Source organism: Cyanistes caeruleus, chromosome Z (genome assembly GCF_971803275.1).
Source record: "Cyanistes caeruleus chromosome Z, bCyaCae1.hap1.1, whole genome shotgun sequence".
Lineage (NCBI taxonomy): Eukaryota > Metazoa > Chordata > Aves > Passeriformes > Paridae > Cyanistes > Cyanistes caeruleus.
In genome coordinates this window covers 78,973,026-79,210,005 of record NC_141732.1, presented here as the reverse complement: position 1 = coordinate 79,210,005, position 236,980 = coordinate 78,973,026, and the positions used below count along the sequence as shown (strand labels likewise).

Genomic DNA, 236,980 nt, shown 5'->3' with positions numbered 1-236,980 from the left:
ACTCAGTGATTCTCCGAAAAAAGTGGCATGTATTTGCATTTTTATAAGCTCTTATCATTAAATGTTTTGAGTGAGTTTTCAACCAGCTCACCAGATGCTGACTGTCCTCAGCAGGGTCTTTAATGCACCAGCTGTGTGTCTTTATGGTACAGATCATTTCCATCTCCTCTGCTGAGTATTTTTGGCCACCCCTAGTGCAAAGTTTCGCTAAGTATTGCTAAGCTGTTGCTTGAAAAATGTATTTTTATGATTAGAAAACTTTGTAGCTGCAAGAGCAAAAGATTTGATTTCTGGGGATTAATTAACCTTTATGTTAACAACTTTTTCATCTATTAGCCTTTTGATTTTTAATTCTGTATGCACAACCAGCAGGAAAAAGCAAACAAGATGCACTCAGTGAGCTATCAAATATGACATTAAAATAATAGTTTGGTCCTACCTCCTTATCCCAAGCAAGATTATTTATATTAAAAACTATTGTTTTCTGTTATATAATTTTATAGCATGATAATGGCTATTTAAAGGATCTTGCTATGAAGGACAGCTCATTGTAATCCATCCATAAATCACAAGACTTGGATGGGTCTGGTTGAGTTGTTAGCCTTGACTGTCTCTTTTTAGGTCTAATCATACTCTTTGCACAAGAAAACCAAATCTGGCTCATCTCACAGTGCCACGTTTCATCACTTTTCAGTGAAAAATGAACTTTCTGCCAAGTAGAGAGCTCAGCCTGACTTTTTCTAAAGCTGCTGTCAATCTCTTGCTTGCTGAACATCTGAGGCACAACCCCAATGTGAGAAGACCCCAGCAAATGCAGGGGTGAGAACTTGTCCCTTTGTCCATTGATTTCCAGCAGCCTGAGGAGCACTAATGAACACATCTGTGTGTTGTTCACATTCTCCATTTACGTGTGGGAAAGCAGAGACAGAGAAAAGTTGAGTCTGTGCCTCCTGCAAATTCAAAGCAGCAATTCTTAGTGTGAAATGAGTCTCTCCTAACTCTCAGGCATGTCCAGTGTGGAGCCAACACGTGAGCCCCTTGCCAAGGCTCTGTTTAGTAGAAATACCCCCCAGATTTACAAGTTTAGGCCAGGCATTGGTTTTGTTCGCTACAAAAGGCGTCAGGCTGACAGCAGTTTTCCTGATCACCATCCTGCCTTTGTTCTCCCCGCTCTTCACCAGCCTGGAGGCACCAGAGCTAAACAGAGATGTCATCCCACACCTTTCCAGGGCCAAAGTTGGGCATTGTTCTCTCTGAAAGATGAACTCATGTTCTTGAAGAGATCTGCTTAAAAGAAAAGATTAAAATTGACCCTAAGCTTGGAGCTGATTTGCATAACTCCAGAGAAGGTGAACATCCAGCTGATCAGTAGGGCTGTAATTTAGGAAGGGCCTTCATCCCCACAGAGCCAGCTTGTGTTGCAGAGCAGTTTGTGCTCGTGATATGGGCTCTGATATTAGGATGTAATTGTTTTTCTAATATCCATGTATTATTTACACCATGCTACTGTTGCAAACTCCTTCTGACTCCAGTTCTGTTGTTGCTGTAATGTATTTATTGGAGCAATGCAAGGTCAGGCTAACCTCCACTACCTGTCTGTAAATGACCCAGCAGAAACCAATAGTTTTAGTGCTGGAACACCAATGTAAGTGAGACACAAATCAGGACCCTGAAGTATTAATTTACTCTATTGCCATATCTCTATAGACGGTTATTAAGCGCTTAACTATTAACTATTAATGTTGCTGCTTTATTTATTACACAGGGATATGTCTTAAGTGTTTCCTGGGTATTTTTTCAGAAGGGCTTGAAGGGAAAACAGATCAAGACAGGCACATCAAAGATGATTGGATCAACAATGAGTGAGACAACATTAGTCCTCAAATTCTAACTAGAGTTGGTTAACATCTTCACAAAGCAGTGCCCAGAAATCAAAGTATATAGAAACACAAACCTGCAGAAAATATTTCAGATTATTCTGATTTTCTTCAGTGTGAAATCACAGACTAGAATGGGCTGAGGGGAGTGTGAGGGCTTAAAATCTAACTCAAAATATCAGTGTAGTCAGCTCTGTCTTGCAAAGAACAGCACGGGAAAATGTCATGCAGAGACATTCCCAAACCCAGTTTATAATTTGCCCTGCTCATGTTTGAGGGGATAATGCTCCTGCTCACCACCTACTCATTTTTCTCCCTACTCTGAGCATATTGTCCCTGCCTTTATCTTCAAGGACACATCCTTAAGCCTTCCACATCTCCACCTGTGCTAATCATGGAGCCCTAAGGTACCCAGGGGCAATTGCTTCCATCACCATCTGAGTGTCTGATTATGTCTTCCTGATGCTCCTGTGGGATGGAAGCTGCTCAAAACCCGCCAGTTCTGGCTGTGTGATCACTTTGGGGTGCCAGAGCCCTCTCACAGCACTTGTGTGCCCATCAGTGTGGTGCTGGGCCGCTGGGCCCCTATCCTGGCTGTGCAGGGTGGCCCCTCATGGTCATCCCCTCACAACCATGCAGGAATCCTGTCTTTAATAGCAAAATACCTCAGAAATTGTCCCCAGGCTGCTCAGCTGAGCTGGGTTTTGTGTAAATGGGGCACGGTTGCTCTGCTCATTGCTGAATTCCACAGCTCAGCTTGACAATGTCCTCACTCCTCCTGTGATGGAGCATCCTCTTCACCCCACTGCGACCTCTGCCTGCTTTGACCAAGGGTAACACATGTATTTTTACACTTTTCTGTCCTTTTGAGGAGTTTTTTCCTGTGTTAAATATGTATCCTGGACATGTAACTGCTGCCAGATCAAAGGGACACCAAATGAACCACATGAAAAACATAAAAATTTCACAAACGTGTATTTTATTATTTAATGAGGATATTAATGCAATGCCTGAGTAGCAGTTTTTCCTCTCGCTATCACAGTCAATGAGGCTGATATAAAAAACACCTAAAAAAGCAAAACAACCCATCCCAACCCAATGGACAGCTGCCAGATAGGAAATCCAGGATGAGAAGAATAAGGTGGGCAGGCTGGCACTGGTCTCATGTACTTGGAGCTGCTCCATATGCTTGGAGCATATTTGCATCTAAAGGAATGAAAAGACCTTTTTCTTCATATTGATTATTCTGTGTTTTGTTTTTTTTAAATTCAGTCCACATCTTTCACACATGCTGGGTTTCCATTTGACAAGCTCTGGCTCATTTATTCGCCTTTCAGCAAACCCCCTTGTCTCTTCTCCCCTGCCCAACACTTGAATCAGCCCACACCCTCTTTAGCTGATTAAGTTATTTTCCACTTCACAGTTTATTCCATAGCAGACTAACTTGCAAATATATGAGAGCTGGCACATTTTCGTTTCTTAAAAAAATAGTCAGTAATCAGAGAAAGAATTTATGTTAGTTCTTTCTATTTACAAAATCCATGTTGCAATATATCTTATTATTTATTAACTCCAAAGTCTGACTCAGAGTGACTCTTTCAATATGTCGCCCATCACCCCCTTAAAATGCTGTTCATATTTGAAATATTAAGATTTGAACTTTTGACACAAAAAGTCTCCAGTACTTTGTTCCCTTAGCTCTCTGAAGCAGTTGAGTTCAATAACCATCTCCATTATTTGCTCCAAGGTCTGCCCTTTTGAATTTACAAAAGACAACAAAGCAAAGCAAAGCTACTACGTGCTCACCTGAACACAGACACAGAGAACTGGGGCAGGTAAACTGAAATGGTGTCAAAATTCAGTGTTTTCTCTGAGGGATGGTGTGCTCCAGGGTGAAAACATTGTGGGCTAGCAGTGCCACCCCAGCTAGGGCTTGAGCACCTTGAGACCCCCCTAACACCCCCCTGTGACAGGGCTGGTAGGTTTAATGCCTTCAAAGTGCAATATTAAACCTTAAATGTTGCTCTTTGAGAGAGACTTAGTGATATATCCCTTTGTTGGTGGCCAGATCGTCACAAGAGCAGCTCTGTAATTATGCAGTGTTTTAATTACAGTGAAAACTATTTGTTTTACAATGGAAAGTGCAGCTGGTGAGTTGTGACCTGAGGAAGAGCAGCAGATGGTGTCCTGGATGCAGGGTTTCTGCATCACATTTTCCTAAGAATTCCTGCACTGACCTGATTTTCTTCCTATTGCAAAGCAGCAGTGACCTGCCCTTTGGTCAAGTGCAGGCCAAGCTGGCCATCGTGTACAGCTCTCCCCAGTCTTCCTTTGTTCCTTCTCCCAAACAGAAAATGCTTGGGAAAGAGGGAGGGAATCTGTGCTGGGGTCTGCATGCTGAAAAGCACAAAAATAATGTAAGGCCCATTTATCTTCATGACTGAATATTCTCAGTTACACAGGATTGGCTCCATCAAACAAAAGCAGTTTGTGCCTTGAGAAGGGGATTTGACTCCTCTTTGATGTCGAAAGTCAGAAACTGCAGGTTTTCTCCACCTTTGTACAAAAGGATAAAATGGATTTACTCTGTACTGAATGGAGAAAGTCAAAGTGAATTAAATGGGAGAAAGGAATTTTTGGGTGAACCTGCAATGGCTGAATTAGTGGACAATTCTTCTCATTATTTTCATCGTCATCATCAACAACAACAACAATAATAATAATAATGATGATGAATAACAACAATAATAATAGCAATAATACTAATACTAATAATACTAATACTAATACTAATAATACTAATACTACTACTAATACTAATAATCTCCTTACTATCTCTCAGAGGTCAATAGGTCCTTGCTGGCTTCATATTTTTTTAAAGCCCTCATTAACTCAGTCAGGGCTCCCACCTGACTTTGGCACGTAAATACCCCGACTCCTTTCCTAGCTGAACTCCTCTGCTGAGGGCACCTGAGACCTTGGGAAGAACTTTTTCCTCTCTCAGGTAGCTTCATTTAGGATTCTGCACCCAGGAGCTGAAGGAGGGAGCTGGCTCAGCACTTCCAGAACAAGAGTGGGCACCATGTGGCTGGGGAAGAGGCTACAGTCTGCTGGTAGGGCAGTGGTTTTCACTTTTCTGTCTTTTTTACCCCCAAATCCACATGTACACAGATCCTCCTTTCCCTTCAGAAAATGAGCTGAAGCAATATAAAGTTACAATCAGAAGTTAGAATGTGATTATTTTTTTTTTTTTCCTGCTGTAATCAGAGAGAAAAAAATTCCTTCAGAATCTCTTATCTCTGTAAGGAGAAAGAAGTTAAAATATGCAGAGAAAATGCCTTCAGGCTGAAGGGATGCAGCAAACTGCCATAATAGCTGCTGTTTACTTTGAGCCTGATATTTTGTACACAGGTGAAAAAGCTACACCGCCACCCTTTGTTGTTTGTTTTGGTTTGGGTTTTTCAGTTTGTTTGTTTTTGGTGCTTTGTTTTCTCTTTTTCCCAAAATTTCACCATATTATCCCCTGCAGGAGAAGACAGGTGACATCAAAAATGAGTGCTCTTGTTCTTTAGCACAGGTGGAAGGTGCCTGTGAGAACATGCATAAATTGGGGTTAAGAGCAGTGGAGTGCCCTGTTCACCCCCTGCCACAGCTCCACTCTCAAAGGAGCCAAATTTACATAAGTTAATAACGAGGAACTAAAAACTTAAATGATGATTTGGTAGCTTATGATTATAATAAGCTTCTCCAAATCCATATGATTGGGGGGTGCATAGGTTAGACTGTTGCAGCACGAGACCAGATGTTTATTAATATTTTAAATGAAATAATGCAGACTTTAAAATTTGGGGGTGGGAGGGGTTGTTGACCAGATGATCTTTAAAAGTCTTTTTCAACCCAAACCATTCTGTGCTCTGACCCTGGCAATGAGAGTTAAGCTGTGTTAAAATCTTGATTGCAAAATGGCAAAGGTCGGGAGATTTTCCTGCTTTATTTCTCTTTATTTGGGTATGAAGTGGTGTGCAAGTAAATCGTATCAGAAGACCAAGAGTAGTGACACTTTCACAGGCTCTTTATTAATGATATATTTTAATTATTCCGCTTTGTGGCATCACTTTAAAGAAATTAGTGTCTTTCAAATATATACATGATTTCTCCTTTATGTGCTGGAGATCGTGTACAGTTGAATTTTGGAGCAGTTCCCTGTTCTTTGAGCAGCTTTAACATCACCACAAAAAACCCTGGTTTGGACCCTGGGGTCTGAGGCTTAATTTTAAGCCTGTGCTGGGTTTGCTGCTGGACCAAACCCAAGCAGGGGATGGAGGATGCCCAGTGAGGCATGGTCCTAATTACTGATCTCTGAGGCAGGGATTTATTTGGTGGGTTTTAAACATCTTGGAGGCTGTGCCCTGTTGTGGCAAGGAATAAGAAGGGGGAGATTTGTCCTTGCTCTTCTAGTGACACTGGCAGGCACTGGTGGCCTTTGTCTGAGGAAAACATCAGCTGAGGGATGTCTGGGGAAGTTTTCTAGAAAACTTATTTAGGTGGACTTAAAGCCCTGGTGAAAACAGCACAAAATGTGTCTCAAAGTAGGACAATAAGACTTGTACAATTTGGCCTTGTGCAATTTCTTTGTGAAGGGAATAAAAAGAAATTCTGTGAGTGCTTTCTCTACAAAGATCTGAATGGGACTTGTCTCCCAAGTACACATCTCCTAGATTATAGACATACAGTAATAACATTTCTCTTTGAATGTCCTCTTGTAAAAGTGCCTTTTATGTGTGGGCTTTGTTTGTTTTGTTTGGGGCTTTCTGTTTGGTTTTGGTTTTTTGTTTGGTCGGTTTTTGGTATTCTCTGTGTCAGGTAATTTCATCTGCTTTGTACTTTGTGTCTGCTTTGATATTTCATGTCTGTCCTTCATGTGCTGTGGCTCATTGCAAAGACAGTGTTAGCTGGGCTGGATTACTTTTCTCCTTTCTATTTGTCCTAGTGCTTCAGATACCTTTTTACTGTCTGTGTGTGCATATATATTTGCACATTATACCAGCTCTCTCTGCTGCTGCCACGGTGTCCTTTTCCCTTAGCAAATGGAAGTGACTGTCATCCTCCTCTTTGTTTTGGAGTTCAGCTGTGTAGAATCACAATCATCATTTAGATGGATATTGAGGGTTGGTCTTGAAACAGTAACTTCAGAAATCTAATTTGAAAACTAAAAGCATGGGAAAAAAAATCATCACCTGTTTGCTCGGTGGTGGGTACGTGCCTGGCGCAGCCACACAGAGCAGTGGGGAAGCGTTTGCTCTGGAGGAAAGGAGGTTGAGGGGAAATTTGTCACTCTCCACAGCTCCCTGACAGGAGGGGCAGCCAGGGGGTCTTGCTCTGCTCCAAGGGGACAGGGACAGGAGGAGAGAGAATGGGCTCAAATCGCACCAAAACCATTGGGGAGGTTTATATGGGGTATTAGGAAAAAATTCTTCATGGAAAGGGTTGTTAAGTATTGGAACAGACAGCCCAGGGCAGTGGTGGAGTCCCCATCCCTGGAGGGGTTTAAAAGCTGTGTGGATGTGGCACTTGGGGACATGGTGGTGGCCTGGGCAGTGCTGGGGAATGGTTGGACTTGACTGTGGGAGCCTTTTCCAGCCTGGATGGTTCTGTGATTTCTGCACATGTGCTTCAGTGGGCGAGGTATTCCAGGGTTGGTACAAATTCTTCTCAGGAGTGAAAACCTTCTGAGGGTGTTGAGGTTTGGGTTAGGTGCTTTTGGCTCTTGGTCTACATTTTACAAAATGAAAAAAATCCCTCTGCTGATCTGTCAGTACATGCAGTGACATAAAGCACACCTACAAGAGTGAAAGCAAGTTAACCACAAACTCCTGCTGCAGTGGGAAGTGTACCTGGGGAAATGGGGTTCAAACAATAATGGTGAAAAGCTTGGAAATATGCCTGAAAACAGAAAAGTCAAACACCTGGCTTTACCTCAGCATGGCCTCTGTGCCAGTGCCTGCCTGGGCACCCAAAGCCAGTCTGGCTTCAATTTGACATGTGCCAATGCAAAAGATGTTGCTGGAAGCTGAAACCAGACCCTGGAGATAATTGCTGGGGAGGTGGTGAAGAACATTTATTGTAACTATGCTGAATTCTCCAATATTGGAAGCCTTGTTTCTAAAACCCCCAACATTTACCCACAGGTACCCATGTTGCCATCCAGTCTCGCCAATCTCAGGATGATCAGCAGGACCTGGAACCACCAGACTAAAATACAATGTTTTCTGTGGGAAGTGTTAGTGCAAGTTCCTGTTAAACTTGGTTTGCCCTTCATCAGGGCCACAACAGAATTTATTGGTGGTCTTGCAAGAGGCCAGGCAGGTTTTGTCTTGAAGTGCTGAAACACTGGCACAGACCAAAGAAGCTGCCTCTTGTTCTGAGCAAAGAAGCTGCCTCATCCCTGGCAGTGCCCAAGGCCAGGCTGGATGGGGCTTGGAGCAGCCTGGGATGGTGGAAGGTGTCCCTGCCCATGGCTTGTGTTCCCACCCAAACCATCCTGGGATTTTGTGACCTGAGGGTTTGCTTCTTGCCCAGGAGGGAGAGCATTAGTGCAGCTGTGCTGGAGACACCTGTGGACAAATAACACAGAGGGAGCTTGGGAAAGGAGCTGAGGGTACCTGGGGAGGGAACTGGTGTTGTGAATTTAGGGGAGCTTTATTTGCATGTGTGCAGCTACTTACAGCCATATTCAGATAAGGTGTAGGAAGCTGTGAGTCCTGCTGGAAATAACTAGATCAAGTCTGACAGCCTGAGAGTAAATCCATGGCACAGACAGATAAGGGGTATTGCTATTTCTTGGGTTAGGTCTGTATCCCTGTAACTCTGACAGCTTTTCTGTTTTTTATGTCAGCTTAATAGAAAGTTTTGTATTTATTTGCTGTTATCTGAGCAAGTTCAGCTGCAATTATTTTACTTTTATCCTTCCCCAAACACACGTAGGTACACTTGCACTCTTGTTTCTTGGCAGCTTGTAACAACGTCTCTAATCCTCTTTGGCAGAAATCTTTTAAACTAATTCTCTTAGGGAAAAAAAAAAAAAAAAAAGACAAAACCAAAACACAGTGGTGATAATTGTATGGCTGATACAAGAAAAGAGGTGAACAAATATCTGAAAGAAAAAAAGTTTGGCCAGAAGTTGACTTTCAGTACCTCTTTAGAGTAGTTTTTGTGCTGCAAAGCCCTAATACCTCCTCAAGATAAGGAGCATTGTGTGGATGAGGATGGTATGATGAAAGATAGACAGTGCTACCAGGGTGACTCAGAGAGTTGGTGTGAATAAAAAGAGAAATAAACCCATTCAGCCTCTCTGTGTTTAAGCAGACTCACAGGTACCACTTCAAATCCCATATCAGAGTTTGGATAGGGCTTGTGGGATCCAAAGCATTTGCAATCTGTAAAAGAACTGCAGAACTGTTTTTTTTGCTTCCTTCCTAACATCAGGCCCTGGAAATTCTGCCTTGTTACAAGTTTTCTGGGAATGGTTAGTGTTAGAAAGGGTGAAAAGATTAAGAGAACACAATGTTTGTACAGGAATTCAAAAACAAAACTTTGTTGGGCTTTTTTTATTTGATTGTTTAGATTTTGTGTGTATGTTTGCATGATTCTTGTTCATGTTGTTGGGGTCTTTGGGGTTGGTTTTTTAAGTTTTATTTTCATTTTAGTTTGAAAGGAAATAAAGCCCCAGCAGTTCTGCCCTTGGTCTCAGCTCCCCATCCTCTCTGAAGCCTGATGTGTAAGATTTTCAGCTGTGGTTCATCAATGGCTGGTGCATTTTGCTCAGCACCCAAAATTTTGGGGTTAACAGTGCATACTGTCCCTGGTGACTCAGGGATTGCTGAAGCAGGACATGTGATGGAGTCAGGAGGTGTCCCCAGCTTGGCTGTGGTGACCTGGTCCTGCTCCTGCCCTTTTCCTGATAGCTGTGCGTCTCTCTTGACTGCACAGATCCTTTGGGATGGGGACTTCCCCTCTCAGTGTGATTTCTTCAGTGTTCAGCACAGCAGGGACCCAGTCCCAGCTGGGAACACTAATGTCACTGCAGACTAACCATGAAATTACAAATAAAGGCAATTTTCTCCCTATTATCCTGGAAGAGTGGCTCCTCTGGTCAGGGATACTGTGCTAACAAACATCTTAAAATCTAAGACAACATTTGCAGCATGGAAAGCGTTGAAGGTGTAGGCCACAGATGGGTCTGGACACTGCTGCCAGGAAATTTCTGTCCATGATGGGCAGGGGTACAGCTGGACCACACAGCTGCTCCATCCCACGGGAGAGGAGGGTCAGGGGCAGCCAGGGAGGCTGAGCAATGTTTTGGCAAGTTTTGAGGCGGCTGTGGGCACATGGGAGAGGAAATCAATATAACAGCTTCAGCGGTAATTTGGCAGCATCTGAAGAGCTGAGTGTTTGAGCCCTTCTGGTGTTATTGAATTAGATCCTTCTCTCCACACAAGCAGGGCAAGGATGACTTACAGGATTGGGATATTTTCTGCAAATTTCTGTGGATTCAACAGCACACTGGGGAACACAGGCCTTAATTATTGCTGGCCTCCAACACTCCAACACATGGATCTGATAGAGGAATTGGACAGGTCGTGTCCACAAAAGCTGTGGCTGCCTGATCCCTGGCAATGTCCAAGGCCAGGTTGGACAGGGCTTGGAGCAGCCTGGAATGGTGGAAGGTGTCCTTCCTCACACAAGCTGGATGAGCGTTAAGGTGCCTCCCAACCCAAACCATTTCAGGTTTCTGTGAAACCTCTTCAAAGTTAAACTCCACTGAAGTTGGAGGACTCTCATCAGGGTCTGCACATTTACTGCCATTACATCAATTATGGATCTGAACTCTGAAAACACTTATTCCTGCTGTGAAATGCCAACAGTGGCAGTGGCTTTGCTTGGCAGCACTAAATTCTTGTTGGGATCGCACTGTTTAATGTCTGTTCTCAGTGATCTTGGAGGCCTTTCCAAACTTAATGACTCTATGATTCCATGTCTGCATTAAATATTCAATGCACTTGGATTCAGAAGACTGTGCATAGGTTTAAATTAAAAATAAAAAAAAAAATGGTGTTCTTTAATTGTGTAACTTTTAAGTAAACAGAGCTGTAGAAACATCTGCAAGCTTCAATTTTAATTTAATGTATAATAGCTTACATCATAATAAATGATCTTCTGTGATTTGGATGTAATTTTGAATTTGTCAGGAAGCTTGCAGCCAAATTGTTGAAGTTAATAGTAGTTCTGCAATCAACTTCAGTGTGTGTCAAATCGGAGGAGCCATTATTGAATTTTAAAAAGCTAAATTACTGTGTTGTTTGTATTAAATCTTAATGCCATTTCGGATAACAGGAACACTTTCCCTTGGAGATATGTGCAGGATAGGTTTTCTGGATAGAGAAATAAAACATGGTTTCAGTGAAATTGCTTGAATTCCAATTTCAAAAGGTTTAGTAGGTATATCCAAAAACAATTTCAAACCTGTCCTAAAGGAAAGAATGTATTCCCCAGGTCAGATTGAGTGTTGGAGTACAGTCCTTTTTATGAATTAGGAGAACTTAGTGGTGCACTGTAATGATGGTAATTAGAAAAATTAGTGTACTGAGGTGGCTTATCATTCAGAGGAGGGAACAAAATACATTTGCATTTCTTTAGGGATGGAAAAGGAAGAGGAGCTGCCCTGTGCTTCCTTGCTTTGAGACCGTCTTGCTTCCACTGACTGCTGCTGGGTCCCTGGAAAGGAAAGGCTGTGACAGCCCGAGGTGCAAATGACCAACACTTGTGCCAGGGAAAGGGGGAGATGGGACCCATTTCTTCATGTTGCTATCCCTGCTTTGCTAAATCAGCTTGGGCAAGTGGCTGTCATAAATCCATTATCTCCACCCACCTCCATCCCAAAGTTATCTTCTCAAAGGGTGGAAAAGCTTCTGGGCTTGGCTACTTTCTGCTGGATTGGTTTGTCTTTAAGTTCCCTGAGATGTCTGTAGAAAAACAGACCTCTTCTGGAGCTTTTTTTTCTCCAAGATGAGCACCCCCAACTTTCTGTCTCCAGAACTGAGGTGCTCCAGCCCTTGGGGGATTTCTGTGGCTTTCTCTGGAAATGCTCCAATGAGTTCATGTCGTTCCTGTGCTGAGGGTCCCCTAGAGCTGGATGCAGTATTTGTGTGAGGGTGTGATCATGATTTCCTGTAGCAAATTGCTGCCTGGTAGGTTTTTCTTTTTCCCCTCTATAATTTTTGTCTATCTGTGTGGTCCCCAGCCCAGCAAAACTTCTCACGTGCAGGAGAGCACTGGCCCGTGGCATCCCTGCTCTGCTGGGAGAGCCTTCCCATCTCCCTCGGGCAGTGCATGACAGCAATAGATATAATGGACTCATTTGGATAATTTAGTACTTGCTTAGTGTATCTGGTTTCTCTAGTGACACTCTGACATTCATGCTTGACTTCCCCACCTCTCAGATAATAAATGAAAGAGGTTTCACCTTGTTGGCAGCGCTGGCATTGGGCCCATTATCTTTCCCGACGTTGTGTACTTGAGAAATTAAATTACCTGGTTTCCTGGCTACCTCCCTAATGAATGCCATTAATTAATATGCTTTTCAAAGGAGAAGGTGTATTTATTCTTAATCCAAGGGAGACTCTCTTTCCTCTCTTTCCTGAGCAGAGTGCTCAGGTGGGAGCAGGTCGGTCAGTCTGCAGACTGGCCCATGGGTGCTCCCTAAACACGCCCTTTGGCTCATAACTTGTTTTATAGTGGTTTATTTTGCTGGAAGACCTAGTCCCAAGAGCATGCAGGTTAATGAGGAGGATGATTGCCTCTGCAGGTGGTGGAACAGTGCAGCAAAGGTGCTCTGCTCATGATGCAGTGAGATGGATGGAAATGCAGCCTGGTCCATTGGTAGGAATTGCCAGGGAAACGTGGACCTGACGCCCTCTCTCCCTTTTTTTCCCTTCAAATCTCCTCTCCCCAGTGGAACTGGCAGCCCTGCATATGGATGGATATGGGTCTGTCAGCCCAAGCTGGGCAGAGATGTGAGAAGCACACAGCTTGGAGATCAGGTGTGGTTTTGTTCACTCTGGATGGAGCAAAATGAGCTGAACTAAGGAGGAAGAAGATCAGGGCTGGGGAAGTGGGTGCTGGGATGGTTGTAGTGCCCATGAGTATTTGCCTAAGATGGCACTGGAGTGGGAAGGGGGAAGCTGGGGGATGTTGCATTGGGATGGTGTCTGTCCTCCACCACAGACAGTAGTTTTGACAGGGTGGTAGGGAATGAATTTTTGAGGGGGCAAACCCCCACTTCAGAGCTGCCCCCTGTCTTGGCAGGGGAGACGTTGAGTGGGACCTGGTGCTGCACCTGGGGCTGTGGTGGGGAGGAGCTGTGCAGGAGCAGGTAGAGGGGTGCCAGGGCTCTGCAGGGAGGAGCACCCCCCAAATGCAGGCAGCAGGGACATGCTGTGTGTCCCTGGAACAGAAGCAAAGCCCTCGGGATTGCTTAACCTGATCTGATTCACCCGGTGCTTCAACATCGATTAATCCCAAGGATGTCAGTGGTTCAATCCATGCTTTAAATCTCAGCGTGGCCAATACCTAACACAACAGAGCTCTTAGGGTTCTTTACCCCTGCTGCAGTGCCTGGAGATAGCTTCTTTTCTCCTGGCATCCCTGCCACTTCTGCTGCTGCCCCTCGTTGTGATCTGTGCTGCTCTTCTTTGCGGGGAAAGAACAGTGTCCTTTGAAACACTTAAAGCTGGTGTGAGTCATGGGCTTCTCAGGAAACACTGGATTTTGTAGTCTTCTGGCAGAACAGCCACATCAGAAAGTTTTAGCAGGCAGGGAAGTTCATCCCTCCTGGGGGAAACTTAAAATAACCCTGCACAAGATGATGGAGGCTCATGGGTGGGATGCTCAAATCCTTGGTACAGAAGGTGTTCAGAATAACCCTTCCCATGTTTGGTGGCTGGGATAATCTATATTATGGTCAGAAGGAAAAGATTAATTGCAGTCTTGGGGTTCAGTCTCCTATTTGGAGTCAGTATGACTTGAACTGTTAGTCTTTTAAAGGAAAAAGTCTCTTCAGTAGGATGCCAGGTGCAATACCAGTAATTGTAGCTAATGCTTTAGCTGGAGCTGCCTGCACAGCTGGTTTAAATACAAATAATGCCCTTTAAGCTGTTTAGCTGATACTTTTGTCCCTCATGCACTGGAGTTTTACCTGTGTACACTTGAAATTCCTGATCTTCTTATCACTTACTTTCTTATCACCTTGCTAAGAGGCAGCTGGAGAAGCATTTAAAAATGTAATAAGTCCCTTTACCATTTTCTCATGTTGTTAAACTCCCTTGAAGAGGGTTTGGATCACATTCTCCCCAATCCCCTGTTGCACAACTCCTTTGGTGACAGAGTTTGGCTTCTCAGCTTCAATACCCCTCTGTTTAAGCAGAAAGCTGTAAATAGAGATATTTTTTGAGCTTGTTTTTGCTGTATACTCAGCTGAGTACATGTATACTCAGCTTGACTTCTTAAGGACACATAATCATAGCCATAATCACAGTTCAATCTGGTTTTAATTGTTGTTAGTTAATTCTTAGCAGTGTTTAAATCTTGTGAATTAAATGGATTTAGAAAAAAAAAAGCATCTCTTTCACCAGACTCACACACTTGCTCTTTTAAGGGTTCAGTTTCATACTAGCAGCATTAAAATGCTTTTTTTTTTCTCAGACTTGTGGCTTCTAAAATAACGTAAGGTTGTGAATAAAAATTAATGGGTTGCTGCATGTACAGCTTGCCAGCTGTGGGCATCAGGAACAGATCCTACATTTCTGGAGGAAGCCTTCAAACTGGAGGCACAGCAGCTCCTGGGAAAATCAGATGAGGGCATCATACTCCTTGTTTCTATTGGAATTCTCATCAGAGGAAAGACCTCTGGGAAATCACAGAATCATAGAATAGTTTGGGTTGGGAGGTACCTTAAAACTGATCCCATTTTTCCTGCTGCCCTGACACCTCCCACTATCCCAGGTTGCTCCAAGCCCCCTCCAGTTTGTCCTGGGACACTTCCAGGGATGGGGCAGCCACAGTGAGGAATTTATTTCTAATGCTCAATGTAAATCCAGTCTAAACCTACCCTTTTTCATTTTGTTGGGGCTGCATTGAGCTCGGTGCTCCTGGAGCTGGACAGGGAACATTTCCTGTGGCTGTGCCTGGGGAGGTGCAGGTGAGCTCCAGGGGCTGCCCGAGGTGCCAGTGGGGTCAGTGTTCTGTGTTCAGGTGTGGGAGAGAGCCCTGTGCCGTGGAGAAGTCACACAAACACCTATGGTGAGATGCATTTAAGATCCTAACTTCAATCACCTGCCCTTGAAAGATACTGCACACATATATATGTGCAGTATTTTATATATTTATATATTTATATATATATGTATATATTTATATATTTATATTTATATATTTATATATTTATATTTTATATTACATATATAAATATATATATAATATTTATATTTTATTATATATTATTATATATATATAACACATATATATGTGTGCAGTATCTTTCAAGGGCAGGTGATTGAAGTTAGGATCTTAAATGCATATATATATATAATATATACATATTTATATATTTTATATATTTATATTTTATATTACATATATAAATATATATTATATTCATGTTTTATATTTTATATTATATATTATATATTATAGTATATATATAATTATTATTATTATTATTTTTTACTTTTTTTCCGTGCAAAATCTGGTAAGAGCCTTCATGTTCTATTGCTGTTTTCAAGGCTTTTTCTTACCATCTTGAGCGACTCAGTTTCCCCAATCCTGTGGTAGCCGGGGGCTTGCGGCTTTTGGGGGCTCTGCATTTCAGCATTTGCCTGCCGATGGATGCCCGCGGTTCCGGGGGACCAGGGGCTGCTGCTGCTCTCTGCGGGACGCTTCACACCTGGCTGAGTTCTGGAAATATTTCTCTCGGCTAAACCCCGTTCTGCCAGCAGAGGCCGATATGTCCATGTGCTTGGAAGCAGCGAGCTCCCACCAAAACCCACGGACATCATAAAACCTTTCCAGCCATGCCTCTGTACCCCAGCATCCCCAAACTGCCTCTCCCTGTGCCCCTGCATCCCACAGACGGGGTTCCCACGCGGTTTGCTGTTTGAGTAAAAAAACAAAAATATTTTTTTTTAAAAAAAAATTAAGAAAAGATAGCGAGTGAGCCAGGTGGGGTGGAAGAAAAATCCAAGCTGACAGAAGGCACTGGGAGGTTTGATTAAACCTGCCATGACTGTGCTGCAACACCGGCCAGCAGCTCCCACAGCATCTCCTCTGCCCAGCCTGGGGTAATCTCCTGCATCACTCATGTGTGTGGCAGAGAAATGAGATGCCTCGACTAAAGGAATCCTTTGGTATTTATTTTTATGGCGGTAAATAAATTCATTTTCTGAAGGAGGTGGACTCTGTGAGTACATATATAATAAGTATGTGATGTGCTGGGCTGCAGGGAGCACTTCCAAGAAACTATCCAGAGGTGGGAGTAGAGCCTGCTTTAAAATACCAAGAATATGCACAGGGGAAGAAGAAAAACAAATCTGAGGCTGTGTGCCTGGTGTTTCAGATGCCCTGGGCAGAGCAGTGAGTGCTTCAAACTCACCCAAAACTCGTGTAACTGGAAGTCAAAGTTGCCCTTTTTTTTCACATTATATTTCAACCTGAACCCCCAGCCAGACTCACAGGGAAGCAAATTAAAACAGCTGGTTCTTAAAAGGTCTGGGAAAGTGTTTTGTCTTTAGCTGACCTAAGTCTTACTTTCTGCCTCTTGCAGCCACTTTCTTTGCCATCATCAGACAACACGGCTGTGTTGGTCACCAAGAAAGCATTAAAAACACAGACCATGCAGGCAGACATTGACTTTTCTTTTTTCTTTTTTCTTTTCTTTTCTTTTCTTTTCTTTTCTTTTCTTTTCTTTTCTTTTCTTTTCTTTTCTTTTCTTTTCTTTTCTTTTCTTTTCTTTTCTTTTCTTTTCTTTTCTTTTCTTTTCTTTTCTTTTCTTTTCTTTTCTTTTCTCTTTTCTTTTCTCTTTTCTTTTCTTTTCTTTTCTTTTCTTTTCTTTTCTTTTCTTTTCTTTTCTTTTCTTTTCTTTTCTTTTCTTTTCTTTTCTTTTCTTTTCTTTTCTTTTCTTTTCTTTTCTTTTCTTTTCTTTTCTTTTCTTTTCTTTTCTTTTCTTTTCTTTTCTTTTCTTTTCTTTTCTTTTCTTTTTTCTTTTTTTCTTTTCTTTTTTTCTTTTCTTTTTTATTTTTTATTTTTAAATTTAATCTTAAAAATTTATTTCATTTTTTAATTATTTTACTTTCTATGCTGTATTTAATTTTAATTATAATTTTATTATTTTATTATTTTGCTTTATTTTAAAATTTGTTTTATTATTTTATTTTTAATTTTATTAATTTCATTTTATTAATTTCATTATTTTATTTTATATTTAATTTGCCCCTAGACTATGCAAGAAAAATGAGGAAACAATCTTCCCTAACCGTAAGTGCAGAGTAGCAAGTATTGAAAAATAACTTCTGAAGCAGGAGGCTTCCCTGCATCTGCCTTGGGAAGGAGACTGGAACAAATGTTTCTAAGGTTTCTCTGGGATGTGTCAGCTGTGTTGTATAGCACATGGGTACGAGCATCTGGATTTTATGGTAATCAGCACAAAATAGGAACAACAGAGAAAAGAACAAACTAAAGAAAAGGTGTGTCGATGCATTGACTAGTATTTAGGTAATAATTTTTGTTATTAACCATGTAATTCCCTAATAATGGGTAATTCTAGGTTTAGTGCTAGACAGGTTTCTACACCTTTGGGAAAAAAGTTTACAGGTGACTCAGGATCTCAAAAAGACAAATTTTGACCTCTTGTATTCTACCAAATCTGTTACAAGTCAAGAAGTTTCCCTGGAATGTGATGCTCTGCTGGGTTCTGGCCTGAGTCTTTTTGGGAGGGAAGATTTGGGAGAAGCTCTTGCTGAATGGGGAGTTAAAGTATAAACCCATATATAAATACTGTTGACAGTTGTAACTAATGGCTCTCACCGATAGCTTGGTTGCTTTTCTGGTAGTTCTTTATGCACCAATAAATCCTATTGTTCTTCTCCCAGCTGTTATTCACAAAAAGAACAAAAGCGAGATGGAGTGTTCTCAGCACATTTCTTTTTAATTAAAATTAAATGGCAGATGAAGGAAGGGTGTGGAGCAAAGTTGGATCAAGACATGGCAAATGTTTCTTCTCCCCCATCACTTCAGCCTGTTTGATAGAGAGAATTTATCTCTGAGCTTTCACCTAAAGTCCTGCTCTGCTGCACCAGGACAAAATGAAGTGCAAGGCTGGAGTTATCTCAGAAGGATGGTTCTCCCTGGGAAGCTGTCCTGATGCTCCAGGGTGCCTTCAGAGCCTCAGATCATTCTAATCATCCTTCATGACACATGAGGCATTAATTGCAGTATTTCTGCCAAGTAGTTGTGTTTTGTCCCTCACTGGGGCTGCACCAGCCTGAGGCTGCTCCCAGAGGTGCCTTGAGCATCCTTAATCTGAATCTCCCAGGGCAGGAGGAGAAAAAGGCATTTCTCCTATTCCAACAGCTTTGCTGTCAAGGGCAGGTAGTTTTTTTCTTTCCCAGTAAGGCTGGTTTAACACTGGCACAGGTTTGCAGCTGGGGCTGCCCCTGGATCCCTGCAGTGTCCAAGGCCAGGCTGGACAGGACTTGGAGCAGCCTGGGACAGTGGAAGGTGTCCCTGCCATGACAGGAGGTGGGACTGGATGAGCTTTAAATGTCCCTTCCAAGCCATTCTGTGACACTCTGCTGTCAGTATTTTGCTGCATAGAGCTGGAGCTGTTCAGAGCAGCAGCTCTCAGGGATCGATGTGATGAAGTGTTTGCCTACTGAAAACATAACAAAGATACGAGCCTCGCTTTTCTCAGGGATTCCATGGGTTTTTATTTTCATGAGGGCATGTTTTTATTCTGTGCTGTGGATTTTTTTTTTTTCCTTTTTTTTCCCTCCTTTCTGGAGAGGGCTGGCTTTTCCACATCCAAAACCTAAATCCAGGCCCCAGATTTAAGCTAAAACATTTACGCCTGCAATTTCTGCTGCGTGCTGCTGGCTGTCCCAGAGAGGGGAAAGGTAACAGGAATACACTGAGCTGCAAAGCATCTGTCTGGGAAAATGTGCTGCATCAAAAAATATCCCTGCAGAATCCCTGGGATCCTTGGGCCTGGCACCATCCCCGTGCCTTTGGAGCAGTGTGCCCTTGGTGCCCGCTGAGACAATTGCTCTGTGCCCACTCTCAGAAGTGGCGTGCAGAGATGAACTATCTGCCTTTCTGCTGCTTTCCAGAAAACAAGGACCTGGAAGTAATCAGGGTATTTCAGGCACGATGCAGCTCCTGTGGTGCTGACATCCTGGGAGTTTGGCAAGTTGGAGCTCTGTCATAAGGGACAACAGTGATTATTTTATTTTCTTTATGATTTTAAGAGCCTGGAAAAGCCATTCTCATGTTTAATCCCAAACCTGTGCTTTAACCTACTTGGAAGCTCTCCCTGAATAATCCACTTTATGATCCTGAATAGAAAGAATTTCATTCAGCAAACAGAGACCATTAAAAATACAGTGATTTCTAAAATATTATCCACATTAAATTGTTGGACACCAGTGCCAAATGACTGCTAAGGAGTGGGGGACAGACCCCACCAACCCTGCAACCCCTCTGGGCCTGGTGCTCTCCACCCACTCCTTCCCAGGGCAGTGCCACTGCCATCCTGTGTGGGCTGCACATCCTGCCATCACAACATCTGTTCCTTGTCCTCCTGATAACCCAACCCTCCTGCCATCCTCTCCTCCAAGCTGGGTCATGGAAGCCCCCACTTTTATCACGTGCATGAAAGTTTTAAAGTTTTAAATCATGTACATGAAAGACCCATCATGGATGAAACCTCTGGCTTACTGGTAGTTTATCATTAACCTGGGCAGCACACCATCAAGCAAATCACATTTAATTTATCACTTGAGGAAGCTGTGGGCTGAGTTATCCCACAGGCAGGGTGGGTGGTGCAGGAGGTTCTGCATCATCATCCTACAGCCCTGCCATAAATCCAGCTCTTCCATTACTGGGATTTAAAGCCAGGCTGGCTGCCCTGCTTGCTTTGTGTACACTTCATCTCCACTGGAGAAATTCAGTATGGTTTTTCTGAACCATAGTTTCTTATTAAACTTAATTTTCTCTGATAAAGCCCATAACAGCACCTTTGAAGAAAAAAGAAGATATTATTTTTCTTCTTTTCTGTTCTCATTCTGTTGGACTTTAAATCATCAGCTCCTGACTGCAGCTGAGATTGATCCAATCTCATGGTATTTGTCCTTCCCTTATCTTCCATGAGAGCCTGCTGGAACACAGGGCACAAGTGGGGTGCTGGGCACAGTTTATGCTGCAGTGTCCTTCCAATTGTGCTGTTACTTCATTTATTTTTCCTGTCGCTCTCCTATCTCTCCTCAATATTTGCCCCTGGAAGCAGTCAGATGAGCTCACTTGTGCTTTTGCTCAGTTATTAATCTAAGTTTTGTTTCTGTTTGTTTGGCCAACACAGGCTGTTATCAGGGCTCTTTGTATCCAGCACACTCAGTGGCTACTTCTGGCTGCTGTATTTATTTATTATCAGTATGTGGAGGTTCTGGTGGTAGGTGCAGCACAGTAATGGGCTGGAGGAACTGGTTACAGGAGTGAATTGTTACTGCCATGACATCTCCAGGCAGAGGTCCTGGGGGTGTTTGTCTTTTCTGGTCACTGGCCTGGCTGGTCAAAAGAGAAGAAAAAAAAAAAAAAATCCACATAAAGTTGAGACCACTGTTATCAGTAAAGTGATCCTGACACCATGAATAATGGAGAGGAAATACAGACCAGTGAGATATGGTTGCTTGGTGGGTCTCCTTTTTCACCTGCCCATCTGTCTTATAACCACATGACTGGGCTGCACTAAGTAATTTTTCATGAGGTTTCTGAAGCTGCTACATGCCATGAGGAGGAGAAATGTCTTTGTTTTCCCCTGCCCTGGGCTGGCATATGAAGGACAAGAAGCCACTTGACCACGTGCCCTCATCTGACCAATTTTCCAGGGAGCTACAGCCTTGATTGACACATCCTGATACCCTAGACCCAGATTGTCAACTGACCCTGAGGAGAGGCTGAGGCAGCTCTGAAAAAAGAGGAGAAAGTTCTCAGCACACACCAATGAATAAATAATAGTAAGGAAAAGGAGAGAAACCCCAAAGACAAGGAGAGGCAGAAGAGACAGGAAGGTGCTTCAGTCAAGGAGCTGAAGGAAGGGAGGAAGAGGCAGAAAGAGAGTGGGGTTAGGAAGGGACTCTGAGACACTGATAGAGGGGAGGAAGGACATTGTGAAACAAGGGTAGCCCAGCCCCAGGCAGGGAAAGGAGGACTAAAGGACTTTGCCAGCTGGAAAGGTGGCAGAAAATTAAGGCAATGCCAGAGTGCTGTTAAAAGGGCAGGGGCTCAAAACAATGACATGAAAGAAAAGACTGAAAAGAACAAAACAGAAGAGGAGGAAGGGGAGGAAGAAGAGGAGGAGGAGGAGGTAGTGGAAGAGGTAGCTGAGGAAGATGGGGAAGATGAAGGCCAGGAGAAGAAAACCAAGAAGAAATCAAAGTCTGAGGACTCAGAGATTGATGGGGAAGTGAAGAAAAAGAAAAAGAAAAAAACCAAGAAAAAAGAGTATAGCAGTGAGGATGAAGATGACTATGAGCGCAAAAAGAAAAAGAAGAAAAAAGGGAAAAAAAGCAAAGACAAGAAGAAGAAGAAGGGTGACAAGTCCAAGAAAGGAAAGATAGATGATAATTTTTTGGAGATGTATGAACAGGAGCTTCGGGACTATCATTCAGACTCCTCCAATGCTACGGAAGATGAATACAACAAAAAAAAAGGTCAGCTCCATCTTTCCCTATCTCCCCTCCTGAGCAGGCACTATTGGCCCTGCAAATGCCCTTGCTGGGGTCCTTCCTGGGGTGCAGGCACCAGTTCTTCCTATGTGGGTCATATTTTTGTTAAATAAGTATTCTAACAGTTTGAGGTGTCACTGACAGGTTGTGTCTGTATGAGCCCTTCTGTTTGCGAAGCCACTTCTCCATGTGTGTGGTACTGCTGTAATTGCAGTCTCCTAACTAATATTTGCATTGTGGGGCTGTGCAGAAGCAGCAGGCTCCCCCTGTGTAAGCAGGATCCATGGCAGAGGTGCAGGATCCATGGCAGAGGTGCAGGATCCATGGCAGAGGTGTCTGATCCTGATCAAGCAGAAGCAGCAAGAGCGTGCTGGGGATTTCAGCATCCAGATGGGTGGAACACTTAAGATTGATGTAGAAGCACAAGATCCAGCACACCAGATCTTTGGCTGCTTTAAAGTAGCCAAATAGGCTGGGGAAATATCAGTATTAGCCTCTAAGCCTTAATATTATGTTGTTACAATAAATAGTCCACTTGTTTCACAAGCAGACTGTACTTTGGTACAATGCACGGTGAGCTGAGCCCCAGGTTGCACCAGAGGAGGTTTGGATTGGACATTAGTAAAAAATTCCTTAATAGAAAGGCTTATGAAGCCCTGGCAGAGCTGCCCAGGGCAGTGGTGCAGCCTCCAATCCCTGGAGGGATTTAAAAGCTGTGTGAATGTGTCACCTGGGGACATGGGTCAGCGGTGGCCCGGGAAGTATGGTTGGACTCCATGGTCTTGGAGGGCTTTTCCAACCTAAAAAATTCTGTGATTCCGTGACTTAAAGTTTCAGATGATTCACCAATTTTCATGAGGAGACCATGGTGTAGCTCCATGATTAAAAGAAAAAGCCTTGACAGGTAGGAGGATGCTCCCAAGCATTAACTCCTAGTCAGGGAAGTGGGCAGCAGAGGTGATGGATGCTGAGGGGTGGTACCAGCAACCAGCAACTGGATCCGGGCATGCCTGGGACAAGGCACTTCACCTCTCATCACTGTTGTTTCCCCATCAGTTAATGAGAGTTGTAACATGTGTTGTGTGTGACAACTGGGAGAGCTGAGCCTGCCTGAGGCGTGGCAGAGCCCTCCACACTCGTGGTGTGGCTCTAGGTTACCACAGCTGATGGTTTCTCTAGTGGTGATAAACAGCTGGGAAAAGAAAAATTGTTCCATTCCTCTGGTGCAGAGAAGTGAGTCCCTCACAGATATGCTGTATTTAAGCCTTGCACAAAACCTGCTTCATTTGTGATGGCCCCTGGAGGGTAGGGAGGTTGTCCCTCCTCATACTACATTTTTTTATATAGTTGAGCAATCATAATTTTCAAAGACAGAAGCTACAGCAAATGTTTGCAATAATTTCTCCGTGGTCTTCTGATATTAGATATTGGGATGAAATTCTTGGCTCTGAGGGTGGTGAGGCCCTGGCACAGGTTTTTCAAAGAAGTGGTGGCTCCCTCATCCCTGGAAGTGTTCAAGGCCAGGCTGGACAGAATTTCAGCTATTCCCTTTATTGTGCATCATGCTGCTATTATTACTATTTTGAATCAAAAACAGGGGTTTTTTTTGAGGTTGCTGCTGCTTTTCTCCCAAAGGACCATTGAGTGAAATCACTGTTGCTGGTGAGGCTCTGGAGAATTGTGTGGCCTCTGTAAGAGCCTTCCAGAAGGTTTGGGGATGTCAGCTGCCTTTGGTGCTGGTGAATATTCAGCAGAGATATATTTCAGTCCACAAGCTGTGATTCCTATTGCTGTAAAAAATAAAAGGGAGATGTTATAAATGTTTTATAAGCAGGGAGTCTATGCTGCCTGTGTCATCTGATGTCCTCTTTATCTTTCTGTATTAGCAAACAAGAGAAGGGATCCCCCCATTCAAGTTCAATCGATGACTGAAGAACAAGGCAAATCCAGCTCCTGGGGACAGGAAAACAAAAGATATCAAGTGACTGGGTGATAGTGTATCTGAGAAAATTAAAGCAGAGGTAGCAGGCATTTTTAACTAAATTGTAGCTGTTGTCCATTCCTGTGATCATGGTGTTAATGAGATTGCTTATTTATTAATAAGTGTTTGCAAAGTTATTTCTATAGTAGAGTAAAAAAGCTACAGGGAGACTTTATTGTGATTTTTCAGTGTTTACAGGGGCCTTAAAAAAAAGATGTAGAGAGGCTTTTGACTAAAGACTGTAGTCACATGATGAGGGGGGATGACTTTAAACTTAGAGGGTAGGTTTGATTGAACCTAAGAGAGAAATTACTCCCTGTTGGGGTGGGCAGGTTTGCCAGAGCAGCTGTGGCTGCCCCTGGATCCCTGGAGTGTCCAAGGCCAGGCTGGACAGGGCTTGGAGCAGCCTGGGACACTGGAAGGTGTCCCTGCCATGGCAGAGGGTTAGAACAGGATGATCTTTAAGGTCCCTTCCACCCCAAACCATTCTAGGGTCTTGAGCTGCCAGTAACAGTGCAAATGGCTCGTTGTGTAACAAACATTTAATCAGTGGAATTGATGGTTTTAAGGGCAGTAGGTTGACACAGCTCCCAAGCTGCCCAAACCATCATCAAAGCTTCTACAGCTGACAGATGTCTGAGGTCCAGGTGTCTTTCAGAGACAAACTCTTTAGAGGAATTTACCTCTTTTTTTTCCCCATACATTACTCCTGATATCTCAGGTCTTCTCTGTGATAGGGAAGAGTCAGACTGGCATGGTTATTTATTCCCCCACTCAAGTTTGTGGTCATGGTATTTTGAAGGAAGGGACCAAATATCTGTCTGTTTTCTGGGTGACTCCCGCCAAGGTCATGGATCGTGTTGGTAGGAAGAAAGAATATGTTTCTCTTTCCAAACTTGCTTTCATGCCATTAAATGTGTGTTCCCTCTGGCTGAATCAGTAGCTGCCACCTTGGTGAGTCCAGGTCCAGACATGCACAGGGTGTGATGCACAGGGTTCCTTGTCACAGCAAAATGCTGGTGACTCAGGAGAACTTCAAACTTCCCTCTTTGGTGTGGCTCGCCAAGAGCCATAACTCACTTCAGAGGATAACAATCCATTTTTTGGAGGTCCTCATGATGGTGAAATCCTTTGCTTTTCTTTTCGCTCCTCCTTTTTTTTCCCTACAAAGTTTCAGATATGGATATTATGGATATCATTGTGCATATTATCTGTAAATGGTGGAATCATCATCCCTTGAAGTGTTCAAAAAACCATGAGGGTATGGCACTTGGGGACATTGGTTGCTGGTGGGCTTGGAAGTGTTACAGAATGATTGGACTTGATCTTAGAGGCTTTTCTAACCTCAAGAATTCTGTGATTCTCTGCTGCTTTGTCCTTCTTGTACAATGTGTCAAGCTGGACTTCAGTGATCTTAGCACTATAACAATCATAACATGAAGAAGCTACTCAAAAGATGCATTTTTTTGTAAACACGTTGCCTCAAATGTTGATGGAAGGGGAAAACAGCCACTGCTGATTTGTAAATAGAAATGCAAGCTGCTCATCACTTCCTCTGATGCGTGCCATTGGATTTATTGTGTTACATTTATCACACATGGTCATGTTCCTTCAGCGACTGCTGCAAAGGGCTACACAGGAAAAGCATTCAGGACATGCTGAGCTTATTGCTAAGTCCTGTTTAATGCAATTTAGCAGGAGTGGAGGAAAGCAAGTGCTGTGTAGTGGCCAGCTCTGTCCCTGTGCTCTGTACAGAACCGCAGTGGTGCTTTTATAGACAATCATCAGCTGCAGAATCACCTTGTGTGCACCCTGCTCCCACTGATCTTCCCCAGCTGAGGCTTTGATTAATATTCTGAGTCAGGATGAACAAGGACTCCTCTTTGGAAGACAGATAATATTTTTACTCCCTGGAACTAAAATCAGCTTGGGTTTTAGGCATAAAACATTCTGAGGAGAGCTTTGTGCCAGTGGCAATTTGATGTTTTGTGATCTGGTGGCAGATGCAAACTGTGCTACAGAGAGGAGGTGGTTCTGCATTCTCTGAACTCTCCTTGGAGTTATGGATCTTGTCTGCTTGCCTCCCAGCATCTCTCTGGGAGCTGAAAATGGCCACAGAAAATACATATTTCGAAAAGATTAGATAATTTTAAACATTTATTGGATGTGAGTACATGCCTGGAATAGAGAAGGCTTCAGAACTACTTAATTGAATCTTCCAGTACCTGAAGAGAGCCTGCAAGAGAGCTGGAAAGGGGCTATTTACAAGAGCCTGGAGTGACAGGACAATGGGGAATGACTTCATACTGAGAGAGGGTAGGTATAGAGTTAAATGTCAGGAAGAAATTCTTCTCCATGGAGGGGGTGAAACACACGGTCTCCAGTCCCTGAAAGTGTTCAAGGGCAGCTTGGGTGTGGCTTGCAGCAACCTGGTCTAGTGGAAGGTGTCCCTTCCTTGGCTTGGGATTAAGTTGTCCTTAAGGTCCTTTCCAACTCAGGCCATTCTATGATTCTGTGAACTATCACAGAAGTTCACTATTGTGTGACAGAACAAACCAACACTAAATTAGTTGTGATACTAAAGTGTTGATTAGTTTCAGGAGCACTTGATAATAACGTTCATGTAGGTGCTAAAAAATTCTTTGTGCCTGTCTTTTAGACACCCCTGCTACACACTTGTGTGCTCCCACTGGAGAACTGAAGTTTTCTGGAGGTTTCATGCTGAAACAGGGCCTCACAAGCTGGAGATGAGTGATTAAAATGCTGAGAGAAGGGCTTTGCAAGGAATAGTAGCTGATCATAGTCCATGATGAGCCATCGGCTTGGAGCAGGGATGTCACTAGTCACTGGTGTGGAAAATCAGTGTCATAAAGCAGATGAATGCAAATAAACCTTTTTGGAGCAAGTTCTTGCTAGTGTCTGGAGGTCTGCAGATGTCACCTTTCCTTTGCAGGTACGAGTTTGGCCAAGTGCAGGCACAGGGCTGGGGGGAGCGAGCACTTGTGCTCCCCCACCTCTCCCTCTGCCAGGGCAGGACCCCAAACATACGCAGAATTCATTCTTGTTAGGCACACGCGATCCATTTGGGATGGCTCAGTCCAGCTGGCAGCCCCAAAAACAGCATCGAGGAACAGCTGTGGGTGCCAGGCTGCCAAAGGCACGGCGCAGCTGATGTGAAACCCACACCCGCGAGCAGGAGCCGCAGCTTCCCAGCACTGCTGCTCTCCTCACACCCAAAACAATCAGATCTGAATGGAGTGGTGAGGTTGGTTTTATAGAGCTCAGTTTTAAACCCTTAATTGCCTTGTGGGTACCTTTTAGATTGAGTGTTTGGGTTTGGACTCAAACAGAAGACACCTGAATGCTCCTGGAGAGGAGCTGAACGAAGTTTGCACTGAGAATAGATGTTAAATGCAGATCAGTATGTTCAATCCTAGATGTGCTCTCCCCAGCCCAGATATCACATCAGTCTGGATTCAATTATCTGCAGCATCCAAGGAGCCCTCTCTGAGGAAGCAGACCTTTAGAGCATGCAGGATTTGTTCACACTGGAATAATACAGGAATATTTGGGGGGTTTTCCCTTTTCCCTTGTATCCCTCTTCCCTTCTCTTTTTCCTTCCTTAAGAATCGAGATTTCTATGTCTTTAAAACATCCAAGCTCTGCCTGAGTAGTTTTTCATTCTCTGGTTGCAGAAATAGAACTGAGGAGTTGCTTTTGCTCACAGGTACAGCAGTTCCTCTACTGGTACATCAAATTCCCAGTTTCAGGACTGCATTGGTATTTTAAGGATCATTAGTTTTGTTTCCATTTATACTTTGTTAAATATACATCTTCTAGGCCCTCTGTCAAGCTGTTTATCATCCTGTACCTGGGAATTTGGACTAATATCTGAATGGTGTTCCATTAAAACAGCAGAATTGCAACCATCAGGATGGAAAGTCTGGGCAAAAAATAATGCTGAGCTGCAAGTGGATAAGCACAGAGAGGGGGCCAGGGCAAACTACTATTTTATTCCAGCAGAGAACAATGCTACAGCCTCAGGTGAGGTGGTTTATTCATCTGAGGCCCAGGAAAACAGAGACTCATGGTGGGTTTGGTGTCAAGAGCCTCTGATCACTGCTGGGATCTGCTGGTTTACTGAGGGTTTGTTTCAGCTGTCAAATTTGCAATCAGGATGTAGCTTCCAGATTCACAACATGTTTTTGTCTGGTTAAGGTCTCCTCTTGGCTGACTATTGCTGCTCTAAGAAATATTTATTTATTGTCAGTGCCTTGTGGGTGCAGCTATTTCTCCAGGCATTTTCAGAGAGGTTTTTCTTCCTTGCAACACAGTGACACAAATACCTGAATGACAACACTGAAAGGAAGACTGGAAATAATAATTGTGATTTCGTTGATGGATTTATGTGTACTGCAAGACAGGCTGGACACATATCACTGAGGAGTTGTGTACCGTTGCTGTAATTGAATGTGGTTGTTGGAAACTAGGTCTTTTTGGCACTTTGTCACCTGATGTTCAGATCTGTTGTATTTTTCAACATCAGTTTGGAGTTCTGCATTTTATAGACTACTGTATTGTAGCAGTACCTCAAAATTCACTTTCTCTGTGAACTGCAAGTGTTAATTAGGATTTATTTGTAAAGAAGGCAGAGGTAGGAGGTGGGAAGGCTATAGCATTTTTTTAAATTATTTTTAAGATTTTTTTTTAAAATTTAAATTGAAATAATTAATTTTATAATTTAAAATTTTAAAATTAAAACTTTAAGGCGCCATTTGAATAATAGAAACTCAGTGCCAAGACTAGTTAAATCGGGGAGTTGTTACTTATTCCTAGAATCACAGAATCCTAGAATGGTTTGGGTTGGAAGAGACCTTGGATTAGATTAGGTTAGATCATTCCAATGCCCTGCCTGGGGGCAGGGACACCTTTCACTAGACCGGTTTTCTCCAAACCTCACCCAACCTAACTCACAACCCAACAATGCTCATGTCAATGTGGGTAACACACATAAATTGTATTTATTACAGGCTTCTGTCAGGCATTGTTCCCTGCTTAGGCCTGCTGTGGGGCGGCTGTCCGTGCTGGCGGTGGCCTCCAGGCCTCACCTGCTGCTGGCTTTGCCAGCTGTTGACTCTGTGGCTTCCCCAGCTGTTGACTCAGTGGCTTTGCCAGCTGTTCCCTCCTGAACACATTCCTGTTGGATTCAGCGCCTCAGGCCAAGCAGTTTTGAAACACATTGATGTGGGTGTGTTTTTCTCTGTGAAAACAGCTCAGCAGCTCCCCAGGAAAAAAAAAAAAAAAGGCTGTGAGAAGTGTCTTGCCTTGCTCATGTCAGGGAACATCCACCTGCAGTGCCTCCAGGCCAGAGACTCTGGGCAGGAGTGGGCAATAAAAGGGTCTTTGGTGAAACTGCTCTTCCTCCTACCTGGGTGTTTGGGTCAGGGTTGGCAGCAAAGAGAGAATCTCTCCTTGATCTTTGTTTTTCTCTGTGTAGGTGACTAAAAGAAGGCAGGGATGTTGTTAGAGTCTGGTGACATAGAACATAAAGCCACAGAATGGTTTGGGTTGGAAGGGATCTTGAAGCTCATCCAGTGCCACCCCCTGACATGGCAGGGACACCTTCCACTGTCCCAGGCTGTTCCAAGCTCCATCCAACCTGGCCTTGGACACTGCCAGGGCTGGGACAGCCACAGCTACTCTGGACACCCTGTGCCAGGGCCTCACCACCCTCAAAGGGAAGAATTTCTCCCCAGTATCCCACCTAACCCTGCCTTCTGGAAGTGGGAAGGCATTCCCTGTGTCCTGTCAATCCATGTTCTTGCCCAACATCTCTCCCCAGCTTTCTAACAAGCTCCCTTCAGGTACTTGAAGCCTACTAGAAGGTCACCCAGACCCTTCTCTTCTCCAGGCTGCACTATCCCAATGCCTTCAGCCTTTCCTCGTGGGAGAGGTGCTCCATCCCTGTAATCACAGACATGACAGGCAGCAGGGAATTACTTCCAGCTGCACTCTGCAGACACATTGCTCTACCGCAGACTTTGTCCAGTGCTGCAGATAAAATCAATTTTGTATTTTACCCAGGCTGCGCTATGCACCTCCCATTGGACAGAAATTTCTAATGTTCTTGTCAACAAGTGGTGACTCAGAGACACCCCATGTCCTGGCAGGTCTTTCTTGCCTCCAAGAGATGATGAAAGAAATGGAACAGGTTTCTGTCTCTCTCCCCTGAGGCACAGTCTTTTCCTCCAACACAATTTAAGCTTGAATAGAAAAGATGTTGATTGTTAAACTAATTCTACTTTACTGTTCCAGCAAAGAACTAAGGTGGTCTTTCCAGGTAGTGCTCAGGCAAAAATACTCTTTAAGTGGTAGCTGGAACACCAGATGAATTGAGTTTGGCTTCCTACAGTGCATGAGAATGAAATGTTGATTTTTGCAATAACTGATGAAGTAAAACACACTCCAAACCATGACTACTCTGCCTGTGAGAACAGGCAGGACAGTGTTCAGCTTTAGATTTATATTTTAGGAGATAAATGATAATTCAGGGCTCAAGATAATGATACTTGTGTGTACTAGCACTAAATTTGCTTAGAAAACCTCCCTAATTCATGTCTGTGACAAGTCTCAAAATACAAGATGCGATTAATTCTGCAATTCCTTGTATAAACTATGAATAACAAAATGTGCAACAGTGTGCAACCAGTCCAAATAATTGTGAAAAAAAATCCCTCTCTTTTTGCTTTGAATAATTAATTTGGCATCCATGCCAGACTCAAAAGCTTCTTTCCATGCAGCACATAAAGACCAGGCAATCTCTCATGGAGTGTGAGGCCCAAATCTGCTCACAGTTCTGAGGTACAAATCCAAAGCCATTGTGCTCAGGTCAATGGAGTTAGTCAGTATTTGCTTCAGAGTGAATGAGAGGAGAATTTGACTCATTTTGTGTATGACAAGAGATTATTGCACAAATTGTGGCTCGCTAAAAACAAACAGGCTGCGATTTAAAAGGCCCATCTTTGTGCTGGGTAAAGGATGGTCCCGATTAAACTGTAACCATCACAAGCATTTAACTGATGTTTTCACATGCACAGAGTATTGTTTTGTCAAACATAACCTGTAACAGTCAGCACAGACCCTTAAAAACTTCCAAGTATTTTGCAAAAATGTCAAGGTACTCTTCAGGTGCTCCAAGACAAACACACTCCGAAGTGCTTCAGGAGAAGCCAGAGTGATTGGTGCTTTGCATGAATCAACATGAAGTGAATATTGAGAATAATCAGTGAATTCCCAGCTGGAAGTTCAGCAAACAGCCATTAGTGCTGCTGAGGTAAATGCATCCTGCTAAACAGATGCATCTGAAGGTAGCTCTGAAAGCCACAGCTCCAAAACAGTTGGTGTTGATTTGGGCTTAAATTCAAGATGAATCACAGAATCCCAGAGTGGCTGAGGCTGGAAGGGACCACAGTGGGTCCTCTGGTTCCATCTCCTTGCTCCAGCAGGGTCATCCCAGAACACAGGGCACAGGATTTTTTCCAGATGTTTCCGGAATATCTCCAGTGAGGGAGACTCCACACCCTCTCTGGTCTCTGTTTCAGCCCTTGGTCACTGCACAGTGAAAAAATTCCTCCTCATGTTCAGATGGAACTTTCTGAGCACCAGTTTTCTCCCTGTTCTTCTTGCTCAACTGTTCTGTGTCACTGAGAAGAGTCTGATCCTCTGACACATCCCTTCAGAAACCTGTGGTTTGTGCTTTCCCTCTTCCTTCCCCAAACTTCTCACCATCTTTTCTGTCTTATTTCACCTGCTTAATCATTCTTGTGGCACAACCTTAAATTTTTTTTTCTACCAAGGGCCAGTCTTGCTAGACAGAAATTAGGCACCAGCTCAGTTCTCCATATTCACCTCATGAGAACGTGACCTGACAGGACCTGTAGTCACTGCCATAATTGATGCTGAGCAGTCCCATGCTGTTGGAGTCAGAAAAACCTGAATTTGTCAGCCAAACCACTCCTCTCTCCTGGATATATTCCTTTCATGGGCAGCTAAGGGATGTTTCCTTGTTTTTGACTAAAGTGTCCCAGTCTGCACTTGTTAGTGTTCATAGTTTTACAGCAATTTTAGGAGTAATTTTGTAGCCATGGATTTATATTAGCCCACTTCATATTTATCATCTCCCTCTGCAAGGCAAGGAAATGGTTGTGTTTCCAGCAGCAATGCAGTGTAACTTGATACTGATTTTATGCTGTCTGTGTCCTGCGCTTGAAATGACCATTTCTGAATGCTTATTCTCAACAAAGAAAGTATTGTCTGTAATTTCCTTTATTGAGCTTGTATTTGCCTGAGAACAGTAATGGGTTTGCAGCTCATAGCACATCAGCCCTGTTTAGTTTGCTGGAACTTTCAGCAGCTTCTGAAGCCTTCGTGCTGGATAGCTGAACAGTGGAGTCAGCTGGGGATTCAATATCTACCAGAGGAGATAAGTGAACTAAATTCCACTTGATTGAGATAATATTTGGAACAAAAGAGCCTGTATCAGTAAGTGTATTAAAGCTTTGTATTGACTCTGCCTGGCCCATTGGGAGAAAGGCAAGATTTGGAGACTGGGCTGAAAGTCAAGCATTCTCATACTAACACTTTGGATTTCTGTAACTTGGCCGTGATCTGAGCACTCAGAATAGACTCACTTTGACCTTGGGGCAGGGTTGTTTGCTGGGAATAAAAAAAAACAAACCCCAAAATAACACCTTGGTGATGGTGTCTTCCTGTGAGCAGAGGTCCAAGCAGATGATCAGACTGGGGTCCAGTCCTTTCTGTCTTGCCTTGGGGCTCCTCTACCCAGGGGCTGCCATGAACTCAGCCAGCACTGCTAGAAAAAGCATTAAGGAGTACCACAGATGACAGAGTGATTTGAGTTGGAAGGGGCCTTTAAGAATATTTAATTCCAAGCCTCTGCCTCCACTACAGCAGGTTGCCCCGAGCCCCATGTCAGGAGCATCTGAACGCTGGCTTCATGACCTGACCACCTGGGTGAAGACCTTGGGGGATTCTGTCCATGTCTGAAGGGAGGTGAATGACCAGTGAAAATATCTGGAGACATGGGAATGTCATCTTGTGTTTGACCAAGAAGGAAGTAGTGGCATCATGGGTGCAAAGTCATACACAGAGGGGCTAAGAAGCCTCTTCCAAAGTACTTCTCAGTGTGCCAAAACATCAGGAACATGTCAAAGGAGTTGGTTTTTCACACTGTAGAAGCCAAAAGTAATTGCAAAGCTCTGAAGAAGCACCATGGAGGAAAGTCTTCGGTGAACATTAATGATCCAGAAAATAATCATGGGGGTGGACCTTCCATGAGAACTCGGATCTTTTGAGTGATGGAGACTGTGAAAAATAGGGACTCAAAATGGGAAGATTAGAAATACAATGAGGCCATCCAAAAACAAAGTAAGGAACTTGGTGGGAAGATGTATGAAATTTATGTGATACCTGAGAATTTAATTTCTGTATTTTTCTAATGTTCCTTGCCACAACTGGGACATTGAAGTAGTAAATTTGATCCTTCTAACCTAGATGGCAGCTTTGGTTAGATAACTTCCATAGATATCAAATTGCAAGCATTTTAGTTAATTCATTTTATCATCCTAAATCACAAAATGCAAGATGTTTATGCTTGGGATTTGCTAGCACTGGACATGTTCTCTTAAAGCCAGAACATCCAATTATTCAGGAACAAACTCAAGGGTGGTTATGAAATGTCACTAACCTACAGGTCTTGTTGAACTATATCATGGATGCTGTTCCCAGCAAAGGGGCTGGGGTACAAAATGTTCCCCACCCCACCTCAGTATCCTTTTCTGCCTGCTGGGCCCTCAAACTGCAGAGCAAAAATGACACCCAATAGCTGCCAGGGGCTGATAAAAAATTGAAGAAAAAAAGTGCAAAGAAGAGAAACAATCCTGAATCTATACTGCTGAACTCCCATGCCTTTGAAGGAAGTGACTAAATAATCTGCAATTGTCTCCTGCCTTTTGCAGGAGGAGCTGGCATCAATATTAGTATTAAACTTTAATTTTCTTCCTGCAAAGGAAATTATGGGCTCTGCATCCATGATATCACTGGAAATCTGGGACATTATTTATTTGCACAGGTGGCCATCCAGATGTAATTCTGGAAAAGGGATGGCACCCCTTCCAGCACTGCACTGTGACATGTGTCAAATGCAGTGATGTGCTGATGTCACCAACCCAGACCCTCCTTTTGTCCCTCAGTGCAAAGTTAATTAAAATGGTGTTTAGCCACAGCATACCTGGTAATGACATGATAAATCCAGGCTTGGCATACCTACCCTGGTAAAAATCACTCATCCACGTGCTGCCTGCCCAGTGCAGTGTATGGAGGCTGGTTTTGGGGTTGTGAACTTAAAGTGCAGCCCATCTACTCGGGTTGTCATTGTTTTGCAACTGTGAGACTCTCACTGCAGAAATCAGATGAGGAATTTGATTTTTATGAGGGGAAAATTGTGGCTTGGTGGCGGGTTCTGTCTTACATGATGTCCCTGTATGCATGACCTTACCTCCTAGGGATTGAAAAATGAGAGTAGATCATCTTCTGCAACTTCTGCAAGGAAACTAAGACTAGTTGTATGGATGAAGTGATGTCAATACCTACACAGGTGCAGTAGACCAGCTGAAGAATTGGTTTCACTTGATGAGCAGGTTTAACATGGCAGACTGTCACATATAACCAATAAGTCCTAGCACTTCTGTGCCAGTAAAAAAACCTAGCAAAACTGTCTGAGCTTTTGAAAGGTCTCCAAGAACTTACAGATTGTTGTGATGGCTTTTTTTTTTCCCTCTTCTCACATGAAAAATGCCAGCACACCAGCACAAATTTGAACACGACTTGACCTCACCCCTGAAAACCAGAACAGGGGCAAATTTTGCTTAGGCTCTGTGGAGAAAGAGGAGACAATGCCTAAAGGTCCTTTTCCCTTAAAAAGCTTAGAATCATCGAATGATTAAGGTTGGAAAAGATCTCCAAGATCATCGAGTCCAACCTTTGACCAAACGCCGACGTTGCCAACTAGACCAGGCACGAAGCGCCACGTCCGGTGATTGAAGCTTGCAGAGGGATGCTGAGCTGTAGCTGCCACTTTGGCAGGGCCTGTAGGAAGCTCTGACAGTGATAAATACTTCCACGGCACAGAAAAGTCATAATGCTCTTTGAGATGATCAGGCATAAAAGGCTGCTCTGGATGAGCACAGCAATATTTTAACGTAAGCCGGCTGCTTCCGAAGCGGAGCCGATGCAGCCGAGAGCCCTGGAGCGACCGGCGGTGACTCACCGGGGCAGGGTGGATTACAAATCTCCCTCCTGCTAATGGCTAATGCAAACACGTCGTCTGTCTTTCCCTGCTATGCCAAACATCTCCCATTGGCATGTGGGAATGCTAACAGGAGGAAGGTGAAATGAAAACACTGCTCATACGTATTACTCATGTGCAAGCTGTGGATCCCATATTCTTCTTCCTGGGTTTTTTTTTTGCAAACAAATATTCTCTTCCTTTTAGCCTATAAATGAAATACACCAAGCCAAGGGGTTCTTAAAATGTTGCCAAGCACAGATCACAATTTACTGTACTTATTACAATAATGTCCCCCCTTTCTGTCCTATCTACATTCATGGGAAGGTGAGATTAGGAAAATATTGCACTGGGTTTTTTTTTCTCAGTGCAACAGAGCTGATGGAAATAAAGAATAGCTTTTGATCAGTTTTAAATGAGTGCCCTGCATTTGCTCTTTTAGTTGAAATGGTGATTAAATTTCTTTTTGGTGATGTTTTGAGGGAAGAGCATTATTGTGGAAAAATATTTGATGCTCAGAGAAGAGTTGCAATATATTTTTTGTCTCTTTTGAATATATATAGAATAGAATAGATATGTGAATAGATTTTGTGCTGTAGTGAGTGCAGTGAAGGAGAGATGGACATTAATGCAATATGTAACAGTTCTGGTTCACCCATGAATAGGGCAAACTTTATAGCACTAGTTGTGAGAAATCCCATAGTTAGCAGCCAGTTTGCACAGGATGAAATTATGAAAGTATAGCCTTTCCTCTAGCTTATAGGTCTGAGGTTGAAATGCCATCATTAGATCATGAACATCACATTGTCTGAAGCCAAAAAGGGCCATCAGGGTGTGTAGTTTGGCCACAGGCAACGTTTTGCAATTTCTTCCAGTTGCTTCTGTGTTGAACCAACCACGATGTCCTTCAGTAAAGTAACCTGTTTTCAAGCCTGAAGTCTTGTTCTAGCATCACTCATCATCCTAAGAAATGTGTGTCTGACTCTTATTTGAATCTGTCTAACTCTGCCTTTTGGCCATTGGATCTTGTCATGCCACTTGAGTAAAAGGCATTTTTTAACTTGTATGTCTCCCAAGAAGATATATATGCGTGTAAATAAAGTTGTCACTCAGTCTACTATTTGGAAAGTTAAATAGATAGGGCTTTGAGACTGTAATTTAAGTGTTTTCCTACCTATTGGCAGGGGGTTAGTTTGGATTTCAGGAAAAGTTCTTCTCCCAAGGGGGCCTGGCACTGCCCAGGCTCCCCAGGGAATGAGCACAGCCAGAGCTCCAGGAAAGTTTGGACACCATTCCATGGATGCCCAGGGTGGGAGTGTTGGGGTGTTTGTGCAGTGCCAGGAACTGGACTGGGTGATTCTGGTGGGTCCTGTGGGAGACTGGAAAGATTGATGTCTTGTTGAGCGAGACATTTTGGGGCCTTCCAGGTCTCTTCCAATTCAGGACATTCTGTGATTCCCCCCATGATTTACCATTTAGTCTTTGACAAAATCTCCAGAACAACCAAGATGCAAAATTCCTGGCTGTAGCAATGTCTCAGCTTCCATACAAATATCTTATCAGAGCAAACAGGAAAGCATGCATTGCACTGACATGTGCATAAATGAAAAGTGGCTCAACAGCTTTAACACTTCACATAAATTCATCTGCTCTGTGTAACACGTGCACATGCATTACGGTAGGGGAGGCAGCAAGTTCACAGAGAAGTGTTTTATTTGCAGTAAAATCCATCCTAACTCAGTCCCTCTCTGCTGATGCCAAGCGTCTCCAGCAGTTTTGTTTGATGTGATGATTTCTGACAGCTGGGTTCACTATGCCCCGTCCAAGAGATGGATTTGTTTGGGCAGTGGGTGCATTGATCCATCTCTAGGGTGTGTCTATCAGCTCAGGTTTGGTGATGACTTGGACCTATGAAGTGTAGGGTGAGGACCTTCTCCTGTTGTCCTGATGTCTCTTTTCTCCTTCCACAGTTTACGAGGTGGTGACAGTGACAGGAGATGTCCGGGGAGCAGGGACTGACGCCAATGTCTTTGTCACTCTCTTTGGAGAGCACGGGATCACTCCCAAGACTCATCTCACCAGCAAGTAAGTGTCTGGAGGAAAATCTATATCTTTGAGGCCTGTCCTTCAGGGGTTGTTAAAGCATTTTGATGAAACATAATATCATGCTGATGGATGTGGAGGGAATAAATCCATACGGTATTTTAAGATCACCAGGGAAATCTGAAGTTTTGCCATTGCGTATTTTGTACCCAATCCGTTGCAAACCTGCATTCCCTTCTGTAGGTGGAAATCCATGTTACATAAGGCTCATACTTGCAAGGTGTGGGGATATTTGCTTTTCTTAGAGCTTAATTTTGGAGCTCCCAGTTTAGGAGCTGAGAATATTCATTGCTTGTTGGAGTGGGCATGATGGGCTATATTCCCATGCCTAGATCCCACGGAGGTCTCCATGCTAGTCAGGTACAGACAGAAATGTCCTTGAGTGATTCTGGAGAGTAACTCGGTGGGTTTGAAGTAATGATGATAGATAACCACCTACAGCCAGCCACAGGAAATCTGAGGCAAGCAGAAATGGAAGAATTTAACTGACTCCTAATTTAGACTGCTTCCATCCTATCTGCTGCATGCCTTGCTGCACACCACTGCAGTTGCACATCACTGGTGGCCCTGTTCTATTTTCCTCCAGCTGATGTCAACATCATCCTATGGATGCATCTTCTCATTCCTTATTAGCATGTTGAACTTAGTGGAAGCCATGTTTTATAATTTAAGAACCAATTAAAATAATTTCGACTCTCTAAATTTATTTGCTTTTTTTTTTTTTTTTTTTTTTTTTTGGTTAAAAAGTGAGCATCAGGGCCAGGAGGTGCTCATTTCCCATGGAAGCAAGATGACTTTTAACAAAGTACCAACTCTGCATATACTAATTTCCCCTTAGTCAGGCAATTGCACTAAGATAAAGGAGAAATCGTTTCTCCAAAGTGTCTAGGAGAGGCTGTATGTCTCTGTTTTTCAGTGTTCTTATTGTTTTGGTTTTCTTGAAAATGTGTTTCAGAATTATTAATTCTGTGCTAATGTCACACGGTAACTTCACATTTTCTCCATTTCTACAGCACCGACAAGAGGTACCTGCAGCTATTTTAAATTTTACCCTCAAAAGAGCTTCTCTTCCCAGTGAAACAACTCAAACATGAGAGTCTGTAAAGAAAATGATATGGGAATGGTAAAGAAAATACATGAAATTTCAGCCCTGTTTGCCATATTTGAAATTCAGAAACCAGAGCTAGGCAAAGGAGTTCTATTTTCTCAGAATCTCCAGAAACACCAGGGAGAGCTTCCTGATGATATATTATATATCTGTATAAAATGCTTTGGTTTTGTTGTGTGATTGTCATCCAACAGACTGACAAAGCGGAATGCCATTTTTCTTTGATTTAACAGAGAGGGAAAATGAGGCAAGGACCTATAAGAGGACGTGGTTCCACAGCAAGTCAGTGACAGAGCTGGGAACAGCAGCAGCAGCAGCTCTGCTGGGGAAAGCTTCTAGCCCTCAGTCCTGCCTCGTAGTATTTGGCAAAGCCATCAAAGCAACATCTGCTTTCCAGGGAGTTGTCTTGTAGTCAGCATTTACATAAATAGCCATTTCATTGGGAAAGCACTCATCTGCTTTAGGCTATGGAAAGAACCCAAATATTACCCTAAAAAATTAATAAATATACTCTATGCCCTGTAGAGAAGCCAAAAGATGTCCCTAACACATTTCTCAATCATCTGTGGCATTAAACATGCTGCTGGTTGTGCAGGTGGTCTCTGCTGGCACTTGGGTTAATGCCTCCTCTTTCCTCGTGCTCTCACCACTTTTATTTTGTGAAAGAAAAAAAGAAAGGACACGCAGAGATAATTTTAGCAGCAGCAGCAGCACTCTGAGCTGGTTCAGACCTGAGTTAGCCGTTTGGGCTTGGTCTCTGCTGCTGCAGTGAGCAGATGGCTGAGGTGTGGAAAGCAAGGATGGAAGGCTTGGGAAGCCAATCTTCTGCAGCTCAGGGCTCTTGAAACTGGTCCCGTAGGAGGTGACCGCTAGAACTGCAACTACAGCTTTCCACTGGGGGCTTCCCAAACATCAGCAAAATTTCTGTGTCTCTAAGCAAGTCGGGCACTTTACAGTGCTCCATCAAGGAACACCGAGGAAAAAATCTATTCTGGATGCAGGAGTGCCTTCATACCTCTTTAATTGATAGTATTGTCTCCTAATCAGGAAGAAAACCATGAAATAGTCAGTTTCCTGTGTCCCCCCCCCCCCCCCCCCCCAAATTTGTTCTGCAGCTTTGTGAATATGGCAAAAGGATGGAATCTCATGCATCTTTCAACTACATGTTTACATGAGTTCACTTATGACTGCAAATGCATGACATTTTATAGGTGTTTACATTCCTCCATGTATGGCAGACAGCTAAAATATCATGCATTGCCTAAAGATGGTACTACCATTTCGGCTTCTGGTTATTAGAACGGGGTTTTTTTTCCTGTTTCTTTCCTGACTGTGTGCTGGTAGTGAAAGACATGACCCTTCAGGTGTTTTTGTCGTGCGCGGTAAGGGCAAGCCCATGGAGTAACCTGTGTTTTTAATATTGCCCAATAATACGGTAACTGTGAAAGACACAAATCTTTGCCATGGTTGGTCATGGTTCTGGAAGCGGCAGCACTCAAAATCTGAGCCAAGAGTTGAGTTCCAAAGCGGGGGGCTACAAGAAAGGACATGGAGTAACAGGACAAGGGGAAAACTGCTTAAAAATATCAGAGGGCAGGGTTAGGTGAATACCAGAAGGAAATTCTTGGCTATGAGAATGGTGAGGCCCTGGTGCAGGTTGTCCAGAGAAGCTGCCCCATCCCAGGGGGATTTATATTTTATATATTCCATATTCCAGGACAGGTTGGATGGGGCTTGGAGCAACCTGATGTAGTGAAAGGTGTCCCTGCCCATGGCAGGGAATGGAATGAGACTTTAAGGTCCCTAAGGGCTCTTCCAACACAAAAAATCTGTGATTTGTTTTGGAAAGGAGTTCAGACAAGTAGTGTTGAGTGCCTGGGAGAGGCTGGAATGGCTCCTCCTTTGCAGTCACTGTGTCAGTTTGGGGGGACTCTATCACTGGTACTGGAAAAGTGCTGCTTGGGCCCAGAAGCTCTTGGCAAAATCCCACCTTAAAACCCAGCTCATGCAGCTCTTCAGTTCCCCATCTACCACCCTGCACCGGGTACAGCTCAGCCAGAAGCTAAAAGCTCCACCACAAATTACTTTCTTTCCACCAGCTCCACCCTGGACACGTGGCTGAACACCAAGACTTTGCTTGGTGGCATTTTGACAGTTGTCAAGACTTTTACCACAGGTATGAAGTGATCCTCTGTGGTCCCACATAGAGCAAAGGGTGCTGATCCTCCGCAGTATTTTATTTCCCCATGTGTTTTCCACCAGGCTGAGGTTGGGGAAATATTACAGCACTCAGCTGACTGCCAGCTCATTCACAGTTTTTAGTCCAAATCTATGTTTTTCTTGCTAGTGTAACTTTTCAGTGTTAGGCTTACTTGGTCCAGCTGGGGGCAATTGTAAATAATATCACAGAGCTGTTTTTACCTTGAGAAGAAAGAAAGAAGAAAGAGTTAAAAGAAGATTTAACAGCTATGGCAATGTGGAAGAAAGATGAAATAATTGGTGACAGCTGGCCTTCTACTGAATTTGAGGACAATACAGGGGATTTTTTTTCTTTTTTTTTTTTTAAATTTCTGATGCTGAAGGCAATTAATTGGCAATCACTTCTGCCTGGTCTTGGGTGACTGTATAGTTTTTCCTGTTCCTTATGCCAGAAAATACATATGAATTGCTGAGTATGTACAGGATAGTCTTTAGAGGATGGTAATATTTGTAGCTCTAATACAGTTAAGCCAAACCCAATGGCAGAAGATCTGATCTTGATATTTAACCTCTCTGGAATAAATAAATAACTAGAAGAAAGAGAGTCTATTTACTCTGAGCATTTCATATAATAAGTTAGGAAGAGTTAGGTAGTTGGTACAGAAAGGGCTGTTCAGATTAGGAAGGGAGCAAACCCCAAGTGCAGAGGGGGAAGGATTCTCACATCGCTGCTGAAGTGCTGCTTCAGAGAGGAGCTGTGATCCTTTTCCTTTAATGCCACGGGATATTTCCCATTTTACAAATGTTTATGTATCTAACTGTGCCCTGATTGATGTCTGTACAAATCTGCAGCACTTTCAGTGCTCTCTGAAGACTTAATGGGCTGGGACAGTGTTAAGTAACAGCACATTTTGGAGTCCATATTCACTTCTGGAAAAGAAACTAAGTGGGAAATTTTTCCCTCTCTGTTGCTAAGCCCTATTAGCCAGCCTATGTCCAGTGTTTTGGGAATAAAATACCTGTGGGAGAGCTTAGACTGAGGTGTTGAACAACCTAAATATAAGAGTGGGTATAATTGGTGTATGTATAAATTATAATCCACCAGCAGTTATGCACACAGCAGCTGGCAGTAAAACTACAACTCAGTGAGAAAAATAGGATTTTGCTTAAAATAGCCAGACATTTAAGGTGATTCAGCTGTAAGACCCAGGTCCCTGCTGATCAAGTGTCAGCTGCATTTTTCAGACTGTAAAACCTGGCCAGTCTTCCCCTTGGGATGAGAGTAAAGGTGTATTCCTGGAATGAACTCAACCATTCTGTCTTGCTCAAAATCCTGCTCCTATCCTAACTCATTAATGTCAGTCTTAAAAATGCCTGAGTTCATTCTCATCAAAAATCAAAAAATATTTCTCCATGGGAAGGGGACGAAAATTTCCAACAGAGAAAAAATTTACCTCAATCTGGCAAAGTGAATGTAATTAAAAATGTAATTTAGTACTGGGAAATACTGAGCAACCTTTGCACTGTTCTTGGTGGCACAGTTTGCTTTGCATCCAGTTTCTCTAGAAAATAATGGCCAAACCTGCAGACAACAAAGACATCCCCACCCACAGCAGTGGGGTTGGAAAGAAATTATCTTTCAGGTCCCTAACAAACCAGGACATTCTATGATTCTATGATTTTATAATAAAGCATAGCTTAGATTATCTAAATTAAACACCACTACTTTATTTTCTTTATGCAAATCACACCAGCAAAGATGAAAAACTGATATCGCGATGATGCTGCTCCATGCAGTGCAAAGTGAAGGAGCACTTACTCAATGTCTGTAATTAATGCTGTCTGAATCTGTACCTGGAATGCTTATGGATAAGGCAGAGTCTGAGTATCCTATGGCACTTTGTGAAGTTTTGGGGTAAATTCAGGATCCCACAGTCTCAGGCTGGTGTTTGGCTCTGGGGTGTCATCATGATGCTGCAGCCCTGAGCAATTAATCTCATCCAATTATACCCTTCCAAGTGGGGCTGTTTTTTCACCAATTTTTCAGTGCCTGTTTAAGCAGGATTCATTCTGCTGGTCGATAATGTCCTTGATACAGACATTGACAGTGGCTGTGCTTTTCTGCTGGTTTCTTTTCCATCTGGAGTGGTTTTGGACGTATGCTGCCTCACGTGGTATTTCCAGCCACCCGCTGACTGATGCTGTCAGCTTCATGACAGCAGTCTTGGCTAAATATTTGCAGAACAAACTCCCTGGAGTATTTGTTGCTCCAAGGAGGGAGGTTAATGATGCTGCTATTGGAGCTCTGTGCTGAGAGTAAACATGGTTTGAACATATGGGGGATTTTTTGTAGTTAGTTTGTACAGGACAGTGTCCTCTCTCCAGGAGCGATCGATAGTGGATGTGTAGGGAGGGACAGAGGGATGAGGCCAGCACACTGTCAGCAATTTTCCAATACCTTTTGCATCTTCTGGCAAGATGCCATCTTAGCCAGAGGCCTGATAACACAGATTCACACAGCCTGTAATGTGTATTGGGCAACCTGAGGATGAAGGAAGCTGTCTGTACTTTCAAGCCCAGAGAACAACAGGGATACACCAGTGCTCATCCCTGACACCCTTTCAAGCCACCCTTACAGATGATACTGGCTGAAGGGTGGAAGGGAAATCCTACATGGAAACGGGATGCAGAGAGAGAACACTGTAGCAGTTCAAAATACATGGGGAAGGGAGCAGGTATCATATGGTTTTGGGGAAGAAATTTCCTTCCTGTCCCTCTCAGTTCAGCTCTGACACACATTAAATTCTCTGGGACAGCTCTGGGCCCCTCAGCACAGGAGAGACACCGAGGGGCTGGAGCGTGTCCAGGGCAGGGAACGGAGCTGGGGAAGGGGCTGGAGCCCCAGGAGCGGCTGAGGGAGCTGGGAAAGGGGCTCAGCCTGGAGAAAAGGAGGCTCAGGGGGCCCTTGTGGCTCTGCACAAGTCCCTGCCAGGAGGGGACAGCCGGGGGGGTCGGGCTGTGCTGCCAGGGAACAGGGACAGGAGGAGAGGGAACGGCCTCAGGCTGGGCCAGGGCAGGGTCAGGTTAAATATTACAGAAATTTTCTTCACCAAGAGATCTGTCCAACCCCAGAACAGGCTGCCCAAGGTAGTGGTGGAGTCCCCATGCTTGGAGGGATTTAAAAGCCATGTGGATGTGGCACTTGGGGACATGGGTCAGTGGTGGCTTTGGCTGTTTGGGAATGGTTGGACCCAAAGTTCTTGGAGGGCTCAAATGATTATGTGATTCTGTGTACACTGCCCACTGATAGTGCATGAGAAACTCCTCTGACCTAGCAGGTGAACCAAGTAGTATTTATTTTTACCCAGAGAGTAGCATGCTTTAGGATGGTTTGGGCTCTACGACCTTCTGAAATCCTCCCCAATGCCCAGCTCCTCCAACTGCTGCTAAACATCCATGGCAGGAGCAGGCAGACCTGTGGGCAGCATTTCAGGCAGATGCAACCAAGAACTGACTCTTTCTAATGGTTTAATGGAGCATTTTTAAAATTTTGTTTGAACTGACATCCAGAATAACACTTTGTGCTTCTGTGCAGCCCTTAATCCATGGTGCTTTTGCTGGCAGTTCTGTGTGTACAAGGCATTTTCAGATAAAATACCAAATGGAAAGGCAGTTTAAATGACTGTTAAGCAGGGATTCAAAGCTAAATTGGTTTGGGTTACTCCATCACTGCTGAAGGTCATTATTTATATGCCTCTGCTGTGATCAGTATCCAGGTTTTCTGTCTGTTCCTAAGAACTCAGCTGTGAAAAGGGTTATCAGCTGTTAGCTGATCTAAAGGGAAGACTATTATCTACAAACATTCAAAGTTTCCTTTTCAAATGTGACTTTTCTTTAGTTGGTGGGATCAACTCTTTTTCATTAATCTTCATTTTTTTAAAAAAAAATTACTTGTACAAAAGTTTATTTTATGTTCTTCTGCAAACAAAATTGCATTATTGAGGCTTTCTGGTTGTCAACCCACCAAAAAGTGGCAAAACTCTGGTGGCACTGGCTCTGTTGTCAGTGACCATGGCCTGCAGATGAGATGAATGCAGAGATTTAAAAATGCTACACTCAAATATGTACCAGTTCTTGCGGCGACTTTTAGCAACACCACTAACCCAACCAGGGGACAACGTGTTCTGAATGATTGTACATTTGCAGCACCACAAGCAGTGCAGCCTGCAGGCAATTACTCAACTGAAAGGATCTGAAAACAGCCTCAGATAAAAAATTGAAAAAAAAAAATTAAAAAATATATATGTTAGAATTTCATATACCAGTCTTTGATGAAGCTCCTTGGATGTTTCTTACAAAGCAATTGGGAAAAATGCTGCAAAATATAGAGCTGCTAGAGCAAATCAAATATGTCAAATAACAAACCAAACTGAAACATATTTCTGGAGTTGCCCTGGCCTGTTATTTCAGATTAATGACAGGGCTCTTAGTGAAATTCAGGAGATCTTTAGACTGTTTATGGTCTAAAATCCCTGGGCTTGAACCCAGTCAAGCCTGAACATTGCAAATTTAGTGCTGCAATTTCCAAGTCATATTTTCCTGCTTTATTTGTCACCAGGGCTGTACAAGCCAGCGTGCCTCATTGTTTTGTGTAACAAGTTCCTTATGGTAATCTGGCTGTGAATGTCTCATTCTAGTCCTAGCCTGGACCAGACTCTGACATGGCCCAGCTGTAATTTTTCCTTTTCTTTCACTCTTTTTTTTAGCCTTAATTTCAGTGTAGCCATTCACTGTGGGATATTCCCTCACTCTCTCCCCACGCAATTGGCAGTGCTAGAAGGAAGGACTGGATTTTTCTTTCCTGGTGCTGTTGATGCTGCAGATCCATCTCAAGGGAAGAGACTTGTCAAAACTCTTCCTACCTTTCGACAGCAAGACTTCCCAGGGGTTTGGCTCCTGGACCATGTCGCGCTTTCCGGCGCTTCCCCAGGCTGTTTTGGGATGCGCTAGGCATCTGCTCAGGGGGCACTTTTGGACTCCCTGCAGAAGGAGGTTTTCTCCCCATCATCCACCCCAGCAACAACAGCGGAGGGACTGCCACAATCCAGCAGCCGTGGGACCGGTGCACTTTGAGAGCTTTGGGCTGATTATTCTCACTTAATACTTTCATGCCATCTCCGTAGCAGTCTGCAGCACTGCATCGATCTCTGAGCCAATGCGGGGAGAAGCTGCTGTCATTACGATGCTCATTCAAGCCTGACAGACTAATTGCCTTGCACTCTCTGGCTGTTTTCACTCCGGCAGCCAGGTTGGGGGAGGCTGAGCCGGCTTTAATTGCCTCTTGTCTTCACGGCAAGGTTAACCATTTTAGCCCTTTCGTACATCGGTGTCGCTCCGGGCACGGGGTTTGAAACAGCAGAATGGACAAGGAGGGGGGGCAGGAGGAGGAGGAGGAGGAGGAGGAGGAGGAGGAAGGCTGGGCATGGGTTTAGCAGAACACAAAATGACCATAACAAGGCACATGCAGGTCCTCCAGCAACGTGAGCAGCGGTGAGCGAAGCCAAACCCCCTTGCTGGGATTATTAATATTCATTGAGTTTCTGAGTGCAAACCGCTTGTCACTGTGGCTTTGCGCTGCTCGAGTGCTGTGGTTTCTTGTTCATTTTAATATGACTCCTGGATTTTGCTGTGTTTAATCATCCGTAGCCATGCTTAGCAGCCCAGGGGAAATGGGGGCCCATCAGGGAGGGCAGGTGGGAGAGGCTGTGTCTTCAGAGATTTGCCTTGATGTTATTCATAGTGTTTTCATGGAAAATATGAGCTTGAAAAAGGACAGAGGTGCTTGCCAAGGATAACACTGCAGGATAGAGGCAGAACTGGGAATTAAATTCTACATCCCCCGACCTGGGCCAGTAGACTTTATATTGCTTCTGCACTTGCACCTGTGAAATACAAACGTCACACTTAACACTTCACCAGAAAAGCCAAACCACTTCCTGCCTACAATTCCTTTACTTGGAATGAGGTACAAATTATAGGAGGAAGCACCAAAGTTTCAGTAGCTGTTTAAAAAAAAAAAAAAAACTATGGGAGATGGGCCTGGAAAGTTGGATGTGGTTGGATGCTTTTATCTCTGGCTGAGCTCTGCACAGATCAGTGGCCACACAGGGAACTTGCTGGAGCCCTTTGCTGCATCACCAGGAGCAGGTCTGCTTGGTGCCTGGAGGCTAGGATGACAGGAGAGGACATGTCTGGGAGTGGGACTCTGAGACGAAAAGCATATTGCATTTCCCTCAAAGCTCCTGCCTCAGCTTTTGGAGTCTGAGAAGGAAAAAAGTCTGCTGAATGTCAGTACTTAGAGCATCCAAAACCTGTCACTGGGGAGAGGGCATTGAAAACTAGGGCTTTCCAGCATTAGGAATGACGCTTCTTTATCCTTAAACGTTAGCACTTGTGTGCTTGCTGTCAAGGCTGCTGGTTTTTCACCATTCCTTCCGATGCATGTGCCTTGCAGGAGCAGCACGGCCTTTGAGAGGAGCAAAACAGATGTGTTCCGAGTGAAAACCAATAACGTGGGACAAATAAAGAAAATAAGGTACCTGCACAATGCTGCTACCACAGCACCTGTTCTGTGAGATGCTAACAGGATGACAGGCTGTAGAGGTTTAAGCATTGCCATGTTTTATTCATTATTTCTTAACGTGCTCCCATCAAGGTGAAGTTAAGGGGTGGTAAAAGCTTGTTTACTGCCGAAGATTTGAATTGAAGTGTGAAATCACCTACGGTATTGCTTATAAGTATCCATGCTCCCCACCAAGAATTGTATTTCTGTCATATGCACTCATGGGGAAAGACATTTAGGACTGTTTTTATGTCCCAATGGAGGTAAATGGGGTTTGCCATCCACTTTTGCTAACTTAGTGTAATGTAAATGATAATTATTATGTTTAACCACTGTCTGACTGACTGATATAAAATTTAAAATTAGTAAGTAGCACAAAGAAAGCTGGGAAGAGGTGGTTAAAACAAGGCAAGAGGAGAATAGAGCAGGAGGGGTACTGGGTGGGGGAGTCCCTTGTGTTTTAGATATACAGTGCAAGGTGAATGAATGCGTACATTGAATAAATGTAGGGATGTAGGTGTAAATGTTTGTGGTCACCTCCTTGCAGATAAAAGATTCACAGATTCACCTGTGATCTCTGCCCACATGGAAAGTTGTTATTTTTAATACACCCTGCAAAAGCCCGTAAGTTCCTTGAAACTCTTTGGATAGACAGCCATAAATGGGAATAGTGTGTACAGTTGCTCTAGCCTTGCTCAGTATATAATGTTCCAAAAAATTCCGGTGCTCGTGGCCAGTCTTAACCAGAACAGTAAAACAGGGTTGTTCTTCCTCTAGGATTGAGCACGACAACACCGGCCTGAACGCGGGGTGGTTCCTGGACCGGGTGATCGTGACCGACATGAACAGACCTCACCTCCGGTTTTACTTCCCCTGCAACAACTGGCTGAGCAAGGAGGATGGGGATGGACTGTATGTCAGAGACCTCATTGGCAGCCTGAATCCCATGGATGTGCCCAAAAGTAAGGGTTTTCAAACAAAAAAACCGACTTGGCTTTCTGGTGCCTTGTAGGAAAGGACGGGGTTGCTTTGAGATGATCTCATCATATAAAAAGTAATTTTGTAGTCTAAGCTAATTTAAGCTTTCTTTATAGTCAGTGGAGAGAGATATAGGAAAGCACAAGATGCCTCCAGAGGGTAATTTCTTCTTCCAGTGTTAGATCTGATGTCTTAGGGTGGGATAAATCACTGGTTGGAGAAGTTCCACTCATTTGTTGAGTACTGAGGGATCTGTGACAACAACATTAAATTAGATTGAATACCTACATGTAGATGAGAGGCATCCTACCCTGGAAGATGTAGCTGGTACCCCTGTGTGCCAAAGAGGCAGTCTGGTTGCAGTCCTGTCCATAAAGTGTTTCCAGTCTGGCGATGTCCTGCAGGAAATTTCCACGAAGGAGCCAACCCTTTTTCTGGAACTCCGTTTTGCTGATTGTGTGTATGATACCCACACTGGGCTGGTGCCTGTCTTTAAAGCGTGGTTTTAAGCTAATGACGTTGAAACTAAGCCAGGACAGCTTGCACACCAGACATGTGCTCTCAAATTGGTAGCAGCATGCTGGCCACACGGTGATGTATGGCGCATGTAACGTGAGTGGGAAGGCGATGGAGATGTGAAAGAGGAGCCAGCAAACCAGCCTCAGGTGGGGTGTCAGCACTCCATCTGCAAGTGCTAATGAGGAAACAGAGTTGTGTTTTCCTGACCCACTCACCAGGGCACTACTCCTTTCTGGGAGCTTAATTTTGGTTGTGGAACTGAAGGCCATCAGCCACAGGTCTGCAGGGAAAGAAAGCTGTGTGGTTTGATACTAAAAACAGGAAACTTGTGCTTTTGCTAGGATCGAATCTTATTAAGTATAATGAGTAGACCTCTTGCAATGATGTTGCTGACATTATCACTTAGGAGCAATTATTTGGTCAAACCAATTTATTGCCAGACTTAAGCTGTGCTGTGAGCATTGTTACATGCTTCAGAAGGGCAAAGTATTGTTGTTTTTATTGTGGTCATGTTAACAGTGAAAGAATACATGAAACTGACCCAGAATCGAGTTATTTTGCACTATTGTGATACAACCTTCTAAAAGAGTGCTGGTATGTTGAATATGTAAGCATTAGAGTGCATGTGAGTTAGCATGCAAAAATGTCTATTGACAAGACATGCATATTGGAGCATTTTAAAAATGCAGACATCCCCAGGGTGGCTTCCACAAGGGAATGAGATAACATCTGGAGATGATATCTGCTAAAACCCCACCCAGTTACTACTGAGGTTGTGTGTGCTGAAGTATCTTGCTGCTTTTTTAATCCAAATTGATTTGTGAAATGAAGACTCTGAGGTCACTCGAGGGGCAGGAGGGCTCTGGAGAAGGTAGAGTGTGAGTCAAAGCAATGTACGATTAAGGAGAGGTTCCTGTGAGGAGGAAGTCAACCATTCAATCTTAATAGATCTTTAAATGACACAGCACCTTATCTGAATTTATTATTGCCCCTGCCTGGGAGAGATGATTCAAGGGAATGTGTGTGATTTCCTACATCCTGTTCAACACCTGTCTCACAGCAGGAAAGGACTCATGGGCTAAACCCTCAGCTGGTACAAGAGAGTGCAGCTCCAATAAAATTGCTGGAGCTACTTTGCATTTCACAAGCAGAACAGCCAGTCCCAAGCACTCACTCTTCTGGAGAAGTGGCTCTGGGATATGCATGAACTGCTCTCCATGTGCTTGGCCCGGGAGAAATATGAGTAAGATCATCTCCTGAGCGTGAAAGAAGAGATTTAGGCAGGCGTTTGTCAGAAATGCATCAGCTCTCAGCACCTTTATCAGAGATAAACCCCGCTCCTGAGCGGCACAGGCACGAAGGCGGGAGCTGGGCTGAGGCCAGAGGCATGGGTGAAGCCTTGGAAGCCTTCCAGGTGGCAGGTCTGAATCTGTAAGAGGAGAGGGTTAGCTCAGCTATCTCAGGTTGCAGTTCCCCTTGAACCATAATTAATGAAAGATAAACATCCCCAGACTGCTGTGGTGAACTGTCAGCTGCAAATGTAAATGTATCTGAATTAATTTGCTTCCCTCTGGATCCATAAAGGTCTGAAATGAGATTGTGATGTGATTTTTGTTGTACATACAAATCTTTTGCCCTGAATTTGGTTGGTTTTTAGGGTATATTGTTCCTTCTTTCCAATGGATTAAATAGTGATGTTTACTCTTTGAGTATTAATATTTTCTAGGCCCCTAGATAACAAAAAATTATGTAAGTTTATGTAAGGAAATATTAGTAATTCCCTTCTAAGTCTATGTTCCCATTAGCAGTTCAGTGCCATATTCTTCTTTCTGGTTATGTCTCTTCAATCACATCTTCAATCCATTTATTTCTTCAGTTTTTCTTTATAAACCACTCAGACAGTGTTGTTCCCAAACTTAGCTTCATGCTTTGCTTTCATGCTCCATTTGCTGTCACAGTCAGGAATGTTTTTGGAGGTAATCAAACAAGTTTCCTCCGGGTTCCCTCTCCTGCAACACCTTCAGCTTTTGATCTTCTCCTGCAGAACTTGCCCATCTTTGTCATGAGAATTTACCTTCCTCTTTTGAACTGGAGGTCACTGCTGGGACCCTCTCTGTGCTTTGTGTGGGAAGGATGTGGGCTTGAAAAAAATAAACTCCTTTTCTTTGTCATATCTTTGCTTCACTGAAAGGGCATCTGAAGCCTATTTGAAGGGGAGCTGTTGGTGCTTAAACCAAAACTGACAAAACTACAGGCAGCCTCTTTCTTGGTGAGGAGCAGAGGCCAGATAGAGAATTCCTGTAGACTGTGAGTTCTGGAGGGGTTAATTTTAAGGAGGAAAAAAAAAAGAAAAGAGGAATAATTAAAAAATACAGAAGAGAATGTGTGGTAAAAAACAGTCAACATACAGTGGAAAAAATGGACATACACACACTCAAAACCCAAAAGTAGAGTACTTTTCATGATCCAAATAGAACTACCATGGATGTCTTACTTAGCAATTGCAGACACCTGAGTGATTGCATTTTCTTATCCAAATAACGTGCCTCCTGTCAGGTTCCCTGTGGAATGCCAGGCGTTTCTCAAGGAGAACAGGTTACATCTTAAGTGTTCCCGCTTGAATGGCCCTCTATTCCCTGTATTCACATCCACGGCATCGTATGCCCACGGGCCTTTGACAGGGATAGTGTCACAGATTCTTATTTACCCAGCGGCTTCTATTGGCAGCCTGGATTAATTTACACTACAGGTATTAATTACAAGGGAGGGCTATTGTTCGGCTTTATGCTGCTTTACTTGAGTTTATGAAGCCTTAGGATTGTATGGCTGTGGCAGAGCCTTTGTGCAAGAGACAGGCTCAAAACTGGAGCCAGGTGCTGGTTTTCCTTTGAGTGTTGCCAGTTTTGGATCACTCTGAGGGTGTCTGATGTCCCGCCAAAGTGTGTGTGGTGGGGGTGCATTCATAACAGCTTGCAGCTGCACTGGGAGATCTACTGAACTCAATGGAGGTGTAAAAGGACGTGAAATTCAGGAGCCAGTTCAGAATCACAGAACCCTTTAGGCTGGAAAAGCTCTCCAGGATCACAGATCACTGTTTCCCCAGCACTGCTCAGCCCACACTGACCCATGTCCCCAAGTGCCACATTCACATGGCTTTTGAATCCCTTCAGGGATGGGACTCTGCCCAACAACACTGCCCTGGACAGCTTGTTGCAGTAACTGGAATTCCCATCCCATTGTTTGATACTTGCAGAGGGGTCAGGAATCATTTGTGCCACCCAGTGAACAGATCCTCCTGTCCCCCACCCCACAGTGACTCTCATTTGCCTGGACCTCACTGGCCTTTGCCTCTTGGTCTTCATCCCTGCAGGTGGGACACCAAGGCTGTGTCTTTCTTCATCCCTGTGTGTGATGAATGTAGATTTTTACCACCTGGCTGGAAAGCAGGGAGCCCTGAGAGTTGATCCTCATGTGGGTAGCAGGGTTTCTCAAGACATAATACCAAAACATATCTGCAAGGCTAAGTTTCATCCAGATTCATAAAAGATGCTGAGGTATGGTCAGGCTAGATGATATGTTGTTTATCCAGCAATAAAGATATTTTCTCTGGGGGTGACCACAGGCAGTTAAGGCTACTCAGCTGCTTGAGGTTAGCCTGGTCTCTGTGCAGTGTAACCTCCAGTTATGCTCAGAACAAGGGAAATACATATTGGCTGTTCCTGATTTCCCTTGAAACCTCTCACTAATCAATCAATTCTCTGTACATGCTTTTCTCTGAGAAAGCAGAATCATTCATTTGCAATGGGGATGTTCACTCACTAGGTCCTTAAAGTCATGCTCAGGAGCTCAGTGAGCTGAAAATTAATTCAGTCTCCTGTGCAGGTTTATCTTATGCTAACCTGTCAAATTTTGGTCAAGTCTTTGCAACCTGCCTGTTGCAAATGAGGTTGAGAGCCAAGGACTGATTTTCATCTGGCTTTTTGGCCATCAGAACCCTAAAATTATTTAGGATTGGACATGATGTGTTATAAATGTGCATGGGACAGCAAGTTATGTCGAACTCCTTCAATGTTGCTTATTCCCAGTAGGACAGAATTGCATGTGTGACACTAAACTACTTCAATCTCTACTATTTCTGAGTAAAGTTTAATCTTTTTTGGACTAATAATGAAAGTAAGGAGCACATTAGTGTGGCATGCCTCAACCTTAAGGATGGAAGAGTTCTGACACAGTTGCATTGTGTTTAATTTTTCCATACTTAAATGTGTTGAAAATTGATCACCTATTGCTATGCCTTATTATTATTGCTATTATATAAAAAAAAAGGATCACAAGTGGAGATCAAATACAGCTTTTCTTTATCTAGGGGTGGGTCTTTTAAAATCAGACATGACATTTCTGTTTTGCTGAAGCAAGAAGCAGTTTTGAAAGGGAAAGTTGTTGGCTGTGTCAATTCTGGGCTGATTTGGGGCCAATACACGGTGCACCTGAGAGTTTGCATGGATGTGTCCTAAGGGTAATGGCTGTGAAGTCACAATGAGCAGCTGGGATTTGGATTCTAATAAAGTCAGAAAAGTGGTGAAATTTCCCGGGGCGCTCACACAGGCAGAGGGAGGTCTTGCCTTTAAAAACGTTAGAAAAATGTTTATTATCAAAGCATTAACCTGCTCTTGGTATTCTAGGAGGTTTTTAGATCCACTGTGACCTAAAACTCATGTATTTGAGCTGTGAATGTGAGGTTACACCTTTGCTCTTTGAAGGGTTCTTGGGTTAAGGCTTCACAGTTCATTGTTCAGAGTTTTAATGTTGGCTGTTGGCTGACTTGAAGGCTTGTAAGCACTGACCTGGCTGTGACTTGAGGAAACATCTGGAGCAGCAGGTATAGGTGCACATGACTCACTTTGAGTCAGAAGGTAAATCCTTCTTTCCATCCTGGGATATGCACGCCCTTAAGGGCGGGGCTGGATCGGAACTAAAGCTGTGGCCAATATTCCCCAATAACCAACTGATGTTAGAAGCTCAGGTAAGGAGCAGAATTCGGAATGAGAATCACCAGTTGGTGATGCCCTGTCAGATTCCCAACCTCTTTTTATAAAAGGTTGGGCTTGAAGACCAGCACTGGTCCCTCATGGAGGAGTTCTCATCCCTGGAGGGATTTAAAAGCCGTGTGGATGTGGCACTTGGGGACATGGGCTAGTGGTGGCCTTGGCAGTGCTGGGGGAATGGTTGGACTTGATGGTCTTGGAAGGCTTTTCAAACCTAAGTGACCCTTGGATTCCTCTGGGATTTGTTTCAAAATGAGGTCACACAATTTCATGGTTTTGGAAACTTTCATGATGGAAAAAATGAAAAAAGATTATTTCTAAGGACACACAAGTTGAGGAAGAGGGAATGAAATATTAATACAAGTTACCTTCTCATCAAAATTCATCTTTATTTACTCTGAAAACTGGAAGTGTATAATCAGCACAGGAAAATGCAGATAAATATATTTATGAAATACATAAGAGTTGTTTGCTTCTGAGTAATGGCAAGTACCATCTGTGTTCAGGATGAGGCCTTGCTGCATGGTGAAGCATTCAATAAACAGGGTTTGTAGAAGGAGTAATATCTTTTACAACCCCTTTTATAACACTGGGAAAAAATTGTTATGCTATCTGGCATAGTAAGTATCCAGAAATGTCTTTTCTTTTTAATCAAAAATACTTCCTTTGTTCTAACAAGGACTTTATTTTCCCTGCAAACTTTGTTCAGCTTATTGTCACTGTGTCCAAAGTGAGGCAGCTATAGACATTTTACTTGTCACACTTTTTTTTTTCCTATTGTTTTTTCTCTAAAGATGGGTAAAAGGAATGAGAAAAGGAAATGTAGAAATAAAAAGAAACACTGCAAAACACAAAAAATGCACAGAGCCCTGAAACAGGGCAGAAAAAGAGATTTGTAATTCACATAGAGAGAAAATATTTTGGAGAGGCAAGAGTGTGTGGCTGGTACATAGATCTCTGTGTACCCAATACAAAACAGAGAGTACAGCATGTTTTTGAAGACATGTAATAATTTTGACTAATTATGTCTATATATGGAAATTAATTCAGCTTTCAGTTTTGAAATGAAGTAACTTTAAAAAAATATCTGATCTATTCAAAGCAAGACTGAAGTACAGAGTTAACAATATGATTTTCAACAATACCATAAAATTATTTCACTCTTATTTCTTAGAAAAAGTGCTTAAACCAAGAAGATATTTTCAACGATTTCTTCAATTTTGATAATAGTAGATCTGGTGAAAGCAGAAAGCAGTTATTTCTTTTCTGAAATATTTGCCTTTTTTTTTTTTTTTTAATGGGCTCCCACCCTGGGGCAGAGCTAATGAAAAATAATGATAAATCTTGGAGAATTAGATGAGCAAGGATTCCTGCACTGCTGTCACAAGGTGGGTTGCCATGTGCTAAGCTCCATGCTTCTGCAACTAAACCACTATTGTCTCCTGAGCAAGGTCGTTTAAAGCTCACTTCAAAAAGTCATCATCACTTTGAAGTCACAGTAGGAACATGAGTTTAGCATATCCTACAAGCAAAGCCTCCTGCATGTGGTAGATTGCCTCTCACAGGCCCTGCAGAGGGATGATCCAGGCTGAATCCTAATATATTAAGTGTTTTGATGCACGCTTTGGTTTCATGTAAGAGCTGCAGGAAATGGAGGTGAATCTCATGGTTTCTGGCCTGGGTGGGGAGGCCAAGGAACTGGGGTTCATTATAGGAGGGGCATGAGACAGTGATGGAGGGTGATGCAACCTTCAACAGAGCCACAGAATATCACAAAGCCACAAGGACCCCCAAGGAACATCAAGTCCAAACCTTGACCTTGCACAGGACAAGCCCAGGAATCCCACTCTTTGCCTGAGAGCATTGTCCAGACGCTCCTTGAATCCTTTCCTTTTCCCAAGCATTAGGCATCCTTGAGTGACAGCAATAATATCTCCTAACAAAACACTTTTGGAGAGCTCCTGTGAGATTAAAGTGCTGAACCAGGGTCAAGCCAGCCTTGCATCTTTAGTGCTCTCTCTAGTGATGGGAACCCCAAGGCCTCGCAAAGTCTCTTTAGCATTTCTCCCCTCCTTTTGTGTTTTGGCAGAGGCAAAAGCCACGGAATCAGAGAATGCTTTGGGCTAGAAGGGGCTTTTAAAGGTCAGCTAGTCCAAGCCCTTGCAACCAGCAGTCACATTTGCATCTAGATCAAGTCACTCAGTGCTCTGTCCAATGCAAAACTCAATCTCCAGCATGCCCATGCTCCAGGTATGCTGGTAGTCTGCATTTCTAGTTTGAACCCTTGGCTAAAGATGCTGTTCCCCACCTCTGAAGGAATGGCTCATTAATAAATGTAGCTCACAACTACCCTTGAAAGAGATTAACTATTTTTGAGCTCTGAAACTATCCTTTGAATTCAATGCTTTTCTGAATGGGAGTTAAAATAAGTATTCTTTGTCTGGGTGGCATTGCTTTGTGCAAGAGCAGGACCCAATTTTGAGACAGAACTGGCTGCTGGTGAGCTCAGCAGAGCCCCTCAGCTTTTACAGGGGTTCCTTTAGGCTCTAATTTTATTTTCCTGTGCCTAGCTGTCTCTGGGGTCCCTGCTACAGTGTCACAAAGAGGTTTAATGGGTGGGCTGGCTGAGTGTTCCTCTCCTCAGCATTTGCAGAGGCTCAGTTGCTGGATACACAAGACCAGCAGGACATCTCCAACCAGAAGGTCACCAGCAGATAATCTAGGAAGAGGTTGCTTTATCCTGGTGGGATAAGCTCTCTGCCAGGACAAACAAGAACTAAATGCAAATGTTTGCTGTGAATCAAGTGTGTTGGGAGGCCAGCTTTGTGCCTCAGCCATAGTCTGTCTGACATTTTAAGGATGCTCTGACCCAGAACTCTGTCATTGAAGAACATGCTGTCAGCAGTGGTATAAAGGAGCTTCCACTTTGACAAGTCAGTCCCTTCCATCAAGTAGAGGTTTTGTCAGACAGTTCCTGATGGGCTGGAATGACTGACTCGATCTGACAGGCAGGAACCAAGGCATATGGGTATTAAACCACCGTCCTGAGCTCATGCAAGGCTGTTTCAGGTTGAAATTGTACCTTGTCAGCCAGTCCAGGCACCTGCCTCTCCCTCTAGCAGCAATTCTTTCCACACTAGCCACAAAAGTATTTATTTCCCAGCAGCAATTCAGAGATGGTATCAGTGCCTCTCCCCTATCCACCCACCCCCTTCCCCACAGCCCCCTCCCAGATCTGCCTGCCCAGTGCTGAGCAGCACAGGATGGATCTCGAACACTGCCGCTCTCGGGAGCTCTGTGAAAACAGACAGATAATTGCTAAGAGTTGCCTTGTGAGAAGTATCCAACGCTGCCTAAGGCTCGATTCCTTGCTTTTAGCCCCATGTGCTTTGCCTGTGAGGGCTGTGACATTTCCCAGATATTGGATGCTGCTGCCCTGCTCCGAGGTAGGTCAGGCACATGGGAGGCAGGCACGGCTGGGAATTCACTGCACCCCGCAGGAGGTGATAACCCCAGGTAATGAAGCACAGTCAACTTGGTTTTCCTGCCCAAATCTCACACTCCTGCTGCAGGAAACTCAGCAGATTGTGCGTAAACACACTATCTAATGCTCTAAAAAATAGCAGATAAAAAATTTCTTGAGGCAGTTCTATCCTATGGTGCTTCAAGTGACCATGATATCATATTGCTAAATAAATGACATTAACAGATGAATATCACAGGGATGGACAGTCAGCTGCAGCTTGCAGGTGGCAGGATTTGGCTGGGATATGTCTGTGTATTTTCCATGGTTGGAGGCAGGACAGAGGCTGCACAGGAGCACCCAGGGATGTTGGATCTGGATGAAAAGATTCTGGGCAGTGTATGGGGCTAACTCTGCACCCAGGATGGAGATGACAATGGGGACAAGCTGGATGGGGAATACTGGGTGGCAGAATAGCAGCAGACCCGTGCCCTTCATCCCCCAGGATGTGTCGGGAGTGCATCACATTCACAGACAAAAACCTCTTGGCTCTCAGTGGAGAGAACCTGACTCCAGCCCACAATGCAAAATTAACCTTTCCTCTTGGCTGTTGAAAGCTGAGGCTGAGTTAATCAGCAGCAGACAGGCTGACTGACTGCCACTCCTCTTCTAAATTAATCCAGTAGGGTCACATCACTGCCACCCCACTGTTTCCCAGAGATGGCATCCTGGCAATGTCTTCAAATGCAGACACACAACTGTAAAGAAAAGGAAGGTGCTGTAACCACACAGGGCATTTACACTCGTGCATTGCAATGTGAAAGTGGAAAGACAAGAGAAAATAGTTACTGCTCTTCCTACTGATTTTTTGTTGGCTGTTCTGCTCTTGGCATCTAGCAGTACGTGCCTCCAAAGCTGCTAATTTTGCTCCTAGGAAAGCTCCCCTCCCCGTGCCTGTGCTGCAGTGAGCACTGCTTGATGGAGGCACAGCTTTTACATTAGCATTTTGCATGTTCTCAGTGCTAGGAGAAGCATTCAGGGGAAAAAAAAATATCCAGGCAACATCTAGATCTGTGTTTTACAGATGAAGTCAGAGCCATGTACTGGGATTTTAAAAAAAAAGCCAAGTGGGTATTTTTTAAAAGATTAAAGAATAGGGAACAACATCCACCCATGATCAAAATGAAGAGTACTTGACTTACAGCAGATCTCTTCCTGGCTGCAGTGAGAGCTTTTTCTTGCATCCTTTTAGCAGCTCACTGTCTTTTTAAGAGGCAGCATCCCTTTCCATTTAAATTGCTCATCCACCATGTCACTCTGTAAGATGTGCTGATGTACAAAGCACAGAAGGACCCCTGAGCAGCATGAAGAGCTGCTCTCCTTGCTGCAGCTGAATGTCAAATTGCTTAGAGAGGGAGAAAGTGCTGGCAAAAATTCAGCGTGGCTCAGGGTTTGCTTCCTGAAGATGGAGGAGCTGGAATTTTTCTGAAAGCAGACCTAAGGGTCAGGTGTGGGGGCAGGTTTGAGCATCCAGTTTCAGATTCGTTAAGATGGGAAAAAATTAAAGAAAAGACCTGATGAGCACAGGCTAGGCATAGTTTGTGAAGCAGGAATGTGCTCTAACCTAAGCCAAGGATCTCTAATGCTCTTGAAGTAGCTCTCCCTACAGAAACATATCAGCATGGAAAAGAGCCATGGCAGAACAAGCCAAGCACCACAGACTTGCTTATAGTATAGGGGACAACAAAAAACCCTCACAGCACAGTGCCCTGTGACTGTCACCAGTCCAAAGTGATGGCCCATCCTCAGGCTCAGGAGCCAGCTCTGCCACAGGGCTCTTTGTGCTGACACTGACAGCAGCGCTGTGTGTGTACAGAGCCCTTAGGACCAGTTGGTGTTCCGAGAAGGAGGTCAAAAGATGTCATTCTGGACCTTGGACTTGAAATACAGCCATGCTGAAAAAGCTTTAAGGGTTTTTGATCTGGCAAATAATTTCACCATCATTTTCCTTGCTGGCCAGATATGTTTCTGCAGTAACCATGCAAGGTGCCCTTCCTGTCCTGTGTTTTATCTCTTGCACTTCATGGACTTGTTCTCTTCACGTCTTCCCTGATGCTCTGCATGCCTTGAGACATCCTTCTGGTCTATATCTCAGAGGCAAAAAGCCTTATCCTGCAAGGGGAATGTAAGTTAAGCCACTGCAGCTTGTCCTTTTGAGGATCCTGTTATCCTGTCAGGTTCTTCTGCCTCTCAAAAAAGTGGAGTGGAAAATTAATCACTGGCATCAGATTAAATATTCTAGAGGAGATGCAAGGAGTAAAGCTTCTTGAAAAATGTGGTCTGTAATTAAAGACTGCAAGGTACAATGGGTCAGTTTTAGTTAGAGCAGCTTAGTGGCCAAGTAGGAGATGTAAATTGCACCATCCCCACACTTTGCTAATGCAAACGAACACTTTTAGTGCTGATGTATCTGTAGCGGGTGATTAGAGCTCCGTGAACAGAAGCTAAAGTGTTAAAGAGAATTATTAAGCCATTTTCTCCCGTCTCAGCCTAGCTCTGTTCTTCTCTTTCTTGTTATTTAGTATTTATTGCAGTTTTATCATTATTCTTTTATTTGCCGTGGCATGTTTTGCGATGAGGCGCCAGGGATGTCAGCTCGATTTTTAGCCTTTTCCCAGCACATTCATTAAACTGTGACAGGTGATTTTCCCTTCTGTTTGGGCTCTGCCCTTGTACTCCTCACCCAGTGAGCTGAGAGCATCGTTGTAATTCAGGGGATGGTCCAACAGCCGCTCCTCATCTGCTCTCACGTCCTCTGCCTCTGTGGAAGCACGTGCGCCAGGCCCTCTGCTGCCTTTTGGAATAACTTTTAACATGTACTGATTATGGTGGAGGAGGTGAGGGATTTCTTCTGGGAGTGGTGACACAGTGCTGGTGATGTTCCATGGATCCTGAGAGAATCCATTTCTGTAGCTGGCTGGGAAGGCCAGGAAAGATTACTCCCTAGCCTGGAACTCGCCAAAGGGAAAAAAAGTTGCAAACCAAGAATCATAATGGTTTGGACTAGATGGTCTTAGAAGTTTGTTCCAGCCTTAATGATTTAATGATTCTGTGGTGCAAGCATTTGTATTTTTGACAAGGATCTGTGTGTAAGGAGACTTGTGCATTTGTCCCTTTCACAGAAGCAGCGCACCCAGGACTCAGAAATACAGAATTGACATTGCACAGAGCTCCCACTATCAGCTACCCAGGGTTCAGTAACTCTGTTCAGGAACTCTGTTCAGAGCTTGTATGACATCATGTACCCTTCAGGAACAGATTCTGCATTCATCTTCATCTGTTTTGTGTCTTGCTGCCTGCCTCCAGCACTCATCTTTCACAGGAGACACGGCACAAGGTGTCTGTCGTGGCTGTTTGCTTGGAGAAACAAGCAGTCAGGTGACTTTAGTGGTAGGTTTTGAAAGTTACTCAAATTTGGCTCAAACAAAGTCACGCTGAAGGTCACGGGAGCTTTTTCATTGGTTCCAGAAGAAACTGAGCTCACTTTTGCTGTCATTGGTTACCAAGTGAGTCCCACCCTGATCCGTCTGAAGAACTTGCTTCTCTAACTCACCATGTGTCACCAAATGTCCATGATATGCCTCATGCAGGATTTTGGTGCCATAGATGGTGTATCTCCAGTGTCACAGCTCCTGGATTCACTCCTGTTTCCTCATTAAATAAAAAAACCGTGGATGACTGGATTTCTCTTCCTCTTTCCTCTTTCCTCTTTCCTCTTTCCTCTTTCCTCTTTCCTCTTTCCTCTTTCCTCTTTCCTCTTTCCTCTTTCCTCTTTCCTCTTTCCTCTTTCCTCTTTCCTCTTTCCTCTTTCCTCTTTCCTCTTTCCTCTTTCCTCTTTCCTCTTTCCTCTTTCCTCTTTCCTCTTTCCTCTTTCCTCTTTCCTCTTTCCTCTTTCCTCTTTCCTCTTTCCTCTTTCCTCTTTCCTCTTTCCTCTTTCCTCTTTCCTCTTTCCTCTTTCCTCTTTCCTCTTTCCTCTTTCCTCTTTCCTCTTTCCTCTTTCCTCTTTCCTCTTTCCTCTTTCCTCTTTCCTCTTTCCTCTTTCCTCTTTCCTCTTTCCTCTTTCCTCTTTCCTCTTTCCTCTTTCCTCTTTCCTCTTTCCTCTTTCCTCTTTCCTCTTTCCTCTTTCCTCTTTCCTCTTTCCTCTTTCCTCTTTCCTCTTTCCTCTTTCCTCTTTCCTCTTTCCTCTTTCCTCTTTCCTCTTTCCTCTTTCCTCTTTCCTCTTTCCTCTTTCCTCTTTCCTCTTTCCTCTTTCCTCTTTCCTCTCCTCTCCTCTCCTCTCCTCTCCTCTCCTCTCCTCTCCTCTCCTCTCCTCTCCTCTCCTCTCCTCTCCTCTCCTCTCCTCTCCTCTCCTCTCCTCTCCTCTCCTCTCCTCTCCTCTCCTCTCCTCTCCTCTCCTCTCCTCTCCTTTCCTTTCCTTTCCTTTCCTTTCCTTTCCTTTCCTTTCCTTTCCTTTCCTTTCCTTTCCTTTCCTTTCCTTTCCTTTCCTTTCCTTTCCTTTCCTTTCCTTTCCTTTCCTTTCCTTTCCTTTCCTTTCCTTTCCTTTCCTTTCCTTTCCTTTCCTTTCCTTTCCTTTTTTTTTTTTCTTCAGAAAAGGGTGGCCACCTTCACATTTTTATTTCATGCAGTGTGACTGATGTTTCAGAGAATGTTTTGTGTCCATCCAGTTCCACTCCCTGCCATAGGCAGGGACACTTTCCACTGGACCAGGCTGCTCAAAGCTCCATCCAACACGGCCTTGGACATGCCCAGGGGAGCACTGACAACTCTGAGCAACCTGTGTCCCTCACCACCCCCCAGTAAAGAATATGTTCTATACATATGGAGTCCAAATTTCTCCTTTTTCAGTTTAAACCCATTATTCCTTGTTCTGTCTCCATGATATTATTTCCTCAAAATACTTGCTTAGTATAAACTAAACTTTCAAAAGAGCTCTAGGACAGAACTGGGGTCAGGCCTGAGCTTGGGCAGGCTCCGTAACTCATCGACATTTTGAAAAAGCAAAGCTGGTCCATAGGTCCAAGTTCATTTAATGCCTTTGTATCCACATCAAAATTTTCACTTTCTCTTCTATTTCACTCTTCAGTGTCAAGGCCAGGAACCAAGTGATCTGTTCTCCTGCCCTGGGCAGTGAATACGCAGTGTCAGAATCCTGCCTATGGATTTTATTCCTCTTGTGGAGAAGGGGGTCATTGTACCAAGAGCCACAGCTCAGATCATGCTTTCAAGATAGCATCAGCACAGCCTGAATTGGTCTGTATTGTTGTGTTTTGCATCAAACATAAAACAAAACATCACCGAGTTATTAATGTGCTGGGATTTCTGCCTCCCCTATTGCAGTCAACAAATACGTGGTCCGGGTTTTTACTGGTGAAGTCAGCGGCAGTGGAACAGATGCGGATGTCTTCATTAATATCTTCGGTGAGAAAGGAGACACAGGTATTCAAATGCAAATCATTTCCTAAAATATTTCCTCCTGCTCTGCAGGCCTGTGATCTGAACAACACACACACACACACAGACAATCTGGCAAATACAGAATAATTTGGCTGAGTGAAAGGCACAATAAATGGTGGCGTTAACTCTGGGGGCCCTCACATCCACAGTCCCTGAAAGGTGCATCTGCAATGCAGCAGTTGTGGCTGGGTGTGAGCATGACTCAAGTTACCTGCCATTAAAAAAAGGCAGACTCTGGGAAAATGCAGCATAAACCACCAGCAGAAAGCAGTGGAGCAAGTGTCAACCCACTGAAGGGCCCAACACCAATGTATATTTACAGGGAATGCAGTGAGAGCTGTGTGTCACATTTTCTGGGTACCTGGATGGATAATGACATCCCTTCTCCATGGCAAAGGTGGTGGCAAAGCCTGCTTGGGCACTTATAAAAATAATTTCAGTGAGGTTTAGATTAGTTGGGTTTGAATACCTTTTTTTTTTTTTTTAGAAATATTGTAATTATTTTTAAATGTAGGTTTTGCTGCAACAGTGGTCTGGGAACTCAAATTAAAAAAGAAAAATAAATTGAATAATATTAAAAGATGTGCCCAAACCAAGCTCTCTGGGCCATGGAGAGAAGTGGGTGGAGATTCCTGTAACCAGGGAGCAAATATTATCTTACTTTTACACTGCACCTATCCTGACAAATTCAAGAAATAATGATACGATGTCTGCCTAACATCCTTGAACAGATTATAAAACCTGGAGGATAGGGCTCATCCTTGATTAATCCTCCAGAGTTTTACATGGGGATCCATCTGATCTCACTGAAGATATCCCAAAGTGGGAGTCTAAGTCTTAGCTGGGTGTCCAGGCACTCTGTCATATCCACACAGACAAATAACACCCCTAGAGAATGATTCATCCCCTCTGAGGTAAGAGGGGTGAGTTGCCCACTGACCTCTTTCTCTGCACTGGTGCCTTGGGTGGGTTTCATCCCTCTCACAGCATCACTCACACAGGCTGCAACCCAGGGCACACCTTTTATACCCTTCATAAAGGAAAACCCCTGTGAGATCAGGAAAAAGCCAACAGCCCTGGCTGGGTCCTAATTTGAAAATTAATCCTTCCTCTCGGACACAGCAAAGAATTCTGTTTCCTGAAATGTCAGAATCTGCAGCTTGTGACCAAAGCCTTTCTTGAACAGTTTGGAGATTTTCAAAGACAGTAAAAATAAAAGGGAAATGTGGTGATATGAAAAAAAAAAAATTAAGAGCCATCTGGATATATATTTCTGAAAGCTCTGAGAGCTGTAAGTAACTGTGACATTAGAATGGAAATCCTGGTCTTTTGTGTGCTTGAGAAAAGGCACCTTTTTTATGAGAATATAAAGTCCTCTGCCTTTGCATAGAATCCTGGGTGCAGAGAACTGATATCTAGGGAATATTTGATTCAGTCAGTGGTGACATTCCTAAATATTCCTTCATTTACAAACATGCATGTGCCAGTAACCCTTTACTTCTTGGAGTTAACATTTATTACTTATTTGTTTGGGTTTTTTGTTTTGTTTTGGTTTTGTTTGGTTGGTTTTTTGTTGTTATGGGGTTTTTGGGGTTTTGTTGTTGTTGTTGTTGTTTGGTTTTTTTTGAGGTTTGTTTTTTTTGTTGTTTATTTGTTTTACTTTTTCTTTTTCCCATTCAGGTGTGAGGAAACTGGACAATGACAAAGACAACTTTGAAAAAGGAGCAGAAGACAAGTTCACTCTCGATGCTCCAAACCTGGGAAAGTTAAGAAAAATTAATATCGGACATAATAACAAGGGCGGCTCCGCTGGCTGGTTCCTTGCAAAGGTTAGTTGCTCCAGAGACATTCAACATAAGCATCTCAAGGGCTCAAAATATCTCACCCTCCCAGTGGCCTGGTACCAAGAGATGTAAGGATAATTGCTGGTGACACAGGTTACTGAGAAAGACACAAATCATTTCATTCTCTTGACTTAACTCATTACCATGACCATAAAAACACCAGAATCCAAGAGTTATCTGTTGGATCTGTTCACAATGAAAATTTGCAGACTTGTAGCTTGCCCAAATTTAAGTGATTTATCATTGGCTCAGCAAAAGATATATGCTTGCCACAAAGACCCTTTTCTTCCACTTTCCTGCTCATTTTAATCTCCTGCTATAGAGTAGGAAGGTGTTACAGCTTTTAGTGTAATGGTTGAAGGAATATTTTAGAAGGGGAAGTCTATGACTCTTCCCTCTGGTCTCATTTTCTTTCCTCTCCTGATGTAGTTTAACACAGCTGACTTGAATCCACAGAAGACCTGACCCCATATTTGTAAATCCTTAATAATAGGATAGTTCAATGTAATACAAATGCAAATATTAGCACATGTTTCTCCACCACCACACAATGCAGGAAAAGTTACAATGTTTGCTGTCCTTGAAAAATGTGGAAATGAAAAACAGTGTAGTTGTGCTCAATGTAATAAATAGGGGGAGGTAAAAACCACAGAACCTCATTCTCACATCACAGGTGTAATGACATAATTTTTGGTGAGATTGGTGATGTTGCTCAAGTCCCAAAATCTGGTGTAGTGACTACTTGCAGCCAACACACCAACCCTATATGCTGCCATAAGCCTCCAGGACGTTTACAATTAAGTAAAATACAACTTTGGCCTTGCAAATTCAGATGGAAGGTTGGACAGCTGAGCTGAAAAAGCTCAGTTGGTGTCCACTGGTTTTAGATGTTTTTCTGTAATTTGGTTAAATACTTAGCCACTCTAGTGTTGTCACTCCAGGAAGAACCTCTTCTCATGTTTCTTGTGTTTTCAGAGCAGCTTACACTCAGAGATGATTTTCCACCTCTAAATGTAAGGATAAACCCACTAAAAGGCGCCCAAAGAGGATCAGCTGGTAGAGAGGCATTGGAGTGTTGATATTTCTCCTGAGCTTGTCTATTTCAGTCTCTAGCACTCCAGCTCTCTCATGCTGACAATCCCAGCCCTGGCAGACACTGCTGTCTGTGTCTGTGGAGGTACAGCAGGACTCAGGAGTGCTACAGGCAACAGCACGGTGTGGGATGAATGACAGGAGGGGAAGCTCTGTTTCCCAAAGAATAGTTTCACAAATTTATCAGAAAGGACAGGTTTAAGATTCTCCCTCATTGTTGAGAAAAGTGTCAAGGGCTTTCTATCCACAATAGTGACTTTTTTTTTCTCTCCCCTCTGAGACATAACCCACACAGTGGAGTAGAGATTTTGATTTCTTCTCTTCTGACCAAAATCCTGCAGTATTCTTCTCTGCTGGTTTAAAATACTATAGTAACTCTATGGCAGCATTCAGGAATCCAGCAGAAGACACTGGTAAGAAACACCTCAGCAGAAGATGCAAAAAACTAGTCTAATATTAAAGGGGACTATTGTTCCCCAGCTTGTTACAGCAAAATATCACAGAATTCTAAAACAGTCTGGTTTGACAGAGACCCTTAAGACACTCCCACCCCCTGCCATGGGCAGGGATATCCACAATCCCAGGTTGTTCCAAGCCCTGTCCAGCCTGGCCTTGGCCACTGCAGGGATGCAGGGGCAGCCCCAGCTGCTCTGGGCACCCTGTGCCAGGGCCTGCCCACCCTCCCAGCCAGCAATTCCTTGCCAATATCCCAGCTGGGCCTGCCCTCTGGCACTGGCAAGCCATTGCCTGGGTGCTGGCCCTGCAGACCTTGTCCCCAGTCCCTGGGCAGCTCTCCTGGAGCCCCTTTAGGCCCTGCCAGGGGCTCTCAGCTCTCCCTGGAGCCTGAATACTTGTGCAGGGGAGCAGCCCCAGCTCTCCCAGGCTGCCTCCAGAGCACAGGGGCTCCAGCCCTGGCAGCAGCTGCCTGGCCTCCTCTGGGCTGGCTCCAGCAGCTCCACGTCCTTGTGCTGGTGTTGCCCAGGGCTGGGGTAGCTCTGCAGGTGGGGTCTCACCTGAGCACAGGGGCACAGGGGCACAATCCCCCCTCCCCTGCTGCCCACGCTGGGGGATCAGCCCTGGGCAGGGGGCTCAGGGCTGGGGCAGGTCCCGCTCTCCCCCCCAGCCCCCTCAGATCCTTCTCCCAGGGCTGCTCTGTCGATTCTCTGTCCAGCCTGTCTTTCGATTGCCCCAGCCCAGGTGCAGGACCTTGCACTTGGCTTTGTTAAACCTCATGACATTTGCACAGCTCCACCTCACTGTGGTCCAAGAGCCAAATCCTTCAAAATTAGAAACTGTTTCCTGACACAGGGCTGCCTTTGCAGTGGTTCCACCCTGGAGTAACTAACTGTGATCTAGTGATATTGTGGCACACAAGTTCATCTGATGGTCTGGATTTGCCCTGAAATTCCTAGGCATTATTTTAAAACAAGGCTCTGAAGCAGAGAGAGAGAGTGCAACCTGCTCCCAAAGCAGAACAAAGAGCTGTAGTTCAGCTGATGGAGAAGAGTAGCCATCAAACAGGCTCTGGAGAGAAGGAAGACAGGCCAGCCAGCTGGTCTTGATAGCAGAGACATCTGGTCTCGTACACCACGAGAGATGCAGAGTGGGTTCTGGATAAAAAAGAATGAAAAGAAAAACTTGGGTTTTTGCTCACTGATTGTCTGAAATTCTATCAGTACTAATTAGGGAGTGGAGCGGGATCTGCTTCAGTATTGAACATGTTAAATACCGAGTGAGAGTGTGTCCATTAAGCTTCTGCTCTTCTGCCACCCCGCTGTGTAAAACCTTTGCTTTTCCTGTGCTGTTTTTCAACGTGGTGTCTCTTTTCTCTTAGGTGATCATTGAGGACATTGGCAATAAATGTGTGTACCAGTTCCCAGTTGGACGCTGGTTCGCTTTAGACGAAGATGACGGGAAGATACAGAGGGACATTCTTGTTGGGGGCACTGAAGCCACAGGTGAAATCATGAGCCGGATCCGTGGTGGGAAATGGGAAATTAAGTCTATTAGCCATGTTTTCTTTAGAAAATTGAATGCTTTATGCTCAGGGAAACCTGCAGTGAGGCGTCTGCTGGTGATAGTGTTTTGTGTGCGGGTTCCTGGGCTGCCAACACATTTCCCACCTTTGTGTCTCACCTGTGAAGCTGTGCAGGACCTACATGCTGGTTTATCACCTGGTGGCCCTGGATAAGGGGCTGATGGGCAGGGAATGAAAGATACAGCTTGTACCTTCAGCAAATTTCTCACCAGCACTCAAAGTGTTTGTTATTTCCAAAAGCACAAAGCAGTGAATATTGTACTTCAGTTTCTTGTCTGGGGAACTAAACAACCTTTTACAAAACAAGAAACACAGTGCTGAGCCCTAAACCAGTCTTTTTTATTATCCAACATGGCTAAAGCAAAGACAACCGAAGTTTATGTCTCTGTTAAAAGAAACCTGGATGTAAAGTCCATAAAAGAACTTGTCACGAGGCAAGAGACTATTTGGATAATATGGACAATTATTTGGATGTTCTGCCTGTATTTAATAACATGAAGGCAAACACTGTGATGATGCATGTAACAGCAGTTCTTTACTTCCTTGTATGGTCTTCAACATCTGCAGTCCTCGTATTCCCCCCTGCATGTGCATGAGGGAAAGTGGTCTGGGTGCCGATCCCTCACTGCAGGATGCTTGTTAGGAAAAATCAAGGGAAGAAAATGGAAAGAAATTTAATTTAATCCCAAAAACCTTCCTTTGTCTTTTACCATTCATGACTGTGTATTTTATTTTTCTGCTCTCTGGAGTTTTGTTGAAGATATATCAACAGTAAAGCATGCTTGAGTACAATTTTTAATGCAAATTTCAAAGGGAGGATTATTTGTAAGAGAGCGAGTTCTGAAGTTTTTGCTTCATCCCAAGTCCCTATAGAAATTTTTGTCTGATTTAATCAAAAAATGTAGCTTAGGTCTCAGGTATTTTCTACATGCTGCTATAGTGTTTAGGTGTGTATTTGATGACATGAGACAGATTTAAGATTTGCTTTTCTGTGATGTAAGACTTGTGGGAAGAAGTGTTTTCATTCTTAGACCAAGAGCTAGAGGTAGGAAAAACCCCCCAGTGACACTTTTATGTAAATAGGTTTCTTCTAAGAAATACTTTTCTTTCTTCCAGCTGGGCTGATGCCTCTCCCAAACCTTATTTTGCTGAGATCTGTGGGTTCTCACAGTGACTGTGGAGGTCCTGATTGCTTTAGCATTATAGGCTAAAGAACAAGTAAACCCAAAGTTTTCAGAGTTTTGTGGTATTGCAGATTTTGCCATCACTGTTTAATGCAACACTTCTCCATCCTTTCAGCATTTTCAGACATATTTGCTGTTTGATATTTCTCAAAATCAAATTACTTAGTTGCCAATTCAATTTTCTTGCCTTTCTTCACTTAATCAGCACCACAGAGTGAATAAAAAAGAAAACTCTTTTTTTTCCATTGGGCCATGGGAGGCCCAAACAGGGAGTTTGTCACCCCATGCCTGTTTCTCCTGGGCAGTCTGAAGGTAGATGTATATTTCTCAGAATTATGTGTGAGACAAAAACAAATGAAACAGTGCATTGTGTGTAAGTCAGAAGCTAAAATAGACCAGTGGGAAATCAATAGCGTCTCCGACATAAATCCAATCAAAGCCATAACTCTCAGACTCTTTTCCTCCCTTCTTTTTTCCCTAATCAAACTTCTGATTCCTCCAGGCATTGTGTACAATGTGGCTGTAGTGACAGGAGATATCAGAGGAGCCGGCACCAACTCCAAGATCCACGTAATTCTCCACGGTTCCAAAGGCTTAAAGAACAGTGGGAAGATTTTCTTGGAAGGGGGTGAATTTGAACGTGCCAGGACAGATCTCTTCAATGTGGAGATAGCTGCCCTTCTCAGCCCTCTCAGTAGAGTCACCATTGGGCATGATAATTGTGGTGTCAGCTCTGGCTGGTTTTGTGAGAAGGTGAGACTTAATTATCATAAACTCATGGAATTGTTCAGGTTGGGAGAGACCTCTGAGGTCATGGAGTCCGAACACTGGACCAACACTGCCAGGAGATTTGTCTGAAGGCACCTGTCAGACCTTTTCCCCACTCACAACCTGACCCCGACAACCCAGAATGGTTTAAAAATAAATAAAACAAATCTGCTTTTGTTTGGAAGGCAATATCCCCGGTTTAACAAGGCAATATTATACATCACACACGGGAGCAGCTGATTGCCTCAAAGGCGTGTTAGATGCATAAGTCAGTCACTCGCTAATTGGGTTGATTGCCCCTCTGCAGTCACAAAGATAGAGATTATTGTTTGCTCAGCTCCAAAAGCACCTTCAGATGTTAGCCCAAGGGGCTGGACAGAAATGCAGCCTTGGATTGTGCTGAGCGTTTCAAAGTTATCATCTATGCTCAGACTTCCCTAAAGTTTCTAGATGCTGCTCTGAGGGCTCAGAAATAATGATTTTAAAAAACCCAAAGCCCAATAGAAAGTGGCTGACCTCAGCTGCTATGGGGAGGCAGTGGAGGAATATGCAATTTTGTTACCCGACAACTTAGATTTCTTTGAGAAGAATTCTATGCAGCAGTGGAGGAAGATGTTGGAAAATTCTTGTAAGTTCAGCACATGGTCTGTTATCCCTATATCAGTGGGTAATGTTTGGTTTTGTACCACCCAGTACTTAGTACACATGCCAGAGATTAATGTGGCCTTGTGTTAACTCCCTGCATCTGTGACTAATGAGTTTTGTGCCAGCTAGCGCTTCCTTGTTTGCTTCCGCCAGTGATTAATATGTACTGGTAGATATCTTCGTTTTGAGAACAGAGATGGAGTGCCAGAGCAAAGAATGATAAAGAGAAGTGCATCACAACCTGGACACATGTTTGTGATACTCTCCAGGAAGGAAGATTCACCAGAAGATCCATCCAGGACCATAAGAGGGAATTTGGAGGAATGGGATGTTCCCAAATGACCACCAAAAATCCCCAAAAGACCCTTACTCTTATCCAAATAACTTCAAGGAAATAATAAGCATATATTCATGTATTCAGGAAGTGTAATGAATATGTAATAGAAATGCGACAAATATGTATTAGTTTCATGTGTGGTCTTTTCGGTTGCTGCTCATGCTTTTAGGTTAAATTCCCATGCATCCAGCATTGTTAATAAAGTAATTTTTTTCTTTCCAACCCAGCAAATTGGTTGGAGAGTTTATTTTGGTGACAACACTAGATCATGTACAAGGTCATTAGGAGGAAATGGGAGGGTGGAGAGGAAGGCAGTTGCCTACCCTTAAGCTATGAGGAGATTCAGTTTACCTGGCAAGCAAAATCAGCTTAGGATGGACCCTAGGATGGATGTTTGAGGGCTTTTTGAACCCTTTGTTTTCTGCAGAGCCCTGCTGTGCACTGGCATGGTGCAGGGCCTGTGCTGCGTGCTGACACGATGCTGGCTGCTGCAGCCACCCTGCCTGCTCCCCTTCGCCTCCTGGTGTTTCACCTCTTGGCTGACCCATTGTGATGTACTGCCGCAAAAATGGGAATAACAGCACAGATGAGTCGTAGCTGTACTCCAGACTGGGATTTCTGAAACCAGTCTGGTTCATATTGGTCCAGAAAAGCTGATTTTGAGAGCAGGACCAAGATCTCCAGCTCTGTCTTTGCTCTGTTTAGGTTTTCAGTGCCAAGGTCCTGTGGGCTGCCAGTAGCAGAATATTCAATCTCACTTTCCCAATCTCTTTTCCCAGGTGGTGGTTTACTGCCCGTTCACTGGGATTGAGCAAACCTTCCCATGTGGGAAGTGGCTGGATGAAGATGAAGGGGACGGTCTCATAGAGCGGGAACTCTACGAAATGGTGTCCCTACGCCAGAAAAGGCTGAAAAGTAAGTGCAAGTGCCCAGGAGCCTCCTGTGACCATCACCCCTTCTCCCACCAACAAGGTCCCCTGAGCATCACCTGAGTGACATGGGTATATCCAGGGTCAGGGAGAGGTTCAAGTGGATTCAGTCACTGGATCATAGAATGGTTTGGAAATGACATTCAAAGGCCATCTAATTTCAACCCCCCTGCCATGGACAAGGACATCCATTCTCTCAGGCTGCTCCAAGCCCTGTCCAGCCTGGCCTTGGCCACTGCAGGGATGCAGGGGCAGCCCCAGCTGCTCTGGGCACCCTGTGCCAGGGCCTGCCCACCCTCCCAGCCAGCAATTCCTTGCCAATATCCCAGCTGGGCCTGCCCTCTGGCACTGGCAAGCCATTGCCTGGGTGCTGGCCCTGCAGGCCTTGTCCCCAGTCCCTGGGCAGCTCTCCTGGAGCCCCTTTAGGCCCTGCCAGGGGCTCTCAGCTCTCCCTGGAGCCTGAATACTTGTGCAGGGGAGCAGCCCCAGCTCTCCCAGGCTGCCTCCAGAGCACAGGGGCTCCAGCCCTGGCAGCAGCTGCGGGGCCTCCTCTGGGCTGGCTCCAGCTGCTCCACGTCCTTCAGATGTTGGGGCATGAGCTGCAGATTTGAAAATACTGCTTTAGGGGTGTAATTAAACTCCTACAATATTTTGAAGAATTATACTCATTTCCTTAAGGTCCACTGGGCTTAGGGCTGCCTCAGACATCATCTTTGCAGACAAGCCAGGCTACGTTGCTCCTCACTACAGAAGCAAAGCTTTCTTACTCTAGATGAAAACAAAAACATAATAAGGAGAGAAGCCTTGAGAGGGGGAATGGAAAATAAAACAAAACTCTTCCTGCTGACTTCAGCTATTTTTATTCCCGACCTTAGAGGAATGACAGGCCTGAGCCCTGTCCAGCTGCAAGAAGCGCTTTCCCGAGGCAGGAGCGCGCTGGATGCGGAGCCTTTTCTCTAGAGGGAGGCAATGGCACAGGTTTGCTGGGAGGAGCTGCTCATCCATCCCCGCACGCTCCATCTCCAGCCTGCTTCTGCACCAAGCCAAACACATATCGCTGCTGCCCGGCCCGCGCCGGCACCCGCCTGTAAACAGAATATTTTAATTAGGATAATAGGCTCGGTTTAATCCGGGAGTGCTTCGGATGGGCTCCCGCTTAAACAGCAGTTCATTTGAATAAGCTTTATCTAAATGTTAGTCAGTGTTGTAACCACGCTGCACCTCCAGCTCGGTCCATTTAGCTAAAGCATCTGCAACCTTTAACCCCCTATTATCATCTCTGATTGTTATTGACAGGCTAATTCCCTCACCACTGCAGTGCAGGAGATAGACAGAGAGCATTAGCCTTGAGAAATCTGTGACCTTTAGCTGCCAGATTATAGAAGTGTAAGACTCGGAGTTAGAAAAGACCTATTATGTCATCTCGCCTATCTCCCTGTGCATACAGGACTGTCCCTTTCTGTAGAGATCTTCAGATCAAAGCTGGTTTGAGCCTCACTTGGGGTATCCATGGTGAAACGTTTCCCAGCACAGCATCCAGAAGCTGCTCCCGCAGCAGATTGCAGCTCCATATGTAGCTTGTATTTATTCTGTGGGGTTTTTTTATTCCCTCCTCTCCTTATCTTGAATGTTATCCTGGAAACTGTTGTGCCAGGTCTTGTCCTCCCTGGTGTTTGTGCCCTGGGGAATATTTGCCCTGGCTCTGAGAATTTCCTAAGTGCTTGGATACCTCGATGTGAAAGGATGAGAGCCCACGGCTGTGCCCAGCAATCCCTGGGAGGATGATGATGGTTATTTGGGGAAATGCCTGGCCTTCTCCAGCAGCTGCAGCCCTAGCTCAGCCACATCTCCCCCGGTGTGGTTTCTCCCTAACAGCCCTCTATCAGCATTTAATCCTGGTACAAGGTCCCATTTCCTCCTCTGTGCATGCTTCACTCCTCCTTTCCCTCAGCAAGAGGTCAGGGAGGCCAAACCAGACAGATGAGAGCAGACTTTGGTGTCTGAATTGCACTTGCAGCTTTCCCCAGGGAAAACAGGCTTCTCCATCACATGCCTTCCACAGAATTTGTTTCATTTCTGCTCATCTAAAACTTGCTGGTGCTTTTCAGAGAGGAGTGGTCATGAACATTTTGTGTATTATTAAAACAGGGGCAAAACTTTTTCTGAGAGATCCCTCTTCCCCTCATTTTTTTTTTTTTCCAGTAGCTCATGTCTCTTTTTTATACAGTCAAACACTGAGTAGACCAGTAAAAATCTAATTTATATGCATGTCATCATATTTTTATATTCCATTCTGGGCTCTGAAGGTCAAGCTGTGCTAGTGTGGGCTCAGGCATACCAAAAGGGTTAGCAATTCTCTCATTAAGATTTGTTAATAATTCAGCTGATGTCTGAGTGAGGGAAGAAGGCTGTTCTCTATCCCGTAGGTGCTGCAAGGCCGGCAGAAACACACATTATTGTCAATAAAGTATGCAGATGATGGGCTCTTTAGAGGAAATAATATCACCCTTATATACACAAAAATATTCTGGTATGAAAACCAATGTAAGATTGCTGCAGGTGGACTGGACTTATGGTTAAAATGTTGGAGGAAGACTTGAGATAAAAAATCTTGCATATTGGCCACAATCTTAGGGTATGTCATGTAGTAAAAAAAAAAAAAAAAAAAAAAGAAAAAAGTGTTAACTGAATTTGTGTCAATTTTAGGCACTTAAATAATTTAAAATCTTTTGGAAAATATCTTTACACTGCTCTGAGCATGTTTGTCCCACATGATGCAGCCTCACTAGGGATGGATACCTGAGTGGGCTTTGAGACAACCATTCTGCAAGAAGCAATTTTGGGATAATTAGTCCAGTCTTGGGAGGCTGCTTATCTCAGGATGAGGGGATAACACATCTGTGGCCTTTCTCCTTGTTCCATACACAGATCAGACAAGTTTTTAGGAGCTACCTGGAGCTGCATTGCACCGTGCACAAGTAACTGGAGACTCCTTCTCACTGGCAGAAGGGAAGATTAATATTTCCCTGACTTTATGGTCTTTAAAGCTTGAGTTGTAGGTATTTTGGCAAGAACTGAAACTATAGGGTTGGGTCACACCCCTGCATTACCCTGTCAGTAGAGTATAACAAGAGATTATGGTTCACCTGAGAAGAGGTTGTTTATGTTTTTCTAATTTTCTTTTTTAATGAAATCTCAGAATTATATTTCCAGTCTTATTCCTGCATGTCATGCAGCAGCTGATTTTTTTTGTGCAGAAAAGGATGAAAGGTCTTTGTATTCATCCTACCTTCTCTACCTACCAGGGGAAACAATGATAGTTATGTTTTTCACCAGGTCACCCTATAAAAATTACATTTTAAAGCAAGTATCTTTAACCTTTCTTTCTAGAAAACCCCTGGTCTCTGTGGATCTGGACAAGTGACATTAAAAATGCAGGAACAGATGCCACCATCTTCTTCCAGATTTATGGAGACAAAGGGAAGTCAGATGAGATGAAGCTAGACAACAATTCAGACAACTTTGAAACTGGACAGACTGACAAATTCATGGTATGAATCTTGTGCAAGTGGCAGATATGGCTTGGTCTTGTTGTTCAGGGCTTTAGCTTCAATCCCAGGCAGAAAGTCATCAGTATGAGATTTTTACTCTATTAGATCCTTCTAAAGTTGAGGTGAAGTCGCTCCATTTGACAGTGATGCAAATGATTTACTTCCCTATGGATATGGCTTGTCTTCCCAAAACAGGGAAAAGGCTGGTATTTTTGAGTTCTCTCTGATTTACCTCTTGAAACATGTCCAGAGGTGCCCTTTGTCTGTGTGCTTTGCTGACTTACAAAAATGGACATTGCACCTTTTCTACCCGCTTACAGATAGAGCTTCCTGATCTCGGCACCTTTTATAAGCTTCGGATATGGCACGAGAAAAGAAATCCCTTTGCTGGCTGGCATCTGAATAAGGTGAGGGGACAGCAAGGGAAGGTACACCTGGAAAGCCAGGCTGGTGGCAGAGGTCTGCAGTGCCAGTCCTGGGTCACTGTGTTCCCCTGCTGGCAGCTGAGCTTGATGTGCAGTGCTCTGAGATGCCTGCCTTGTCAGAGGACAAGGGAAAATGGTCTGAGCATTGCACCAGGGAAGGATTAGATTGAATATTAGGGAAAATCCCTTAGTGGAAAGGCTTGTGCAGCCCCAGCACAGCTGCCCAGGGCAGTGGTGCAGTCTCCATCCCTGGAGGGATTTAAAAGCTGTGTGAATGTGGCACCTGGGGACATGGGTCAGTGGTGGCCTGGGCTGGACTTGATGATCCTTGAGGGCTTTTCCAGCCCAAATGATTGTGTGATTTTGTGTGTGGAAAATGAGACCAACGGGGAGAGGCAGCTCCCAACAGCCCAGACTGATGGTGAAAATCCCACTTTCCCACCTTTCCTATCAGACAAGTGATGCACTCGTCTCACTGCTACCAGGGGTTTCTTCCTTGCTCTCCAGAAAACTTTCTATTCTTAGACACCACTATTGTACAGAAAGGCAAACCAAGTCCTTTGATGGCTTGTAACAAAAGACCTGATTCCAGCAGAGATTGCACAGTGAAGCATCCCCTGCCCTGAAGTGCTGACAGCCCTGTGATGGGGGGTGAACTCCTGCAGGCTGGAGGAGGCCACGGAGATGTGCAGAGGAGAGCAGCCCTGTGCTGTGTGGGAGATGACAAAGATGATCTGCTCAATCTTCACTCACACATCCTTTGCTCTATCAGCATTGATTACTGTGCTGTCACCCCTCACCTGGATTGTCTGGACAGCAAGTCCTGATCTGATCTTCACCCCTGCTCCTCCTGAATATCTTGGATGACATTCTCCGTGCTTAACAAAACACATGCTTTGCTCTGCATCTCTAAATAAGTGTGTTGATAAGCCACAGTTTACCACTTGGAGCTTTTTCTTTCTCTCCTTCAAGGTGCTTTGACACATCTTGCTCTCCTGCATTGTCATGGAGCTGTGGAACCATCCACTGCCAACACCCATCTCCAGGGGCAGGAGGGCATCAAGTGCTGCTATTGCCACCACATGGTGACAGACACAAAAAAGTGTCTGGCTGGGGCAGACAGCCCTTTTCTTTCTTTGTTTCAAAGAAATTGCAGGTCAGACTTTGGGCCACTGCAATCATCCCTATAGTTTCTTCACAGATGATCACCAAGAATGTTTGTACCTTCCACAGCTGTATATTTCCCTATCTAATTTTCCTGCAGAAAACTTATGTTCAGGAAGGACAAGAGGTACCTTAGAGTGTGTCTAGGATTCCCTTTTTGGCCAAACTGTCTAATAAACCTGATTAAGATGCATGAAATTAATTGATGTTCTTGTGGTTGGATGCATTTTAGGCCTTTTTCAACCTAATTGATTCTATGATTCCATGACTTGACGAAAATCAGTCTGTCTATATACGCCCAGTCTGATGTTTTCTGGATGCATCAGGCTCATGGCACATGAATCCCAGCACCTGTAGCACCTAAGAAATTAGATGAAACCTCAGTGATGCTTTGTTCTAGTCCTTCCACATTCTGGTTTGCTTCATGTTGGGTCAGGCTTCCATTTTCTGTCGCAAGAACCTAGAACAGCCACACTGGTCAGGCCAGAAGTCCCTCGAGCCCAGCATCCTCTCTCTTGTGTCGCATAAGGCCGTGGTTTTAGAAATGTAAAAATAAAAAGACAAGCATTTATGGTGCTTCCTTCTCACATTCTTTCAGTTTTTTACTATTTCCAGTTGGACACTTATTTCCTAAACTGATCTACCAAACAGAAAGCATTTAGCAGGTTTATTTTTCCAGTTATTAGTTCAAAGTTTCCAGCCTCCCCCCGAACATTTAAATTTTCAGCAACCTTAATAGCTTTTGGCAAGGACTTCACAGGTTGATTGTGTCTTTTTTTGTTTGTTTGTTTGTTTTGTTTTGTTTTGTTTTGTTTTGTTTTGTTTAGAACTTTCTTACACAGGCATCATTTGGTGCTCTGTATTTCTTGAGGCAGAAGAGGGAACAGCTGATCCCTCTCTGCTTTCTCTATTGTCACCTGTGGTTTTGACAGTCCACCGTCATACCTTCGATTTACACACTTCAACAGACAACTGCAGAGCACCACCTTATTTGCTCATTACTCCTTTGGGAGCTACTGCAGATCTTTTTTCATGGTTCCTGCCATTTTATTTATTTTTCTTTCTCAGTGCATTGATTCTCATCAGCAAGAACTGGCCCCATCCCCGATACGCTCTTTGGGTCTGTAGGGTGCACATGGTGAGCCATTTGCAGAGCCACAGAATCCCTCAGAAGTTCCTCAATGCCATGGAGTGACTGGAGAAAGGAGGAAAGAACAGCCATCAGCTGTGGCAGGCTGCTCCATGCATCACTACAGTGCACGAGCTGGACGGTCTTATTATTAATGTGTTTTATTTCTCTGCTGCTACCTACTCTTGCCTCCTTGGCAAAAAACCTGTCAGGATCTTGTTGCTTTTTTGCCTTTAAGCCTCTGAACTCATGTGGTGTTTTGGTTTAATGAAGGTAACTCTGCTGAAAACGCTGACAAAAGAAAAATACACATTCAACTGCGGCCGCTGGCTAGATATAAATGAAGAGGACAATGAGATCGTGCGGGAACTCCCCGCCGAGGGATCTCTGGTGACTGAAGTCATGCCAGGTGAGAGCCACAGGCTCTGTGCAGGGGCTTGCTTAGGACCTGAATAGAAAGAAACCCTCTTTGTGTGAGAGATGCACAGGCAGACTGATGCAATTCAATTAACTTCTCTTTCTGGCACTTTCTCTCTGCAGTATTTTCTGTGTGCATCATTAGCTGCATGAAGCCTGAGAAATCCCAGCCTTTTATTAATTTTTTATTTTTTTTTTTCTGGAGCAGATTTCTCTATGGTGGGAAGTGGGAGAGATCTGGCCACAGCACAATAGTTTCCAGGGCTTGGGTTTTGTTGTTTATTTAATGTTTTTTTTTAAAATTTGTGATTTTTTTCCTCTCTCCCTTAAAATGTGAACTGCAAGGTTTGAGGAATATTCATGGAAAGCAAGCTTAGTTGAAATGCAATCTAAATTTTGACAATCATATTTTGGGCTTTAAAGTTTTATTTAGTTATATTCAAATTTATGCAGCTGTATGTATAAATATATAGTAAGTTGCACAGCACAGTGGTGTGTGCATATGCATCTTTCAGTATGTATGAGCAATCCCAACTATTTATTCTTTTAATTGAACTTGAGATTTAATTAAGAAAAGCTGAAGAACTTTGCCCTGGCTTCCTGGAGCAGCCACTTCTGCCTTGACCTTGTGTAACAAGAATTAATTCTACTTAGAGGGAAATTTTAGGAGAGCAGAACATCTCGAGGTAACCAGTGGGATTTTTCATCTTTCCACCAAAGCACCCACACTCTGTAGACCTTGAGTCCCCCGTTTCCTGAAATTTCTGGTTCTGACGTTGGTGATCTGCATGCAGTGGAGCAGTTTCTCAGAAGAGGAAGAGTAATTGTAATTGCAGATGTTATTAAAATGTAAATAAACCTGGTTTTGAAATGTATTTTTAATCAGCTGTGGAGAGGACAGCTTGAATCCTCGCTCAGGCACTTTCCTGTGTGGAGAATTTGTGCTGAGCAGAGGTGAGATGCAGCACCTCTGTGTCTGGCTTGAAGGTGGATTTTGGAGGGAGGGTGGGAGCACTGCTTCTTGTTCCCCCCCCACGCTGGAGAAAAGGGGATCTCTCTCAAAAGCTGGTCTGTGGGCTGGCTCTTTGTGATAATTCTTCCTATAAATCCTTCATCCATTGGGAAGGGAGGGCAGAGAGGAGGCCATGGTCAGGGGAGGAATGTGGCAGATCAAAATCCATCCAGAAAAAATGCATGACAACCTTAAAGGTGAAAAGCAGGCAAGATAATCCAACCTGCTGCATAAAGTTTGGACTCTTGGAGGGAGGATCTTGGGGGGCTGTTTCCAACCTTTCTGATGTAATGATTTTATGATTCTATGATTATAACTGTCCCAAGGGGATAGGGCCAACTGAGCCTGTCTTGTCCCGTAAATCCAACATGAAGAGCCCATTCCTCAGGTCTCTCTTGTGCCTTTCTATCTCTTCTTATCTACCTGCCATGGCCCTGGATGCTGAAGATGTTGTTTTCTCCACGCACATTGCAGGGTTCCCCACCCCCAGGGCCATCTTGGGAAGGCAGAGGGGGAAGTAGCAGGACACAGGGCGCTCCACTTCATGAGGTTTTCCTTGAAAGGCCCATGATTTTTATGTCCTTCGTTGGAGGACTTTTATGGGTTCTCTCAATGCTTCAGGTCTTTCTATTTCAGCCTTTTTTTTCCCCTCCCCTTTTCCTAGTGGTAACGCGGGAGCGTACAAGTCAATACATCAGCAGAAGTGCCAGCTGGAAGTACCAGCGCCTAAAGTTAATTACAAGCCTGTCAAAAAAGGCGCAGTAAATTGAAACAGCGATTAATGGCGCTGCTGCTGGGGTTGTTTTGCTAATTTGTGTCTCCCCAGTGATCAAGTACCGCGTGACGGTGTGCACGGGCACGGTGAGCGGGAGTGGCACCGACGCCAACGTCTTCGTCTGCCTCATCGGCGACCAGGGGGACACGGGCGAGCGTGTCCTCTACAACTGCATCAACACCGTCAATAAATTTGAGAAAGGCAACGTAAGTTCACGCAGCAGCACCTCTACACAAGGTTTATAAAGAGTGTGATGGTTTTATAATTTTTATTAATTTTTTTAATTTTTTTCTTTTTTTTAATGTGTGTTTGTAAACTCAGCTGATTTCCTTGCCAGCTTGGGCTGGGGAAGTGGGGAGAAATAAATCTTGTCGACAGAGCATCGTAACAGGTTGCAGCTGGAGGGAGGCCTGGGTCGGGGACAGTGTGCCCTTGCTTGATGTTTGCTCATGAAAGAGTCTCTTGGTTTGCTCCCCATCTAAGTTCTGACTGCTGAAATTGCATCTTCAGATTGGGGAAGGCTTCCAGGAAATCTTCCAGGAATAAAATAAAGCCTTTTTCCTTCCATCTAATATAGCAAAAAATTTGGCTCCCTGGGGCAGAGGAAGAAAAAAGCATCTTATTTAATGTGAAAGTCAGAACCCAAAGCCTAACATGTTTCCTTTACAGATACTCCAGTCTCCCTCAACCATGCTGCACTCAATTTTATGTCTTATTTTCAAGCTGATTTTCAATATATTTTTGTCTGTCCAAGTCCAGAATGCAGGGGGGTGAAAATGGACTGAAATGAAGACAGAGCTTATTCCCTGTAAAGCTGGAGATAATGAAGCTGAAGAGTAGTTAAAGCCCTTGCAGCATTGGCAGTATCAGCAAGCGAATAGTTTGCTGATCTGATCTATGGGGTCGTGCTACTTAATATGTATCCAATTTTGCATCTCTAGGGTCCAACTTAGACTGGTAAATTGTAATCAATATCTCCAGAAGGAGATTTTGAGAATCTGATCACAGAACTCTGCAGAGTTCTCTCATCTCTCATGTCATTATTTGATTGAAGGTTCAGAGTGGAAAAAAAATGAAGATAAAAAGAGGTCACGTTTTCAAAATAGACCATTGAATTTAGGCTTCTGAAATATGCATTAGCACTTTGAATTTGCCTTTGAGTGTCCAGAATTTCCAATTCTTCAACTGAAATCACTGAGCTCTTCTAGACTTTAAAAGAACTTCTGTAAAAGCACAATTTCTTGTGCTTCCAAGATCTGTCTGTGGAAACATGGCAATTATACACTGTGAGAGTCCATTCTGCTTCTAAATTATATATAGGTTTGCATAAATGGACTTTGCAAACATCTTTCTTTGCCTATGCATTGACATTATAGATGTTTGAGTTAAAAGGTAGATCCAAGATGTAAAGGATGGCATTTTGTCATTTGATGAAGCCTGTGCCAAAATGGCAGCAAAATGAGTCATGTTTTGGTGCTGAAGACTGTCCCAGTGCAGTTCCAAAGAAAGATGCTTGGTTTGCAGAGAATACAAATATTTTAAACACAGATAATGGCTATTTTATGGGATGCTCCATCCTTGTCCAAGTCCAGGTTGGCTGAGACTTGGATCCACTCGGTCTAGGGGAAAGTGTCCCTGCCCATGTCGGGTCCCTTTAAGGTCCCTTCCCACCCAGACAATTCTAGGGTTCTGTGATGATTCTATGATATTTATTCACAAAAATAAGTTGTAGGCTAACTTGCATGAAGGAGGATAAAAAGGGAAAAATAATTCCGCCAATCAAATGATGTGATTAGTAGTATGCAGATGACATAAACCAAACTGGAGTCTATTAGTGGAAAACTGCTCTCCTGGCACGAGGAGCTGAAAGCTGGTGAATGAATGGGAAGCTGTTTGAGAATTGATCCTGACAGACTTAAAGCTCATATATTCAAGAGGCTGAATGAGTATATCTACACTGATTAACTCAGATACCCTGTTAAAAAGAAATGTTGCTAAGTCAGTACGGTCTCTAATCTACAGCCACTTAAACCAATAGTACCTTGATTACCAATTTAACTTTAAAAGTTTGCCTGCAGATGCAAACTAACAGCCTGTGTAGAAAGTAAGATTTAAAGATGCCTCTAAATTAGGTGTTTGCCCTGTTGTGGTTCCAGTTAGTTACTTACTCATTAATTTATATCAGCCATTAATAAGTAAGGTGAGCATCAGGACTAATGAATTAAATTACATTGACTTGGACTGAGTCAGTGAGGTTTTGATGCCTTAAATCCCCAATTCAGCAGTTTTGAGTGTGTAGGTAGCATTGACATATGTAAGCCCATCATTAACACTTTAATCAGTGGCAAAATGCTTAGCTGTCTTCATTCTGAAGGTCGGTTTGGAGACCTGAATGATGACCTAATTGTTATAATTTTAATAAATTTCAGTATTTGCTTAAATAATGCCTTGCCACCATGTTTCCTGGGAGCTAGCTGGATGTGTGCTACCACCATGAGTGCTTTTGGGAGATGAAGAACAGCCCAAAGATAGTGGTTATTAGTGGTTATCTTTCTTCTGACCTAAGCAAGGCATCCACAGCAGTCATGTCTCCTTGTTGGGCTGTACACTGCAGATGTGTGTTTACACCCAGTATTTACCATGCCTGTGCCATGTCTGTGCATCTGTACATGGGACACAGATACTTTTGCCTGGCCTGGTTCCCAGAGGAGTAGCTCACTCTTTTAATGCATTTCTCTTCCCTCATTCATCAGGAGCTGCTGGTGACAGTCAGCTTTTGGGTAACAGAGCTCTGATCTTGAGGGACCATCTCTTGGGCTGATTTGTAGCTTGGTTATTTGAGCCTATTTCCAGGGAAATAAAAAAACCCCAAAAACAAACAAATAAAAAATCCATCCAAAAAAGCCCCAAAAACCAAAAACAACAAAAACACAAAAAGAACCAATGAAAGGCAAAAAACCCCCAAGCATCAACAAACAAAACTAAATAAACCCAACTAACAACAAACAAAACAAAACAGAACAAAAGACATTATGTCTCTTGTGAGGTATTGAGAGTGGTTATCTGCTGGGTTTGGTTCACACTACCCTCCAAACACAACTCATGGAGCAGCTGGACATACCCCTGTGCAGCCCTGCCCATACTGGCATGGCAGGAAATTAAATGGGGTTAAATTGTGCTGTCTGACTTTAGCACAGTGTAACGACTTTGAACTGTACCTCCAGACACCTCCATAGATTTGGTCTGAAGTGACCTGCTTCTGACTCCTCAGAAAGCTTATATCTGAGCAGGGGTTTGAATGTGGATTTCCTGTATGAATTTCTTAATAATCAAATTATTTCTCTTTTCTACAGTTGTGGAGGGCGTGCAATGACATGGCAGATTTAAAATGCTGGTGGATCATATGCTTACAAATCTAACCTTGCACATCTATCACAAATATTCAGGCTTTTTATTCTTTGGTAAATTCGTACTTTCTCCTTCATCTTGTGAAGAATTATCTTGCAGCACGCTGATGATGTTGGTTTGATTGCAATAATAAATTTGAGTTGCTTGTTTGCTTTTAAGGAGAAATATTGCCTTACCTTTTTTATTCTCCTCCTCAAAGGCTGATGAATTCTTCATTGAAGCAGTAACGCTGAAGCAGGTGAGGAGGGTGAGGATAGGGCATGATGGCAAAGGAGGAAGCAGTGGCTGGTACCTTGCCAAAGTGATAGTGAGGGAAGAAGGACAGCCAGAAAGTGAGGCTGTGGAATTCCCCTGCTACAGGTACAGGAAACAATGCTTGCAAATTAAGTCTCTGTCTCTGCATTTGCCAGACTTTGAAGAGCCTAGCTGTTGGTCCATGACTCGAATTTTCTGAGCACAGCTTAATCCTTTTCATTTATTCATTTGTTCTTTTTTTTTCTTTTTTTTTTTTTTTTCTTCTAAGCCTGAAAGCAAAGAGTGTGTTTTGGGAGGTTTAAGATATAGTTAACTCCCCTTACCAAATGACCAGCAATCTGTATTGTGAACTTCTCAGCAATTAGCTCAGTAATGCAGAGAATTTCCAAAAGACAAAATGCAACCTTCCAGTACCACACCGAGTGCAACTGCCTGCTGCAGAAACACACTCTGCAACCTGCTGGTGTTACTGCATGTAACGAGGTTCCAGTCCCTCACATGCTCATCCCATCTTTCTGGCAGAAATGGGATGCTATTTTTGTGTTGGGAGCATGCAAAATTATTGTGCTGCCATCTCGAGAGCTCCTTGCATGAGGGGAAATGCATATCATGCAGATAGAGACAGTGGCAGGGCAGAGGGCTGTGGCTTACCCCTGTGGGTGGGTTATTAGCCTAGTCTTCTCTTCTCTAGACAATCAAGTGGCCAAAAAAAAAATGTGCTGTATTGAGGCTGCCTGTGGGGAGCAAGATGCATGATCTGTCCTGGCACTAACTGGGGGTCTGCCTCAGCACTGCAGCACAAACTGGGGAGAGCTAGGTGAAAACATTAAAGATTAACTCCAGTGTATTCCCGCTTATCTGCTCAGGATGTCCACCATGTAGGATGGACATACGGTGAGCTCCATTTAACAACACCATGATGTTCTGAAAAATCATCTCCCAGGGACAAGTGGGATTGTAAAACTCAAACACAATTATTTTAAGATTGAAGACATAGGTAAAGCCTCTGAGCTGGTTACTTGTCCCTTGAAAGAACTCAGCTATAATGAGGGGAGCCAAATACAAAACAGGAGCCAGCCCCAGCCTCTTGGCATTGCTAAAGCCCCATCACATCAGAGAGCAAATTCACCAGGGAGACAGCACGGAGCAGCAGATACAATGTCATGTTGGTTGTGAAAAGCAAGCCTTCTCTCCCTTCTCAGAGAACAAACAACCACATAGTCATTGCTGCCTTTTGATTCATATTTAACAACCATATGTTTTACTGAGTTAAGCAAGCAAGCTAGACAGGTTTTTCTTTGGACATGAAGTGTCCATGTGAAGGGCTGTTTTGCTCAGTCTCCTCAGAGATATTTCTGTGTGTCACTGCACACAGCAGCTGGCTCATTTTAGAGATTTCCTTTTGGAATTGTCTCCATATGTGACTGCTAAACTGGGTGTCTTCCAGCAGCTCGCAGTGACGCCTTCAGTTTGCACTTGTGGATCAGGAACACCAGTGGGGCATTCCCCTTAGGCCAGGGACAGGAAGAGGACAGAGAGAAAAACCCAAGACCTTATCCCCTAAATGTTCATGGTGTACCTTCAGGCTTCAGGTCACCAGCGATGGAATTCCACTCTTCTTATCTTTCTAAATGTCTCTTTTTCCCAAGCGATATCAGTGTTGCTCTTGTGGCTTTATTCGCTGTCCTTGTGCCAGCATTATCCCTTTCCTCTCAGATTGAGAAGGTGACATGACTGATCGCCATCAAGCACAGGGACAGCTGCTCCCTCTCATTCCCTTTGGTGCCCGTGTCTCCCGAGAGACTGAGGCATCATCGCAGTGTACGGGTGTCGTCATGGACTCTGGAGAGATCTGAGGGCGAAGGTGCTCACCCACTGCATCCTCCACGTGAGGCATAGACACTTCCATGGCCTGCAGCGTTTGGATGTTCCCCTCCACTCCTGTAGGCCAAGGACAGCTTATGTCCTCACTGCTTTGGTAGAAGCTCAGGGAGTCCTGCTTCACCCACCTCTTCAGGGGCAAGACGTTGAAAGAAGTTTTGTCCAAGAAGAGGCAGTGCCAGTGAGGTTAGTTAGAGACTCCACCCAAGGGCTACACCAGGGAAGAGTCTCTTTCTGCTTGGCCAGTAGACATGTTGTTCTCACTGCCTTCATCTCTGAGACTTGATTAACTTCCACTCTTCTACACAGCACAATTTTATGGTCTGCAGAAAACACCTTTCGCTACTGGGTTCATACTGAAAGCTACTCTATTGACCTTGTGACACTCAGCTGCTCCTGTGAGTCAGCTAGGGGAAAAAATGCCTTCCAGCAGAAACACATCTCACCTGTGCAGAAAGCTCCACAAGCTCCTTACCTCTGTGCAAAACTGGGCTTCCAGACACGTGGGGAGCAGATTATCAAAAAGCTGCCTAACCAGCTTCCTCTCTAACTGATATCTTTAACATACCCTTATAGATCTTCATTGCATAGAACTTGTTGAAGTCTCCCTGTTCCTGTTATTTACATATTTCTATACATGACTATGTTTTGCCTTTTAATTTGAAATCTTTTCTGCAACTCCATAGGATCATCTATCACTCAGTAATCATAAGAGCTCTGTAAGAAGAGCTGTCTTTGTTGTACAAGGGAGCCAGCAGAGATAAAGAGAAGCTAAGTGGATTAATTGTGAGTTTGTGTCAGATTCAGGAAGAGCATCGAGAAATAACGACTCCCAGGCCTGTGCTTTCAACTCTTTAAACAGTTGGCTTAGAGTCAGTGATTTTTAAAGCAGTCATTTGATGCGTGCTTGCAAGAAGTAAATGCAAGTTACTTCCCCAAGCATTATTTGCAGAATTACCAGTACATCACTTGGATGCAGTACTGTTCCTCCCTTGAATGACCACATAACATCCATGCTTTTAGGAACTGAATGCTGAATCATTCGGTGGCATCACTGAGCTTGTAATACCTGATGTGGTTTAGGTATGGCAATGATGAATACTGCTGCAAAACTCAAAATTAAAGGAGTTCCACTTTTGCCACGGAAATGGAGCCAAACTTTTTTGAAGATCAGAACTGAGTTCTTCTGGTGTCACTTTCTCCTTAAAGCTCTCTGGAAGTCCAGGAATGGACTAGCTGACATGCTCTAAAACAGACTATTTTTTATTATATTTATATCCCAGACAAAAATGAATTTTCAATCAGACTAAGTCGTGAGTTCGTGATAGGATAGAATTTTACATGCTATAAATCATTACAACTCCACTGAAATCTTCAGTGATATGTCATTAATTTTTTTTTTTTCTAAGCATATGGCCCCCACCATCCTAATTTTTCTCCAGCACAAGCATAAGGGAACATTGCTAATTCTCTGAAGAACAACAGACCATGAATGGGATGATGCACTAGGAGACTCCTGTGAAAGAACATTTATTCTATCAAATGCCAAAAAATATTCATCCTACAAAAGAGCCAGAGAAACATCCTTTTCTTGCCTAAAAATAAACTGAAATGTCTATCTCTTTTTACACATTTTTGTATATAGGTTATATTTAAAGGCACACACAAATACATATGTGCCTCTGAGTCTAATGGATGTGCCAATCATTATAATTGCATTCAGCCTGGGTTTCAAATGCTATATATGATGTCATATTGTATTTTTTCCAGTGGTCACCTGACTCTCTGATCCTCTAGAAATTCTGAAGTGGCTTTCATGTCATATTTCTGTCCTCTTTGAGTTATATTGGTCATAAAGCATCTCTTTAAAACCAGAGATGTGACACAGGACACAGCTACACCCTTGCAAAATCCACAGTGGCATGTGAATTACATTCACTGAAATCACACAGAAGCTCTAATAAAATAAAAGATTTTGACATGTCTTTTGTACTAGGGATATGATGGCACTGCACTGAAATATTCTGTTTTCTGCAGCCAGATGTGTCTATCCATTTGTGTTTGGGGTAAGACTATAAACCCCTGTTTTCAATCTGCTGCTCAGTGATATGCTGTTGGAATTACACTGAAGTGAAATTAGGATATTGATGCATATGTAATGAAAGGAAGGGATGCAGTGGCATTGCTCATCCAGATATTTCCTCTGTCACTAATCTTCTCGAGAAAACAGTGCCTCTGCCACTCCTGGCTGTTCTCCTGGCTGAAACAGCACAAGGAGCTTTAAAGCCACTTCTGATAAACCTCCCTCTTCCTCCTCCAGTCGAAGATATCCTCTGTCTCTTGCCATCACTATCTACCAACACTGGAGGGAATTTCTTTATCTCAGGGCATGTCCTGCTTTTCTGATTCTCTTTTCTCCTCTGTCCTCACTGCTGGAGCAGTTAGCATTTGCTGTGCTGCACACAGAGATCTGTTTCTTGTGGGATGTATTTTTATCCTGCCACCTCAGTGCAGGCAAGATTCACGCAGATTTATCCCAGATACCCCCAAAAATGTCAGCAATGGCAAAGGTGACAGAAAACAGCAGCATGTCCACTGGCAACAGAAACAGCAGCTAGCAGGGCACAGAAAACAGAAGCAGAGTAGAAGTGTGTCTACCTTGTGAGCTTCTGCCTTTCTGAAGGTCATGCTGAGTTCAATAGTCCTGGGGTGGTGGAATTCAGGCTTGAATTTTGTGGGTCCTCCCAGTTAACATCCATGTACACAGAAGCATCTTGACTTTTGGGATGATATGATCCCCTAGCCATTGGATACCTGTCCAAGGATGTGAAACCTGAGCCAGCATCAAGAACTACATAAGACAAAGGTATTAAGGACCAGTTTTAACAGGTAAAATAACCCCCATCCCACCCCTGCCCCAAAACACCAATAAACAAGACAACGTGATGCCATAGCATGCTCTTATTGCAATCTACCTTTGCTCAATTTTTGTCACCAGTTTCATGGTCTTCCCCACAGACTTTTCTGCTCCTCTATCCCACTACACCACTCAGCCTCCTCTGAGGCACACCACATCAGAGATGCCCTCACGTGGTGCTCATGTGATCATCACATGTTCATGTGTTCTTCATCTTCATGCTGACCACCTGAGCTTTTGGTCCTGTCCAAGCCCACCTGCACAAGACCACCTGCTTTACTGAGAGAAAGGGAAGAATTTGGGTAGAGTGCTTACCCAACAACCTCCTGAAGCTTAGAGGGAAGCTGGGGCTTGTGTGTCGTTGTGATGATGGGACTCCTGTGCACTCCTTTTGCATGAGAACACTGCTGCTCGTGCTTCCAGGACTGGCTGGCTCTACCTCATGTTTGGATTTCTTTCCTGGTGCTGTTTTTTTTTTTGCATGGCTTCTTTGTGCTTATTATTTTCCTCTGGGTGGGAAGAGAGGGGAGAAGATTGAAAATGTAATATTCCTTCAGATGGATGAAGTGGAGAGGCACCATCCTGGGACTTCCAAAATATCTGGTCCAACGGGTGATGACTTTGAGCTGTGCTGGCTTTTTACCAGCGAGGTGGCTTAGGTTTGATCCAGCTGCCAGCAGCTCTTTGTTCATGTCCCCAAACCCTGGTTCTAAGGGTCATTTTCTGGTTTCCATGCAAGCTGACTCACTGTCACAGTCAAAGACGGAAACTTCCATGGGAAGTGAGCTCCCCTCCTTTTAGGCACACTGGTCAGCCAAGGACAATGTGTGTGCCACAGTGACACTGTGGGAAGCTCACAGGGCACAGATGTGCAGAACCAGGTCTGCTGTGGTCCAGTGTGGCCACCTTTAAAAAGAAACAGTTTCTGGGGATTTGTTTTCACTCCTCCTGGCTCTGGAGCCATTTAAATACTCTGCATGACCCGCCAGAGAGTGCTCATTTGTCCTTTTCTCGCCCCTGCTGCTTTGGAACAGTATTTTTAGCTGCAAAAGGCGCTGCTGCAGATAGATATGTTCCTGGGAACAATGGGCATTCTGGAAACTGCTCCCGCTCTCACAGCACCACTGTGGGAAACCTGACCCTAAACAGATGCTTGCAGCAATATACTGAGCACTGCAGCAGTCTGGGTTTGAAGAGAAGGGTGAGAAACCTCTTCCAGGGCCTTGGCTGTTATCATGCAATGGTTGCTGTAGGGCGCATGATGGGGTTGAGGCTGCAAACCCTTCACCCCTGAGGCAGGAGGAGCAGCTGTGAAGGTTTCCAGGTTAGCAGTTAGTTCCCCTCTGTTTCGGGAGGGGACTTTTGGAGGGGGACTGAAGAGAGAACTTTCGGTAAGGGCATGCAGTAGTAGGATAAGGAGGAAATGATCTTAAGCCGAAGGAGGGCAGAGAGATTAGATATTAAGAAGAAGTTATTTACTATCAGGGTGGTGAGGCCCTGGCACAGGTTGCCAGAGCAGCTGTGGCTGCCCCACCCCTGGAAGTGTTCAAGGTCAAATTGGACAGGTCTTGGAGTAACCTGGGGTAGTTGAAGGTGTCCCTCCCCATGGCAGGCAGTTGTAACTGAGTGGACTTTAGGGGCCCTTCCAACACAAACCATTCGATGATTTTAATTTCAGATATTCTTCCCTTGAGATCATGCTACAGCTTGCTTTGTGCCCAGCTCCTCTTCTTAATTAGCCTAGTTGGATCTTTAGTGGTGAGAAACATTGCAAATCCTTCCTTTTTGCTGATGCCAGCTGCCTGCAGATACCCAGCCCTGAAAATGGGAATAACATAATTCATCCCCTACCTTTAGTAGTAGAGGCTGCAAGCCTTTGTGGTCAACGAAGGTCAGTGCTTTCAAGACACTAAGACTGCCTGTTCACAGGAATAACTTGTGGTTGTGGAGTTTGTGCTTTTCAGACAGATGGACATCACAGCAGATGCTTATCTACTGCGAGCAGAGCTCTCACAGTCCCTCTTCTTGGAAAAATGGAGATTTAAAATGTGGCTGCCGTATGGTCTGGTCAAGTCCCTGCTAAGATAGCACAGATACAGAGCCCTTAAAAAAGTATCTTTTTGACTGTAGTGTGGATATGGGCTATGTGTGAAGCCAGGGTATATTTTGAAAGGTCTAACAGGCGCTAATTATTCAAAGATAACTTACTTCTGTTTGTAAACCAGATGGCTTGACAAAAATGAGGACGATGGTCAGATTGTCCGAGAATTAGTGCCTGCTGGGGAGTCACCATTGCTAAAAAGTGAGTTTAGCTTGGAAAAAAGAAGGTCTGGGTTTGAGTTGTATATGGATGTGTTTATTTTTAAATATTTTTAAATATTTTAATATAAACACATTATTCTTTATTATATTTATTTCTTCTTCTTAATAATTCCTGTCATTTCCCAGTATATCTACTGGGCCTTTTTTGCCATTCTTATACAAGAAGCTGCAGTAGGTCATTCTGAGAGAAATGCCTCTAACTCTTAAATTCTGGTTTATGAATAGGATTAATTTGCATAAAAGAACATAATTACAGCATTATATATGTCGAAAGAAATGTCACTTTTTAAAGTTGTGATTTGAGAGCTGCTTTCTTGTTTATCTTTCTCTGAAGAATCTTGAATTGCCTCTGTTTCAGTAGAGTAAATTTCATCAAATAACAGCATTCTCTGAAGAAAATGACCAAAAATATTATACTGCCCTTTTCTGGAGAACCAGAGCTCCAATGCTATGATTTTCTTTAGAAAATGGTGCTTGCATAGTGCAGACTGTTTCATTTAAAAAAAAAAAATAAGAAGGTGGTCAAAATTATTGCATTTAACTGTAAGTATAAAAATGGTGAAATAATCACATTTACCTTAGTGCATTTTTATGGCTTGGGTAAGCATCTAACAGTGAGAGGGAGGCATACAGAATATTTTATGCTGACTAATGTAGCTATTGGATCTCTTATTTTCTGGTGAAAGGCTCCAAGGTGTGACAGCTTCTCCAGCATTGCCCTAAAATGCTGGAAGCACGAATGGAGGCCAGAGTCCTTTCTGTGTCCGTATCTGGAGCCTTCCTCCCCCTATAAGTTGTTTGAAGCCAATTTCCTGTCTGGGCACTGGAAATGCCACTCACATGTCTGTGTTTTGTACATCAATCTTACTCCAGATGTCAGTTATCACATCAGTGTGAAGACAGGAGATATCCCTGGTGCCAGCTCAGATTCCAAAGTTTTCATCAAACTCTACGGCGAAAAAGCAGACTCCAGCAAAGAGCCTCTCTTAGTCTCTGATAATGATCTAGGCAATTATTTTGAACGTGGTCGAGTGGATGAGTTTACTCTAGATATGATGGATATTGGAAAGGTAAGAATTAATTGCAGGTGGCTCTATAATTCGTGCAAGTGTGTGAATCCCGGATCAAAATAACACTCCATATTGATGATGATGATGAAAGAGCCTTTGACATTTGCACTGGATATTAAGATACACATTTTACACAGATTTCACACCAGTGATCTATTGTGCATGCTGACATGTGAGAAGTGTTTTAAGTAGATAGTTAAATACATATATAAATTATTTACAAAACACGGTGGAACACCACCATGCGCGGGTGAGGACACTGTTTAACATTAAGCAAATTCTGTTGTGCTGGGTTTTTCCCTGCCCTCTGGGTTTTTGTTTGCTTTTTTTTTGAAGATCAACAGAATCCTGATTGGGCACGATAACGTGGGTCTGCGGTCCGGCTGGTTCCTGGCCAGTGTCCAGATCACAGTTCCAGTCCAGGGAAAGCAGTACATGTTCCCCTGCAACCGATGGCTTGACAAGGATGAGGCTGATGGCAGGGTGGAGGTGGAGGTCTACCCAAGTGAGATTTTGCCTACTGAGAAATGTAAGAGAACATGTGCTGCTTTAGAGCTAGGGCGAAATATGTACTGCTCCCATTCTTCAGGGGGAGGGTCTCCACTGTCTTAGACACTGAAACCAAAAAGTCACCACTCCTACAAGCTTATATTGGTGGGGAAAGTAAAATATTCTCCTCATGTTTTCTGAAAGAGTTGGAAAAACATTACAGAGATTTTCATCTCCATTTCCTGAGACCATATGAAAAATTTACATCCTGGGAAGCAGAACACAGCACAAGACAATGTGCTTCTTCACTGCAATATCAGTGGGTTCTTCTTTTTTCTACATTTATCTACCCCAGTCCTTTCTTCTCTTTATGCACCAGCACATGTCCCATCCTGTCTTTATTACCCTGTTTCCTGGAAAGGAGAAGCTGTTTGATAAATAAGTGCCAAATCCCTACTGGCCACTTGACTTTTATCAGTAAATCCATTTTCTTTTAAGGCTACAGTTTAAACCTGTTGTTGGATCCTGAGAAAGAATGCTGTGTTTTTCCCTTGCTCTCTTCTATATCCCTCCCTTGTGCTGTACTAAGGAGATCATTCAACCACTCTATAGTTAGTACTGAAACAAAATTCCCTTTTAAGGCTCTGTTTTGCACCCCTCTGACACTGGCTAACGCTTGTAAAAGGAAAACTATTAGGTTAGTCCTCAGTGAAGGGTTCTGTTATCTTACATTTAGCTTGGATAAGAGCAAATGGTCGTCTACATGGTCATTTGTTAAGACAAGGTAATTTAATTTCGAACCTGAGCCCCCGGGAATGTTGTTATCTGAGTTTCTCTGCTGATATAATTGCTTTATTTTTGGACTAGTGATAAACTATGAGGTGTCTGTAGTTACTGGAAACGTGCGAGCCGCAGGCACCAACGCCAAAGTCTTCATGCAGATTTATGGTGAGACTGGCAAAACAGAATTGATCATCTTAGAAAACAGATCCAACAACTTTGAAAGGGGAGCCACAGATATCTTCAAGGTATGATGAAGGCAGTCACTGCCACTTCTAAGAGGGGAAAGAAATGATCAGCCAAAGTTGAGACATCAATAGAGTAACCAGCCCAAACATACCAAAAAAAAAAAAAAAAAAAAAAGTCTGGCAGTATCTACTGCCCTCTATCCATAGTTTTGGAAGTTTTTTTCTTTCTTTATGGGGTTTTGTGTTTTGTGGAGGGACTTACATCTTCTGAGAGGCTAGTAGCAAAGGTGTAATTGAAATTTATGATCTAATAGCAGTCTATGTTTATATTTACATTCTAAAGAATCTCAAAAGGCTTTCAACTTTGGACCTGACCACAATTCTCATTGTGTAGCTGGGGGAAAAAGAAAGCACATTTGTTTGAGAATATAAGGAATCCCAGGTTTGCCTGTGGTCACACACACCATTAACTGTGGGTGCAGACATTGGTCCTGCAGAGGTTTGCAGCTGTAATTCCTGTGAATGTGTGAATCATCCATGGATTTTATAGTGCCTGAAACACCTTTCCAGCAGGCACAGCACAGCCCTGGTGCTCCATGTGCACAGTCAGCCCTCCAGGTATCAGGATGGTCAGAATTCGGGTTTATACTGCAGAGCCCACACCTCTTTCTGAGCAGCCCAGCAGCAAAGGGAGTGCTTGGAGAGTAGAAACCTCCAACTTCACTCAAAGGAGTGAGCCAGGACTTGGATAATCCAGCAAGATGTCCTGGTCTGATGAGGCTGCACAGCAAGTGTGGATCACAATGTGGTCAGGTGTCCTCTCCCTTTGGGACCAAAGCTTTTTTCTGCCTTGTTAGCTTGGGGCTTCTGCCCAGAGAATCCATGGTCTGGGGGACAGGATGGTCTTAGCACCTGCCCTGATGTGAGAGCAGGGCAAAGACAGGATGCTGTGCCAGGACACATCAGAACCACATCCTTCTGTACTGAAGGAGACCAACACCTGGACATCTGGACCTGGAGAGTCCAGGTGGAAGCAGGATTTAAGGCACATCTGTCATATGTGCTCACAGCACAAGACTTGGCACAGCAGTGCCTAAGTCTTCTTATGAATCTGCAGTCCCACAGAGGCTGGATCCATCTCAGCACAGTTAAGCTTGGAGCTAATTGCTGAAGTTCCCCTGAGTCATCAAGAGCTGGGATATCCTTCCTGCTGTCAGTGGCCAAATGGAGGTGCCTTTATCCACAGCTTTACCAGTTTTGTACCGTGTTTTTTTGAGATCAGTTCACCTCCTCCTGCCTCATTTTCTTGCTTTATTGAATGGAGTTACTGATGTTTATCTATTTTTAATGAGTTTTTTTGGGATTTGAAATGACTAGTACCTTATAAATGTTTGCTTTTTAAAAACTCTATAATTTTAAGATTACATTTCTCTGATTTTAAAGGAAATAAGCATTCTAAAATTTATGAGTAAGAGCTATTAGCCAATATCAGATTTATAATAAAGCCATATGTACAGTGTTCTGTTTACATAGCTTTGCTTATATCATCTCTCTGATATTTATTGCCAGATTTGAAAGTTATGCCCATTTCTGTGAGTTTTTTATAAGCACACAAGCCAGAAGCTCCAGAGCATTAATACACAGATCGTCTATCTCTTTCACTATATGAATGTTTACAAAAAGACATGGGCAAAAGTAAGATTCTCTGAGCTACATGATAATAGGAAATGCCATCAGTCATGGACAAGGCATGCAGGATGATTACAGTAAATCTAAGGGTAAAGCCGTGTAAGGAAAGATACATTCTTTATGTCAGGACAGCAGGATCAATTTTAGTTTTCTGATAAGCATCTTGTGTGCAATTGATTTTGTTTTAATCTACAAAACGCTTCTAGACTAAAACCTTACATGCCATGTGCCAGATTTCAGCCTGGAGCAAATGTTTGTAAGTTTTATAACATAAACACTGCATAACAGCATAAGCAATCATCAGAAACAAGTCATGGGTTGTTGAAGGATTATGTGGAGTAAAATCTTCTATCCAACTTCATTATGTAGTAATCCGGACAGATAATCTAAACCAAGAGGGTTTTGTGTCTGCTGTGCTGACTAGAGGGATGTAAATCTTCTTACTGATTTGCCTTCTGCCACTGAAGCACTGTAACCACTAATGATTGTATCCTCTCTGCTCACCAGCAAAGTGAGAAAATACTTCTCTAATTTTCCAGATGAGAAGGAAGGAGAAGGGCACTCCGAGCCCACAGTTGGTGTCAGAGATTGGGTTATATGAGTTAACTGCCTTTTCACTACACCATTATTGCTTCTTGCTGGGTTCATATCCTGTGCTGAGTATGAAAGGCATCTTATTATTAATTTTCAAAATGCCTCATGCACTGAGAAGCTGTAAAAACCTGGTGTGGTATTATCATATATTCATCTTCAGTGACAACACAAAGACAATACAGGTAAGGAGAGCAAGGAGGAAGTCAGGAGCCCAATAAATATGGATTTAGCTCCTCTCCTCACCATGGCTGCTCTGAATGTCTTCAGCTAAATCCATTCAGATGAGATTTAGTAATGGAAAGTATGAAATAGTTAAGCAGGAAGGCAAAAATAAATGTAAAGTTGCATTAAGAAATTGTTCTTATCCTTTCTTAGATAGTTTGTGTAATAGAGGCCACGCTTCTCATTTTTAAGAAAGTGCTTTATGAAATTAAGATTGTCTTCTGTCCCCCTGGGTGCTGATTTTCCCTTGGTGGCAGAGAGAAGCTGCAGATGTTGGCAAGATTTATAAGATCCGGATAGGCCACGATGGGACGGGCATTGGGGATGGCTGGTTCCTGGAAAGCGTCACTCTGAAGCGCCTGGCCGCAAAAACAAAGGAGTCTGATGAAAACGAGAAAAAGAAATCTGATAAGGAGGAGGAGGAGACCAAGGAGGAAGAAGGAATGGATGTCTATACATTTGTGGCACATCGCTGGCTGGCTAAGGATGAAGGGGACAAGGAGCTCGTGGTGGAGCTGGTGCCTGATGGAGAATCTGACCTGGAGGGTAAATACCAGAGGGAATGTGAGTGTGTGTGTTTGTATCCAGTCTCCATGAAGGATGGCAACCACACTGTGCTGCTTGGCAGGACCACTTATCCCCCAAAACCACCCCATTACCCCAGGCATGCACTGTATCTGTGGTGGATCAACCTAGGGAGGAAGAGGATGGTGGCTAAACTAAGGCAGAGCATGGGGGAGACAGCCTGAAATTGGAATATCCTCCAGGATTTCTACAGGATTCATCAAAGGTCAGCTGGGGCACTTGGATGACAAGTCCCAGAGGATGCCACTGTGGCTGAGAGTTTAGCAAGATGTTGTTATGGCCAAGGAGAGGGGCTGGAGGAGCGCAGAGATGCTCATGTTTTGAGATACATGCCAGGAAAACCCTCTCTGTGCTGGCATTTTGGGGATAAATGAGTAAATCTGGCGGGAAATATGGAAATTTATGTAAATTTGGGGGGAAATATGGCCCAGAAATGGCCATATTTCATCAAATCTGTGGCTCACTCCGGTGAGCCATGGATTCAATGAAATATTGCCATTTCTGGGGTCCTTCTGACCTGCCTTTGCAATTTTACTTGCAGAAAATACGTATGAAGTCCGCGTTCTCACTGGGATTGTGTGGGGGGCTGGGACAGATGCTAATGTCTTCTTGAGCATCTATGGCATGGAAAGAGGAGACACGGGTGAGCGCCAGCTGAAAAGGTCAAATAACCTCAACAAGTTTGAGAAAGGACAGGTAATGCATGAACTCCACTCACTCAAGCGAGAAGGAGGCTGGCAGGCTTCTCTTGGTTGACGTGCTGGCCATTCAATACAGTTTCTTCTCACTTCCTTCAAATGTGTTTTATTTCTGAAATGTATAAATGCCTCAAAACATTTTTCCAGGGGAGATTAATTTGAATAATAAGCTGAACACCAATTCCATGTTGGAGCCACTTTCTTCGTCTGCTTCCTGTGAGCGTTCTGGTAATAATGCTTCCTTTCAGGGATACTTAAAACTTACAAACTTTAAATTAGTATTGGAGAGTATTTTTGGGGCTGTTCAAGCATGTAGATATTTAGATGCAAATGCTATTCTAAGTGTTCTACACAGCCAGCCAGGGAATAAAAGCAATATTACACAGTGTGCTGTAATTACATTATAATCCAATCCAATTAAAGACCATCTCTTGTATTTTGAGTATTTGCTATTAAAATTTTATGAACAATTAACAAGCTACTGTTATAGCCAGGAGTTTTTAAAGGAATAATTCTGAAGAACAAAAAATTACAGAAACAAAAAGCAGCTGTGGAAAACTTGCAACCACAAAAAAAAAAAAAAAAAAAAAAAAAAAGGAGCCCTAAGGTTGTTAAATAAGCTGTTAGCTGTGATTTATGAGCTTGGCACTGGTGAAACTGCAACCTGCACATGGTTCTTCATTCAGTGGGAAGTGCTCCAAGCTGCAAATGTAATGCTCCTTCCTCTTGGGAGTACAAGCCCTAAGTCTACCAACATATTAATCATATTAAAATGTTTAAACTGTTATGATAACAAGGACCATCCTGTCACACTAACACAGTTAATAAATGATCCTCTTGGTTGTGGTAAATGACAAAAGGAAGAAATTCCGAAATATTTGAAATAAAGCATATGGGCTGTATTTTGGGACTGTCCCATGCAGAGCCAGGAGTTGTACTCCTTGATCTTTGTGGATCCCTTCCAACTCTGGATATTCTAAGATTCTGCACAGAGGTGTGCAGGAGAATTTCCACGGAGTCAACAAGTTTTTTGACCAGCTCCAGATTCAATCTGTGGGAAAATACTAAGCCTGAAAGGAATGATATTTAGCAGAGAGGAGTTAAACTCATAGAAAGCTGAAACTGGGATAAGCTAAAGAGAGGAGTGAAGGGGTGAGCAGCTCCAAGGCTATTACTGTCTTGTAGGAGCCAAACATGAGTGTTAATGGGAGACCTCAGAGCTCTGTAGTTATTTTTGTACACCCACACAAAGAGTACAGAGAGAACTTACAAATAGCTACTTTTTAATGGCAAAAAAAAAGCATACCCTTGGCCATTTACTGCCTTTTTTTTCCTTCTTTCTTGGAAACACAGCCATTTGCCTCTTGCCTCCTGTGCAGGTAGACGTGTTCACCATCAAAGCCATTGACCTGGGCGAACTGAAGAAGCTGCGGATCCGCCACGATAACTCTGGTGCTCGGCCCAGCTGGTTCCTGGAGAGGGTTGAGATTACTGACCTCAAAGAGAGCACCACGTGAGGAGCCCGTTGCGCCCTTTTCATGTGTTCAGGAAAGGGACCGTGTTCTCAGGGGCCTGCAGAGCCGTGGGGAGGCAGAGGAGGTGCAGAAAGGCATCGTTGCAGCTCCCCTGCAACTCATAGGGAAGGATCCAAAGGCATCCTTTGGGCGCCTTGTGGCCACTGTGCCATGACACAGAGCGTGGGGCCATTCTGGGGTACATGTGGGAGGGTTTTGCTGCCCCAGCAGCTCTGTAATTTGGGAACCAGCAGTGTTTGGAAGGGAACCTCAGCTTTTTTCTGTTTCTTCTGGGATGGGCTCATCTCTCCCTCCTGAACCAGAGGCTGCACTCAAGCATTTCCCTTCTAGGCCCCGCTTCGGAAGTCTCTGAGCTCATGCTTTGTTTCCCTTTTATACTTGATGCAGAGGTCTGGGCCAAAAGCAAATTCTGATCTAAGCAAACTCTTATGATTTCTACAGACAGCTGGAAGAGCAAAGAACGGGCTGTTCAAAACCTGAAATATAGGTTTGCCTTTGAAGTGGAACTTGCTGGAAATCACAAGTTTAAAAATTGCACAGTGCTCTGATGGGTGAGACCATTCTTAAGGACAAGAAGGGTCCAGTCTTCATAAACATAAAATGCCTGGGAGACTGGAGGTTCCTTCCAGTTACTGAACTCTTTCTGGGAGTGAAATTAAAATGAATCAACCATGTGGGGCTGGCAGCCCAGAAACAGCACTTAGTAGTATGTGCTCCCTAACCTATTTATGGATTTAGTTCCCAGAACACCAGATCTCAGGGATGAAAACAGATGTACTGCTCAGCTTTGAGTAATCTTGTTGTGTTACTTTTTTTTTTTCTTCAAGTAGCCTCTGATCTGTGTTTGTTTATGTTATTAAAGCCTGTGAAGTCCTGTGTCAGTGCCAGGTGCTGCTGTCATTTTGTAGGTATTACTTTCCATGCCAGAGGTGGTTGGCAGTCGAGGAGGACGACGGTCAGATTGCCAGGGAGCTGGTCCCAGTGGATGAAGCATTTGTAAAGAAAGATCCAGAAAATGGTGGCCAGTCTCCTGCAACTTTGGGCCTGGAACAGAAAGGTGGAATATATATGTTGGCCTTGTATTTCTTCCAGTGTGGGGTTGGAAAGGAACCAGGTTATTAGTGCTGTTGAGGCCATTAGCAGTCAGAAGCAGAAGTTACTCACTGGGCTGCGAGTAATTTTGCCCCAGAATGAAATTTTCAGGTGTGAATGAAGTGTCAAGTGTGTGTCAGACTCTGAGGAGTGGACCCTCCTAATTTTTAGTTGATTTAATCATCTTGCAAGATTGGACCCAAAGTGACAAAGCTATGAAGATGGGTAATAAGTTCAGTCATCATTTTTGAACTGAAATGCATATTGGTTGCTAATATCTAAGGAATAAATCTCATTAATTTCACATCATGGACTGTAACGATTAAATCTTCCAACATGAAACTGAGCAGAGAGAAAACACACCCAGAGAAAGTGGTGAGACCTAAATTTATCTCACTTTCATTCTTGCTGCTTGTGTCTGTTGTCCTCCAAAATAACTTTGCCTCACTTTTAAATTTGTATGGTAACCACAGAGCAGTGACACACTCCTGGGTCTGATCCTGTAAGGTGCTGAGTGCCCAGCACTTTTACTGGTTTGGTTTCATAACCAGTGAAAGGTTTTAAACTCTCTCCTATTTCCCCCTCAGATGCTTTTGAATACATGAATAATTTCTGAGAGCTGTGTAGTCAAAAAAACTCCACAAAGTGTTTATCCCTTTGGTTCAGAAGGATGTGCTGGTTGACCAACATCTTGGTAATACATGAGCAACTAGGGAGGAAATATTCCATTTTGGAAATCTTGAGGTTATAGCAGCTGAGTGAAGACCATAGTAGACTTTTCCATTAGATTTTCTATGAGTTTACTTCACTCTCTAGGTGATGGTGCAATAGAAACATCGCTACTGACGCTGTTCTGAAAGGTGTGTTTGTGAATATGAACTTTATATGTCAGTGTACACATTTTCTGGTATGTGCAATATGCACATGAATTATTTGATGCCAATGAAATAAAGGGGGGTGGGGTATGTGGATTTTTAAAATTAAATATTACAGTCAGAGGCAGTGTTGAGGAGGGTTATAGGTTCCTAGGAAGCAAATGGGAAGGCTTGAGCACATTTCTTATCTGTAGATATGCAGGCAATGTGCTGAGTGACTGGAGCAGTAGAAGATTCTGGGACCAGATAACCCAGCTCACCTCAAGGGCTATCAGAGCATAGGACAGGAATTAGAGATTACAGCATGGCTGTGAGCAGTCAAAACAATACTCAGACAAAGCATACATTTATGCAAGGAAAAGTAGAGTTAACTCCTGGTCAGACTTCGCACTCTTAAATGAGGATATTTTATCTGGCAGCTAAATCAACGACATACACAGTGAAAGTGAAAACAGGGGACAAGAAGAATGCTGGGACAGATGCCAATGTTTTCATCATACTCTATGGAAGTAAAGATGATACGGGTATGGCTTCAAATGATGGGAAAGGGTAGCAACTCCCTGTTTGATACCTGAAAAGACAGGTCATGGTTTCTTTTCATTTCCTCAGTATCCATTTCTCACTCCTTTTAGCACAACTTGGTGTTCTCGCAGTCGGTGCACACATCGTGGTAACTTGGAGCACAGCACCAGCTGCTGTAAATCACTGCCAAACTTTGCGATGCTGATTTGCACCAGCTGCTGATCTAAAGGTTTTAATTTCAATTATAGAAACAGCACAGTTGACTGGGACTACATTATTGAGTAGTGAATGCACTGGATGATTTGCTTTCCTCAGCAATGAATCAGCATGCTCCTGAAACCCAACCCTCCTCTGCCTCTTTGAGTGGCCCAGAAGTATTTAATCAGCTGATGAGCAAATCCTCTTGGAAGCAGCTGAGCTGTGTGTGCAGTGGCTGGGATGCCTGTGAGAGTGACAGGGAACTGATGGGTAGCAGCGATTTCTTTAGCTGCGAGCACAGCACGACAACATCGTCCCTGTTGCACTGCCAGAGGATCATTCAAGGGAGGAATTGTATATATTTGGGGTGTTGATACAGACTTGGGCTCAGAGGGAGGGACAAAGCTCAGATCTTGGGATGAAAAGCCAATTTTTGCATTTTAGCCACTTCCCTCGTTCCACTGTTGACATTCCCAGAGGATTTGTTTCACATGCTGAACAATGTCCTTTTGCATCGCCACAACAGGGATAGTCAGCCTAAAGGCCTCAAAGATTAACAAGAACAAATTTGAGCGTGGGAAGGTAGATGAGTTTACAGTGGAGTCCGTGGACATTGGAGACCTGAAAAAAATCAAGATAGGCCATGACAATAAAGGTAAGATAATCTGCTTTGTAATGCAGTGTTTCTAGTGCACTGAGCACATTGCTGTATAAAATAACCTGCCTCCAAGACTCCAAACGTAATTTACCTTTTGGTGACAGATCCTTGTTGTCACTTTGGCTGTTGTTGCTATTGTCTTTGCTGCTGATTCCATTCCCATGTGACTTTAGGAGCTCAGTGGTGCCAACTTGCAGGTAGCTTTGAATCCTCTCCCCCTGCAACTTTTTATGGTTCTGAAGCCACATCTTTGGAGAGAGTCTTTTGCAGATATCACCAAAGCCCATATTTATTTTTATTGCATGGGACCCATAGAATTGTCTTACTTTTTTATTGTTTGGTGGCATTTTGATCATCAAGTCTTGGCTGCTTTTTAGACAGAATTTTGTGTATCTGCTACAAACAAGGGAGGCAGTGGAGCTATGGATGGATCTCTTCCCCTGTGGGTCATTGAGGGACAGGTTTATTGATAACTGCTCTGTATTATTACAGAGGCCAATTGATAAAAGTGATGCAGTAATTAGCATTTACACATGCACATCTTTAGCCTGACACTTACAGAAATGTGAAGGATTTATCCTCAGTCCTGGGCAATTGCATCCAATGATCTTTATGCCATATATATTCTACATTCCCTTTGGCAAATGACAGAAAGATTTATATCTCGGAGGTCTGGCATGCAGTGATTCATTTGCTGTTGTCTGCAAAGGCTTTGTGGGTTACTCATTGTTATCTCTCCACCACAGGTAATTCAACTGGCTGGTTTCTGGAATGGGTGGAGATTGATGCCCCATCCCTGGGACAGTGCCTCAAGTTCCCTTGTGGCCGCTGGCTGGATAAATCGGAGGATGATGGAGCTGTTGAGAGAATTATCTTCCCTGCAGAACTGCAGACAGTAGAGTACATCCCATGTGAGCAGAATGCCATTTCCCCAGGATACACCCATCATTACAGAAGATAAAATCTCACCATCTCATGCAGTTTTATAGGTTTCGCCTCTCCCTTGAACTGGTTTTGGAAAATTTATAAGTAGATCACATGCCAACTATTCATATTACTACAAGAAGGTTCCTCTGGGTGCTCTAGATTAACATTTATTTTGTTTGCCAAATCAGACAATCATTAGAAGTCATGTGGATGTGGATGATTGTATTTTTCCTCCTATTTCCCCATCCTCTCCAAGTCCTCTGCTCATTCCAAGCTGCCTTCCTTGTCTCCAGTTTCCCTTTGATCTTGCTCAATTCTAATACTGCCATTTCTGTTGCCAAAGCAGACACTCTGGTCTTGCTTCCAAGTCTTAGCTCTTCCAGTGCCTTTGGCATCACACACCCATCTCATGATTGAAAGACCCTCTTCTAGAGTTTCTTTAGTGTAGTGCTTTTCTGGAAGTGTTGTACCAGTCTGCCTCTTTTCATGTTCTCCAATTTTTCCTTACTCTTCACTCCCCTCCAAAGTAATATTTGGGGTAAGCATTACCCCAACTCAACTCCTTCTGAGTACAAGCTCAAGTCTGCTATGGCAACTCTTTAGTTCTGGAAAATTATTTTCCTGTTTGCAGAATACCAGACAACATGGTTTTCTTGAAGTAAACAAAATATTTTTGCTTACTTTGTAGCTCTCTCCCTTCTCATGCTCTTAAGCATCTTTGACAGGGTGCAGGGTACAGCGCTGGGATGATATTTGACTTGTCCCTCTCTGATCTGCTTCATTTCAAGTGGTTGATTAATTTTTCCCACCATTAGGGTACTGTCAGAACTGCCTTTTCCTCGCATGGGGTTGGATGTCACAATGATGAGAGATGAGGTCTGACACCTGGGAGTTGATTTCCTGACAGGTCCTTCCTTGGTCATTCATAAGAAGAGCTGAAAAATTTCACACTGAGGCTGTCTCCCCTCTCATCCCCACTGTATGCACTGAAGGTATCAAAAGCCTTACTGCCTGCAGTTCTATTTAGATATCAAAATTTAGATCTGCCCAAACGCTCTTTCTCTGCCTCAGTTTCCTTTTTCACAAGTAGTTGTGATAATAACCACAGGGAAGGCCATCAGTTGCTTTGACTCCTTTTATTTGAAATTATTATTTATTTGAATTATGAAGACAGTGTTTTATGTTGGAGGTCCCTCCGATGTCCACATCCCCATACCCTCCAGTCCATCAGCTAAAATAATTTCTTCTCTGAGGATCTGCCACTGCCATGTCTTTGTGCTTCACCCATTCTTTGACCAAGGTATTTTTATTTCTCACATCTCACCTTCTTTATGTGATCTCTCTGGAGAAGAATGGATTCTCATTGCGCCCTTCCACACTTTTTTTGGTCAAATGGAAGAAATTGTAGATTCACTGAACTGAAAGGGACCTTAAATCCCTGACATGGACAGGGACAAATTCCACTGTCCCAGGCTGCTCAGAGTCCTGTCCAGCCTGGCCTTGGACACTGCAGGGATGCAGGGGCAGCCCCAGCTGCTCTGGGCACCCTGTGCCAGGGCCTGCCCACCCTCCCAGCCAGCAATTCCTTGCCAATATCCCAGCTGGGCCTGCCCTCTGGCACTGGCAAGCCATTGCCTGGGTGCTGGCCCTGCAGGCCTTGTCCCCAGTCCCTGGGCAGCTCTCCTGGAGCCCCTTTAGGCCCTGCCAGGGGCTCTCAGCTCTCCCTGGAGCCTGAATACTTGTGCAGGGGAGCAGCCCCAGCTCTCCCAGGCTGCCTCCAGAGCTCAAGCCCTTGGAGCATCTCCATGGTTTCTCCCCTGGGCTGGCTCCAGCATCTCCACATCCTCTTTAAGTTTGGGATCCCAGAGCTGGATGTGGTATTCCATGGCATTTTGTGTGAAAAAATAAAATTACTAATAGATGCAGTGATACCTTTTATAAGAGTGAATGTAACCCAGAGAGTCAGTACGTGCTTCTCATCTGTTTTTCCCATGTTATCCCAATCAATCTATATTTTGATGCAGATGTTTGCCATATAATTTTTAATACCTCTGAATATTTTAATGAATTTTATGCAGGAATTTCTGGCGTGCTGTGCCTTTGAGTACATAGTTCATGTTAACTTGATTTTTGTCAGCAGCCCACATCCAGCCTTTGGAAGCAGTCAGGCCTCTCTGGCAAACAGTTTGCACCAGGCCTACTGTCAGCTTATGCTTTTTCACCATCTGAACCTTCCCCACTGTGCTGTTTACTACATTCTGGCTTCCTAACAATTAACCTGTGGGTTTCAGTTTGCCAGAGGTAACAAAACCGGCTTGATTTGTTTTATGATGACTCGTGCCAGAATTGTTTCACGATGAAAACATGTCATCCACAGTCCAATTAAAATCATCCCTGTGGGGATACAGCTTTAAAAGTGCCATGTAAATGAAATGGGCATCTGACAGCTGAAAGTTGTGCTGCTGGTGACCTTGTTAGGGCGCTGCTTTGCTGATTCAGTTCTAAGCTGATGTTAATATTCAAGCAACAAGAGCAAGTGCTACGACCATCAGCAGAGAGGATAATTTTTAATTCATAATGCATAGCGTGTGATTTTTGGTATCCAGGATTTTTTCCCCCCCCTCTCTTCTTACATTCTGGAGAAATTATTCCAGTTTACTTGGAGCACGGCAGAGCGTATTTCACTGGGTTGGGCAGGAGGAATATTGAGTACCTCCAGGCTGACTCTCTGTAGAAAGAAAACTTCTTCATCTATGGCCTCCTGAGATCTGTATTTAGAGAGCCTGAGCTTATAATGAGTGATTAGTTTCTCATATGCATAATCAGAGTTACTCCAAGAGTAGCAGAGTGGTGCTGGGGGCCTTTTCCCTACCCTGACGGGGATGCTGAGTCTAAAACTCAGTGCAGGCTGCTGTAATGTAAAGACCAAAAACTACTGAAGTCATGGCAGAGTAGGAGGGTGAGAATGACAAGCAGCTGAGAAGATTGAAGTGCAGGATGGGAAAGGATGGAAGTTTTTTAGGGGTCTGTGGGAGAGGGCTGGCCAGAAGCAGATGGTGGCAATGGCAGAATCCTGGTGTTGAAGGCTGGTGGGACTGAGAAATAGTGTCTTCCTGAGACAGGAGAGGTCCCTGCAGCTGCTCTGTGACACCCAAGCCTTACCTGGTGTTTTGGTTTCAGAAAGGATTTAAAGAAGTTTGGGACAGGATACAGTTTGCTCGATGGCATACCATGACAGTGGAGTGTCTGAATTGCCATCGTGGTTATTTGGTCATTCAGAGGTTGGATCTGGGGAGTGATTCAGTTAATCCCTAGGAAAATGTCTCCATTCCTTGATTAAGTGTTTCTTCAGACTGCACTGACTTTATTGACTGCATCTGGAGTTGTATATACCTCTCTGATGAGCAGACATCTGAACCTATGTTTCTTAACTCTGTGAGCTAAACACCATCTCACCTTGAAAACTTAGGATATATTCAAATATATCCATAGCAAATCCGTAGCAGAGCCAGGAACAGAGCCCCTGTTCCCATATTCCTGGGTCAGCCTTATTCCTGAGCAAGTCTGAGTCATACTCCAGCAGGATTCAGGATTGAGAAGCTGTGAAGATAGAATAGAACAAAAGGTGGCATCAGATTTTGGGGTCATGGGACATTCTGGAGAAGCCACAGGAACAGAATAGGGGAGTATTTATGGGCTCGAGCATTGCTGTTCTGCATTCACCGTGGGTCTGGGCTGTAATTTGTTTGCCTCAGTGCTTTAGGGGAGGTGGAACCAAATGAAAAATGGAACACAGGAATTATTAACTCCCTTGTGATGGATTTTTGTCATGTGTTTAGTAATGGAAATATTAGCACTGTTTTTGTCAATAAGACTATTTTGAATATTTTTCGCTGCTTCCAGCTGTCTTAACTTCATCCGTCTTCCTAAATGCTCAAAAATTTGTGAATTCATGCTTTGCTTTGACTCTTGAGCTGTTGAAGTAAAACCTATTTTAGTAACTATGAATGGCAGGTATACTGAATGTCATATAATTAACCTAAAAACTCATTACATGAACACATATCAAGGTCAACTTGTCTTATAAAGGAAAAGTATTTCCTTATGAAAGGAAATTCCTTTGGATTCTCATGGGAATTACCAACTCAATAATTTAACTGACCGCAAGTGTGTGATTCCTACCCTCTCCTCTTTCACTGTTGAGATTTATAATTCAAGTTTTGTTTCATTAATTTTTTTCTTAGGAGCATTGCTATGCTGGTTCCCAACTCCTTTTGTCTTGTTTCTGTTTTCTGCCATTTCCTAAACCAGTTGTTCCTTACGAGATCACGGTGTACACCAGTGATATTTTTGGAGCTGGCACGGATGCAGATGTCTTCATTGTTCTTTATGGAAGTGATGGGACTTGCACTCAGCAAAAATCCCTGTGCCTCAACAAGAGAGAGCAAAGGATGTACTTTGAAAGGAATTCAGTGAATCAGTTCATCGTGGAGGTAAGATCAAAGGATGGGGAGCATTGGGGAGCATGCCATGGTCAGGAATAGACTCCCTCAGTCCTCTATGCTGTTGTACTGTGGAACCACTGAATTTATTAATCAGCAGTAAGTGCTTTAGTGCCTGAGATGAGTCTTGGGAAGATGTGGGAGGTTACAAAATGTAGCTGGCCCTTTACAGAAAGAGGAAAGTCATGTCAGCCCCTGCCCCTCCCTCCTCCTCACCTCCATTGGCATCAAAGATGTGTTTCCAGGCTCGGGAAGAACCAGAGGTCATTCCCAAAATGACAGTGAGAGTGGAAATCTTGACCAGGATGTGTCACCACTGCTGGGCTCCTCACTGCTCTCACCCACCTCAGCCACTGCTGCCCTGCTCTGGGCTGGGGCAGCCTCACCTCGAGTGGTTCTGGGTGCCACAATATAAAAAAGACATTAAGATGTTAGAGGGCATCCAAAGAAAGCCACAAGGATGGTGTGGGGTTGGGAGGGGAAGCCGTGTGGGGAGCAGCTGAGGGCACTTGGTCTGTTCAGCTGGAGGAGACTGAGGGGAGAGCTCATTGTGGTCTTCAGCATCCTGGGGAGGGGAAGAGGAGGGCCAGACACTGATCTCTGCACTCCCAGGAGCAGACAGGAGTAGAGAAAGCAGCATGAATGGGTAGTTTAGGTTGGATATCAGGGAAAGGTTCTTCCCCCAGAGGGTGTTGGGGCACTGCCCAGGCTCCCCAGGGAATGGGCACAGCCCCAAAGCTGCCAGAGCTCCAGGAGGGTTTGGTCAATGCTCACAGACACAGGATGGGATTGTTGGGGTGTCTGTGCAGGGCCAGGGGCTGGACTCTGCTCCTTGTGGGTCCCTTCCAGCTCAGGGTGTTCTGTGATTTGGAATTCTCTTGCAATTTGCAATACTTAGAAACACATAATGCTTTCTCTTCTGTATCCTCAGGCAAAGAAACAATTTCTTTCCTGTAGACAATGTGATTTTTCAATACCCAGGCTAACTTTTTGAAGGATATTACCAAGTATTTCCTGAAGTGTTTGCACAAGTGTATGCAAATAGTAAACCAGAGCACACCAAAGAGTGAGCTCATTTACATCCACAATATTAAGCAATTCCTTTTCACAGTATATTCCTATTGGGCGGAGAATTTGTAGGAGACAAAAAATACAGGCAAACCTGCTCTGGCTTATCCTGCTGATGCTGCTTCATGTCCTTACCTTCCCTTCCTGGCTGCAATACCAACACTGACTTCATAGAGGCTCTTACAGCTTCTCTCTCTTTTGAGTCTGGTTTGTTTTTGTAATTGAAGGGAAATATTAAACCAATTCTTCTTACAAGTTAAAATACTTGCAGCCCACAATGTTGTTATATGTCATGAATCATAAAATAAATCCCCAGTGTGATTCCTTTAAAACAAAGAATAAGACTTATTTCAGTGGAGTTTCCACGCAATTTTTCATAGTAGAGGTTGCATTAATCCACAGGTATAAATCTTAAACTGACTGTTCTGGTTAAGTCATTATTACATAAGATTTATTTCAATTTTGGTGGAATCTGAAACATCAGTACTTTTCTTAGATTAAGTGGAAGAAAATGCAGTGTGTACTACTGATTTATACCATCACATTAACCTGTCCCCAAATTTCATTCTCACTTCACCTCTTTCTGTAGGAGATAGAAACAAAGCAAAATATATTTTTCTTTCACCTGCTCATGTAGAGCCATAATTTGGAGTTCAACAGACCTTAAAAACTATTTGGGGGGTTTCAGAAAATACAGACTGGGAATTGTCTGTTTGCTTTGTGGTTTTACCTGCCTCTATCATTTTGTATTTTGCAAAAGAGGCACAAAAGATTAGAGACTGCTCTTAGCTGTGCTTGCAAGTGATGATTTGCTGGAGATGTCTACAGCAGGGTAAAGCCCACTTCTTCTTTAACATGGATCTTGACTGCTCAAGCATCATTTTATTGCTATGTATTGATTAAAAGTCTCATTGAAAGATGAGTATTTGGACAGGACAAAAGAGGAAAAATAACTTTTCCCTAATATATACTTTTGTGCATGTGTGTGAGTTTTAGAAATGGGTTTGGATAGTTTAATTGTTTCACGGTGAATCTTCTGCTGTCTGAAGTCGGAGCGGGGCTGATGGAATCAAACCCAATTTGTTCAGTGTGGAATCCTTGGGAGGAGCAGTCTTACTGACTTATGGAGCCTTCTAAAACTTCTGCTGTCTTTGCATCTGTATGGGGCACTTCTGTCAGCTGGGGAGGGAAGGGAGTAGTCTCCAGTGATGCAAACTGACATGCTCCATTTCCTCACATTTTCCAAGAAAATAAGAATCTAAGGCCCCAAGGACAGAAGGACAGCTCAGCGTTCTACACACAAAGGTTTGAAGCCAGCCTTGGGTGTTTGAAGGCCAGCTATACAAAAGTTTGCACTGGGATAACCAAAAGCTAATATTTAGGAGTGAATTTCAATTTTTTCTGTTCAAGCACTTGAAAGGGAAGTGAATTAAAAGTAATTCACTAGTAACAAATTACTCAGTTAATAAGATGAGGCATAAAAACCCAGTAGCAACTTCATAAGACAGTCATCCTGTTGGCTTTTCTCAGAATGGCATTAAGATTCTCTGGCAGAAGAGGAGAGGCAATATAAAATGCCAGGCTTTGTATACTAGTTTGACCTCAAAGTTATTCCAGTATTAAGAGAGTGCACACAAGTGTTTTAAAAAAAAGTGATTTAAAAAGAGTAATTTGAGATGCAGCTGCATTGCAGTTTCAAAGAATCACAGAATCAATTAGGTTGGAAAAGAACTCTGAGGTCACTGAGTTCAGCCTGTGTCCCATCCCCACCTTGTCACCAGACCAGAGCACTGAGGGCCACATCCAGTCACTGAACACCTTCAGGGACAGTGGCTATACTGCCTCCCTGGGCAGCCCATTTCAATATCTAATCATACTTTCTCTGAAGAATTTCTTCCTAATGTCCAAACTAGATCTCCCCACGGCTTAGGACTGCGTCCTCCTCCTGTCCCTGTTCCCTGGCAGCACAGCCCGACCCCCCGGCTGTCCCCTCCTGGCAGGGACTTGTGCAGAGCCACAAGGGCCCCCTGAGCCTCCTTTTCTCCAGGCTGAGCCCCTCTCCCAGCTCCCTCAGCCGCTCCTGGGGCTCCAGCCCCTTCCCCAGCTCCGTTCCCTGCCCTGGACACGCTCCAGCCCCTCCATGTCCTTCTTGAACTGATGCAGAACTGGACACATCACTGGAGGTGCTGCCTCACCAGGGCCAAGTACAGGGAAAATTTCTAAACAACTGCTCTCACTCCCACTAATTCAGAGAAGCCTGAGATGCAGGATTGCTGCTTTGCATCCAGACCTTCCTCATATGGTGGGTAATTTGTGCAGAGCAAGGTTCTCATCATTTTGGAGCAGAAGTCCGGAGAAAACTTTTAGCCAAAATGCAAATTAGGACGTAACTGCAGGGAAGGCCACGGAGCTGCTGCCAGGGCTGGAGCCCCTGTGCTCTGGAGGCAGCCTGGGAGAGCTGGGGCTGCTCCCCTGCACAAGTATTCAGGCTCCAGGGAGAGCTGAGAGCCCCTGGCAGGGCCTAAAGTAGGCTTATAAAAAAGAGGGTGGGGGGCTTTTTATACAGGCAGATAGTGACAGAACAAGGGGCAGTGGTATTAAACTGCCAGAGGGCAGGGTTAAATGGGATATTGGGAAGGAAATCTTTCCTGTGTGGGTGATGAGGTACTGGCACAGGTTTTTCAGAGAAGCTGTGGTTGCTCCATCCCTGGAAATGTTCAAGGACAAAGCTTGGAGCCCCCTGGTCTAGTGGAAAGTGTCCCTGCCCATGGCAGGAGGGTGGGACTGGATGATCTTTATGGTCCCTTTGAACCAAAACCATTCTAAGATTTATTTTATGATTCTACAATTAACATCTGCACTAATACTTTCTCCCCTGGGACTTCAAACAGCCCAAAAATATGAAATATGAAATAAGGTAAAGAAGTGGTGTCTCAAAAGTCAGCAGTTGTTCATGCCATTAATATTTCACTTTTTAAAAATTTTTTGACTTTCAGTTTGTTTGATTTTGGTGCAGTTTGGTTTTTTGTTTGTTTGTTTTTCTGCTGTTTGTTTTTGGTGTTGTTTGGCAGTGTTTCTGTCTTTGTTCTTCTGTAGCTGGAGGATGTTGGTGACATTATTGAAAAGATTCGCATAGGACACAATGGCGGAGGGGTGAACTCGGGGTGGCACTTGGACCGTGTGACGATTCGGAGACTGCTGCCAAACGGGAAGGTAGGCTGTGCATCCCAGCACATCCCCAGGAGCCGCCACTTCCATCTCCCAGATTGCATCTTCTGTGTACAAAGTGTGATTAACAGTGAAAAACGACTCCCCGAAGAGCAATGCGCACTAAATGAACTTGCTGGAGCCTGGGGATCTGGGGACAACAAACATGTGTTATCATGTTTTGTTCTTCAAATGTTGACGATAAGGCTCTGCAATAATTGCTTTTTCAAAGCTTCGTGTTTTCCTGTGTAGTTCTGTTTTGAGGGATCTCAGGGAAGGAAGTGGAAAGTGGGCGTACTATTTTAAAATAAAAAGTATTGTTGCCAAACACGGACAAGAAACAATTTCATCAGTCCCTTAATCCTGGAAGAGTAAATGCAAGGAGCCAGTACAATTAAGGCAAGCAAAATGCCTGTCAGTGCAACTCCCTGAATCGTGTTTAAAAAGTCAGGTTAGATGATAGGATTTTTTGCTGTTCATGTGAACAACATTGACACGATGCAGTCAGATTGGTCACCTTGATCCTGCCCGTGTAAGAAAGTGTTCCTCAGCCCTGCTTTCAGATGCTGGCTATAGCAACAGGGATGAATCTGGCTGTGGGGAAGCTCAAAAGAAAATCACCTCTTTAGGACCAGTCCAGAATTGGAGCAGTAGCTGCACTGGGGAAGACCTGGGCTCTTTCCCCTTATTCCAAAGGGGTTTCATCTCAGGACTGCCCACTCCTCAGGTGGCCTGTAATACCAAAATCTAAAACAGTTTGTTCAGTCATGGTGAACCCACATCTCATCTTGCTTCCTCCTTCAAAATTTACAGGATATGTTTGATTGTCTTTGCTACACAACCAACTCACAGGTCTTCCTTGGACCCTCCTCACCACAGAATCATGGAATTGGCCACCATTGACCCATGTCCCCAAGTTCCACATCCACACAGATTTTAAATCCCTCTTTTAAATCCCTCCAGGGATGGGCACTTCTCTGCTGCCCTGGGCATCCTGTGCCAGGGTGGGACAACCCGTTCTGTGAAGAAATTTTTCCCAATATCCAGTCTAAATCTTCCCTGGTGCACCTTGAGGCCATTTCCTCTCCTCCTGTCCCTTGTTCCCTGGGAGCAGAGCTTGACACCCACCTGTCTCCAACCTCCTGTCAGGGAGCTGTGGAGAGTGAGAAGGTCCCCCCTCATCTCTCTTTTCCATCCTCCTGAGCAAGCTTCTTCACAATCCAGTACTCTTGGATTGTTCCTCGTTATCACCTCTTTGCTGTTCTGACATTATCTCAGTGTATTGCCTAACTCGTGCCTAGGTTAATGGACAGGTACACGTTGTTTTCAGGGATGCTGCTATTGGTCACAAGAAGAAGATGAAGAGGGGGATGCCCAAATGTGTGGAAACCAAGGGGAAAAGAGATTCCTGGGCTGTCTCTTTCTACACTGGCCTTAAACCTTGGGAAGTGCCTGAGCGCTCCATCTTGGGTGATCCTCAGTTTGCCAAGAGAGGGTCTCGGGGCTGCACCCCCTCCTCATTGCAGCTTTGAAGGGCAGGTGGTGAGAAACCTGAAGGTGGAAGAAGGGAGGAAAGCCCTGAACGACTTGGGAATGGAGAGATTTACAATTCTGCTGATCTTTTGATTATGGCATGGGAAAAAAAGAAGAAAGCAGAGCACTGCATGATGCCGCTGATCAGCCGCAGGATATTATGACCTGCCACAGGATAGCAATATGCTGCCAGCGCTTCTAAAAGCCGTGCTACCTGATTAGACTGCTAAAATGTGTCTAGATGTATCTGTAGAGCTGCAAAAGAAAAATGAGGTCAGTAACTTTTTAGATTAAATTGAAAGCGCTTGGGTAGGAAACTAGGATTGTTGCGTGCTGAAAAAAACATCTTGCCATGCCAATTATATTTGATAATTATATTTCATTTGTTACAACTTGGAGAAGGGAAAAGCACTGACTTTTAGCACACTATTGTACTCTGCTTCTAGCTTAGGTCCAGACTCAGACTCCAACAAAACAAATTATGTTCAGGGCTGCAAGAGGATTTTATTGTTGTTAATACAAACTAGTGCACTTTACATCACTTAAATATTAATACAGTCCCTAACAGGGAAACCCCAATAAAAAGGATGGCAATGGCATGCTGATTATTAATGATGGCACGATTAACTCTTGCAGTAAGTGCACATTATGCCCCGCTGTGCTGTCACTCCAGTGCCTAGGTATCTTGTTACCAAATAAACAGTGTTTGCATCAATGGCACATACAGCCAGCAGTATGAATGTTCAGGAGCTGTTGAAAGCTCCAGTGAGAAATGTGACTGAAGTGGGATCTCTATCAGGAGGAGAGAGTTTCAGCGCTGAAGCATCGTTCTGGAAAGCTCTCTCTCCCCAGCCTGCAGGTGTGGAGATAAGCACTGTTCATCAGCTGGGCGTACAGTGAGATAATACAGGTTAAGTGGTCAGCCAGTGCAGCAATGAGGAGGCATGAATTATTAGGTGCTGTATTCTGCTTCCATAGCACAAAATAACACTTGAAAGCAAAAGATGTGAAATCACCTGAAGTGCTGCCGGTTTTCTTTGACACCATTTTGTACGCCATGCTCCAAACCTCCTCGTGGAGTTAAACATCTCTGTCTGGGGTTAAACAGCAGGACTGCAGGGAGCAGCAGAGGGGAGGAGAAATGGTGTTTCATTAACAGCAGAAGATTTGGGCTGTGTGCACTCAAAGTGTGATTCTGTTGCAGACTCAAAACACTCAGCCCCTCGGAGGGGTTCTGCTCCCACAGACCAACTTCCCTGGGATATTTGTGTGCTGACACCGTGACCTGTTCATTCCAGATTACCTATGATCACAGTGCACATCTACTCTTGGGTGCACAAGCTTTTCCTCCCCAGTGGCAGGGAGGGCAGGATCTGCAGTTCCAGGAAGTTCAGCGCTGTAATACACAGTGACAACAATGTTCAAGACTGCTACAGTGAGATCTATTCTCTTCCTAACCGTGTATTAATATTTTAGTATTTAAATAGTAAAAGTAGTGATGAAAGGGCCCTGTGTTGGCTTGATAAGAAATCACAGCAGAGTAATTAAGGTGGAAATTATTCATAAAGGGTGCCTACGAGAGAGCTGGAGAGGGACTTTGTACAAGGGATGGAGGGACAGGACAAGGGGGAATGGCTTCACATTGACAGAGGGCAAGGTATTAGATATTAGAAAGAAATTCTTGGCTGGGAGGGTGGGCAGGCCCTGGCACAGGGTGCCCAGAGCAGCTGGGGCTGCCCCTGCATCCCTGCAGTGTCCCAGGACAGGTTGGACAGGGCTTGGAGCAACTTGGGATAGTGGAAGGTGTCCCTGCCCATGGCAAGGGGTCTTGGAACCAGATGAGCTTTAAGGTCCCCTCCAACCCAAATCCCTCTGGGATTCTGTAAACATCCATTGCTATGTTATATATGAAAGGGATGGTACACAGCATGCTGCAAAGAGCAGGAAGCCCCTGTGCAGGGTAAGAGACAAATGATGAACTTGCCAGTAAAGAAAGGGCCTTTTTTTTCCCCCCTGTATTTATTTACTGTGAGATTAAAACTAACTTCCTTTTTTTATTCTTCTGGTCAGACTTGTGGCCTCTGTATCTTGCATGGTGGCTCATGCTCCTCTCTTCATGGAGTCATATCCTGGGGTGCCCAGCACTCTGAAAGCTGCCTGCTTCTTACCATCTTGGAGGCCTTATGGGAGTCTGTTCTTAATGAATAGTCTGGGATTAATTTTGTTTACCAAGTGGAAAACACATGTTCTATTGTTTTTGTCTGTTTGATGATATAAATCATATTTGTTTCCACCAAAGTGAAGTCAAAACAAAAGATCAAAAATTAAATCAGTATTTTTCTCCTCTTATTGCATGTATGGGAATTGCCTGGAACCCAGCTTGAGTCACAGAATTATAGGCGAAATCATGAAGTATTGAGCTCAGAAAAAAAATAAAAAGCCCTACTGGCTTCAAAGAAAATGCTGCCTGAATAAGGGTTGAAGAGAAATTTCAGAGTCTCAGTAAAGCACAGCTTCAGCAGGAATGGTCCAGTCCTGATTAGGAATTTACAAGCTTTAATACTGGGAAGAGCAGAGATCTACTGGATCATACAGCCACTCCACACACCCACTGGGAATCCTATTTTCTGCTGCATGTTCAGTGCTTCTTCTGAGAGCCCTCAGATGTCCTTTTTCTGGAGGAAATACTCTGTTTCTGTACTATTTTAGGTCTGCCTCTACACACGCACACATATGAGTTGAAAATCCTTGCCTGCATGTTGGAGCGTATTCAAAGGGGAAGCGCTAGCATGTGTTCATGTTGTTTTGAAGAGATTTCCCCTGTCATGTTTACTCCAGGGCTCAGAAACTATCACGTTTCCATGTGAAAGATGGCTTGCAAAGTCTGAAGATGATGGTGAGACTGTCAGAGAGCTGGTGCCATCTGATATTTTTACTGAAAAGCTCATGAAGGATGGGACACTCAAGCAGATAGAGGAAGAAGTTGAAGAGCCCTTAGAAGGTAATATAATCCTAGCAGTAGGTAGGGATGATTTGTCTGATTTTTGGAACAAACCATTTGCATGTGTGGTTCAGTGCCATGCTGGTTTAACTGTTCACTTCTCTTTCCCTTCCTCTTCTCTTGCCTCTCTCACACCTGGAGCATTTCTGTGCAATAACATCATTATTTTCCTGTGAGACTTTTAAGAACTTGTCACAGACACCCTTCCACACCCATAGTTTCCATGTCTCCTCTGATGCCTAGCAACATTCTTACATCTTATCTTTAAGACTGTGCTAACCTCTTCACTCATTTTCTCAACTTCTTCTATGCTGTGCACTCTGCCTCTTCCTTTCCTATCCTATGAATCTAATTAATGCTCCTTTTTCCTCCCAGAGTTGTTTTGCCTGCTGCTCTTCAGGTACACATGCATAACCTTCAGAAACCTGGGTCATTGCAGCCACCTTCACCTCATTAAAGTGCCTCTCAGGAGGGGAAAACATTCTTATTCAGTTCTGAGTTCATGTTATAAAATGGTGACATTCAGTGTTTGGCCTTACTGGTAGCTGAAGCAAGTGAAAAGGAACTGTAATTTTACCCCTAAGTCATTGCTTCTCAGTATGTGCAGCTGTTTGTACCTCTTTTTCCTCGAGAAAAGGATCTCCATTTCTCACCCAGAGCTCATTATGTCCTTGGGAGAGGTCATGAACTTCCTCATCCTGAGCCGAGCAAAAGGAATTCAGCTGCCATTTCCATTCCTGACTCTTGCATCTGACAACAAGATGATTCACCTGGGAAAATAAGTTATCTCACTCTTTCTTTTCCTTCAGAGTCTGACTTCCATTCACTGTAGAACGTTGTTAGGGTGGAATTAACATGCATTTTTTTTGCATTGCCAAGGGAAGAGGTGCCTTGCTGGGAGGAAGACTGGTGCCATCCTTCCTTCTGTTTGGAACAGTAGCTCATGGGAGCTTTCTTTTACTGGAGAGGCAAAGACAATTTTAAAATCAATTACTAAGAGGTAAAACACAGGCAAGGGTGGCCCAGAGAAGTGGTGAATTCCTGGAAACTATTTGAGCTCAGTTTGGATGAGGCTCTGATAAAACCTGGTACAGTGGAAGGTGTCACTGCCCATGGCAGGTGGGTTGGATAAGGTGGCCTTTAAAGGTCTCTTCCAACCCAAACAAATTGATGATTCAACAATTCTATGACATCTGGGTGCCTGTATGACATTTTCCTTAACTTGTTAATTTCTGTTGCTTTACCTTGGATCAGTTACCATTTGTTAATTAACCTGGGTGACTCACTTTTCCTTCTGAAGGCAAAGCCTAAAAACAAGTTCTACAATCTATGCAATGGAATTTCTGGATCACTGAAAGTTTCTTCTGGTGTGGAGCTAGGGCTAAGTTTGGGAAATTCTGCTTTAGATATGAAATACATGGGACAAGAATTAAATATTCTGCATGCCTGTGAGTCCTCATACATCTTGGGCAGTGACATGGTGTAAATGACATTGATGGCAATCAGCTCGTGGTATTCTGAGGATCATCTTTTTTTTATAATACACTGTATTTTAGTCCTGAAAGTATCTAGAACTAGCAAGGAAAGGCCAAAGAGGGATACATTGACTAATTAGACAATATACATTCCTTCCTTCGTTACTAAAGTAGCGGTTGCCTCTCAATTATGGAGCTGTAACTCTGTAGGACATATGTGAAGAGGCAAACCAGAAAATCCAGCACCACACATAGTCCTGGTGGATGTTCTCAGGTGATGACTCTGATCCATATCTCAGAGAAATCAATGGAAATCTTTCATGAGTGACAAAGCAGAACAGGGTCTGTCTTGCTGTGAAAGAAGAAATACAATATAGCAATTTTCTTTGACGCAGTTAACGTACACAGAATCCTAACTAAGACTTTGTGCCTCTTGCTCATTTGCATTGCCCTGGGATTTGCAGGGAGGCATTCTCCATGGCTCATATGCCACCAGGGTAATCAGAGACTTGTACAGACCCTCACTGTTTTCCTGGAGAGGATGCTTTCAGTAACTGTTTGTTTTCCCCATACAATTGAGAGAAGAGGAGCAAAATAAAAATAGGAGTATTTAACAGGTTTAGAAAAGCACATTACTAAAGGCTTGATGAGGTTTTATTGTCTCATCATTGAGCAAACTAAAGAGAAAGGGTACTTAAACAGCACATCTCCAGCCCTTCTTTAATTAAATACTCTCTCAGCAAAAGGACCCAGAAACCTGTTCTCTGTCTGTTTGGGGAATTTATAGAGATACATGCCATTAACTCCTGTAGTAATTGCACATCTGAATTCCCAGTCTTTGTTTATGGAAGATGGAGTATTAGGGATTCACAGCACTGAATTACTTGTTCTCAGCTCTGTGTCCCTCGAGCCTCTGCATGAAAAGGTGCTGAGTCCCCTCACCTCTATTGACTTCCCATCCAGTAATGACCATAATGATTCTTTGCATTTTGAACCGTGAGCTGTGTGATCAAAGGCATTGATTGGACAGAGAAAAGGAAAGTCAGCAAATGTCAGCCCAGGGATTGGCCAGCCTTTGTATTGGAAACCTGAAAGAAAAACCATATGGGATTTAATACCTCTACAAGTGACTGGCAGAAAATCTGGGGCGCATTTTCTTAGGTAAATTCAGTCCCTACCAAGGATCTTAATATTTGTCTGACCAGAAATCATCTCTGTTTCTTTCTGCAGTTCACACATACAAGATCAGCGTGTTCACTGGGGATATCTACGGTGCAGGGACAGATGCTAATGTCTTCCTAAATATCTATGGAGACCTGGGGGACATGGGAGAGAGAAAACTCAGTAAATCCGAAACAAACTTCAACAAGTTTGAAAGAGGACAGGTACAAATGCAATGGGTTAATGACACTTTCTGTTTCTCAGTCTTTAACCTATCAAATCAATGACTGCCTTTATAGGCTGAGTTTTCCTATGAGGAATGAATTGATTGATTCCATTTACCACATTCATTACCTCTTAAAATGCTTTGTATGGATTGTCAGCTGGGTATTACAGCTGACAGGCACTGCAGCAAACAGGCAGATGTTCCTATGAAGTCACTGATGGACAAATTATGAGCTTGGTCATGGAAACTGGCTTGAGCTGTGAGCTGCAGATTCCCACAGTCCCTGTGCAATGGATTTGCGTGTACACAGTACATGTTGGAATTCACCACAAAACTTGTTAAATTGGTGGGACTTAAACTTCTGCTGTATCTGGGAAAATAACTCCATAAGTGATGCTCTGTGGTCATCCCATGGGTCACTTGGATATAATGGTAGCAAGGATTGCCTTATCTGGATTGTTCATACAAATCTAACTGGATTAGAAAGGGAAGCATAATTTAAAATCTCCCAGGATTTCAATATTCTGACTGGTTGTAAAAGTGGTGTTTCTTGCCTAGCAGAAGCAGGCTTTAAAACATTTCCCTGAAGAACAGTTTTAGCTTATAGATATGCCTCTATAGACTTCTGCAAAGCTTTCAGCCAAACGCCATCCAGCAATATGGAATTTAAACATATGTGTTCTGTAGTCTCCCTTTTTTGCCTTTTTCCAGTAGATGATCTGTTGAGAGTTTGTTAACAGAATCAACTGTTCTCGAACATCCTGCAGGAGGACACGTTCACAATACAGGCTGTGGACCTCGGCATTCTGTACAAGATCAAGATTCGTCATGACAACAGTATGTTCAGTCCTGACTGGTTTCTGGAAAAAGTGGAGATCCTGGATGAAACCACAGAGGAGTCGTTCGTTTTCCTGTGCGAGCGCTGGCTCTCTAAAAAGAAAGAGGACAGAAAGATAGAGCGCACGCTTTATGAACAGGTACAGTTATGGCTCAAAGCAGATTCCACTGCTACTCATAAAAATAAAATTATTGAATATCTGGTTGAAGTCTAAGGCAGCTCATTAGGGACTCAGAGGGCTTTTGGCTTATCCAAAATGGATTTCTGGTTTTCAGACAAGAGCTGAAAGTAAGGCCACTCTCACCTCATTATCATCAGCTCTGTAATTTGCAGTTTCAACAGAAAAATCAAGCAGTGTAAGTGAAACCCTTCAGATGAGAGCTCACTACCTTGCTGGTACACAGCATTTCCCTGCTGCTGTCCTTGCTATGCCCAAAAAGCAGATTAGTAATGGGTCCCACTATTCAAAGTCCTCCAGTCAGAATATTGGGTCCTTTGACTGTCCTCACTTGGACTGGGGAATAGATCCCTATTCCACCACTGCTGGATATAAAAAGCCAGGTCTCTTTGCTACCACTCAGATCACCAAACGTTTTTTAGTGAAATGTCCTTTCTACTTGCACACTCTCTATTGCTTATCAGCCTAGTACAGCTAATTGGAATTCAAGGTACATGCTCTAATTAAAATTAGCAAACAAGATTAATAGACTTCTCTTACTTTTATACAGTGAGACATAATAAAGCAGCTGATCATAAGTTCATTTTATTTAAGGAGTCCACTTTGCAAAAAATACAGAGAGGCTTTAATTGACAGTTACTACTAAAATGATCATCAATGGAATTGGCTAGGACTCATCCTGAATGCAGCAGAGCGGATGTAAGAGGAGTTACACCATGGATGAGTGTTGCCATATGCTGTCTCATAAAACTGCAGCACACAAGGCTGTGAATGCTTGTGGACAGGCTTACCCAGTTGCTTATATCAATTCATAACGAGAATAAACTAATCACTCCTTTTTTTTTTTTAAATTATTTGACAGTGTGGCAAAAGCCTCACATTTATTGGACGGTGACGCCAAATGCATTGTCAGTAACTCCTCAAACACAACCAGTGTTTCACATCACTCAGATTTGCAGTACTCTGCCTCTTATGATATTTGATCAGTACCTAACAGCAGGTGGAAGAAGGACCTGGGGGTGCTGGGGGGGGAGAGCTGGACCTGCCCCAGCCCTGACCCCCCTGCCCTGGGCTGATCCCCCAGCGTGGGCAGCAGGGGAGGGGGGATTGTGCCCCTGTGCCCCTGTGCTGAGGTGAGACCCCACCTGCAGAGCTGCCCCAGCCCTGGGCAACACCAGCACAAGGCTGTGGAGCTGCTGGAGTGAATCCAGAGAAGCAAGGTGTTCAGAGGGATGGAGCCCCTCTGCTGAGAGAATTGGGATTGTTCAGCCTCAGAAGAGGTGGCTTCAGTGTGATCTAATTGTGACTTTCCAGTACCTGAAGAGAGCTGACAAGATAAATGAAGGGAGACAATTTTAAAGGGCCTGGAGTGATGGGACAAGAGGGTTACGGGTTCAGATTGAATGAGAGCAGGTTTAGATTTCATATTAGCAACAAATTCTTCCCTGTGAGGGTGGTGAGGCCCTGGCACAGGCTGTCCAGAGGAGCTGTGACTGTCCCATCCCTGGAACTGTCCAAGGCCAGGTTGGATGAGGCTTGGAGCAACCTGGGATAGTGGAAGGTGTCCCTGCCCATGGCAGGGGGTGGAATGGGATGACCTTTAAGGTCCCTTCAATGATTCTATGAGCTCTGGCACTGCTCCATTGATCTGAATTTCAGACAATTTCAGACAGGTAGCACAGGAAAAAGTCACAACTCACAAGACTCTTAGGTCTATTATACTATTTTTAATGTGACACACATCCAAAATGGCCTGTCAGGGTCACCAATGAAGCAAATGAAAGACCAGTGCAATACAAGCCAGATTTATTCGAGCTATACTGACCAAAAAGGTAGGTGGGGAACTACAAGGATTTGTTCTCATGTTGATCTTGGAGGCACATGGGAGCAGGTGACAACACAAGCACCCAGCCTCATTACCCTCCCAAACCTGCCTCCCAACCAGAGCTACAATGGCGAGCGGAACAGCCTGGATGGCTCCTCTCTCAGCATGTCCAGCCAGGACAGCAATGCCAACCTGAAGGAGCCCAAAAAGTCCAGCTTGGTCAAGGCAGCAGAGGAAGGCTCACGTGAGTGGTCGTGCTTGAGTGTTTGGTTGAATGCATGCCCGTGCTCTTGGCTTTCTGTGCTTAAGAGGCTGCATTTGTCCTGCTGAACAGCAAGGAGAGGCAGAACAGATTATTTCTCCTTTCCTTGTGTTGTGACTGCTTTGGGAAAGGCTGGATCAGGATTTGTGTTCCCATGTTTGCTGCTTTTCCTGCAGCCCTCTGATCTCAGCAGTGGAATAAGCCATGAAGTTCACAGCAAATTCAGTGTTTCCAAACTATTTATTTGACTTAATTGAGATGGTAATTGACTTAATTTCAAGATGAAATATTTTTTAATTTTAATTTTTAATTTTCATTTTCATTTTAATCTTAATGTGATTTATTGTTGGAACTTCTCAGGTATATTTTTCCTTACCACACATAGTGTGCATCACATCAGCTGTCAGGTGGGTCTCATGGAGGGTGTTCCTGCCCAATGCAGGGTTGGAATGAGATGTACTTTAAGGTCCCTTCCAACCTTGCTTTTCTATGATTCTATGAATTCATGATTTTGTTTTTGCTACCTCTGTGTTCCAGGACAATGACTTACCAGTTAAATTGAACCTACATTTTTTTTATATTCTACATGGGGCCTTTTAGCTTTAGATTAAGATTTTAGATATGTGATTACAATGCTGTGTTGTATTGACTAACTGAGCAGCAGCTGCATCACAGTTACTGTCTGTCTATGTGCTCTTACTCCACAGCAAGTGCAAAATAATTAAATTTATCCTAAACATCCATGGTAAATGAAGTGAAAATTATGTCATTTTCCTTAGGAATTTAAGACAACTCTCCAGAGGGACTCACACAGGGTCCAAGGGCGGTCACACGGATGGTTTGCAGCTCCTCTGATGCCCAGTAGTTTGCTGTGGGTGTGATACCTGGGTTGCACATCCCACACCTTTCATTTGGGAAGCAGATGTAATGCTGCACATTGCTAAACCTGGCCTGCAACCCATGTGTCTTGGGGCAGCCCTTCTTTTGTAATCCCACATTGTGGGGTTACAAATGAAAAATAAGTGATTTCCATGTTCCTTCTGATATTACTTCCGTGCTGAGGCAATGGATAACATCTGCCATGTTGGCATTCTGAGTTGTTTCACAAATAATGGGTAAAATAGCATAATTTCCCAAGAGAACCCCTCTCCAGCAGAGCTAGGACAGCTCCCATCGTCCCCATTGTGCCAGGGTGGTCTTTTTCCCCTGAGTCCTGGAACTTGTCATCACCACTATCTCTGCTCAGTGACGTGGCCTCATTAAGGAAACTGCTTCCTGAAGGAATGTCAGATAAGATGGACTGGGTAAGCCAGGCAGACACCTTCTGGGCTGGATAAAAAGCCAGCTCAGCCTGTTCACTCAGGAGGTGGCACTGGGAGTTGGCTGGGAAAGGGAGTGACTTTGTCACTCAGCCTGGTCCTGGCTGTGCTGAGATAAAGCTGCCAAATGTCTCTGAGGGGCAGGAGGTGGAGGATGTGAGGATGGAGCTCAGGGAAAGGTCCTCTTGGCTAGGGTGATGCTTAGGTCTGAACTGGGAACCCTCTCCCATGCTGGAAGGCAGCCCTGGAGATGGCATGGATGGCTTCCTAAGGAAACCCACCCTCCTGAGAGGGGAACATGTGGCTTCAAGCAGCCTGAACCCTGTGCTGGCACAAGAGCAAAGGGAGAAGGGCTGGAGGAACTGTGATGTCCTGTTGTGGCCATTTCCCACAGGTTTCACGTTCTCCTGTGTTTGGAAAAAAGGTAAATATGAGTCCCAGACAAAGAAGGAGACAACAGGGAGGGAAGATAAACTAATTGAAGGATCCATTTTCTATTTTTCAGAGAAAAGAACAGCAAAGGGTGTTTCCTGCTCTCAGATAGTAAACTACTCTCTGTATCCATTATTTAAATTAGGAAAGTATAGTTACTCAAAGTTCTCATTTAATTTTATAGATGTTTCAAGTACCTTGGCTTAGGGATCAGCTAGAAGTGCTAGTAGTTCTCTAAACTTAGTCTGTCACAGCAGAACAGGACAAAACCTGTATGAAAGAAAATGTCCCTATTCAAAATACACTTTTATTTAAAAGTCTGGAGATGTCCTAAACATGACCTCTCAATATATTCTCATAAAATCTGCCTTGACTACAACTAAACCTTTTTCCTGCTAAATGCATCGTTGTGCTGATGCACCCACTGGAATGTAAGTTATACCATAAATGGGAGAATAAATCTTGCCTAATCATCAGCTCATTTTGTGTTGGTATACAAAATCTTCAAAATGGGACTGAATGAATCTTTTTGGGCTCTGCCCTGTCCAGAGGTAAGGACAGATTTGATCATCATGAATTTATGCCTTCCCTGATGTTGCACAAGTATTCTGAGTCTGATGTGAATTTCTAGTACAACCCCCACCTCAAAAATTTTGTTAGTCGTCATAAAGCAAAATTAGATGTCAATCTTAGGTAATTTGAAAACCAGCCAAATTGTCTTTTTATTTGTCAACTTATCAACTCTTTTTTTTTTTTTTTTTTTAAATCAGAGAAGTGATGAGGAGGCCAGGCTGTTTCGAGGCTGTGACGAAGCAAGTTTCAGAGCTCTGAGTCTTGTCGGAACTGTTTGAACAGCCCTGCACAAATGTTCTGAGAAATCAAACGAGTATTCAGCGACCAATTCTGCACCGCCTGCTCGGCTTACCCAAATGAGCTTTTGGAAAGCCCTTGAAAAGCAGTCTGGCACTTCCTCCCTTTTAACAGCTGAACTGAAATTTCTGAAAACCACAGAAAAAAACACCTCCTCTTTTACCAAGCCTTGCCCTGAAGCTTTTTCCCCCAACCAAAATTATTATGCAACACATAGCATTATTGAGTGACTTACCTTTAATACAACGATTGTTCTCCTCTGTCTGGATTTGCACAGGGATGATGAAACCCTGAGCCGCCCCATAGATCACAGCAATCCTTGAATGAGGCACAAAGGAGAGCATTTGTGGTTGTTCTGGGACATTCATTCGGTGATGGCTTACCTTGGAGTCAGCACAGATTTATTTGTCTTTATTGAACGGGGAGTGTAAGATCACTTTGGCCTTAATAGCCTGTTTAAGATTTAGGTGCTCAGACTCATCTTCAGGAAGGTCTCTTGGTGTCAATAAGGATTCAAGCCTTTTGCTGTTCTGTCATGCATTAGGGAGAAATCTGGACTTATAACCTCCTTGCAGCCAGTAGGGTTGTCTGGGGAAATTAACCCTTGCAGAATTCAGTCCCGAGCGTGCCATGGGAAAGTAATCTCCAAAGCACACTTGTAGCCCAACAAAGCATGATGTTATCACTTCTCCAAATGAATTCAATGGGATGTGAACCCATTTGGCATGCACAGCTGCTCCCTCTGATGGGATAAGCCCCTGGTTTTCTCAAGTTTCGTACAAGTGCATATGTGTGTGGGTTTTCTGATGCACAAACCTCTCTTTGTCACAGTGATCCCGTACCACATCACCGTCGCCACAGGCACGGAGTACGACTCCAGCACCGACAGCCGCGTGTTCATCATCATCATGGGCCCGCAGAAAGTGCAGACCGAGAGGCTGTGGCTGGATCTCCCAGAAGGAAAGGATGAATTTGCAGATGGCTCTGTGGAGAAATTTTCAGTCTGGGGCCTAGATGTTGGGGAGATCAAAAAAGTGGAGGTATGTTGTGAACGCAGCGCGAGTGCTGGAGGCGTATGAAATACGTGGCCAAAGAAAGCATGTGGTTCTGTTATTCTTAGCAGTGAAGTAAAGGCTTTTGGGTCTAAAAGGAATGTAAACAGGACTGTGCTGGTGAGATTTTGCATGTGTCTGAACCTGTAAATAAGTATGCTTTCCTTTGCATTAAACCAGAATCCTTGTGACGTGGAAGATAATTGTGAATTGTAAAGAAGTTATAACTTGTCCCAGTTTTGTCCCATCTCTGGCACTGCTTTTTCTAACTCAATCCCTTCTATTGCCAGATGTAGTGAAGCTTCCCAGGATGCAGTTCTTCATCGGTCTTTTTCCTAGTTGATTTTTTTTTTTCACTACTTCCAATTGGGTTTCATAAATTTTGAGAAACACATCTTGTATAATTTCCTAGCTAGACATGAAAATTGTTTTCACAGCTTGGAGGACACAGGCTTAGAGAAGAAAATTAATCATAATTTGTGAGTAATGTGCACAAATAGATTTCGGTACAGGAACCATTTTTTCTGTTATGGCTCAGGGAGACACAATTTGCATAGACTTTCCATCACTGGCCTTAAACTTCACATGAATATTCCAGAGTGTTTGTGTACATCATTCTTGTTTTATATGGCATTTCCATCTCCTTAAAGCTTGTTCCAGCCCCTCAAGAACTCAAACAAACAGCACCTGAGGACTCCAGGAGCCTATTTAATTTTGGTTTTACCCCTGTCCCTCTGTGGAAGTAAAGCTACCTGTCAATGTGTGCACCTGTATAATTGGAAAGAGACAAGAAAGAAAGAGAAATCCTAACTAATAAGAAAATCTTTGCATGTGTATGTCCTGCTGTTGCATTAGAGGCTGTCGCTCGCACTACCTTTCTCTCAAGCAATGAATTCTGACATCTTGAGAAATCTCTGTGTCAGATTTGAGTTTATTATCAAGCCATTTTCTTAATGCACTCCCAGTGCCTGGTTATTATGTGTATTAGTGGCACTTTCTGTCTAGCCCATCTCGAGGTCAAACTTTTATAGTGAAGCAAGTGTATCAATCTTTCTCTTCTGAATTGTGCACATGGAAACAACCGTGGAGTGGGACAGGGAGGGAGGAAAATGACAGTATCACCCCTCAGGGTCAGAGAGACAGGAAGAGCAGCCTGAAGAAAGAAGTAGAAAGGGATGCTGGAAAAGATACAGTGAATAGGGTAGGGAATGGGTAGAAAACAGAAGAAAGCAGGAGAAGACACTTTGAAATAGGCAGAGGCAAGGCAAAAATTAATTTGGAAAGGAATACAAATGGGAAAGAAGATAAAAGACTGCAAATAAAAAGCAGAGAGTCAGAAAAAGAAATAACATATCTTTCTGGCTGGTGATGTTCTTCTGCACTCTTTCATCCCTGTACTCAGTGATCTCACCAGCCTGATGCCTCACCCCTGGCTCACTTCTCCCTTCTGGTTTGTAATTCCCCAGCTCACAGCTGAAGGAGCCACCTGCTCCTGGCCTTCTCTCTTTCTTCATGCAGTGCCCTCAGCTTGGAAGGTCCCTTCTTTTGGACCAGCAATGACATCGATGTGCTAGTCTGCTGTGGTTGCCATGGCATCAGTCCGCATTCTCCTTCTAGAAAATTGCAGTGTTCAGGGACATTGCAGAAAATTGCTAGTTATCCACTTGGGGAAAAGTGAGGAACAGTTCGTTCTTGGATTTGGTATTTGTCTGTTTGTGCAGAAGGTGAAAAGTTCTGAATGTGAGTTACCATGTGAAAATAGCATAGTATGAGGATTAAGTTTCCAGGAGCCCTCTGTATAACCCAGGCAGCAGACTCTACCATTTAGCAGGACTGTGAGGTTTGCAGCATGATGCTACTTCTGGTTCAGTATTATGCTTCTGCTACAAATATATTCCACTGAAAGCAGAAACAGTGGAACACGAACTGATTTGAAAGGGGCCCATTTATTCCTGTCTTGTAAGCCTACAGATATAATATTTACTACTGGTGGACTTTAATAGACACTCTGGCATGAAAATAAATGACAGAAATTATTCAGTGTAGACAATTTATACTGTGTTTTCAAAATAATTTTTAATATTTCTTCTCCTAATGAATGAAAGTATCTCTATTCCTACACTGTTGTTGCTGCAGAGAGACACAGGTATGTCTAGGAGAGTCCTGCATTGGTTTGTTTTCATAGACCTCTTCTGCTTCAGAGCCTTTCTCCATCACGAACACAGAGGAAAATCAAGGACACACAAATTTTCCAAATGCAAGACCAGTCCCTAAGTGACTAGGGATTTGACCCTCAGGTTTCTCTAGTATTCTCTGAACCTTCTCTCCACAAATATTCTCTTGGATTTTCCCTCTGCCACTGTGTTCAGTTTCTATGTGATCCCGAGCTGCTTCGTATAAATTGTGAATCTCAGTCTCAGTGATGTGCAGTTCCTCAAGGACAGTAGGAACAAGTTACAAAGGTTTTCAAACAGCCCAAGTAAGGATCTATCTGCCTTTGAATTGCTGTCATTTTAATTCAGTTCAAACATCTCAGCCCAAACCATTTTTTGTGATCTTAGTATGCACATCCAGGCTATGCTGCTGGTGTGCCCATGGCTTGGCATTATTCACTGTATTGGCATGGTCTGTCTAAAGATTTGCCTGGAATTGAAAGTCAAATCCTGGTGCTCTGCTCCTGAAGTCCATCCAGAGGGAAGACTTGGCTGACACTGACTGAATTTTCCCAGAATTTACATTGTTCTGGATGCCCTTGGAAATCTGTTCTCCAAGGCATCTGGATGCACAGGTTGTTTCCTTCTGGCTGTCACTGGTATCAAAGAAGTTAAAGTTTGCTGTGAAAATGTGGCACCTAGCAATGCGTTGGAATAAGACTTTTCCTAGGGAAGCTGTGGATATCCCATCCCTGCAGTGTCCAAGGCCAGGTTGGACAGGGCTTGGAGCAACCTGGGAGACTGGAAGATGTCCCTGCCCATGGCAGGGGGGTTAGAATAAGATGGGCTTTAAAGTCCTTTCAAACTAAACTATTCTATGATTCTGTGATGTGAGCAGGTGGGGATGTGCAATGAACCCAAAAGACCAGCAGATTTTATTAGGTTCATTAGGATTTTCCCTCCAGCTGCTTTGTCACTGCAGAACCTTGGCCCTGAGCTTTCCCCACTGCCTCATCCATGCCATCCTGCAAGAGAGCTGCACAAGGACTGACTTTGGGCTTGGAGATGCTCAGCCAAGCTGGCAGAGAGGGAATGGGAAGGCAAGTGTTATATTCCCATTCACCTCACACCCCAAGAATCAGAGGATTAATGCATCCATTGTAGACTTGAATTTCCCTAGTGGTTAGCTCTAATTTTCTGCAGCTGCACAGACATTAGTACAGCAATAATACTCCTAATAGCAGTGATGGCTGAGACCATCAGACAGAAAAGATCACTTGTTTTTTGGGGAAAAAATAGATACCACAGATATATCATCCTAGATGAATCTGTTATTAAAAATTGCTTTCTGAGCCTCCCCAAATTTCCTAATAATTTAAAAACAAAAACCAGTGAGGTCTTTGAACTACGGACCTCATTTTCCTAGAAATGACAGAAACAGTACTTTCTCTGAAAATAATGAAGTGCAGGTAGGTCTTTTATGGACAGGTGGCTCATTGGAATGACTGACCAAGGCTCATGCATCAACCTGGATATGTAATTTTGCTTCCAAGCCTGCTCCAGGTTGAATTTCCAACCCTCTTTAAGAGGGACACATGTAGGTTCTTGGAGAAATTGTTTTGCTGGTATACCTGCAGGAACCCTGGTTCTTGGCAGATTCAGTTCCAGGTGGGCTCTGGCTTTCATAAACTCATCCCTGCATACTTGTGCACCATCTCTGTATTTCTGCTGGACCTCTGCCCCTGCTGACCCCTCTAGTACTCTTCCTTTTTCCACTTAAATTTTTTCAGGAGCTCCTTGTTCATCCATGCAGCCTTATGGCCACCCTTGTGTGACTTCCTGGTCTCCAGGACTGATCATTCTTGAGGCTGAAGGAGGTGGTCCTTGAAAATCAACCAGCTACAGATGTAAGCTCCATCTGTTGTCTCCTGTACAAAGACAGAGCTTTTGCAGTCTAAGGGGATGGGAAGCAGAGAGGCAGCCTCATACATTTAGTTCACTTATACGTGGATTTCTGAGGGAAGTGCTTGTAATAATACATGTGGGTGTTTGCTGAGCATCCTTCCTCTTGGCTATAAAGCTTTGAATAATCACTTCCAAGTGTAGTGACAGAAGTGGAAAGGCTTGTAAAGGTGGAGAAGTGTGTCTGCTGCCAACTGCAAATGAGCATATAGGTCAGTGGCGCAGGAGCAGAGTGACAAGAGACTGGACGTGTTCTCATGTAAGTCAATCTGGTCTACCTTGGGGTTTTTTGTGTCTGGTCTTCCCTCATGCACAGCAGTTGATGACCTGAGCTCCCTTGCCCATGGCAATAGCGTTATTTCAGAGTTCCCCCCATTCCCTTGAGGAATGGTTTGTTGTGTTGGTGTACCCAGACTCGGAGTCCTTCATTGCCAGGTGAATCACCCTCATCCAGAGAAATCCCCATTCCCCAGGAGGTGTTTTCTCTCTGGCCCTCACAGGTGGGCCACGATGGCGCTACCCCTGAGAGCTGCTGGCTGATGGAAGAGCTCACCATCGTCGTGCCCACCAAAGGCGTCATGTACAACTTTGTCTGCAAGTGCTGGCTGGCCAGAGACAAAGGTGATGGGCTCACCTCACGGATCCTCAACATCCTGGATGCAGAATGTGTTAACATTGGCATCAAGGTAGGCACCAGGCTCACTTTGTGCCTTTAGCTGCTGCAGGGACCTCTGCTGACACAGGTCATGCGTCAGCAGCTCTCATACTTTGATTTTTTGCAAGCGGCTTGAGCCTTCTCTTTGCTTTCCTTTCTTATGTTATTTTTTTAGCAAAATCTTTTGTCATGCTTTAGGATCATGACTGTCTAGAGCACTGTTAAGCGAGGCTGGCTGGATGCAGCCAGGGAATAGATGGGAGGGAAGAGCAGGTAGGGCACAGCTCAGCAGCCTGTCCTCATCTTGTCACCCACTGAAACACCTGGTACCTGTAGAGTGGGGGCAGCTTCAAGGTGAAGGATTACTTCTAACTCACCAGATTAGAGCAGTGAAAATATCTTGATGTTTTAATCTTTCCATGATGTGGCTACATAGCAAATTTTCTGATAAGGGATAGGGAAATTAATAATCACTGGAAGTTGTTGAAACATGAAAACATTTGTAAGCCTGATCTTTGGTGAGAATAACTGATTAAAGTTGAATCTGAATAAAATCTCCTGAACCTCTATAGTATTTTCATTCAAATACATGAATTTTGAAGTAATATCTGCTATGCCATATTTCAAACAAGTACAAATTGGAAAGCCGAGCTATGCTGATTTTAGATGTAAGGTTTGTAGCAGAAATAACAGTCTGGATGAATGTGACAATAATACTGTGTTTAAATACCTGTGTGGCAATTTAAAATCTCTATAGATGTGCTTCTATTTACAGTCAGGTAACACTTTCATAGTACATTATTTTTTCTTTATGCTGCTCTTGATTCCCAAGCTAAAGAAATTCTCTTGAAATCTTTCTTTTTCCCCAGACACACAAAAAATTGATAACATTTTTAGCATTTGTGAAGGATTCACCAAATCAATGCAGATTTCAGTGGTGGAATTGACCTAAGATGGTATAAAAACCTTCCTCAGACTTAATACCAAGGTTAAAACCAATCTCATAAAAATGTCCCATCTGTCATTTAACCTCCTGGATGAGGTTTCCAGGCTCCTATTGGTGAGCTGATGGCTTGCCCATAGATTGAAGTGGATGTAAATGAAGACTTACTTTTGTTCAGTGTTCCTTTAAAAGCACAATCCCAAGTATTTATTTGCATAAGCACGCCAAAAATAGACACATCTAACGACATTTTTTTCCTGTGATGTCAGGCCAGAAACTTGATGGGAGATATGAAGGAAATCTGGGGAGATGCTTGGGACATGAAACCAGAAGTGAGCATTTGAGTTTCTGATCAGTCTCCTAGTTGAGGGAATTTGGGACTGTTCCCTTGTAAATAGCTGTAGTTAGAAACTGAGTCTTACAGGCATTTTAGAGTTCAAAGACAACTGATACGCTTAGCATCATTGAGAAGATTAATACTTTTATATTTTTTTTTTTTCTGCTTGGCTTTTGTACAGCTGTACATACCCATTTCAACTTAATTTTCTTCTTGGCTTGATATTCCCTCTTTTTACTTTAAATTGAGTATTTGCTTTCCCATAGTTGAAGAAATTACTCAATGTCCACCACGGTCATTAGAAGCCTTCAATGCATTGCTAAAAGAGTTTTTCTCCTTTCTATAAAAAAAATAGGATGCGTTGCTAAGATTTAAAAGACATGTGGATGAATATGTGGTCAACAGGCTACTCAGATTCAAACAATTATTGAAAAATAATTTTTTAAATTATGTCATTCCTTTTCGCTGTTTATTTATGTGGCAGCCAGAATTCAGGCCAATAAAACTAGCCTATCAGTGCACTATTTGAAATACATTTCTGGGAGCTATTTCTTGAGGTTCTTCCACATCTTAAAGAAGCCTTGGTACCATAGCTATGATCTTAAAAGCATCTAAGTTGTCTAGAAGTCTTAAAACCCCTGATGGCTACTGGGACTTGCATATTTTTGACATATTTATGCCGAGTCTTTTTGTTCCTCTGTCAGGAGAAAATAACAAAATTAGGCTAGTAAGGTGAAAATTATTTTAAAAAAATATCTTTTATGAACCAGCATGCACACAAGATCTGGGAGGACTCTGAAGCTGATGCAGCAGTGAGCATCCCCTTGGAGAGCAGGATAGCTGAATTTTTGTACCACAAGGGAGTGTTCTGATGTTTAAAAAAACATCATAAACCTCCAAACTATTCATGATATTGGAATAAACATTGCCCAGATAAACATGGAATTTTGGGGGGAAACAATTTGCATGCAAGAAAAAGAAACAACTGTTCTTCTGGGTGACTCTTTTTTTAAATTAGCGAGATTTTGGTGCAGTACAGAGCTGAAGTGCTGGAGGTCGCCAGGCAGAGACAGTGGAAGCAGAGAGTCAGAGACCCAGCTATTGACGTGATGGTTGTGACTCCTGTGAAGAAGCAGCTTAAGAGCTCTTCATCACTGGTGTTGCAATAGGACAAGGGATATAGTGTTTAAACTGAGGGAAGGTTGACTTGGATTGGATGAAAGGAAGAAATTTTTTACTCTGAGGGTGATGAGGCCCTGGCACAGTTTTCTCAGAGCAGCTGTGGCTGCCCCTGGATCCCTGGCAGTGTCCAAGGCCAGGTTGGACAGGGTTTGGATCAACCTGGGGATAGTGGAAGGTGTCCCTGCCCATGGCAGGGGTGGAACAGGACGAGCTTTAAGTGTCCCTTTCTACCCAATCCATTCACTGACTCTGTAATTCAGATATTGTCACAATTAATGTGTTGCTTTCAAGGCTGAGCAAATCTCAGAAAAGGTCACAGATGTAAAGTCCTATAGTAAGTTTGGATGCCTAACTTTGCCCCTGGAAATAATGGTGTGGAGAGGAACCAATAACTGTGTTGGAAGCTCTCCTGTCAAGGAAGTAGATGTCCAGGGAAGTCTGATGTCCTGTTTGGCGTGGGTTAAGGACAGCTGTTTAACTGAGGCCTTCTAATTCCTTTCAATCTTCACCAGATCCTGTACGAAGTCACGGTTGTGACTGGAGACATCGAAGGTGGCGGTACAGATGCCAGTATTTTCATGACTGTCTTCGGATCCAATGGGAACACTGAGGAGATGCTGCTGGAAAAAAATGGAGACAGGTACAGCAACTGTCATTTTTGCTGGTTAGAAGTGAAGTGATGACAGATTTTAAGTGTCAGGTCACGAAGCACTCAGGGCTTTGATCATGCTCCCACTGAAACACAAACATTTACTCCCATTGACATTATAGATTCAGACCTGGGCTCCCTGTAAGTGCTTCTGTCAGATTTTTAACAAAGCAAAGGAAAGGAGAGCACTGTATATCCAGGGAAACCACCCTTTGTCATTTCTGCAAGTTTTGTTTAACCTGTTCCTCAGTGGCTTTATAGATAAACATCTTCAACAAAATATGAAGTCCTGCATTGTCTCCAAGAAGAACTGTGAACATTGCCCAGGAGAGCAGTGGGAAATGGATGGGTGTTGGCACAGAATGCTGCATTGAATGCTCTGATTTTACTAAAAATGTGGAATCTCGTGTTTTCTTCAGCAGAAACAGCTAACAAACACTATAACCCTAGCCTGATGCCAGCACTTCCATAAGCCAAAAAACCCACACATGCCACCACTCATCCATTTCCCAATGCTTTTTTGTTCCTTCCTAGCACATTTCCAGTACAGAAAGCTTTGGCATGCTCAAGAATGAACCATCTTTTAGTGACATCATGCTTAAATTTAATTAATTGACCAGCTCTGAGCTCATTCAGCAAGGCATCTACAGAGCATCAGAAGGGAGCTTTTGGCCACACAGTTTGAGCTCAGCTTGCTGAGGGAACGCTGGATAACTCAGGATAAGGTGCACCTTGCATAGAGGTGTTTGCTCAGGGAATGTTTTACATGAAGCTTTTGTGGCAGAGTGGGTGTCTGGACAAACATAGCTAAGATTGATTCATGTGTCTAGTTAGTAACAAGCATGAGCCTTGTTTGTTGTGAGAAAAATGCAGCAGAGGTGCTGCTGACTAAAATATCTGTGAGAAACACAGCTGAGTCATGCAGAAAACCACAGCTCTGGGGGCTTGCTGCTCCCCCATCACAGAGGAACATCCAACACATGGGGCAATGCCCCTGGGTTGCCAGTGAGTGTGGCCACCAGTGGCACCTGGGCAAGCCCAAACTGGCCTGTCTTCTGTTCATTTCATCCTAACACTCAGTCCTGGTAGGTGAGAAAATGGACCACTGATGTTTGGATTTGGAAATGAAACAGATTTCACATCTGGGTGTGCCAACCAAAAATCTTTAAAGGGCGGTGTCCTGGTTTAGGGAAAATTTGGGAAAGAACCTCCCAATGGGGTCCCTCCAGAAAGCAAATTCAAGCAGCCCCTCCCACAGCTGGTTCGGGAAAAAGAGATTTCCTGGAGAAAAGTAGAAAAAACTGTTTATTTTACAGAAATTGAATAGTATTAAACAATAAAACCTCTTGCTGTTTGATGAAATGGCAAATCCAGAAAAGTCCTTTTCATGGGGCTCACTCAGTCTCTTATCAGTCCCTCCAGCTCTGGAAAGGGCCGAGGCCAAGGGACCAGTGGGCCACAGGTGTGAGCTCCTGGGGTTTCTCTGGGTTTTCAGTCCAGAAGAGGTTTTAACAGACCTGAGAAAGAGGATAAAAAACAGTCCTGGGAACTCCTCTGCCTCAGCTAGCTAAAAACTAACTAAAAGCAAAGGAGAGCTCTGTCCTGCTGTCTGTCCTTGCTGCAGACACCACAGTCCAGGAGCAGGATGGGGACAATGAGTGCTCTTTCTCAACACAAACTTCAGCTTCTTCTTCTCCCCACTTCACTCTCAGAGCCAGTCTTAAAGGACTTAATATGTAACATAAACCAGGCAGCTGGGGATACAAACATCATAAAGTCACCTCAGGACAGGGACCAAGACACCTCCAGCCCCTCAGCAGCCAGGTGGGAGTTTTGCTACATCTGGGGCAAGCCATACCCCTAAACTCTGTGGCGTCTAAAAACACATCCCATTTATCTACATGGGTGGGATGGACAATCTCTGTTGTAAGAGTATGAAAATGCAACACAGGAGAACAGAGAATTCTCTGTGTTATTAGCTTCAACACCTGCGAAAGGTGTTGAAGAATCACGGGGGCTGTGTAAAGAAAAGGAATTGTAAGGCACAACTCTTATTATGTTAATATCCCCAGGATGCTGTGCTATTCTGCTGGCACATTTCTGCTAGCTGGAGGTGCTCTGTATCACACCTCCAGCTGTACAGAGCTCTTGTCATCTCATTAGCACCCTCTGCAGAGGACATTCATGTCCCCAAATTCACATCCTGTCTGTTTCCACACCACTACCACCAGTCTTCATCCAGCTGTTAACAGCACAGGCTTTCCTGGCTCTTCTCCACAGGGAAATCTCTCCAGCCCTTGCACCAGCAGAGCAGGAATGGGTGAGAGCTGTTGCAACCAAATGGTAAAAGGCACTTCATCTTTATTGGGGCCATCCAGTGCCAATTCACTCCCAGCAGCTTAGTGCATTACAGAGAACTGTCTGTCTAACCTGCCACAGATTTAAGGCAATTTTCGCTACATTACACTTATTGCCAAGACCCCTGGGCAATGGAAATATTTATAAGGGCAGGCATGGGTAGGAAAGCTTAATGAAATCCTTTAGATAAATGGTTCAGTGTCCTGAAAAGGGAATAGCAAGCAGTCAGCTTGTCTGGCTTCTTCTTCCCGTCTCAATTTCTTTCAGGTTTATGTTCATCTTCATATAAATTAGGCATAGCAAAGAGCTTCTGGGTCACCCAGTTTGTCACTATGGCAATCACTTCCCTCTAGTACTTCCCTCTTGGAAGTAGATGAGTATCAGTGTTACAAACTTCAAACAAGGCATTTGCTGAAGATAAAGAATGTTTTATTTTGCTAGCAGACATTTTAACTTAGAGCTGCTCAGCCCGGAAAGCCTCAGAGTGAGAGATTTCTATGAAGCTTTGTAGGTAATAGTGATTGTAATAAAAACTGATCATAGGATCACAGGATAATTCAGACTGGAAGGGTCACACCTTTTTGTTGAATGGATGTGGAAATCAATCCAGTTCAGGGACAAAAGTACATTCTATTTCTTACAGTGAGACAGGCTGCCTCAGTATTTGGTGCCTCAAAAAGACAAATAAGAAGAAAAAGGGAGTTTTTCAGAGAGCAAATATAACCCTTAATAACTAGAAATGGACTGGAACCAAAATGCCCTGTCCAAATGCCTCTGGGGGTGCAGAGGAAGCAATGCCTGGATGAAAACTGAGAGGCTTGAGCCAACCCCTATTACTAACATCTGCAGCTATGCATGCTCAGATAATGGTGTGAGTACAATCACATTCATCCTGCGGGGGGTAATCTGAACAGAGGTTGGTAAAGAAAATTATTTTTTTTTCTCCACATTCTGGCACTGCACAGCAATGGGAGGCTGTGTGCATTGCCAGGAATGAGATATCATCATTATGGATTGTTTCTGTTATGGTAGTGCCCACATCTTGCAGGGCTCTTCCCAAACCTCTCAGCATGCTCAGGTAATTCCCCCACAAGGAGAAGTTTGCATGAAGGAGAAACCTCAACAGCAGAGTGGTCACCATGTGCTTGGTAGACCCCCTGGATTTGTCTGCCTTTCTCCTTAGCAAGGATAAGATTCCCAGCTCTGAGACCACAGCAGGTCTCCATGCATTTGAGGGAGCAAACTGGAAGATACACTTGTTTTAGAACAGAACAACATTGAGCCTGAGGCAGCACTTCCACTGAAGCAAGGCTTTCCTCCCAACACCACTGATGCCAGGAGGGAGGGAAGGTGCAATCCAAGCCAATGTAATCTTCTTTGGGAAGCACATGTTAGCTGTTTTTTCCCCTTCTCCTGCTTCCTGCTGATTGCTATGGATGAGCAGCTCCTGCACGTCCCCGTGCCTGTATACAGCAGCCACGCACCGGGGAAGGTCTTTCACGCAAGCTTACACAAAACCACCCTGGTTCTTACCAGAGGCAGAGACAGTTTGCATATCCAAGTCCCCCAGTTTCATCAGGTTGGTTTTGTCTTCATTCTAACACAATTTGCCTGTGCTTACTAAACTTGGGCACTGGGCTTCGATCCCGGTGCCGCATTTAGCTGAGCTGCAGCAACTGCCTCTCTCCATGGCAAACACAAAGTTTTGTGCTGCACCTCAGGGGAAGGAGATGAGGCAAAATTATTTTGCCTTCTAGCTGTAATGGGCCAAGGACAGCCAAGTGGGCAGCTGCCAGGAGGGAGGCGACGTGCAGAAGCCTGATGTGAGTCGCTATTGTTCCGGTTACAAACAGAACGGCAGTGTATGCTACAGGCTGCCTGGAGCAGCTCCAGGTGGGCTGTGTTTTCCAGGGAAGGAGGAATCCCTGTCAAATCTGCACTGAGGTGTCTTGCCAACAGCACAGTGGCGGGTGATTGCAGCGCAGAAAAGCTCAAGTCCAGTAAAGAACACACATAAACTTTTGATTTGAGGGTGTTGGCATGGCCAGGGCTGTGGCACGGGACGGAGATGCAGAGAGGCTGTAAAGCAGCAGGAAAACCTCCTTGGTCTTCCCATCCCTGCAGGTTTGAGCGGGGCCAGGAGGACAGTTTCATCATGGAGATTGCCGACATCGCACCCCTCAGGAAGATGAGGATCCGGACGGACGGGAAGGGGATGCGCCCGCACTGGTTCATGGAAAGGGTAAAGCTCTTGGCATCATGGGTCTCTCACAGCCTGCATGTTCTGGAGCCTCTCAGCCCCTGGCAAAGAGGAGAAAGGCACCAAAGGACTTGTTTTTTACTAATTTTCTGTATTTTTTTTGTTTGGTTTCTCATGGTTTTTCCCTGCAGGAATTGAGTCAAGAAAGAAGAGAGCAGAGGGAAAAGCTGTGTTTTAGAGCTTTTTTTTTTGAGGTGAAATCAGCATGTCTGGAAGTGTTCAAAAGGCTGGGTGTGGCAGATTTGTGGGCCATGGTTTAACAATGATCACTGTGGTGCTGGCTTAATGGGTGGACGTGATCTTATTGGACATCTTGTCCAACCTAAATGATTCTATGGTTTCACCACAGATTCTGCTGTTAGATCTCACTCTCCTCTGCACAAGAGCCTTGGTAGGGCTCACCAGGGCAATATTTTTGGGTCTCTGGGTTGCACCCTTAGCCCCTGCAGGTCTCTGCCATGTGGAAATCCGAATCCCTGGGAGGGTGGATGTTTGTCTGCCAGACAGAGACACCCTAGGCCAGGTGGGACATTTCCAAGTAATCCATCCATTTAGCTGGATCATCCCATCTCTCCTCTTTCCTTCTCCTCTAGCATACACATTTATTTATTTTCTTGTCCATACAAGTAATGTGTCATTTTTATTTTGCATTTTGGATAATGGAGCATGCAAATTGATGGTACTTTTCCCTGATGTCCTACCTTGCACAAAAGTACAGTGCTTGTCTCTATCTGTGCTGTCAAACCACCAGCTCCTTGTAAGGATCACCTCTATCTGAGCAGCCAAAAGTAGTTTGCTTGTTTTGGGTCCCTACAGTGATTTTACTAAGATAGAGGGGGATAGATGTGCTGATTACAGACCATGAAATGTCATTAATGGAGAAACCCATCTCTGCCATTTTCCTTTGCCATGCTTTTCCTGGAGTCAACATCCTGCTGGATTTCTTTATCTTGACCTTTTTGTGAGAACATTTTAAGACCTAGTAGCTTAACCATGGTCAAATGGAACTCTGCATGATTTTTTCACTGGGTCCTTTATCCTATTTGACTAATTTACAGCAGACCTTTTTCACAAAGACAATGTGTTTCTAAACACTGACTCTGTATAGCCACCAATTTTCAGTGAAGCAATTCACTTCACTTTCAGAAGAATTTCTGTGCTGCAGTGCCATTTTTACTTCAACATTTCCACTTCTAAATTTTTTCCCAGCAGCTGGGGAAGTAGGGGAACCAAAAGAGGGGAAATTCAGGCTGGGTATTAGGAATAAACTATTTACTGTGAGGGCAGCAAAATACTGGCACAGGGTGCCCAGGGAGATTCTAGGGAGTGGTTGCCCTATCCCTAGAATTGTTCAAGGCCAGGCTGGACAGGGCTTGGAACAACCTGGGACAGTGGAAGGTGTCCCTGTGACAGTAGGGGGTGGGATTGGATGAGTTTAAAACCTATTACATTCCAAACCAATTACAACCCTTAACATTCTATGATTTTATGATGATGCTTCTGCAGCTCCTCAGAAGATCAGACCATCAGCACATATCTTTAGAACTGATGCCACAGATGCAGAGTTTTTCTCTCTGTGCCTAAGGAATAACTCAATCTGTTGTCTAATTTGATTCAGATGTCTTGGTCAAACTCCCTTTGTAATTTCTCACATGCTTTCCCCTGAGTTTTAGAAATCATGCTCGTATAAAATGAAATCAAATAAAGCTTATTCATCCAGAGACATTCCAGGTCTTGCAGTCATGAATCAGCAGCAGCACAAAGGCAAGGGATGGCTACATCTTTAATTGTGCCCCCCTTTCCTGTTGCCTTGTCTGTCCAGGAATTCCAAACTCTCAGCCTGATGGACTGTCCTACCAAAAGCAAAGATTTCCCAGGGAAGCTGGCACAAAGGACTCTCATTTGGACCTCTCCAGTAGGCTTAGCCACCTTCCAGCAATACGGAATACACTAAGAAGGTGGACCAGGCAACAAGAACAGGTCTTGAGAACAGACTTAATAGAGGGCTTATAATAGTGAGGAAGAACAACTTTTTACATGGACAGATAGTGACAGAAGGAGGGGCAATGGTTATACACAAAAAGAGGAGAGATTTATATTAGACATTAGAAAGAAGCTCTTGACTGGAAGGATGGTGAGGCCCTGGCACAGGGTGCCCAGAGCAGCTGGGGCTTCCCCTGGATCCCTGCAGTGTCCAAGGCCAGGCTGGACAGGGCTTGGAGCAGCCTGGGACAGTGGAAGGTGTCCCTGCCATGGCAGGGAGTGGAACTAGAAGGAGCTTAAGGTTGCTTCCAACCCAAACCTTCTTTTTTAATTCTATGGTTTTAGGAACTTATGGAAATGATGCCCATCGTTTCTGTTTTTCTTAGATCACAGAGAGTTTTTTAACTCCAGTATTACGTAGAGAACTGTATTTATTGGTTTTCTTTCCCACCTTCCCTGCAAAGGTAAACACAGCATTTTCATTCCCAGGCAGAGGGCGGCTTACAGAGGTGTTCTAGAAGAGGGGAGGAAGGATTTTTGTTCTCTGATTTGTATTCCAGCCTTAAAAACTTACGTAGCCTGGTGTGACATGAAAACTGATCGGAGCCCATTTCCATTTCTGTCAAAAGTGCATATTAAGACTGCATAATGAAATACTTGTGGGGGTAGTGCTAAACTCTCAGACAGATGGTTCACAGTTAGTGCTAACTAGCACAGTGAAATGAGAAGCTAGATTAAGCCATCAACCCCGTAATTAACCATTTGTTGCTCCATTTATCTACATGATATTCTCAGTTTTCTTGTTCTATTAAACTAACAATAAATGACCTTTTTAATTCTCTTTGGTCTTTTGGTAAACTGTTGCTAGCCATAATTTATACTGCTTTTAGTTCACCAGATATAGAAATGCATAAATACCAATTAAAATGCATGAATTATCAATGATTCTGTACACAGCCAAAAGATTCAATTTACAAGCAGGCAAGTAGTCATATTTTTTTTTCTGTCTACATAAAATACACAAAATTTTCATTCAGAATCTCAGTGAAGTAATGAACTTGCTGCTGAAAATTCAAACTGCACCACAGAGTAGCAATAAGTTTTAAATGGTTGTACCTAAACCTCTAGAGGGAACAAAATTTGATTAGTGATTTTTTGCAACAAAATGAACATTATTGATCATTACTATGCCCAAAAATGCATCGTGAATGTTCTCCAAAGCTGAGCAATGCTTTCTAATCACACCACTGCTGGGAGGGACATAAGAGTGAGGTTATTTTGCACTGATCTAATGCTGAATCTCATGTTCTTCCACCTCAGGCTACCATGACTGCCCTGTGTTTCTGAAAAACCAGGGAACAAAATCATAGAATCACAGGATGGTTTGGGTTGGAGGGAACCTTAAAACTCATCCCACTCCACCCCCTGCCATGGGCAGGGACACCTTCCAGTATCCCAGGATGCTCCAAGCCCCATCCAACCTGGCCTTGGACACTTCCAGGGATTCAGGGGTAGCCACAGCTGTTCTGGGCACCCTGTGCCAAGGCCTCACTCCTCTCAGCATTAAAAAAAAAATCACTCTTATTAGGAAACTTGTCTAAATGCATACTTTGGCAATCTCTTTTTGGGATAGTCGCTTTCTCAGTCCTTGTGATGATTTCACCTGCTGCCCAGTGTCTTAGCTATGAAGTTGAAAAGCTAGAAACAAGAAGGGATGAAAGCTCAGTGAAATAGCAGGAATTATGAGACTGTTGAATTCTGCAGAGTTGCTTCCCTCAGAATTTTAATGTTACTTTGTGCTGTCAAAGCCAGACAGATAAGAAGCTGCCTTAATGAAGCACTAATTGCATTGCATTCAAACGTCACAAATAATCCTGCATGTGGGACTCGGTCTTTATTCAGTCTTTTCTCCTTTGTATAAAGAAGATTAAGAGAATTTGAGAATTATTATTGAGAATTGAGAATTGTATAGCTGAAGCTGACTTTTATTCTTTGCAAAAGGGAGAAGTCTTTTTGTTTTACAGTCAGAAGTTCCCGGGTTGAAGAATAATGACATGCAACAGAAGCATAAAATCCTGTGTTTGAGCCTTTAAAGGTGAATTCCAGAGGCTGTGTATTTTGGTGTCAGCAGAGTAGGAGACTCTGTGGAGCATGTTTTACATGACATCTAGAAAAAGACTGGGTAGGGGTAAATCAAATAATCGGACATGTCAAACCTTTCCATTGCAGAAGACAGTGCACAATTAATTTCAAATTGTTGGTTTAATGTTCCTGTCAACTACTATATTTGCTCAGCTACAAAGCAAATTATCAATGTGTTATTCATACACACTTCTGCCACTTTCTTTTCATGGCTTATTGATGTTCTACAGCCCAGTTAAGCTCCTTGCATAATTAGCAAGAAAGTTTGAGCTGGAAAGCACACTGGATGCCCACAGCAAGTTCTAGGTATCCTAAAAAATAGCTTAGGTGCCATTCAAAGTAGTGGTCTCATTGCCAAGCTGTAGCTAGTTTTATTGAGAGGAGCAGGCAGAAATTAAATATAGTCTCAGCTCGGCTCACTGAGATGGCTTTCTTGACCCTCCTGATTGAAACCAAAATCCTGCATCATCCTCTGTGTGTGCAACACCCACAAACATCTCCTTGCAGGATGGGATTAATTTTCTGCTATTTTAGTCACAGAAAAGGCTACATTCAGCTTTCACCCCTCCCAACAAACTATTCAGGCCCCCTCTGTAGGCATGAGATGGGCAGACCTGAGAGAGGGGGTGAGGCCTCAAGAAACCCCTCACCTTTCTCCAGTTTAGGTGGAGCTTCCCTAGGGGCTTCCCTAGGGACACCCAGGTCCCACCACTGACTGCATGATGTGCTTGGGCTGGATGACCAGCATTTAGGGGGTATTAGCATACTGGGAAAGTGAGAAGCAATTGTGACCCAGAGGTCAGCCTGCCACTGCTGCTGCTTCTGTGTCCCTTGCTGTGACCACAGAATCATAGTTTGGGCTGGAAATTATGTTTAAAGATTGTCTGATTCCACCCTCCTTCCATGGCAGGGACACCTTCCAGTGTCCCAGGCTGCTCCAAGCCCTGTCCAGCCTGGCCTTGGACACTGCAGGGATGCAGGGGCAGCCCCAGCTGCTCTGGGCACCCTGTGCCAGGGCCTGCCCACCCTCCCAGCCAGCAATTCCTTGCCAATATCCCAGCTGGGCCTGCCCTCTGGCACTGGCAAGCCATTGCCTGGGTGCTGGCCCTGCAGGCCTTGTCCCCAGTCCCTGGGCAGCTCTCCTGGAGCCCCTTTAGGCCCTGCCAGGGGCTCTCAGCTCTCCCTGGAGCCTGAATACTTGTGCAGGGGAGCAGCCCCAGCTCTCCCAGGCTGCCTCCAGAGCACAGGGGCTCCAGCCCTGGCAGCAGCTGCGGGGCCTCCTCTGGGCCGGCTCCAGCAGCTCCACGTCCTTGTGCTGGTGTTGCCCAGGGCTGGGGCAGCTCTGCAGGTGGGGTCTCACCTGAGCACAGGGGCACAGGGGCACAATCCCCCCTCCCCTGCTGCCCACGCTGGGGGATCAGCCCAGGATACAGTTGTATTTCTGGGCTGATATCCCTTGGGCAAAAAACTCTCATATAATGGATCTTTCCCCAATCTGCTCCTCCTGTAGCACCACCCCAGAACGGGATACCAGGGACAGATCTCTGTTTCTGTCCTTACTGCTTACGGTAAGATGCACACAGATGCAATCACACATCCTAGGTGAATGGCTAGGGATGGAAAAAGATGGCATTTTGCTCCAGCAGCTTTATTAGCCAGACACTTTTTCTCAGACAGCATCTGTAGCACTGACCAGGGCTGGGTATTTGTGAGGGGCCTGACCTCTGTGTCTGTGAGTCCTCTCCAGCTGACAACTCTAATCTGCTTCTATCCCCACTGCTTCCCTGACAACTGCCTGCAAGCTTTGCTCAGGACATTTTGCTACTGACAGTGTCACTGTCATTCCCAAGCAGGGCAGAGGTACTGCTGGCTGAACTTTATCCAGCATGGATTTTATGCACTGGGGTGAGGGGAAAATAGACATTTTCAGTCAACCTGACATTGCTCACAGTTCAGTTCTGCAAAGAAAACTTTCTGGCTTGGACTCCTAAGAGGAGTCCACACATCCTTGAGAGAGGACACTTCTGTGCCCCAGCAGAAAGGCCACCGACTGGGGCAGGAGAGACCTGATTTCTGCTTGGTTCAAAGCAAGGGTCTGATTCAATATCTCTTGACTCACAGTTTTTCTGACCACAAAGTAATAGTGTCAGTAGCTATGAATAAGCAGCTTTTCAGAAAAGTGGGACATCTTCTACAGCCAAAAATGTCCTGTCCCCCTGGGACAGGGGGGTGAAAGTGCTATGTCACAGATCCCTCTTTAGCATCAGGCAGGATGAAAACCCCAGATGAGTGTCCTGCTCACAGAACCACTCAATGCACAAACAGCATGGCTTACTGTTCATCTTGGGTGTAGCTGCTGCCCTCTTTAAAACAATATTTTTATAACCTAGAGCAGTATTCTTCTTTTGAACTGCTGAAGACTCCAGCAAGGCTTGGCTGGGGCCAACAGAAGGCTGTGGGCTGGGACACCTGAAGTTTGAAGACAGAATTTGAACACATTTTATCTCAGTATAAGTTTTACTGAGTTTTTTCCCTTAAGCTGATATATGAGCATGCAGTGGAAGGGCACTGAGGTGGTCAAGGGGCTATAGGAAGCATGTGGCATGCTAGGAAAGGTTGAGGAAAATAGAGTTTATAAGCCATGGCAATAAAAGGCTGAGGGCAAATACAATTACAGTCTTCTGCTGCTTGAAAGGATGTTACAGAAACCATTGATCCAGACTCTTCTCAGAGGTGGACAGCAAAAAGTCATGAGGCAATGGACATGAGTTGCACTGAGAAAAACCCTTATCAGAGATAAAGAATAAAATGTTCTCAATGAGAGTTGTGAAGCCCTGGGATGAGGACTCAGAGTGTCTGGGTAATCTACACCCTTGGAAGTTTTCACAGCCCAGTTGGACACAGCTTTGCATGGCATGCAGCCATGTGTGGAGTGATGGGTGCGGCTACAGACCTCCATTATCCTTTTAATGCAACATTTCCCACTGCTCCTCATTCATTCCTCCCTAATACTATTCCACACTTCTCTGACACGTCTGGGCTCATGTTTCCCTGGCCTTTGTGGAGGCAGTTTTCTGATGCACTGCTACACACAGGTACAGTCTCTGTTCCTGTTAGATGGTAACACAAATGGCAATTTACAGCACTGTCTCCTCCCTTCCCTTCAGCTCCCCCAATTTAGTGAGAACTTACTGCTAGGTTTTTGCTCTAGGCAGGTGTAATGCTTTTCTCCCACTTGACTGATGCTCCGCTGAGCCCACACACAACAAGGGACATAAAGGTGGGTATTTTATTAGGCATTTGTTGGAGTAACTTGTTGAGTTGCTCTGAATTCATTCCCATTCTGTTCTTATCACCACAGCATCTGAGCTGCTTCCATGACACTTTAGATAGTGTGACTAATATCTGTTGCATACTGTTTGTTCTGTCACCTTTTCCCAGAGGGAGAAGTGTGTGAAATATTAAGTTTTTGCTGGCCTAATTTTATCTTGTGCCTTGTTTTAACTTGTTTGGGCTTGTGTTTCTCTACAATGATTTCTGCTGGTTCACACAAAGGAGACAGGCAAAAGAAGGATGCTGAGTGTTTTGAGGAGAGATAGTGAAGTTTTTAATAACTCTGTTACTTCTTTGGAGTGAATTCCATGCTGGCTCACAGGAGAGGTCTGACTCTCTTAGAGATCAGCTTTGTCCATAACTTAGGTCTGAGGAGCAAATTTATCCCTTTGCTTTGCCTAATGGTTGAAAAAGCATCATAATACTGTGAAGACCATTTCTCAGAACAAACCAACAAATTCAGCAAATAAAAGAGAGCTCCATTTATCCCAGAAGAGTTCAGTGTGGGCTTTGGAGCTATGGCCAAGCTTTCCCCATGTCCTACCAGATCATGCACTTGGTAAGCTTAAAATTTGCCCTCATTCAAAGAGTAAGCAAGTTTTTTCTCCCCATTTTGGCTCTTCACAGATCACCCTGAAGAATCTTACTAATCAAGAAGTGGCCACATTTACCTATGGGGATTGGCTGTCCAAGCTAAAAAATGCCAATGGAAGCCTGGTGTGCGAGATGCCAGCTGTCATAAATGACGAGCAGATGATGGAGGACACCACATACACTCTTCAGGTTAAAACCAGTGACATTGGAGGTTGGTCCTTGCTAGATATTTTATGGGTTTTCTAGTATGAAGTTTGTTTTTTAGCAATGGGAAAAAACCTCATCTGCTTCATTTGAAATTACATTTGAAAAAATATTGTTTAGCTGGAATACAACCATTTTGGCTGGCTGTTCACCATGGCAGTGTCTAAGAGACTCATTCTCATCTGAGCTCTGGGAATAACATATTTAGACATAAGGCCCAGGTCTGGCTGCTCTTTGATTCTTCTGGAGACACCCTAGCAGAAATTATTATCAGACCAAGCTGCAAAGGTCAGCAGCCACATTTTTCTTTTTTGGTCAGGTCCATGCACGTAGGGTGGTCAGAGCTGGTGTGCTTCAGGTTTTCAGTCAGCACTGTGTGCCTTGCCTAAAGCAGACAGCAATAATTCACCCACCTTTCAAAGTGTTTGGAGACAATTTATCTCAGGCTGTGAGATGAACCATTCCAAAATGCACACCAGAGAGAAGAGGTGGAGTGCAGTATACAGAAAGAGCTTCAAGAGCCAAAAATGGGGTTTCAATGTTACTTCCTGGGATCACTGCCTCTTTTCATGGGGAGTTTTGTCAGGCTGTTGGATGAAATCTGCTGCTACATACAAAGTGAATTGTGCCAAGATGGGGCAAGCCAGACCTTGTCTTGAAAACACCTTGTTTCAAAAGTTTGTCCTCAAGTGAGATTCTGTCATACCAGTGCACATAACCAACTCCTGACCTCTAAATATCTTTCTAAATATCTTTTCTTTATTTCCTTTGTTGCTGCTTTTATTTTTTTTTTTCCCCTGGTTTTATCAGTGGAAATGTATGCAGCTTCTAAGGTTTGATCTAAGAATATCAAAATTTCTCTGGCAAAGCATCTTTGTGGCACCTCACCACTTATCTATCTTCTTTTCTGGCTGCTTGTCTGAAAAACATGTAGAGAAATGCAAAAAACAAAAGAGGGAAAGAGAGAGGGAGATTTGTTTATGTATCTGGCCATCCATCTAATAAAATAGTAGATCTTTCTGTGACCTTTTTTGTGAAAACCAGCCCTAACTCACAAAGGTGATGGAAATAGAAATGAGAGGAGAATAGAAGATGACAGCAGCAGCAGACAGATCTGCCCTTCCCACTGAATGAAGGATGACGGGTATTAATGAAGAAACATTTTATTTCATTATGAACAGCGACAACCAGTAGCAAAGAGCAGATTACAGAGAGGTTTCAGAGAGTCTGTTTGTGATTAGATCACACATCTCACTGACATAATTCTGAACTTTGTCCAGCTTATCTAAAGCAGGTGCAAGTCATGAACCATCTCCCTTTTTTGATCATTATGTATTCTACAATTACTCCTGGTTGGGCCAATTCAAGAAGAAAGACATTTTATCCTTGGTGATGTTTAAACACGTTATATCATCTCCTGCCACACTGACATTGTCGAGGAACAGCAATTCTGCAAAAGGACTGGAATCAAGTGTGTTTATTTCTAGGTATAAAGTTTTTCATTGCATCAGCTCTGAAAAATTTTATTTCTGGTTTTAGTTCCTCCTAGTCTAGACTGTCTCTGGTTAATTCATCTGGAAGAGAAGTCTTCATCAGTGGTCTGGACAACTCTCCTGAGGGTCTCTCCCTCTGGAGTTTTTCTTCATCAGGTGCAGACAGAGATTTAATGATTAAGTTAGGTTACATGGCTTAAGTCAGGGAAAATTAATCCCACAAAGAAGATTCTGCAGCAAACTAGAAAGCTATTTCCACCCCGGCATACACACATGTTTAACATCATCATTGTTTTACATTTTCCTCAAAAAAACCTTTAATTTACAGTTTGTCTTTCACAAAATCACTCTACTCCAGTGAAAATGTAACCATCAGAGTTTGCAAGAGGGAACAACTGTGTTCCTGCAAAGCTCAAATCACCTCTTTTCCACCACCAGCAGTACCTCAGACGGCTCTCAGACTACACATAGATAAGAAGAGGTTGTTAGGGCGTACACCTCCCAAGTCAGATGGGTAATTTCTGGTTAAAACCAATGTCTTGATCTCAGATGTAAAGCACAATCTGATTTTCTTCAAGGCAGGACCCATAGCCACAGGTGAAATAGAGCCAGACCACCTGATGGCTCTTTCTGAGGCACAAAAATGTTCTTTGGCTGGTTAATTTTTACTTTCTCTATGCAGGCATCATGTACATGTTATTGCAGTAAAGATGGAGAGTGAATAAATACTGCTTTCTCATTTTCCAAGCATTAATGAAGCAGAAGGTTCTTATCTCTGCTGTTATAAGATTAATTAGGATGTTGTCAACTCAGTTCCAACCTACAAATTGCATTATTTAGGACAGTTGGTGTCAGTTCCTAGTGCCTTTTATAGGTCTTTTTTATGTCAGAAGAAGAACATTCTTTGGGCTTGGAAGGCTGGTACTCAAACCCAGAATTTTTTTAAAAATGAAGCATCTGCTCAGTAAGAATCATATAATCATAGATATTTCTATTGAAAGGGTCCTCTGGAGGTTATTTCACCCATTTTCCTTCTCTATGGATTGTTGCCAGCACCAGATCAACCCAGCTCAGAGTGCCCAGCCAAACACTGGACAACTCCAGAAACAGTGGTACCACCACCTCCCCTGGCATCTGCACCCAGTCCTGCACCATGTTCCTAAGAAATTTGTTATTTTCCTCATTCCCAACCCAAATCCCCACAGCAACTTGTGGCTGTGGCTTTTTGGGGTATGACATGACACAGTACATGGCCCTGTCACCATTACCACTGTCCCTGCCCACGGGGCCCTTGTGCACCTGCCCCAACTCCTCTCAGGGCTCCTCCTCACACTGGTGTGCCCCAGCTCCCGTCCATCTTAGCAGCCATCCTCTGAGCTCTTCTCAGTGTCCTGACACAACCCAGGAATTCAAAGTGGTGTTTTGCACTGAACACTGGAAACTTCCTGCTAGCTAGGGTCCAATCAGAATATGAATGGTACGGCTGTAAAATGGGTCATCTTCAACTTCCCAGCATGTGCAAGGTTTATTCCAGACCAGACAGAGGGTTTGCATTTCCCCTTGCTAAATTCCAAGGGATTTCTGCTTGCCCGGTTCTCAGGTTTCTCAAGGTCCATCTGGGCTGGAATTCTGTCATTCAGCATATCAGTCACTCACACAAATCTTCCCTTAGCAGGAAAGCTGATGAGGAAACACTCTGCCATTGTTTAGGGTGTTGGTGATGAAGTTCAGCTCAGTTCTGCAGATCCCAGAATCAATCCATGAGCTATTGCACTCATCACCAGTTAAGGCTAGTGCAAACACAGTACCTTCATCTCTTCATTTGTCAAGTTTTTACAGTTCCTAAATGTGCCTGACAGTTTCCTGGAACTGGCAACAACAAAACAACAACAAAAAATATCAGAGACACAAGCAAGTGAAATGCACATTGATTTAACATTTCTGGTTTTTACTTTCCCATCTCCTGCTAATTGCTTGTGAGGGAAATGTCACAGCATGAGACCTTCATAAGCTTCTTCCTGCAGGGACGGTTTTGCTAAGAAACAGTTGGTTCTGTGCTTTTTGAGACCTGGCATTAATTAGGAGCCTGCTCCTTGCAAGGAAATGGACTTCAGTTTGCTTTGTTCCTCACCTCAGCAAGCTTTGGGGTCATAAAAAGTACTGCCAGATGAACTGCCTGGATCCCTGATGCTTTCTCTTCCTACTTAAACCCTTCCCAGGGAACTGTTGAAAATTAGCCCCAATTTAACATGGGCAGCTTCTCGCATGGGCACCACATGTTGCTTTGCCTTTCCTCTATATGACTCTTTTTCTCCTCTTTTTCTTCTAGCAATTTTCTTTTCCTGGTCCTTCCATAAGAACATGATTTCATGATAAGAATGTGATTTCTTCCTAACTTCTGTATTCAAGTAATAATCCTATGGAAGTGGAGCTTTTCTCCAGAGACCTACAGTCCCCCTAACTTTGTCTCTGCACTGTGTTTGAATGGAGCTGTGGGAAATACTGTCTGTGTGGCTCAAAGTGGATTTATGATACTCTTGTGTAAGAAAGGGCCTGGCAGGAGGTTAGACTTTCAAAGCTGGGCTATCCAAACGAGGGCAGCAGATGCTGAGTTTCTTTGTACGGCAGATTTGAGCTTGACGGTCTCATTTTCCTTTTCCAAAATTTAAGGGCCTTGGTTCTGACACAGCAATGACAGTCTGCCCATGTGTAATCTTATTTCTCTCCATGAATCTGCTTTTATATTACGGCGTCAAAATTAAAATGCAATCATTTTGGTTGAACTATAAATAGTGCCAGGTGAAAATGTAAGAATTGCAGCTGAAATGTAAGGTCGCTGCAGGTGGTGGTTTGGCCTTGAACTCCCCAAAAGTCACGAAAACAGCACGGCTGTTCTCTTTGGCAAAATATGGAAAGCAGAGGAAAAATGACACTCAATATTGAGTAATAAAGATAATTTTGGAAATTAAATTTAAAAAAATAAATAAAACAATAAATAAGCAATAATAAGGGGGAAGTTGGTAGGGCAAAGTGTTGCATGAGAAACTGAGACTTTTTCCAGTAACTGCTGCAGGGACAATATTTTGAGAACGAGCAATAAAGAAGGAAGATCTGTTGGGTGTTGAGAGAAGTGGGCCATGAGATGCCACAGTGGCTTGGTCGATGATTTGTACGTAGCTCTGAAATCCCTGTACCATCAAACACTGGGAGAGCAGGAGGAGACAGACCCCAGCTGAAGGATTCTGAGTGCCATAATTGCTTGGAGAAGGTTGTGGGCTGCAGGAGGGAATGACTGAGTGTTGAAAAGGGCTGTGCTTCAGTGGGAAGCCAAAGACAACGTTTTGTGGCTAGAGAAGTTATAAAATATGTTCTTTAACACTCTTTAGTAGAGTGCTGGATTCTGCTGGATAAGTCACTTCCCAAGCTACCTTGGTGTGATAGGAGTTGCTACCCTGACATTCCCTGCAAAGCATTGTGATGGACAGTCCTCCATCAGGAAGAGAAATTTCTACTTCCTATGAGCACTGCCTTCACCACGGTCACCACACATCAAGTGCCAGGGCAGAACATCCAGCTGTATTTGTGGGATGGACTGGAAAAGCTGGTGTCCTCCCTGCAGGATCCTGCATGAATCCACTGAAATGCCTTGGTGGTGCCCAGAGAAACATGAACAACCCTGCTGCCTCTTCCAGCCTGCCTTTGCTGCCTCCCCATGCAGCTGGGGGCTGGGAGTCAGCCCAATGTGGCAGGGTAACCCATGGCATTTCTCTCTGTTCTCTCCTTGCAGGAGCAGGCACCGATGCCAATGTGTCCTTGATCCTGTTCGGGGAGTATGGGGACAGCGGTACCCTGCCTCTGAAGGAGTCCAACAAGTCTAACAAGTTTGAGAGGAACCAGATGGATGAATTCAGCTTCTCTGAAATGCTGAGCCTGGGAGACCTCTGTAAAGTGCGGATCTGGCATGACAACAAAGGTCAGGGCAGTGACAGGGGTGAGTTCGGGATGTTTCCACTTGAGGAAACATACAGACTCAAGGCAGGCTGAAGGCAGTGTCCCCAGCTCTGCTTCAGGCTGGGAAAATTACCTGGATTTTACCCAGATCCTGTGTCCCAGCTTCCCTGTGCATTCCTTCCCTTCATGCAGGTGAGCCTCCCCTGGCTGCTGGTGCAGCATCTGCTGCAGCAGGGCTCCAGCTGCAGTCTGAGCTCACAACCACCTCTGCAGCACTGGGTGCCTCCCCCAGAGCAAGGCTGTTGTCCCAGCACCCTGACTCCATCCATGCAGTACCTGTCACACAGGCCAGCATGGCGCTCCCAGAGCAATCCCATGTTCTCAGCCTGACACTGACACGCGGGGAAATGCAGCCTGGCATAACACAGCGAGCCTTAGAAGACAGAAATAAAGATCTGTGTCTGGCTTTATTAAGATCATTGCATCAGCCAGTTAGCAGGCAGCATGCTGCTGAGAGAGGTTCTGACATTTCCCTGCTGCTGGTCACCCTGGGTGGTGTCACAAACAGCAGAGCAGAGCTCTGTCTGACTGTCATAGTCATTTGTGTTGTCTTTCAGGCACCAAGAGGTATCTTGTAACAAATGCATCACTAACACTGCTGTGATGACATCCCATCCCATCTTCATGTAAAAGAGACTATACTGCATTAGCAATGGCTTGCTCACTAGTGGCCAGCCCTTGCTGCAGCCCAAAGGTGAAGCTCCATAGTTCCCACTCAGGCTCACCTGAGTCACTATTATAAAAGCTGTTTGGCAATAATATTTGTCACAATATGGGGAGGAATGGCAGCAGGACTCCCCAGTCATTACCTGGTTGCACTGAGGCAGCTGGTTTATGGCTGGAACGGGTTTCATGCCAGTGTTGATGTGACCTGGCCTCCATCCTCTCAACTACTCCAAGCTGTGGCAGATGGAGAAGACTGCATGTCACGCTCTACTAATAAAAGATGCTATCTCTGGATTAGACTTTCCCATTGGAAAGTCTTTGAAAGAGAGAAAAAACACATCTAATGGTAGCCGCTGTCTGCTGTGAAATATGGGAGATACATCCACCTAGCATGATTGTTTATTCCCAGACACTGCAAGCTCTGAGCTCATATTTATCACTCCCATAACACAGCACAATTTAGTTGATTAAACTCTATAATATCATGTTATATAACTGGTGCTGAATGCAGTAAGGGAGCTGCTTTCACCTGATTACTTTGCCAAAACACTAATTCCTTAGATCTGCAGTTTAGATGTAGATATGGAAAGGGCTATTGAATGAGAGTTTTAGCTCAGTAAACAGGCTTATAAACAGTTCCAAGAGTGGTTCAGACATCTTTCTGATAGCACCAAGAAATCAACATGGACTTGCAGATTCGCTTTCAAACTTATTACCAGCTAAAATGTGTGCTAAAAGAACTTTTTCCTCAAGTGGCATCATGGCTCTCCAGTGGACTGGCTGTGCTAACAGGATGAAATTCACCCACCAGGGCAAAGCTGGTCCTTAGGGCTTAGGTGAAATGCAGGAAGGTGAGAACTGGATCAGATTGAGGGTGTGTAGAGCCCAGCAGCTCTTTCCACACAGCAGCATCACTGGATGCCTGAGGAAGAGGACAGGCTGAGCAAGCGTGTGTAATCCTTTCACAGTCCTCAGCATTTTGCATCATGAGTAGCTCTGGGCATTTCTTGAATTGGATATCATTTTTGTCCATTAAACAATTTCCAGTGAATTTTCTCATTCAAGTTCTTGCCCAGGCCCTCCAGGAGACATTTGCATCCACACATCCTGTGGCAGTGAGTCCCACAAGTCTGTTGCCTGCTGTGTGATGAGCAAATCCTGTTAATCCAGGAGGGGTTTGTTGCCTTTTCCTTCTTGCACAAGTGATCACAGTTCACCTTCTCAGTGCCACTGATGATGCTGCTGACACAAGTTGGTAATTGCTGGCTGTGTGCAGCTGGTTGGTGGCAAAGGGAGTTTAGCCTTAGGCTAAGAAGTAAACAGGCTCAATTAGTTTTAATTTGCTCTGGGCTAAGAGCATGTACCCAGATAGCCACCACAAGTCAGCTAAAATACTAAGCTGGATATCTAGAGCCTGAAATATGTATATAAATACACATGGCAACCTCATATTCTCTTTCCTTATTTTCTCATAACACTGGTTTCCACTTAAAAATACTGGTTCTTAACAGACCTGGCTGACAGCAAGGTTAATTTAAGCCTTGATAAACACCATGCTCAGGTTTTGTTCAGCAAAAATGTACTTGCTTTTCCCCACAGAAAGAAGGAAAACTGTTGTTTAAATCATAACATATGTTGTCTACATTGTTCTTGCATTAGTCATGTGAAAGGCATCTCCTATCTAAAACTTCACACAATTCAGTATGACAGTTTGTTGGGTGGGTAGAGTATTTATTACTGTTGAGATCCCAGGATATAGCTATCCTTTGAATATATGCCTGCTCCCTATATATAATTTATATAAATTGGCTGTGGGACTGCCTAGAAATTCCTGGCTCTATTTCTTTTAAATGAGTAGAAGGGTCAGGGATCAAGTATGTTTTTTGTCAGATGCATGAGGGACTTTGGGTATTAAATAAAAATGTGTTTGTATTTACCTCTACTCTGAGGTTTCAGATGTTGATCATTCTTTCTTTACCTCTTTTCTGGCTTTTTTTGACTAAATGGTTCTCTGCCAATGGCCTGTGGAAGGTTTGGCCTCTGTTGACCTATCCTATTGCTCCTTGAGTCCTGAACACATGGATCATGTTTGATGTTCTTTTCTTTATCTTCCAAATTATTAGTCTCAGTCACAGAATCACAGAATCACAGAATCACAGAATCACAGAATCACAGAATCACAGAATGGTTTGGGATGGAAGAGACCTTGAAGATCATTTCATTCCATCCCCTGCCATGGGCAGGGACAACTTTCAGTGTCCCAGGCTGCTCCAAGCCCTGTCCAGCCTGGCCTTGGACACTGCAGGGATGCAGGGGCAGCCCCAGCTGCTCTGGGCACCCTGTGCCAGGGCCTGCCCACCCTCCCAGCCAGCAATTCCTTGCCAATATCCCAGCTGGGCCTGCCCTCTGGCACTGGCAAGCCATTGCCTGGGTGCTGGCCCTGCAGGCCTTGTCCCCAGTCCCTGGGCAGCTCCCCTGGAGCCCCTTTAGGCCCTGCCAGGGGCTCTCAGCTCTCCCTGGAGCCTGAATACTTGTGCAGGGGAGCAGCCCCAGCTCTCCCAGGCTGCCTCCAGAGCACAGGGGCTCCAGCCCTGGCAGCAGCTGCCTGGCCTCCTCTGGGCTGGCTCCAGCAGCTCCACGTCCTTGTGCTGTTTGGTGCCTCATCAAGGTTAGTTAGGGGAAATACTAACCATCAAAAGGCTTCTTTTTCCTTGTTATGTCAAGATGCCAACCACCTGCCTGAATTTCAGGATAAAATACATTTAAATGCCTTGACCATTGTGTTCATTCTCCCTTGCACCACAGCTCAGCATCCTCCTCCCTTGGTGAGGCCTTGCTGCAGTGGCTTTGCTCCCAGTTCTCATCCCACTTTTGTTTATCCTTCCAGTGAAATTTGACTGCAGTGGAGTGTTCAGTGTTGAAGAGACAGTAATCGCCATGGCAAAACTATCAGAAGGTCTTTAAATTGCAAACACCATGTTTTCATACTCTGGAAAAGAACACCAGTTTAATGATCCCACTTCAATGCTTTTAAATGCCATTTTCCCCACAAAAACTGCTGAGTGACATCTCTGTATGAGACATAAAGGAGGAATGAAGCCCCCATCTAATTTCTCTAACTTCAGTAAAAATGATTAGAGAGGAAGTTGTTGCTCATTTGAAAACAGGCAGTTTAAACACTTCACAACTGCAATTTCAAGGAACTTGTTCCTGATTTTTTTAGATGTTTAGAGCTCACCAGCGAGATTCTGGTAACAGGAAAGTGACGTGAATGAAACTTAGTTTTAATTTTGCTCCATGTCTTTTTATCTTGCCCCTGTTTACTTTGAGATACTGATGTTCGATCTAATATATTTAGACTCCCTGAGCAAATTTAATCACTTCCAGACTCCCCATCTCCTGATCTCAGATAGGCACTATGTATTTTCTCATATCTCAGTTCATTTACTTCTACATTTATGCAAGATCAGTATCTGTAGGTCTGTAGAAATACTGACTTTCTAAATATAGGCCTCAATATTTTATTTTATTTTTTTTGGTCTGCTATAAGGACTAAATCACCATTCTGGAAGAATGACTGAAAGTTTTTCAATATCTCAGTAACAGAACTATTTACCTAGAAAAATCCTTTTTTTTCTCCTTTTTTGTCTGTGGGTTTCTGATTGGTTTTGTTTTGGGTTTTTTTATTATTTTTGCATTTTTCTCCATGAAACAAGGAGGTATAGGAAATCTGGATTTAACTCCCTCATCTGCCTGAATAGATTCAAGCCCAGGTGATAAGCAGTCTGTCTGAAGTAATTAATTTCAGATCCTTGATTATTTCAGTTGCCATCAGCCAAAGGGAGCCAGGAAGAGTCTAATTATGGATAAACCAGACTTTTCTGTGTTGTAGGAGCAAAGACAAAAGTAAATACCAAGGTTATGGAGCCAAACTTCCTCTTTGCCTTAACAAAGCCTTTCTCTCAATTCACCAGCTTCTCTGACACTGTCTAGCAGAGTTTTAAATAGCCTAAATGTCCCAGTGACTCCTTTTGGGTGTCTCTTCCAGAAGAGAAAGTATCTTATTCCCTTTTTGATTTGGACTCAAGCCAAAACAATTTATATCCCCTCAGCTTTCCTTTCCTCTCTCTGAAGGAACTACCTTTTCCAGGAGCAGTATCTTGACTCAGATGTTAAATTGGCCAGGCCTTGAACTCACAGCAGACAGCTATTCCAGAGGTCTGTTTCTGCAATTCATGGACATGATTCCAAGCTTTTGGGGCACTTGTAGACCGTAAATTACTTTTTTTTAAAAAAACTAAAGAACTGTCTTTTTTAGCCCTTTGTAAGGATTTACTCAGCTATCAGGCCCGAGAAGGGCTTTTTTAAGCCCTCCCTCTCAGCCCTTGACTGTTGCCTCATAAACTCTGCTGATCCTCAGGGCAGATTTGTTGAAGAGTTTCTGCTTTAAATAAAAAGTGAAAGGAAAAGAAATAGATGTGTAAAACTGCCCAGGGAGAGGAGAGACCATCACAGTCCCTGTTTTGTTGGTGGCTCAGTACAAAGGAAGACGATGCCAACTCCTGCACATCTTTCTGGATGCATGGAAGTCTACAGCTCAGACTGGGCTCAAGTGAGGGTGCAATCTGCACACTTGCAACGTGCCAGCAACTGTGCCATGGCTGATTACTCCTTCAAATTGTCCAAATCTGGCCTCAGCATCTTGGGAGATCCCAGCACTGACCCACAGAGCGCCCCCTCATATGCCTTGTACCTTCCTCTCTCTTCAACACCAGATTTTTTCACCCAACGTTGTTATCACAAAGAGAAGGATTTCACCCCAGTGAGGATTATGAGGCTCTGGCACAGAGAAGCTGTGGCTGCCTCAGCCATGGAAGTGCCCAAGGTCAGGTTGGACAGGGCTTGGAGCAGCCTCAGATAGTAGAAGGTGTCTCTGCCCATGGCAGGGGTGGAATGGGATCCATTCAAAATCCATTCAATCCATCCCATCCATCCCAAACCATTCCATGATTCTGTGAACGATGTGGCACAGGTGTTTCAGCTTAACCAAGAGATACTGCCAAGCTATCACAGTCCAGAAGTTACATGAAGCAGAAAAAAGATGTAAGGATTTAAAACAGAGAACACCAAGACTTCGGTGTTGACCTTGTGCATTCATTCTTTTCCAATCTCATAAATTGCAGAACCTTTCAGAAGGAGCACAAAAGGACAGATGTAGCCTTAGAATTATCATTTCTGTAAAAGTTTCTCTTTTCCACAGGTCTCCTTTGCTCCTCTTGGGGACAAATTATCCTGCATCCTTGTTAAAAGCTTTTGCTTCAAGTATTCCTCAATAAAATACAAAATTTCCTTCAATCACAAGAATATAATCTGAGAAATTGCTCTGTCTCCAGTCTGAGCTGTTAAGTGCTTTTGCACAGGAGTAGTTTATCTGTAAGATGTGAAGGCTGGAGGAGTGGGGTGTGTCTGAGGGTAATTTATGGGTGGTTTCGACCTGAGTCAAATCCCGGACTGAACAAGTTGCAGAGACAAGGGAGGAGAGCGGGGGCAGGGCACCTATTTTCTAAAACTATCCCAAGTGTTAATCTTCTGCTTTCTCAAAGACTGTGAGATGTTTTCTGCATTGCCTGTCTGCCCTGATGAGGAATGTTTTAGTGTGAACTAACATGATCCTAAAGGAGAGATATACAAAATGCATCTATTTTTATTCTGCCACTGGCTTGCTGAATGACCTTGCGTAAATCGCATCCCTGTACCTCATTTTCAATTATGTAAATTAGGGATAAAAATTATTCACCTTCTTGGAGTGTTTTGAGATGTACTGATGCACGGCTAGATGCTATGATTTTAACACCTCACAATTAATGCTCCATTTCTAGCGATTTGATGCCACTATCAAAACTCCCACCACTTTCTGGGTGATGCCTCATGAGGTGGGGTTTAGGAATGGATGCTCACCTAACCAGGCAGGGGACAAAAAAAATATCAGGGGGTGCAAGGCTGATGAGGTGTCTGTGCTGTGGTAGTTACTTCATGTTTCAGAAAATGTGAAAATTAAAAAAAATATATAAAATAAAAATGAAGTTAAGGGTCTGAGCAATGCTGGTTGGTGGTTGTGAATGGCTTGGCAGCAGCAATCCTTCACTGGCCCTTGTGCAGTCAATGTCCCAGCAGGAGGGATTTTTTTAGTCCCGTGGAAACATAAGCACCAGTAATGACTACTATTATCCTTGATCAGCTGCTTCCAAAACCAAACCAGAAGAGATATGCTACAGAAAGATAAGGGATAAGAGGATAGTCAATGAATATGGCTGCAAAAAGTGGAGACTTCCATGGAGGTGTGTGTGTCCAAGCATGGATGTGGTTCTGCCAGCAGGTTTGATCCCACCAGCTGTTCCTTTGCAAAGGAATAGTTAATATTCACTAAAACGAGGTCAGGGGCTGCTCACCAGGGACTGCCTGGTGAGCAGTGAACCCACCACACTTCTTTCACCCCATTTTTTTCTCCCATCCTCCCATGTTTCTGCAGGTGTCAGAATGGCTTAATATTTTGGGGGTGAGTACAGGCAAGCCATGGCTGCTCCTGAGACAGGCAAAGCAAGCTTCTGGAGCTGCAGGCTGGTGTTTTAGTTAAATGAAGAAATAATGTCATTATCTGTGTTTCATCTACCGCTTCTACAGTCAGGCTTAATTGTGCTAATCACTGAAGAAGCGGGTGACAAGGAGCTTACAATCCAACCTGTCTGATGTCAGGAAAGCACAGACTTCCAGCATCACCTGGGGAAAAGGAAAGAAGGTCCTGTGAGGGCCATTCAGGTCTACACAGGGGGGTCCTTGCCCAGAATCACCCAGTGGCCAGCTTGGATCCTTTTAGGAAAGAGGATAAATGGGATAAATAACTGCTCTTTTGGACAAGGACGTTTGGGGAACAGAATATGTTTCTCTTCATCACACTAAATTATACAGAATCAAGCAAGCAAAGTGATTCTTTTTTCCCCCAAAGCTCTTCTCTTCCTCTAATTACATTTGAAATGTTTTGCATGCTATTGAAAATGTCACTTCCAGCTGCAGACCATTAAGGAGCCTATGTGGCACTACCATGGGTTTTATTAAGGCAGGTTGCTGGGGATTTCAATGGCTGCAAAATGAGGCCTGGGGTGAAATACCTTTTGTTACAAATGTTGAACACTTGTTTTGGTGGTAGGGGACCTTTCACAAAGGCACAGTGCTAGCCAAATTATTTTTAAGACCAGGAAGGCAGGAACTACTCAGATATGTGCTATTTCTTCCCTTCTGCCCCAAAGCATTAGTGGAGGCAAGTGTGGTCCTGGTTTGTACCAGGGTCACAGCAGAAACTTGTGCAGCTGATGTTTTCCTGAGCCCTTGTTTTCCTGGTACTGATTGAGGTGCCAACAGGATACAAGCAGGTTTGCTTTGGTTTTTCTGCAAGCACCCAAAGCAGAGTGATGGAGCAGCTCTGGCTCTCACAGCGGATCAGGTTCAGTGTCCAGGGCTGTCCTGACGAGCACTGCTGCAGAGATCCTTCAGTTTCTCCTTGCAGACAGGCTGTGTGAGCAGTGGTCAGGATATGGGAAAATCCTTTCACCCTCCTATATTCACACAGAAAAGAGCCTTTCTGTCTCCTCTTCCTCTTTCGCTTATGCTGCTCTATAAACCAGCTTGGGATGGGGATTTTGTGACTCTGGGGTAGGAGTTTCCTTTGCTATCATTGCTTAGGTGCTCTAGAGTCTCTGAGCCCACTGCAGAACTCACAGAGGAACACAAGGGGTAAACGGGATAATGGCCTGAACCAGGATTTCATGACCTGGAAAGTAGTTCTGCAAACATGATTTGTTCTCCTTCTGGTGACGTGATGCCCAGCACACAGAGCCAGCCCAACAGAGGGAAAGTCTCACATTTAGACTCTGTGCATCACTGGCTTTTCCGTTTTCTTTTCCATACCAATACAAAAAGGAATTTTATATATACTTTCCCAATCTGAAACAAAAGAAAAACAATACCTTTTCTGGTAGAGCAAGATGCATTTTTCAGACATGGACCAAGCCTTCTGTTTCCACAGCAGCTTTTACCATTTTTCTAAGACTGTCCATCCAGTTCCTTGATTTATGTACCCTGTGCTGTAAGGGACACCCTGTTGGCATTTGCTTTTCAGTGTTGGTCATGACAAAGCTCTTTAAATAGCCCAGAGCTGATAAAAGCATCTTTATGGAGAGGAGCCGGCTTTGTCCTCAACTCCAACATCTGCAGGAAAATGCCATCTCTGCCTCTGGTAAAAGAGCAGGATTGTGTTGCAGCTTCATGGTGAGTATGGCTGCTGGCACCAGGCTGGAGAAGAGGGAGGAGGGCATGAGCATCTCACCCAGTCTCCATTCTGGTACTGCTGCTTACCACTGATCCTGACCCCATCATCCTCTTCACTGCTGGTAGCCAGGCTGAGATCAACAATTTATTCCATCCTGGTCTGCAGGCATTGGCATCTCTCACTGCAAAAGGAAGGCATGTTTTCTTTCTTTCATGCTGTACTGTTGTCACCAAAGTTTTGATGGAAGCAGAGCAGCCTCCTGAATATCCTGCAGAGATGTTCATTGAACTTAAATGGAAAAGATCCTACCAAAAGATTACCAGCTGACACTGCCAACATGTGTAGAATAAATTTCCAAAACAGCCCCAAAGAGCAAGTTGCTCCAGTCAAATCACAGTGGGAGCCCTGGAAAACTTCACAGAATTATAAAATCACAGAGTGGTTCAGGTTGAAAGAGACCTTAAAAACAATTGTGTCCCAACCCCTGCCATGGGCAGGGACACCTTCCACTATCCTGGGTTGCTTCAAGCCCTGTCCAACCTGGCCTTGGGCACTTCCAGGTATGAGGCAGCCACAGCTTCCCTGGACACCCTGTAAAATTAAAGCAGATGGAACAAAAGTCTTCTCACCAGTGTCCAGTGACAGGACAAGAATGGATAGGTTCAAACAGAAATGCAGGAAATTCCATTTAAAATAAGAAAAAAAAAACTTTTTTTTTTTTTTTTTCTCTGCATGGGTAATCAAGCTCTGGCACGGGCCACCCAGAGAAGTTGTGTAATCTCCATCCTTGGAGGTACTAAAAACCTGGCCACACACCGCCCTGAGGAGCCTGCTTTAGCTGAGTTTGTTCTAAGCAAGTTGTTCTACAGTTGTTCTACCTCCCAGGCACAATGACACTGGAGTTCTGTTCCCCTGAAATTTAAGGGGTGAATGGGGGTGTTGGTTGGGGTCTGTGCTGTGTAGCGCCCAGTTTAATTTCCTAGCTTGGAGAAGGTTCAGGAAACCAAAGTACAAAACAGCAATGGCTGTGAGGCTGGTAAGGAACTGCCAGCATATGGTGTGGAGGCTCACAGTCCGCAGGAGAAGGGCAACTTGTTGACATAACTCAAAAATGTGCCATCATTTTCTATTCAAGGATAATGAGGATTAATTTTTGCGAACAAAGGAAATAGGCAGACAGCAGTGAATTCCTGGAAGAGCAAGAGCCATTTAATCTCTCCAGGATGTACATAATAAGCAAGTAGAGATGTCTCATCATGAACATAACCTTTTTTTTGTCTGGCTAATAGCAGGACTTGAAAGTAAGACTGTTGGAACCGCCTGTCTCCACCGAGGTCAACAAGAGCTCCTGTGATTTTAACAAAGAAATCAGGAGAACATTCTCAAGTGCTGTTTTCTTATTTTTAAAGTTGCTTTTTCAGTGGCGAAAAAAACAAACTGAACAAAGTAGCAAGCTAAAAAGGTGCTTCTCAGAAGGCCCCAAGGGAGATGTAAAATGATTTGGTCATCTGTGCTGGAACATCCATCGCTACACTGTCCTGTTTTCACATCCAGTCCCAGCACTCATGGATTTACCCTTGTTGCTTGGCCAGGATGGGTAGTTTCCTTACATGTGCTGGCTGGCAGGGCCAAAAGAGGAAGTTGTATTTTCCTTCAAATCCAGAGAGGAGATCCTTAGAGTCCCTGCCCTAATGCAGAAAGATGGGGACAAATATACTAGCAGGGCCTGCTGCAACAGGAGTGGCTTAAAACTAGAAGAGTCTCAATTTAGATTAGACATGTAAAGGAAGAAATTTTTTACAATGAGGGTGGTGAGGCTCTGGCCTCACCTGTTGCCCTGAGAAGCTGAGGCTGTCCCATGCCTGGAAGTGTCCAAGGCCAGGTTGGACAGGGCTTGGATAGTGGAAGGTTCCAGGACAAATGTCTTATCCATGGCAGGAGAGTTGACCTTTAAAGGTCCCTTCCAAACTGAACCATTCCTTGATTTTATGAATTATAGCAGTTACATGGCGCTACGAAGGAAAGATACCTCACCTCCTATGTGCAAACCTAGAATCCAAACCTCTTCTTCACTAGGAATTGCTCCAGGCTGGCACTTGGAATATATTGATGTGACGGACTCTGCCATGGACAAGACATTTCGCTTCCAGTGTGATCGCTGGCTGGCTAAAGGTGAAGACGACGGGCAGCTCATCAGGGAACTGGCCTGTGCCAATAATGACATCCTGGAGCTGAAGGAGAGGACTGGTAAGTTTGGAGTGCTCTTGTGCCATTTCCTAAGGGACCTCAGAGGTCACAGGTCCTGCAAGTTGCAGGTTCCCGTGCAGGCCTAGGCTTTAGGGGTTATTTCATGTACGCTTTTGTTCAATAGTGCAGCTCTGCGATAAGAAAGGAACAAAATAGGATTGTTGGGGAAGAAAAAAATCTCATTCTGGGTTGAAACCTAAGAGGGGCCCATCTGCAGTGGATCAGTCCATCAGTAAGCCATGAGAACACATGGATGTGATCTCATTAGAAGTAATGTGCTTGAGTCTTTGAGGTGGAAAATAAGTTCAGTCCTTAAAGCCTGGTAAGTAACATTGCTCCAGCTTCCCCCTTAACTGGTTCTGGGCTATGAGCTTAAGTGTCCCAGCTGAACATAACTGCTGAGCTTAACAGCCCATGGCCCTGGATCTACTCTGGGTAATCCCACTGGGCCCAAGGCAATTAAACTGGTGTCTGATGTGGTGGGTGATTCAGCCAAGAGTTACTTAACCACGCTGATGATGTGCAGAGTCCATCTCAAGAACTACTGCACCAGTGCTCTTCTTCAGGAGAATCCTGCAGAGACAATGGTCACATTATTTCACTGTGATTGTGCCCTGCCCCTGAAAAAATATCAGTCTTGTGAGGGCCATTTTGGCCCTCACATTTTGGGTACTTACAAGCCACGACTGCATCTGAGCTCATCCTGTTGGGTACATGGACACCCTCATTCTGCCAGAAAACATGGCACAAAAAAAAGAAAAAAAAAGAAAGAAAATAAAAGAAAATATGGAGGATTTGGGGTGTGTTTCAGATTAATTGCTTAGCACAGCATGGAGCTGGAGACAGCTTGTTCAAAATGGACCTCAGTCATCCTTGTGGGTCCCTCTAACACAGAATATTCTGTAATTCTAAGAATAACTCCATCTCTTCTTGCTACCCAGTTGAACAGGACTCATATTTTTCAAGTATTCTATCCCAAACCACTTAGAAGTCAAAAGTCCCACAGATTTCAGTGTGTTTCCACCCTTATTTTGCAAATGCTTGCTGTCTTGTGGGCTGTGATAAATATTAGGAAAGAGGTTTTTAAGCAAAGTGACAGCCAAATGAAGAGATCTTGCAGGCCATCTGCTCTTCCTTTTCTGTTTAACGTGTGTGTTAATTATGCTTTAAAGCCTATGAGATTGTCACAGTAACCAGCGACAGAGAGGATGCAGATACAAAGGAAAACATCTGGATCATCCTAGAAGGGAAGATGGGACGCTCAAAGGAATTCCTCATGGAAAACTCTTCCAAGAAAAGGAGGTTTGAAAGGTAACAAACAGAATGGGGGGGGGGGAGGGGGTGGGGCAGAGGAACTCCCCACCTCTTGTGTGTCCTCCACAAATGCCACTTCTTCTTGCCATGGGGAGCTGTGTTTGTGCCATGCCACTTCTCATCCCCCTTCCCACTTGGATTACAGGGAAGATACCAAACGAGTTTCTGGTGGGCAGTCACAGAGTAGGTTTTAGACTAAGAAAAAGACATTTGGTAAAAGGAAATGTTGATGTTGCATGTATGTGTGTGTGTCCTTTTGTATCAGTACATACAAAGAGCCTCCTGGCAAGCCCCCAGGGAGGCTGTGTGGTTTTTGAGCTGGGAGGAGCAGAAGGAAGCTGGGGGTGGTTTTAGTTCCTTTTACAGCATCTCACTGGCAATGGGAATCAGAGAGAAAGTAATAATAGTTGGAGGCTAAATGTTGTCAGAGCTGCTCAGATTTGACTTTGCAGGCGGATCTGGGGGGGGTAAGGCTGCGAGATCAGAGTCGCGTGAGGAAGGGCAGGAATCAGCCTCCTGCTGGAGGCACATCCGTGGAACCTGGGGCATATTCCTTGTCCCACATGGCACCAAAGTGCTCCAGGTGTGAGCAGGGTTTTATGCTTGTTTAAGGACACGGCACACCCTTAGGAGATGGGGACCTTGCCAAAGTCACGGGCACTGCTGATGTTAGGTTGCTCTGCAAAAAAGGCCTTTTCTGGTAAAGGAAGGTGAAATGATGGCTTATGTGGAATGTAACATGACTGAGACATCACATGAAATATGAAAGGTCAGGAGGAGCTTCTAGAGCTGATGGTGCCTATGGAGGAATTAGACACCACTCTTCATTAGGCACAGTCTGTCCTTGGAGGGACCAAGGGCCAGTCCAAGGAAATAAACCCAACAGATACTCAGAGAACACAACAGGGATCCAGTCAGCACTTGGACAGAAACCTATCATGCCTGCCCATCGGAGAGGTTTGGAATTAGACAATCTTTAGGGTCCTTTCCAACACAAACCAATCTTAGATTCTGTGTTTTAATTGTTTCTCTGAACTATTTCCAATTTGAGCTTCAGGAAGGGTGGCTCAACTAGCAGATTTAAAACAGCTATGGTGGGTAGATGTGTAACAGATACAGTATCTGTCAAGAATGAATGAATAAGTGCTGGAGGGGAAATTAGTCATTCTTTAGCTTTATCTATAATGAGGCAAATTGATTTTGTATGTGGAACAGCTCAAGTTTATCCTAGAAAGTCCTAGTGGCAACAATTTAAAGTGTCACCCCTAATCAGGGAAAATACTAAATTTAAATATGGAAATTATACTTTGTGTTGAATGATTGTAGGTTAAATCAAATGACTGTAAATGAAGGCTTATCTTCTATCTTCCATAGCCATGTGCAAATTACTTAATGTCCATATGAGGCAAGTCACTGGCAGCCTCCAGGATGCTGAAACTGCTCTCTGCTTCCTGTAGGGGAGCAACAGACACATTCCAATTTTCTTCAAAGAATGTTGGGGATATTGCAGCCATCTGTGTTGGTCACTGCCCAAAAGATGGGAAGAAGTCATCTGCAAAAGCTGATGTCTTCTGGCATGTCCAGGAGATTATCGTGACAGAGATGGAGCTTTGCAACAAGTAAGTGCCTTCTCATCTGCAAGGAGCTGCCCTGGGAGGGCATGGGGCAGCTGAGCAGCTCTGCACACATCCTCCTGAATCATTTCAGGCTTAAGAAATAACAGAAAGTCTTATTTTCTTTTATGTTGTTTGGTGTGTCAGGTCTGGAATGTCCTTGTTTGACTTACCTGCACAATTTCTGAGTTGTTAGAGAGGGTACTTGCATGTGCAGGTAACTATAAACAATTTGGCTGGGGTGACTCTCACAGCCAGGATGAATTGATTTCTCACCCTATGGAAAATAACCAGAGTGGCTGAAATTCAAGGAGTTTGTAGGATACTCTGCACAGACTGGTCTTTGGGTAAGTCTTGTGAAAGATTTCCTAGAAACGAGAGTAAGACAAAGCCTGAGCCTCTGATTCAGACCAGTTTGGATAAGAGATCCTTCTGGTATGGTCCAATAGGCAACACATGACTGGAAAGGTTGCAATCATGCAGCTCAACCATACCTGAAGAGCCCTGAGTATGGTCACACAAATACACACTTTGATCTGAGATCCATCTTTGGAAGGGGACCAGATTCCACAGGGACTGTGAACCAACAGAGATCACCCATTTGCAGAACAAACTGCACTTCAGTTAAACAATCCATGACATTAATTGTGGATTTCTTCTTTCATGATATTTCTATTGCTGCTAAAGAATTTAACTACAAGGAGTTTGTTCCAGCTGAGACAATTGAGTGTTTAAGAAGAAATCCTTGAAGTGGTGGGATTTTTTTTTGGCTTTTTTTTTTAGAAGCTAAGAGTCTCTCCTAGCAAATTAATCAGCCAGCTGAAGAGCCTTAGTAATATTTGCTGAATGAAAACTCAGTCAATTGCATACTAAAACATGTTCTTTTCTCCTGGTGGGGAAAAGCCTGGAACCCTCCAAGTCCAGCTGCGCAATCAGATCCGTGCACTGAGCTCATTGGGAGCATACTGCAACTGCTGGGAGAGTGTCCTGTGAAGGGGCCAAAGGTTTTCTCATAAAATCCCACTTTTCAAAGATTGTTTTAAATCAAAGAGGGCAGCCAGAAGGTATGGGTACAGTCTGCAGTCTATCCTTGCACTGGAGCAGAGCTCCAGCTCTGCAGATACAGCACTTTACATTGTTTTTTGCTGTACACACGAGCAACTGGGGAGCTTGCACCATGAGAACATGTTCTCACTTCAGGTATTACCCATCCCAAATATCAAACAACCTACCCAGACAAGCCAAAGACCAAATTAAAAGAGTTAGCAGTAGTTGAATAGTAGCAAAAGTTGAAGCAATAGTTTTGAATTCTACTGGGATTTTTCCTTTTGGTAGTATTTAGTATGTAAAAAGGTTGTATTTAATGACTTTCCTTGCACATTCCAGGGCTACAAAGGTCATCTTTTCTCTTTTTGCCCCTTGTGAAGATTGGCATGCACCATTTTACTTCCAGACCATGAGATATTACACAGCTGAGGAAATTGATCTGCAGCATTGGGCATCCTCTCCATCACACTCTCATGCAGTTTTCCTGTCCCTGAGCCTCAAATTTTGTTCCCCATGGAATTTCTCATCTACAAAGCTTCTTTCCAGGGAATGAGTGCTTCTCTTTGGCTGCAGAAAATGCCAAGAGTATAGGAAGTGCTTAAGAAACACCATACAGCTGGAGTCACAGTAACCCTTCCTCCAGGTGTTTATTTTACACACACACACTCTGCAACCCAGCCACACTCCATTCAGGAGAACCTGCTGCAGTTCAGTGAAGGTGGGGGAAGGGAAAAAGCTCATTTGGAACTGATCTGCATCATTGGAAATGAAATACATCATTAAAAGCGGAGTGCTCCAGCCCCTGGCTGAGTGCCAGCTACGAGGTAATTTATGGATGTGCTCGGTGTTCCCCGCACATCACCAGAGACAGCACTGCAGAGACAAGGGCTGTCAGCATCTGGTACCCATCATTTCTGTGTTCAGACTTCCTTTTTTTCCCTGCAAAGGATGAGACGGGTGATCTAGAAAGGAAAGGGGAGATTTAAACCTCCTCCATCTTTCCCATTCCTTTTTTAATGCCTTTTTCCTACATTAGCTCTGGGTGTGACTGCTTGTCCTGCCTTGGTGGGTCTGTGTTTGTACCAACAACATGACACAGCCCCAGGGCAGTGCCCATCCCTTGTGCTGGCACTGCTGGGGCACCTCCAGTGCTGGGACAGCTCTGGGCCCCTCAGCACAGGAGAGACACCGAGGGGCTGGAGCGTGTCCAGGGCAGGGAACGGAGCTGGGGAAGGGGCTGGAGCCCCAGGAGCGGCTGAGGGAGCTGGGAAAGGGGCTCAGCCTGGAGAAAAGGAGGCTCAGGGGGCCCTTGTGGCTCTGCACAAGTCCCTGCCAGGAGGGGACAGCCGGGGGGGTCAGGCTGTGCTGCCAGGGAACAGGGACAGGAGGAGAGGGAACGGCCTCAGGCTGGGCCAGGGGAAGGTTAGATTGAATATTAGGGAAAATTTCTTCACTCAAGGAGCTGTCCAACCCTGGCACAGCTGCCCAGGGCAATGTTGGAGTCCCCATGCCTGGAGGAGTCTACAAGCCATGTGGCACTTTGGGAAGACGAGGCAGTGGTGGCCTGGGCAGTGCTGAGGTAGCAGTTTGACTCAATGATCTTAGAAGGCTTTTTCAACACAAACAGCTCTACAACTCTCTGACATCTGCCCCACAAAGTGGCTGTCCTTGCCATTAACCTGCCGCCAATTTCCCCTGGCAGGTACTTCTTCAGGTGCAACGTGAAAATCCCTCTGCGATACAAGAGGCGAGACTACAAAGTCTTCGAGTGTGCCAAGGTCACCGAGAGCTTCGCCAGCAAAGCCCGGAGCTTGGTGCCAGTCAAATATGAGACCATCGTGGTGACAGGCTTCGAGAAGGGCGCGGGCACCGACGCCAACGTGTTCATCACCATCTACGGCCTGAACGGGGACTCGGGGAGGCGGGCGCTGAAGCAGAAGTTCAGGAACCTCTTTGAGCGAGGCAAAACCAGCAGGTTTTACCTGGAAACGCTGGACATGGGGGAGCTGAAAAAGGTCCGGATCGAGCACGACAACAGCGGGCTGGGTCCGGGCTGGCTGGTGGAGAGGGTGGAGATCACCAACTCGGCCACTGGTGTCACCACCATATTTCCCTGTGGGAAGTGGCTGGATGAAAACCGGGGGGATGGGTTAATCTGTAGGGATCTTTTTCCTAGGTACTAAGGAGGGCACAGCTGTGCAAGGGTTTTGGTCCCTTCAGTATGCTTTTTTTTTTTTTTTCTCATTATATTGTTTTATATGATGCATTTTACTTTTTAATACACTACCTTTTGTATTGAGAGATTTGTAGTAGCAAGATGTTCTTCCTGGGTTAACATTTTGTAAAAGTAATGCTGCTTTTTTTTTTTTTTTAAAGTGCACATAAAACTGTGAATTAGACAAATACATTTATTGCTTTCTTATGATTAAAAGCTACAACCAGCAGTGATATAAACTGTCCTTTACCAGCTCACATGTTTCTGCTTTCAGTGCTATGCCATGACAAAGCTGAGAAAACCCACTGACCACTCCCAGGCTCCACTTTTAGATGAGCATAGAGGTTAAGAGAATTGAGACATTTTTATTTAAGAAAATTGAGCTTGGAGATCACAGTTTTTTTCCCCACTTCTGGCAGCTGCAAGCTCTGTATGTCCATACACACACATGCACCTCTCCAGAGGGCACCACATCCAAAAACAGCAGGCACAGTAGGGCTTTCCATAGGGAGTTTGGGGAGCATCTGCATGCATCCAGCCAAGTCTCAAGCAGTGGGATCTGGGTGGTGTTTTCCACCCCAGGGGCGTTTTTTCCCCCCAGGGCAGACTCTGCTCCCTGGCTGAATTCCACAACTCTGCCAAGAGCTGAGACCTATGGTTACAGCTGTAAAAGACCTTCCAGATAATCAATTCCACAGCAAGGAAGCTGTGCTAACTATATTCAAAGCTGACTCAGGATAATCTTACCCTACATGGCCTGAATATCAGCTCCTTTTCAGAGAAACTGCCATTCATTTTAGTTTTTTTTTTCTCCTTTAATAAGGATTGCTGTTTTGTAGTTTTCTGTGGTGGAGAAGGGATTTCCCAGAGGCAGTAAGGGCCAATGCTCCTGTCAGTGAGCTTTTCCCAGGCACTCACATCTCTACAGGTACCAACATGAAGATCTGTTTGTAAATCATTGCTTCTGGAGCCCTGTCTCTCTCTTTCTCTCTCTCTCTCGGGAGTAGAGCAGCAGGACACATCCTTAGGAGGAGAAAGGGGGATGTTTGAGCCATGAGGACCTTCCTCCTGGAGGAGACCATCTCTCCACCCTGGAGAGGACATTCCCTCTCCCAGAAGCTGGTTTTAAACAAAAACTTCATATGAATAGGGATCAAGTGGGTCAAGAGTGGGCTCAACCCACTCACACACCCCACCAATTCCTGGATTTAGAATGATACTTCTGCTGGGACCTTGTCTACACGTGCCAGGCCACGAGGCAGGACTGTCCCACTGCTCAGTCTCTCACTGCTCATGGGTAAAGGAGGCCCAGCAAAGGCTGGTGATGCTGAGACAGGAATTAGAAACATCTTAGAAATGCTGTCGACTGCTCAGAGGTGCTTGAAAGCTGCCAACCCACCAAAGCCCTTCCAGGGAAGTTCTGGATTTCTGTTTCCCACAGCAGGCACCACCAAGGAGACTTGACCTTATATCATGACTGTCTGTGCCAGCTCACAAATAATAGCCCAGACTAATTCATTTTAGAAACCTTTATGGTAACTGATGGTTTTGGAGCCGAGCAAGTTGCTTAAATGAGACCAGTAATCAACCTCATCAGTGATCAGCTACTCACTGAGAGGAATAATAATAGCAGCCTTTGCTGCTGAGTTCTCTCTCCTCATGGCAGACTGGTGCTGCCCAGCCCTGAGCAAGGAGCTGGGAGCTCACAGGAGGAGCAAGAACAGCCCTTAGGAGGGCTGGAGGTGATTGCTAGGGTCTGATTGCATCCCTGGGACCCTGCTGGGATAGGGTTCAGACTCCCTAGATACCCAGGGTGTGCCATGAGTGGAGTCTGGTGCACCTGGGTTTGCTGTTCTTGTGCAGTGTCATTGCAGTTCCCCAGCAGGTGTTTGAAGCAAAATATGGGTCAGGGTTTTGATCTCCCTGTATTCCCTCTCACCAAAGTTTAACCAGGACTGTGGAAAAAAACCTCTCCTGTCAAGATGTTTGGCCCCTTTTTAGACAAATGTGTGCTGCAGTGAAACAGGAATTTCTTCCAGTACAGTGCTGTAGTCCCAGCATTCCCACCTCGCTCCAGTCACCCCCTACTTGGTACAGGGTGGTGGGGAAGCTGGTTTTAGAGCATCAAGTCAAGCTCTGTCATCCCCTGGGCAAGCCCACTGCACCAGTACGTTTCCATGGCCAGGTTGGATGGGGTTGGGAGCAACCTGTTCTACTGGAAGGTCTTCCTGCCCATGACAGGGGGTGGGAACTGAAACTTGGAGGTCCCTTCCAGCCCAAACCATTCTGTGATCCCATGATGATTCTATGATTCCAGCCCTGGGGAGCAGTGAGGCAGCTCCTGACCCACACACCATCCCTTCCCGGGGCAAGGAGGGAAGATAAATCCTTACCTTACTTGTGAGACTTGCTCACATCTGGGAGGAATCACAGGTACCAAGTGGCTAGAACCATGGGTTGAGGCACAGCTGAAGCAGGAATTAATTAATCTTCAGGGTGACCAAGTCACTGTGTAGGTGGGAGATGGGTTTGTAGGTATCTGTGTTGTCATCAAGGCCACCTGCCATCCCTGGACAGGCTTATTCAACACAAAAGCTCCAAGCAAAGCTGCCCTGAAAAGGGCCAAGGCAGAGTTTGCTGATAGAGGGTCAGCACCCTCACTGTTTCCCAGGAAGGCAACCTTGGCAAAGCATGAAAGAGCTCCTCTTTTTTCCACTAAAGACTTCAAACAAGCCCCTCGTTAGTGCAAGGCTCAGCTCCACCCTGGCTCTGGGGAATCCCTCTGTTGCTACAACAACTAATGCTACAGAAGTAATAAGGCAAGAGTGGAGTTTTTCCAACGGCTGGATTTGCATTAAGCTGCTAAATTCAACACATTCTTGGCCAAGTGGAGATCTAGGGAGGAGAAAAGCCAAAATTTTCCTAGTCTTGTGCCTTTTGCAGGGCTTAGTCAATCTTTTCCTGTGGAGGCCAAGCATCTCAAAGTTGATATGTTGGGGAGATACAAAGGTCCTGCTCCCACCACCACCATCTACCTTCTTTTTTTACACTTTATTTCCTAATTGGTGGCATTTTAATGCACATTCCTTCTTCCTAAAACAACAATGTAAATAAGAAGCAAGAGCAAAGGACGAGATTGGTACCACTCTGTGAGTCTTCAGAACCTGGTTGTCCCATTGTATTTGTGCTCTCCACCATTTTGGGACTCAGATGAAGTTCAGTGTTTACTAAATTTAAAAGTAAATTTTTAAAGTGCTTTAGTAAACCACTTGTGTGCTGCCAGCAAAAACAAGCATAAACAAGGAGTACTTAGCAGTGTTTCATGCTGAAGGGCCGGTTGCCTCTTGGTGCAGGACACAGAGAATTATTTGCAAATCCCTATGAAATTGTTGCTAGGCATTTTTGGTAGCATCATATGTCTACATGAACCTTAGGCTCATGAAGGGGGAATGACTGAGAGATGTGAAGTATCTTAAATTCTGTATACAGGAAATATCTTACAATCTTTGTTATGTCTAGAGGTTCATTCTAACTAGAAAAGAACTAAAAAGAAAAAAAAGGGGGGAAAAAAAACTAAAAACAAGAAAAAATAAATTTATTAATGGGATTGTACAGCTCTGAGCTGCAACCTGTGGGCCAGCTGCAGATTGAGACACCACCAAACACCGATAAGGGCTAAGCATCCTGACCCTGGGCAGCTGCTGCGAGAGCAGATGCTGACGGTGAATAAAGATGTTGCATCTTGGTCCCTGCTGCTGTGCTGTGATGAGCACAGCCCCTGTCCCTCCCCAGGCAGGCACTGTGCTCAGCAGGGCTGTTATCAGATTGTGGCAGCCTGTTTGCTGCTCCAGTTCCAAAACAAATGTGATTGCCATCTGCAGCACCTCTCTCAGCGTCGTCACCCTTTAGAAGGACATCAGCAGGATCTCAGCAAGAAACTGAGATTTTCCCCAGCTGGACCAGCAGGCCACTTTTAACCTGTTTTCTGTTTTCTTAGTTTCTAAAAGCTTCCTGTAACAAGAGCTTCGTGTTGTGTGAGTATGGCTCGTCCCTTATGCAGCTTTTGATGGATGCTGGAGGAGCTGGCAATTCCCTTCAGCCACAGGAGCCAAACCTCTATGATCAGCAGCCTCTTGTCTCCAAGGCTTTTTTAGACTAATCACACAGTCAAAGCTGGGCACTGGTCTCAGCTTTTCAGGAGGAGCAGCTGAATCAAGAGTGGGCAGGAGCAGAGACTGGCACCATTTGGTGTGGGAGGAAAAAAAAGCACAGGAGGACCTACAGAATGGATTTTGCAGGACGTAAAGCTGGGTGTGACCCATTGGATTCTCCAATGGGTATCAAAAATTGCCAATTTCCCAAGGACTGAAAATACCCTCAAATGTACCTGAATTAGTTTGAAGGCTTTGGGGTTTTTTTCTTCCAATCAATCAATCTTCAATCTTTTCTTCCTTTCCTTAGTTACTAAACTAGAGACCCACACAGAAGGAAATGCTTCTCCACCAGGATGGTGGGAGAGCCTGTAGATACCTCTGCAGGACCTGCTAGAGATACCTTACAGGCACCATGTGACGTGTTTAGAGGGGAAATCTCTCTTTAACAGGCAATTTTCTGAAATTCTAGGAAGCAGTTTTGGCACCTGATCACCAAACTGGTGCCACAGGTCACCACACCCAGCAATGTGCCCGCTGTGGAGAGCATCACCTCACCTCTGCCATGGGGCTCAGCCACCAGCAGCCTCTGCAAACCAGATGGGCAGAGTATTTTATACCCCAGCAGTGGTTCTCCTGCACATCAAAGACACAAGCAGTGGCAGGAGAGTTGACTCCAACCCAAAGAAACCAGAAATGAGCAGTAAATAAAGACCAAGTGACCGCCCTGCCAGGTGGCTTCTGCGTGGCACAGGTTTATAGTTAGCAATGCGGTTTGTTTTATTAGTTATAAATAAAGTACAAAAAATCCACCAAAAGTGAATCTAAGCATTTACACAATTTCTAATGTCTTTCCATTTCTTCAATGCACTATTGCTTTAATATTAATAATAAATATTTTTCTAGCTTTCTTCTATAAAATAGTCTATGTAGCAAAATGTTGCACAGCACAACAGAACAGCAGTAGGAATACAAAAATGTGGGTGATCCTTTCACCTGCCCGGGTCATTAAAGGAGAGGGGGTTTTGTTTACTCGCTCCTTGTTTTGCTTATCCCTCTTACAGTGACTTTGGGGGGTAGGGGGGAGGACAGCCAACCCCCCCTGTCCCCACACAGCTCAAAATCACAGCTCCAGGCTACAGGGGAGGAGTGTTACAGAGCAGCAAGGTAAAATACACAGACAGGTTTAAAACCTGGGGTAAGGCAAAGTCAACAAAGCAGCGCAGCACCCTGAAGGGACAGAGAGAAAAAAATTAAGGTACTGTGATTTTGTGCCTTTCTAACCCAACTGAGAAATTCATCCAAAGCCTTTTTGTGGGGAGGATGGCTACTGGCTGAGCACATGCATCAAACCCCACTTCTGTCTGTACACGGCTGAATGTCTGCACTGACCAAGCATGGTTATGGCTTAAAGCTTAAAATGTTTTCAAAGGTTCTCTAACCTTCTGGCAAAGCTGGAACATGTGATACTGAGGAGCCTTTGGGGTAAGGGCAATGCATTGCAAGAGCGGTGCAGCCATGGCAGGATGGGGATGCTTTGCCATGTCAGTTCGGGGCTGACCCCATCCTTGGGGACAGGAGAGCTCTGGGGCAGGTCCCAGCTCTACACTGGACTGAAAAGCTCCAAATTGAGGTTCCCTCCTGTACAGGAGGGATGAAACCAACTGGTCAAGATCAGTGTTAAGTGCTTCTGCTCCATGCGTGTCTCAGCTGGGTTACAGCTTGTGCTCGTGGCAGGCATTGCAAAGAGATGGCAAAGGGATCCCACGTCCATCCCAACCACTCTCAGCTGGACATGGTGTCACAGGATCACAGAATCGTTTGGGCTGGAAGGGACCATAAAGCTCATCTCGTTCCAACCTCTGCCATGGGCAGGGACACCTTCCACCGTCCCAGGCTGCTCCAAGCCCCGTCCAGCCTGGCCTTGGACACTTCCAGGGATCCAGGGGGAGCCACAGCTTCTCTGGGAAACCTATGCCAGAGCCTTCCTAGCCTCTGAGTAAAGAAGCCAACCCCTAAAAACTGCATTGAATCCCTCAGTTCTGTTGCCTCCAAGCTCAGGCTCACCCTATTGCCTCCTTCACCCCAGCTGGGCGCACACACAGAGGATGAAAAGAGCCAAACCGAGCACTGATAGACGCCAAAAATTACAGAGCCACCTCACCTGGGCTTCCTTCCTCGTTTTTTGACACAATTTTCAGAGTCTTGCACCAAAGGCATGCATTGCCCCAAGCACAGCCTTGCAGTGGGAGCCTGCTGGGTGTTATTGCAGGGTCTCCCAAGCAGCAGCAGCATCACCAGAGGCATCAGGGACAGGGCAGTACCAGGAAACAACCAAAACATTTTGGCTTATGCAGAGCGTCGTTAACCGCCTTCAATGCGCAAGGACACAAGTGAAAGGATCACCAGAGTTTGATTATGAGTGCAAATAATATTCATATATATGTGCTAAACACAGTCACTATATTGCAGTTTTCCACTATGTCACAGCATACAGAATCAAAGGTTTGCATTTTTATGGAATGTATCCAAGGTAACAGCACCACAGTAATACAGTTTGTAATCACACACCCTGATTTTTTTCTCTTTTTTTTTTTTTTTAATCGTTTTTGACAAGATAAGCATTACCCCCCACATCCCCTGTTTAATTTTATTTTAAGTACCGATGCATGCAAAGCATTCCATTCCCAGAAACAATGCAAAAATGAGGTAATAGGAGTAATAAAAAAAATTAGTAGTAATTTCTAAATAAATAAATTATAATTAAAAATGCAAAAAAACAACTATAAAAATAATTAAATAAGAACCCACAATATCTACAAGTTAGTCATAAATTATGATTGTTAAATATAAGGCATTTAAACTCACAAAACCCTGTAAACTATTGATGTTTTGTTTCTAGATTTGTTGTTGTTGTTGATGTTTGTTTTGTTTTGTTTTTAAACTCATCCTAACTCGCAACCTGCTTGTACAAATTATTTAAACGCAAAGGAACCTGACACACTGATACAACTCCAGACACTGTAAATTCGCACACACCTTGGGATCATTCACTCACACGAGACCATGGGAGTTTGGTGCTTTTCTCCACCAGAAGTTTGTTTGTTTTATATGTTTGGTTTTGTTTTTTTTTTTAAAGTTTGATCGATTTTTTTTTTTTTTTTTAAAAACTGTGCTTGTATATTAGGCAAATAGTAACACTTTCTCATAGGCTTTAAAAGAAAACACAGGGTCCAGAAGAGTTCCTCATTCCCTCCCCAACCAGTGGGGGTACCAATCCCCCTGATACTCTCCCTGCTTCTCCCCTCCAAGTCACACCTGGGCAGACCAAACCTGCTCAGAGTGTATTTTACCACCTTGCCAAAGCCTTGCTTTGCTTGTCATGGTATTAGTATTATTAGTATTATTTGTAATGCTGCTTCAATGCTGATGGAGCGAGACCCACAGGTACCCATGGGCCGCTCCTTGACCATGGATATCAGGGCTGGGACCACTACATTCCCCAAGAAGCCATCACTTGTGCTGGATGGCAAATGTGTCATAAAGTCATGGAATGGTTTGGCTTGGGAGGGACCTTAAAGCTCATCTTGTTCCAAACCCCCTACCACGGGCAGGGACACCTTCCACTAGATCAGGTCGCTCCAGTCGCCATCCAGCCTGGCCTTGAACACTTCCAGGGTTCTCTGGGCAACCTGTGCCTGGACCTCCCCACCCTCACAGCCAAGAATTCCTTCCTTAGGTCTTCTCTATAGGTCACCATTGGTCCCCTTCCATCCCTCCCACCTGCATGGGCACACAATGAGAGCCTCCTGCACCCTCATGTGGGGCTTCCCTCCTCTCCCCTGTCTCACTGGGAAAAAAAGGAAATTCTCTGTGTGCCTCTGAGGCTGGTGTTTTCCAGTTACAGCTCATGAGAATCTTGCAGTTTCTCAGATGATAGTTTATGATTGAATCTACTTGGGAGAGCATTTCTCTCCAGCGAAACAGATGCTCAGGGGAGCCAGAAATTGTTCCCACCACACCAGCGTTTTCAATAGATTATGTTTCTAATTCCCCTGCTGCTCCTTTGCAGCTCTTTTCTCCCTTAGTATGAAAGAAGAAAGAAGAAGAAAAAAAAAAAAAAAGAAAAAAAAAGAAAACTACAGGTTTTGGTTGTGAATGTCAGTTTTCCCGAGGATTTTCTGCCCGATCCCTGTGGTTGCCGTGCAGAGGTCTTTTTTTTTTCCATGGGGAGCATGGATCACAACAGCTCACTCCTTTGGGTATTACCTCTTAATTCTGTTTTGAGTGTTAATGTGATTAAGTTTCATTTTAACAACCACTGATTACTCCGTGTGGATACAGCCTGAAACGTGCTCGCAAGCCCACGTGGGCAGGGGTGCTCTCGCTTTGGGGTGGGTCACAGCCCAGCAGCGAGGCTCCCAAAAGTGGCAGCCCACCTCCACCCTGCCTTCCCCTCCCGTGCCCAAGGGCTCATGGTCTCGGCAGGGTCTTGTGAGCATCGAATTTTCTTCCATCCCATTATCAAGAGATGCTTTTGCAATGGGAGAAGAGTTGACATTTTGCACCTCTCCAGTGTTATTACACCCCAAAGAGCAGCCTTAGGCGCTGACTCCCATAACCATCATTTTGGAGTGCTGGCAGAGTCAACCAGCCACACAGCTCACAGAAGAAAGCATCACGGACAATTGCAATCATGTAGACAGAACTTCCTTGGATTTTGATATGACAAGCTACTTTGTTAAAATACAGAAAGCAAAGAAACAGCATCTACTCAAATACTGTGCCGCTACAGAAAGTGTCCAGCACCAGCAGACAAGCAGGAACGAAGCTTTTCCCTATTGCTTCGTTCATTTTATCCCCAATTTTTATTTTTATTAAGCTTCTCTAAATTTGCAACACACTTTAAATGCAAGGGAAAGAAGCACACGCGGCTGAGGCAAAGAGCGCAAACCCTTCTGACTGTAAACAGGATTTTGCTTTTCCTCCTCTTTCCCCCACCCCAAGGATGGGAAAGTTTGACCTCTTTATTCCCCCTCTGCAATGTATTCATCAGGCACCAAAATAAGGAATCTATGAAAAAATATTTGGTGCAAATTAGGTAACAGCAACATGTCCACCACAAGATGAGTAGGGCATCAAACACAACATTTCTTAAGCTAACATGCTCCAGCTGCCATCCATAGAAATAGCTAAAGGACCCCTAACATGTTTCTACATATTTGAGAGGTATATATACAATCCCCATGAAAAGCAGGATTGACAGGCCGGACTACCACAACTAGTTCCTTCATATTCAACACTAAAATCTTCTGCAGCACGGGGGTCTCTGAGCTCCGGGAATGCCAGCTCCCTTTCACTGGGCCTGTATCCTGCGTATATGTGCAATATCTCCTACTGCTAGATATTGTATCACCACCTCCTTCTCCTCACTAACGTGCCTGCAGACTTCCCCTCTCAATCAAATGGCTCAGAAGGCAAAAAATTTCGCTGCAAGGGTTTATGGCCATACGACCTGGTAAGGAAAATGGTGTGTCCAGCTAGTCTTTTCAGCTGTCCGAGCCGAGCTGTGTTTCAATGTCCACCCTGCAGATCGGGCACTTCTTGCTGGTGGCCAGCCACTGGTCCACGCACACTTGGTGAAAGAGATGCATACAGGGCAATCGCCTGCAGAGATAAAAACACCGCTGTTAGGCTGGAGGAGGTCCAAGGGACCAAGAAGAGCTGAAAATCAGCATCTGGGGCTGTTTTGAACATGGGAAACCTTGCTGTGGTGACACCATTGCCACCAAGGTCCTGCAGCCTTTCCCAGCCACACAGAGTGGTGGGCTGGAGATAGTGTCCTCCTTGGCCTATTAGAAACCCACACACCATCCTGAATTGAGTTGTTCCAGTTATTAATTGTGCTGGCTGCTAAATTTTAACCTTTCAGGAGCGAGATAATACTCCAAAGCCTCCTCATGGTTATGTCACATGAGCAGACAGGTGGGTCCACAGCGTTCCTACATGGGTGTCCCCAGGGAACCCGGTCACATTTTACCTACATCACCTCTGCCATCACCACACATCACCCTTGTGATACAGGAGAACCCTGAATGATAAGAACTCACAGCAAAAGGATCAGGGCTTTTCTTGATGTTTTAAGGGTGAGAAGCAGACCTGGGTACTTCTCACCTGCAGTCCTTTCAGCCATGGTAGTTCAGCCTCTTGCAATTTCTTATCCCCACCTTCTCTCACAAGCAGAGATTTGACCCAATCAACAGCCTGGGATGTTTGTTAGAGACAGCTGGAGTTCTGTTGGCTGGGGATGGCTCCCTGTGACCATGTGGGCAAAGTAATCCTACTTACTCTACAATAAAGCAGCTGTGTCTTGGACACAAGCCCAACTCTCCTGGACTTCACACTAACACTGCTTTTTATCATACTTTGGTCATCTGTCAAGCTCAGATGTTGATGACCCCAAGCTCCAGATGGTTGTCAGAGATCAGTCTGACCTACCCTTCTCTGACACTTTGCCACCTGGCCAGCTGGCACAGCCTGGAAGCAGATGATCCAAACCCAGGAAACACTACAAAAACTTGACTCCCTGCTGCTGCAGGGCTCCTTCTGCCTGCGGACCATACCAATGTCTGTTTGCAAAGCATTTGGGTTCCCCGACCTTGCAACAGCCCAGGTGAGTTTCTCAGGACAAGAACAGAGACAACCCCACCAGTGCACAGCTGCATTGATCCAAATAAACACAACTCAGATGGCATCATGAGGCAGAGGAGTGGATGAAAGGATCTCACCTGACATCCTCTCCGTCCTCAAGCATGGACAGACAGATTGTGCATTTCTCGTCGGTATCTGACTCCTCGCCATCGTCTTGCTCAGCTTTGCCTTCCTGTGGTCTTCTCTGCAGCAAGGTTAAAGACATCATTTGGTTAGACCTTGCCTTTCTAATTCTTTCCCAATCCTGGGTAGTTGCAGGAAGATAAACAATAAGATCTCCATCTATCAGCCAGATCTTCCAGCTTGGGGAAGCCAGCCCAGCCAAAACAGCCAGCAAGCAGATTGTGTCACCAACAGGCTGCAGGTTGGCATGTCTCCTCCTGGGGCTGGTGGCAGTGAGGCTGGTGGCAGTGCCCCAAGGAGCAGCCTGTCCTCTGCTGCCCTAATACAGCTCCCCACAACTTCCTTGGAGTGGGGTTGACCCCATGGTCTCCTCCGACTCAGCTCTCAGAAGCTGGAGGCTTCTCCTTGGAGAGACACCAAAGCTCATGGTGCCACCACTGCCAGGAAGGACAACCACTGTGCCCCTTATGCCAGCTTGGCCACTGGCCCAGCCCCATGCTGCACCACAGGGCAGTGCTTAACCTGTCAGCTCCCCCTTTTTCCCCACACATCCATTCCTACCCATATCTTTTTCCTGGGTTCACTGGAGATGCGACGAGAGACAAGTGCAGCAGGAATTACCTCACTTCCAACCTGGGCAATGCAACATCCCTACCCTCCAGCCGGGAGTGACCAACACAAGAAACTACTACCCAGACAAGCATTCTTCCCAGTTCCTACTTAGCACAACCCAAAACTGTGCCACCCATTTCCTCATGGGCAGGAGGTCAGCTCCGGCAGAGGAGACACCCCTCGTGAAGCCAGGGGAGGACAAGGTCCCGGCGGGCGCGGGGCTGCGCCGCTTGCATGCAGAACGGGGCAGGTTTGCATGCACGAAGCCCCCTTGGTGGTGTGCACTTTCTTACCAGCTGCGGACAGGGGGGAAATTGCACCCGCTGGGTGGGAGAAGGTTGAGACCCTTTTGAAAATTTGGCCCGCAGCTTCCTAGCCTAGAAGTGAGAAACAGGCAGCTGAGCCACCGCTTCCGCCCCGGGAGCCCCGCAAGAAATCAAAGCACCACTGCTGGGTTTTACACTCCTCCCCCGCCTCGGGGGATGGTTTGGTTGATGGTGCCAGTTTGCCAACCCTGAGGATTGCGACCCACCGAAGTCCTTCCTTCTGCTCTGTGCCCACAGCCCTTGGCTGACTGAGAGGGGCTGGCAGCCGTGCCGTGTTTTGGGGCACTCACCTTCTTGTACTTGTGGGGGAAGGTGAATCTCTCGATGGTGTTCTGGACGGCGCCCCGGCTCACGCTGCCCAGCCTGTCCTCCAGCTGCAGCAGCTCCTGTGGCACAGGAACATCAGGAAAGTGCCGTCCCCACTGCTCCCAAGGCATCAGGTCCCACTACACAACCATACCTGCGGGCAACCGAGGCTCCCTCCTGTCCCCTCCTCAGTGGAAATGTCCATCAAACCCAAATCAGCCATGCTGTAATGATGGATCTGATCCCTGGCACTTGGGATAATAACTAAGAGCTCAAAGCAAAGAGCTGGATATCCAATATTTCACAAATTAGGGTGGGATCTGAGCTTCATCTGACAGGCTGGGAAACAAAAACCCCATTGATCTGGAGCACTTTGTTCACAGACATGAAAGGAGCCAAAGTCAACCCAAGCCTAACCCAGGCACCTTGGAGTAAACCATCTTTTACCAAACTTAACCCAGCCACTTCCCAGTTACTACTAAAATTGATGAAACACTCATTGCAACTGCCAGGTCATAAAAAACAGTCTTACAGCTTTATACCAGAGCTTGCATAAACTCACAGCACTTTAAAAATGAGTAATTCCAGTCTCCAGATACGTACTTCATAGCTCTCCCGCACAGCGGATGTGTGCCTGCTTGGGTTCAGTCCCTGAAGAGCAAGCAGCTGAAGCTGAGGGTAAGGGTAATTTCTGATTTCATGAACAACCTGAAAAAAGTGAGGCAGAAAAATAAAGCCAGCTGTACTTGCCTACAGAAAACCCCTGTGTGCCCTGATGTAAATCTAATGCTTTAAAAATTCAAATTGAAAGAGTAGATTGACACCTTCACCAATTTAAGCCTTTTGATAACAAAAAAATGAGGTTTTATCGAATACAATTCCTACAAATGAGGAATTTGTAAGAAGAGCATGCACTTCTTACAAATAAACTGTTATAATAATTCCTGTATAATCCATTGTGGTTCTAAACTCCCAATATTAATTAGATTACAATGAAATTTTATTTCATTTAAATGGGTAGATTTCTGTTCATCCAAGCTTTGATTGTTTTTTTTTTTTAAAAGGCTAGTTTTTGTGCACAGGTGTTAGGATCTGACTACAGCACAAGGGAAAAGCACCCTCGTGGGATTTCTGAGGATGTTTTAAGGATTAGCAGTGCTTGGCATGACTTAGTTCCAAATACACCACCCTGCTAGGAGAAGGGGTAGAAAATTACCCCAGTCAGACAGAGAGCCTGTCTTCTCATCAATCCCACCTCCACCTGTGCAAGAGGTTATGTAAAACCTTTACAGGTGGCATCAAAGCATGGAGAGCAACAATGTGATGAGGCACGGTCCTTGGAGCTGACACCAGGGAAGGCAGTCACCCACTGCCAGTCCTTCTGCATTCAAAGCCAGAAAAAAAAGTCCTGGGAGATCACAGCTCCTTCAAGTACAAATAATATTATTAATATTAACTGCTGAGTCTCTCACATCCTGCCCATGTTTTGCAGACCAGCTTGTGAACGTGGTGCTGCAAGCAATGGACCGAATCCTTCCAGAACAGCTGAGCTTTTCTTTTCTTTCTCTAATCCAGTGCAGTGATGCAACATTATCCTTTCAGACACTCCCTCCCACGGCCGGAGATAAGTGGGATTTGCAGAAGACAGGTGATAGAAAGATAGCAGCCTTTATTTTGACTGCTTTCTGGCAGACAATGCATAAAACATTTCTCAGTAAAAGCGTTTCACTTACCATCTGGGTTGAGGATGTGCTTCTGGGGAAATGGTGCATCCTTGGTGTAGCCAAGTAATGCTGATAGGGCTGGGGCACCGGCCGGACCTGGAACTGGGCGTGAGTCAGCCCCGCGTCGACGCTGAGGTCCCTGTGGGCACCAGGAGGAGGACGTGGCTCTGAGTGTGCTCTTGTGTTCATGGGCAGCAGCAAACCATGCTCAAAGGGCAACCTCCCTGCTGAGCACCAGGCTGCTCTGAGCCCCTCAGCCTGGGGAGAAGGTACGGCTTGGAAGGGAGTTTCCTCTAGTTTGGGGAATCACCCACCAGGCCACCATGAAGGAGTGAGGGGTTGTTTCTATGCCAGATAGCATTTGAGCTTTTTGGGGTCAAGAGCTGCACAGATGCACCCTGCTAGTTTCAGAGCAAGAGCATTTTGGTGGCTCAAAAAGATACTCAGGCTCAGTAACTCAGCCTGGTCAGATCAGGACCTTCCTGTGCTGCCAGTGCTGCAAACTATTGCAGTTTGCCTTCAGTGTTTTCCAGGAGCACACACAGTTACTCAAGGGACTCAAAAATTAACCATTCTGGTAGATTTTAAAAGCTTAATGGACATCGTCTGTGGGCTTTTTTGATGTGCCTGTGCTCTCCTTAGAGGTCTCCCAGCCCAGATCATAGCAGGATTTGGGGAGACAAAGGACACTATGCCTTGCCTGAATCCACTCTCAGGATGGCAAGGGTTTGAGGTGTGAGGGTGGTGAGGCCCTGGCACAGGGTGCTCAGAGAAGTTGTCACTGCCCCTGATCTCTGGAATTCTCCAAGGCCAGGCTGGACAGAACTTGGGGCAACCTGGGACAGTGGAAGATGTCTCTGCCCATGGAAGAGGTTGGAACAAGATGATCTTTGAGGTCCTGTCCAACCCAAACCATTCTGGAATTCTATGATTCTATGAACTCCAGAACTGTAATTTGTGCAAAAAACATAAAGGTTTTAGGAAATGTCTGGATGAGGCTGCTGTAGGAAAGGGTGTCACAAAACTGGAGGGACACCACCAATGGACCAAGACATCCCTGATGGCCCTACTTGCCTGAAGACAACCTGGTGAGCAGAGATGGAGCTCAGCTTGGTGAATTTGGGCACTTTTATCCTCCAGAAAACTAACTCAGCTCAATCCCCAGACTTGCCATAACCAAGATCCCATCAAATATCACAGCTCTGCTCAGTCCAACAGAGTTAAACTACAATCCCACCACTACCACACCACATGGAGGGAGTGTGAGTGGGACCAGAATCTCCATCTCTAATCCAATTAGCTGATCCCTATTCTCTCCAGCCTAAGAGTCACTTGGCAAATGAGTGCTTTGAAAACCATTTACTTTATCATCATTACAAAACCCTGTGCTCTAGTAACAATTGTCTTCACATTTCCCAAGGCAAAGCTAATAGGAGCACAAGGGTGGCTTCCCATTTCAGCCTCCAACTTCTCCCCTGCATGAAGGACAGATGTGTCTTCCAGCAGCTGTGAAACTGCTTTCACCCACCACAAGAAGGGGACCTGAGGGGACAGCAGATGCAGAAATCCTTCATCCAGAACAGCCTGTGCACCAGGCAGCAGCACCAGTGCTCTAGAACTCCCTAATACCCACCACGAGCTGGGTGCAACGATCCCCATGGGTCCCTTTCAGCTCAGGATATTCTGTAGTTCTATGATATTAAGTTGAAGCCAGGGGAGGGACTACCTTTGCTGGCCCTGTATTAGCCATGTGCTAGACAGACAAAACCTGGCAGAGGATAAAACACAGCAGGCAACTGGCAGGAACACAGCCAGGGTGAGAATCTACAGGTCTTGGCACTTTCCAGCTCATATATCCCCGTTTTGGATATTTACCCAATTGCTTAAGATTGTTCCCAGGTTGATGGAGAGCTCAATTGGAAATCAGGAGGCTTTGGGTCCATTCCCAGCCCTGCCACTTTCTTGATGCATGACCTTGATCCACTTCCTCTCTGCCTTCCCATACTCCCTGTCTATGGAACAGATGTGGTAATTCATGGAGTGCATTGAGACCAAGGACTGAAAAGATCTCTCAAAGGTGAATGGCCATTATTAAATTGCACGAGTAATTGCAATAACAGAATTGCTGAACTTTTTGTGCATCTAGAGACTTAAAATCAGACGTTGAGGTTCTTTGAAGTGATGCGTTGGGTCTACAAATGTGTCCAGAGAAGAATACAGCACGGAACAGAGTTTTCTCAGGGTTTGGGGGTGAAGAAGCAGAGCACACTTGCTGAAGGAGAATGGAGCTAACCATTATTTTCTAGCCCATGTTACATGAACAACTGTACAGCACCTTGATGCTCAGGTGAGAGGTTTGAGAGCTCTGATGCTTGTGGCAAATGGGCTGCCAACAACCAAGGGGTGAAGGATAAGACACCAGACAACAGGTAGGATGGTCATCACTACATGTGTGTGCAGATGATGATTTAACGAACCAAATGGGACTTTATTTATTCCTCAGCAGAAGATTTCAGTTGGGGCTGGGCTGAGACGACTGATCTTTCCTCAGATCTTCCTTCCCTCCCCACTTCCACCTCCTGTGGCAGCGCCCACCACCTACAGCCTCAGAGAAAACACTGCTGTTGCTGCTCATCCGGGGGTAACACATCAGAGGGTAGTTTTTATATTTGTCACTGGGCAAAACTGTACATGTGCCCCAAGGGAAAGTGAGTCACCCAAACATATGCTCACCATGTATGGTTCCTGTCACCCCCACTCCTTAGGTTTCATAAGGCTATGGAGCAACAGAGAGGAGAAAAGGAGGGAGGGGGAAGGCACTTAGTGATGCTCTATCAGATACTTCTAATGATTATAATTAAGCACTCTGAGCTGAAAGAGAGGCAGGAAGAATCGCTCTATCCAGATGGTACATGAACTGCTTTGCAAACCAACCCGAACAATGTCATCCCGACCACACTCAGCCCACAGGAGTGCCAATAATGGGAGCACCTGAGAAGAAAATTGCAGAAGGATGTGGTCATATTTTAGATTGTGTATTATGCACTGAAGGGGGAAAAAAGAAACAACCCTGGGTTACAAGGACTTTTCATTTGCAGAGTGGAGTGCTCAGATGTTAGGAAATGCCATCATTAGGACTTCCTGTGCCATTTTATTTTGGTCCCCTTGTGCAAATACATTGCGATTGTCTCTAATTACAAGTTCACATGATATTTTTTTCCATTCAGTTCACAGAATGGACTTTGCTTAGCTTACAAGCAATGACTCAGAAGAATGTTTTTATTTTCTCGTTCTTTTGACCGACCAGGTTACCATACTTTATTAACTGTTCAAGGGCTCTCAACCTGTTCTGAAAATGAAATGAACAATTTCCTGCAAAGGTTTTCCAGGGTATTGAGCACTGCAGTTGGAGAATGGTGAACAAACCTCCATTTATACCACCCTGCATGGCAGGGTAGCATGATGCTCCCTAATTGGAACGACAGAAAATATTATGGCCTCTGGGTTTTGAGTGCCTGAAGGACAGCAAAGGGTCTAGTTCAGGCAAACAGTGGTCTACAGAGAAAAACACTCTCTGTGCCCTACAGCACAAAGAACAACTTGGGGGAATTAATGCCTGGCTTCATTCTAAATCTGTAGGTGAAAAGTTATGAGCAACAACAATGGAGTGTGCCTAAATGTGGGCAATGGAGCTGGGGAACGTTCTAGAGCACAAGTCTGATGAGGAGTAACTCAGGGAGCTGGGGGGGCTCACCCTGGAGAAAAGGAGGCTCAGGAGGGACCTTCTGGCTCTGCACAACTCCCTGCCAGGAGGGGACAGCCAGGGGATTCGGGCTGTGCTCCCAGGGTACAGGAGGAGGGGAAGGAACAGGAGGAGAGGGAACAGCCTCAAGTTGTGCCATGGGAAGTTTAGATTGCCTATTCGGGAAAACATCTTCACCCAAGGAGTTGTCAAGTCCTGGCACAGCTGCATAGGGCAATGCTGGAGTCCCCACTTCTGGGGGGATTTAAAAGCCATTTGGATGTGGCACTTGAGGATATGGGTCAGTGGTAGCCTTGGCTGTGCTGGGCAATGGTTGGTCTTCATGTTCTTACAAGGCTTTTTACAACCTAAATGATTCAATGGTTCATTTATAGAGGAGGCTTTCACACTCTCTCAGACCTCTCAGAGAGGAGTTTTCCCACTGCACACTCCCCACACTGTAACCTCTGAGCTGACTCATTAGTTTCATCAAAGCTCTGATGCCTGATGGCATTCCCCAAAACTCGCAGCCTTCCCAGGACTTTTCAAACCCCTCATTGGATGCAGCAGTGAAATGGGGACCACTTACCAGTCTGTGCCCTCTGCCAAATACCTGGGCTGGGGCCCCATGGGTTGTGGAGTCTGCAGTTGGTGGCTGAAGTCGAAGCTGGGGTGTAGGCGGTGAGGCTGGACAGACATGCGCTCTTGGGCCCGCCTGTGGGGAGGAGAGCAGCAACAGGGAGGGTCAGACACGAGTGGACACTGGAATTCCTGTCAAGAATTGGGCAAACCACAAAATCTGGGCTTGTGGACAAGTGTCCAAAGCAAAGCACTCCAGGCAGGTGTAAAGGATGATTGGAAGAGGAACCCAAGGCTGTCATTCCCTCAAAGCCATCACGTAGCAATCCACTCTCAGGCCCTGTGGCACCCACATACGCTCAGTTTACAGGAGATCCTATTTGCTGGCAAACATTCAGAGAAAAAGGGGAGCCAAACAACTTCTCAGCAGCTTTGTGCAGTTTGCACTATTTCCTTTTTTGCTACAGTCAGCCCCACAAACAACACACAAGGTAAAACGTGCCCCTGCTTCAGCCGTGATCCATCACCATAAAGAAGCTGCAGGTTGTCTCATCTCCTGTGCAGTCCATAAACTCCTGGGGAACCTCATTCATAACCAGATTACTCACGAGTGACTGAAAGCAGAATTAACTCCCACTGGCCTTTGCCAACATTTCTTTGGATGATGGACAAGCCAGGCTGGGTTCCAGAGCCTTCTCCCTCTGCTTTGCTGCCATTGCAGGCAGGGAAAAGAAAGTGCTAGAAAATACAGCAAGGTTTTTCTAGGGATTTGAGTCTCATTATTACTGCTTATTTGAACTACTCAGAGGAAGAGCGTGTGCTGCTGGATCAGTGCCCACATTTGGCAAGAGACAAGGTGGATGCACAGGCAGGATTTGCATTACAGACAGACTCCTAACCTTTGCTTCCTGAGAAGTTACTTTATACCAGTGGAACCATCACAGAGAAAATCTCCAGGAAAAAAAAAAACAGGGCAAATGGAGCAGGGAACTGTCAGGTAAATAACTTTTCATGCAGCCTCAGTTCAGAGGTTTCAATCTCAAAGGCATAAGCTATATTCCCATTGCTGGGACCTCCTGCCCCATACTTGTAAGGGTTCTGACATTCTGCTCCATTGCAGCTTTCAGAGACAAGCCCTGGGACTGGGCAAGAGGTTCCTGCCTTCTTCCACACCACAGCCCACTTGCAAATACAACACTAACAGCTCTTACCAAAGCTGACTCTGCGTGGAATTGTGCTCTGTGCTTTTATTTGAATTCAGCTTATGACTAAGAGATAAACACTTGTATCATCAGTTTCTCAGCCTTGAACATACTTGCTACCCAATTATTAGCTAATCATTAAATCCACCTAAAATCCAGCTTATGAAAAACAAAACAATGATGAGAAGAACATACAATTTTCAGGCAGAAAGGACATGGAAAGATAGGGTTTTCTATCCGTAACATTCTTTCCAAATGAAGCATCATTGCAAAGTCTCATCCTCTGATTCTTGATCCATGGGTACAACCCACAAATAGCTTCCATATGTTTCCAAAAAAAATCACTCCTCTCTCAAGAAACACAATCAAGACAAGGCCAGGCATCCTTTTCCATCTCTGCTGAGTTACAGCAATTCTCTCTGCATTTGTCAGCTCAGTGTGGATTTAGGATGCTCTCTGTGACAGAGTGTGCTCCAGGTCAGTGGCATCATTCCCTCACAAAGAGGGAAAGCCTGCCAAGCCCTGAGCAGCAAGACCTCCATGTGTATAACCTGGTGAGAGGTGGACACAGCCTCTTGCATGGTTCTGGAACAGCAGCTACAAGGATGTAGCTCAAGCACTCAGAGACAGGAAAGGTCCCCGACAACGCCATCATGATTCTCCTAGGAGTGACAATGGGACACGCTAGAGGAGCACAGTTAGTTGGGATCCCCGCAGGAAGGGCCCACCTTCAGGTGCAGCCTGCCCTGCAGCCTCCCTTCCGGTGGATGCATTTTCAGGGCACACAGATGAGCTTGAGAAGAAAGCCCAGCACCGCCGGCGCGGCCGGGGTTCCACAGGCGACGTGAGGCTGGCGCGGCTTCTCCACATCCCTCGGGAAGAGCGGGGTCCCCTTACCTGGGATGGGGCATGAGCCGGCGGTGCTGTGCCTCGAGGAGCTGCTGCTGGAGGAGGTATTGCTGGTGTAGCGCCTGAGGTAGGAAGGAGGGCCCGGCGACGTCCTGGAAGGGCAGGGCAGGCACGGGCGCCAGGGGCTGGTGCAGGGGGCCGCTGTGCTGGTGCGCGGGGGCCATGTGGGGAGCCAGCCCCGGCTGCGGCTGCACCGCGTGAGGCAGGGCGAAGTCGGCGGAGAGCTGAGGCTGGGGACCCAGGTGGAAATGCCGGCAGGAGGTAGCATGGGGATGCTGAGACCTTTGAAAGGGAGCACCTGGAAGAGAAGAGCACAGTGGTCACGGGGGCCAGCAGCCGCCAGGGCAGACCAGCCCCATGGTCGCCCACCCAGGGCAGGGGTTGGGCGAACGGCTGTTACTCTCCTCTTCCAGAAGGTTTATAAAAAAACATACAAATAAAAGAGAACAAGTCAGTCAAAGCTGATTACAAGAAAAAGTGCTGGTTTTGACTAATGGCATTTCTCCTCCAAGAAAACATTGGAGCCAAAACATAGATTTGGGTTCAAAGTCTCTTTTTGGCTCCAAGTTGAAGTGTGTACTGATGAAAACTGCTTCGAGCTTGTTTTGGCTTTCCTGTCGTAAACAGAAAAAGAACAAAAGTCTTAATAGAGCCTTCAGAGATAGAAAAAGGAGTGATGGTTTTTAACTAGAAGAGAGGAGATTCAGACTAGACAGAAGGAAAAAATTTTTTTTCTGCTGAGGGTGGTGAGGCCCTGGCACAGATTGCCCAAGAAAGACATGGATATGCCATCCTTTGAAGTGTTCAAGGTAGAATGGAGTTTGGAGCAACTTTGTCTAGTGAGAGATGTCTCTGCCCATGGCAGTGGGGTTGGACTACATTACTTTCAAAGGTCCTTTCCAGCCCAAACCATTCTGTGATATAGACTCAACACTCTAGAAAAGGAAAGAAACAACAAAACCTGCTTTCTAAAATATTTGGATTTGGGATATTATCTCACTGAAGTTTTGATGTTTCCCCTGAATTATAGGCTTTCCCTGCAAGTAACTTCCTTGCCTCTCTAAAAATGTCTCACAGGCAAGGAAATAATCTCTGCTCTGAAAAATCGCCTCTCACTGACTTCAGGATGTGAATGAGACAACTTCCACCTCTGAGAGCAGGGATGAAGGCCCTGTGTGCTTGCTGAGATCCTTCAACAACCAGTCCTCATGAGCTGCATGCAGGGAAAGAGCAGCTGCTGGAAGCACAACATGGGCTGCTATGAGACCGGTCATGAAGCTGATGGGAATGAGGAAGAAATGAGGTGTGAAAGATATCCATAGTGGAGGCGTTTTGCAAAACATCTGGCACTGGCTTGCACCTTGCTCAAGATCCTCTCTTGGACAGGCCCTTGGCCCAGTCCAGTGTGTTAATTCCTACATTCCTGGAGCATTTACAGGCATCATGCAAAACTTTTGGCTCTTAAACTAGGGAAAGAGTCAACTCAGAGATGAAAGATGGGACTCGAGTGAAGCTATTAGAGATGCCTACTTGCTGAGGATCAGCCCCAGAATGGGGCACCTGCCCTTTTACACTTTTTGCACACCCCATCTACCTCTTTCTGTTTTCATCTTTGTGAATGGTACAAAATATCCCAGAACAACAGCACCAAGAGACACTATGCCACCCCAAAGCACAAGCAAGCACATCATGCCTTCTTCACCCAGATCCCTTCTGCTCACATCTCCCTGGCAGGCAGGGCCAGCCCATCCCAGCAGCTCAGGGAGTCCCAAGCAAGCCAGATGCCAGCAGGAGAAACAACAGGAGAGGGCCTATCAGAAATGGACGGTTTGCAAAACTCTGCATAATCACACACAGCATCTCTTAAATACAAACTAATCCTCCACAGTGCCCCTCTGAGAGAGAGCAGGTTACACAATATGTGCCACCCACAGCAGTGCTTCTCGAGGTGATAATTTCCCCTGCTGTCAGATAACAGCATGATTTGACCACGATATTAATTAAAACCAGAGGTGGTTGGATCAGACCTGCTGTTCCTCAATGACAGAGCTGCAAACCCAGGCCAAAGAGCCACTCACATACCCTGTTCCCCTGCAGGTTGTATTTGTTGCTGACGGCCTGGCCCAAATTCACCACACAGAAGTAAAGGCTGAGCAATGAAATGGGAGCCCTGCACTTCCCTGGCCCATTGCTGAAGGGAATTGTGAGGAAAAGCCTCCTGACTGCTGTGTGTGCTTGGTACTTGCCAGGGAACTCGTGGTGAATTGCTCAACCTCTGATGGCCATGTGTCCTCCCAGTGGAGAATTGCTACAGCAGGTCACAGGTGAGCCATTCAGCACCCCCAGGCCTCCATGGGGCCTGAGGACAAGGTGCCAGAGCAGGTAAAAGTGCTAAACCCTCTGCACACATCAACACAGCAGCTTGTGCCACCAGGCTGCAGTTCAGCTGTGTTTCAGACAAAAATGTCTTGGGGGGATACAAGACAGTGAAACTCAGTGAAACTCCCCCACATTTGCTGGGACATATTCTCTAGCACATGAGTAAAGCAGAGAAAGCCTGTCTCTCATCTCCTGTGACTCTCTTGTCTCTCAGTGCCTGGTGTAACCTCAGCCAGCAATTTCCAGCTTTTACTGAGTCTTGGGAACACGGATTTAGTTAAATGTCTGGAGGGCCTTTGATGACAGAGCCACGGTGAACTAGAGAACACCAGGTGGGCAGATCAGCTGGTCCTATTTCTGATTTGGATCTTGCTTTTCATATGAAGACAGACCTTTCCCAAGGTCCAGAACATATGAACTTTATCTGTGGTATGTGTGCAAGAAGATATGCAAAGCTAATAAATCTGAAAGCAAAAGCCTAACTCATTTTGTTTTGGTACAGAGTCAATTTGCTTTATCTTTAGGAACTAATTAAATAAAGCAGTTTTCACTACTTTTTGTTAGTACCTACTGGTTCAGTGATGCATTTTCCTTCATAGGAATAACATCATCAAGATGTGACCGAGACCATACGATTAAATAAAACCCATCAATTTGTCTTAACACAACACATTACCCCATGTAGTAATTGTTCATTCTCTTCAACTAATCCAATTGCTGATGAGGATTTTTACAGCAAACCAAAGGCTTTGGGGAATACTTCAGCAATCCTATGCTTATCAAAAGTTATCCAATCACACTGCTGGCATAACCAAGCCAGTCTGCAAAACAAAGAGACAATCCTCACTAAGCAGGGTGCTGGTGAGCCCCAGAAAGCTCTGGCAAACAAATAACAACTCAAAACAGAACATTATGGCTTTTAAGTTATTTATTTTTGGGTTTGCCCTCTCCAGCTCATTGCATCTAGAAGCAAAGGGCCCTGGTAGGGATTACTTTTCAAGTCCACATTTTGGTCTCATGTACACAAGGTAAACACAGTGTCAGCCTGCAAACATGAGCTGAGCATCCTTGTCCAGGTAGCTCACCACAATCAACACCAAAAGCAGGTGCTCATCCCTTTGAATTCCACAGAGGTTCACGCATTAGCAGTGTCAGAGAATCACAGGATTTTTACAGCTGTAGAAGTCCTCTAAGATCAGCGAGTTCATTGACCCAGACTCATCATGTTCACCACCAACCCTTGCCCCCAGGTGACACATTCACATGACTATTGAACACTTCCAGAGGTGGGGACTCCACCACTTCCCTGAGTGCCTCTTCCAAAGCCAGACCACACTTTCTGTGAAGAAACTTTCCCCAATACCCAACCTAAACCTCTCCCGGAACAGTTCAAGGCCATTTCCTTTTGTCCAGTCCCTTGTTCCTGGGGAGCAGAGCCTGACCCCCACCTGGCTGGCCCCTCCTGTCAGGGAATTGTGGAGAGCCAGAAGGTCTCTTAGTGAGTACTCTGCTAGCACATCTTCTCCCTCTTGTCCAAACCACAAGTGTGGTCCTAGATCGCATTTACATTGAAACCAACAAGCATAAACATTGCCCATAAGGTACTTCAAGAAAATTGGATTCACTGATTTAATCTGGTTTTTGCCTGGATAGCAATGTCTGCCACAGCGGAGACTAATCCATGACTAAAACCAAGACCTGATACCACATTCCAGCTTTTGTTTTCACTCCCCAGTACAAGGGCAGAGCTGACATTTTCATTAGCCAAGCTTTGGGGACATTTCCACAGCAAAGACAATGAGGATATATAGTGTGCCTATCATGCTCCAGGGCCACTAAATGGCTCCACGATCCTTGTTCCCCATCACCTGCCCAGTGGTGCCCACATGAAGGCAATGTTTCTCTGGGATCAGCAAGGCAGAGACTTTATTTCAGCTCAATGAACTCAAGTTTTGGTCCTCATACCATAGAAGGATTCTCCTCCCCCATTGGTATACTTTGATTTTGCAGGAAGAGAGATTAGCCAGATCTTGGATGGTTTTATGACTTACCCTCCATGTCCAAACACTTGCCTTCTCCAGTCCAGGAGATAATCACAAAATCCCAGAATTAAGATTGGAAGGACCACTGGAGATCATCTAGTCCAACCCTCCTGCTCAGACAGGGTCCCTAGAACATATTACTCGGGATTGTGTCCAGCTTTTTCATATCTCCAGGGAAGATTTTCAGGGAAGTCAACAGAGGCAATACAGTCCTCACCAACCCTAGAGAGTCTTTTGTGCCAAGGCCAGCCTGGAAACAGCTGTGGCTGTGCCCAGCCTCTGGTTGGGATGAGAGGGCCAGCCTCCTGTCTGAGGTTCACTGAGATGCTCCTGGTGCCTTGAATCATTCCAGTTGCTCCTATCTGGAGCTGTGGAGGACTGATTGCCCTGGGATCACTGTCAGGCTGCCCACCAGACAAAAATCATTTTGTTGTCCTGACAGTGCTTCCTTCCATTTAAATGCTGTTGCTGTAGCAGATGATGACAGCTCAGAGCGACATCAGATCAGCAGCTCTGAGATGAGCGATGCATCGCATCTGTGTCAGCAAAGCAGGTGACTTACTCCAGTTTTGGGCAGTTTTCCTTTCACAGGTTGAGGCCAAATGTCCTCCAAATGCCCCCACACCCACCTAAGCTCTCAGCATGGACAGCCCTTGTTGCCTTACACTCAGCTAAGCCACAAAGATAGCTAATGCTTGAATCGAGATACTCCAGGACTAAAAGGTGCCTTGCAAGCCTCAAAGTCTGTGATAACAGATAGAGGCAGAGACAGAATCTGCTGGAGAAATGAATCATGTCTTGGGCAAGCCAGGCTATCTGTGGGGTGGGAAAGAGAGCTAGGTGATTCTCTAGCATAACTGGGGACAAGTGTGACCCCAAAAGAGGCTGTGTCACTTTGTGATGGCGTGGGACAATGTGGCCAGGGATGTCTTTGGGTGATCACCAGCAACATCTCCCTGCCTTGTGTGATGCTCTGCTGGTTGCTGCTTCCAGTCCCCTTCAGCTTCTTCAATCACATCCTAAAGCCAAATTCAGCACCAGGGATCATCAGGTGATGATGTACTTGATGATCAGTACTTGGGTGATTCCTGCCACTGTCAGAACTCAAGTGCGGATCAGTGGCTGCCCTGGCTGGCCTGGCTGTCCTCTGCTGCTGTGATGGATGCTGCAGCTTCACACTGTGGTGCTGAAAAGCTGGGTCTGTGTGACATCCCACTGTCCTGGGCCTCTACAGCCCGCAGCACTCCCCACAGTCACACCGTCACACAATCATACAATCATAGAATGGTTTGGGTTGGAAGAGGTCTTTGAAGGTCCTCTAGTCCCACCCCCTGCCATGGGCAGAGACACCTTCCACTATCCCAGGCTTCTCCAAGCCCCATCCATCCTGGCCTTGGACACTGCCAGGAATGGGCCCCCACAGATTCTCTGGGCAACCTGTGCCAGGGCCTCCATACCCTCATGGGGAAGAATTTCTTCCTAATATCTAATTTAACCTATTTTTTTCCATTTTGAAGCCATTCCCACTTGTCCTGTCACACCAGGCTCTTGCCCCATCTCTCCTGTAGGTTCCCTTCAGGTTTCCTTCAGGAAGGGAATGAGGTCACAATGAGGTCATTCTGAAGCCTTCTCATTTCCAGGCTGAACAATCCCAATTCTCTCAGCCTTTACTCATAGCAGAGGTGCTCCATCCCTCTGATAATCTTGGTGACCTTCTCTGGACTGGGTCCAACATGTCCCTGTCCTTCCTGTGCTGGGAACCCCAGGGCTGGAGGCAGCTCTTACCTGAGTGTGGCAGAGGGGCAGAATCACCTCCTTGATGCCACAACCTCACAGAATCATTTAGCACAGTAGAATACAATAATACAATCATTTGGGTTGGAAAAGCCCTCGCAGATCATCAAATCCAACTGAGCACTGCCAAGCCCACTGCTAAACCCCATCCCCAAGAAAATCCTCCACAAGCCCCCGGGGAAGGGTGCTTGACAGCAATTTACAAAGCACCCAAAACACTTATCTGGAAGCTGACATTACAGGCTTCAGCCTCAGACTGAGGAAGGTACAAATTTGTTTTTAGAAAGCCAGCAGATGATGCAGGCATGTGGACAGCTGAACCTGCTCGGCTGCTCGCTGCCGTGCCGTTTCCACCCTTCCCTCTCGCGGGCGTCGAGCGCGGCGGAAACCCGCGGGGAAACTCAACACATCCTCCTCACCACCGCTTTCTCACTTCCATGGCTGCTGCTTGGCTTTGTTTTTTGGTTTTTTTTCCTTTTCCCCCCTCTGTTCTACAGTTATATTTATTGTTTCCATACATTATGTGAAGCAGCACGGACTTTTTTTCATTAGCAGAAATGTTCCTTTGCACCCCCCGGTGAGCCCTGCAAATTGTAAGTTTGTATATTTTGGCAGGCTGGTAAGTGACATCAAGTCACAGAAATGTACAGGTCTGGTCCTAGGTGCTTCTGCCACTGGGAATTATCCTTTAGCATCAGTCAGGGTTTGACTACATCTAGGCACATGCATATTTATCCACCCAACAGTATTTCAGCCAGAAAGGCTCAAGGGATCCGTCTGCTCGTTCAACACTGACCCATCTCTGAGATGCAAAGCCTCTGGGTAATCCCTGCAGTGAGACAGGGGATGCTACAGGCTTTAACAAGAGAAAAACCCAGAAAGCAGAACTATTTCCACCTCCCCTCCTCAGGCAATAGCTCTCCTGATGCAGGCCACTGGTAAGGAACAGGGGATGGGGATCAGGCCTGGAGCTGGCACTGGGACAGGTGTCTCGAGCAGACAGCTGCAGCCCAGGGAGCCCGGCCGCCTCCCAGAGGAAAACAAAATCTGTCTCATGCTGTTAAGCTGCCTGCAAAACACGTGAACATTTCCCCTGGATAAGGCAACCTGGACTGCTCATCAAGGCTTCCATGGTCTGCATCTGGGGGCTGGGGGCGTCAGGGAGGCTGGGGCTGGCTCACAGCCAGGCCCCATCGTGGCACAGGGAGACGGCACGGGGGCTCCTGGAGAGCCCTGACTTCATCACTAATAGATTTTACAGCTGAGGAGGATCTGCCTGTTGTAATCAGCCAGGCTGGGGGATGGAGTCAGGTTGTCTCAGCCACTTTGTCCTGATTAGACCTGCTGCCACCCCTCCTCCTGCACTGGGCAGGCAGATAAGGCCCCTCAACAGGAGCCCTTGAGGTGCCTCTCCGAGCATCACGAGAGCCTGCCAGGCTTTTAACAGCCCAGAACCTGCAGCTCGCTCCCCTGGACGTCCATTAAAATTCCCCTCAGAGCCAGCAAGGCAGTGGGAAGTTTTCATCGGCCCTGACAGCACGCAGTGAGTAAAGGCCAAAATCGTGGGAGCAGCTCCAGCTTCACGTGGCACATGGAGAAGGACACCATGGGAGACTCACACTGTCTACAAACAAGCACCTAATTGCCTGATGCCATCAGACACGTGTTAATCCCTTCCAAATTGTTTCTGAATATACCCTTACCAAATGAGTGAAATTCACTTACTAACAGGAAATGAGGGGTGACAATCACAAAGCAATTGAATGGCTTGGGTTGGAAGGGACGCTAAAGACCACCTAGTCTCAACCCCCATGTCATGGAAAATAAAACATGAACTAAATAACACCCCCCAGACCAAATTCATGGTATTCAGCTGCATAAAGGTTGAGTGGTCTGGCAGAGGGAGACACTGTGCTCACTCCTGTTACAGGACAGCTGACTGCTGGGTGAGGAGAAGGGGCAGGGAGGATGAAGGAAGAAGAGGAAAGAATTTAAGAAAAATTTATCAGGCAGGAAGGAATCTGTCTCAATTTCAGCACCTTTGCCAACAGCTTTCTCATTTCATCTAGTCAAACCGAGAATCACAGAATTCAATCAAGGCTAAAAAGACCATCAGGATGGTTGGGTCCAGCCATTAACCCAGCAGAACACATAACCATTCCAAATGCCACATCCAGACACCTCTTGAACACTTCCAGAGATAGTACCACCTCCCTCAGCAGCTTATGCCAATGCCTGACCACTCCAGCAGTGAAAAAAAATTAATCTGAATATCCAGTCTGAACCTCCTCTGGCACAACTTCAGGCCTTTTTCCTTGTCCTGTCCCTGTTCCTAGGGAGCAGAGCTTGACCCCCCCGGCTGTCCCTTCCTGGCAGGGAGTTGTGCAGAGCCACAAGGGCCCCCTGAGCCTCCTTTTCTCCAGCCTGAGCCCCTTTCCCAGCTCCCTCAGCCTCTCCTCAGACAACTTGTTTTTCAGACACTTGACCAGCTTTGCTTCTCTGCTTGGGCAAGATGCAAGAAGCCAAAAATCATGCTAAAAATAATGGGCTGCCAGCTCCGATGCAGCTCAGGGTACAGCCTGCAATTCCACATGTCTAGTGTCAGGGAAGAGGTAAATCACTCCAGATCTGTGGCTGGGAGATGCAGTTAATGGATAAAGACTATTTAAATCTGCCTTATTTACGGGTTCAGGTTGTGCAGTGCCAGTAATGAGTCAGGATGAAGGGCAGGTCTGTGGTGGCTGGTGCAGTGTATTTGTGTCCTGGGTGGCAACAAGAGGTTCTGGAGGTTTATTATTCGCTCAGAGTCTTTCACACTTGATGGAAAAGTGCTTCAAAGGAATTCAGGGTAAAGGGGCTCAGATGGGCTTCTCACTGCTGATTAATTTTTTGGTGGCCACAGCCCTCTTTGCACTGTGCCTCTGTGCAGCCACAGCACAGCTGAGCTCCTCCCAAAAAAAACTCATAAACACAGACCTCAGAGCCTGCACAGTGCCCCTGCCTGCTTGTACAATCCCCTGTCAACATCCTCTAGCACTAATGAAGGCTCCCTTTAATTGCTGAGTGACATGAGCTGGCGTGGCTGGAGGGTCCCTAGCAGAGAGCACAGCATCTCCTCTCTTGCACACCACACAGGGAAACCATGTGCAGCCTTAACACACCAAAAAATAAAGATGAGGTGGGACTCCCACCAGGGCCTAAGCTCAGCATTTAACAAAATCAAAACCCAACACACGGTGTGATTCTTACGGTTGTTCAATGCAGGGCTCGGAGTTGGACTCAATGATCGCTATGGGTTCCTTCCAATGCAGGATAATCAGTGATTTTGGGATTTACAACTGCCAGTGACCAGTGTTAATCAGCATATTTACAGAAAATCATAGATAGTTAAGGGTTGGAAGGGATTTAAAGATCATCTAGTCCCAATCCCCCACCTCTATTTATATCAAGACTGAAGAGGTGCTGAGTGCTGGGGATGGGAACCGGCAAGAATGAGGGATGGGATACAGCCAGGCAGCCTGGACCCATCACAGGAGGGAGACAGCTGTTTATACAGCACTGGATGAGAGTATTTTTCCTGCAACTCTTTCCCACTAGCTTCAGGGAGAAAAAAAAGTTTTGTTGAAGATGATGTTTCACAGCAACGTGTTGAATTCAGCAATATTTTCCAAGGAGGAAGGAGAAACACTTCAGCAGCGTTGCTACACTTAAAGCTGTCTTTTTGCTTTTATACTTCTCACTGTGTTTTAATTATAGCTTTATTCTCAGTGTTGAATTCGAGGGTGTATTTGAGATTTTTGGATCATCACATAAAAAAAAAAAAAAAAAAAAAAGAAGCCAAATTGCAGTGAGAGAAAATGTTTTCTGGGATTTACTGGTCCCAGCTTCACCTTTCCCCTCTCAGGCTCTGGCATGCCTGGAGGGATGGGTGGTCCCAACAGCCTAGCATGATGTTTCTCTTCCAGCACAGCTCTTTCTCCCCAGGTTGCCCTGTTTCTCCTGGGTTTAGGCCCAGCCCTGCACATCTGCCAGGAACAAGCCCTGGAGGAAATGGAGATGTTAAAAAAACCCCTCTGAGACTTTTCTTTTATAATGTTTCTCTTTTCTGTTCGGTCTGAAGGTATTGGAGAACAACAGCTGACAACTGTTGAGTCACTTGGCCACAGCTCCCATGCTAAAAGCAGGAATCACACTGCAGGTAACAAAGGCATTTTCAGGCTGCAGGACTTCCAGCAATTCCAAGGGCAGAGAAGGTTTGGCTGGTACCAGAACTTTAAGGCAACTCTTGGGGCTTTGCCCATCAGCCCAACTGTATGTGCTCCACCCTTCTCCCTCACCACCATTCCATCCAGCTCCTGCGTGCAACCCAAGCCTGTTCTGCACTGCTCTACACTGGATGCAAAGGAAGTTGGAGTATTCCCAGTCTGTGGGATGATATCTGGGCTCAAAGGCTCTTCTCCAGGATCTGGCCAGTTATCTCAAACTAAAAAAAAAAAATGTTGAAAAGGAAGAGGAATGGGTCTGGGTCCTCTTTGTTCAAGGGAGGCAATAAAGCTCATCTTTTGTGGTTTTGTATTACTATTAGGGTGATACATCCACGTGAATGAGTCCCCAACCTGGAAATGTGATAATTAACCAGGGGAAGGGATTCATCCCCTATTTGAAAATAAGAAATGAAAAATCCTGGCATGACAGCAGCCTATTACTTGGCTCTCCCTGCAGAGAGCAATGGGGAAGCACTTGGAGCAATCCCTATCTCTACCCTTGGGAATGTAAAAACGTGCTGACTTGTGCCTTCAGCTTTGACAGGCAGTGATAGGCTGCAGCCAGTTGTTTGGAAAAGGAAATTCAATACTTGTGTTTCCAATGTTTCCTAGCTTTCATAGTGTCCAAAACCCTCCCCAGGCATTTGGAAGTGCTCAACACCTGCCTTAAAAACACTCTTAACTGCTCCTAATGACTGGACAGGGAGGTTTGCAGCAGCTCCCTCCTACCAGTAATGATATGCAGGACATCCAGAAACAGGCAAAAAGCCAAAACCATGGGGGGGAAAAAAAAAAATACAGCCAGACATTGCAAGGGCCTGGCAGGGTCTTGGGGGCTGCACTGCATTGCTCATGGAGCCTCTTAATTCTGTGACAGCCCCAACCAAAACCCTCCACACAAACACTGAGAAACCTTAGGGCTCTGAACTCCACATTTCATTTTTAATTTTTAATTAAATTAATTTAATTTTAATTCTTCCCCAGAGATGGAGTCAATGGGAAGAGCCAATGCCCCCAGCTGAATCTGACCCGTGTTTAAGCAAAAGGCTTTGTGATCACCCCTGGTCTCACACCTGCATGTGCAGAGCGCCAGCCCAGGACAGGCTGCAGGGGCTCGGGCAGGAGCAGAGTCCTGTGGGCACTTGGGATCTGGGGATTGTCCACAGCCCTGGCAGCCACAGCACCCCAACCCTGTGCCATCCTCAACGTCCCCTCCCTCCACAGCAGTTTTTGGGTGAGGTGTTGGTCTTGGCCCTTTCCTCTCCCACACATGTTGTATCCCCCCCCAACAGGGATTTCCAGTGAAGGCTTTTCATTCTGTTCTCCCACAATCAGCAAAGAGGGGAAATATGCCTTTTTTTGGAAGGCATTGTTTGCCTGACCTGCTTTAAACCTCCCCTCTAGGGAGAGACTGGAACAGACTTGGAAACCTATCCTGAAAACACAGAGGAGGTGCTTTGGGTGGGTTATTCTGCATCAATCCCCATGCATCTCTATTTTGCATGCATTAATTCCCCACCCACACACCCGTTGTTTTAAATGGGACTGTAATAACCAGCTGGGTTTTCCTGAAGGATTTATTTATCTGCATCTTAAGCCCAGGGGTGGGAGATTCCCATCCATCATGTCCACAGAGCTGCAGAGTGAGTGGCAGTGGTTTTGGGGGCGGGGGGCAGGTTTGGGAAAGGGGTGGAATGTTTCCCCATTTCTAGGAACAGCACATCAGTTTGCATGGGGGATGTCTGGCAGCCCAGCCTTTCTTCTTTGCTGGCTCTCTGGCAAATCAGCCCCGAAGCCAGAACATTTTGGCAGGGAGTCAGGACATGGGACATCCCCTTGCAAAGGGATTGGTTGATGATGGCATGTTACAGGTCACCCTCTGGGCTTTATCTTAAATCCTGTAATCCCGTATCAGGTAGGGTGCAAAGGATTTACCAGCCTGCATGAGACCCTCAGAGTGCCAGGAGGGCAAATTGTGCAGTACCTGACACTCAGGGAAGACAATACAATGCATTTTTACAGTTTTTTACAGATGGTTCAGAAGTCACACTAAAAAAAATGTCCCTCCTCACCCCAGAAGGCAGTAAAAGTTCAGCAGCTGGTTCCTCTTTCAAGTGACATTGCACAGAACACAGGAGCATCTTACAACTGCTAAGGTACATAAAATGAGGATTATCTCTTAAGAGACAGCAGACTGTGCTCCTAGGAGGTGGGTGTGTTGGATGCAGTGCCAGAACAATGCTAGCAAATCCCCTGTAAAGCACTCTTAAATTCCCACCCTGAGCCCAAGAGCTCAGCCTCACGGTCAAAGAGGAGCCCTCAGAGTGGGGGATTGATTGCACCTGTGGAGCTCCTGCAAATTCCTGTCCCCAGTGGACCTCCTCATTCAATCAGCCTAAAGGATTTTGGAGTTCAGTGTGCGCTGGTTTGAGGCACCTGCTTGCTCCCCCAGCAGCAGGGCAGTATTTGGGGTCAGGGTCCATCCCGAGGACCAAGGCTGGCGTGGGGCTGTGTGAGGTGCAGTGGATGCTGGCAGCGAGCTGGCACAGATCAGGGCAGCTCAGCAGTTCTTCACACTGAACTTACTTGAACCCAGGTTTGGGAAAACCCCAGCTACTGTGAGTCCTGCCACGCTGTGTCCTGGCAATTCCCCTTTTACGCTCCGTGAATAAGAAGTCTGTGGCAAAAAAATCAAAGATCCTGGAAGCCTGTTCCCTATTAAATTTAATATCCCGAACTTTATAGGTACATGTCACTCCAGGAGAGACAGAGCTGTGTTTAAAGTACAAGGGAAATGTCAGTTCCTTGATGTGGAAATAGCTCTTACTTTACATTTCTGCATGAGGTCCTGGCACAAGTTAGTGCTGCTAAGCCCTGCTGTAATAACATATAAAGGAAAACTCTAACCAAACAGCAAAAAATATGTATTTTATACAGCTAAACATAAAGTCATCCATCTTTAAAAAACCCATACAGGTGCTATTTGCAGGTGTCAGGCTATCCGAGGGAAAGTGAATTTTGATAATCAGCAAACCATGAGTTCCCACAGCCCCAGCAGCATCTGAAGGCACAAATGTTTGCTATATAAAAAGCAGGAGGTGGGGTTCCTTGGGAGCAATAAGTGCCTCAGATTGATGCCAAAGCTGGAGGCTTGGAGAGGAGCCCAAGCACTCACTGTGGAGGGAGGCACTGCAGGAGACCTGTGATTCCACGTCAGAACGAGCAAAGGTAAAACCATGGCTGAGCAGAGCCTAAAATGCTGCCACACGTGAGCTGGGCAGGCTGAGGTTTATCCTCATCAGGCAGGCAATGAGCCTGACAAACCCCAGAGGCCAGGTCTGGCCTGCAGCAGGCACAGCCTGAAAACACAAGGCACCACGTGCCCACAGCCAAAATCCCTTCCTCAGCACCAGGGCTGGTTGGTTTCCTAAAGGACATCCCCTCACCCGCACAGGAATTAATTTTGGGATGTGGGATGGAGAAGGTGACAACAGCTGTCCCTTCCGGCATGGAAATCCACCCGCCTGTGGGCATTTTCCCCTCCCTCTGAAGCCAGAGGAGACTGAGTGCAAGGGATTCACTTTTCCACCACAGTGGGAAGAGGAAATCACATTCCTGCTTATTCCATCGTAGAATCATAGAGCACCTGGAGTTGAGAGGGACCCACCAGGATCATCCAGTCCAGCTCCTGGCCCTGCACAGACACCCCAACAGTCCCAGCCTGGGCACCCCTGGCAGAGCTGTCCAAAGGCTCCTGGAGCTCTGGCAGCCTCAGGAATGTCACCATTCCCTGGGGAGCCTGGGCAGTGCCAGCACCTCTGGGGGAAGAACCTTTCCCTGATATTCAACCTTACTCTCCCCTGACACAGCTCCAGTTGTTGCCTCAGGTGTTTTCACAAATTGGTTCCTATTTATTCCATCAAGAATATCCCACAGGGCTGCACATAATCCCATAGGATGCTGCAGATGCAGCTCCATGTCATAGGCAGCATCTCATTTCCCTACAAGCAGCTTTGGATATGGCCTCCCTGAGAGAGTTAGGACTAAGTCAATGTTTCCATCATCAACCTCACTTTTGAGGGGCTCATAACTCTCAACATTTGTGCTCTCACAGTGCCAAAACTTGGCGCAGAAACACATGGCCCAGATGCAGTTTTATTTGGTAATAAATAGCTTAAATCTCATAAGCTATTTTTCATTTTGGCTTAAACGTGTAAAATGGGAAGAGAAAAATGTGTGGGATTTTTTTTTTTTTCCTACCTTCCAATAATTTTGGAAAAGCAGATTATACTGAGTAACAGCTGGCTTTTTTTTTTTTTTTCAGTTGCAGACAGCCAACAATGCCATTTCTCAAGTCTTTTGTCTTTTTTACATCCAATTTTTAATAGGATCAATCTCTGTGCCATCATTGCAGCCCCAGTGTTCTGGGGGTGTTTCAGATTATTCTATTTTTGGCGCGTTAAGCCTGAAGTTCTGTGAGAGTTAAAACACAGCAAAACTCCACAAGCCCTTTAACCAATGACGGTAATATTTTGAGGATGTATTTCTGTTTTAACTGTGCCTCTGTGACCTCACATTTCTCTAGAGTTCAGCAATTATTGCATCCCAGCACTCTCTGCCCAGCCCTTGGGTGAGCGCTGGCTTTCGTCAGCAACCCGCCAGGATTTCAGCGCTGTTGGATTCACTCCAAGCACAGACTTTGCTCTACCTACTACAGCTACTTCCCAGTGGCCAAAAGCCAAGGAAACGCCCCAAGCCCCCAGCCCGAGGACTTGGCTGCCCTTCAAAAGTCCGCCTCAGCTGGAGCAGAGAGAAATAGTGGTTTTGCTCATATGGTCAGCTCCAGTCGGCGGAGGTTCCCCAGTGGGACACTGGGCTCCTGTCCAGAGGGCGCCGTTGCCGAGTGATTTGTTATCTGTGGGGCTGGGATTTTTTCACAGAAGGCAGTGGGGGGGGATTCAGGGAATGAGAACGTTGCCCTGGTATGGGGAGCTGGGCTGATAATGGGTCAGAGACATGCAACATAGTCCAAGGAGGATTCTGCAGATTTCACAGAAATCCCAGAATGGTTTGGGCTGGAAGGGATATTTAAAGACTGTCTTGTTCCAACCCCTTTGCCAGACACATTCCACTTTCCCAGGTTGCTCCAAGCCTGGTCCATCCTGGCCTTGGACACTCCCAGGGATCCAGGGGAAGCCCCAGCTGCTCTGGGAAAACTGTGCCAGGGCCTGCCCACCCTCCCAGAGAAGAATTTCTTCCTAATATCCTAATCTAAATCGCTCTTATTTTAGCTTACAACCTTTCCCCCTTTCCCTGTCACTATCTGCCCATGTAAAAAGTCCTTCTCCCTCTTTAACACCAGTACCCTTTTGGGTCCTGAGAGGCTGCAATGAGGTGTCACCCCAGAGCCTGCTCTTCTCCATGCTAGACAATCTCCTGCAGATCCCCTCAGACCCACATCCCCCCTTGCTGGGAAGGAGGACGGAAGGCAACACTGCACAATTGGAAAGATACCCCCTCAAACATCTTCCCACCAAGTTTTCCATCTCAATGCCCAGCTTGCAACCCTACAGCATGGACAGAGCCTCCCCATGCACTGATCCCATGGCTCAGCCTCCCCAGAGCCCAGCAGATCCAGTGAAGCCTTGCCTCCAGGAGAGGCACGGGGAACTTTCTGTCTGGAAGCGAGGCAGGCAGCTCGTGCTGCAGAGCCCACCCCTTGTCCCAGCAGGACCCAGCCTGCTGTCAGCCCTGCACACACGTAGTCTCCAGGAGGAGCAGGATGGCTCACATATGGTATGGATTCACAGAGGATCAAGCTGACTCACTGGATGGGGGAGTGGTGAATCGGAAGAAAAACCCCCAAATACACAGGTACCGTTTGGGCCCATCTGTCCTCGGAAATACCAGCCATGAGCCACGTTACAAAGCACGTAGGAGAAGAAGTCAGTCATGTGAAATGACTCTGCCAGGACACAGCAACCACGCCCAAGGAAGAAGCATCAGCCTGCTGCATTTTTGGGGGGAAATTTTGGTGGACAAAATGCAGCCCTGCATCCTTACAACCTAGCAACCTAGACACCTTAGAGTTCTTTTTTCCAGTGCCTAAAGGGATTCCAGGAGAGCTGGAGAGGGACTTTGGACAAGGGACGGAGGGACAGGACAAGGGGAAATGGTTTAAACTGAAAGAAAGTAGATGTAGGGTAGATATTAAGAAGGAATTCTTGGCTGTGAGGGTGGGCAGGCCCTGGCACAGGTTGCCCAGAGCAACTGTGGCTGCCCCTGGATCCCTGGGATTGTCCAAGGTTGAATGGGACCTGGAGCACCCTGGGATAGTGGAAGGTGTCCCTGCCCATGGCAAGGGGTTGGCTGAGCTTTAAGGTCCCTTCCAACCCAAACCATCCTGTGATTCTACAATCCAAAGCTACCTCCAGCCACAGCAAGGCCTTCCAACCCCCCACTCACATGAGACATAACCCAGACCCCACAGCTGTGTCTTTGGAGGAAGCACCAGGCATGCTCCAAGCTTGGGAAGCATTTGCTTAACATCAGGCTCATGCCAGGAATGCCTGTGCAAATCCATAAACCAGCTTCAGTCTCCCTGCAGGAAAGACACGGTGGTGGGCCTGTGCTCCCTGGGCTCATCATCAATGAACACCTTTTATTTTTTATTTTAAAATTAAAGTCAATCAAGAAATTGAATTAGTCTGAGGAAGCAGACCCAGCCACCTCAAACAGAAAAGCTGTTGCAGAGCCAAAAGACCTATTCATGCATACATGAAAGACACCAGCAAATCCAGAATTAACCAAGCTGGGTGGCAAGGGAGACCCACACACAAACCAGCAACCCCTGGTTTCACGAGGAATGAGCAGATGAGGAGGAAAGCCACCCTGTCAGCTAAGTCTGCTCCTTCCTTTGAGCAAAACATGCCATCCAGCAGTCTGCTCTGCATAAAATCAGATCAGGCAGAGCTAAGCTGAGCATCACAGGGTGGGACACTGGTCTGGGTCCAGCATCCTCGCACTGCACCAACCCCATGGCTGGATATGATGGGCACCTCATGGGATGGAGAGCACAGGGGAGCTGCTAGGAGAAGATTCTTCCCACTAGAAGATGAGCCAACCCAGGTCATCTCAACTCACCTTGAGGCAGGGTTGCCAATGTAATGGCAGATGAGTGTATCTCCCGCTACCATTTCCTTCCAAAGAACTGCATCCTCCCACTGTGCACCCTTCCAGGACCTGAGCTGACCTCCCACTATGATTTTTAGTGTTTCTGACAGTGGTTTAGCTGAGCCTGCTCAGACAGAAACATTTTTCCCCTCTCACGTGGATGTTGTTTTTATTACCTTGGAAACCTACACGCTGCCATTCAGCATAACCAGAAAGCACAGCAGGTACAGGGGGGCTAGACAGCCCTCTGGCCTGCTGGACCAGCAAACCCCCTTGCTATATTCCATTAGCAGCACCAGGTTGCCACCATTATCTTGTTTTCCAAAGCCAGCCTTGCTGCTGAGAAATAAAATTGACATTCAGAAAGAATTTGACTCTCAGGGCTGCAGGCAGTGCTCTTAACAGAGACAACAAAATAAGAGGTTTTTGGTTAAAGGGTGAAGAATAACCTGTAAATTTTTGTATAAGGGGCGGGTTAAGTGCCCCATAAATACAAAGAGTGGCAATGACTTGAGCCCATGAGCTGTCACACGGTGGGAGGAAGGTGGGATGCTGTGGCATTTCTGCACCATGGGTACCAGGCACTTTTTAATTTAACTGAGGCATCCATCCACAAGTTTTCAGGAGTAATCCCTACCCACCACCTCTCATGCCAGTGGGTTAATTCATGTTAGCAGGGTTTCTCATATGGGCTTTCAGTGGGCGTAATAGGTGTGAGGTTCAGCTGCACCTCAGACTCCCTGTTTTGGCTCTCTGCACTTTGTGGGAGACCCAGAGGTAAGGCACCAGAATCTGGGTAGTGGGGGAATGAATGGAGTGAGACCATCCATCCATGACAGAGCCAAGGGATTTGCCAGCTAATTAGAGCAATGCTATTAGGAGAAGCTTGGTGGCCTTGGGGAGAAGCCTGCAGCCCGGCTGAGCTCTTTCCACAAGCACCTGACCCCCGGTTAAACAGATGCTTTGACACTGCTTTTCCCAGATGAAATTCCTGCCCGGCACCGCTCCTGTACTGACAACTTTGATGTCAGATGAAGCCTTTAAGAGGCCTTCAAAAGATTTTCAAACAAATGCAGGATGCGTTGATCTACCTACCAGAGAGATGTCCCTTGCCGTCCCCAGGAGCCAGGACTGGAGGCTGGCAGACGGACAACGCTCCGTTTCACAGCTGCTGATTAAACTGCCATGACAATGCTCGGCACAATGCCAGATTAATTAGCGCCAGCCACATGATCTACAAGTCCCTTTTGGCTTTAAAGGAAAAAAAAAATCTAAGGATTTTCCAAACTCATTTTCACACACCTCGCCGGCCCGACGCTTTCCCTTGAATTTTCTGTTCCTGAAGTTGTGTCTCTCTTTCACAGGGGCTGGTGCCATTTTTAGATGCTGCGAGCCTGGAAGTGTGGCAGGAGGAACTCAGAGCCTGTGTAGCTCTTGGCCTTTTGGAGAGGATGGACTAATCTTTGTCTGATATTTAGCAGAGGCTTGCAGCACCACACGCAACCTCCAGCTTGATACTGTTGTGACCTTTCAGCTTCATTTGCAAGACCATCTGAAATTTGTTTGATTTCGGTTCCTCTGCAGGGCCTTCAAGCAGGCTTTTCGTGCCCTGGCAAACCACAGCACACACAAATTATCTGTTTCTCTGCTTAAATGGCACGGAGGGAGGGTGGCAGAGTGCAGTGGGAACCAGGGCTGGTGATTGCACCCTGTTTTACAGAGAAGGATGGGGATGGGGCAGAGCTGTCCTGGTCAGCAGATCCAGTGGGTGTTGGATCCAGGGCCAGATTTCCCCCTCTGCATGTTTCCCGTGGGAAGATGTTTGTACAAGGGCAGGCTGCTGTTGTGCAGTTCCCTTCCCACTCCTTCTTGGTGATACTTTGAGAATCAAAGCCACTTTTCCCCCTTTGTCCAGCCAAAGCCTCCCACAGGCCTGCAGGGCATTTTCTGTTTATACCCTCATGTCCAAGGCCAGGTTGGATGAAGCCTTGAGTAAACTGGTGTGGTAGAAGCTGTCCCTGCCTATGGAAAGGGCTGGAACTAGATAAGCTTTAAGTTCCCTTCCCAAACCATTCTATGATTCTACAATTTTCAGATATCACCCGCCCAGGGCTCCCATGACAGTGTGTTACCACTGCTAGTCAGATGAAGTAAACATAAACAGAGTTGAGTTTCTACCAGTAGCAGCCTTGATACCCCTATTTTTGCCTTATGTGCACTCCTTTTTCCCAGCAGCAGGCAATTTTCTGCCCTGCAAACCACGGATACACGTGACCAGGAGTGGGAAGATGCATCCTGGAGGGCACTGGGTCAGCCCCAGGGAGGTGGGCAGCACATTTACAGACTATAAGATAGCTCACCTTTTACCCATGTACCCTGCTCCTACTTCTTATGGAGAAGATGCTTGGTTCCTCCCCAAAGGACCTATTACTGTGTCATGGCCATAGATTTCAGGAGGCATTTAGGAAGTAGTAATTTGATCTTTTATAGAATCATAGAATTGTTTAGATTGGAAAAGACCTCTAAGATCATTGAGTCCAACCATTCCCCCAGCACTGCCAAGCCCATCACTAAACCATGTCCCCAAGTGCCACAGCCAGACATTTTTCTGGACACTTTCAGGGACGGTGACTCCACCATTTTCCTGAGCAGCCCTATCAGAAAAGAATTTTTTTCCCTAACAGCCAAATAGAACACCAGGAATATTTTATCTGGCACGGTGCCAGCCCACAGCTTCCTTCCTCCTGGCCCCAGAGAGACACTTTCATCTGTTCCAGACTGAGGAGCCAAACAGCTGGAATGGCTCGTCCTCCAGTTTTCTTTTGTTCTGGCAAGAACCTTATGCTGAGAACCCTGCCGGTCCTGCAGCTCCAAGGGGGTAAGAGAAGAGATGCTCATGGGGAGAAGGGAACAGGCAACAAACCTGGCTGTTGTTACTCATTCCTGTTATCTTTGGCACTTGCAGGGCCAGAAACTTGTCAGTGCTGGGTCCCAGGTGAAGCCCAAAGCCTGGAGCCAAAGGCAGAGGTTTGTGTGTCTTGAAAATCCCACAGGAGAAGAAAAAATCCTCCAACCAGCCTAGCTTGTGACCCAGATGCAGAGATGTTCCCAGCTGTGGACAGCCTCGCCAAGGAAGCATCCCAAAGCAGTTCCAGGTGTATCACATCCAATGCACCTGCTGCCTGCAGGCCCAGTGGAGCAAGGCCTGCAACCGGGCCCCAAGGGTGAGGGGTGACCACATCCACCCTGGCCAGACAGGGCTTTCCAGCAGGTGACAACCCTGGCCAGATGGGACCACAGGGAGCCAAACTGCAGCAAGGAAGGATGCCATGAGATTGATGGGTGCACCAGGAGAGATGCCCATGGGTGAGAGCCTCGGGGTGACAGACCCTGTGCATCTCAACCAAGAAAATGCACCAGGAGGGTGATGGTGATTGGTATGAGGCTGGAGATAGAAACACAGAATCATTTAAGCTGGAAAAGCCCTCTAAGGTCATTGAGTCCAACCATTCCCCAGCACAGCCAAGGCCACCACTGACCCATGTCCCAAGTGCCATGTCTGCATAGTTTTTAAATCCCTGGAAGGAGCAGGACTCCACCACTGCCCTGGGCAACTGTGCCAGGGCTTTACAACCCTTTCCATGGAGGAATTTTCTGGGATGTCCAACCTGAGCCTCCCCTGGCCCAGCCTGAGGCCGTTCCCTCTCCTCCTGTCCCTGTTCCCTGGCAGCACAGCCTGACCCCCCCGGCTGTCCCCTCCTGGCAGGGACTTGTGCAGAGCCACAAGGGCCCCCTGAGCCTCCTTTTCTCCAGGCTGAGCCCCTTTCCCAGCTCCCTCAGCTGCTCCTGGGGCTCCAGCCCCTTCCCCAGCTCCGTTCCCTGCCCTGGATGTGTTCCAGTCCCCCAATATCTTTCTCATTGTGAGGGGCCCATCTGAATGGGGCCAAGAGAATCCCAAAATTTCCCACCAGTCCAGGACAAGCAAACTGCACCATACTCCTCCCTGCAACACACAAGATCCTACCAGGAACCTGTACAGCTGCCAAGTGGAAAGAAAAATACACTTTTTTTTTTCCTTCTGTTCCACACGTGACCTCTAGGCCCCAAGGATTTTTACTAATTACCAAATTTAATTTATTTCGCTGTCTTCTCGGTGCTAAGGCTTTGCATTGCTGGGCCTGTATTGTTTCTGTTGCAGCCTGCTGGTGTCCACAGAAATTTCAAATTAAATATCAGGCACACATTAAGGTCAGGCAGCTCAATTCCATTAGCAGGCAGCCAGGCTCAGCCTCTCTGTAATGAATGCTGCTCTCGCCTCCTAATGATAGCAGCAGAGGAACTGGGCAGTGCCAGCCTGTGGTGATTGGCACCCCACTGACACTGGGGACCACTAAATTGATTTTAAAAGTCCATTCATCTTCTGCAAATCATGGCTTAAGTCTTCCTGACCTGTGACAAATCTTCATGAGCTGCAATTTGAAAGATAGAGCCAAGAGGAAAGGGAGAAAAAAATGCACAAAAAAACCCTACCAAAAAATTCCCCAGAGGAAGAAATAGATTCCAGATGGGTTGTTCTGCCTCAGTTTCGAGCCCTCTCCCCCAGGTAAGTATTCTGCACCTCTCAGAATTTCACCTTTGTGAGCAAGGTTAAAGGTTTTTTTAACCCACTGCCCGCCACAAAGAGGACTCAGAGGATCTGAGGATGCTACAAGAGTCTCTCTTGCTGGACTCATGGGCACTGGAGAAGTCATAAGCAATGGAGGTGTCTTGCCCATCACCATCCTGACACCTTCCTAACCCACTGCAGCTTGGCCCTGCTGCCAAAAACATGTGCAGCTCCCTGCTTGTACAGCTAAATGGGATGGCTGCTGTCACCCTTGGGCAAAGGAAACCTACGAAATTATCAGGAAATGTTTTTTCCTACATCTTTTAGCACAACAAACTCCAACTCAAGGGTGCAGCCAGCTCATGTCTATACCAGAGCAGTCCAGGCTGCACCTTCCTCTGGGTCCTTATCTCAGAGGGTGCTGAGGCCCTGGCACAGGTTTCCCAGAGCAGCTGTGGCTGCCCCATCCCTGGAAGTGTCCAAGACCAGGCTGGATGGGCCTTGGAGCAACCTGGGAGAGTGGAAGGTGTGTGAGCAACACCATCGTTTTGGAGATACTTTGAAAATGCTCTTGGGGTGAAGAAAAGGACATGGGGAAGAGGGCGAAATAGGACTGTAAGGCACGACCACAACACGAGGAGTCTGGGTTTCAGGCTGTAAGTTGTCACATCCTTATTGCAGAGGCATTTGGGAGGTTTGAAATAGCTCTTTTACTCTGTAGAGTTCTCCCTTCCTAAAGGAAAACATGTATTCCACTCAAATACAAATAACAGCTAAATACGGGCTGATCAGTTTAATAGCGCAGTTATGCCTATTAAAGCGTCTGTAAAACCAACATTGAGGCATTTCACATTAGTTCCCTCTCAGTGACTCCAGATCTGATTCACTTGGACAAATCCCCCACTATGAAGAAGTGGCCACAAATCTCCAGAGCCCTGTGTCAGGTGGCATTGAAAAAAAGTTGCTGTGGGACTCAAAAATTTTGTCGGGATCTGTCAGGGAAAGAAAACCTATTGATCAGAGCAGCCAGATAAAGAAGTTGTACAGGTAATGCCAGCAGACAGGTTTTCCCCCAGATCAGTATTTTTAAGCAGATTTCATAGGACAAGAAGGGGTGTGAGTCACTCTTCCCACTACTGTAGTGAGTGACCTTGGGAAAGTGTCTCCCCTTGCATTTTAACCAAGTAATGTTAAAGCTATTATTTAGAAAATAATATTTATTCATGTCTATGACATTAAGAAAGAATTGAGGTTTTAGTTTTTCTTCCAAAACATCAGCTTTGTCAGCTTTCTGTTGCATTTCCAAATCTGTCTCCTGAAGAAAGCAGAGACAACTGATCAAGTATTTATGGCTAAAGACAATCCTTCAGACATCTCCTGTAACACAGTTCCTCAGGAGTGACCACAGAAAGGAGGGTATAAAACAGAGATCTGCTTTTCTCCACCCACATTTACATTTACCCTTTAATTTTACATAGAAAGGAGCAGAATTATCTGCATTTTTCCTGTTCCCTGAATTTTACACCCAGTGGCCTGCAAGACAGTCACTGGTGCATTGTACAGGTGGAGGAATGAAGGTGGGAGATCCAAAGCTCCTGCTCAGCCTGAGGAGACACCAGAGATTCTGATGGGGACCTGCAGAGCTGGGGGGTCAGCTTGCTGTGCCCACATCCACCTGGACCCACACAGGGAAGTTTGGGCAACCAGCAGCACAAAAAGCAGCACTTTGGGAAGAACTGTGCTCTGCTCCAGGTGTTGGGCACAAATATTTGGCCTTGGACCACACCCATGGTGGTGTGGGTCATAGAATCTCAAAAGGGTTTGGTTTGGAAGGGACATTTAAATCTCACCCAGCTCCACCCCCTGCCATGGGCAGGGACACCTTCCACTGTCCCAACCTGGCCTTGGACACTCCAGAGTTGGGGCAGCCACAGCTGCTCTGGGAAATCCGTGCCAGGGCCTGCCCACCCCACTCATCATTAAAAAAAACTTCCTCCTGAAAATGTTCTTCCTACTCAACACCTTATGGGACAGCTGGGACAGATCAAAAACCATAATGGAAATAGTCCTAGATTTTCCACTTATATTGTCAGTTCAAAATGTAACTGGGTCTTTAGAGAGAGCAGAAAAAGATTACAAGGGTTTTTTTTCCCCAGTGCTAACTGCTGAACCCCAGAGAAGACTTCTGCCTAGGTGGAAATAATAGAGCACAAATAACACTAACCCATGTAATATCCACTGGATGGGGGTTCTGGCAGGTATCAAGTAAAGGAGAGAGAAGCAGCAATTACAAAGCAGTATTTCAGATTAAACCCAGCTCTGAGGGGAAAAAAGTAACATCTGTTCAAGACACAAAACCTGTTGACACCTCAGAACTCCCAGTTATACACAAAAAGGAATTAAATTTGGGATCTGAACTTCTCAGTGATGTTAATTAAAGGCTGGCACCTCTAGAACATCAGATGAGCCACGCACTGAATTTCTAAAATCTTTCTGGTGCTTTTGAGAGTGATGGACTACAAAGCATCTCACCCTCTTCCTCCATTCAGAAGAAGCATTTTGACCAAGCAAATCAATTTGAGCCCTCAGTTAGGAGGTCTGGGCTGTCCAAAATTTGCAAACATCAAGCCCTGAGGAGGTGTCTGCAGGCTGTCCCCTGAATACCCACACACAAGAAACTGGTGGGCAAAATCCTAGTTCCTGACTTTTTTGTACCTTCAGGATGGGAGCAAAGGGCCTCAGGTTGTGCCAGGGGAGGTTTAAATTGGGTATTAAGAAAATATTTCTTTACTGGAAGAAGACATTTTCCGGTCAGACCTTGGAATGGGCTGCCCAGGGCAGTGATGGAGTCCCCATCCCTGGAGGGGTTTAAGCACCTGGGGACACGGGTCAGTGGTGGCCTTGGCCGTGCTGGGAGCATGGCTGGACTCCATGATCTTGGAGGAATTTTCCCAACTTTAAGGATTCTATGATTTTGCAGTGGGATTACCCCTACTTTTTACAGCAACAACAAAAGCTGTGTGGATGGCAAATTCCCCTGGGCCCCCTGAGCTCAGACGTGCTCCTGGACGCCCCATTTTCTCAAAGACAAGGGGTGGCTCATTCAGAAAGGTGCCCAGCCCTGCAGAGCAGCTCAGCAGGCTAGACAAAGGTCTCCCCTTTCCTCACAATATTGCAGGACCAGCCAACAACCTCCTCCACCCCCAGCCTGGAGGTGGAGACCCACAGTTCTCCTGACCATCAACCAAGCTGCCTCATCACAGATGAGTGTAGGATTTCTCTCTGTATTGCTGTTTTTCCTTGACTTTCTGGTCCATCACCTGCTGCCCTAAGAACTTTCTAAAACACAGAGCTTCTCTCTGTGTTTTACCCTCCCTCCCTCCCTATCACCCAGCATTTCCACAACAGAGCTCAGCTAAAATCTCTCCCGCAGATGAAAACTTGCCAGGAATTTTAAGCCCTGCTCTTTGCTGAGAGATACCTTTCTCCCCCAGGGCACATGGTATGCACTGACAGGCAGAAAAAGCAGCTCCTACAGCTGATGGGCTGCACCCCACCCAACCCCAAACTCAGATGTGGGGAGCAGATCACTCACCATGGGTATTGATAGCAACAAATCAATTTTCATTGGATTTTTGGTGCCTGAACCTTGGCACACACTTCACACATTTCCACGATGCTGTTGTGCTCTGGGCTTTCATCCTTTTTCTTTCTTTCCTTTTTTTTTTTTTTTTTTCTTTTAATCTTGAAGTCTCATTATACCTTTTGGCTTTCTCAAAGCTCCAGCTCCCCAGCGTGATGCAAAGTGTGCACATCATGGCATCACTAGAAAAAGGCTTGTTCTTTTTGGGGGAGAAAAATCCCCAATAGCAAGCAGGATTTGGGACTATTCATGGGCTGGAGAGGAGCACTTTGGCTCAGGGGACAGGGTGCCCACTCTGCACACCCACCTGCTCCATCAAACTTACCTCCAGCAGGCTGCATTCAAAGAGGACTCCCCAAGGGCCTCTGCAGTGGTGGCAGCTCCAAGCAGGGGCTGTTGTTGGGTGCCCTGGTGCATCATCCCTGCCCTGCACCACCCTGCAGTCAGGCCCTGGCCCCTCTCTGATGTCCTTTGACCCTCGTGCTGGCCTGGATGGCGCCTCCCGCTGCAGGGGCTGCTGCCAGCCAGCTGGGCTTCTGCAGAGTGTCCATCCCTGTTTCACATTTAAATTGCAGGGCCTTGGGAAGGGGCCCTTGCTGTCTCCCCACTCCCATCATGGGGACAGAAAGCTGTGACCAGTTGTGCCATTGCAGCAAAAAGAGAAGGCTGGGGAGAGGACAGGTACCAGTGCTCCCTGCTCCGTGAAAGAACAGCAGCACAGGTACTTTCTGCACAGCATCCATCAAAACCACCACCCCCACTAAAAGCAGTGTTTTCTAGAAGTGAAACTGGAAGAGAGATGTGTACTGAGAGCCCACTTGGCACCACATCACGATGTTCCTTCCTCCTGGCCAAATAATGAATGCGACTGTTCTTTAAAGCTAGTTATGAGAGAGATCTGCCCATCTCCGTGTTCCCAACACCACTTATTACTCCATCCATCACAGACATCCCCCAGGGCAGCAGCCAGAGGACAGGGCTTGTTCTTCAGCCTCCTCACCCCCTCAGCCCATATGGAGCTCTCAGGAACTCTGGGCACATGGAGAGCAGTGCCTTACCCTCCCCTACACCAACACCAGGCCAGTGTGCAAAAGCATCTCAAGTGTTTTCAGCAGGTTTGGGTCCCAGAGCCAGCACCAGACACAAGGTGGTGTTGGTGCTTGGAGGAGGAATGTGAAGAAGGAGCAACTAAAAAAAAAAAAAACCCTCTCATCTACAAGGGTGGGAAATGAGAGAAGTAAAGGTGGAGAAGTCAAGGTAATACCAAGAGTGATGCTGGCTAGGTGGGGGGTTAGGTTGGATACCAGGAAAAAGTTCTTCTCTCAGAGGGTGCTGGGCACTGCCCAGGCTCCCCAGGGAATGGTCACAGCTCTGAGGCTGCCAGAGCTCCAGGAGTTTGGACACCACTGCCAGGGATGCAGAGGGTGGGATGTTAGGGTGTCTGTGCAGAGCTAGGGTGTGGATTTGATGATCCCATTTGATTTGTTGGTCCCTGCCAGCTCTGATGAGCTGATTCTCTCCCATATCCTACTGGTGGGGGACTGGGTGAGGGGCTGGATGGGGTTAAACCACGATGAGTCACTGTAACACATCCTAAAACTGCTGTGAGCTTCCCAGATATTGAGGTTTGGACCTTGATTTTGCTAAAGGGGCTAAAAGTCACTTGTTGCAGGAAGAACAGAGAGAACACCAAGCAAATATATCTGGCTTCCCTACCAGCATCCCAAGCCCTCTCAGGAGGAACTGCTTTCTGTCCAAGGAAACATGCCTTCCTTCCCCCTGACACACATCCTATTTTTCTAATCCTGTAACCACCTCCTGGCAATATTTTCCTTTCCCAGGACACCCCTGTGCCATCCAGAAGGAGCACCTGGATAGCACCACACCCATCTGGATCTGGCAGTACAGGACTCTCCCTGCAGATGACCCAGGGCAAGATGATACAACCTGACCTCCAAGGTACCTCTGTGGTCTCCTGTGGCAAAACACCCAGGATTTCCACTGGCAAGTTTGTAATCACACATGCCAGACAGCTTTTCCTGCCCAGAGCAAACAAGGCCATGGAGAAGGTGCTTCTTCTCCAAGTTTACATCTGCAGGCTGTAGGGGAATCACAGAATATCCTGAGTGGGAAAGGAACTCACAGGGATCATGGAGTCCACGCTCCTGCACTGACACCCCAACAATCCCACCCTGTGCATCCCTGAAAGCATTGTCCAAGCCCTCCTGGAGTTCTGGCAGCCCTGGGAATGTCACCATTCCTTGGGGAGCCTGCTCAGTGCCCCAGCACCCTCTGGGGAAGAGCCTTTTCCTGATATCCAGCCTGGCTTTGCCCTGGCACAGCTCCAGCTGCTCCCTCAGGTTCTGTCACTGGTCACCAGAGAGGAGCAGGTTGGTGCTGCCCTTCCTCTTCCCCTCCCCAGGATGCTGAAGACCACAATGAGCTCTCCCCTCAGTCTCCTCCAGCTGAACAGACCAAGTGCCCTCAGCTGCTCCCCACACGGCTTCCCCTCCCGACCCCACACCATCCTTGTGGCTTTCTTTGGGTGCCCTCTAACATCTTAATGTCTTTTTTATATTGTGGCACCCAGAACCACTCGAGGTGAGGCTGCCCCAGCCCAGAGCAGGGCAGCAGTGGCTGAGGTGGGTGAGAGCAGTGAGGAGCCCAGCAGTGGTGACACATCCTGGTCAAGATTTCCACTCTCACTGTCATTTTGGGAATGACCTCTGGTCCCTCCCAAGCCTGGAAACACATCTTTGATGCCAATGGAGGTGAGGAGGAGGGAGGGGCAGGGGCTGACATGACTTTCCTCTGTCTGTAAAGGGCCAGCTACATTTTGTAACCTCCCACATCTTCCCAAGACTCATCTCAGGCACTAAAGCACTTACTGTTGATTAATAAATAAATTCAGTGGTTCCACAGTACAAGAACACATGCTTCCCAAAACACCTAACCCACCTCTAAGATACTGAAAAAATTACGTGAAAGTGAAACATTTGTATAGGAAAAACCCAACTTAAAAATATGATGAATTGGTTTTATTCCCTCCATCCAATTGATGCTGTTCCATTTTTTTGTCATAAGATAGCATTTAATTTCTGGGGTTGTGGCCTATTTCATCTCCCTTCAAATGAACAATTTAAAAGCCTCACCCCACCCTCTCATTTTGTTGAAAAACTCAAGGACAATATAAAATCAGGAAAATAAATTTTCTGCCAGTGAACTGGAAAATAATCATCATCATCAAAACCAGATACTCTTGTTTTCTAGTCCCCGGCAACTGAGTTCAATAGAACTGCCACCAGCTGAGCTGCTGGCCCACCACCCACTGTTCACCCATGCACTGCCCTGGTGCCATGGGGACAGGACATTCCTTGCCTTGGGGCCCAATATCCATGCCATACCCTAATTTTTCAGCTCACAGTTTGAAGGAAAAACCTTGGAGGCAAGAGTCTGGCCACCACTGGTCAATATGCTGCAGGAGGGAGTCAGGCAGAGCTGAGCAGCAGATAAAGGATAGAGATGGGTTTTGCTGCTCCTTTGACAAGCCTGGGAAGGTACAGAATCAGCAAATCATTTAGGCTGGAAAGACTTCTAAGACCAAGTTCAAACACTCCCCAGCACTGCCAAGGCTACCACTGACCCATGAGCCACATGCACACGGCTTTTAAACTTCTCCAGGGACAGGGACTCCACCACTGCCCTGGGCAGCCTAAGTGTAGCGACCCTTTCCAAGAAGAAAATTTCCTAATACCCACCCTGTCCCTGCCCTGGCCCAGCCTGAGGCCGTTCCCTCTCCTCCTGTCCCTGTTCCCTGGCAGCACAGCCCGACCCCCCCAGCTGTCCCCTCCTGGCAGGGACTTGTGCAGAGCCACAAGGGCCCCCTGAGCCTCCTTTTCTCCAGGCTGAGCCCCTTTCCCAGCTCCCTCAGCCGCTCCTGGGGCTCCAGCCCCTTCCCCAGCTCCGTTCCCTGCCCTGGACACGCTCCAGCCCCTCGGTGTCTCTCCTGTGCTGAGGGGCCCAGAGCTGTCCCAGCACTGGAGGCACAGGGGACAGGCACTGCCCTGGGGCTGTGTCACTCCTGGCTGGCTCCCAGAGACCATCTGCTACAAGTATTGAATCCCTGCTTCCCAGGAAGGAGCCAGACATCACCTGGTGATGGGAAATAGAGTGTAACTCTTCTGTTTTCTTTTGCAGCCTCTGCTTTTGTTTAATTTAACTGAATTTTTCTCAACAACTACTTTTCCATTTCATCTTCTCCCCGCTGCCCTCCTGAAGAGGGGAGTGATGGAGCAGCTGGGTGGGCACCTGGTGTCCAGTTAGGGTCATCTCACTGCAGTTTCCACAGGAGTTTCCCACTCAGGCCAAGGAGAGCCGAGCAAAACCAGCTCCCCAAGTGTTTTTGGTGCACAATGGGTAACATTTTCTTGGTTCAGGCTCCTGGAGATATGGCCCTTTGAACTCAAAGGATGCTCTGCACAGAGGAGCAGGAGAGAGGGCTTTGCAGGTGGCCATCAGGGAAGGGGACCCTTTTTATTGGGTTGCATGCAAGGACGCATTCATCATAAAAAAGAAACAACTTTGTAACAACACCAAGCCCTCTAATGTCAAGCTATCTCTGCGCAGGAAGCCTCCTCATTCATTATCTCAGCCCCGGGAGATTTGTGGGATATCACAAATAACAGCTGGTCAAGATAAGGTCTTTCCCAACAAGCTGCTTGCTCCCAGCATCTGTAAAGCCTCATGCTGATGGACCTGAACAGACCAGTGCCTGGAGCCGCTACACCTCCTCTGTTTTCAGCCCAACCCTGCTCTTTTCTAGACATTTTGAGCAAATATTGTGAGGTTCCTTCCCTGCATTTTCATGCCTTAAGACACCCATCTCCAAACCCTCCCAAACACCTTCACCTCCCATCAGGGCAGCTCAGCAACCAAAGGCGCTCAGTTTTGGCAAAGCAGAACTTAATCCACTCCCTGTCCCTTCCAGCTCCTAGCACAGAGGGAATCTCTTAATTTCAATTAGGAAAACCCCGCCGAAGGAGGAGAGGAGCTGTCAGGATCCCCCCCGTGCTAACACCAAACCAGGAGCACCAGTAATAAACAACATGTTTATAGCCCAGTGATTCATAATACTGCAGAGTTTGCAGGAAACGTAGCACCATTCATGGTTAAGAAATTCTCTTGTTTTCTGCTAAATATATAAAATAATCACTCATCCCCTGAGCAGCAGATGCAAATTACACCTAGTATTAGCCTCGTATGCCAACCGCTATAATTCTGGTGCAGCATGAAGCCGTTTCCCAAGGCTTTAAAAGTCCCTTAATCTGCCTTTTGACGTCAAATGACAAATTTCTTGCCTGGGATCATTAACGGGATGACTAATGAAAGCTGATAAGTGAATTTATAAATGAAATTAAAGATATTAATATTAAAGGCCAGGCTACAAGAGAGAGAAATGTGGATTTAGCAAACCACAACAAGAAGCGTGGTAATCTGCATGAGATTTACAGCTCCTTTCCTGACAGGCAAATGAGTGGTATTTTCCGCCTGGAGGTTGTGGAAGCTGCCAGGATTGATGGACACTTCTCCTGAAGCATCACCACCCCCATTACCTTCAGACACTGACTGAGATTTAAAAAACTCCTGCTCAAGTTTAACTGCAAATGCCAAACCAGGGATTAGCACACCCCAATAGTCTTTGCAAAGATAACTGCACTACCAAACCTCCCTGCAAACAAAATATCTTTACTCTGCAGCCAGTTTGCTGCCAGCTTTTTTTTTTTTTTTTCTCTTTTAAGATAAAAACACACCTCAGACTAGATTCTCATCTTATTCACCCCAGCATAAATACTAAGCAACTCCTTTAAAAGCTGAGGACTTATTTTTTTGGGGGTTTATGCACATACAGACAAGTTCAGACATTGCCAGATGGGTATCCAACCCCGAGTCCAGGCAGCTTCACCGTGAACCCACAGCTCCCTTCAGACTCCAGCTGCTCCTCACTGAGGTTTGGGGCTCTCAGGAGAGACTGCTTAAGTATCAGCTCCTACTAGCTGATGATGGTCAGCCCTGAATGGACCAAACAAATATCCTGCACTGCCCCAAGGCACACAGGCAAATACAGGCACCTCCTCTGATATTATTACAAAAATAAAAAAAAAAATAGAAAAAGAAGAAAAAGAAAAAGAAAAAAAAAAAGAGAGAGAGAGAGAAGAAAGCCTCCTTTTGTCTGTAGATGCCCAGTTTTCAGCAGACACACCACAAAAACTGGCGAGCTAGTTGGGCAACTGGTCATGAGTGGCGCCTCCTCATGCACCGTCAGCCTCCAAAACACCCAAGATCCTGTGGGAAATATCAGTGCCTCGATCTATCAGTGTGATTGAAGGAAGAGTCAGATGCCACCAGGAGAATGAGGAATTCCAGAAACACACAGGAAGCACAGCTGGGGAGGGCACATTTGCTACAGGGATGTTTCCCAGTCCCTTCCTTCACTGGAGGAACCCAGAGTGGGGAGCAGCTGCAGTAAGACAGATGCCCCAGGGATGGTTTTTCTGAATGCCTTTTAGAGACCCCTCCCAGCCTGGGAAAAAGGACAAGAGAATGTTTCCACAGCCATTCTTAGCTCCAGAGCTGGACATATGGCTTGGTAGGCTGCCCAATTCCATCAGTCCTGCTCAAAGAAGTCCCAGAAGGTGCCCATGCCTGGTGCTCTCCTTGTTTAGGGACACACCTGCTCTCTGGACCATTTGGGAAAGGACATGTAGGGGTGGTGCACGGTAACAGCTCCACAGCACCACTCGAGCCTTCCAGAGGGAGGGAAAAAAGAGGAAAACCAGCAGCAGCCAATGGTTCTGACTGAGCTGAGGGTCACCCACACCTCAGGGTGTCACCTCCACACAGGGCAGCCAACTGGGGGCTGGTGAGGGATGTGGTGAGAGACACAGAGACACCTGGATCCTTCCCCTAACTACCAAAATCCTCACCCAAACATTTCCCTACAGGCATGTCCTCACTTCACAGGCTCCCAGCCCACAGGCTCCCAGCCCCTACTCTCTCTTGCTCCCCACACCCTGCACCTTTGCTGCTTCCAGCCCTTCTTAGCTGCTGACTCCACTGGGTGTAGTCCCTCAAGCCAATGAAGAGATGATGTTCATTAAAGAGCCACAAGCCACACAACTTTCCTGCAGGCACATTTTGCAGTCTTTAAAGGGAGGGAGAGAAAACAACAGAGGTTAAGGACACTTACCATGAGGGATCCACGACAGCATGGGCAAACCAGCCCAATCCAGCTGGGGCTGGGAAATGCAAAGGACCACCAGGCAGGAAAATGTGTGAGAAAAAGTCCTGGGAGACTGCAAAACTGAGCAGAGGAGGAGCAGAAAGGGTTAAGAAAAGGTGGAGAGGAGGCATGGAGCAGACAAGGGATTGCTTTCCCTCCATCCTGGCTGCTGCTGAGCTCTCCAGAACAGGAGCCCAGTCCTTGCCACCACCAGGACCTGCTGCAAGAGGCTAAGAAGCAATTACTGTGTTTTTTTATTATTATTTTTGTTGTTGTTGTTGTTGTTTTGGGGAGAATTTAACCTTTCTCAAAAGACAGAGTTTTCTCTCTAAGAAGGTTTAGGAGTACAACAAGACCACACAAGGATTTAACTCGTGGATCTCCCATGGGGTGCTTTGCAGAGTTGCTTGGGAATCCACTTAACCACTTTGCCAAGCCCAACTGCAGACCAACCCCATTCCATCTACCCAAACTGAACCAAAAAAGGGAGAAAATTACCATTTTCCCCACTGGGTGTTGTCCCCATTCTCACTGCCTCCCTGCAGGTCCCTGCCCTGGCCCCACTGCAGCCCCACATCCCCCTTCTGCTTCACAAACCCCACTGTCAGCTGAAATACCTGCTGAGTGCAGACTTGTGAGTTTTGAGGACCAGGTTTACCATAAGCAACAGCTTGAAGCTCTGCATGATGTACAACCCCTCAAGAGGAAAGCCTCGTGCTATCACCCAGCTCCAGGAGCTGCAGGGTTATGCAGAAACACCCAAATACCATGAGATGCCCGAGAGTCACAGCATTTGGCAATGCCATCACGCCTCTTCCAATTGCCAAACCAACTCTGCTCCTGGGGGTTACAGATACTGAAGAAAATTTAATGTAGGAAAAGAACTTTTGCAAATCTCTCCTTGGATTTCTCACTAAGTAATTTAAAGTCTCCCAAAATGAGCACTCCCAGGTTAAGGGTGGGAAAGGCTTTTCTATGCTGACCTGCTGCAGTGCCTGTCCCTTTTTGAACACCTCTGGAAATAAGAACCTTCCAGTTTAGACATGAGGCGGCCCCAGGGCATGGTTTGGGGTTAAATCAGCATGTAAAGGGGTGGGAGGGGATGCCCATGTCCTTGCTATCCCCGAAAGAGCTGTATCCCCCTGTCCTTCCACCCCTGCACCTCCAGCAGTGGCCACCATGGTCCCTCTGGTCAGTGGAGATGCATGAGCCGGTCTTCGATGTCCCATCAGGTGCTCCCTGAGGTACCGGGGGGGGTTTCTCCTACAGAGAAACAGAGCAGTGCCTGCCCCAGACACGCTCTGTACTCCCCTTTCAGCTAACGAGGAGCTGCCCAGGTTATGAACAGGGTTTGAAGCAACAACAAATATGTAACTCAAGACTTACTCTAGGAAAGTCCTTCCAGAAAGGTCACGGAGGAGGACTCGGGGCGACTCTGCCAGGACACCCAGAGTCTGCCCAGAGCACCCCGAGCAATGCTGGGCTGTGTCCCCACAGTGTCCTCAGCACTCCGTTCCCCTCCACCAGAGCAGCTCCGGGGTTTTGTGGCAGACACGCCCCTCCGACCACCCCCGAGCTTCACAGCTTCTGCTGCTGCCTCCCTCGCGCACCAACTCACCGGTTCTTAAATAACACACTTCCACGGGGCCAGATCCGCACACGGCAAGGTAAATCCAGATCAGCTTTCTTTAGGATTTGCTGGTAATTCCCAGCATGTGCAAAACATGACCACTACTTGTTTCTCTTAAAAAAGGATGGAAGCTGTGCCACCAGCCCAGAAACCCCGTGTGAGAGACCCATCAGCCCAGCTCCCTTTTGCCATCGTTAAACGCACACAGATGGGCGTGAGATCTTTACACAACCTTTACATAAATGAAGCTCAGCGCCCGTTTTGTCTGTGTTTGGGATTATCCTTCTCCCTGCTACTGAAAGGAGTTATTTAAGGGAGTCCAGGGATACAGGTTGGTGCGGGAGAGATGTCTAGGCTTTACAGAAATCACTGCATGTGCCTCCACACCCACAGCAGCACCACCAGCACGTGACCCGCCTTGGATCTCCTCAGCCCCCGATGCTAAAACAAAAACAAAAACCAAAGCAAAAAAAGAAAAAAAATACAAAAAATAAAAAAATGAAATCATTTTCTTTGTACCAGGTGGCTTTTTCAGGACTCAAACGTGGCTTTTCAAGAGTGTCAAAGGAATTAAGTCATTAAAATGTGGATGAGTTTGATGGATTATGAGCTATGAAAGCCTGGTGGTTACTGACTAATAAGGCTGGGAGGTGGAGGAGGGGGGGATGTTTCCTCTTGTAAAGATGTGTTTCTAACAAGACAGGTCAAAAATATGATGCGGATGATAAATTGCTTTAAAAGTTGCCGTTAACCCAGCAGTTTTCTGCATTATTAGATTACCAAGGCATCCCTGGAGTGGATTGACCACGCAGCCCTGCTCTGTAGTAGGGCTAATTTGCAGAGTGAGACCTGGGGGGGGGTTATTCCACTCGCTGCAGTGAATCCCCACTCCCAACAAAGGGGCAGCTGCCGGCAGGTGTCTGTGGAGGGGATGGGTTTATCTGTGTCGGGGTTCAGGCTGGGGGAAGAGGAGAAGGGGGATTTTTTTTTTTCCTTCTTTTTCCCACGCCAAAACCCGAATCTCATTGTCTCACATGGCGTGGGGTTGGGGGAGGAGGGGTTTGAATTTAAAAATAAAAGGAAACAAAACAAAACAAAACAAAAAGGGGAGGGGGGGGGGGAAGGAGAGGGCAGGAGAGGGGGGAGAAAATAATAAATAAAAAAAAAAAAATCACATTGGAAAATGATCAGCCCCAACAGGCATGCATGTCTCCCTTCATGCAAGCGAGAAGCACAGCCTCCCTCCTCGGGATGTGTATGGGGACGTGTCAGGCACGGAGGAGCTCAGCGCTGGCCCGGGGCGAGGATGGAGCGAGAACAAAGGGCCACGGCATACACTACATCCAGGGGGGAGCAGGGGGGCACCCCACCGGTGCTCATACAGAGGGGGACAGGATGGCCAAACAGTCACCGAGGTACACGGAAAAGGAAATATGGAGAAGGAAATCATAAATAAATGTTTATAGAGAAAACCAACCAAACTCAGGATAGAGCTAGGAGAGAGGTGGAAAGGCACAGCCTTGCGAAATGATGCGTCTCTGGGAGGGATGCTGGGGTAAAGGCAGGGCAGGCTGCAGGAGCCACTGGCTTTTGTTTTGTGTGCCAGCGGCTCCTCGTGAAATTTTAGCGGGTGGGAACCACCGACCTGCTGAATTTGTCTTCCTCTCATTAAAGACCAATCAGCAACCCTGCGTCTCCCCCCCACGCTTCTGTGGAAATGTAATTAAAGACAAGATGCTCTCCCCGCCTCCCCTCCCAGCCCCATCTCCTGGCTTTGGGAGCCCTGGCTTCTCTCAGCTCCTCGTGGCATCCAAGCCAAAAACGGGGATGTTTTACAGGACCATTTTGCAGACCTGGGAGAGGAGGTCTGCTGCAGGCACAAGGAGAGGTGACCACTATTATTATCATCCCTTTGCAGCCGCAGCAAAACTGCTCGCTGACCGCAATTCATCCATTCCTCCATGCTTCCAATATTTTAAGGCTCCCCATGACTTTCTCCCAACCCCGTAGTTGGGTTTTTGGGGTTTTTTTCCTTTTTGGACCAAATCTAGATTTTATTCAGAAGATGGTGGGCCTGGAGGCTTCAAGCAGGAAAAATGTAGTTACAACATTAGCAGCTGGGACGTTTTTACGAGCCCTGCCTTGCAGGGGTCTAGTGGAGATATTTATAGCGTGCCAGTCACCGCGGGACCGAGGCACAGCAACTTCTCGCCTGGCAGATGGTGGGCAGGGCACTCGCAGAGATGTACATGTTTAAAATACCCTGCTTAAAGATTAGAGGAGGAATTTTTTTTTTTAATTTTTTTTTTTTTTTTTTTAATTCAGGTTGGTTTACCTCTTAGTAATCAGGAGTTTCGAAAAATAAACAATTCCCTCCCCATCCATACAGAGGGATCAGTCTGGAAAGGAACATGTAATGTTGTAACTAGAATGAATAAGCAGCAGACCCTTCATCAAATTTTTTTTTTTTTTCATTAATTATGAGGGATTAGATTTGTACACTTTTTTTTTTTTGGCTGTTCTGCAGTAAAACCAGAATTCTGCATCGGCACAACAGCAACATGGACTGTGCGCTGGGGAGTATGTACACACAGACTAATGCTGAGGGTAGATATGGGATAGGAAGTGAGGGGAAAAAATGTATTTAAAAGCCCCCATATCTGTTCTATGAAGGAGAAAAAATCCACTCACTCAAACCTCACGATGAGGGGAAAGCAAGGAAAAAATCTAAACAGCAGGATACGACAATAAATGGGAAAACAGCAATAGAAAAAGCACACTAGGTTAATATAGGAAAACTAGTTTCTTTATTGAGAGATCGTATATTAGTATTAGTGGAATCGTGTGTAACAATGTCATCATGCACACAATACAAAAAGGCAAGGCCCACCATGCTATGGAAGGGCAACAGAACAAAAGCAGCGTACACTGAGCAGATGTATAGGCTACAGCACATTACATTTCAGCAGGGTATGTCTCTACAGAGAGATTTACATCAGAAACTAGGTAATGTAAAAAAATACAGACCATGCTTTAGTTTTAGTACAAGAAAAAAGGTGGAGATACACAACCAAAGGATATTCGGTACAGAAAAAATTACCCACAAAATAAGAACAGGAAGTAATTCAGCACAGCAGAAAAAAATGTTATCCCTGTTTAATGGAAAACCATTTTGCCAGTCGTCTCTTTCGGCAGCCCGGTTTTTTTGGGGGTGCGCGGGCGGGACGGGACACTTGTGGCTGCAGGGAGGGACGGGGCTGGGGGCGATGCCCGGCGGTGTCACCGCGGGGACAGGGATGCTGCACCCTCCGCCCGCGGCTGCTCGACCACACACATCCCACTCCCCAACTCTCTGCCAGCCCGATTTTCCGAATCGCGGCCAATCGCTGCGCTTCCCCTCCCCAAATTTAATGGGTTTTTTTTCTTTTTTTGGAAGGTTTTCAGCAGGGAGGTGGGACCAGATGACCCCACCGTGGTCCCGCTCCAACCTCAGCCGCCCCAGTGATTGTGGGTTTGGCCGCAATTTGGGGGCGTCTGCCCCCACCCCACCCCAAAGAGACTCTGCGACGACGACCACAGCAAAACGAATCCACTTAACAGGAATTTACAGTGCAAATGTAACTCAGCTACTACACAGGATGGAGGTACAAAAATGGCTGTTATCGGCTACAGCTACGCTGGGATGGCCTGGTGGCTACGGTGAGGGGTGGGGGAGAGGGTAAATTAAAAAATAAAATAAAATCCGTAAAAGAAGAACGGGGTGGGGGGGGAGGGGGGAATGGATCTACCGCAGCAGAGACGGGAGGTGCGGGCGGGAGGTCCCCAAACGTGGTGCGTGTGGGGCGGGCGGCGACCCAGAAAGGGGGATGCCGCCGGGCTGGGTGAGGTGGGCTGAGGGGAACGCTGAGGGGCAACCCCCCCTTCCTGCCGCCGGGGACCCGGGACGCGCCGCCCCCCCTCGCCGCCGCTAGCGGCCCCGGGACGCGAACCCGCGTTGCTGGGAGCGGTACCTCTGTTGCGCACGGAGCCGAAGACGGGCAGCACCAGGTATCCGACGTGCACCAGGACCATGCTGCGGCCTTTGTGCCCCCCGGACGCGCCGGCGACTGGCGGCGGCCGCGCTCGGCCGGCACACAAAGGGGCGCGCGGCCAATGGCAGCGCGGGGGCCGCCGCCGGGACACGCCCCCAGCCCGCCAGCGACCAATGGGCGCCCGGGGGCGGGGCGGCCCGCGCACGGGGGGAGGCGCGCACGCGCGCCGCGGGGTCGCGTGCGCGCGCATCCGCCCGCCGGTCCGTCTGTCCAGCCGTCCTTATATCTGTCCGTCTGTCCTGACGTCTGCCCGTCCAGCCGTCCTCCCATCCAGCCATCCGTCCTTCTATCCGCCTGCCTGTCTGTCCATCCGTCCAGCCATCCTTCCATCTGTCTGTCCATCCATCTGTCCAGCCATCCTGCCATCTGTCTGTCCATCCATCCTTCAGTTCATTCACATACATCCATCCTTCCTTCCTTCCTTCCATCTGTCCAACCATTTAGCCATACATTTGCCCATTCATCCATCCGTCCATCCATCCATCCATCCATCCATCCATCCATCCATCCTTCCATCCATCCTTCCATCCATACATCCATCCATACATCCATCATCCATCATCCATCCATCCATCCATCCATCCATCCATCCATCCATCCATCCATCCATCCATCCATCCATCCATCCACCGCCCGCCCAGCCATTCTCCCACACAAACACAGCTCTGCTGGCCGCACACATGGCACACACCCATGCAGACGTGCACACCCATGCTGCCATGCACACACACAGGCAGGGCAGCATCCCTGCACACATGCAGGGGCGCACACAGGTGTGGCTCGTGCAGCAGCACAGGTGTGCACAGACACCCACACACCCCGTACGTGCACAGACACCCGCCACAAGCGCACTCAGAGCACACACAGCGATCACATGTGTGAACACAGACACACGTCACACCCAGCCACGCTCACACACTGTCACATACACACGCTCGTGCTGCCCCTGGCCACAGTCCCCATCCTCTCCCACGTCACACACATGTGGGTCACACGTCTGGAGCGCTCCCTGCACACATCCCTGGCTGTGGCACTCGGGAAACACTTGTCAGGCTGTGCCAGAGCCAGGGCCACTGGGGGCTTGTGCCTGTCCCCATCCCAGTCCCAGTCCCCGTCACATCCCATCCCCATCCCCTCCCCGCAGTGACACAGTGGCCCATTGTGTTGATGCCCCAGTTACTGACAGAATTTATCAACTGGGGCATCACTGACCTAAAATGGCTCCAGCCAAGCCCAGAGGGGTGCAGAGAGCACCTGGAAACATCTGGAAGCTCAGAGCCATCCACCTGTTGGTGCAAAGAACACCCCCAGCCTAAAGAAGGGCAATTCACTCCCACCCAAAAAACCCCAAAGAGCGCACATCTCGATTTAAAGCTGTTTTAATGGAGTCAGAAGCCCCCGTTGTGCAGGAAGGATTTCTGTCAAAGCGCAGCATCCAGAGAATCATTTCACTCTGCTGCAAAGCGACTTTTCCACAGCCTTCCCACCCTGCCCAGGCTGGTTTTATTTCCTTTTGCCCCCGTCCTCCTGCCTGCTGTGGCTGCCGTCCCGCCGTGGGGAGCCCCCTTAATCCCTGCTTAGCCTTATCCATCCCGTGCATCTGGCAGGTTTAAGCGCCCGGCAGCCTCCGGACGCGGATGTGCAATGGATTTGTCTGCCTGGATTATGGCATTTGGTCTGTCACTGGGTTGAGTTTGAGGGTTTGTTGTGGGTTTGTTTTTTGGTGTGATTTTCTTTTCTTTTTTTTTTTTTTTTTTTTTTTTTGTGGGGAGGGGGGTGGTTTTTTGGTTTTTTTCTCCTCATCTGAGCTTGGTAACCTGAATCTCTGTAACCCCTTCCTTACCCGTCCCACAGCCCCAGGGCAGATGCCTGGGGAGGATTAACTTGATCCACAGGGAGAGCTGCCAGCCCTTCCTCGAGCCTTCTCCAGAGCTGCAACCTCCACCCAAAAGGGCCCTTTTTGGGCACGTTCACACAGCTGCTGCTCTGCACTCCCCTCGAAGGGGAGCAGGACAAGTTCCACAGTGCCCATCCCATTGAATCCCAGCTCGGATCTCCTCTCCCAGTGCCTCGGGAGGCTGTGCTGCCCACGGGCTGCGGGAGCTCAGGACCTCTGACAGACAAACCAATATCATTTCGCAGAAGCCATTTATTGTTTACATCACACACCTATTTATACATTCTAAAACTTCTCTTCTTCTCATCGTTGCCCCTGTCCTGTCCCTGCACCCCTCGGGGCACAGCACTGGTCACAGCCCAGCTGCTCCACCACCCTCTGCTATCTGGCTCTTGGGGTCCTGTTTCCTCATTTTCCACCTCATCTTTCTTGTTTTTAGAGTAGCTCGTGTCTCATCAACCTTGAGAAATTCCGGAGGGTGTGACAATGAACACTAAGTGCGGTTTGTCTGGAGCACCTCACGGCCCAAGCTGTTCAGATACATTGCTACAGCGGGGGGCTCTTGGCAGGGAAAGGCTGGACTTTGTCCCCTGCTGTCACCGTGCTGCTGTGATCATTGCCCACCCCAGGGCTCGGCCAGCCCCGGCTCAGGACTGGCAGGCAGCCCATGATGCCCCAACAGCATTAATATTTCCAAGGAAAGAGCAAAATTTGCTGTTTCTTTTTTTTTTTTTTTTTTTTTTTTTCCCCTAGAATCCCGGAATAGTTTAGGCTTGAAGGGACCTCAAGGCTTATCTAAAACCATGAGCAGGGACACTTTCTCCTCTCCCAGTTTGCTCCAAAGCCCTGTCCATCCTGGCCTTGGACACTCCCGAGGATCCAGGGGCAGCCACAGCTGCTCTGGGAAACCCGATCCAGGGCTTCCCCAACCCTCAGCATAAAAAAAGAACTCCTTCTTCACATCCAGTCTAATCTAATTTTCCGTGTTTATGCTGTAATGAAACGCTTCCTGAGCCCCGTTTGTGTCTCAGCATGGAAAAACAACCACTTCCCACCCGCCTCTGTCAGCAGCAGCAAATCACCCCCAGCACCGAGGTGTGATGTCGGGCTGGCTGTGTCACACACACCCGACCAAGGGACACTTCTTTAAGCGCTAAAAAGCCCGCAAGGCAGCCAAACCCACGCGTGAATGGGACGGGGAGGGATGCCCACCGCGCCTCCCCTGTCCCATCCCCAGCTGATGCCTGCAGGACCCTATAAAACAAAAACAAAATGCTCCCCTGAGACGGCTGCTGGCCCCGGGCCGGGGCTGCAGCCCTTCCAGCAGCCCCAGTTGCCTCGGGCAGCTGCTCCGGTGGCCCCCGGCAGTTGTCCCGGGCATTTCACGGGGCTCAGCCCCCGCTGCTGCGGCTCCGCATCCGCACACGCATCCCCGCCCGTCCCGGACACCCGATCCCCCGCACGTCCCCGCAGATGCCGCAGGCACAGGATGCTGTTAAAATTAGCCCCGGGCTCCCTGCTGCTCGCCTGGTGCCTGCTGGTGAGCCCCAGCTCTGCTTTTGGGGTCCAGCACCCCCCGTTTGGGGCATCCTCCCGCCTTTGCCCCCGGCTCTCCTTGAAAGTGACATCCGCTCCCCCGGGATGCTCCCTGGCCCCGGGCTGTGGTGGCTGACACGGGGACGGCTGTTTTGGGGATGCTGCCTCACCCCTCGGTGCCGCGGAGGATTCTCCCCTTATCCAGGAGGATATCCAGAAATTAAAAGGCGCTGCAGGGCAGCTGGGAAGCCCTGGGCCACACACGGCACATCAGCACCATCCTGGGGCAGGTCTGAGGGTCACCATCATTCCCAGACCTGCAAGATCTGTCCCCCAGCCTCTGCCCACCACGAAAACATCGGTAATTTCAGCCTGATATGGGACTTTTCACCATCTCTGCAAAACCAAGGTGCTTTGGGAATGGGATGGTCTCAACTGGCTCAAAAAACCCATTTTCTTCAAATTCAGTTTTTTTTTTTTGGGCTGGCCTGAGGCAGGACAGTGGAACAGCCCCCAGTGAAGGGCTTTATCCAGCAATTTTGAAGCCCATGGTTTGCTCCAGAGGGACATCTCACACCCCCCCAGAGGCCTTTTTATGGAATCCCAGAATGGTTTGGGCTGGGGCTCTGAGGGTCTCAAGTCTCAGGTGCAGGAGGCACAAAACCTGCTGGGCTTGGGGGAGCAACACCAGAGAACCACCAGGGAAAAGCAGTGGTGAAAAACCTTAAGGCAACGTGGATAGAGAAAGGGAGAAAAAGGAGGGGAAATCTCTCCAGCAAATACCATTGCTCCATGCCTGGGAGCAACAGCAATCCAAACCCAAATGGGGACTCAGAAACTGGAAGGGTTTTATTTGAGCTTTTTTTTTAACACTGACATTTAATCTCAGGTTATTTTGCTGCTTTATTTTCTGCCTCCCTGAAATTTTTTTCTCTTCTGCTTCTTACCTTGTTTCTTTATTAAAAAAAAAAAAAAAGAGAGAGAGAGAAAGGCAAACTAGAGGAACTCATTATGCATTTGATTAAAGTGTAATATTTCAGCATTTCAATTTTCCAGTTTTATGGAGATAAAATAAGAAAGTGGGTAAAAATCTCAGCTCCAAAGAGCAGCCATTTGGGAGGAGAGAAAAGGAGAGAAAGAAAACACTTTGCAATTATTTTGCCATAGCCCATTTCAGATATGTGGCCCAGGAGGTGGGTTTTCCCTTTTCCCTGAAAGGAGGATTTTTGGGAGTTCACAGCAGCTTGAAGGAACCCAGCACACATCCAGAGCCCTCCCCTCCCTCGTTTAATGAGGGAGCACAATTTATGGTGGTAAAGGGGATGAGTGGCATGAGCCCAGGGCAGGGAACGGAGCTGGGGAAGGGGCTGGAGCCCCAGGAGCGGCTGAGGGAGCTGGGAAAGGGGCTCAGCCTGGAGAAAAGGAGGCTCAGGGGGCCCTTGTGGCTCTGCACAAGTCCCTGCCAGGAGGGGACAGCCGGGGGGGTCGGGCTGTGCTGCCAGGGAACAGGGACAGGAGCAGAGGGAACAAGGTGTAACAGAGTAGGAGAGGATGGATATTAGAGAAAAATATCTTGACAGAAGGGTGGTCAAGCATCAGAACAGGCTGTACAGAGGGCAGGGGTGGAGCCCTCATCCCTGGAAGGATTTAAAAACCACTTGGATGTGGCCCATGGGGTCAGTGGTGGCCTTGGCTGTGCTGGGGGAATGGCTGGACTTGATGGTCTTAGAGGGCATTTCCAGCTAAAGAAATTCAGTAAGTCTGTGATGTCCCTTTTGTATCTTAATGTTTTCACAAAAATGAATTATTTTTCTTCGAGGAATTTCATTCTCCATTTGTATGGGTGTGGCAGATGACAAAACAAAGCTGTTTTTTTTCTGACTCGTGGTAGTTGTTGCAAAGCAGGAGCTGGTGAAGATTCACTACATTGAGTCCAAAGTGGGATTTTGGGACTGAGCTCACAATACTCATTCTTGCCTGTGTGCCTCCATAAGGCAAGGACAGGGATGGGCTTTAGGATGTGTCACATCACCCTGTTTCAAGCAGAATGACCTCAGACTCACCTTTCCCCTCCATCCTGCCCTTACTTTTGGGGAGCAGAGGTGTTGGTGTTTTTCCCTTGGTAGCCCCCTGATGTTCTCCCCATCCCAGTATCCTACCAGCTCCCTGCAGCAGCAGCTTTGGGATGCAACCATGACCACTGCAGGAACTGTAGAAAAAGGAAAGCCCCATCCTGGAAACATGCTTTGCTGCAAAATCCCACAAATTCTGCCACTAATCAAGGACACTGTACTATTGTATTTATGAAACCAGCTCCTTGGTTTGCAATAACCAAAAATAAGGCAAGGTCAGCAACTTCTGTCAACATTCCCAGATCCTGGGCTCAATATCTGGAGAAACAATTAATCAGTGGTTAATTACCTCAAAATCACAGCTGGTTAATTTCAGTATTCCATCCAGATGATTTTATTATTTTTTTTTTTGCTCTTCCCAGGCCACTTTTCCCTGCCTTGGGATGGATGCTGGCTGCAGGGACAGGGTCTAACCAAGGCAACTGGGTCTATCAGCATTAGGAAAACTAAAAATAAAATAAAATAAAATAAAATAAAATAAAATAAAATAAAATAAAATAAAATAAAATAAAATAAAATAAAATAAAATAAAATAAAATAAAATAAAATAAAATAATCTGTCTTTTCACATCCAGAAGCCCTTCTGCCTGTTTTTGAGGGCATTTTCCCTGTTCTGGGGGATGCAGAGGAGGGTGAGACAGCAGCTCAGATCCTGTATCCTCTGGCTCTGGTGCCATCTAGTGCTTTCCCAGGGGTTGCTTCCAGCCAGGACTTCCTGAGAGAAAATATCAGTGGCCAAACTGCAGTAAAAATCATTATAATTGCCTCCCTTGCAAAAAGGTGCCGCTGAGAGCCCTCATCTCCAGCCACCCACCCTTCCCCAGCCTCTCTGTGGGGTTGGGAGCAGGCTGAGATGAGTCTGGAACTCCAGGAAATAAAGGGATTTCTTCCTGAGCACGGGGAAGGAAAGGGATGCAGGTATAAAGATAATTTTGGAGCATTTTTTGATAACTTTAAGGGCATTTTAGAGTTTTTCTGTACCCCTGGACAAGCTGGGAATGTGGGTCCAGGGCAAGACCTTACACTGGCTATCGAAGGATGAGGGAGCACGGCACCACCCCTCCAAAAACTTGTCTGTAGTATGCAGTCCTGCTGCTTACTGGGAAAATAAAGCATTTAAATAAGACTTTTTTGGCAGTCAGGGAGCTCAGACCCTCATGGAAAGCTGACTCCCTGCATTGTGCCTTGTCCAGGTGGGACTGCTTTAAATATTGTTCTAATTCCTCCTTTTGACAAGCAGGTGGAGGAAAGAGAGATTGTCCAAGGAGTGAAGGACTCATCAGCTCTAAGTGGGATGGGGTTTTTAATGGTCTGAGACTTTTTCACAGCATCCCAACCACCGAAAATAACTGGGAAGTGTGGAGGTCTCCTAGGGGCAAGAGGGGCTCCTTTTGCTACAGGGGTTTGAACTAAACAGCATTTTCAACTTGCCAGGCCTTGTCCAAGACACATTGTGAGGTTGTTTTTGAAATTATCCCCCTTTCTATTAGGATTTTCTCACTGGGGTTTTGTATTCTGGTCTTGATACATTCACCTGCACAAGTATTCAGGCTCCAGGGAGAGCTGAGAGCCCCTGGCAGGGCCTAAAGGGGCTCCAGGAGAGCTGCCCAGGGACTGGGGACAAGGCCTGCAGGGCCAGCACCCAGGCAATGGCTTTAAATGGACAGAAGGCAGGGTTGGATGGGATACTGGGGAGAAATTGTCCTTCCAGAGGGGGTTGAGGCCCTGGATCAGGTTTCCCAGAGCAGCTGTGGTTGGCCCTGGATCCTTGGAAGTGCCCAAGGCCAGGTTGGATGGGGCTTGGAGCAGCCTGGGCCAGCCATGGCAGGGGGTTGGAATTAGAGGGTCTTTAAGTCCCCTTCTAACCCAAGTAATTCTCTGATTCTGTGACTGGCCTGACTTTGGGGTTCACTGGAGTTCAGCAGCTCCAAGTCTGAAGTGGACATACAAGGATCTGGAAGAAACAAAACGGGAAAGGTTTGTGTGTCGCGGATCAGGGGCCAGCCAGGGACAGAGCAAACTCTCCTCAGCTGCAGATGGCATTTCATCAGAGGCACCCGTCAGGCTCCAGGAGCTGTGCTCAATTCACAGCACCTACAGCAATGGAAAATGAATTTGACAGAGGACTCTTGTTTGTTTTCCCAGCTCTGATGTGGTTGCCCTGGATTCACCCGAAGCTGCCGATGCAGCGAGTAAGTGTAGAAAATTATCTGAAATTAAACTTCCAGACAGCTTTCCCCCTGCCCACTCCAGCTTTGCCCTGAGACTGTCTGAAAGATGTTTCCTTCCCAGTGGCTGGCACTCCATTCTAATTTTAAATTGAACTACAAATCCAGATGACTAACCAGATCCATGAGAAAACTTCCAAGGGGCATTTGTGAATCAGCAGTCGTCAGGACTCTCAGGATTGCATTTGCCTTTCAAAAACTCAAGATATAGACTGAGGGAGGCATAGGTT

The 236,980-nt window shown here is 45.5% G+C and overlaps 2 protein-coding genes and 1 long non-coding RNA gene across 4 annotated transcripts; 2 read left to right on the top strand and 1 right to left on the bottom strand.

The window, feature by feature from the left end:
* The first annotated feature begins 47,162 nt into the window (after positions 1–47,162).
* LOXHD1 (lipoxygenase homology PLAT domains 1) lies at positions 47,163–169,909 on the top strand. The gene is made up of 40 exons (XM_086869818.1): positions 47,163–47,276; positions 48,081–48,265; positions 62,706–62,804; positions 64,503–64,651; positions 67,593–67,716; positions 69,483–69,733; positions 71,510–71,645; positions 75,050–75,210; positions 75,531–75,617; positions 78,202–78,337; positions 80,184–80,338; positions 83,740–83,900; positions 90,819–90,895; positions 91,789–91,985; positions 92,322–92,514; positions 93,342–93,502; positions 96,205–96,493; positions 97,074–97,228; positions 98,610–98,743; positions 99,674–99,822; positions 101,152–101,256; positions 101,979–102,107; positions 102,857–103,021; positions 107,349–107,530; positions 111,704–111,820; positions 116,186–116,348; positions 119,054–119,208; positions 119,978–120,187; positions 122,172–122,295; positions 122,674–122,720; positions 125,690–125,974; positions 130,602–130,787; positions 133,731–133,858; positions 138,350–138,467; positions 146,571–146,748; positions 152,022–152,207; positions 163,311–163,481; positions 164,654–164,792; positions 166,253–166,414; positions 169,158–169,909. Exons 1-40 carry the CDS (start codon positions 47,179–47,181, stop codon positions 169,636–169,638), a joined length of 6,528 nt encoding a protein of 2,175 aa, XP_086725944.1. The 5' UTR covers positions 47,163–47,178; the 3' UTR covers positions 169,639–169,909.
* An 8,191-nt stretch (positions 169,910–178,100) lies between these two features.
* On the bottom strand, positions 178,101–228,996 carry ARK2C (arkadia (RNF111) C-terminal like ring finger ubiquitin ligase 2C). 2 transcript variants are annotated; one of them, XM_086867448.1, is made up of 9 exons: positions 228,877–228,995; positions 190,044–190,353; positions 187,955–188,080; positions 183,633–183,762; positions 182,503–182,607; positions 181,884–181,979; positions 181,561–181,644; positions 180,610–180,716; positions 178,101–179,488 (listed from the first exon to the last, which is right to left on the bottom strand). In XM_086867448.1, the coding sequence occupies exons 1-9, from the start codon at positions 228,935–228,937 to the stop codon at positions 179,371–179,373; spliced, it is 1,137 nt and encodes a 378-aa protein (XP_086723574.1). In that variant the 5' UTR covers positions 228,938–228,995; the 3' UTR covers positions 178,101–179,370. The 2 variants fall into 2 exon arrangements, with proteins under 2 accessions (XP_086723574.1, XP_086723575.1); XM_086867449.1 differs by lacking the exon at positions 181,561–181,644 and having other exon boundaries at positions 228,877–228,996.
* Positions 210,909–218,728, top strand: LOC147648617 (uncharacterized). Its single transcript, XR_015280236.1, has 3 exons — positions 210,909–211,074; positions 217,799–217,916; positions 218,548–218,728. It is a non-coding gene; the product is annotated as an uncharacterized LOC147648617 (long non-coding RNA).
* Positions 228,997–236,980: the final 7,984 nt, after the last annotated feature.

Bases quoted from the DNA above. Each gene is read 5' to 3' on its own strand.
- ARK2C (XM_086867448.1), bottom strand. From the start codon at position 228,937: ATGGTCCTGGTGCACGTCGGATACCTGGTGCTGCCCGTCTTCGGCTCC. The intron at 190,354-228,876 runs GTACCGCTCCCA...CTTCTCTTCCAG, and splicing joins CGGCTCCGTGCGCAACAGAG to GTGCTCCCTTTCAAAGGTCT. The intron at 183,763-187,954 runs GTAAGTGGTCCC...TGGTGCCCACAG, and splicing joins TTGGCAGAGGGCACAGACTG to GGACCTCAGCGTCGACGCGG.
- LOXHD1 (XM_086869818.1), top strand. From the start codon at position 47,179: ATGCATGTGCCTTGCAGGAGCAGCACGGCCTTTGAGAGGAGCAAAACA. The intron at 111,821-116,185 runs GTAGGCTGTGCA...TGTTTACTCCAG, and splicing joins GACTGCTGCCAAACGGGAAG to GGCTCAGAAACTATCACGTT. The intron at 125,975-130,601 runs GTATGTTGTGAA...TGGCCCTCACAG, and splicing joins GGGAGATCAAAAAAGTGGAG to GTGGGCCACGATGGCGCTAC.